A 236,614-nucleotide genomic window follows, 5' to 3' on the forward strand; every position below is an offset into this window, starting at 1 on the left:
AACCAAATTCCTGCACTCCTGCTCCACCCTGATGACCTTCACATGTCCATCAGGCTGACAGCTGTCACAGGCCCTTCTGCTTTTTATGAGAGACGTAACATCTCGTCTCCCACACGAGCTTCTTGAACGAATCATGCCAGGTTCCCTCAAAGGAGAGCTACACAATGTGTGTGTTAAAACAACAGTCAGGTGACCATATGAACATTTAAACTGTGTTTGGTTTTGCCTGATCTAATTATTCCTCTTGTGCGTACTAGCCATGAGAAAAACCCTTATTAAAGTGATGTATCATAATATTATCCTTACTTTTTATCTTATTTTTACTATTATTATCAAGTGGGTTTCATTTTCCATCTTATTTTACATTTCTATCCTCGCATTTTGTTCATTCTGTGTCTTTTTTATGAGAAGCACTCGGTGCATGTGATGTCTTTGCTGTGAAGGACTTTGAGCTGCATTAGTATTATGATGTATTATTTCAATCTGCTGTTGAATATTTTTACTCTAGAGCTCTCTGTAGCATGGCCTCATGGTGCCAAGGGGAAAACCATAAGGTCTTGGTCAGAAGCCCTTCTAGCTGTGAAAGCACTTGTCAGAAGTATAAAAGTATATGGATGTCTGTATGGATATATTACCTGCATGCTAGGCACAATATACTATGACTTAATTTAAGTTTAATTATTTTAAAACTAAATCTGTATACATACACATTATTTTTTGTCAGCATTAACTAATAATTAATTGTTCATACAGAGTCTGAACTGTAACATGTGTGAACTTAATGTATTGGGGAGTTATAAACATATGATGTGGGAGTGTCCCTCTATTCAAGACTCCTGGGGTTTCCCATGTTTTGTCTGATAGGTCAGACCATAATACCCACTCCAACTCTGCTTCTCCTTAGTGACGATTCTCAATCAGGACTAAGTGAAGGACAGTGTAACTTGCTGCAGGGAGGTCTGCTAAAAAACTTCTAGTCCAAAGATGGTTGCCACTTCGTGATCTCAGTACCAGGAAATGGCTGACATATTTTTTTTATGACAATATGTTACTTGAGCCGTCTACTGCCCGAATTAATAAAGAAAAATCCTCCACTTTGGAGATGTGGTCGCATGCGGCAATGCAAATAAAGAATAAGCTCCTTGTGTCTTGAACAGAGGAACGCTGAACCTTGGACCTTTGTCAAGTATTTGGGGAGGCACAACGAAGGAGGGGGGGGCAGGGATTTCATTTTTTGTATCTGTCACTCTTGTGCTGGTTGCAAATAAAGATTTGTTCACAAAAAATATTCCGTTAGTCCCAGGTCCTGTAAATGTGCATTTATTTCATACAAGCACTTTAGAACAAATGCAATTCAAAGCGTGCAGCAGTTACAATGCGTACTGTAACTGGACGCAGTCTTTACACAGTTTAAAACTCATTTGGAACACCATGTCCCCCTCACCATCCTAAAAATATTTACGTGTGTAGGATGAGCCATGGGCAGTATAGCTGGTGCTGCAACATGCCAAAGTGTGATTGATAGGACGGCTCGCCGTCTCATGCCACATGAACAGGGAAAGTGATAGGTCTACTTGGCTCTTAAACTGCATATAGCAGGCGTGTGCTTTTCCATGCATGTGGTGGACTGTACTGTCAGGCCAATGGAAATATTGTACATAAAGAACATGTTGTGATTACAGGCTGGACAACGTTTGATTGAACAACCACAGAAAAGAACTGCTCCAATCATTACTTTAATGATCTGCAATCAAAAAGCTCAATGAGTAAAGTTACAAGTGCATCAAAGTTTTCATCATCCACAAATTTCAAAATCACTCAGATTAATCAGAACATTCATAAACGCTTACTGTCAAACACACATTACATTTTATAGAGCCAGACCAACCTCTTTAGTAAAGTTGGTCACGTACTCACATTCATCATAAACCACAGCTGAAATATGTACAAATGTGGAGGCACTTTTTTGTATTTTCTTACTCGTACTGCATTGAATTGACACCCTTATTTCACAAAACCCATGAAATATGATGCATTGGCATATATTAAAAGTACAATGTGGAGCTTTTGACCACTAGCGGTGCCACAGAGCAGTGTTTTTACAAGTAGGTCCTGTTTTGGTTTGTTTTGTATTTGTACATCAGAAACAACGCAGTACACATTCCTGCCAATATTCATAGAAATGACTTTACAAATGTTTTATAAGGATGTAGTCTCTATAAACAGATATCTGCACATGAATGCAGAATCCATAGACGTAGACTTTGGTATGAAAAGTACTCTGGATCACATCTGAACAGGCTCTTAGCAGTCCTTGGTTGCATGCAGGTAAACAGTCTATCTTGGAAACCATCAGCTACCGTCTGAAGATGATTTAACTTGTTATTCGCTTTTCTCAACACCAACTACATTCTTGCATTCAAGTTGCTAATTGGACTGTAAATAATGACGAGCACGCGGAAGAGAAGTCTTGGCCGGGGTCAGTCCATTATCTGGAATTCAGCCGGCTACAGTGAAGGCCCTGAAACATTGGCTGTTGCTCTCAGAGTATTTGTCAGTCCTCAAGGGTAAACGCAATATATTCTGAATACTGACAAAACTTTTGTTTATTTGACAAGAAAATTCCATAGAACACTATTAATCTAGTATATAAAGTTGGTAATATTAGCTCCACCTCTGTTCTTACCATTGGTTCTTCTGTATATCTTGCTGATAATACTTCAATATTTCTATTTATGTAAAATATACAAAAAAGACTCTACTATATTAGAGTGTTTTATTGTGGTATTACACTTGTATTTAAGTAGGAGATCTTAATACCTCTTTCACCACTTGTTTACTTCATTATAGTGGCTTCATGTCTGTCAAAACCTCTGAGGAACTGGAGAATTTCCTTCCGTGGACTTTTTTAAAAAGAGGATCCAGTGTAGAGAAACTCATTGTGCTCAGTTCTTCGGTTGCTCCATATCATCAAACAGCTGTTCGATTTGTCAGTTGATCTTTACTTGTCCTACAAAAGAAGAAATTATTGCAAGCGCAAGTTCATAGACAGTGTTGTTTACCGTGAAATAAGAAGTGATTCAAATGCTAAACCATTAAATAATTAATTATGGATTCAAGCAAATTACATTTGGTGACGTCGTTGTACTCACCTGCATTCAGCGCAGTTTCTTAGATACAGTCGTCCAAACAAATCCAATAGCGATAAAAGACATCAATGCAAAGAATGCAGCACCGAGCACTGCCCCTCTGTTCATCAGAACTGCAAGACCAAAACTGTCATTAGTGAAATCAACACACGTAATTGCTACATGCAGTGACATTTAACTTTTCTCACTGTGAGACAGACATGAACATGTCCTCACAGCACTATTTATGCCCCAGGGGTTAGTTGAGGTTTTTTCTACTTTTTTTTTTTTTTTTTTTTTGAATTTCACTGTGATTAGTAATAATTACATCCTGGAAATTGTATATACAGTACAAGGAAAAATTCCATGTTTTGGGTTAGTAGAGCTTTGATAGAAGGCAGCTTCTGAAACTGTGTGACAAAGAGATGCATCTGTATTACCATGTACCATGTGAGAATGTGTTTAAAATGGTACACTAACGAACCCTTATATCGCTTTCAGATGAAAATATGTGTATTACAATTTGGGGAATTTAGTCGTGTTGTGGATGGATTCAGGTCCAAATCTTGACATTTTAGTGCAAAGATATGAATTCTACATATTATTGCTACAAAAATGTACTCTGACTGACCTGTATTGGTTGAAATTCAGCTATTATTTTCATATTGGTAGTCACCAACCAACCCTGCTCTTGAGTGGGAGTCTGTGAAAATGGTCATTTGCTTCTAGCAATTGTCAAAGCTCCAGCAGACAGTGCAGATGCAGAGAGTCAAGGCTCAAGTCTAGTTTGTTCAGACTACCGGCTCTCCATGGCTGTTGGTCAGTCATAGCCACAAGGCCACGCTCCTTACAGTGGTCGTCCTGTGCACCCCCACCCCACCTCCTCTCTCAGGTAGGTCTATCTGTGGGACACAGTACTACAAGGCACACCTACTACAAGAAACCGTCACCAACCCAAAAACTACTTGCGTAGGTTTAGGAAAAGATCATGGTTTGGGTTCAAATATGTATGTTCAGCCAGTAAATTATCTCAGGGTGTGTCATCTCATCTGTGGGGACACAGATAGACCCTTCTCCCCTCTCTCAGACACTTGCCCACCTCTTAGCATTGTTCAAAATGTATGTAGTGGGTGGAGTTAGGCTCAGACCAGAGGGTGCAGTTACACTTTAATTAAAATCAAGGTTTAAAAATTAGCTCAGTGAGGGATTCTTACCTTCAGGTTCTTCTTCTAGCATAACTGCAGCTTTATAATCTTCACCATGTGTCTTCATGCTGGTACTGTTATGAACGATTTCTGCCTCTTCATCAGTGACAGCTGGCACAAGCCCAAGTGTTGCATTATTAGCCTCTGTTACATTTACTGGGATGTCCTCATCCAGAACCTCTACTGTCTCTATGGTCTCAGTCACAGATGGGGTCTCAGGGACAGATTGTGTACATGTGCATTGTACATCACTTGAAACTGCTTCCTTCTCCTGAAGAGCTGCATCCTCTTCCAAGGCCACTCCTGTTGGAGGATCTGGTTGGACAACTTCCTCTTCAGTGTTGTCCTCTGGAGCATCCTCTTCTGGATCGTCTAGGGGAATGACGAGGATCGGGTCTTCTGAAGCTGGTTCCTCACTAGTAGGTTCTTCTTCACTTTCCTCTTCCGTGTCAAGTTCTACAGGGATAACAACATCATCATCATCTTCTTCTTCTTCTTCTTCTTCTTCTTCTTCTTCTTCTTCTTCTTCTTCTTCTATACTAGGAAGAGGCTCTTCGTCAGTAGCCGGGTCCACTTCAGCATCTTCTTCTGGGACTACTGAGGTAACTGCCTCTTCTTCTTCTTCTTCTTTGTCTTCTGCATGTTCCTCTGGAGCTTCTTCTTCTGGCAAAATGATAGGGACTGTTTGCTCCTGTTCCTCTTGATCCGGCTCTTGTTCAGCTGGTTCCACAGGAACGATAACAGCAGGTTCTTCTGGGGCAGACTCTTCTGGTGCTGTTTCCTCTGCAGCAAGTTCCCCTTGACCTGCCTCCTCTGTCTCAAGTTCTGCAGGGACGAGGACAACAGATTCCTCTTCCAAAGGTTCTTCATCAGTAGCAGGGTCTTCCTCTGCATCTTCCTCTGGGACTATTGGGGCAGGTATCACTTCAGCTTCTACTTCGGAGTCCTCTGGAGCTTCTTCATCTGGTTCTTCTGGGGAGACTACAGGGATTGATTCTTCTTCAACTTGTTCTTCAAGCTCCGGCTCCTCTTCAGCAATGACAACTGGGTCTTCTGGTGCTGTTTCTTCTGCAGCAGGTTCTACTTCACCTTCAAGCTCAATGGCAGGTTCCTCTTCTTCTAATGTATCCAGGAGAGATTCTTCATTAGTAGCTGGGTCCTCTTCAGCATCTTCCTCCAGGACAACTGGGTCCACATGTTCTTCTGGAGCTTCCTCTTGTTCCTCTTGATCTGGCTCCTGTTCAGCTGGTTCCACAGGAACAATAACAACAGGTTCTTCTGGTGCAGACTCTTCTGGTGCGGTTTCCTCTGCAGCAGGTTCCTCTTGACCTTCCTCCTCTGTCTCAAGTTCTGCAGGGACGAGGACAACAGATTCCTCTTCTTCTGGTTTTTCTTCTACTTCAGTGTCATCATCAGAGACTTCAGGTAAATGTTCTTCTGGATCAGCTTCTTCTTCTTCTTCTTCTTCTTCTTCTGCATTTTCCTCTGGAGCTTCATCTTCTGAAGCCTCTAAAGGAATGACTGGAATCGGTGCTTCTGGATCTGGATCCTCTAATGGGTCACTCTCCACAGCAACAGCTGGGGCAACTTCTTCTGTAGTTTCATCTGGAGATGCAGCTTCTGCAGGGGCAGTTTCCTCCTCTGAAAGTAATTGTGGAGCTGCAGCCAAAGGCTCCTGAGGAGCTGATTCCTGAGGTACAGCTTTATCTGCATCATCAGGGACCTGATCTACGACGAGTACTGGTTCTGGTTCTTGAACAACAACTGGAATGTCTTCTTTAGCAGGCGAATCCTCCGGAGGTGGAGCTACTTCCTCTGCAACAACTGGAATGACTTTCTCTTGAGCTGTTTTTTTCTCCTCTGTAAGTTGGCTGTTGTCTTCAGGTACTGGTGCTGCTACTGGTTTCTCTGGATTTGGTGCTTTCGCAACAACAGGGGTCTTAACTTTGATACCTGCAAAAGAAATTAGAGATTCAGCAGCAACTTGAGCTGGTTCTCCAGTACATCACCAATAGAGTCATTTGACATAGTGTACTTTAGTTAACATACATATTATATTTTAGATAATTGTATACTTACTTTTGTTTAATCTTTTCTAGTATTTCTCAGTAATATGAAATAGTTTGCAGAGGTATTGACTTGAGTCACATGACTTGTCTTTGAATTTGAATTTGAATGACTTTTGACAAAATGAAATTTGACTTGAACTTTAACACCAATGACTCGTGACTTCACTCGGACCTGAGCCTTTTGACTCGATGAAAACCTACATTATTTAAAAAGTGTGAATCCAGGAAGCATTTCACTTCTCTTCATTTCCTGAATCAACTAACATTAATGCTGTTCATTCTCAGCAAGCTGACACTTAATTCCCAAGATCCACTTTGTTTTGAACCAATCCAGCAGCATCCAATCAAGCAGGGGAAACCCATGACGCACTAATGTGACGTTACAGAGCCCCAAGAAGTAATACCACAGGCAATTTTGTTGCCGTACAAAAACAATGCATTGTTCACCAGAAAACAAATTACAGTATGTAAACATGCAGGTTGAAAATAACAGATGGAAATGCGACAATTCCCAACTTTGTTTGACAGAGAGTGCCTCAAGAATGACTCCTAAAACCAGGAAATGAGTTGGCATATTAGCAGTTCTGGTTCCCTTCATCTCAAAACTAATGGGTTTTAACACAAGCTAGAGAGACTTTCATGTTTTGTTCTATGTCAGTAAATACGTACTCCACTCATGGATTTTTAACCTTTTACATGTCTTTAAAAAGGTAGTTGATAACAGTTAGCTAAATGAGACTACAGAGGTTGTCATCACACTGAACACGTCACATAGCAGTGACGTGACTTTTAGTCACGCAAACATGAAGTCTGCTTATAGTCTAACATTAGCTTTTTACCTCTGGCGACTGAATTCATGCTTCAAAAATAAAAGTGATATGTGAAGATTATTTTGCTAAACAAAACATGTCAGCATCATAAACTTTTGTTCATCACAGAGCTAATTTTCTGAATTAATCCGAAATCCAATGGAAAAATCCCATTGGCATTTTGTGGAGGGAACCAGAGTGACTGACTTCTAGATTGGCCTACAAAAATTTGTGATCCCTGCAGCACTTTATTTGAAGTTGCACAGTAAGCTGAGGCTAATATTAATGTAATTAGCAAGCTAATGCTTAGCTGATGTTAGCTTAACAGCTAATTACCTTTGTAAATCAATGAGGCTGGAAACTGTTAAATCATGACTTGTTTAGGACTTGAAACTCTAAGCATACGACTTGGACCTTGCCTGTATTAACTTGGGACTTCCCTACAAAGACTTGAGAGTTACTTATGACTTGCTATACAATAACTTGGTCCCACCTCTGTTAGTTTATACTTAAAAGCTTTTTGTAATCTGAGAGGATCTTATTTTGTGTAGCCATTTTCTGCAGAGTAAAGTCCATAGGATACTATAGCTCTGAAAATGGCATCAAATGTAACGATGGCAGATTATGTAACAGTCAAGAAAATCTCCACCACAAGGACGGAGTGCAGTGATCCAAGTTTAGTTCAGATGTCTCACAGGGTCGTATGCAAACAGGAGCAGGTGTGTCATTCAACAGGCCATGAAAAGTATTTTGAGATACATTTGGTTGTTATTCAGGAACATGGGTTTTTATTCTCGATTTACGTGGGTGACTGAGGTCAGTTCCCAAACTGAATGCATATTTTTATTATTCACAGCTAGAAAACACCTAAAGCAACATTTGCCTTTCTCTGTCTTAGATTCTGTTGACTCACAAGCTACCTATTATGTAACACCAAACACAGGTTTAACTCATTAAACAACATTTTTATGATGTTCTCACATATATTTCTGAATTGAATTGGTACAGTCAGTGTATTCTGACTTTCATTTAATCATTAATAATTAAAAAACAAACAAACTGCAAAACGGTAACTCTGGCAATCTGGTAAATTAGTTGGAATCATTTAAACTGAAAAAATATATTAAAGTAATATTTACTCAGACTGCAATAATATGCAAGAATGATACATTATTTTAAAAGTATTTTTACATTTATATGGGCTAATATGACATACTTTTGTTTAGAAAAATCTATATATAATATCAGCTTCCTGTATTTTGTGAAGCCTACATGATTTTCCAGAGAGAGAATACCTTGATAAAACATGAAAAAAGCTTTGCAATAGTTTAGCATATAATTGAGTGGACCATATAGAGATTTATGATAATAATAATATATTATGATCAATAATGATCATATCAGAAATGTAGGTATTACTTACGCTTGCGTACTGGTGCTGCTGAGCATAGCTGAGCAGTTAGGACCAGGGTCAGCAGTAACAGAGAGGAAGCCTTGAACATGATGTCCGTCTGGTCTGAGTCCTTCCATGAGAGTCGAACAACTTCTAAAACCTCCAATACAGAAGTCTGACGGGTGCTTCCAACTGTGAGGGAATATCCCACAGGGGTGAAGCACACGTGTAAGGTGTCAGCGTGGACACATGTTGTGAAGGGACACACCATATGGAAATATAGGGAGGGTGCTGTGAGGGCAGGAGGGGGTAAAAAGAGAAAGCTACTGAGAGGTCACATGGACATCTTCAACACGACACCAGCTGTCCCTTATCCTGGAGGAAAAGTCCAACGTCCAGGCGTTTGAATACTTTCTTAAAATGGCTAAAAGGTTGCCTGTAAAGCTCAGTAAAAACAGATGATCTATGTTTGAGTGTACCCAGGTGTCTACACAACATCTGATCGGCCTGTATGAGCTCCTCCTGAATATGTTCCTTAACCACATGGCCAAATAATGTTACAGCAGGGGGTTTTATTTTATTTTCCACTTTCTTTTACCTGACAATCTCACACAATCCATTGTTACTGTTATTGCATTGTTTTTCATTTGTTGTCTTCCTCTTTTTAAGTTTTTCTTTCTATATTTTTTTCTGTAATGGGTGGAAGGGTGGGCAAGGAAAGCAAAATATAAAAAATTGTTACCTTTAAATTTGGTGTTGTGTTTACGATTTGCTAATGCTTTCCACCTATAAAAATAGCAAGAAGTTCATACACACTGATATTTTTTTTTGTGCAAGAGTTGAACGCCTTTTCCAAGATTTTAAAAAGTTTTGATTTATGATGTTCAGGTTTTGTTTTTGCTCTGTGAATACTGTGTCCCAGAATTATTCAACCAGTGCATGAAATATTTACCCAATCTCAAACTGTACCAGTACAGAAATATTAAGAAATCATGCAGCCATCATCAAGTTTGAAAAAAAAGGGTATAATGCATTTTAATACTCACTTTAACTGCATTAGAGGTTTTAGTAATATTAAACTGTCCTCCAGAAAAGCCACACATGCATCACTTCGCAGAGCTCACTGCTGCTTGTTGTTGTTGGCATCAGAACAGTGTGATCCATGCTTCGCTGGTTGTCTTCGGGGGTGATATCACATGGTGTGGGAATGTTAAGAAGTTTCTGTGGTAGGCATGGGTGTATCTAATATTACAGTACCGAGTATCCTACATCTAAATGATGACTCTATCATGGTTACAATGAAGACTGTATATTGCAGAAGACGTTTATCTCAAAAACACTGCTTTTACTTTTATGATTGGATATTATTTATTCAGAACAAAGAGGAAGCAGAAAATAAAGGGTGAATGCAGAAAATGTGACAAATTTGGTCTGAAGTGTCAGAAAAAGTGAAAGTTTTACTTTAAAGGTAGAGTCAGTGGGATTTGTCCCATCTCTTCCCAAATGCATCAGGGTGTCAAATACCAACATTCAGGGTTGGTGAAACGTCCTGAACACAGCAAAACTATGAGAAAAAACTACAGTAGGAAATACAGGCAGAAGGCAGGTTCTCTGCAGATACAGACACCACTACACACTTCTAGTGGGTCATAAGTGATGATTGACGGGGATCATATTTATTATTCTATACATAGTTTTATTTAGAAAAATGTTGCAGATTAAACCTTTAATCATGCAGTAAACTTTTCAATAAATGCTTGAATGTGCATAAATGTCTTATTTATAAGTCTGTGCAAGTTTGTAAAGCTGTATATGCATATAATTTGTGCAGTGTGATTAACGCAGGAAGTGACCTTTTATCCATCTTAATGTGTGTTTGATGTGTTTACATTTTGTCTTGCTAGTTTATATTTCGGAGTGTATTCTCCACTCTGGGCGAGAACAATCACATGGCAGCTGTTTGATTATTTACACTCAGCCCCTGTTTTACTGTTATTTTTAATTTATAATTGATTTTTCTCCTCTTTCTCTCTTAATTTTTTGTATCGTATGTGTATGTACTCCTTTGAACTTGTGTAAAAAACATAAATAAATGTGGAGGTTTTTAGTATGAAAAATAAATTTAACGCCTGCCCCTGAAGTTTAGCTATGAAGAGCCATGTGTAGGAGAGGTTGAGGTGGATAAAGAGACTGAGGTTCAAGTCCTGTGTGAAGCAGTTTTTTTTTTTTTTTTTATTGCTATTTTTAGTTTTCAGTTTTGTCAGGTTTGGACAACAGATACACTTGGTCAGATTTAGGAGAAGATCAGGGGTTGTCAGTGCCATGCAGATGAAAATAGTCACATTGGCTATTTCACCCCAGGTGCAAAAATAGCTGTGTTGGCTACTGACACCTGGCTGCTGATAGCATTTGCCTTAATATTTACCTTTTGGGGTTTTCTTGTCATTTTTTTCACATTACTTGTATTATAACAGGTTTTTTTTTTTTTTAGAGAAAAAATCCTAACCTGCTGCTGATGATGTGAGACTGAAATATCAATATTCATGCTGCCGGGTAATATTGACAGAAGTGTTCAGGAACAAAGCTCAAACAGCACATTAATCCACAGTGAAGTTACCATATTTTATTTCTTTTAAGTGCCATTCATGCATATTGGGGGAAGGGGGTGGGGTGGGCGGTGGTATCGACAATTCTAATAACACTTGAGTTATTTTACAGCACTAAACGAATACAAAGAGTAGCTGTGTCACCTCATTGGACAACAAAAGTAATAAACCGTGCAATAAACAAAAAGAGGGACAAATAGGAGAAAAAAAATACAAGAAATGACAAAGACAAAATCAAAAAATAAAACAGAAAAATAAAACACAAACCAAATATATATTATCAACACTGAAACACTGAATGTAGAACCATAGTACAGGTAAAAGGTAGTGTCACACAAAAAGCCAACGCATTTTCATCACATATATACAATATAGATATATACATACTGTCACCCTCTGATTGGACAATAACAAAATACTCTATTCTTTTACCTCCTCTCTTTCTCGTGAATAAGACCCACCCCCGGCCTTGATACCCCCACCCCCAAGAGGAAAAAAGGGATGATTGAAAAGACATATATGTACAAGCACAACAACACACCAGCACTGAATAAAATAGGCCCCAATCAGCAGTACTTGTTGGCAGTTCTCTCCCACATTGTAACAAGGCTTTTATTTTTTTTTTTAAAATCTTTTCATCTTTTTAATCCCACTAATAGTAATCTCTCTGGCAGGTACATGTCCAGCGGAATTTAAAAACTTAAAATTGTCTTAAACTCACACAAGCAAACACACAAATACACACACACACGCACACGCATACAGACAAAATGTAAAATTGTGATTGTGATCCAGTCATTGTCTTCAACTTTTTCCCTTTTAGCCACATCTGTTAGCTCAAATCTTTTGTTTATTCCCCCCTGTGGGCTGCTGTGCTCAAAAAGTAGCTTGTGTGTTCACAATCTTCACCTGGAAGGGCTGAAACACACATCACCTTCACGCCAAACAAGGACTCGCATGGTCCTTTTTTCTCTGCTGTCTTCAGTTGCAGTCCTTTGGCCCACGCACACCCTCAAGAGTCATGATTTGGGTCACTCAACTGACTAAGTATTCGGTCTGAGCTCTGATTTTTAGAAATTCTGGCAGTTGAACAAAACTTTAAAAAAAACTCATAGCTGAGATCCACAGGCAAGGCAATTCTCCACATACATTTGAAATACAAAGACAAAAACATTGCAGAAAGAAGCAGGAGTGGACAGGTGTGACTGGCAGGAGAAGAAAACACAAAACCTTTAGCTGAGAACATAAAAGATGAATGGCAGTATCATCAGTTGAAAGAAGAGAACTTGACTTCATCTGCACAGTGCAGCTCTGGACAGTTTAACAAAAGATCTACAGTATAAAACGGGGCTGGTTCCACCAATGTAGAAACATGATTCTAAAATATCCAATAAAACAACCGTGTGAGACTTGAAAGTGCCTTTTCTCACAATAACAAAGACATTATGCATTATCAAAAAAGAAAAAAAAAAAAAAAAAGAATCCATGATTGTCATCCAAATACCAAATTAAAACTACGGTGACCACTGGAGTCCTGTGTTGCTAAATTATCTAGTTTGACATTTTGTGAAAATCTACATCACTCAAGTCTACACAGTAAATATGAAGCTAGAGCCAGGAGACAGTCAGTTAGTTCAGATTATTATGAGGTACTTATCCATAGTCAGTGTATTACCTACAGTAAATGGTGGTCTGCACTCTCCCTGTTTAAGTATACACTATATTTAGAATATTTCTACTGCTTTACTTTGCCGTCAGACAGCATTTTCTAACGTGAAGCCGCTGTTATATAAGCCAAATATCGCTCTCTCCAAACCAACCAAACTCAACAGATGAAATCAGTAATTTTACCTCACAGAACACACAAGTTGTTGGTCTACTGCTGCCTCGATCTATTCGTTTGTTTGTGTTATTGTGTGACTCTGGTGTTTTAAAACGTTGGTTCTGATTCACCAAAGTCACACAACAGCACAAAGCAACTAATAGACTGAAGCAGCAGTGCCCCAACAACTCCCATGTTCTGCAAGGTAAAATTACTGTTTTTGCCAAAGGAGTCTGGTTAAGTGAGAGAAAGTGATATATAACTTATATAACAGCAGTTTCCCCGGAGAAAAGGCTGTCTGACTGCAAGATAAAGCTGGTGTTCCTGCTGCTGCTGCTTCTCCAAACTGGCAGCGTGTCAATCACCTTCGTCTAAAATACAGTGACTATCAATAAGTACCTCCTACAACCCCACTTCAAATAATCCAAACTATCCCTTTAACACAGAAGACTGAAGACAAAGGGGACTAGTTAGCCTAGCTCCACTGTTAGAAAATCCACCTACCAGCACCAAGAATTAGTCTGGCACATAACCCCTTGTAAACAACAATAAATGTAACTTTTTGTAGAGGCACATCCAGGCAGATTTTATCATCTTACAACTGAGACAGACTAGCCGTTTCCCCGTTTCCAGTCTTTATGCTAACCCGCTGCCGGCTGTCTTCATATTTACTGTACAGACACGAGAGTAGTAGGAATCTTTTTGGCAAGAAAGCAAATAAGTGTATTTCCCAAAATGTTTAACTACTCAATTAAAGGACACACAGTGGGAAAGATGCAAAGCACCACACACAGCTCAGCAGTATTACAGGGGAGAAATAATCCTGTTCATTGCCTCTAGATTAAAGATATCAAAAAATATAAAAGTGATTGAATAAATGACAGAATGAGTTTGTGAGTGAGTTGCTTCTGAGATCTAGGAGGTGCTTTGCATCTTCAAACTGGTTTGATCAACAAAAAAGTGTAAGTGTGCAAAGGGCGTTCTTTGTTTTTTCTTTAACATAGTGTCTCTAAAGTTCAGCACCTGTCTGACGAGGAGCCACTTGTTACAGGACACAGAGGACAGGTTTCCAGAACCGCTGTTCTGTGCTTCAGAAACTGTCCCACCAAAATTTAAAAAAACAAAAAAACAAAAAAACATACGAACAAACAAAACAAAAACAAAACAAACGCAAGTCTCAAATCTTTAATCACTGTGTGCATCTGCTTTTGTGCTCATAGATAGCATAGAGATGATTGCAGCAATCAATCATAGCCCTAAAATTACAATAAAACCAAAACACACACGCACGTACACTCACACACACTGTATGTACTGTATCATGAGTCACATTTCTCATTCTGTTATGATTGTATAATAGCAAAAATCTTACGCCATACAACTATCACAACAAAATATTGGGCGGTTAAAAGAAGAATCATCTCCATGATTGAAATGCCAGAAGTGACGATAAACACTGAGTGTAGCATTGAAAACTCACTTTGATGTACAATAGACATAAATTTGGATGTAACTCATTCTACAATTCAAAGAAAACATACAGTAAAACTACTCTGTTGCCCTTTTCAAATGGAGGAAGTTCAACATCTGATGCATATCCTATTGATCATTAATCAATATCTATGAGAGCCCTAAATTAGCTTTGTATTTTAATACATTTTATTAGTCTATTAGAAACATTTCAAATCAGTAAGGCTTGAAACCGCAACTCTCAAAATTGCACACAGGCTCTTCATGTTTTTCTTGTTACTGTCACTAGTATAAATTATTATTATACGGTTTGAAAACAATTAGCCTAGCTTAGCACAAAGACTGGAAACTGGGGGAACAGCTAGTTTGGCTACGTCCAAAGGCAACAAATTCAGCCTGCCAGCACCTGCAAAGCTCAATTATCAACACATTTTATCTCCAGGAAGTCAAAGCAACCAGCCAAGAAAAAGTTCTGCACAAAAACCCACCATAAAACCACAAACTGCTGTTTTTAACGCTTCAGTTGTTGTATAGATTAAACAAACAGGCAAAATGAACTTTTTTGTCATTTGGACAAATGGCTGGTGGTAAGTGAAGTAAATCTACCACTAACACTTGCATATTTTACCAGCATTTGGCTGTTGGTTATTTTTGACCCTGCAAACGAGATATACATCTTGTTAATTTATCATGTTTATTAGTGAGCTTTAGAGGTACTGGCAGGTGGATTTTGTTACCTGACCAGACAGACATGCCAAGCACCACTCCCTGGCTACAGCTTCATATTTACAATATAGTCTTCTTATTGAACTCCTAGCAAGAAACATTGTAAAGAAATATTTCCAAAATGTCGCACTTTGCCTTTAATGAAACCAAACCCCTCTTACTCAAACAGCACAGTTAAACAAAACTTGCTTGCAAACTACAATCCAACCAATACTGGATTCATGAGGCAGATACCAATACCAATATCTGAAAGTTCCAAAAATCAGATAATGATATATCTACTGGTATTTAAAGAATGTTTTATAAAGAAATGTCACCATGATATGTGCTGTATGGGATATTTAACAGTTTGAAAATTAACTTGTCAGGGCTCTGGTTGACAAACACTAAATTATCTATCAACATATATTTGACTAATTTTTTTCTGTACTACAATTTATTGTTACTTATTGGCTGACATATATGCCAAAACTGATATACTGGTGAAAAGCTAGGGTCAGTGATAATATCGGATAATGTTGAATATATTGCACATTATTTCTGAATGATGGCTCGTTTAATGATCAATAGGCTACTCATGCAAAAGTGATGAACCTGACCATTAAAACTAGCTTGACAATGTGAATTTTGTTTAGTATTTAAACAGCTTCTGATTGGTAAAGCAATTATTAACCGACTCGATGCACACAGAGAACCTAAGCCTTTGGGTTGAATGGATTTAAAAAGACATAAAATGTCTGACTTCCCTGCTTTCACCTTCTTCTCACACTCATCATCATAATCACTCATCTTGAAGTGCTTGAGACGCAGAACTAAGAAGAATAAAAAAAAAAGGTTGCTGTACTCCCATAACTAGTCTGTTGCAGTGAGCCTGATCACATTGGTTGGCTGTGAAAACAGATCACGATACTTTCTGTGATCTCTCTCTCAACTCTCCTCTCTTGGTTTGTTTTATATCCATCCTGCTTAAACATTTAACACCCTGTTCAACACCTCACTTATTATTTGTAAACCTAACTTCACCACCAGTTCAGCCAACGTGGGGCCCACTTTTCTCCAAAAAGTGACCAACGAGCACCATCACATTACTCACAGAGACGGCCTGTGTTTCTTAAAAACAAAAATAAAACAAAATAATTTCTTTTAAAAAAAAAGAGAGATAAACTCATCCAAGAGGCAGCTGAGGCCAATGTCAACACGAGAAGAATTTACAAGCTGAACACGTCGCTCAAATCACATAACAGTTACGGAGCAGGGGGTCAGGGCGGGGGAGGGGCTCGGACTTTGGAAGGCTGCTGGCTAGGGACGGAGGGACGGGGAGAGGGCTGGCTGAGGAGCTGAGGAGCATGTGGTTTAGACGTGAATGTGTTCTACTTGTCTCTAGACAAGTACGTAAGCAATCACTTGAACATGTCCGACTAAATATGATTGTCTTCAAAGTAACATTTTCTAGTTATGTTTTGCTTTTTGTAAAAATGTCAGGACTCTGAAGTCTGTCTCTTTCTCCTAAGCTTGTCAAAATGTTCTTCTGCTTCCCACCCACAGTGGCCTCCTCCTCCTCCTCCTCCTCCTCCTGCGGCCTTTCAGCTCAGCCTGGCTTCCTCTGGCTTCCACCTCCTCTCCTCGCTCCCGTTTGTTTGCAGAAGGAGGTCTCGGGGCTAGACGATGGAGTCCCAATCAAAGTCATCCTGGATGTCATCAGCTGGCATGCGATGCATCTGGAAGTTTCTGGTAGGTATCATGTGCTGCTGGTTCATCTGTGCGTGGTGTCCTGGAGAGACAACAGGGAGGTGGGAGGGAGGGAGGTTTTTATTAACAGACACTAATAAACCGTTTATTTACCCCCTCCAGTGAAAATCAGGTTTTTAACCTTGTTAACATGTCCATCTGGTGTTTCTTCATGTGCTGCAAAACATATCAGGAGCAAAATAAGCAGTAATTACCATGTCTCAGCATTTCGGACTTTGAAACTACAGTGAGAAAGGGCAGTCTCAAAAAACCTGATTCAGTCGGGCTGGATATATGACATCACAAACCTAAGGAGCCAATCCCGTTAATCGAAGGGGTGGCACTGTACATACCATTAGTGGTGATTCTCAGCCCACAGGAGAAGATGGATGCAGATAGTTGCCATGATTGGCTAGCAAAACACATAACACATGCATGACACCCTACTTCAGGGTTGGGGTCTGTGAAAGGGCAGAGACTATTTGCATAATGCATGAATTCTGGAATACTAACTGAAGGCCATTTTAAGACGGTATTTGAACTTACTTTGGGGAAAAAAAAATATCAGACAGTTTATTACTTCTTGCAGAGCATTTTACATTATTTGAAACATGACTGGAGGTATCCTCAGCTTGTGGGTTATATACCTCTTCTTCTTGTTTTGCCCTGATTTGCTCTGCTGGTTGTTATAACCATTCAATATTACCATAGTTTAAGATTAACAGAGGGATCTCTAAATTAGTTACATTAAATTTTCCCTCTTTTTCTTGGTTATTGCATTACATTATGACAGTTCATACCCAAGGCTCTAGTCATCTGATATTGCTCACTATTTGATGTATTTCATTTTAAATTTTAATTATCTATTTTTTTTTTTTACCATTTTGTAATTACATGACATGTCAGGTGACCCCTTGAACTGGCCCTTGTAAGGAGTGTCTCTGAGTTTGTTACCTGTCACTGCGCTGCTCATGGGGGGCATGTGGGGATATCCTGGTGGACCCATCATGGACATGCTCTGTCTGGAGTCCATGTAGAGATTTCCTGAAAAGAGACACAAAACAAAACTTTAGTTTGAACCTAAATTAAACCAGTCAATGTGTTTGAACGGAGCTAGATTTTAGGGGGAGGCCCTGCAGTGTAGTTTTGCATGTATTGTCAATGCCCACAGGTGAAATCATGATGGTTTACACTTTTATTTACATCACTGGACACACAACTGTCTTCTGGAAGCAATGTTTTTACTGATGGAGCTACACTTAGTTGTCAAAGTATCTGTGGCTCTCTTAAACACTAAGTAACTTCAACATTTGGAGTAATACCACAAGTGAGCAGAGTTATGTCACATTAGAGGATCCTCACAAGGCCTAATTCTGCTAAACAAAACCGTGTTTATTCTTTCAGACACTCCTCTTATTTTTAACTTTTTCCCTAGTGAATTACTGAATATTATTTATCTCTTCAGGCCTCTAAAAATTGGGCAAATAGATCAAGCCGGCTGGTGGCAACAGCTGGCAACAGCTGGCAACAAGGAGTTGTTTCAAGAGGTCACAAGCCAAAAAATGCATGAAGGGCAAGCAGAGCTCATAGCATTCAAAAGGGCTCAAGACTGTTTGCGCTTTCTGTTAGAAGGAACTGTGAGAGAATCATCAAACAACAGGCTTGTACATCAATTTTTACAGACTTGGGACTAAGGATTTAGTAAATATGAAAATGCCTACAGACACATTTTCTTCACATAGTCAGAAAGCCCCATACCAACACACTGAACTATATTGACCATTGCTAAGGGTGTTCTGATCAGTCACCCACTGATAGTTATTAGCTAATATTTGTTCTGAACAGTTCAGTTGGTGGTCTCTATGAAGGCCGAATGTAACAGCTGATCAGATGACGACAACAGGCAAGGTCTGAAATACACCCACCAAGTGGCAAATGTGGGTAGATTATCCATTTGTAGTTGAGTAGATTTCAGAAGGCTGTCCTGCACCAAAAATAACTGTTTTTCTCCTAAATAAAAGTCTTTTTGTTTATTTTATTTTGGAAAATCATTTATTTAATCTTGTAAAACTGCAAATAAGGACCTAAATTAATTGAATCATTCATTCATGAATTAAAAAAAATATGCTGAGAGTCTTTACCATGTTTTGGTGTCATTCACAGGTGTGCTGCTTCTGATCTCTGCTGTCTGCATCAAAGTTTGACGTACACACACAGACAGTGACTTTATGGTGTCATGGTGCATTCAAGTGCACCTTGTAAACTCATAAGTCTATGCTAGAATGACCATGAAGATTGATTAAAACTGAAACATTTCTATTTTTCTTAATTTCTTTTGTTGAAATACATAGATCCACATCTGTCCTTACTTTTTGTTTGTTCTTTCCCTACAGCCTTTTTAATAATTAGATGCTAAAATCATAACATCCCATTAATTTATAGATAGGCATATTTAAAAAATTCCATTAAAAAACAATCTTATCAAATTGCTATCAGAAAACTCAACCATATTCTTGTGCAAATGATCCCCAAGTACCTCTGTGATAACTGTTATTCCAAATTTATTTATAGAGAGTTTCACTGAGGCAATACTCTCTTTTTCATACTATATTTACAGTATTGTACAATATGAAATGTTGTTAAGAATAATAAAATAAATAAATAAATAAAGCTGCATGATTGATAGAAGGTTTCAAATTGACCAAACTGTCGTATCAGCTGACACTGCTTCACTATAAAAACATTGTTATTGTGACTTGAAATTAGTCCAGAATCTGTCCTTGTGTCAAAACCAAAGCTACTCATCACAGCTACACAAATTTAATCAACCAGTGACATGACAGAAGTGGCAGGGTTAAGGAGCGGGTGTTTGACCTGTGTTGAGGTGCTGGCTGGGTTTGTTGGAGTGCATGGAGCCATGACAAACAGGAGACTGCACTGCCCCTTGTGGCTGGATTACCCCGGTGCGGGCAAAGAACTGGTTGATGGACGAACAGAGGTCTGCGATCTGGGTGGGTTCCAGGGACCAGTTGTTCAACTCCGCTTGTCTCATACTCTCTCTTAATCCTGAGAAACATAACGACACAAATTTACAGACAGAACAACCAGAGTTACTATCAGAGAGGTAGAGACAGTGTCTGTCTTCACTAAAACACCTTTGTGACGATGAAATGTATGAAACTGCACGAGCCAAATGTCCAAAGAATATAAATTTTATTTAATGAGAAACTAATTTACAAACATGAAGCAGAAACTTTGGCTGCAATATGTATTCATTATGTCAGTAACCTTCAGTGGGTGATATTTAAAAAACATCCTACCTTGCAATCCTAGACTGTAATTGGATAAACTGACCTGCTGAGCTCGGTGTTTTTGTAATTAAACTTGAAGGCAGTGTTATTTAATTGAAGAGCTCAGTTTAATTAAACTCATAATCAACTCCACAGTGTCAACACTTCAGCACTCAATCAAAAGCTGGGGCAGTACTCTACTATCAGCTCCTGGCTCTAAAACGTCTGGTTCTTTTGTAATCTAGAAAAATCTTAATCTCTGACAAATAATTCAAATACATTACACCAATACAATCTGTTTAATGTTTGTTAGTGGGGATGCACAATAAATATCAGGGCTGATAAGTTATCAGGCGTGTAAATCACAAGTTTCATCACAATACGATTTTTTCTCGATTCTTTGGACAACAATGTGATATTTGATGATATCACAAAGTCTGCTATGATATTATTTTGATTTGATTCAATTCAATTCAAGGGCCTACAATGAATTATGATTCTAAGTTACAATTTTATGACTGAACTCTTCAACTGGTGACACACGTGTCATGGGATTTTTGAAATAAAGGTGCACCTTAAAGATGACGAAACAGATTGATATCTTCACTTAGAATCAAACGTATTGGACTGTTGATCATTTGATATATGCATCATTACACCCCTGTAAGTTATCAGCAGATATTGGCTTGTCACAGCTATACTGGTTTTGTATCTGTATCTGCATATATTTTGTCCAGGATGTCCCAAAGAACCTAATGCATTTTTGGTTTTATAGGCAGCATTTCATGTATATTTGAGTCTTCTTCTTAATTCAAGTTCAGGTTATATATGTCATAAAATTTTTTATTTATTTATTTTTTTTTGATCAACAATAAAGATAATGGGGCTGATAATGGGAAATATGTTTTATTTATTATTTCACTAATATATAATTTATAACAATATAAATAAATACTGGCTATAAAAACATATGATCTCACAATTTATGTCAAAGCTTGTAATTTAAATAGGCAAAATGTTCTATAAAAGCCAAAGTATGTTCATGAAGTTTTTTTCTTTGTTTTATATATGTTGTATATACTTATTCTTTTTTTCCAGTAAAAGAAAAAAAAAAGAAAGTTTACTGTTTTAATTGCCCTGATGTAATTTTGGACAAAGTTTTGTGATAACTGTAAAATATCCTGTTTCATAACCAATACTGCAATACTGATAAATATCAGGGCTGATAATAGGACATTTCTATTATTATTTATTATTTTGATAACAAAATTATAGCCGATAAGTATCAGCTATACTAATATCTGATTTGACAGATTATATGAACACATTTTGAATTCCAAGAAAATAATCTTTGTAAATTTTGTTTTATTTTACTTGAATTTTATTTTTTGCAGATTCAGAACTGTTCTTTGTTTCTGTTGTAATAGTGTAATAGTCTGTTAGATCTGGTTCAGTCAGAGCTGTGGAACATTAAAGCTACTACAAGGGACTTTAATACTTTGTTGATTTTGATTCTGGGTTGATCCAACCCAGTGGAAGACTTATTAAATTGAGACTGTTTCATATGATGTTGAAAACTCCTTGTAGTAGCTTTAAATAATTCATCTCTGCTCACTACATCTTAACCTTTCTTACACTCAGGTGTGAATAAACTACAGGTTGTATGAATTTCTTTTTAAACTATGAAAAAATGTAATTGTCAGTATCAGTCATGAGAAGCAGGTACTCATCGGTTATTGCATTGACTGAAGGAAAAATCCGTATGGTGCATCCCTATTTGAAAATGCAACAAGGTCCAAACTGCACCTTGGAAAGGTGAAAGGTCGACATCAGCCCAGTTATAGCTGCTAGCAATACGACAGCTTTCTTTCAGTGCATCCAGATTTGGGTACCAGTCAGACAGTAAACCTGCAACACACACACACACACATACACAGAGGATACTCTCTGTAACATTACAGGATAAGAGAAGATAAGAGAGTGAAGGATACAGGTCATTTTGGTTCCAACACCAAGTTCGCTCCTGGGACAAATACAGATTTAGCCCTAATTGCATCATTTATAGACAACTGCACAATAATCGCTGCTGTAATTGTTATTTACTGAGGGTTTGGTAATAGGGCCAGATGATGCATTTTCATTGTGGTCACATTTTAACAGCTGTGCAGGCAGTCTTGTAGTGCCAAATGAATGAGAAGGTAACACCAAATAAAACAGTTTATCAGGCTTTTAAGCAGTTCAGTGCTGTATTGTGGCCACTAGGAGGAGCCAGTCGACTCTGTAAAAGCTGCTCGAGTGACTAGATGCAGCATTGCTTTGTTCTCAGCACAGCACAGATAATAAATCAGATGATGATTTACGGTTTTCCATCAGAACAATTTCTCAAAGCTTTATGACAAAAAGAAAAGAGGACTGATAGGAAGCCATATTCAGCCGTAAACATTTGTTTTTGTTGACGTGTCTGTGATGAACAGGATGAGGAGAAAACAACACGGCAGCGACACCGGTTCAAAGGAAGACAGCGACAGACAGACAGACAGACAGACACACAGACAGACAGAGGGTCTTACCTGTGTTGCAGGCCATCTGTTGCTGGGTAGGATGGGGCTGGTGGGAGAGGCTCTGATGCTGCTGTCCGTGTTGAGAAGGGTGCTGGCTGTGCTGCGTGTGTTGGGAGGGGTGTGGCGTGTGTTGCTGCGGGTGCTGGCCGTGGGACGGGTGCTGCGATGGGTGCTGCCCGTGCTGGGAGTGCGCAGCGTGCTGGGGGTGCTGTGGGTGCTGACTGTGTTGGCTGTGCTGGGCGTGTTGGCTGTGTTGGTTATGTTGGTTGTGGGGGCCGCCGTGCTGCGGGAGGTGCTGTGTGTGGGGCGAGCCGTGGCCGGGGTGGGCTTGGGCAGGATGGGACAGGGGCACCTGGCCACTGTTGGCGGAGTGGCTGTTGGGGTGGCTGTTGGGTTGGTTGTTTGACAGGCTGTTCTGAGTGCTAATGGTGCCACTGGGGGAGGGCTGATAGGAGCAGGAGGTGTGGGTCTGCTGGGAGGAATCTGACGGGATGCCCATCAGACCTGGGAAACAAAACACACCAACACAAAGCTTTTAATAGAGCTGAAATGAACAGTGGATGACAGAAAATGATACAAACAACAATTTTGATAATTGACAGTGCTGCAAGTCACTTGTAATTATAGATCAATTTGCAGATTATTTTCCAAATTAAGCGATTAGTTGTTTTGTCTTTAAAACGTCAGAAAATAATGCCCATCAGATTTTCCAAGAGCCCAAGGTGACAGCTTTGAACATCTTAATTTGTCTTTGTCAAAAATACAAAATGTACAGTTATATAAAAAGAGAAAATCATCAAGTACACTAAAAAAAACTGGAAAAAGCAAAAGGCTTGGTGTTTTTGCTTTGAAAAATGGCTCAAATGAAAATTTGATTATTAGGATAGTTTCTGATTAATTTTCTGTCAACTGCTTGATCGTTTATCAAGCGACGCTCGCTTGTTCCACCTTCTCAATTGTGAGGATTTACTGCTTTTCTCTGTATTCTTATCATCATTAACTGAAAGCCTTAAAAGTCTAACCAGGAACAAGGACTGAAAATTAGCCATGGCTAGAAGTCCTATGCATATTGCATCTGATGGCTGAAAGTGCTTTATTGTCAAATCAACAGTCCAAAACCCAAAGACTCTAAATTTACTATCAAAAATGACGAAGAAAAGCAGCAAATCCTCAAATTCAAGAAGCTGGAACCTGGAAACTGACATTTTTGTCTGAAAAATGGTTAATACGAATTAATATTCTTTCGATCAACAGCTGGTAAACTATGCTGTGTTGTCTTTGAAGTGTTGCTTTTTTCTTCATACATGTGGCAGACGCCACAAGTAGGCATGGTAGAGAAAAAAAAATACTGAAAGAATCATTGATTCTGCCTTTGAGTTTAATTATTGAAATGGAAAGCTCATTTTGATCGATTTTCGTCTTAATATTGAAATTGTGACAACCCCAGATCATTTTCCAAATTAACCAATTAATTGTTTTGTCTTTAAAATGTCCAAAAATAATGCCACAACCTAAGGCAATGTCTTGAAATATCTTGTTTTGTCTTTGTCAAAAATCAACAAATATTCATTGTACAATTGTATAAAACAAAGAAAATCAGGAAATGCAATGAAGTAGAGCTGCAACTAACACTTATTTTCATGATCTATTAATCTGCTGATAATTTTCACAATTGGTTGATTAATCTATAAATGGTCAGAAATTCTGAAAACTGCTCATCACAATTTCCCAGAGTCCAAAGCGACCTCTTCAAATTACCCCTTCTGTTCAACCAAAAGTCCAGAACCTGAAGACTCTTCATTTGCCATCACAAATGATGAAAGAAAGCAGCAAAATCTTACATTTAAAAAGCTGGAACAAAAGAGAATAAATTTGCTTATCAAAATAGTTGGCAAATAATTTTCTTTCAGTCAACTAATCAATTAATTGACAATCACTGTAACTCTACAGTGTAGAACCTGGAACATGCAAAAAGTTTTTTAGATTAAAAATGTTCAAGTGCAATTCTATTTTTTCCCCAATAAAAGTTTTTTTTGTGTGGAATTTATTCATCTTACAACTGAGGTTCTAAAGGACAGCGGGTGTAATACACTGTACAAACTGTAAAGAGCCCTGAGGTAAATTGTGATTTGTGATATTAGACTACATCAATAAAACTGGACTTGACTTGATTATCAGAATAGCTGCAGATTCATTTTGGACAATCAAGCAAAATTTTTACCACTCACTTGATCCAGCTGCTCAATGGGGAGGTTTTGCTGCTTTTCTCTGTATTATTATCATCATTATAAATTTAATATATTTGGGTTTTGCACTATTTGTTATGACAGAAAAAGTAATTTACAGATGTCACCCTACGTTCTGGGAATCACTGAATCTAAAAATAATTGACAAATTAATAGATAAATATCTTTAGTTAAAGCCGCGGCTGGTGAAAAGAGGCGATTAATTCCAACACAAATGTCATTCACACGGTTTCAGATAGAGGTGTATGAGTGTAATGCACTTCAGTACAAACACAAAGAGAGCCAGGGTCTTCACATGTAGAAATAACCACTTAAGGCCTTGTATCTTAACATCTTACAATAATGGGATGTGGGCCTCCCGTGTTTAAGTAGTTCTACACTTGAGACAGACCAGCTGCCATTTTGTTGTATCAGGGAATGACTCAGCATTAGTTGTGTCTCTGAGGTTCAGGAGCCGGAGCTGCCGTCGCTTCTCCTCTCCTCTCCTCTCCTCTCCGGCTGCATGGCTCTGGATTGTCTTTGACAAATTCATTGTGCTGCTGCTGCTGCACGGCACCTCTTTAACAGACATGACTGGAGCATGAACATCTGCACACCCAAACTGCAATCATCTGAGTGGCAGGGAGTGGTCTTAAGAGGCCCTGTCCTTCACAGCTTTGGCACAGTAAACCTATTTCACTGGAGTGCTTTTAGAGCTGACTCTGGCCCTGCACCTCCACAATCGGCACGTAACACTCACTGCAGGGGTGACAAAGGTGCATCTCTTATCGGCACAGAAAGCCCATTGTCCAACCAGGGAAATACAGAAAGCAATTAACGCGGCACCAGAATAATAATGCGAGCTCATTACCTATTATCAAAGCCAGTGAATTAGCTCACTGTCTACAGCGGCAGAGTGTGAAATCCTCTAGCTCGATTATTTACGCTTTTTAATTGCTAGAGCTTGTCTGACTAAGAGATTTCACTTTTATGCGCATAAAAAAGGTAACAACTTTCAACTAATGAAACATAGATGATAGATTAAAGGAGAGCAACTCTTTGAAAACATTAGCATGAAATGCATTTGATTTGTGAAAGTAGGTTATACACAGAAAGCTCAGTCTACTCTGCTCATAACCCGCTTGTCAAGTGCTCTTTGTTTATCAGTCAATCAGATTACAAGCAAAAATGCATTTTGTTCTGCAGGGACTCACAGGCTTTTTGGAAAAGCTGTGCTCTATATCCACCACTATGTATTATATCATGCATATTCCCCATCATTATGACAAATGAAGCTCAAATCCAACAGATTTACTGAGGACTTGTGCTGTCTGTAACCTCTTCCACTCCTCTGATGAAACGCAGCCTGCATGAGAAAACATTTCAAACATGACAAGACTCTGAAAACTTTCATGTAATCTGAAAAAAATAAAGCAAGGAGGATAGTGTACAGTATTAATTGTGAATTAACCATTAAATAAGTGCAATAACATCTCTTTACTTTCTCTAATGAAATATTCAAGGCATGCACTCTGCTTTTGAATTTAAAATGAAGCCTTTCCCACACTGCTTTGGCAAAACACCATGAAAATATTACACGATAATACAGTATAGATTTACACTATAGGCTAGTCAGCCTGTTGAATACCTGCTCACTTCTCAGTAAACCTAATTAGTGTATAAATACTCTCTATAGCCCCAGCTGTTAAGAACAAATTCACATTAGGAAAATCGTTTTGAGCATCATCGTATTCGTTGATAAATGAAGCTTAGGCTCTCGATTAAGTTTCCACTTGATGCTCCCGTGAGGCCACTCACCTTGTTGGCTGAAGGACTGCTCAAAAACAGACTTGTAAAGGCTGCGGAAGGAGGCACTGAGATCTTCAAATTCAGAAAACAGGAGCTGCTTATCCCGGTCTGGCATGTTGTACTGGGACTGGGGCGGCTGCTGGAGGCTCATAGACTGGGACACGGGCTCTGGGTGACTGGTCACCTGCAGAGATGAGGGGTTAAAGAGAGTTTAAGATTTACAAACGCACAGTGCAAAACCAAGTGTAAAATAAGATTATGTTTAATGTTTAATCTGTGAGAGCCGACTGGCTACAGTTGCATCTGCACCACAGACTACAGGGACTACTGATGCTTAAGAGGAGCGCACTATAAAGTTCAAACATGCACATCAATAATATACATACGCTTCAAAGATACCCCGCCATGCTCATCTGGTCATGGTGCAGCAGAAACAGAAAGCAGAAAACCTCTAGAATATTTAATGCAAGGTAGTAGTTTATGTGAATGTACACAGTGAACACACTACTCAAACATGATGATGGTTTGATGCGCCACTGTAAAAATGTTTATCTCTCATGGTGACTACAGAGATGAGATTTCAACAATCTTACATGTTTACTGCAAACTACACTGTGCGATATGGATCTAACAAACTGGGGTAAAAAAAATCAAGTTTGATTATGTAGACTGTTCGATGATCTCACCCACTAAATCACAGGCTATGATGCAAGTCAATACACAAGAAAAAGTCAGCAGTGTCAGTCATCCATCGCCGCCTCCATAATGGTAAATGATGAAGCTAAACAAGACTCACATTCGCAATAGTGGCATTTATGTGTATGTGTTAAAAAAAATAAAGAAATCCAAAGAAGAGGAAGAGGAGAAGAATGTGAACCTGGGCGTGGTGAAAAAGAGGTCAACTTGGGATGCCAATTTTGCAAAAAGAGCTTGAGGTAACTTGAGGTAAAATAACATAGATAAAAGTACGTTTCTGCCTTGTGGCATCTACTGATATGATCGGTTTGTCCACTGACACACACTACATTCCTGTTTGGTAGTAGCTAGAAGACTTTCATGAGCTACAATATTTCTTTCATGTTGGATATCTTTCATCTGAGACAACCGAAAGTCACACAGCGTATACCCGGCTTTAAGAAGTCTCAGTAGAGATATAACAATACCAAAATTTCAAGGTATAATAATACCACAATAGGATGTTTATTGCAATATTGAAAAACAGAAAAATTGTTGAATAATAAATTTGGTGTGCACAGCATTTTTTGTTCACATAAAATTAATTTCTCCTTTTAAATTAAAGAGCTTCTGCTTTTCCTCTTCAATAAAATAAAAGTACGCTGTACCAGACTGCATTTGACCCTGTCCCTTTATTTTTCAAATCACATTTTTTCCTCTCTGCGTACCCTCTATATCACTTCACGCACCCCTGGAGTACATGTACCCCAGGTTGGGAATAGGGGCAGTAAAATATAAAGACTTTCAAGGTGTCAGTCAACACAACATGTAAAGAACAATTACACAAAGCGCAACAATCTGGGTCAGTGCTCACCACCTTGGCTCACATAACATTAAGAGACCAACTCGAACGGACACAAACCCAATACTCAGGTGGCCAAGTAAAATGTATTTAAAACAAAATCAATAGCAATACCTTGTACAAATAAGCAACCATTTTATCCATGTATTTGTGTGGGCAGTCAATGTTATGCACTGGCCCTGGGTGTGAGACACAAAGCACTGTTCCCCTCCAGCAACGAGTTTGTCTACGAGATTCTTCACAGCGAGGGCAGCGATGCAAAACCATCGCTATTTCACAAAGCAGGACCTGACCTGTGTTCACTGTGGGCTAGCATTACAAGAGAGGTCACATCCAATTTTTGATCATAACATCTTCCTCTTCCAAGATGTGGGCAGGCTGCTGAAGTGCACGGCTCACAGTCTGGCTTGGGTAAGAGTGAAGAGGTGATAATAAAGGCAGAGTGTTTACTGTGAGCTGCTGCTTTGGCTGTGTGTGTGTGTGAGAGGGAGAGAGAGCGCACATCCATCAGGCTGAGCCGATCGATGCCCAGAGCCTGGAGCATGGAGCACTCGAGGATGCGGGAGGACCACACCAAAGAGGGGGCATCTCTGGTGGGAGGACATCAGAAGAAGCGTTTCTCTTTGTCTGGCTTCCAGGAGCGTGCACATTTTTCTCTGTTTCCCTTAACCCCCTTCCTGATGTTGTACTCCAGCGCATGTCCACCATGAACTGCGGTCTATTGCCGTCTACAGCTCAGCTCCTCTGAAGAAAGCCTCCTGGGGCTTTCTGATCAGATGAAATATGGGATACAGTACACTTTCTAAGTCTGGCAGTGTTTCATTTTCATTCATTTAGTGGCTGTGGCTCCCCCACAGTTTGAAAAATGTGAATAAAATCAGAATATATCATTTGACCTTAGCGCTTAGCGCAAAAAGAAATCATCAATTACACCACATTTATATAAATATCTTGTTATTAATATCCGACCAAGAGACTTTCATGAGCTGCAGCATCGACAACCAGAATTATCAGCCTCCTTTAACAGCATCCTACACTCTGTTCACCCTTTAAGGAACAGCAAGGCCACAGAGTTTATTTATGGAGAGGTAACCAAGATGCTACAGCAAGAACTTATTTGTTCTGCCTCTGTACTGTAACAGTGCATAATATAGATTCTGGTCCACCTTGGATGGGTGATCTCTGACTGCTTTCAAGTAAATTCTGAAGCAGTTCATTTCTAGTGTGGACAGTATTCAAACCAATCACAGAATGCAACCCTGTATGTGTTATTTCATTGGCTATAACACATTTTTGTCTTCCTGTTTTGGTGACTGGTGAACTAGTAGCATGTTTGCTACCAAAATGTGGGGACAAATCTAGACACAACAAAATGAGAAACACCTGCATTTTAAGACCTGCTATCTTTTGAGACGTTTGTATGCGTGGTCCTCTAAGGTCTTCTGATATACGCTCTAGATTAACACCTAACATTAACAAAACCTGACTGTGCTCCATGATATACAATATCCAGGTAGAATTTGGGCCATGTGATCTGTGTCTTTTTACCTGCTGACTGGATGACTGATAATTGGACAACGTTTCCACCAAATGACTTGTGTTCACAATTTCTGGACTGTTTGAGTTTTGCCTTTGTGAACACAAAACGGACCAGTTGGAAAACTGAAACAATGTGTCATTGTCACATTGGTTCGATTCAGCTCTTATCACATGGTGTATCATAACCACCGCAGGAAAAACACACAAGACGGAAAAATTCACCGTTTCTCTTCTCAACCAGTGCTGCTCGTTAATTAGTGCGTGTCATGTTGGTGCCAGTGGCAGTGTTCTTGTTTTATTTGGGTGTGTTCAGGTCCATCCACATGTCGGATCAGAGCTCATCATCATGTGGTATTTTCAGACTGGAGACTGCATTTATTTTTGGGGCATGATATGCATTTTTTTTATATAGCATAAAGAAGAGGGATGACAAGAAATGAAAAGAGAGGGAAATGTTGAATGACGTGCAACAAACGTCCCCAGCTGGACTCAAACCAGGAACTCTGCAGTTCAGAGTAAAGTTTGACATTTTTTTGGATTCCTGTGGGATTCCTGCTGGAAGGAGTCAACTTCACTCTTCATCATGGAACTGGGATGGAGCACGAAAAAAGGTGAATAGGAGTGGGTGGGACGGGAATGATAATAGCAATAGGTCTTTTTTTTTTTTTTTTTTTTTTTTATAGATATAAATATGCAGTTCCAGTATGAACCAACACCATTTTCTTTATTTTGAAAATAGTGCTAGTCGTTCTTTTTTTTTTTTCTCTCTTGTCTACTCTCATGGCTGGATGCGAGTTGGTTGCAACTACCTCACCAGTGCTTGATGTGTGTGGACTGTGGATTGACGCAAAGGGATGGAACGGGGATCATTCTTTCAGGACTGAGATGGGGCAGGAGTATTTTTGTGGGACTACCTAATAAATTTAGGTATGTCAAGTTCTGGTTTTAAAATGTACCCCATCATCACTGTAGAGTTGTGTGTTCTTACCGGTGTATAGCTGTGCACACTGCCCACACTGTTGAGATTGACAGAGGCCAGACTCTGATCAGACAGGCTGTTGTTAAGGCTGCTTCTTGGACTATCGCTCCCCTCCTGGTCTGTGTTGTACAACGCCACCTGAAACACACAGATGTACATTATGCTTATTCTCAAGCTGACACACACTTATGTTACAAATGTCATCTCCACTCTTGCTGATGGAGCATGTCAGCAGCATTCCTCTAAGATAATGGGTCTGAAAGTAATGTTGGTCTATAGTTAAACAACGTAATTTAGAATGGAAATGTAAAGCCTGAGCATGTGTGTGTGCTGCATGCAATGACATGTCATAATAGCAGAGTACTTTGTTTTCACTTTATTGAGTGTGTGTGTGTGCGGGAGACACAGGGTGCTGCTGAACACCCACCACAGTCACTAAGGGGTTCCAGCTGAACATGTAAAGGGGTCTGGAGACAGCTGAGACATTCCCATCACTAAAGGTCACACTACTGGCGATGTCAGCCACATCTGCTCACCAAGCGCAAATCCGTTTGGGACAGCTAACAAAGGATTTTAGTGCAGCCGAGACACTGACCTTTCAATGTAGCAGCAAAACTAGCCGAACCACTTCAGGACGACAATCTTAATTATCGTCTAACAAGGTTTAGTCCTCCCACCCTTCCCAAATAAAGTGCGCCGTCAGACAATTAAGACAATAGTAAGAAGAACGATCCAGATAATGAAATTAATGATACCCACAGAGAATAGCCCATGTGTTGAGTTTTGTATTGTGAGAAAGGAATGGCAGTAACGCACTGATGGTGTTGCAGTGGAAGAGGGCCTGGCATTCTGAGATCAGCGTGTGTGTGCGTGTGTGCATGTATTTGTGTGTGTCAGTCCATGACTGAGTGCAGCATGGTGGCTTCTGCTCATCACTGTGAGTGGAACAGAGTGGGCTCTGTGCTCAGCACAATGAGACAGCAGTGGCAGCAGCCTTCAGGCAGGCAGATTGGCCCGGCCCTGCCCAGCAGCACCCTGCCTCTCAGCAGCAGCAGCAGCAGCGGACTGAAGCCTCTTGTCTTTCTGTTGAGGCGCAGCGAGCCACCACAGAGGCCACAAGGAGGCAAGGAAACCCAGCTAGCCCTGACTGACTGCCTTCTCTGCTCTGACTGATTGGCTGGCTGACTAACATGCTGGTATGAATCCAGGACCCACACATGATGCAGAGTGAGAGTGTCTGATCATATTAAGCTTTTAATATGGAGCCTGGCTCCTGAGCCGGTACAATGAGATAGAAATACTGTGATTTAAAATAAAATTTTAGGGGATGGCAGGGTTCAACTTTAAATGTTTTTATTTCACTTGTCCTGTTAAGCAAATGGATCAGGAATTGACTTGCCCCTGTACAAATTGTTTCATTTATTAGCAGTTATCAAATAACAACAAAGACTGAAGTTAATGGTCATGTTTATTCCCGAGGTGCAACGTCTGTAAAATGTAAATGGAAATAGTGAAAAATGTCCTTCCCAGTTTTTCAAAGCCCAACTTGATGTCTTTCACTGTCTTGTTTTGTCAGCTTAAGACTCAAAGATATACAGTTTAAAATGATAATAAACCAAAAAAGAGGGAAATCTCCATATTTGAGAGAATGAAAAGTTTAACAATTTTGTCCTGGCAGGCATTCTTTACATTGCAGTAGGGCTGCAACTAACAATTACTTTCATTATTGATTAATCTGCCGTTTATTTCCACAATTAATGAAATAATTGTTCAGTCTATAAAGTGTCAAAGAATGTGTAAAATGCTCAGCACGATTTTCCAGAGTCCAAAGTGATGTCTTCTAATTGCCTCCTTTGTCCAACTACCAGGCCAAAAACCAAAATACATTTATCATCATAAATGACAAAGCAAAGCAGAAAATCCTCACATTTAAGAATCTGTAACCACCAAATGTTTGACGTTTTTACCTGAAAAATCACCAAAACAATTAATCGTTTATCAAAATAGTTGGCGAATAATGTCCTTTGACTGACAATTCAATTATTTGTTGTAGCGTGAGCTTACAGTAGACAGATGTAGAGCCTGACTGAAATGGGATTTCTGAGACAAACACTGGTTTTAGAGGGGAAAAATTCAATTATTAACAATATGATGGCCACTACAATGAATGTCTGAGCTGGAATGAAAATAAATCTTTTCTATGTCACAAAAACACCAATTTTGTACCGATATGACTATAAGAAAGTACTCAAAAGGCTGTTTTCTTAAAGAAATAATAACAATAATATCAATAATTATATGTACTGTGTGGGGGGATGTCCCTCTTCCTGCTTTTGATATTCCCCCCTGTGGTCACTAATTCTTTAATACAAGTAGGGATACATGCTATACCTGCTTCTGGTCAGACTAAATAAATTAAATGCTTTTCCTATGCCTGCCATTAGATGGTCCAAATTAAAAAGCTATAGGAACCATTTTAAAAACATGTTTTGGATTCTCCTGAGTTGACAGATAAAAAAGTTTTTATATCAGTGCATATCGGTAAACATATACGCCAAATACGGATATACGAATCTCTGATAGGCTCATATCAGGCTGGTATATCAGCCAACAGATATGTTGGCCTAGCTCTAGACAAATAACAAGAAATGAAGAGAAGAGGAAGATGGTGAATGACATGCAACAAATGTCTTCAGTGAGGAGGCAAGGAAACCCAGGCAGCCCTGACTGACTCTGTTCATCTCTGACTGATTGGCCGGCTGACTAACATGCTGGTACGAATCCAGGACCCACACATACAGAGTGAGAGCGTCCGATCATATTAAGCTTTTAATATGGAGCCTGGCTCCTGAGGTGGTAGAATGAGATAGAAACACTGCGAAAACAAGAGTGTAAATGCTGAATCCAGGCAACACTGTATGAGGAAGAGGGGTGAGGCTGAGGGAGAGGAGAATAGGGGGGCAGTAAGAGAAGCTCATTAGGCAACTCTAGCCTTCCTCCACTCAGTGTGGGCTTGGCTCCAGTGTTCATTAGCGTGAAGGGGAGCTCAATGAGCAGCTAAGACTGAAGGCTTAAGCACGTCCACAAAATCAGCCCTACTATGCTAATCAAAAACAGCGCGCCACAGAAATATAAATGTTATGTGTAATGAAGTCATAAAACAGGCTTTTAGCCTTAAGTCTCTCACCGCAATCTATTTTTACTCCACTCACCCATAAAGTGTGATGATTTCTAAACCTCGCCGCTCTGTGGTTTACGCAGACCCCAGAGTCCCCTGAGTGAAGACACCCACTCAAGCACGCACCGTCACAGACGATCACCCAGTCACATCTCACTCACATACGTAAAAGCATTCACAAACATATGACATACACACATTTCTGCAGATACAGACGTGCACAAAGGTAGGAGAACACACACACGCATAGAAAAACCCACAGACAGAGGCAGGCATGCTCATACAGGCAAGAGCAGCTCCACAGTAAATACTGTGTACGGTGTTAGCTAGCAGGCAAGCAGGCGAGTCAGAGTTCTATTCTTAGCAGTGAATTAAGTAAAAAGCCAGAGGTGTCTTTTACATGGGGGCCTAATCTGGAGCATGAGACATGGATTATGAAATCAAAGCAAGATTGGCCCAGGTGTCTCCAACAATGCCAGCTAGTGTTCAGCACAATCCCTGCATGCAGGATTGAACAGACAGAGGAAGAGAGGAGGAAGGGATATGAGACACGGAGAGAAAAAAGGCCAGACTATTCATCAGCAAACACACATCCAACAATCCCCTCTTTCCCTTCATCATCACACTCCAGTGCCAGAGTTTCATCACATTCACGCCAACATTTTGGGTCGCCTCAGAACACAACCTTTAGGGGAGGGGGAAGAAAATCTGAGTCTAGTGTGTGAGGAAGAACGCACAAGAAAAAAAGAGGTGGGGGGGGGGGACAATCTGTGTGAGGAATGTCCAGCAGGAGAGAGAAAGAGATTCTTGCTGGTTCAGTAGTCGTCGTCTTGCCAGCGTCTGCCTGCCATTGGTCTATCTGAGAAGGCGGGAATGAGGGAGAGAGACTGGAATAGAAAGGGAGCGAGAGAAAAACAGAGAGAGGGAATTCCTGTGGCTTGGCACACTGCACCGAAAGAGGCGTGGCCTGTCGTGTGTTTACAGTGTAAGACAGTGAGAAACAAGCTCTCTCCGAGGAGTTAGGTCCTTAGATCTGTTGCTATTACACTTTGTCTCCACCGTTAACAGGTTTTGTCACAATCAAGAGAACAAAAAGAGAGAAATCAAAACTTCTTTTCATCAGAGCTTGAAATCGCACACAGTAGCCGTGTTTTGTGCAGTTTGAATATTTGCAGCTTGTTGCTCTTCTGAGTTATTTGACTGGAGGTATTTGATGGCAGGAGTCCAGACTCTAAACTGTCAGCTCTTTACATTAGGGCCTCATTATGCTGTCACTGCCGGTGGAGACTGGTGCTGCAGCAAGTGCTTGTTTGTAGCAATCAGAGAGGAAAAAGGGGTCATCTTTCTCCACACTTTAGGCCTGTGAATCTGTCTGCCACAGCAACATGAAAAACGGCGTGCTCTCCGCAGAAGTGGCCCCTGGCTACTCGTCACTGACACACTCATCAAAACAAGCCGAAACACTCTGTAAAACACTCTACATACATGTACATACAAGTTATAAATGCATATGCTTAGACTAGGGCTTAAAATTTACTTTTTTACTTAGTGTCCTGCAACTGTCCTGTTCCATTATTATTTTTTTTAATTCACACAAATATGGAAGACACTAGCTGCCCAACTGAAGGCTCAGGCAGGTTGACTGCAGGCAAGACCATTCCAATGTTATACTCTGACAACCACAAGCAACGATGAGTCCTACACTGTAAGTTGATCAGCTGTTTCCAACTCTGTCAACTGTCTGTAAATGTAAAACTAAGCCTGTTATCCTGAAAACAAAAGCCTGAAAATATGCACTCTGAGTTCAGTGACTGCAGGCCTTACTGCCTGCCCAACTGTATTACTATATTGCCCAGTTTAACTCTTATAAACATATACTCATTCTAAAAATGTATTAATGACTTCTACCAGACACTAAGTCATTCCAACTGAGCCTGCTGCCACCATGACCCAAGAGGAAGAAAATGGATGGATGGATCGACAGCTATCAGAATGCCATTGTGTGTAAAGTGTGCAAAGTCTTCCCGAATAAGACTGGTAATACAACAAACTTATTTTATCACCTTAGCCACTTCCACCCTTTGGAGTACGCAACATCAGTTATGACCTACATGACTGATAATTAATGATATTGACTAATAAGAAACTTAACTTGTGTGATGGACTATTTGAACCTAACAATTAAAATTATATATATTCAATGACACATAAATTCAGTAATTTCATTTTTTTCTCAGTTGTTCCAGAATTGTCCCAGACATCGTAGCTTTGTGTCCTAGGTGCTATTTTTATTGTCCCAGAGACAATTGAACATCTTTAATTTCAAACGCTGGCTCAGACTTTCTAACCCCCACCATATATACATACACACACACACACACACACACACACACACACACACACACACACACACACACACACACACACACACACACACACACACACACACACACACACACACACACACACCAAGTTCTCTTTCCTATGAACACCCCTGTTCACGTTAAACACTTTTTTTGTAATGCTTGCAGCAAATGAATAAGCCACTCTTGTAGGCTTTTTAAAAGTACACCTGAGAGCTGCCCCCACTGGGCTCAGAGGATGAGAGCTTAAGGTTAAAAAGCCTATTTAAATTTCAGAGTGAGCGGCACACTCACAGCTAACAGCTAGCAGTCCCTGTAGCTTTGCTCTGTGATGTACAAGTGTTTCCAAGCTTTTACACACAAAAAAGCTGCAGAGAGCAGACGGAGCTGGCAGCAGAGGTGGTGGTCACCTGTAATGTGGTCACAGACTGAGAAACACGACTCTGGGCGTCAACCTCCACTACAGGTGCGAACACAGAAACCCCATGCAGCGTGCGGTGTATCCTATTGCAAGTCTGCACGGGACTGTGTAAGGTCTATCAGGTTGCAAAGTGCTAAGTATCAGTGTGAGCATCATATTTCCATGCTGAAGATAACAAGAGCCTGCTGCCTGTTGTTGTAGAGGAAAAAGGTGCTGCAGTGCAGATAGTTGTGTATTTTGGTGTGGGTTGCATTGCAGAGAAGCTTTAGGCATATGAGCATGTGCTTCTGTGTGTGTGTGTGTGAGTGTGTATCTCCCCTCCACTAGAGTGCTCCTCTCTCTGTGGGGAATAGTGCTGTAGGTGGTTGGAGAAGTGGGTGGGGTCAGGGTGCAGCCGTGTAGCCAGGTGTGTGTTGGAGCTGGAGGCTGGATGGCTGGTTGTAGTACCTTGTTAGTCACAGTGTTGATTGCCAGCGTTGGAGAGGCACTTCCAGAGATCATACACTCCATCCCCAAAGACTCCGACTCCAGGCTGTACGGCGTAGAAGCCTGTGGGGGTTGGGGGCGGGGTGTGGAGGCAGACAAAATACAAATTAATAAATAAATAAAAATTCAACACTATCCAATTATTAAACACATGAAATCCCACTGCAGGTTACAAGACCTGTGTTATGTGTGTGACAAACCTCCTGCTCAGACTAGATGCATATTCATCGGCATGGTATAGCTGCAACAATTAATTGATAAATCGATAAATTGTAGAGCCTGATCAATATGTAGGTTGACTGCTATTATCAGTATGATATTAGCCAATCACAGCTATATCAGTCTGTATCAGTATCGGCATATATGCTGTACCATATGACAACTCTTTTTTTGTTTTTTTTTTAACACAGAACATAACACAGATTGTCTTTATTTGTTAGTTTTATAGGCAGCATTAGTGTATATTAAGTACTTCTTCTTAATTCAGATTTAATATGTATGCACACTTTTGCTCTATTTGTATATTTTTTAACAAAGTTATTTTGATAAAAATATAGGTGAAAGTTTACTGTTTTAGTGCCCTGACATCTTTTTATTGTTAATATCCTGCTTCCATGACATATCTTGGTCACTTTTGATGGATCACTGAAAAAATGTGTGTTTATAAACATATTCTATATATTATCCTTATCAGCCCCAAAAATATAGTATCAGCTGTGCCTTAATTAGCTGCAAGGCTGCAAAACATGGTAAAAAAAAAAAAAAATAATGTGATTATTCTTACAGGTACTGCAATTGTGATATGTTTTCTTATATCTGGAGAACAAGATTTAGAGGCCAGGGCATTTGAGCAGCACTACATTACTTCATTATAATTCAATTTTGTCACACACTCTACCTTTATCCAAAAATAGCAGCTTCTGCAATTTAATTGATCGATTAAATAGCTGTCAACAATTAAACTGATCACCAACTATTTTAATAGTTGATTCATCAGTTTGAGTTTGAGGTTTTGGAAAAAAATGTAAAAATTTTCTGATTTCAGCCTCTTAAATATGAATATTTTCAGGTTTTGTTACTCCTCTCTCACAGTGGACTGAATATCTTTGGGTTGTAGGTAAAACACAGCATTTGAGGATGTCATATTTGGGAAACACCAATCAATATCTTTCATAATTGTCTGACATTTTATATATCAAATAACTAATCAATTTATTAAGACAATAATCAGTAGGGTAATAAATAATATCTTGATATTTTTAGGCTATTATACAATATATATGTTGATATACACATTTTCTCTAACATAACATACCATCAGAGATGAGTGGTATGGACAAAATTGAAGATCAAAATATATTTGACCAAATATTTCATTACTATATTGTGACACTTTTGTAGAGATGACTATTGGTGTGTGCTTTTAAAATATTAACATAGTGAGATTTTTGATAAATCAGTAATGTGGATATAATAACTAAGTGGGTAAAGGCAAATAAATAGAAGAGCTAAAACAATGTGGGAAGTTCAGAAAATTGCACCACTTCACTGTAATACAGCCTTTAAAACTAGGAAAAGGCAACACTTATGATATATCACGATACAACTATAACCCAATTATTCAAACTAGTATGTCTGGGGTCATATCACAATATCAATATAAGATCGAAATACAGGGTGCCCACAAAGTCTCTTTACAATTTAAAAAATTTATTACAAAAGCAATTGATGAGATATGTTAATCAGATTTGTTCTATGTACTCAGTGGTTATCAAAGTTTTTAATCACATTCATGCTTCACACATTAAGAAAGGGATCACTGATGCCATTGCCACCATTGATGAGGCTATGCTACAGCGAACATGGCAAGAAATCGAGTACGGTCTTGATGTGCTTCGTGCAACTAATGGTGCCCATATAGAGGTGTATTAAATGAGGCAAACAACTTCAATATCTACTTTTCATTTTGTAATAATTTCCACAGATTTGTCTATTCATTTGCTTTTGTAATAAATGTGTTAAATTGTAAAGAGACTTTATGGACACCCTGTATATTGTCCAGCCCTAATTGACAATGAAAATAATCAACACGTGCAGGCCAACCACACGGTACAAAAAAATAAGGCAGAACTATTGTCATATGACAGAGTAACACCTTTATTTAGGTCACATTTGAACTGTGCTTTCTGAGAAGATGGAGACAGCCCCCATCCCCACCCTCACCTCACACCCAAACACACAGCGCACACGCACACTATGCATGCCCTCATCTTGCTCGCTGTATAGACGCACTGTTGTGAGAGATAACTCTGCCATGCCTGTCTCCCAAAACTGCTTACTGTAAGAGGATTGGCTGCCAACAATACCATTTTTAATTCATGATAAACATAAATGAGATTTCACAAACTCTCAATTTCAATGTCTGAGACTCTTAATGGAATGCCTTGTAGGCAGACAGTGTCTAGAGGGGGGGAGGAGGCTGAGCACAGCGCATGTGTCCTACAGAAAACACACTCCTCACTTGGTGCGTTCTTTTGTGTCATGCTCAAATGAACAGAACTGCATCAGGAGAGCTTTAGTTGAAACTGTTGGCAGAGCTGCATAATAAAAACAATGCACTTTTCCTGTACCTTTACTCTTTGTTGTCCATAAAATCTCACACCAGCAAAGAGACATGGTTTGTTGAATGAATGTGATAGTATTTCAATGCTGCAGGGCGACTACATTAACAGCATGTTAAGTTTTATGTAGTCTGTGTGTGTGTGGGGGGTAGAGACAATGGTGTGTGATCGCGTGTGTGCATGAGTCTGCCTCGCCAGCCTAACAGAATCCTCCTCTCCTTGTAGCCTCTGGTCAGCCACAATGTGGGGAAGGAGGAGACAAGAGACTGCTGCGTCGAGATGCCCCAGGGCCAGGTCAATCTGAGCAGCTCACTAAAACCTCTACAGCTGTACGTAACGCCGGACGAAACTCATCCATAATTAAAGACAAAAGCTCCCGCTCAGAATAGCCAGCGCACACAGCTCTGCATTAATTGATGTTTGTTAAAAAAAGTGAGTGCAGAATGTAATGTATGTAATGGCTGCCTGGGGCATAGTTTATTAATAAGGACCCCACTTCATGACAGGCTAGCGAAGCAGCATGGAGAGGCAGTTACATAAAGTCTGGATATTATGAACTCATACTGAGGCTCTGTGTGTGTGTGTGTGTGTGTGTGTGTGTGTGTGTGTGTGTGTGTGTGTGTGTGTGTGTGTGTGTGTGTGTGTGTGTGTGTGTGTGTGTGTGTGTGTGGTAGAGAAAGAGTGGGAAAGGAAAGGAGGGTAAAAGGAAAAGAAAACTGAGGCAGAAGTAGAGACACAGAGGCACAGATGAATCTGCACCAAGCAGAGATAGAGGCAGCAACTTTAGCAGAGGAACAGCATATGTGGAGAAATGTGTTTTCTCAGGAATATGCAGAGTTGGTCTCATCACACTCACCCGCTCTCCAGACCTCGGCCTCTTCTTTGGCCGTGTAGGCAAGGCGTCCTCCTTTGGGTTGGTGTCGATGGCCCAGTAAGAGCCCTGCAGACAGAAGAAAGATATGTGAGCTGATAAAACACAACTAGGGCTGGCCTTGAATATAGTCAAATCTTAGTCAACCAAGTTGTCATCTATCTGTTAGTTGAAGAAAAAACACCTCAAACTCCATTCAGGAGGTACGCCTCTCCACTGACCTGGAATTGTTGCTACATGTGCGTTTTTTCTTGTAACAATCACAGGCACATAGCTGCAAACTACATGTAGCTGCCATTAGTTAGTTTGGTCAGTTAGCAGTTTTATTGTTACATAGCCTCCGAGACCAACTGAATCTGACAACAGGGAATAGAGTTCCAAGGTGATTTACAGAGAGTCTGACCAGGACTCTGACTCCATGGGCGATAAAGACACAGCAGACTCAGGTGGGGACAAGAGGCATGAAGCTGTTGGGTAGCAAGTCTGTACCATAAGGAGTTAGTCTGTAAGTATAAATCACCATCCATTGTCAGGAGTGTCATGGTTCTCCAAATCCACAATTAGATTTTTAAGGCAAATTCGTCAGTCCATCTTTCATTGATTTGTTCAGTGTCATTGTTGACCTTTTCTCATTTGCTGTCTGACCACCGTTGCCCGAATGCAGGTAAGCTGTACATCGAAATCAAGTGTCACCATAGGAGGAAGTTACTGGGAATGGGGGCTGGACCCAACTTCCTGGGAACAATAGTGTAAATCAATTTATTATTTACTGAGAATGAGACAATGGTAGAAAGACCACCATAACCCTGTCGTGGGCCAGACTTTGGCCCGTGGGTCATTAGTTGAGTACCCAAGGTCTGTATGGTATCAAGTGCGATATAAATAGCCAGTAAGCGTTGCTGTGTTGCCTTGGAACTGTTGTCTCTTTTTGTGTTGGATGCTGGAAGTAGGAAAGGGTTGCTGAATCTGCCTTTTTTGATTATTGAAACTCAGAACTCATTTCAACTGATTTTTTTTATTGAATATTGATATTGTGACACCCCTATCCATTGTGTTGACAAGTCCACGTGCATTTGCTTCAGTGAAATTGAATACAAATTATTTCTCTGTTTTACATGTGAGGTTATACTGTGTTAATAATTTAACATAAGGCTCAGCCTACTCATTATGGCTGTTATCATTTAACAGGCAGCTCCCTTTGTTTCACAAAAATATAGATTTAAATAATTACATCAATATCATAAACATGCGACAACTAGCTGACAACTGGCTTGAACTGACGACTACTAGTCCACTAGGAAAATCTTTAGTTGGAGCAGCCCTAAAATACAACAGATTGCTTTTTCACGTGACATCCTTAGGATGTTTGCACTGGACTGAGACATTTCCCCTCCAACAGGACACAACAAGCATCAGATGTTTCTTTGGCACTACAACTTACCTGCTTTAGAACAACATTATTTAAAAATTTAGAAGCCTCGCATACTCTCCTAAAGTCTGTCTTATCAGCCCAAGCTTTTATTTGAGTTGATAGCTGTGAGTTTGTGCGGCGTGTGGGTGGGCTTTGTTAGTAAGAACGGCTTGGCTTTTTCCTCCTCTGCGGCTGCTCCTCAATGAGAGGCTGGTGAGGGCAGCTGGTGGTGGTGAAATGCTAAGCCTTTCCTGAAGCTGTACTTCCTCAGCCTCAGGTACTGAGTCAGAGCGCTGTTGCCAAGGATGAAGGCTGCACAGTCTCAGCGCAGGAATCGAGGCAGCACTAGCCCTGCCGTGTTGCTTTTCTTCTAAGGTCTGAGCAAGGCTAATCAAGGCGAGAACAGTTGGGGCTGGCTCTGGGGCTGCAGCGAGCAATTCCACAACCAGGCTGCATTATTTATCTTTGCATTCGGCCCCATTTAATTTATTTTTCAATGGTGTTCCTGCTCGAAACCAACAGGAAAGCAGCTTACAGTACAGATTTTTACCCTAAGGCCCTGCAAGTTCTGAATTTATTTTTAATATTTCATATGGCCCCTGATAAAATCTCAATTGTCAAGAGAAAGTGAGATCAGGACCTTTAAAATTACTTCCTTAGCAGAGAGAATAATTGTTATTTCCATCAGAAATTCTCTGAACAACAGGAGAGGCCATAGAACAAACTGTATCTCAAGTATCTATACAATAACTGGTGCATACACAATGGCCTGCTCTTGTTAAAGCCAGCAAATCTGTTATTTTCACAGCTCACATACACTACTGCTGCAATTGTTAAAATGAAAAGCCAAGGTTGGCCTATATTTGTCAGGGGGTTAAAATTATAAGTTTTAATATGTGCGAGGCTTTGGGGTCAATTAACATTTTCCTCAGAGGGAGGAATAATTCACAGCACAATCAAGCAAAGATGAAGAAACATCTCATATTGATGTAGGCTACAGAAAACTGCAGGAGAAACCTCATTACACACCCCATGTTTTTCTACAAGAAGCTTCACTGAAAAATATATGTAAAAGGTGAGGAAAAAGTGTCTCTACATGTGATACATCTCTGTGTTTAGATGCAGGGGTTAATTGCAGGGGTACAGATGCAGATGTTTGAAAATTAGGAGTCACAGAGACAAAGCCAGGCTTGGTGGTGTTCCTTTTAATTAGGGGGGGAAGAACACATTAAGTTAACCCTCATGGGAGGGGAGTTTCTGCATCTCCCTACACCCACCCCAAGAGAGTTGGCAGGAAAAAAGAAAAACATATAAAGAGTCATTAAATTATTCACAGATATACTGCAATATACCGTAGCAATGCCAAGTGAAGTGTGTCCGTGGAGTTAACAACATAGCAAAGCCACAATATTCTCTGCAGCCATAAAACAAAGGCGGCTGTACAGATTTTTTTTTCTTTTTGAAAAGCAGATCCTGATAACAGATGTGTGCTCTTACCACAAATGACGCAGCTCATTTTCATACATCAACATAAATTATGTCATCCACTTCCCCTTTTGTGTGTAAATATAGGAAAGACAAACACAACAAGTACCCCGGCCATCCTGGAAAGTCCAGGCCGAGACGTAAGACCAATTAAAATAAAGATTATTAACGGTAGCCTTCACAGGCTGCAGCTCTACCTCTGAGGTAGACAGGGTGTGTGCGTCTGTACAACACAAACTGTCATCTCTTACACCATCTCAGAGAGAGAGACAGACAGAGAGCGACATGACTCTCCTATCTCATCCAGCCAGCAGTTCTCATATTCCTGCCACATTACAATATTGATGCAACATATCAAGAGCGGCTAGCGCCTCTTTGAAGTTGTCTTCGGGGGGGAAGGGAGTGAGGAAAATTCCAAATTAAACATTAAGGATGCGAGCATGTTGGCCATGCATTTGGAATGGGATCCATACAGCAATAGATTATTTTGTATTTAGTGGAGCAGCTCCCAGGAGTGTCAATATCAGAGGATTACAGCAAAACATGAAATTAGCATTCAGTCCCCATCCTCTACACAGCTAGGCGTAGCTCTTCATGCATGTGTCGGTGTGTACGTGCGTGTGTGTGTGTAATTATTTGTGTGGTTCCCTAAGCATATGTAGCGTATGCTCTGACAGTGCCGGGATGAAATCTGGGTTAGGCTACATATGGTTAGACCTATGCACGCCATCATACTAAATATAGAAGTATAGGCGTCTCCTTCACGAACTACTCAGTGGACCAGGGGACACTATTTATCAGGAAATGAAGTAAATCTGGCTGAAAAAGCAACTGTAGGTGGTCCTTCTGAGATTCAAATGTCAAATTAACATGTTGGACTTGGACATCGTTTTAAAAAAAGAAAAATGGGAGACAGAGCTGAGAAGGGAGCAAATGAGGTCTGACTTTTTAGTAGCTTCAGCACCTTCAGTAAATACTTCAGGGACGCAAGATTCTGGAAATGACCTGACTTCCACCCTGTTATGGCCCCATCTCCACCAGTCTTTGGCTTTTTCTCTCCCTCACCCACATCTGCTGTCTGTGCCGGTCCAAAAAACTAGTCTCTCCTTACATTTGAAATGCAATTCTGTGGGGGTGGGAGAGGTTCATAATAGATTACGAGCATGCCATGCATTTCCAGACTGTCAGAGTCCTGGCAGCCATTCAAAGGTAACATTTTTCTAGCAGAGATAGCATGATACACACCACAAAAATGTTGTAACAGTGAATTCTGCCAGCTGGAAAATTAAACTTAATTCTTCCGTTTGTGTTTCTGTTTTATAATTACATGCATTTTCCTCTGTTTATAATCAAATTTAAGTCTCACCTTTCCTGGGTCATCTTTGGAGCGAGGCACTTTGAGAAAACACTTGTTCAATGACAGATTGTGCCGTATTGAGTTCTGTAGGGGGAAACAGAGAGAGAAAGGCGGTGAGGTGAGTGGACACACATCAAAAATCAGATTACACAAACAAGTCTGTAGTGCTTAAGTGTGGACAATGTTGCTGCCAGCAGCAGCAAGGGCATACAACTTGTTGGCATGTATCGTTTAGGTTTAGTCACAGCTCCTGTCATCGAGGTCAGCTCGTTTCAGTGGCATGAGATCTGGCCTACAACTGTGTCCAGATTTCACTCGACACGCATATACACAAACTCAATCTGTGTACAAAGCCACCAGGAAGCAGTATCTTTCATCAATGTCCAACAAACTGCATTCTGGTTGCACAAATATATTGAATTCCACGGGTGCCAAAAATAGGAGCCAGAAGGAATCCCACACTGGGATGGTTGCTGATACCAGGGCCTGATATTAATTAATGCTTCAGCGAGCTCCTGTGGGGGCAGGAAATAAATTATGTAGATCATTCTGAAAGTTAACTCATTACAGTGTTACAAGCTACTCCACAGCGGTGAAGAGGGAGGTTCATCCAGCTGCCTGATTGGGGAGGCGAGGTGGGCTGAAGTAGCCACAAGGGCTGGAGAGCGATGCTCCAGGCCTGGGTTAACCAGCTACAGCGAGGCCCTCAGAACCAGCTGGAGGCAGGCCAGCGGAGGGCTTACGAGAGCCAATGGATGCACACGTTTCTCCACTCCACTTTATGGAGTGGTATTGACAGATGGCCACACTGAAAAGCTGTAGGATTCTCTGATGAGTTTAACGGATGCAGGAGATGAGTAGACAGAGGCACACAGAGAGAGAAAGACAGATACAGAGAGACAGAGAGGGAGAAAGACCCCCAAGTGCAAAAGATGGGAGCTGCTTGTTCAACAGTATAGGCAATTATACCACAGGAGGGATGATAATGACAGCCTCGTTGTAATGCTGTCAATCTCGCCAGTTAAATCGCTCTGAAATGCCAATGCAATGCTGAAGAAGTCTAACAATGTTCTCCAACAGAAAATATAGAGAGGGAAACTGGCGCCATAGTCAAAATAATTCTCTTCTTGTGCCAGAAGGGAATATTTTCTGAAAGCGAAACTCAACCTTAAATCTATCTTTTGAGTATCAAACAATCGTCCCCGCAGGCTTGAAAGAATGCTGCAAAAAAGTCTGCAGTTTGCTCTTTCATAAAGAATTCATGTTACAATGGATCCCCCAAAATTTGTTCACGACATCGACTCTGTGTTGCAGCTCGTGTTGAGTTGAGGTTTAAGGCTCGCCTGCCTGCAGGGCAGTGAAGGAAACTGCTCCGTACGACCTCCAACCCTCTGCCAATAATTGCACGCCGGTGCGACCACTGCACGAAGGAGCACAATGTACCTGTGGTCACTCGCCTTTCTGGCCCTGCGGTGCTGGAATGAACTGCCCAGTGAATTCAGGATGGCAGACTTGCAGCCTTTACTCAACCACAGTCTGAAAACTTTTCAGACTATACACCTTGACTTTCAGACTACACTATTTATTTATGTCTCATTTCTTATTATCGTCCTAAGCAAGTGTACTGTAGCTCTGAACATGCTTTCAGTTGTTTAAGAAGGTCGCACTTCACAGATTTGATGACATCTCGCTCTTGCTCCCATCAAGGTTGAATGCTTTTATTGTAAGTCACTTTGGGAAGAAGTGTCTGCAAAAATGAATGTAATATAAAAATGACATGTTTTCAGGGCTGAAGAAAAATGTCCAATGGCACCTCTTAACACACCTGAATCAAAATCCACCACCCTGCTGTACCTCTGCATTATAACCAAAAAATACAGCTAAAAAAGCTACCTCCATGCCACAAAAAATCCTTTCCCAAAAGGCAAAACTCTGCTTAAAGTAACATAAATAGCCTTATTTTGACAATGTGTGTTTGCAGCATACTGAGCATGAATATGGGCAGCAGAAAAGTGGATATTTTGTCTTGTCACCATTGTATTCCAATACAACTGACACAAATTCAGGATAACTATATCTGCTGTTGTTTCTGAAGAAACAAAATGCTAAATTTTAACAACCACCTTTCCATGCTGAAAGGCTGAGTGATTGATACTCAAAGGATTTTGGGCGGAGCGTCACCCAAATACCTGAAGTGAGGAAACTAAGTCCTTACAGACAAAGACAACAACAGCACAAAATACAATCGAAGTGGTAACAAGAGACACAGACTCTCACAACTCATATACCAACAGGTTGTTCTACACCCACACACAAGATTTTAAGAATCAAGATAAAACCCAAAAAATCCCAGAGGGTCTCTGGAAGCTATCACTAGCATATATTTTGGGAATATCCAGTGATTACACCTTTCTGGGCAGAGCTTCACAAAGAACTAAAAAGCATACTTAACATTGATCTGCCAATGTAATTTTCCACATTGTTTTTGGGAAATGTTGATTTTCAGGCAAGGTGTCTCGATACATATGTTTGGTATTTTGATGTCCACTTGTAAAAAAGCACCCTCAAAGCGTTTGATTACTTCCTGAACCCCCAATGATACAAGAGAGGATAGAATAAATGACTAGTAAATGACATTTATGTTACAGAGAAGATTACCTTGTCTCTCTGTCTTCAGAAAAATGTGTTTATCAAATTCTAGACCAAATGGTCAGATATGTAAAGCCCTTACGGCCAAATGTTGTGGAGGTCTTGAATGAATGATTCTGTAATGTTTTATTCTAGCAGATCTCATTGATTTTTATTTTATTTTCTTGGCCAAACTCTACCTCTTATACTTTTCAATGCTCTTATGTGCACACTTTACTACTCCCAAAATGTAAAAAAAGAAGTTCTTAAATATTGAAAAATCTGAGGATTGCAGAGGAAATAAAACTGCTTTTGCCTTGATGTATATTTTGTCATATAAATTACTGTCCCAAAATAAAAAATTTAAATAATTAAAAACTGTTTAAAAGCTCTGAAATTGAAAAAATGTGTAGTTTCTTACTAACAATTATTTAGGTTATCAATTAATGAAAAATGGCCATCACATGTTCTGAGATCCCACAGTGAAATCTTCAAAACCTTGTTTCATCTGAAGGAGCCCAAAGAATTTCAACTTAGTCATATAAAACACACAAATCTTCACAGTCATCTTCATATTTACTTGAAAGTACAGCAATAAATCGATTTTCAATTAATTAATTTCTGTCGACTGTCTAATCCATTTATTGACCACCAGTTTTAGCTCTTGTTTCTCTTATTTTAGGTATTACCACGGGCATATCAAACATTATTGACTATTACAGGTTCTGTTACACACCAGAATACATTCATGGAGAGGTCTCAAACCACAATATATTTTGGTCACACAGCAACCAGATCTCAAAAACTAGATACAGAAGCACTCAGGCTTGCAATGTGATCAGAACTCTCTGTGGTCTGAACATAATACAGCCACAAAAAGCTAGTCTGTAGATCAGATGTTAAAAAGTCACATAGACTTGACACCACATATCCAAACGCTACAAGACAGACAGGCAAAGTAACAGTGATGTGGTGGGACTCAATGATCGACCCCAAGGCTGACTATACATAAACACACCTGCAACAATCAGTAAATTAATTGTCAATTATTATGTTAAATTAAACACCAAAGATTTTGATAACTGATTAATCAGTTTGAGTCATTTTTTAACAAAGAAAAAAACTCATCAAGCTGTCTGGTATCTTTTATCTGACAATATATTTAAGGACATCACCTAGGGCTTTGGCAAAAATTGATGAACATTTTTCACCATTTTCTGACACATTATAGATCATACAATTAATCAATTAAATAAAATAAAATTGAGTTAATAATCTTACAGATAATTGACAGCACAAATAATTGTTAGTTGCAGCCCTATACATAAACCTGACTAGAGATCCTGCCTGCTCTCAGGCTCATAGATGCTCTTCTTGTCCTAGGCCTAGGCGGACTACTTTACACAGGCTGCAGCAGTGACAGCACCATTACACAGGCCTTGTCCTTTTAGCCACACTCGGTCCCTCAGCTTGTCGCAGTTCAACCTTAGTTCAGATGAATAAAACAATGTGAGCGCAGAATGTGATCATGCATAGTGGATGGTGACAAACAGATACGAGGCTCTCCATTTAGCCAGTCTGTGCTACTTTAAAACTCTGAGACATGTCCAACAGGGGAGCGTCTGAGCGGGAGGGTGTGTGTGTGTGATGCAAGCTACACAATGCCATACACTCTTAAGTACTTAAAACCATTTCTCCTTCACAGCCTCTGTTGCATGTCTGAGTGTGTGTGTGTGTGTGTGTTTGTGTGTGTGTGCCACTTGATGCCAGGCGGACAGAGGCAGCTGAACTTGCACAGAGAGGTGGCTCTATCCATTAAGGACCTTCTGCTGGGCCTAAATCATTGATACAGTCAAGTAGCCAGGGCCTGCCGTTACATTAGAAGTTTACTTTTTAATGAACTCTGCCTGACTGCTCTCTTCTCCTCCTGACAGGCCCTGTGCCCGCGACATCCCACACTGTGTCAGACAAACTCTTTCCACTGCTTTAGACACATGTGTGCTGTGAAACTAACAGGCTGTGGGTCATTTGTAGATGGAGAGATGAACCAGAACAAAAAGAGACTTTAAAATATTATAACAACAGCAGCAGGGGAAGAAAAAGAAAAGACGATGACAGCGACAGTCGCTGCATTTGATAGATCACAGTGTATTTGCTGAGTAGGAGAGAAAGGGGAGAGGAAGACAACGATAGGCTGATGAAAAATTAAGGCCAATTACTGCTGCGCATATAAACAATATGTCAGCATTTGAGCAGCAGTTTTATCCATGTCTGTGTGAGTACAAAGTATTTGCTTTAAAGGGATAGTTCTGATTATGTTGAGTGTGTTTATATGAGCTACAACAGTAAGTTTTTTTAGATACAGCAGATGCTGGTTGGCACACCCACAGTTAGGCGACGCAGAGAGCGGCACCAGCACAGAAGCTAAGCAATGCACTGCTGTGGACAGGGTCAGGAGCAAAAGGCATTTTAGCCACTTAAAATAGCCCATGGAATAAAGTCAATATCACTTAAAGTGTACGTTTTATTTAGAATATTTTCACCACTTTAATTTGCAGACTCAAAACAGTCATTTTACTTCATAGACCACAGGGGTTGCTGGTTTACTGCTGCCTTGATCAATTAGTTTGTCTGACTTGTCACTAAAGTCACACAATAACACAAACTAACTAATCCAGGAAGTGGTAAACCAGCATCTCATGTGTTTGGTGAGGTAAAATGACTGATTTCACCTATGGAGTCTAGTTGGTTTAGAAAGAGCGGCTTATATAACCATGGTTTCTCTTTAGAAAATCTGTCTGTTGGCTAGGTTGAGCAGTGAAAATTCCAAATTTAGCATTCAATTATAATTATATTCCAAATTTAGCATACAATTAAACTGATATTGATTTTTTAAAGATGATTCTGAGTGCCTAAAATACCTTTTGTTGTTGACCCTGTACACAGCAGCACATTGTTTTGATTCGGTGCTGGTACCCCTCTTTGCTTCTCCTAACTGGCACATGCCGATCTCCATCTACTTTAAGTAATACACTGACAATCGACAAGTACCTCAAACAACCCCATATCAAATATTCAAAATATCCCTTTAAGACAGAAGGCTAAGTTGGTATAAGTGGATCTACAGTACAGAGGGAAGTGAAGTAGGTGGAAGAGGTCAGAGGGTGTGAACAGTGGTACACAAAGTGAGTCAGACAGAGCTCACTGCAGGGGTCCTGCCCAAGTGCTGCCCAGCATCTACCTGCAACCCCCACAGAGCACTTCATAACCAACCTCAGCACAAGCCTGCGTGTGTGTGTGTCTGTGTATGTGGGATGCCTCCTACACACCTTAAAAAACACGCACACACACTGGAACGTGTCTCCTAACAAATGGCGGTGATTTAACACACCAGGACAGCAGTGGAGGCGTAAGCAGCTCCGCCCTCGCTGCCCCCCCTGCTGAGGAGCGCTGCAGCTCAGCAGAAGGGCCGCCAGGGGAAAGTAGGTCAGGCTGACCTCTGCGCTCGGCGTGTCAAACGTTTGGAGTGAGCTAAAGGGACAGGCCATGTCAGAGCCCTGCTCCTCACAGCTGGGGAGGAGGAGGCACCCTGTGCACACGGTCAGAGACCCAAGGGAGCGAACCCGGCATGCTGGGACAGACATACGTATGCACACATACCAGTTATGACATAGGGACGAACACCAGCGAGCAACTGAGGGAGAGTAAGAGTCACACTGTGGTCCAACGTGAGCAAATCAATGCCCCCGTAGATTCCTAACCTTCCCACATTCACACCATCATACTGCAACTTCATGCCTCTAGACAAACCTTAAAAAAAAAAGAAAGTGTGTGGGGGTTCTTACCAGCCAACAATCTGCCCACTCTTTTATTTCCCACAACTAACAAAAAGCAACAAGAGGCATCAGTCAGGTTGTGAGTTTACTTGAAACATTCCTGAGACCAAGTGAGAGTCTGTGATGACCTAGAGGTGCTCTTAAAGTGTTAAGATTAAACTCAAAATGGAGGGGAACTTAAATGCTGCTGGATTTGCCGTCTTTGTGATCAAAGTGTTCTCCCTTGCATTGCAGTGTGTGGGAAAACAGGCGGTGGTGAATGGTGTCAGGAGCCAATGGTTAAACATTACAATGACCTCTACTACAGGAGCTGCTCTAAAGGCAAATATTCCAAGTGAAATGAGTCAATTCACATTTCTAATAAAAAGCAGGTCTGTGGAGAAAAGCAAAAGTTAAATGCTCAGAGGTTAGTTGAGGTGACACTGTGTACCCAATCACAGTACCCGTCCAGTTTATCCCATTTTGTATGAAATCAACATGTCTTTTCACATTAACAATAAAATAGAAGACAGAATGTTCCACTGGGCTTTTAGAGTGAAAACAGCCATGTAAAAATATTATGCATGCCCGTGTTGCCACATCTAATATCTTGTACTGACTGTCTGCAAAGATGAGGGGAGAATGACGAATCAGACGAACCAAAGCAAACACTCTTGCAAGTGCCATCGCTTGGAGGATTGGACCTCAACCTCTAATTGACCTGTCAGCAAGTCTGAATGATGGAGCGATATAAAAGACTTGAGCCACTGCTGAGATAGAAGCTTCAGATTTGTTCAAAAATACAGAAATGTCTTGGAGGAATGAATGGTGAGAGGGAGGGAAAGAACTGGTCACTGAGTGGGCGAATGAGTGAGTGAATGAATGAGTGAGTGAAACAACAGCCAAATAAATGGAAAGAAAGACTTTAGGGCTGGTATAATGAACATGAATAGTGTTTACAATATGGTGGACTGCAGATGTCATCGTAGACAGTAGTGAAACAATTAAATTGAATCACTGTGAAAATAATTTCATGCAAGAGATAAAGTCCGTCTTAAATGACAAAACTGCTGCATGTTAGAAGAAAGCAGCACTTTTGATGTCTCAGTCATAGTGTTATAATATTATCTTTTTCTTGTATTTGACATTTAAGCAAAAACACAGGTGGGGGCCTTCTTGAGATAAGACAAAAAAAGTAACAGTAGATTTTTGCTTCAACATAATTGCCTTGTTTTCTTGTTCAACAACATGCCACGAATCAAAACCATTATTTGATAAATACACTGTCATTATCAATAAGCAGAATTAGACCTGGAATCAATGATCACTAAAAAAAAAAACTCTTAGGTACAGGTTGCTAAAAAAGGCAAGAGACCAAGGGGACAGGGATGAGGACAAAATTAATGTTGCGATAACTATCTGAACAAAAATTCATATAATGATATATCAGCCAATATTGTTTATTTGTTATAAAGAAAATCCAAAATGACATTAGGGCACTGAAAGAAAGCTTTCACTGGTATTTTTAATACTTATAAACAACTATAAATTCAAAAAAACACAAATACGACAACTTGAATTAAGAAAAAGAATCAAATATATACAAAATTATTTAAGTATATTAGATTTAAAAACTTAAATGAAAACAATCTGCATTATATTAATTAAAAAATATTGGACAATATATACAACAAATCCTTTAAAGATCAAGATAACTGTGCTAGCCCAATATTGGGTAGATAATATCGGCCGATCAATAAATCAGTCTGGCTCTATTAAACAGGTGTACAGTATGACCAGGGATGTCATTTCAATGGGTTAGAGAGGCATTTTTCATTTTATCTAAACTTGGTGATTTTGGCAATAATAAAGACCTCATTAATCTTGACATGAAAACCATCAATCACAACAAAGAAAGAAAGAAGGGAAGAAAGAAAGAAAGAAAGAAAGAAAGACAGAAGTGACAGTAAGGAGCGGTAAGAGCTGAGTGCAGAAAGTAAACCCACAATAAAGGAAACGGGAAGTGAATCACTACAGATACAGTAACACATAGACACAGAGACACACACACACAGACACACACTCACAGGTAGATTACTGTATTTTTAGGCCTTTGTTATTTTATATGGACCCTGTGACATGCCCACCAACACAGAACATACTCCTCAGCCTCGGGGATCTGCACCGAGGCCACGGAATGTAGCACCTTCGCTGTCTATTTGTAGTGGGTGTGGGAAGGCATGTGGGATGCCACAGCATTCGCTCAGCAAGGCACCGCTTTAACAAAAAAATAAATAAATAAATTTGTTGCACACACATACACGCAGGTAGAGAAAAGGTAAGTTCGTCCAGGTGCAATCACTGGATGATTTAATCCCGTTAGCTGTGAGAAGAGCTGTGACCTCAAGGCCATCTGAACGAGGCTCTTCTGACTGACTGGATGAAAGCCTGCTGTGTGATGACAAAAGAGTGCCAGGATGCTGTATGCTTCAGCTTTTTAACCACTGTCACCTCCTCTCTTACCGAACACACATAAATGAAAACTTGCATTAAAGGCTCCAAGAGTGTAAAATAGGTTTTCCTGTGCTTCAGTGACAAAAACAATTACATTAAGTACCTATTAAAGACATATTTAATTCCATTTAGCACTACTTAAGCCTTATTGACTACAGTGACCCCTCCCCCACCGACACGTACTGTCAGACTCCAGAAGTCTTCCAACACACACCGCAAAGCTCTCACGCATCTTGCAAAGCTACCAAGAGACCCAAAGCCCACACTCAAATACCAATGAAGTCAACTATAACGATTTTCAACTTGATTTTTTTTAACCATCTTCAAAGGCATTTCATCTGCCTCCCTTGGCATCTAGTAGTAATGTGTTGGCATGCTAGGTTTTAAACCCCTTAGTCTCTGATCTTTACTCACTTGTATGTAGTTTTAATAAAACATGAACAGTTTGCTCGCCTGCCGCAAAAAAATACATGCCAAGGTGAAATCTGTCATACATATAATAACCTGTTAGTCTGTGCTAAGAGAGCTCTATGTCCATAATGCAAAGACAAAAGAAAATGAGCTCACCAGAAAAAAAGATCAAAATGATCGCCAACTTTATGCTATATAGACCCAGGTCATCTGGTGTAGCACACTGAGGTATTATAGTAATTAAAACTCAACAGCCACTTCTGCAGAACGAGATGACACTATGGGGAAATTGTATTTTTCTCCCCCTCCTCTCCAACAGTGAGCATTTGGCTAAATTAAACCCATTTTTCACTGGCAGACTAATATAATGAGGGCAATACATGCAAGAAAGAAATTAGCTTGATAAGCGATTACATGTGTGGACTCAAAAGGAACATGTTATCAGGAGAAGTGAGAACAGTGACGGCAACAACAGGACAAAAAAAAACCTTCCAGAATATTTGCAATAGTGTGATGCTTGGACTGTATTATTAAGGATATTTAAAGAGAGAGCAATTAATGAAAATAAAAACAAAGGAAGAAAGCAAAAAAAGGGAATCGAAGTTGTCAAAGCTGCCCTGCCACAACAGGGGAGGCAATTGAAATGACAACTGAGGTCACTGGTTTGCATCAGCCTCCACAGGTATACTGTTTCCAGAGGCCAGCTCCATACATTCACACTGCGGGAAAGGTAAAGAGGACAGACAGGTACGAAATGTGCTTCATCATCAGTGGATGAAAGCCGCCTCGGACAGATGCGTAAGGAGAGATGTTTATTCAAGACAGAGATGGTGGTGGCAAAATTATACACCTTTGCTCAAGCGAAATACAGATACTTATGTGTAAAGTAGAAGTAGTGATTCAACTTCTTTGACCAAATAAAAGTAAAAAAGGCTCTGAAATGTACTCAAACTACAAAAGTAAAAAGTAGCACTCTAAAGGACATTTACTACCTATTTTTTTGCAAAGCCAACAAAATTAAATCTCATCATCAACTTAAAAAAAACCAAAAAAAAACAAAAAACTGAAACTAATGAACATAAACTTTGCTCCAATGAGCAAATCACGTTTTAATGTCAGCAACAGAACATGAAACATTATGTTCAACACAAGAACAGACTTCAGGTCATGAATGCATAATGTCTTGCCTCTCTGAAGTTGCTCTGTCGTCATTGGCAATGTTGCCTGGTTCATGTTCATCCATGCTACTAGTTCTCCCAGATATGGATCACTCACAATTCGCTAGATGCCCTTTCTCCGTGATTGAATATACCTCTTCATCTTGTCACTAAGCTTGTCACAATTTCAATATTAAATAAAAAATATATTTGAAATTACCTTTCAGTTTCAATAATCGAAATCAAAGCCAAAATCTGAGATTCTCCTAGTATTTTTTTTCTCTCCAACACCACCCGATTGTGGCATCCAGCAAGTATGAGAAGAAAAAACACAACAACACTTCTAACAGTGTAGATACAGACTCGATAGTTTAACAACAGCATAGCCATCAGTGCAAGAAAGAAAAACGAACGTCAAATCGATTTGTGGATTTGGAGAATCGTGATACCCCTAGTTGTTACATCTTTTATGTTGTTTTTGTTTTTGTTACGACTAAGATTTTTTCTCTGTGTTTTTGTCCCATTCAATTAGGTTGAAATTGGTCTGTCTGTTGGGCAGGCGGTGTGCAATGAAATGAAATAAAAATTATCTATAATTCCCCTCAAGTGCATTAAAACTAAAGCAATTAGCCTGTTTCGAAAATGTAAATAGTAGAAATCACAATTGCCACAATACCAAAATTTTAAACTTTGATACAATACTAATATAAAAAAACAAATAATACTCAATACCTCTTTTGATACCATGGGGAAAAAATCCTCAGCCCCCAAAAATAAAGTGTTTCAGGTGTTATTGAAAAAGTATTGATACTCTGATACTTTAAACAACCTTACTAGACAGTATGGATATGTGTTGAAATGCATGGCGTAAAAGTAAGAAAGAGAATACTCATGTACAGTACAGTTACCTGAAAAATCTATCGAAGTACAGTAATGAAGTATTTGTATAGTAACAATGTATTTGTACTTTGTTCCAACCTCTGATTCTAGATCAATATAAATACAAGTTAAAAGCAATGTGCAGCAACACTAGACTCTAACTCTGATAACTACAGGGGGTCATATTAGACCAAATGATCCACATATTAACCACTGTCAGATACATATTAACCAAATAAGTCTGCCAACATACAGTAAAAGTAGAGCTTACCTGCCTGTTCTGATAGGGTGGAGGCCTCCACAACACCAAGTAAGCAAAAGCAATCCAACTTTATCTGCCAAGTAATTTTGCTGAGGGTAATCCAGGGATACTGCATCCTATAGAGCTCACACAATAGGCCAAGCCAAAACAAAAACCCCATAGTTCTCTAGTGGCATATAAGAAGTTTATGAATGCTGCACCAAGGATGTTCCCTTTTCAACAGAAGCAGTGGGGTTAGAGACCAAAAGCTCCAATATAAATGTTCTGAACTCAATCTCACTCAGGCACATGCACCCACATTCCCTTCCCTACCTGCTTTGTTGCTGTAAGGCCAACCTTGGAACGGACCTGCAGAAAAATTCAAGGGAAAAAAAAAGAACTTCTGCATTATTTTCTAGGTGCACTCGAGGTTACAGCCCTGGCTTGAATGCTACATTTGAAATTCGAGCATTCCCCTTATAACTTGGGAGGCAGTCACTGCAGATTTGAAAAGCTGTGGGGGAAAAATTCACTTAATGCAACACTGAATGGCAGGTCACACTACAACAAAAGCCCTGAGCCACTCATATGAGGCTTATTTGATCACAGTCCTTCAGAGAGCTATCTGTCTTTGTCTCTCTTTCTCTTTTGCCGATATTTGTGTCTCTTCCACTCTGTCTCACTCTCTCGCTCAGAGCCAAACTGCACACAGTCAAAACGCTTTGTACAACCTCTGGTGTTGCTGCACTTGCTACACCGCTGCACAGTGCAGCGTGCAGAAGTATAGCATTATTCCATTAAGTGGATTATTTCAGAACATCTCTGACCTTCGACAGGGGTTGTCATTGGCAATGAACCAAGAAGAATTGAGAAGGAATGATGATAGGCATGGACCTCTGTGGAAATTGGCAGGATTGAGTGAGAGATAACACTATTGAACAGTAAACCAGTCAGTACAACACAGTAGATTAGGCTGGAACGAAAAGGTTGAGACGTGGCAAGACTAAAATCATGTCAGGAAAATAAAATAAAAGTAAAAACATCCACTGCAGAAAATCAAGAATCATGCTTGAAGTTGACCTTAAGAATTTATCTGTATCCAGAAACCAGACCAACTTACTGTTGCTCACATTTAGTGATAACAGGCTACATTACGGCAAATCCTAAAATGACCTTTTCACCACTCTAATCATTAAATACATTCAAATATAGAATTATATTTAATAGCATCTGCTTTATAGTCATCTACCTCTATCAACTACTGGTAAGTCACAATATTTGATATCATCTAAATGACACAGTTAGCTCTCAGTCTCTACTTTAGTTATTGATGAAACGTTAGCTATGCTAACAAACCAACTTTGTTTTTTTGCAATGCACATTTCTGGGTAACAGACAGTTTTCTGTTACAGTTTGGCAAACACCAAGGATGCTAATGATTAATCATCGAAGAATTTGACTGAACACGTAACATTTAATCAATCCATCAAATAAAGATCTAAAATATAGCAAAAATGATTTTTGAGTGTGCTCCACCTGTTGTCTGCTTTTCAGTTATGTATTTTTAATATGTAGGCCTCAACATCTTTAAATGTTTCATTAAATGCTGTCAGAGAATATGCAACGTGTAGCTGTGGAAATAAAGTTTTGATTCAGGAAAAAAAACTGCACTTGGCATAGTTTGAACAATTAAGCAGTAAGCAATTTTTTTAAATGTGTTTTTCCTACTATTAATCAACTGATTGATCGTTAATGATGATTGATTAAGGAAAGTGCTTATAATTTTAAACTAAGGCTGTGTGATATGACCAATATCTCACATCCCAATATAAGCAATTTCATTTCCTAACAATACATATCACAAGACAATTCTCTGGTCCATGTCACACTTTTCTTACCCAAACCACACCCACGCGACATACATAGCCCTTATTTTAGGTATGAGCTAACATTTTATCCAGCCAGAAGTCCTACTCCTGTTCAGAATCAGCCCCTTTAGTGTCTTATCAGTCTCCTCCATGTTTCTTTGTGGTGCCTTCATGCAATATTTTTATTCACTGTCTTTTGCATTTATTTGATTGAAAATTTTAATTGCACTATGTATTTTCTGTTTTTATGTCTACAGTACTTTGTAAAGTTGTTTTTTGAAAAGTGCTATATAAATGAATCCATGCCATGAGGAGGAATGAAAAGTGTTGTCCAAATAACAAACAATATTTCCACAAAGAGCGTGATTTGTGACACAATTAAATAAATAAGCATAATAACAAAAGCGCAGACGTCACAAGATGTAGACTATCGTCATGTCACACAGCGCTATTTGCAACCCAAGCAAACACACACAATAAATGTTGAAACAGTTTATAAAATCTAAAAATGAGAAGTCTGCACACAGCATTGATCTGACCTTGGTTTTGTGGGGGATGATTGGGTGCAGGGAGGTTGTAGAGATGGGACATTTTATGTTTTAAGGGGGTCATTGTCACAACAGCGCGCTGGGGCTCAAACCCTGTCAGTCTATCCTATCTCATGCACTCAGCGCCTAAAGTCATCACAAGTTATATCAGCCGTAAGGAAACAAAAAATAATTGACAGATTCTCAAATGGGAAAAAAAGACGTAGTGCATACTGCGTGTTTGGTCACCCGAGACAAACTGGGAAACCGGTACAGTACAGACTGACAATATCAGCAAAGAGAGCCGCCCTGCACTGTGCTGTAAATTGAGTCTGGTTCTCTGAGCGACGCAGGGCTCGCACTTTTCTCCTGTGCTACACAGGGCGCCTTTTTCTCTCCCTTCCTCCTCCACTGCAGAGGCAGCACAAGGCCATGAAAGATTGGAGGCAAAGTGACGTCCTCTGGTTTATCCTCCCTGAAAGCCTTCGCATGCTCTCAGTTCCACATGAGGGATCTGATGAAAGCCGTTTGTCAGTACGCCACTTAATTATCAGCCAGAAGAAGAGCCTCTGATGCTATCCTCTGACAATGGCTCACAGCAGCCTGCTGACTACAGTGCCCACTAACAATGAAGAACTGACTGCAGCTACTAATGGTGACGGGGTAGTGCCAACTGTCCACTTAAGAGTTAGACAAATTAAGTAACGGCACAGACAGCCTTTTGTGTGCTACTTCCATGTATATTCTTTTCTTTGGAGGCTTAAGTAGCAAAGAGTGAATTTTACATTCAAATACCAAGACTGTAAGATGTGATGTTTGGAAGAGAAAATGTAAAACAGGCCTACTGAAAATACACTGTATATAGAGCTGAGGGAAAACCGAGACGTTTTGACCTTTTATATTTCCTGCATGTCTACACAAACATTATAGAGCTTATGCAGCTGCTCAATATTCACGTTACCATCAGACTACAAATAAATAGAAGCGTCACATGCACTCCTTAACCTTCTTTCTTTGCATAGTCATATTCTTTTGACTGCTGACTGTTGAGAAACAAACACTGACTATACCTATATACCACTGTTATTTCTGTGCAGACGGATGAAACAAATAATTCCATTAACTTTGATGTAGTCAAGAATCAAATATGGCATTTGAATATCATACGGAGAGAAATTACCTGTTCTACTGGAGCATCACTCGCCACTCACTTAACGTGGTATTGTCAAGTCTAGACATGATTTTTAAAATAAATATTGTGGTTCTTCACAATTTCTAGCATTGATTAATAGCATTCTAGCATTTTTTAAGCATGAATATTTGTGGGGGTTTTTTTTTATAATTTTTAGTGTTGTTATTTGTGTTATTTATGATTTTAAGCTTAATATCCAAGTTCTTTGTAATTTTTAGCATCAATGTCGGTGTTCTTTATGATTTTTAACATTGATATTGAGGTTCTTGTTTATTGATACTGAAGTTTTAGTGTTGATATCTTGATGAGTTATAGTGTTGATATCAGGGTTCTTGACTTTAATATATCGTATATTCATTGATATCCAAGTCTTTACGTTTTTAGGATTGATATTGGAGTTCTTGATAGTTTTACTGTTGATATTTGGGGTCTTGATGATTTCTAGCAGTAATATCTGCTGATTTTTAACACTGATATTTGGGTTCCTGGCAATTTTTAGTATTGATGTCTGGGTTTTTTCCAAATTTAGTGTTGATATCATGACTCTTTTAAGACTGATAACTTTTTTATTTTTACTTTTTTATTTATTTTTACAATTTTTAGCATTGATATGTGGGTTCTTGATGAATTTTAATATTGATATTAGGGTTCTTTAAATTTTTTAGCATCAATATTGGTGTTCTTGACGGTTTGAGTGTTGATATTTTGATGATCTGTAGCATCGATGTCTGGGTTCTTTACTTAATTATATCACATATTTATTGATATCAGAGTTCTTTACAATTTTTAGTGTCGATACTGGGGTTCTTTACAATTTTTGGCATACAGATCTGAATGCTAAAATGCCTACAATGTGTATCTCTCAAAAAGGTTTTCTCATTTGGCCATGTTCTTATCATGCAACTCACTCTTACATTTATCACTGTACAGTAATCTCCAGACTATTCCATACACACGCGGCCTAAAGGCTACCACATGAGCAGAGAATAAAGTAAACCATTTACCATCATCCGCATTAATCTGATCTAATACTTAGCTTTTCATTAGCAAAGTACATTACTGTACACGTCCATGACAGACAGAGGGTGATGACTCAGAGTAACCTTGGACTCCCCACAGTAACCTGTCAGCAGGGAGCAAATCCACAAAGCAACGGCAAGAAGCAACGACTCATTTTAAATCACTGCTCTGCTCTCACTAACAAACTCTGAAAAAAATCCTAAGAGAAGCTTTTTTTCTGCAATATGTATTAGATTTGATTTCCTTCTGAAAGGGAATCACAGACCCACCCTACAGTCCATTAGCCAAGTTAATGCAGAGCTGCCAGACTTGCTGACCCATTAATAATACATTGCAGTGGTCAAAAGAGGCCAGACACCTCCGTGCACCCCTTCATCCCTCTACACGGCCACATTAATGGACTAATTCAGATGCAATTAACTGGTGGGGAGAGGCTGTGGCCTTGCGGCTGGTGGAGCACAGGCTGAAGGGCTTACAGCCAGGGCTTGGAATATAATCACTGCGAGCACACACATGAACACACACACACACACACAAAACAATTTACATACTACTAGAAAGGAGCCAACACATTTGTAGTAACGCAGAATGTAGCTTTCACATTCAGATACCAGAAGGAAAAAGGAAAACAAATGAATATCATTTACACTAGTCATCATATTTATCCCTCCAAAGTGGCCCTTGGCTAAATACCTGTTATGGTCTAAAATTCAGATAAAATACTGTCCATCAATTAAACCTGTAATAGCTGATTATTTGGGCCACCTGGAGGCAGTGGAAGAAACAACCTTTGAAGTTGATATGGCAAACATGTTGGTTGTTCATCCAGCAGATATGAAGCAACATCAGCATGTACTTCATACATACTTCATGTCTGGATAACATTTCCAAAACTATTAGAATTATATCAAAATATGGTTCTGCTGAGCTGAAGCCTCATGCTCTCAGCTGTGCATTAGTTATGTACTTCTAAATTGGAAAAAAATCACATTCTTGTGTGCAAAGTTATGTTCTGTGCATATGTGCAAATTCTTCAACTGAAATATCTAAAATATCATGACTGTGGCTGCTTGTTATCATCTAAATCAGTGGTTCCCAAACTTTTTTTGGGCATACCCTTCTTCAAAAGCTGAAAAAGTTCAAGCCCCCCTCACCATACCCCACAATTATTATTAACTATTAACAGTAACTGGGGAAGCAACTGATTAAACAAATATTCAAGCGGAGTTTTCGTGAAATAAAGGTAGGCATGATAGAATCAGCAAAATCCTGTTTGTTTATTTCCTCTACATATAATCATATTAATTTAACTTTATTTCACTCTATATTTCTTCCCTGGTCATCCATGCACCCCCGCAGTGGCTTTGCCCCAGTTTGGGAACCACTGATTGAAGTTCAGTCGCTGTACACCTTTATCTTTAATTATGACAGATTTGTGCTTGTGTGATGAACTCATTTCATTCTGCCAGAGACCTTGACATTACAACTGACCAAACTGGCAGTGTTAACAAAAATAAAAAATAATTTGTGTATCCACCCTGTGATTCGGATCTACTCAAAACTTTTATGGGTTTTCCTTGGCCCATGCTACACAGTTCCACCAGTGGTTTGTCTATAATCCTGATGACAACCAACAAACACGCAAACCAAAAACATGACCTCCATGGCAGAGGTAAATATCTCGATCTTTAGCTGCTAAATGCTCAACTCTGTTCACCAGCTAATTGTTAATTTTATCTGTCTGCTGTTTGGCACCAGGAAAACAGCAGTACAGTCAGTTTTTGTACATTTTATGCTGAAAACAGCTGCCTGCTATAGCCGAAAATATAGGTCTATGAGCTCCATAGAACACAGAGGAACAGCGGAGTTCTTATTTCTGAGCAACCACTTTCAAATACAAGTAGTTAAGTGAGCTATTGTTAATATAAAAAAAATGATTGTAGCTTTTTCAAACTAGAGCTACAACTAAAGATTATTTAGCAGTCTGTAGTAATAGCTATGCATTTTTTTCCAGCACCAGATATTAAACAAATGCCATAGACCATATCATATTAAGTTGCCAATTATTTTGATGATTACTTGATCAACCATCAAGTCTGTTAAATGTCAAAAAATGTGAAAAATGCTCATCACAATTTTCAAGAGCCCAAAGTGAAGTCTTTAAATTGCTTCTTTTGTCCAACCATCCGTCCAAAACCCAATGACTCTTCATTTACGATCACAAATGACAGAAAAGCAGCAAATCCTCACATTTAAGAAGCCGGAACTAGAAAATGTTTGGCATTTCTCACTGAAAAATGACTAATGATGATTAACAATTAACTAAATAGTTGCTTGACTAATCAATTAATTGATTAATCATTGCAGCTCTACTGAAAATACCAGCAATACTTTCCTGCGAGGACCTTCCTTGTGTCAAACGTGCATGAGACAACAAAGTGTGAAATGCTTACATTGCCCCGTGTTCCAATTCAATTTAATCAGTTTCTTTTTCATGTTTGTCCATTACAGCAAGTTTCATTCAATAATATGTCGTCGGAAACCTGCTCTTTGAGAATGCGACGTTGACAAATGAGCAATTACAGGAGCGATATTCACGTGTCACATCTGTGGCCAGCATGACCCGTGATTAGCCCTACTGATGCTGAATGTGAGTTGCAAGAGCTGAGCCTGTCAACACAGGCGCCTGGGAAGGCAGCGTGGCCCATTCTGGCATGTCATCCATCACTGGTTCCACTCGGCTGCCACAGCTGTGTCACTGCCCACCCCCCCCTCACAGACCACTGACCCCACTGAGGACGCACCAGCAGGATGATCAGATATCTCTCTGGGATAAGAGACAACCACCCTGTTTCACTGACAAGCCAAAGGACAAAAAAACCCCTCCTCTTTCCTGCATATCCTCTGCCACGGTGACATCTTTATCAATAAACTGCATTTAATGCTGGGCAGCAGCAGAGTCGTGTAAAGACACAAGGCGGCTTGCCTTTATATCCGAAAAAAGCGGGATTGTGAGGAGCAGAGTGAAGCCATTAGCCGCGGGAGGCTGACACAGAAGGTGAGGGGGGTTAAATAATTGCCAGAGAGGAGAGAGGGTGGATTGAAACAAAGATGAAATGGAACAACATCGGCTAGACGTATCCCCAAGATAATTACTTGCCATGCAGATTTTATCAACATGGCAATCATCAGGGCCAGTCTACTCCTTTTAAAATTTCTGTCAGATGTGAGTGACCTACAGTCTGGATGTAAGGCAGCATGGCTGAGCTCCCAGTCGGTCTAAGTGGATACTCAGTGGAGGGCTTACCTCAGTCAAGCTACAGACCTTTGACCCTATCAGCAGTCCCAGGTTGCTGTAGACTTTTTATAAGATCCTTCTCCAGCCTCTGCTAATTAGTCCTGCAGCCTCTTTTCCCTTTCATTTCCAAAAAGGAAACGCTGCATGTACGCCACAGTGCTGGCAGATAAATTAGCTGCACGCTTCACAGGAGGCAACCGTTCTTCAGGGAGAGTGGGCTACCTTAATTATGAATATTATTAATTACATTTAAAAAAGACCAGCAGGAAAAAAAAAAATCAATCAATCACGCTCATACCGTAGGATCTTTGTTAAAATTCAATCAGACCTTGTTTACAGTTGCAGCAGCAGGAGCCGGTCAGTAGCAGTAGCCAGTCTAACGCAGCTTAGATGAATTTAACAGGGCAGATTCAGTGTTAAAGGCGGATTCAGAGGACTGTGCTCTATTTATAGCATGCAGAATTCATCAGCGTACCCCTCTCCTTTCTCTGCCTCCTTGTCAGGGCAAAAATCAGTGCACATACAAGAGGCTATGTTAAAAGGCACCATCTGTGATCGCAATGTAAACAAAGGTAGCCTGATATTCAGACTGAACGGCCATTATGCTACTACTCCATTATTTAGTCTGACATTGCCTTCTTATTAGCTGTTTCCTGGAGGGGGGAATTTGATTTTAGCCTAACCAATCATTGAACTAATGCATCCAGATGCTCTGACTGTGTTAGGCTGCGTACATTTAGCATAAGTTAATTGAATTTACAGAGAAAAGGCATCTGATGTTGAACACAGAAGTTTTGCCAAGACAGTTTACTTCTAAAACATCACACTCTGTGATATGTCCAGATACAGGAAAACAACAGAAAAGACAGAGCTGAATATTTTCCACAGCAGGAAATAAGAGTTCACTGAGTGCATATTTTTCTTGTTTAAGCACACAGCAGGGGCATTATCATTGTTACATACATGTACATAGGCAATTATCAAAGGCACAGTGTTCATTAACTTAAGACAAATAGCTGAGGCAATAAAGATTTACTGAAGATTGTGCCTGCCCAACCAAGTGTGTATGTACTGTAGAACTGCAATGGTTAATTTATTAGTTATTAACTATTAAATTACTCAAACTATTTTGATAATTAATTAATCAGTTTGAGTCATTTTTAAGAAAAAAAAAATCTAAAATCTATCTATCTGATTCCAGCTACTTAAATGTGAATATTTTCTGGTTTATTTGGTCCTCTGTGGCAACAAAATGAATATATTGTGGACAAAAAAAAGACATTTGAATAAATCATTTTGAACTTTGGGAAACAGCGATTTTCTGATATTTTTATGGACTAAATAACTGGTCGATTAATCGAGAAAATACTGACACGTGTGCAGCCTGGACATGTCTTGCTAACATTTACAAACTGGTTAGCCAACTACTCTTTGCATCATGGTATTGTTACTCAAGGGAAATGCAGTCACAGCTCATTTTTCATGAAATATTAAATAGATCCTACTGGACCTCTTCCAAATTAGCCAGACTTTGAAAGTGATACATGGAGATGCTGCAGGAAGGTGGGAACTCACTCACATATGTCACATCATTGTGATAAAACAGCCAATACAGTATGTGGGTCAAATAATTTCCTTCTTGAATGCGACATTTGAAGTACAGTTGATCAAAAAATTCCACATTATGTCACTTCGTGCTACTACCAGACAATGTTAAAATGTCAGTCACCAGGAATCATGGTGTTGTTTGGCTATGAAAACAGAGGCACAGGATAACTCTACATGACTGGAAATCTGCCATCCTAATGGATGGAGGTATTAAGGAAAATCGTTATAAAGGCTTGATGCTACTTGCCAGAGCATAATTTGTATTTGGACCAGGTATGTGATGTTTATGATATGTAGACTTCCTAGGGTGTCGTGTGTCTGTGTTTTGTGTTGACTCTCTGGCTAGAATTGAATTTTATTCCTAGACTACAGACTTTTTTTTTTCCAGTTGTTAAAAAAAAAGCTGGACAAACCCTGAAATAAGACATGTCATTCATCTCACTTTAAAAAACATATATATTTTATTGTAAATGTCTGACCAAAAATATGAATAAAATAAAGCTAAGTTAGACAAATTATTAGGACCAAGAACATGTTTACTTTAATTTAAAATTCCAAGATCATCCTATGGTTACTCACAGATTAATATCATGGCAGTGTTTTAGAACAGTGATAATCTGAATTACTTTCCCTTTGTCCCATTTTGTTTGACTCTGATAAAGCTGAGTAATGTCACTAACTTTAGATCCACCCTCAAAAGATCTGTCAACTTGGTTATTTCTGCAGTTGAGGAAAGCTGTTCAAAATAGCAGCAGAGCAGAACTTTTTTGTATCACCTTTAAACACAGGGGCAAACAATATGTCAGCAAAATAACTTAATAATGTTCTTTTTATGTTGATTAATGTTTGTTTTTACCAGTTATTGTAAGCTCACGAGTAAAGCAGATTTTTACAATTATAATCAGTTAAAGAAGACAAATTTTCATCTTAACAACACTTGAGGCCAGCATAGTATTCAAAAAAGGATGAAAACTTTCCTGATTTCTTTTCAGAAAATGCACGATGGGGTGGCAATATTCACAGACATTCACAGCAATATTAAGCTCTTACTGTACATTCCATTACGCAAAGGCGACAGCCAACCAAGTAGAAAAATGATAGAGGGCAAAAGGCCACTCTCTGGGAAAACTAAGTTGAAATACAGGGAAAGCAAAGTGCTATTTTTGTCTAAATCTTTCGAGCCACGGAACGATGACTAAAGAGTTTCTGAGCAGCTCCCTATGGCCCTTCATCTTCCCCTCTGAAAAATCTAAGAACTAGCTAATGATTTTTCCAGTTATGAGTTGTTCTGAGATGTGCTTCAAATTCCTTGCAGTTCATAACTTTAACTGTGACACAGAGGTTGATTTTCTTGCCCAACTGCGCTCCAAGCTACAGATCTGTGACAAAGCAAGGGCACGGCCTACTAGAGGTGATGATCTCAGCCACCACATAAATGGACAGCTCTGGAAAAGACATCGAACTACAGATCCTGACCCTTTCCCCACTTATTAAAGAGTCTTTGGGGCTCACTAATGCCATTCAGCTAAATACATCAGTCTACTATATAGAGCTTATATACAAACTCCAATCCAACAGAGACAAAGGCCAAGCCTCAACCCTATGAAAACTGACCTCCCATGGGTGGAACCTACTGGTTGGGGAGATCATGATCCTGTTTAAATCAATCTAAAATAAAAACCATGAGTTAGAGGATTCATTCTTTTTGCAGTAGAAAGGTAGGGCTTCTGTCTTCCACACCATCATGTTGTGTGACTGCAATGATGACATGATGTTACACTACACGCACCAGAGGATTGTCCCAAAATGGCCACAGGCAACCGTTGTTGCATGATCCTGTTTAAATGAAAACCACAATAACTAGAGCACTCATTCTTTTTGTAGCAGAAAGCTAAGGCTTCCTTCTTCCATAACATCATGTTGTATGCATTATGTTATGTTTAATCATGTTACATTACATTTCAAAACATGGAGACTACACAAGGTGGCACAGTGAAGTGGCACCTGCAGAGGTCAACAGTTATTACAGAGAAAGAATAAGAGAAATAGGACTGAGTCAGTTAGTTCAATTAAAGAAAAAACATTTAAGAAAAATTTTGTTTATGCTTCTACATTTAGAAATCTTCTGGATCAATATGTTTTGTGTGTATTTTGTAAAATTTAATGAGAAAACATGAGAAAAAAATATATGATACAGTTTAGGGGCTGCAATTTAAGATTATTTTCACTGTCATTAATCTGTCATATTTTCTTGATTAATCGGTTACATTAATCAAGAAGATTAACCAGAAAATATTCCCACTTGAGAGGGTGATATCAGAGAATTTTGATTTTTTGTCTTAAAAAATTACTCAAACCAATTAATCAATTATCAAAATAGTTGGTGATAAATTTAATAATCACTTAACAATCAATTAATGTGTTAATCATTGCAGCTCTCCATATTTTCAATACTTGTAGCAGTTGTTATGTTATAACCATAATATTTTAGCTAAGGGATACTATTCAAAAAAGAATTTATCACAATGAAGAAAAATACCAGTGAAGCCACTGGCAGACTGTTTTTCAAAGTTCAAGGGGTTAACTAACTAATGGACAAGAGGTAATCTAGCTACCCAGTAGACCTGACTACACTGACAGATCCAGCAGCCTTGGCCTCTTATATTCTTCCATAATTACTAAGTGAAGAGCATGTCTCAACAATACAAACTGACTAACAGTTTTTCAAATGCCTGAAGCTGTGACTAAAAATGTGCGCCAGGTTCAACAGACTATCATTGTCTACCGTTATCTGCATTATAAATTATTCTTAGAAAGAAGAAAAAAAGTGGTGGTGTAAGTGGTGTGTCCCAGGCTGAGTCAGGTATTGACCTCAACAGGTCTCATTATCACAGAGGAAGTTCACTGAATCAATTGATAACCAACACCTTTATACAACTGGCTGCTGTATCACAACCCAGAGAGCAAAAAGAGCAGATAGGAAGGAGCTCTTAAGGGTTAATGACTGTTTAAAATGATAACAGAAGTCATATATATAGGGGATGAACTGCAAGGCCATGGCCACGACTGTGAAAAAGACAGCTACAGTTTCAAGTAAAAGTGAAGCCAACATTTCTACACAGGCCTGCAGGCCACAAGAGGAAGCGATAGAAGCCTCAGGCCTTTTATGTTCTGCACTGCAGTCAGCACTTCACTCAGTGGAGTGTGGGGACAGCAGCTCCTGCCAAAATGTATCCGTGCCAAGGCCTGCCAGCCTGCTCTCCCCGCCCACTCTAAGGGCCAGAGCGTGAGCGGTGGGGCGCCGGTAGGCGGGTGCAAGGTGAGGCTGGTGGGCGGGTGGCCAGGCTGGAGCTTCCTGACACGGGAACCCGCCTCACAGCAGGATCAAACTGGCTGCCGAGTGAATCACTACCCCTCCCACCACCTGACAAAGTCAGCACCGGGCCAGCACGCAGCCACTTCTGCTGCCTCTACAATTAAGGAGGAATCCAGGATGAGACAAAAGTGCTAAAAATCACCTCATCACTCATCACACTGCATCTCAGCCAAGGTTCACAAGACACTGGAGTGAATTTATGAACTTTATGGAAAGGATCACTTTGGGGTTGGTGCATGAGTTACAAAGGGAACAGAGTAGCGCTCTACATATGCATCAGAGCTGCTGAAATATTCAGTATCAGCAAAGTGCTTAAAATTTAAATGCTTGCTTTACGGTGTAATGATGATACAGGCTAAGGAAGTAGATGAAGGTATCAGAGAGTCTAGCACCGAAGCAATTTTACACTTTCAGATTTCAGGCCCTGCAAACCTAAGCTTGACGTGCAAGATATGGGGCAGGAAGTGCAAATTCTCATACCTGACCAATCTTATTCAAATAAGCAACAGGAGCAGGGATTTTCAGCACTGTGGCTAGTCACTAGTCAGAAGCAGGAACATTATCTCCAGAGTAAATAATGTCCTGGAGGACCAGTAGCTACCCAAATCGCTTCTTAAAAAATAGAAAACTGCTCCAGGCTGCTATTATTAAGCCTCAGATCCAATGGGAAGTTGAACCTTTGATCTGTTTAGGGTACTGTGTATTTGCATTTTATAATGAGATCAAAGCAAGGTCCAGGGCCCCTGCAGAAGGCAGCTCTGTGCCCCATCTCTGCATACTGGACGATTTACAGACCAAAGCTATATTTCCCCCTTAACAAGATCATGTAAGAGCTATGGACCTCAGTGAAAATGCAGTGGGAGATTCAGTGTTTGTAAGGCAATCAACAGTAGCCTACACTCATTCTCTTCCAACTAATTTTCTCTCCTGTACACAGGTGTGGAGGAGATAAAAAAATATAAAATCATGCCAGTAGCAACAGTCTCCTCAACAGTTAAAGTTCAAGAGCAAACATTTCAAGCATTTCTAAACTGGTTGAGAATTGCTCCAGATTTTCTTTGGCATTCTTCACCTGGAAGAAATGCAGAGGGGAATTTACACACTTTGCCTGAAGTGAGCCTACAAGGAGCCGGGAGAAGGTTTGAGATGAGCACGAGGAGGTCAACATTTGAGAGTGTATGTGGAGTCTCTATTCAATACTGTTCCTGACCAGTTTTTTAACAGAAAATATAGCAGAAAAGAAAATCCCACACACTGTCACTCTGTCTTTGGCTGAGCTGTAGTGAGCTCAGTCTCTTATTTTCTGAGGTGGAGAAGGACTGAGTACAGCTAAGACATCCACGCAGATCAATTACCAGGTCTTTTGGCTTAAATTAGCCCATCAAGGATGAAGATATTATTGTAGCAACACCTGAGAACTTTAATATTGTTGTCAATCTGAATTCAATTAATTTATTTGTGAATATCAATAAAGTCGAGACTGAAACATATCAAAGAGATGTATAAACTTGTAATAAAATATTTTCTCAAATGCAGTTTTTATAGTACACTGTTTGGCAACAAATACTTCTTTGTTAACAGTGAGTGCATGACCTTATGTTAGGATGACCTTAAAAGTTATGAGTTCCACATACTTTCTGGCAATTTACAAGTCAAGTTGCAAACACTCACTCTACTCCAACCACATGTATTGTTATTATGTTAATGTATAGTAAGAGAGAGCTCTAGCAGCAGAACCTATATGTTGTGCATTTAATTATCATTATAAATCTGAATTCAATTACTTTATTCACAAATATAAATAAGCCAAAATTGAAATGAATGAAAGAGTATAAAAGCATAAACTTGTAATGAAATATTTCATCAAATATATTTTTTGTGGTAGGCTATATACTGTTTGGCAAGAAATAACAAAAAAAAAAAAAAAAAGTTAACAGTGCCTGCATGACCTTATAATGACCTTAAGGGTTATTGGTTTCACATATTTTCTGGCAATTTACAATCCAATTTGAAACACTCACTAATTTATTATGTAAAAAGAGAATCACTACACACCAAAAGACTAACTAATACTAACTGACAAAGCCACACGTATGCACACATCAGTGTTCAGATTGTTCCACTAGTCAACTACCACTGACCTCCCGTCCTGATGCATGCAGGTAGAGATCGACTATAAGGGAATATCCCCTCCCCTGCAGCTGTCTTTCTTGAAGTGTCTTCAAGCCACATGTCTGCAAATCGTTTATGCAACAATTGCCCCACAAACTGTGGTAGCGAAAGTGAGAGAGCGCTGATTCGCCATTCATGACACGCAAGAGCGCATCCGTGAAGAGACAGAGCACATTTGAGAAGTCCTGACGACAGACTTGAAAATCTAAATTCAGCTCTATTCCATTCATTCAATTACTAATCGTGCACAGAACGCATGTTTTAAATCCTTTCTTTTCTCATATTCAAACATGCATGCTCTTTATGCTTGTTAAATACTGAAACTATTCAAAGCATTAAAAGTCTCATTGAAGTACTCATGACAGGAAGACAGACATGTTCGTGTGACCTTGAAGTGGGAGAGAACTGTTCCCTTTTGCCTTTTAATCTCAGGAATAATCTGGGCCAGTTTATATAGCAGTGATGACTTTAAAATGGGCAACAGATATTATTTGTGACCAAGAGGAAAGAAAAAGAAGAAACACATAGAAACTGCATACTGCATTATACAAAAGTGCATAAGAAAAAGCCCATACTCTTCTTGGAAATATGTGTTGAGGAGTCCTAGTATGTGAAATATCCTGAAGAAAACTGGCAGCACTTCAAGAAGCCATGCTTGACATACAACGAACAGAAGGACACAGAAGCTACCGTACACGAGCTGATTCGTACAAAAGAGTGTTGCTTAGACAAACCTGCAAAATATGAATACCTCAGGGAGCTGGAGAGGGTGGCCATCTAATTGCTTGCTCATAGATGCCAAGCACATATTCTGCACTCTCGAAGGCAGCGTTCACATTTTTTGACCTTGATGAATTATCTGTTTTTATTGACAGCACTTATTGATATTTCTTAAAAGCGCAGGCTAATGGAGTTCTATTGAGATGACTAAATGAGTTGCTGGTGCCCAGATTAGCCTGGTCTCATCTCGCCGGCACAGCTTGCATTATCATACAGAACAGACGCATGCGTGCGTGGAGTCCCAAATTCCTGCGACTGACATCTCCAGGGGAACAGAGGAGCGATGACTACATCCGACCTACATTCACCCCACCCAGGCATGCCTGCTTCCAACTAATTACACACACAGACATGCATACTCAGTCATAGTATAGGTGGATTCACATCATATTAATAGTCACAGAACAGGGAAACATTACTACTGCATGTATATTACAGAATTATACTATTTCAATTAGGTGTCTTTTCCAAAGGGGTTTAAAAGCCAATAAAACCCGCCTGACCATACAAGCTCCTCCTGATGATTGGGAGTGAAACTTTTCCCAGGCTTTTGCACAAGCTTAGATGAAAATATCATTTGTGTGATGGGTTGTCAAAATTCTCCAAGCACAAAAACATTAGGAACAAACCTAAGGCTACTGGAGCTCGTTCAAATGCCCCGGGCATGGAAACAGCGTTATTGGATTTCATTCACTGTCTTGTGCAATGAAAAGGTTTTATATACGTACACTTTATACACATTATATCAGTTGTTTAGATTCTCAGAAAAAACTATGACAGGGAAAACACCCTATTAACAAGAACTGAGAGTAAGATTGTGACGCAGGCTCTAGCCTATGAGTACATCTTCAAACCGCTTTTTTCAGTGTTTCCTGTGCTGTACAGCATCCTGGTTAGAGTGATGTGGTTTTTCACACTTTTAAATGTGAGGGGTATTTCTACAGTTGCAGCCCACATTTAGGCCAGAATCAGTTGATCTATGCAAGCCTTTACTAAACTAGAAAGTGCTTGAAGAGCGTCAATCTCCACCGACGCTGACTAATTCTATAACTTGCTTCTTATAGCCAAGACGTCATTCCAGTTACGTCAAATCTGTGTTACACCTGACAATGAAAATAAAACCTTTCCACTTCAACATTACACATTTCTGTCAAGTTTTCATCTCCATGGATACAAAACAACAACAATGTTATGGTAGAAATCACAAAAAATCTGTAATCAATTGTTCCTTGATCCAAGGCCTGCCGGTCTACCGAATTTCATGCAATCTAAAAGAAACAGAGCCTTGACAGAAGTAATTTATGAACAAACATATTGAATTCTGTGCATTATGTACTCGAGGCTCACCAGAAAGTAGTATTGATACTGAGTGGATTATCCTGTTGAAATAAAGTGCAATGAATTTAATGCACTTAACCCTTTAGTTACTGATTATCACAAACTTTATTTCTAATACTGTACTACTGTAATATTATATATGATGCAACCTTTACAAATGACTGGACATTAAAACATTTGTTTTGTGGTGAACTAAAACTTACAACCCTGCATAAACATCACTTTTTCTTTACAGAGTAATGGAGTAATGAATTTAAAGAAAACATCTTCCATGATCTCACACTGCCTGAAACTGCATTCTTACTTCCAATATTGGAAATTTGCCATGGTCAGTTAATCCCAGAGAGGACTGAATACATTCGCTGGTTAGTTACCAAATATGTTGTAGACAGAGAAAAATCACAGTACAGCAGCTGCATTTTAGCCACTATTTTTCTATTATATCTATTGTGAAGTTTTGAAAGTGTTTAGAAACCTGGCATCAATTAGGATTTGATATTTCCACATCTTGAATTTTATTTATTATTGTTACCCATTAAAAACAATGTCTGATTTATAGAACCATATTAATATGATTCCGGACCACAGGGATCCCAAAATAAGGACCAGATTTCATGATAAAGTCACACATGAAAACAAAGGGAGTAATATTTTTGACCAAATACCTTTATATTGATATTTAGCCATATTTCAACAACACTGTAGTATTCTGGAGCTCCAGCTAACAATTATTTTCTTGATTGATTAACCTGATGATTATTTTCTAGATTGATCCATTAATCATCTGGTCTATAAAATGTCAGAAAAAAGAGAAAAATATTCTAGTTTCTCAGAGTCCACAGTGATAACTCTCAATGTCTTGTTTTGTCAGTCCAAAAACCAAAGATATTAAGTTTAACAGAAAAAAGCAGCAAGTCTCTGAAGAGACACTGAAAACAGTCATTTCTGCCAATTATTTCAACAGTTAATTGATTATCAAATCATTAGTGATTATTTTTCTGTGAATCAGTCAGCTAATTGTTGCTGCTCTTCTTTAATCTTCATTTAGTAAATTCATCACAAAAGGACACAGAATGTCATAAACACAAAGCAACAAACATATTTGCACAGTGGAAATGGTATGATAATACACGTTCCTTCTCCCCAGGGATGGACTCATTCAACAAATCTGTCAGGTTGAAAGCTCTATAAAAAATATGTTTAATTGTTTTTTTAACCACTTGCCTGATTGGGCAAGTGAGCTCTTAGATTTACTAGCCCAACATGGCATTTTACCTGCCCTGGGCAAGTGGGCAATCCTTATTGTTGAGTCCTGCAAAATATTATTGTAGTATGATATTTGAAAAGCCTTATCACCAGTAATGCACTGGGTATAAGGCTTAAGTGGCTAAAGGCAAATAATAGAACAGTCTGGTAAGTTCAGAAAATGACACCTTTTAAACCAGAATAAGACAATACTTATGCCATATTATGATGTAGTGATATGCATGATATCTAGTCTCATGCCACGATAGATATAACATCAATATATTGCCAAGCCCTAAAAAGAACCAAAGGGACAGTGGCAGTCACACGCATTAGCCAAGCTTTGGTGAATTAATATCATGTAGTCCTCTCTGCTGTATCTACAGTTGCACTGTAACGCAGTGGGTAGAGCAAAGCTTCAACCCTGCCAGCAGTACCAATTTGATTCCCACTGAGGCCACCCACTCTATATGTATAAAAAGTGTATGCAAGTGAACGTGTCGACTAAATGTTGTGTCTTATCTGCAGTTATTTTAGTTGGACTAGTCAGTCACGCCCTCATATTTCCAAGCAATAGTCTGTGGATGTGCATAAGACTTCACCGAGTCCACCTCAACCCACCTAAACGATGATTTACTCATAGCTGCTCTCTAGACACAAAGAAATATAAACAATTTAAAGTATCTTAATGGTTACAGACTGAGCAAAGAGAGCTACATGCTCTGCAACAACCGGATTTGTTAACAACCTTAACAGCAACAAAGATAGTGCAAAATACTGCTGCAACCTTGTACCCATGTCTGGAGAGATAGATCTTTAGTGTGTGATGAATGGTTAAATTCAATGCCAAAGAAGGTAGGCGGTATACAAAACACAGAGCTGACCTCAGTGCTGAGTGAAAATGTCTGTAATTCAATGCAGGCACACATGCAGACTGACAGGACATGTGATGCTATGCTGCTGACAACTAAATAAGGGATGATGAAGGTAAAAGAGGAAACAAAGGTTGCAAAATAAAACAATTCATTTCCTTACAACAGACTGTGCCACAAAAGCTAAAATCAATCCATTTACAATAACACATGCTTTCTCATCTCCCCCTCACCAACACACACATACACACACACACCTCCATGCAGCCTGTGCGCACGCCAGATCTTGTCGCCCCAGGAAATGGGCTTCATACATCTTGTCTGACTGCAATAAAGCAGTGCCTAAGATTCTATTTCCAATAAACGTCGACTGATTGGAAAACTCATTCTAATATCAATTTCCATCTGGGCCCTTTAAAAGGCAATCAGCATAGCTTCATCTCGGTATATCATGGGCTCCTTGAGATGATGACACAGCACTGGCTCTCTCCTTCTGCATAATGGCCTTCTCCTATCAAGGCATCTGCAATGAATAATACCACCCATGAATGGGCTATTTAGTCTGTGTTCGCACAGATAGGGGCCACTTCTCTGAATATTAATCCAGGGTTTTACACTTCATATGGTTCTCTCAGGGCTGCGCCATTTTTCATTCGGAGGAGTAAGGCACTTAGTGTGATTTGGCGCACTCATAGTTTCTTTCTAAGCTTTCTCAGAAGTGACAATGGTGATTACCAATGGCATCTCACTTTGTTTAAGATGCCTGGCGACCACAAAACAATGATTTAAGTCGAGGAATATCAATTCTACAAATGCTCTCTACAGCTTGCTGCAAAATGAAAGGTCATAGACGAACTTACATTAATGAAAAAAGTGATATAAGCTAGGGTTGAGCAATATGTTAAAATTTTTCATCCAGCAACTGACAATATCCAAAATAGTCTTGCAGGTATGTGTGTGCATTTTCGTCATTGCAATGTTACATTCACTACATTCATTAAAAATAAACAAAATGAACTCACAAAATGTCGAGAAAATAAATATTCTCACTCCTATATTCCTTATTTAACAGAAAAATACAACCAGAGCCTTCTGAATTCAAGTTTATCTTTTACCAAACTAAGACAAGCTTTAATTGCCTTGCTAACTCAGTGAAATACACTTTTACACACATTTAAAGTCAACAAACAGAAACCTAAAAAAACTCATGATAACCATCTCATCTAGGCTTGCCACTATTATAACAAACACCAACTCTGGTTTGGTCACAATAAACCCCTAATTCACTGAGTTACTACTAGCTTTTTTCCTCTCACTCATCCACAGTAGGTGTGCACTGTGCCACTGAATGAGAGCAGCTAACGCTCATGCAGACCTTTAAATTAGCAAAACTGACTGACAATAATCAACCAAAAAATTGCCCCAAAATCAGCAGCCCCAACTCGAATAAAACCTACTATATATCTGCCCTCGCAAAAACCACAAGGACATCCACTTTTAACTTTCAAAAGCAGTAAAATAATGCATCATAATTGATTTGTGTCTGTCTGTCAAAGTCAGCAGCCTTATTTTAACCAGAACGCAAGTCTGTCATCATGATGATAATAAACATTTACGTCTGCTACATCGGCCTAAAATAAAGGCCAGATGTGTCTTTTACTCACCTTCCAGCCGCTGCCCGCCTCCCTGTAGTAGGGAAAGTTATCACAGATCCACTGGTAGATCTCACTCAGTGTCATCTTCTTCTTTGGCGAGCTGTTGATGGCAAACGTGATGAGACTGGCATAGCTGTATGGTGGCTTGCCGTCTTTGTGCTGCTGCACCTCCTCCTGGTCCAGCGTGGTGTTAGGATCCAGTAGGGTACTCTTCTTGCCCATGCCAGGCCCATGGGCATTCTGGGCGTCCGCCTTACGGATGGCCGCCTGCATGGTCAGCTGAGGAAGCCAATCCATGGAGGTGAGGCTGCTCTCCAGCTCCGACGTCATGGTGACGGCAGGCTGGACAGGAGGGGGGTGGGGAAAAGGTGGAGGTGGAGGTGGGTTGCTGTTGGTGCTCGGTGACTGATGGAGACCGGACCAGGTGTGGAATAACAAACAGAGACGAGTGACAGGTTGAGGATGAAGTCTCCCTCAGCTCAAGACATCAGCACAACGTCTTCTGTAGGCCGACTCTGGAGAAACAAGAAACAGACATACCTTTATTAGTCAACTTGTCACTAAAATAAAGAGTCACATAGTACAAACATATGGAGATTTTTGCTAGGGATGGAAGGTATAAACAGTATAGAGAGTACACAAATTTGCCCTACAGTATGAATTTTGACTATACCATGTTGCTGTGGTAGAGCTCTAACTCTGCAAGCAACATGATAATATGTTACAACAAAATATCAAAGGCACAGATAAAAGAACCCATAACATCAGAGCTTTGCCAAATCTTTAGATATATGTCAAACTAAGCTAAACAGATTACATACAAAGAGCTTTGGTTTCTAGTTTGTTTGTAACAATTCACTAGTGGAGTTGGGGAAAAAAAGACAGGTGCAAGCGCCATCATATAGATATGGTTCATGCCTATAAGATGACTGGCAAATCATGTCAGACGACAGTGGGTCTAAGGGGTGGTTTTCTGTTCATTATTTCAGTTTTGCACATAAAATGTTCTTACAAAACCTCGACTATGTGAAATATGTCCTACTAATAGAGTTAGGAGATTACATATACTGTAACTGCCCACGCTTTAAATTATACTGTGATATAGATTTTAGGCCATACTTCCGAGCCATAATATTTGCAATAAATTAAATGGTTAACGATTAAATCAATTACTTGGACGATTGATTAATTATTTTTTAAGAAAAAATTCTCTGGTATCAACCTCTGTTACATGAATACTTTCTGTTTTTTACTCCTATATGACAGTAAACTGAATAGCTGAGTTGTGAACAAAACATCTGAGGACATCAGGCATCAAGGCTTTGATAAACAGTGATCAACATTTTTCACCACTGTATGACATTTTTCTGACATTTTATGAACCAAACAACTAATTGATTGATGAAGAAAATAACATACATAAATTAAATAAGAATAAAAATAAAATAACAGACTAATATTTAATTAAATCTTTATAAATCTTAATAATCTTTAGCTGCAGCCCTAATACTTATATACAAAGTTGCATCATTTACTGTAATGCAGCCTTTAGACCAGGAAAAGACAACACTTATGCCACATCATGATTTTAGGATATCCAAAATTTAAGGCTATCTAGTCTCATATCACAATATCGATATAATCATGATATACTGCCCATACCTAACAAAGAGCAACTAAACATTGGAGACGAGAAAAGTTGTGAATATCAGCAATACTGCAGAGAACTAAAAGAAATTTAAGCGAGGAAGCAACTCTGAACCGTTTGGCTAACATCACAAACCAAGTGTCTCAGTAAAGTATGCTTATATTTGCTGTGCAGGAGATCACAAGCCCACCACTTTCTCCACCACTTGCTGCTCTCAAAGCTGACTCATAGCTGGGACTCCATCTGCACAGAGAGAGAGTAAATGCCAGGCAATTGTTTTCACAACTGCCAGCCAAATGGGGGAATGGCTCAGGAGGAATTCCGACTCTCTTGAGGGTAGTAAACCCCCTCTCCTTTCTTCCCTGCCTGCCTGCCAGCTTGCCTGCCTGCCTCCTCCCCCTTCCTCCCCCAAACGGAGCCTCTGCCGTAAACAAGCCAGCCAGTGTCGTCTTGCAAACCGTCCTCAGCCGTGTGCGTGTCGGCCGTGCTGCGCAGAGCGCAGCCCACAACAGCCTGTCTCTCCCTGTCCCTCTCGGCACACTGCCCTCCCTGTCTTAAAATAGAGGGGCAGAGTAGAAAGGCCTTAAGTTACAAGCGTAGGTGAACATGGGCATCTGGGGGAAGAAAAAAAAAATCCTGAGCAGGATGACACTGCAATCTGGCTGAGGGGGAGAGAAAAAAAAAGAGAATGGGCGGGAGAATGAGGAATCCTCACCAAGTTGTGGGATTTTTCTCTTGACTAAGCATGCTCGCACAAGTGTGTTTTTGTGTGTGTGAGTCTGAGTGTGCACTCAGGCTGTCAGGCTGAGAATAAATACAGTCTTGACGGCACTCAATAGGTCAAATACCGTATCTTTCAAAAAAAATTTTGTGAAACTTGTGTGAGCAATGTGGTATTTTACTCAGTTATTACCATTTAAGTTAATTACAACTGCAACTAATGATTATTTTTATTATCAATGAATCTGGTAATTATTTTCATCATTAATTGATTAGTCATTTAGTCTACAAAATTAGGGCTAAACAATAAGGATTTCCCACTTGGCCAGGTCAAATGGAACTCCATGTAGGGCTACTAATCTAGCAAAAAGAATTAAACACTTAAACTATTTTGATAATCGATTACTAAAAAACTAAATGTTGTTGTCAAACTGTTAAACAGGGAGGATTCTTGTTTTTCTATGATCATTATCATATTAAACACAATATCCTTGAGTTGTGAACTAACAAAACAAGACAATAAAGGACATCAGCTTGGAGTCTAAAAAACTGACATGGTCATTTTTCACTATTTTCTGACATTTAATTGATGTGTCTCTCTGCTGTTATTTGATAACTGCTAATAAAAAACAAAAAAACAAAAAACAATTTGTACACTTTAGACAAGTAGTTTTCTGACTCACTTGCCTTCATATAGCTTTTTCTGGCCAACCAAGAGTCCAAAGACTCTTCATTTACTAAGAAAAGCAGCAATCCCTACTGGAACCAGCAAAAGTTTGACATTTTTGCTTAAAAAATAATCTCTTATTAAAAAAGTGTGCAACTTATTTTCTTTTAATCAACTAATCATTGCAGCTCTAATCTCGAAATGTGGTTTAAATGCTTTAAAAGGAGAGTTCAGATTATTTGAAGTGGAGTTTATGAGGTGCATATCGCTAGTCATGTATTACCTACAGAAGACTGGAGAAGCAGAGAGGAGTACCACCACAGAAACTAAGCAATGTACCTCTGTGAACAGGGTCAGCAACAGAGGGCACTTTAGCCATTCAAAATAAAAAGTTCCACCTGTTGGGAAACCATCATATAAGACAAATATCACTCTCTCCAGACCAACCAAACTCCACATGTGAAATCTGTAATTTTACCTGTCAGAAATCAGGAGTTGAGGGTCCATCCCTGCCTGTCTTAGTTCATCTGAGTTACTGTGTGACTTCGGTGAACTAACCTTTTAAAACACCAAAGACGCACAATAACACAAACAAGCAAAGAGATCAAGGCAAAGTAACCAGGCAACTCTGCTGCTGTGTATTGCTGTGCAACCTATGGAGTTGGTTTGGAGAGAGTGATATTTGGCTATATAATGCTATTTTCTCTTCATATTCTTAATATAACATATGCTGAGACTGATAGAGATTTTTTTTAAGTAGGCCTTTCTTAAGTGGCTAAAATACGGGACCACAACAGTTCATTTCATAGCTTCCATCCACAGGTCAAATTATCCCAACTATTCCTTTAAAAAATGTTGCTATATTAAAATGATGATTTACTCCAAACAGTGACTTTTTCATGATATCTGTCTTAATCAAATGGTTAGTTTTTAAAAACAGTTTGTAGTCATTTAAAATATCTAATCTTTTAGTCTACATGGAATATCTGCTTTTTAATTATCTTCAAAAAGGTGGTAACGTGGAATTAAAAGAAACAACAACATTATTTTATGGGCCTCTGCTGTCAGAACAAGATGCAGCAGAATAGTAAGAAATTCCTAAATTGGGCAAACTGCTTTGGCAGCGGTTGGTCACAAGCAGTTTGTGGTTGTCCCTTTCAATTGATCTCTCACAACGGGGGTTAGCTAGTGCCCAGCAGCCAATTCAATATCCACTATCAGGGTAGCCGGGCAGAGCCAGATGATGAAGGCATTTTTCATACATCCAAACAGCATTCAAACAGCATTCTGAGACGGGAAAAACTAAATCCAGTTGGGGGAGATCATTACTGGAGGGGAGCACTGGTCTTAAATCTTCCCTTATAATCAGTGTTGGCTGATGTAAAGTTTCTAATCCATGTTTTTCTGAGCAAAATGACTTTATATTTGATTTCTATTTGATTTCCCATCTTTATTTTTAAGTGATCTGCCATCTAAAATGAATCCTTTGACTATCAGAAGCTTTCCCTTTTAGGCTGTGGATGTAATGGAGAACAGCAGCTGTTGGCAGTCACCTTGAATTCGTGTCAGTAATTATTTTTTTATGGAAAAAGGTGATACCAAAAGTTTGAATAAGCTTCTCAAACCATTCCAAGAGCACCATCCACTCCTGCACTGTCCATCTGTATCATGTTTCAAACTGACATAGTTTCCACAAAATAAGGCCAAATACACTACTTCTGGAGACCTTCAAAGATTTGAGAAGGGCGATAACACAACTATAAAGCAGTATATTTTTGGCCAACCGGTGAATGAAGGTGGACAACAAGAAGCAGAATATGCTGCAAAGGAGGTTTGACAAGTATTTATGGATGTTTTGATGCTTTATTCCTTTATGTGAACATGTTGCCTTTGAAATCTATTGTAATTGCCTGAAATCAGGCTCCCCACAACTTTTCTAATTCAGAAAAAGAAGAGCACAACACATGTTTTATGGCCACCTTTCAATCCATTTGATAATAAAAAATAGATTAGATTAGATTAGAGAGATAGATAGCTAGAGTTTCACTTTAAGCTATTCACTTCGAAAAGAGCTAGTTATTTACTTTTTTCATTCTTCCTTGATGAAAACACCAAAGGCTTTGAGGTAACTCTCGCACCCTTGGCAGTCATGAGCAGACTGATAGATGAGCACACTTGCTGACTGACTACTTACAGGTGAGTCAGCCTAATGGTGGAGAGCAGTTCCTCATCACTGAAAAGACAAACAATTCATGCACAACATATCTCCACCCTGTAACTGAAATAAAGGTGACTCACTTGCTCCTAATGACAGTAATTTTCCTCTTTGAATGGCAGTGTATTGAAATATAAAACAATTTGATTTTGAATATTTAACTATATATTATTACACATTTGAATAACCGATGCACCACTCCAAGGGCTGAAATACATTATTAATATTATTGTACATCTTTCAATCAAGCTTTAACCAACTCACTGGGCCTCCAGGACAGATTTTAAGTCAGTGTGATACCATCAATACAACTTCAACCTGTACAGCTTCTGTGGATATTTTTAGTATCTGGTCCACCACTACAGCTTTAAATATAAATACAAGACAACAAAGCTGACATTATTCGATGTGGAGAAAAGTAGCTGACAACCAATCTCATACCTGATTAATAGTTAAAATAATTTTTCCAAGTAAAAATATCTAACAATCTGCGGGTCGAGCTTTTTAAAACTGAGGATTTGCAGCTTTTCTAAGTTTTGTATCATTGCTAATTCAACAGTCTGCTGGTTGGACACGATAGTAGGGATGTACCGATACTCAATATATCAATATCTGTCCAATACTGGTCAAAATCACTGGATCGCATATCAGGAAAAATTATCACTCTTATCAATGTTTAATTTAACTTTGAGCGACATGTCGTAAAAAGAGTTGTGCCACAACACAAATGAACAGTATGTGTCAAGGTAACAGTAGCTGAACGTGACTTGACCTGTCAGCGGTGCTGTCGTTATGTCAACTGTGTAGAGTTATTTTAAGCTCAAGGAGGAAAAAAGCAAAACAGCAGAGTGCACTTCATATACTTATTAAATTTCGTTTTGAACATTTCAGTGGTGCTGACCAATGAAAATGCTGCTAAGAGTTCTGTGTGTGAAAAGGTTGTGGGCTATGCATTTCTTCTTTAACGGGAGTAGAATTTTTTTCAAAGTTTGAGCGTGATTTTTTTTTTTAGATAGCTAGGTTAAGCAAAGTTCATCCAGTCAAATGCATTATTAACAGCGTAGTTGTTTAAGATAGGGGAAAAGATTGGACTGATATTGGCAGATACTCAAGGTTGTGGTATCTGTATCAGACATAAAAAAGTGGTGTCAAACTGTCCATAAATTGTAGAAATCATCCTGGACTCTGAGCGACTCTGATGGGCATTTCTCACCATTTTTGACAATTCAGAGACTAAATAACTATTAAATTAGTAACTGCAAATGTACAGCCTACAAAATCACCATGAATTTAAATCATCTCTCATCAGACAGTTTGTATGTTGAACTGGTTTGCCTTAGATTTAACTAAATGTACCTAATAGGGTTAGGCGATGACTATCGAATTGGCACATTACATGTATGCCAATTGCCATACATGATGTCCACAGCAAAACTTCATTGCTGAGTCTAAAAGGGACTTTTAGTCTTGGTATATGTCTGCAATTTAGTTGCATTCAATAAGAAAACAATAAACAGGACATGGAGATGTAGCGTTGCAACAGCCTCTTTTTTATGTCAAAACATGTCAAAAACAGAACTTGAGCAACAAATCCATGGCAACCTTGATGGGACACACTACCTCAAATACAGAGGGGTTTTATATCACAGTGTTACAGTAATAGAGGGCTCAGTGGTTGATGATTGTCAGCCGTCGCCCATCGACACAACCCTAAAAACTGGCAGCTTAGTGTAAGGATCAGTATAAGTTAATTGGTGGTCCTGATGTAACAGTTTCCATTCATATTGCCCCCCACCATTCATATTGAGGCCCAACACTCAGTATGAAAGGGGATAGCCAAAAGGAAGAAGCAGGCAGAGCCTTCTGGTGGCCACCAGAGGTGAGCTGACAGAGACAGAGGTTGATGAAAGGCGCTCCGCCCGCTACACAGAGACGCATGCCATTTGACCCTCTACGCTAATGATCCAGCTGCTACATAATCTGCCGGGCCAAGTCGGTGTCTTAATTAGAGAACCTTGGGCTGTGGCAGGAATGATGAAGCGCAACACAAGCAGGCAGTAAGGCAGCCCCCCTGCTGCCTTCATTACCCCGCCAGGCTGTGGGACAGTCAGCACAGGGACAAGCCCCAGCCTGTTGCCACATCAGGGAGGGCTGTCTGTGTATGTTCACCAACGGGTCTGGGGGTAGAAGGAGGCGTACTGAAAGGAGGCGGGAAAGATGAGAAGAAAAGCCAGGGGAGATGAAGCAGTAGGGGAGGGTGTGAAGGGCACCATGATGCTGGCATCAGGCCTGGCAGAGAGCAGAAAGTGGCAACAGAGTCTGAGAGTCCGGGCACTATGATTACGAGCCCAGGGGAGCAGACTGCGATCTCACACATACGGAGCCACTTTGATCTGGCTCTAGGAAAATGGGGTTCAGTCACTGTCAGAAGCTGCTGAAAAAAGAAAACTTCTTTCTTTTTCTCTCCACTTTAATTTGTTTTTAGACTGAAGCACTGAGACTATTTTCCGAGGCTGAGAGGGAGAAATGGATGGTCAAATTCATTCTCTATTCAACACTCAAAGTTTCTTTATCCTCCAGGGATTAATGGCAGATTTAGTTCTGAATGAGAAATTGAAAGCGTTTCTGAAACATCTTAATTTACCAAGTTCTTGACAGGACTTATCAACGTTCCTGCTGCCAACAGAGCACTGACAGCAAATCAGTGATTGTGTTTTGTGTCTCAGCTACTAAGTCTGAAGTGGCTCAATCAAACTGACAGCATGGTTATTATACATGTGCCAGGCCCTCTTTTATTCAAGAATCTCCAATGAGGCAACAAGCTGAGTAACAACCAGAGATTACTCAACACAACAGAGCAAATTACGTCAACTTCAGCACGTTAGGCAAGTACGTACACACTGAAAGCAAGTCAGCAACTGCGTCATAAAATCAGTGCTGTTCCCCATCTCCACTATTGCAAAATTGATATCTGTACTTAGCAAGCACTTAAAAATTTTAGTAGGACCCCTAACAATGCATAGCCCAGCATGAAATTAATATTTCAAGTGTAATTTGCTACAATGAATGGCACTTAACTGTCTTCAACATTTTATGCTTAACGTATGGTTGAACAACATCTGAAACTATGAAATCAAGTTTTTTTTGTCGTAGTCTTGCAATACCAGACAATCAGAGATCTCGCTCGCCACTGACCATTTGGGAATTTCTAAATACAAGGTAGTTGCTTGAACAGCAGTGCGAACGGCCACTAACAAACCTACACCCCTTACTTTTTTTTCAAGGACACGCCTCACCAGAAAGAGTCTGCCCCCATTCACTTCAGTAGTATGTCACCACCCCAATAAGAAGGGCAAAACAAAAGCCTTTGGATTGGTTCACAATGGAGTTTTTTTTAACTCTCTTGTTTTTACCCAGTTTTAACAACAAAATCTGGGAGACTGTCCTCTGTCGCTATAGAGTGAAACATTTAGAGATTGACTTGGGAGTCTTTTTTGATGCTGATATTGATATGAGCACTTTAATATTGTATATGAGTAAGTACAGAGTCCAATTCAATACATATATTTAGGCAAAAGCAGATTGAATATGTATCTGACACTGATATATACACTTTACTTTTCACAAGCTACTTGATATAAATACCCTAGATTTATAAACTGAAATTACTGATATGAATGAAACTACTTTACCATATTATTCCAATTGTTAATATTGTAAATTTACACCAGCAGCCTTGACAAGGGATTTTGTATTTTGTGATTTGCTGGATGAGTCACTTTTTTTCCTAGCTGGGAACAACATCTAGTGTTATTGCCGTGTCCACTTTCAAGTAAATGCTACGTTATCCTTACGGATAGTGTATCATTAACTTTGCCAACAGTTAGGGGTGGGACATTACCAGTTTTACAACTTGCTACAGCAAAAGGAACCACATGGTAATTACACTGTTCCACATTTTAATTAGGCCTAGATTCATTGCATCTACTATTTTTCTGTGAACAATCTATTGTCCAGCAATAACCGAACATAGTAAACCATATCCCTAAATATAGTACACAGGTGCACCATGCAAACTGTACTGACTAAATTAGTCTGCTTCAATACAACAGTGGAAAAGGCAGTGATGGGGCTCTGAAGCCTTTTCACTCTTCTAGGACCAGTCTGAAGTGTCTGGTTTCATTGAGAGTGCTGAGGTAATTCAATCAAAGATAAGCACCTAATGTGTGTATCATCTGCATGATTACAGTTTGATGCTTTATTGTAAATATAACATGGTTACCATTTCTTACAACAGATTTATGGTGCAGTCTTTTCCTTTTTTTACTGGCTTCCACTCATATACATTAAAGGAAGAGTACAACAGTTTAAAATAAGGCTGCTTGTGATTACTTTGACAGACACTGCCATTGTGATATGATTCAAGACTAGCAGGAGTGATATTTTTTAAACAATTTTCAATTTCACAAAAAAAATATTAAAATTCTGATGATGTGACATTTGTTGGGTTCACGCTGTACCAACAAACATGTTTTCTTACATCTGGATAACAAGATTTGTGGGCAGTACTAGAGTAATTCATCATAATGCTGCTTTGTCACACATTTGGTGACAAGTATCTGTGAATAAGTAACTACTTTCTTCATGAATTGTTCACCATTAACTGTGAATCAGCCACTGAGAAGCACAAACTAGTAACAACTCATTTATTGATCACTTAATCATTAGTTTCATTTGAGCCCCCTCAGGTAAAATGATACATCATACTGAGTAGTTACTTAGTAGTCCTTCATTATCTTACTATTACTTGTCATTTTAATAAAAAAAAAATGAATGATGGGGAATCAGTTACTCAGGAACTCATTAAAGAGGCATTAGTTATTAGATCATTCAACACTTGTTCCTTTGTAACTACTCAAATTTTCTCATTTCCTGCTGCAAAAAGTGTACACTGAGTATAGTGGGTCCTCCTGCAGTGAGCATTACCGAAGTGGGAAATAAACCCAAATGAGCAGCTAAGTCCACTGCAGATTTGCCAAAGTTCCTCAAAATTATAACAAAACAAGAAATAAGAAAAGTAGAAACTATACTAAACTACAGCATTCACCAGTGTAACAAATGTACCACAGAATTTATGGCTTAAACTAGTTTGCAAGGCCTGCGCTAACAGAGTGATGTAAGATTATACCCTAATAATGCTGAGCATTTTCCAAAGAATATAATGTGTTGTTCTAAATTTGCCAAATTTGTTCTACAGGACATGAAACTCAACTTGCACAGACCTTACACCTGCTGAGGCAGGTAATCCATCTCAATAAACATGCCCAGTTTTTCTTTTATCAAAAATCTGTATAGTGCATAAAGTTGAAAGCAATGGAAAACTATACCTATGTTCTGTTGTGCAGCTCTGTGAAAACGTGTTTATACTTCATACCTCAAACGAGATAAAAACACTACTAATATTAGAAACTGTCAGATCTTAAACTATCTTCCTTTCATTTTGAATATTTGGTATTAACTCATTCAGCTAAAATAACTTCAAATTTAAATCTGGATGACAAATAGATTGATATGTCTGATTACCAACAAACAACAATTTTAAACCACTGGTTTCAATATTTAAGATAAAACTACCCACAAAGTACACAATACAGTACGCTCACTTGTCAAATACAACCTTCACTCTTATGAATTAAAACTAGCACCCTCTCTTTGAGTTAGGCAAAACAGAGGGAACTACTGACTGAAGCAGAAGTAGAGGAGGCACACTAAAGGGAAGTGGGTAAAACAAGAAAGGTGAATAAAACAGGTTTTACTATTTGAATTACAGTCCAAGAAAAAAGCCAATGAACGAAAATCAGGTTACAGTGCAGTCCCAGTAGGGAGCGGTATTTAAAGACATGACAAGACACCCCACAGGAAATGTTACTCAAGGCTAAGGAGCCTAAACAAAACAGACAGCATGCACACTTAATTTTTTCATCTGCCATTTCTGTTTAATAATGTAAGGTCAATAAACCTGATGAAATGAATTTGTACTGTGTTTGACTAACCAAATACATATCAGTTTACCTGTACGGTCAGTGTGTATACAGGACCACTTATGCAGGGATGAAAGCAGTCTAATCAACTGCTAGTAAATGCAGAAAGGACAAAATCAAATGTAGCACTTACTTTGGTGTGAAAATGGCTATAAGAAATATCAATGTTTGTCCTTGGTGTGAATGAGTCAAGATGGCTTATTTTACATTGTTTCACGACCCTGCTCATGACCAGCGTTTGGTGCAGGTCTGTCATTGTTCAACCTGAAAGTGTGAGGACCAGTGAAAAGGCACTTTAGTGTCTGTGCCTGTGCTCACTACAGCAACCACTGAGGACAACACAAAGGCTTTTCTCCTCAACAGATATTAGTGGTTACTTGCACTCTCAGACTTAATTCTTCTTTTCTGAGTGGAAACGAGTAAAAATGAGTTTAAGTCTCTCTAAGGTGGACAGAAATCCTGGAAGATTAAACACACAGTAGGTAAGTTCTGCTGCTAGGGGTCTCTCTCACATTAAAACAATAACAAATTATATAGTTTGATGACATCTTGCAGTAGCATGGGTCATGAGAGTTGCTGTTTTCATTGTTAAACAACCGCAATTGCCGGTGAAAAGCTATCTCATGTGACTCAGGCCGAAATCATGTTCACGGACAAGGTAACAATAAACATGTTACGTTTAGTCAGGTTCGCTGACTTTCTTCCTTATTTTGACTTACATGATGTATCTGTGTTTTTTACCTTAAATAAATTACAGATTTCTCTCATTTTGAGCTTAGCATTAAGACTGGAGGCAGGGGGAAGACTTAACCTGGCTGTAATATATAACTATTTCTTGTTGAGAAAGAGTGGTTGATTGGTGTAGTTGTGCAAGCGCAGATCCCAAAATAACAACCTCCTCCCTTTAAAGATCAGTAAATCCCTTATTGAATCCAATGCCCATCATATGCAATCTGTGTAAAAGCAACACAACACTGCAGCAATATTACATCATTTAGCAGACCTGACCTTGTGTGTCAACAGCTGCAACTACGTATTCGCTGAATACCTTGTCTGTTAACAACGTCTGAAGTTTTTTTTTTTTTTTTTTAATATCCAATGTTATGAATGGGATTTCATGTAAAAGAGGTATAACAGACCTAAAACAACCCTGAAGAAAGGCTTTTACAAATATACTTTCAGTGTTTTTAATAGTAGCTAACATACATGATGCAACCATCACCAAATTACCATGTTCCTCTTTTGGTCACAAGATTGGCCAGATTGCACTCTGTATTAACCTAACTTCTTATTCAATGAAATCATTCCCATTCAATTGGGAAGGGCTGTTGTGAAGGGTTGTCTTTTATTAAGATAGTTTAGTTATAAAGCACAGTAGCAATCAATTTGCACTGAATTGGTAAAACTTTTCACAAATGCTGGATTAGAATCTTAACCAATACTAATTCATTCATTCACCTCACCTGAGTCTGTCAGCATACATATATCTCAATAACAGAAATTCAGTGGTACTAAGATCATGCTTTGTCCTCTTGCTATTCATTCTTGCTGGGCTGATACCATTTTTCTTAGAATAGGCCTACACTGTGGCTACATGTGCAGCTGCATTTATCAAATGTATAGAACATTCAATGACAGCATTCATTCTTTTACCCAAATTTCCATTGTGGGTTGTGATTTGCCATTTTCAGTTTGTGGTTTGATCTCAAGTGTCTATAAAAAGGACACATAATGTGCAAACAAATAGACAAAGATGCCTTTATATGATTATATAACACTCCACCACAGCTAGCCTATTTTATTTTTTACCTAGAACACCTAGCTGCCTACCTAGAACAACTTCCCTTCAAATGCCTGTGCATTACTGTCATCATTTCCTCTCTGAGAAAAGAGTAGGCAATTCAGCTCACATTCTTACTCCCACTTGCAGACACAAGACTGTTGATAGGTACCAGACCAGTGCTCTCCTGCACTTATCTGCAATTTCCGCGATTAATCCCCTTTTACTGCAGTCATGCATCCATCACGGGTAACACTCCAACAGCATGTGCCTGCTCAGCTACACAGACAAAGCCATTAAGACCTGCGATGGCTGTACTGCCATATACTGTATGAGCTACCTCAGAATTGCAGATGTGATGAATGCTGCATTAAAAACAGTGTCACAAGGATTCAAACAGAGCACAATAAATATTTACACCATTGATTGTTAAATGCTGTCCAGACTTTGGTGTGTGTGGAGAGAAAGAGAGGGAGCTTATTATGACAAGAATCTTCCTGTAGTGTGATGGTAACTTGGCAAAAGGGAGGGGAATCGCTAAGCGTGCTCCCTCTGTTATGCCTGAAGATTTGGCACATGCACTCACAACAACAACAGTGATGTAACCTGGTAACAAGCCTTTGGCATCTTTACTCTCGACCGAAACCCGGGTCATACCTTCCATATCAACAGCATAATATCCAGCGTGGGAGAAGCCCTTGTTTTCCTAGTGATTGCAAGGGGGGATAAACAGGGAGGGGTGGGAACCCTGCTCACCTGCCCTACAGTCAAAAGGGAGACTCCTCACTTTTTCCAGCCCTGGGGGCAAAGGACTTAGCTGGGAGTTATTTTTGAGATCTCTCAAACTAAAATAGCAGTGCATCTGAGTAGTGTGAATGCACGTGAGGTCTATAATCATGCAGCGAACCACTATAAGCCTCATCTTCATTAAAAAACAAAAAGTAGGTAACGGTAGTGCCAAGGCAACAGCTTTTAATGTCAGTCTTCCTTCTCAATTAAAGGCTTAATGGTTCAGCTGAAACCACCCCCAGGAAGAAAGCATTAATAACCCAGTCCTTACTTGCATTTTTAGGATGTGTCAATTATCGCTTCACCGCTCACGCGGCTGAGCACATTGTTCAGCTTATTGCAGCCTACAGCCGAGCCGGGCGCCAACCGGGGCCTCCTTGCTGCTAACAGAATGTGCAAGAGTGCCTGTGTTTTACAGTGCAATCTATGTGTCAGTGTTATTAGTGGGCTACGTTGTGTTAAAGTTGGTTTTTAAGATGCAGGCAAGCAGACCTCTCTGCTGCGCTCTTAAAAAAGAAAAATGGTATACATGCTCTTTCTGCTCCCCTACTCCCTCAATCCCACTTCGCCTGTGGTTGAACAAATCAAGTCCATAATTATTCTGCCAATCAATCGGGAGCGCAACTGTGGCTGTGGGGCAGTTAAACGCTGAGGAGAGAGAGTTGTCAACAAAGCAAAGCTAAACCCCGAGTTCCTTTAAACCCACTGAACCTTAAAAAGGCAAGAGAGACACCTTTGTCTTATTAGACAGTGCCAAACAAAGGGAGGTCTTCTAAGTGAGTGGTAAAGAGAAAAAGCATCCAGCTGCTGCAGACGTACAGAGAGACAGGCAGGCAGAGGGACAGAGGATCAGAGTAGAGGAAGATCTGGGAGTTGGCTGTGGATCAACTGAGCTGCTTCAGGCTGTCTGGAGAGGCCACAAAGCAAGCAACAGGGTTTGTGACCCCTAAATGCAGACAGAGCCAAACCAGGAGAGAAATGTGAATAAATGCTGCAGTGTTACATATTAGAGATATTAGAGAGATGCTCTCAGCAGTCTGCCACTTTTCCATTTTAATGTGGGCTGGATGTAAATATAGATAAAAGGACAGAGAGAGGTCTAAGCAGCACAAGGCCCTCAGCTCGTTGCACAATCTGCAGGTCAATACAAAAAAAACCCACATACAACATTCTAGTAATTGAATAAGCCTTTGCAGTGAATCAGAGCAGTGATCAAGAGGGGTTTGTCTCTCTGTCCCCAACAGCTTGCCTGGGAGGTGGCCTTTGTTTTGGAGGTGGCAGGGGTGCCCTGACACCGACCATGCGAACCCAATTACCCTGGTCCCACGGCCTGGGGGCCCACATTAACACACTCCCCCTGGGAGGTTGACTCCATGCCAGCCTGGCAGCCAGCAAGATCCTGCTGCTGAATCACAAATAGACCACTTAAGGCACTGGCAGGCCAAGCGTTTTTGGTGGCAATCTTGAGGGCCTGTCCTCATCTGCATTCGCTAGATCCAGATCAACGTCAATGTTAAATATTGAGCCAGTCTCGGAGGCTAGCAGTGTAGGTGAGGTGAGCTTCGGTGCGTCTGCTTGGAATATGAAATCTATCCATGGCAAACGCATAGCCAGGAAAGCACTGGTCCACCTCGAGGAACAATTAATCTCTTTAGTAATTACTTAATTAGAATTTAGTCATCGACAGAAAAATGCCAAACATGCATTAGTTCCAGCTTCTCAATGCTTTTCTTTAACTCATGATCATAAACTGAATATCCTTGGGTTTAGGACAGATAAGTCACACAAAACTGATGATGAATTTGAATTTTATGACTTTGTAGATATCAAATGCTGCAGCATATGCTAAAAAAAAATTAATCATATTACAACTATTATGATAGATACTGTGATTGCAATGTAATACATGACTGGTGAGAATTACAATTTTTGCTTTACAATTTTAATTTTCACTGAAAAAAACAGAGGAGGATTTGACATTTGTCTGGGTCTGTATCAAGAAAACACAATTTCTTACATCTGGACAACAAGATTTATAGGCCAGGGCATGTCTGCATTATAATCCTGTTTTGTCACACATTTTTCCTTTATCAAAAAATTGGAGCTTCTGTGATTTGGATATTGCACTTGGCCATATTGGGATTTCAACAAAATTTTGATTAATTGTGCAGCCCTACCTGGGAGTGCAGTTTGTCTAGTTAAAATTAAGTCACCAACAGAAAATTAATTGGCAACTATTTATTTGATAATCATTGTTGAAGTCATTTTTTCCTAGCAAAACACCACACGCTTTAGTTCCAGCTTCTCAGTTGTGAGGATATGCAGCTTTTCTTTATCTTAATGTTGATCGTCTTTTCTCACTATTTTATGACTTTGAGGTTATAATTGATTAATTGAGAAAATAATTGGCAGAGCAATCATTCATAGAAATAATCATTAGCTGTAGCCCTAATCTGAACTGTGGTTGAATACATTCAAATTTCTAATGTGTTGAGAATTACAAATGATTGGTAAATCTCATGAATAACTCATATTTGATTTTCTAGATTAATATAGTGTACTATGACTCAACATTGTTTTTTAGGAAAATCCTGTGTGTTGTGATGTCTGTATCTACACACACAAGTATGCCCTCTGCCTGCATTTTCTTATTTTTTCGTGTTTTGTTCTGTTCAGGGCACTTCTGGGCATCAGCCTTTGAGCAGTGTTGTGCAGTCTCCAGCCAATAACGGTGCACAAGTTGTGAGGTCAGGGCTATAAAAACGTGATAAACAACGGTTACATTGCTATCTCCAGGAAGAAGGGGACAACTTTGTACAGTACGTTTACAAACAGCAACAGACAAATTCTGCATATTCTACCTTTAAAGCTGAAACAGAACACTTTCAACCGAGTAAGAAGATTTTTTTTCTCTTATTTAAGTCAGACATAATGTGGCATGGTTAAAAGTGTTCATGTTATCCCTTTCAGAAACATCCATGTATGAGCCCCATTTTCAAGTGCAACAGACATTTAAAAAAAGAAACCATGCTTGAATTACCCAAGCGTGATTTAAAGGAATTACCTGGGTGGGCAATGCATGTTTTGAGTCCTACACGGAACAGGAATCAGGTCATGAATTTCAAATTTAGACAGTGGATCAGCATTGGCAGCTCTGAAGCTGGAGCTGAGAGAAAGAGCTGCAACACCGGTTACACCGAGACAGAGCACTTGCTTTCAAACCCCAGAAAGTACAAAGTAAAAAACAAAATTCAAACAGAGTTGAAATAGCTTGAGGTTTGGTAGATTTGTTAGATGTTCCTCTCACGTAAAGCCTAAAATCATCTTCATTTAGGATGGCACTAGAGCTGGAGTTATAATTAAAACCATTTTGCTTTTTAATCAATATTCAATCTCTCAGAAATAATTAACAGCATATTAAAGAGTTTACTGCCTGACAGAGCTGGATGCCTCTACATCATTAAGCTGTTGAAGCGCTGCTCTTTGACTCCTCATGTCCCATTTCACTGGTTTACTGCGCCTCCGTACAGGCTCTTTAAAATGCTGCTGGAGTCATACTGTACCTGCAGATAATAACACAGCCCACTGATAACATGCGGCGTGTATGCTCTCCCACTCTCACTGAGACATGGCTTTTAACATGTAACACATAAACACTTGAGGCTACATGAGTGAACATGTACGTGACAAATGTACGGCTTATACAAGTTGACTGAACGCAAACGCTTCACAGGAAATAGCGGCAAACTATGATCAAGATTTTCAAGGTGCATTGCTGAGGGGCGGCCACCTGCCATAAATCCATGCACCTTTCCCCTGAGTGATAATGCAGCCTGCATTGGAAGTTACACAACAACAGCATCGAGCATATTAGAGGGATTAGAAGTCACAGGTCAATAGTTTTGTATTTTCTTGGTGCTTCATCTTCTGCTTTATAGTGCCAGGCTTTTGGCCTACAGACTCAATCACTCTGTCAAACGCATAATGTTCAGGTCACACACACATCAGCAGCCCAAATGTACATACAAACACAAAGCCGAGCTGAATATAGCCTCAGCGAGCAATCATCTGCTTGATCAAAATACATGGAGAGATGTGCAGGAAACATTTACTACAATATACAGTATGAAAGCACTCCAATCAGCTGTTGAAATTTAACCGGCGCTGTCTTGCGTCACCAGGAATTGTCTGTGTTTATACAAGCTAATAAATTCCTTGGGCATTCTCCAGATGACTTCCATGGTAATTTGGGGGCAGCTTGGTTTTCGTCTACTGCTGATTAAGGAAAGAGCAGGAGAGTAAAACATGAAACTGAGGCCGGCGTCTACAGCAGCCATACAACAGGAATTTGTTCTCAGGTGGAACGGACAGCTGCCAGTGTCTATACCTGTTCTCTTCACCCCGCTCCGTTCCAGATAATTTCAATTAATTTGGTTTCCTGGAGACAATGTTGCTATTTATCTGGGTGTGGATGAACGGGGGGAGGGGGGGAGCAGCAGTCACTGTTGGTTTAAGGTTCTGCAGTCAAAATACCTCCTGGCAAAAAATGGATTCATCAACGTGTGGTTACCGCCTTACAAGAGTCACAATAGGTCATCACAAAACCTGAGGATTTACCATAATAAACAGCAGACACGTGAGTTAGGCCCAGAGTCAAAAGTTTTTGGCTTCTGCTATTTAACTGACAGGCAGGATTTAACAGTAAAAATATTGGCACCTCTGGTACACCTGAAGAAAGGCTTTTAGGCAAATTATGGACTTGTGACTAGCATTATGTGGGCAGTCACAAATTGGCCAACAACAGAAGCTGCAATTGGTTACAGGAGAGTAACCACAATAAAGCAAAAACATGCCTGATCTGAGGTAGATGTGTCCATTACAACAACATAGTCTTGAAATACTCATCCTTTATTGGGGTGCAACTAACAACTATTTTTGTTTTTTACTAATCTGTCTTTAAAATGCCAGAAAATGGTGAAAAATGATAATAAGTGTTCCTCAAGCCCAAGGTTAGTTCCTCAAATGTGCTGTTTTGACCACAACCTAAAGATATGCAGCTTAGAGTAAAGAAACCAGAAAAAATACTTAAACTGATTAATCTAATTTAATAGTTGACAAAATGATTAATCAGTTGTTGCAGTTCTAATCCTAATCATAATTTTGATTCGATTTTCAAAAATAACTTTGATCTTTATATTCATCAATATGTAGAAACGTTCATCAGTTCTAAACACTATTACACTTATAACACTACACAATAAATTGGTGCAGCTCTAATAGATTTTAACACTTATTTTGCACTTGATATCGTACTCTAAACATTACTGATGTTTTATAAAGGTGTCTTATAATCCCATAATATGCATTCATGATCAAACAGACATTATGAAAAAGATTACATGAATTTAGAAGCTTCTTGTGTTCAGAAAAGGTTTGTGTTCAGCAGCCAACTTTCCCACCAGCACATGAATGCACCGCATCGTAAGCCTGTTCAAATCAAATGCATTGGGGTATGACATGCAAAACACTATGGAGGTCCTTGAACATCATTACTCCCCCTTCAGCGTGAAGACGCAGTCAGGCAGGCAGCAATCTGAGCATGTTGTCAGACAGGAGGAAGCAGCAGAAGGAGATACTGTACTACTATTGTGAAATTGGCTGCGGTGTTTCCAATGGGGAACTCTAATTTCAGAGGAGGAAGGTGAAGATGCTGTGTGGGCAGCTGACATTTTATTCTGCTCTCTAGCATAATATTAGCCATGATGGGTCAACAAATCGTTCCTGACTTGTGAAATAGCAGTTACACACATACAAAAAATTCATTTCAAAAAGTTCATGAACAACACTGACCAGTTTACTGTCTTGTCTGTCTAATTTATTGGCTCCTGTGTCACAATGGAGCTGTAACTGATGATTATTTTCTCGATCAACTAATAAATAATTTCTTTCTTTGAAGGGTTGCAAATAGAGAAAAATACCCAATACTGTTTCTTACATTTTCAAATGCCTTATTTGTCAGGCCAGCAATCCAAAGGAGAAGATATTCATGTTACTGAGCAACAATGATGTAGCAGACTAGTTAAAAAAGGTAAAATAAGAAATGAGTAAAAAAAAAAAAAAACAAAGCACAGCAAGTCTGAGAAATTAAAGTGAAACTTTAACTTTAAAATAGCCAGAAAAACATTCAGTATATCTCCTTAATTTTGGAGATGGATGCCTAGCCTTTCTGGTATTTTCTCTGCTCATCTCCTTTCCAACATATGTCACACAACAGTGCATTACAAGGAAAAACACAACCACTCTCTCTTGCTGTCCCAGACAAAGCTTTTTAATCCATTAACAGTCTAATTTGCCTAATCTTCATGGTTCTTGAAATGTGGTGGAAAATGCACTAAAGCATTTTGAGTTAGTTCCTGACTTTTAGACCCTGGAGATTACAGTTTCTGTGTTTATTTGGGCAAAAAAGCCCCATTACTGAGCCCCTGAATAGTTAAAGACCCTGTGACATATTGTAGGTCTCAGCTTATGTGAAGTGGCTGTTAACCTCCGATCGATCTGCAGAGCTCATCAAAAGTCTTGAGTGCTTTACATTATTGGATGGAGACAGAAGCCAAACCATCCCAACATTGACTGGGGATTTAATTCTTTATGAGTGAATAAAATCACATTCGCGTAGCTATTGGACAGCCCAGCACACACTAATGGAGTTTATGACAGACTTCACAGACTGCAGTGTGGATGGCAGGTGAAATATTCCTGCTGCACTTCAGTCAAAGCACCCATAGCACTGCATTTACCCACCTTCATAAATCATTAGATCAAGTATCCAGTTTATGAGAGGTTAAAGAATAGTGGTTGAATGATATGGGTTTTTCAAGTGTCGATATTTAGACAGCAGGGCAGCAGATGGACAATATGTATTCAGGTTTCAATGTTAATGAGTTATTTTTCTTTGCCTGCTCAAGCACAAATCTACTTGCCCAAAGTCAATTGTTAGTTGCCCATATAGTTTTGTTAATTAGCAGTTATCAAATAACTACAAAGACTAAAGTTAATTGTCATGTTTAGTCTAGGGCTGTAATATCTATGAAATGCCAGAACATAGTGAAAAAGGTCACCAAGGTGATGTATTTAAGTGTCTTGTTTTGTCAGTCTCAAAACCAAAAATATTCTGTTAAATATGATAAGAATCTGGAAAAAATATAATTTTCTCCAAATTTCGCATGAAAAATTACTACTTTTTTCCAGTAATTACCAAAATAGTTAAATAGTATAATTATTTTTACCACCAGTCTGATTGGGCAAGTGAGTTGCTAGATTTACTAGCCCAATGTGGTATTTTACTTGTTTTGGGCATGTGGGCAATCCTTGTTGTTGAGTCCTGATACTGCCCATATCAAAACAAAGAAAAGCAATATATAATGCCATTATTCCATGCACATTAAAATCTAACAGACATGGTTATCTAACATGTTGTTTAAGTTGGATTATTTATTAATTAGTAAAAGAAAAATACGTTGGGTTATGCTGTAGATTTCAGAACATGACTGGTATTTAAAGGAGACCAGTGTACAGGATGTCAGAAGCATATAATTGCATTATTCTACATATTTTACAATAATATATATCTAAACACTAACTAGTAATGATTTCAGATTAGATTGCCGGCAAGAATCTAACTTTTTCACAAAACTAAAGGGGAGTGCTAACATTCCAGCCACATTGAAAAAGCTCCCTACAGATGTGTCCACATGCCAGTTATCTCAAAACGATACTGAGTCAAGCGATTAATGTATTGGTCTACCACTATTAAAGAATCTGGAAAGGAAAAAACTTGTTCAACTTCTGGATTTTCTTCAGTCATGTGATTGTATTTGAAAACCACTGGTGTGATCTTTCTCACCAGAAGTTACTGTCAGTCAAAATGTTTTGTTGCCGTGATAAGTTAATGTTACCTCTTTGTAGTAAACTGTAAATACCCAGACGTTCACAAACCTCCAAATTACACCAACAACAAGCACTTTAGGATGCTACACTTTCAGCAGATTCCATACAAAAGCCTCATTACATTTGCTAACAGTGATGATGATGATGCACTGTGTTTTTGTTTTTTGTTTTTTTGTTTTCACACCACGTCTTGCTGGTGTAAAAGATAAGGCTAATTAACGTGGCACCATTTGCATCTTTACCACGATGTTTCAACAGCGAAGGGAAGAAAGCAGCCGCAGCAGGCTAATGAATGTTTGATTTGAGAGGGAAGACTTCCTGTCACTTTCAGCACTCCTGACATAACCCTCTCCTAAACCCCTTAAATTCTTGTGCTCTGCTATCTGGCACGGCTGTCGGCGTCTCACCTTTTTCCTCCACCTTCCCTTTCTCCACTTTAAATTCCTGAGTTCATCCCCTCTCCTCGTCACCCCCCCACCACTACCACCACCACCACACAGGCTGCGCTCATTACAGCGGATTTGCATGTCTGCTCCAGAGCAGTATGAGAGGAGATGAAACAGAACTCCCAGTGGCTGCCTCTGCAGAGCTTCACTCATCTGACAGAAAGAGCTCCACCTTGGGCCCCAGACACAGCCAGCAAACAAATGCAGGCTTCTTAAACAGGCCATACACACACACACACATGTATGCACAAACAAACACAAAGATGCTCCACCAGAAAGAATTTACACTGCACAGTATTCAGTTTAAATATATCTATATGCAGGAAATAAATTGAAAAACAAAAAGTCTACCTTCCAGCACATTGCTCTCCTCCTTGCGCATTAACAATCAAGCCTGCTCAGCTGAGAAGGATGAGACCACCAGTTATAATGTTACAGTGCCATCAGTCTCCATTCCTACAGAGAGATCATGCACGTAAAACTGATGCCCATCTATTTTTTTGTGCATGTCATAGTCTCCCTGTCCCACCTGTCCTTTATTATTTTATTTTATTAGTCAGATTTGTGAGACAGATATCGCTGGGTGATTATTCAAAAATCCAGACTACCATCTTTCTTTATAATCTTATCCTGACTAAATTCTCATAATGAGATAAGAGATTAGTTACTTCATTTGTTCCAGCATCTTAAACACTGGGGAACTTCTTTTGCTCTCTGATATTGTTTTTTGTACAATATTACTGCTGTAATGACTGGTTGACCAATTGATTAGTTGATCAATGGCCAACCATTTTGATCCATTTATTAAGCTTTCTTTTGAGATGGTTTGAGGGCTGCAACTAATGATTAATCTGCTGATTATTTTCACAATTTATTGATCAATCATTTAGTCTGTAAATTGTACAAATTTTTTTTAAAGTGCTCATCGTAATAACTCAGAGCCCAAAGTGACATCTTGAAATTGCTTTTTTGGACCAACCAACACTCCAAAACCCAAAGACTCTTCATTTACTATCTTAAATGACACAGAAAAAAAAGAAAATTCTTACATTTAAGAAGCAAATGTTTGATGTTTTGGGTGGGTATATTTCACTGCTTTATGAGCTTTTTATAGACTTAACAAATGATCTATTAATCAAAAAATATTAATAATCATTATAATATTAATTCTGTCCATAATCTCCCAACAACTAAAACAGAGCATGAAAGATGAGATAAGATGATGATAAAGCTATCCAATTGCTGTCCTGTCCTAGTTTAAAGGGCAGGTCCATAATTTTATGGGTTAAGGGAAGGGAGGGCATCAGCACTGTAACCTGTGTCACTGCTGAATGACATTACGACAAAGAGGGAGTTCCCTTTTGAAAAACCTGGACAAGAATGCAGATGGAGTTGCCCTTTAAATAGCAGAATAAAGCATGCCATCACAGAGAGCCACAGTCCAAAAGATTTACTCTCTCATTATGTCTCACTTTTATGATCTACAGCAATGTAAAGTGCCCTTAACCAACATGTGGGGTACGATAGTAAAAAAAAATCTGAAAGAATAAGTGACTGATTATTTAATCAATGGGAGTTAGAAGAGGTATTTTAATTTATCTTTTTCATTTTTAGTTGGTAGAGCATCATTCTACTATGCAAATGTGAGGATGAACACATTCTGGTAATGCCAAGTGCTCTGCCACAACTTCAGAATCAACCATGAGCACAAATCAGCATCTTGGTTAGCTATGAGCAAATGTCACATACTTGACTACAAAAAGAGAAAAACCACAAAATAGGGGAAAAATGTGCATGTTTCGTTTTTGGCCTCCTTCCAATTTGGTGCTTTTGTTCAGGATGACTCTTATAGTGAAAGTAGTGCATCATGTGCCATGAATGAGTCACTGTGAAAGAGGAGGGCAGAGAGAGACCTATCCGTGCATGTTCTTGACCCGACCTGCATTGTTCTCCACTGACCACAGACCTCACTTTTGTAAAACAGCACTAAGCCTCGACCTGAAAACTGTGGAGTATAAAGGTCATTCAGAAAAAAATGAAATGTGTAAAATTTTCAACTTACTTGATTCCTTCCTTGAAATATGAATCAAACAGTCTGCATCTATCAAAAGTCTAATTTTGCACTTTGTAATGCATTTATTGCATCACAGTAACAAGGGAAACCATACTCAGTCCACTGTATGACTCATAAGTACATGAGCTGCCAAATAAAATAAAGAGAAATTAAAAATGAGAACTTTCAAGACTTTCAGATCCATATTCTCAGAAATCTGCATTATTGCATTATTGTGCATTATTAAAATGAGAACAGAGACATTACTAATAGCCTACTGTTTCTGAACATAATAATTAAGGATAATAAGTGATTACTGCAAAATACGGTACAACATGGGTGATTTAAGGCCCCAGGACAAAGCAAAGGGTTACTGGCTGCCTGTTGCACACTGTGCCACTCATATCAAATTATTTGAAAGACCATTCTTCTGACCACAAAGGAGTAGGAATATCAACAAAGTTTAGGGTTTCTGTTTGTAAACACTTTGTATCACAAATGAATCTCAATATGAATTAACAAACACCATGATGAAGACTTTTATGCTGTTATATGCTTGGGTTGTAAGCAAGCTCTATTTTAAGATGTGCATCGTCTATGTTTTTAGAATTTAACCATGAAATAGCCACCTGAATAAAGGCATTTTAATTTTTGCCAGAGAGAGCGCCTCAGACCTTTGTTCTTACTTGAACAAATGAACAAACTTGCAAGGTGAGATGACTGTCAAACCGCAACCTGTTGTGCAGACATGAATTGCCTCAAAATGAGTTCACAGCCTGAAAGCTTTTTTGCAGTGGTTGCACTGTCACTAAGTGAACGTGGTGACGGTGGTTGGGGCGGTGCTGACGTCATAAGAAACCTAGTGTCACCACAGCAACACACAGACAGCTTACAACTAAACGTGATTCTCTCAAACTCAAACTGAACTCTAATACCTATTCTTTATTTCTGAAAAGTTGATTTTGCTTATTAAGCTTTATTTACCTCTATCATTTTTTCCCCTGATGAATGTCACAAAAAATGAATGATACAGGATTATAGTTTAAATATTTCTAGCTCTGTATAATTAATAAATCCTTGATCCATTTTTTGAGGTTTCTTAAATCAATTTGCTAGATGCATTTTTATGGAGATTAACCCATAAAAATTCAGTTTTGTGTTTTTCAACTCAATCTGTTGATTGTTTCAGACTGTTAAAGCTACCTTTATTAATGAACACGACTCTATGCATTTCAACGGTTTGTCGCCACAATCTTTATTATAACTCAGTGTAATGGGATGAGGGTAGAAATATCAATTATTTTAATATCCATTTTAAAATCATATGAAAATGTCTGAGTGAAACTAAACATCACTACTTACACTGCCCAAAATCAGATGTTGACCTGGCAACAGGGATGATTCTAGTCAAGAGGTACAAATGCTACAGACATTTCCAACTATTGTGTATTATATCAAGTTGTATTAAATGAACAGTATGCCATTTCTTTGGTTTCTCAAATCAATAACAAAAGACGTAGTTTGATGGTGTCATGAGGTAGCGTGGGATCATGAATGTTGTTGTCTTCATTGTTAAGCAACCACCATTGCATTGCATTGATGAAAATCTATCTGACATGACTCAGGCAGAAATCATGCTCATGGACGAGGTGATGTGTTGAAGTTCATTCACGTGACATTTAGTCATGTTCGCCAACTGTCTTTTTCTCTTCCTGATGTATCATCTGGTGTGTCCCATGTGTCCCCCTGAAGTTATACTAACAGGCTACCAAATTAAACATGCCATTACCAAGAAAAAAAAAGTATTTTTCTGGGTTTGAACTTGGTTGAAAACATTTGGATAATTTACAGATAACTCAACAAAATATATAACATAGGTGCAGTCTAAGGCTGTACAATTGATTGAAATCACAATATGGCCAAGTGCAATATCTAAATCACAGAAGCTGCAATGTTTTGATAAAGGAAATGTGTGTGACAAACCAGCATTATAATGAAGTACTACAGTGCTGCAGAGAATGCTGTGGCCTACAAATCTAGTTCTCCAGATGTAAGAAAACATGTTTGTTACAGATTCAGACAGACAGATCTCAGATCTTAAAATTGAATTGAAATCTGTCAGAGTAATTGCAATATGATTTTTTTTTTTTTTTACCATATCGTGCAGCCCTATCTAGTTTTAAACATTTTTACACAGAAATATTACGTATGTTTAAGTTATGAAATTACAAGCAGTTTTGATGGAACACTTAATGTCACTTTGTGATCATTGTGCAGCATTGTGTGACTTCTACTTGAAATGCATTTAGAAATTTTACTTTTGCAACTTATTCCAGCTTTAAAATACCTTTGCATGACCTGTCAGTGAAAAACTTGTGTGTGGTTCTGTTTTAAATAATGTGTAGTGCCACAGAGCATGTTTGGTGTGACCAGATTTTGTGCAGGAGCCAGTAACAGAAAGTGTTGATGTATAGCCTTGCTTCTAGATTCAGTAGCAATATTTCAGCAAACCATACAATCAGCAAATACAAGGACATGCTTTTGTAGCAGACTGAGCATATAGTATATAGGCGTGCCACTGGACAGAGAAATTTCATGCTTAGCCTTTACAGAGAGGTTCCCAGAGAATTTCACTGAAAGTAAACTGTTTGATAAAACAAGAATGGGAAATCAAAATACCAGAGCGTTGGTCAAAGTGGTTCACCACTGGGACCTCTTAAAAAGAAGCAAAACATGACAAAATTCATTGGAGAACAGACAAGATAAAAAAGAGGTTTCAAAAAGGCAGTCATTTCAGATGACTAAATAGGGATTATCGGGCATAAACCCAAGCAGCAATCAGCATTAACCAAAGACTTAATAATTTGTTCCTCTCCAATTATAGTCACTTTTGTCAGAGCATCATTTTGACTTTCTTTGACTGGACTCACACAAAAAGGCAGAAATCAGAGCGCTGTGAGCTGCCTGCAGAACTTAGCTGAAGTGTGGCCGGGCTGTACAGTGCACATTAAGTCATTAAAGTCCCCATGCTCACAGTCCCTCCCTAACCCCCCACTGTACACACCAGTAACCCCCCCAGCACCAAGCCTTTCAGACCAAACGCTGCCTTCTGCATCTTAATAAGAGGAGGGAAACTAGAAGGGAAGTGAAGGCATGGCAGTCTTTTAGAGGAAGCCGAATAAATGACTGAACACACACCCTGGGGCGGGCATGCCGGGGGGTTTCCAGGAGGTCGAAGCGAGCGGGGCCAATCGTGTCAAGACGAAGGCGGCAGACTAAAACAAAACTGACATATCAAAGCAGCCAAGCCTTGTAGAAGGGAAAAGAGCAGCCACGACACCACATTCAACTGCACAGCTTGTTTCTGCTTCAATGAGAGACAACACGACCAAAAAACGGCAATTAGCGATTAAAGTGGAAATTCCATGCGCTGCAAAGCGGCATCTTTTTCCAATCAAAAACCAACTAAAAACCGTCAACCCATCTGAGTGATCCTACGGCCTTTGATCCTATCCTTGTTTTCCTTCCAGAGGTAGGCAAACTGTAAACCAGGCATTTGGTAGACTGCTTCTGTACCCAAACTTTTTTATCTCCCATCCTAATCCGCATAATATTCAAGAGCAACTGTTCAAACTTTACCTCATCAACACAGCCAAAACTCTATCATTACCAAAACAAACTGACTAGGCCTTCAGGCGACTTTCACTGATTCATGTAGATAAATGCTTTGTCTACATGTAGAAACCATAATCTCCGACAACCTGGATAAACTGGGAATGTATGATATAAAAGCACACAGATATTGCAGGATTATGAGAACACTTAAATGAGTTATATTTTTAAATTGGCTTGATGAGAGCCAGTGTGGCCTTAAAACTCAGTTTGCTTCTAATGAGATATCAAAGCTCGACTGTTTACTATGTATCTTCTTTCCTTGTGATAATGAAGGGAATCCTCTGAGGTGCCTGGCATGCTGACACAGCCTTTAGGTGCTTAAATCCAAAAATGGGTGCATTAAGTGCATTTTAATTGACTTATATTTACCCACTGTATTGTCTTGCAAATAAAAAAGATCTTCTGGCACTCCTAGAAGACTTAAAAAGTAGGTCACTCAGTCTCCTGTGAGTCATAGATTTTGGCAGGGGACCAAGCAGAGCAGGTATGGGAGAGACAGAGCGAGAGCTGAGAGGGGCCTAATAGTATGCTGATAGAATTTCATCAATATTATAAAGATAATAAAGTTTTCTTACAACTCTGTTCATTTTGTGGTACAATGTGATATTAAGCAAAATCAGATGTAGAAGTGCAGGGAATCAAAAGCAGGAAACTGAAGTAATACAGTGTTAATTTGTTGACTAATAATTTTTGTCATAGTTTTTTATCAACATTTAGGGCTGTGATGATAACCACAACACCGTAATACCACTGTCACAAGATAATTACCACAGGCTTGAGCTCATTACCGTCATCACCGCAAATTTTACTTTGAAATGTCAATCTTATGTTGAGATCAGCACATTGATCTATTAATACATCTATGCATCTGCACTGTTGCACACAAGTCTGGAACACAGCCTCTGACTGGCTGAAATACCCTACCCATGGCATCTTGGGATAGACGGTGGGCAGCTAACAACATGCTAACAACAACGTTTTCAGGATGAAAAAATGACAAACTACCACAGAACACATTCAGTGTTGGATTTAACATTTTGGAGTTATTTCATCATGTCTCCAAAAAGACACTGCTGTCATCAATCTTGAGAAGCTGCAGCGTTTATCAACTGACATACTACAACTTGTACTGTAAATTTACTGCCAGATTGACAAGTTTCTGCTGAGACTAAGTTTCTGCTCCACTATGAGCAGCACTGTCACTCATCTGGTGCTCATTCTACCTCACATGCCACACACACTTGCGCACTGGGGTATTTCTCAAAGGAACTACTCTACGTTTATGACGCCAAGCTTGAACAAAGGTGTAATTAAGCGCAATTATTAAGGCAATCACAGAAAACTACCATCCCACGGGAATATGTTGCTTTGTCAATGTAGTAAGAAAAAATCCTGACAAAACAAGATGATAACTAAATAAAATCTTTAATAAGTAATCTTTAATAAGTAATCTTTAATGAAAAATCTACTGACAGTCAACAAATTAAATCCAGACACAAACTAGATGAAAAAGTAATTAAAAAGTGATTTGGTTATTGGTGTGACGTTTAAGTGGAAATGGTCTGTTAAAATCATGGTTTGCAATTATAAAAACGTCATGAAATAATTATATGGGCATTGTGTGGGGCAGGTCTATAATACATAATATATTAAAATTTGATCCAAAAACCATTACCATAGACAAGCAATTTGCCTGTATGCAACTAAAATGTAACAAAAACAAGAATGTATGTTTGAAGAAATGTAGTATACTTAATTTTGGACATACCAAGACAGAAATTTTTCAAATTTTTCACATTAATAACAGGTTAACAGATATTTCCTCCATGAGTATGAGACTGGAAGAAAAAAAATATATAAATAATGCATTAGATTACATTTTATGAAACTAAATCTAGTGTAGATTTACTCAACTAAAATTTTATGATATTTATTTCATCTAAAACTAGACTCAGACAATTTAGATGACTACAATAGCATAGCAACAGACTAGTGTCTAACGTTACACATTTAACTGTATCATAATTTCATACACACACAGAACTATATTATAGTCAGGCCTCCTGAGGAACATTTCAGCCGAGTAACTGCATGCAAACTCCTCTACAGTCTTTTCATCCCACCATTTTTTCCTTTAGTAAGGCAGATTTCTCACATTGCAGGTGCAGTCTCGTTGCTCTCCAGAGCCGTGGCCCTGGGCTTTCCTCCCAGGGCCACAGCACCTTGGCAGAGTGGCTAACTTGTGGGGTCAGAGTCGGGCCTGATATTTCCAAACAGTTTGAAGGTGGTGACTCAGCCTGGTCAAACCCGTCAGTCACACAGCCACCTAGGGACAACCGCATTTTGAGCTGGCGCTGATCTGCATGTCTCAGGCCCTGTGACCAACCAACACACTGATACTTTCTTAATTCCACTGAGCAACTGGCACAGAGCACGTCCCCTTAGCCATTGAGCCCCTCCTCCAGCTAACCTCACCGCCCTCTCATTCATCCACCCTGAGGGAGAGGCATGCAGGCCAGAGGAAGTATGACTCATCTGAGTAACAAGATGCATTCTTCTGAATTCTCTACAGACGTGTTGTTTGCTAAGTGAAGAGCACGGGAGAGTATGGCGCAGAGAGAGATAAAGAAAAAGAAGTGAGGACACAACAAGAAACAATAATCGACAGGCAGGCTACGTGTGAGAGGAAGAAAGAGGGATGGGGTGGGAATGATGGGGCAAGAGCGAGTCATCAGTTGTGTGGGTTCCCTGGTCCACACAGATCAACATTTCCTCCAACTCCACAGAGAGAATCCTTGGCTTCTGCTAGGGGTTTTCTGAATCACAGACGGAGACTCCAAGTTCTACATCTAAGTCTAATCCATCAGGTTTCACACAGAAAAAAAGCAACAAATGACAACAACAGAGAGGTTTTGACGTGTGATTCTGCTGAGTATGCAGACGACAATAAGCCATAAGAAAGAGGTGTTAAATCATCAGATCCACCACAGCTCCCTCCCAACTTAACACCACATCTGCACAACTTGGCACTCGCCCCTTCAGATCATGAGCCTCACACACCACATCACACACAGACTCCAACTTCTACATGAAGCTATTTCTGGACCGGCCCACATTAACATTGTCTGAAATCACAAAACAAATGAAGAAGCGGCATGCAGCCTTCAGGTCTGATCAACACAAGACTGTCTGACATGAGGCCTGTCTTGTGATTTCACGATAAATGATCAGTCTCCCACCAGTCAGCAGAGGATGAACTTGAGTGATGTGGCAGTAAACCACATCCTCAAGACTCCACTATTTAACCTTACTAAGCAGGCTTAGGGCTGTGGAATTAATTAAACCTGACCCTCACTGACTTCCGACTCTTCACATTCAAACGTTTGAAAAATTCTTGAACACACATTACAGATACCAATACTTCCGTGGTAATCAAGTAAACACATTTTCAAAAGAAATTATGTTATCAAACATCACTGACCATCTTCAAATGGTGAAGATGGTCACGCTCTTAAAATATGTTGGACCAATAACTATCAATTTTTTTTATAATCTGAGCATGGCAAACGGAGTGACACTTTGTGGCAGGCAGTCAGTCAATGAAACAAATTTGGGATCCTAGTGCCATTTGCTTCTCAATAACACGAGATGTTTGCATTTGGCCAACAGTCCACCATTAAAGGGATAGTTCGGGTTGCACAACGTACTTATCGATAGCTGGCCTTCGGTAATATAAAAGGATAGTTCAGAGTCACACAATAACACGAACAAACAAACAGATTGAGGCAGCGCCACACAGGCAGCCCCTATCTTCTGCAGGGTAGAATTACTGATTTTGCCTACGCAGTGCGGATGGTGAGACAGTGATATTTAGTTTATATAAGAGGAGTTTCCTTTCAGAAAATGCTGTCTGACACAAAGTTAAGTGGTGAAAATATTCTAAATATAACCTACACTAGAAACTGATATATATATTTTTTTTTTTTGGTGGACCCTTTAAAGTGGCTAAAATACCTTTTGCTGCCAACTCTGTCCACAACAATTCATCACTTAGATTCCACACTGGTGCCCCTCCTTGCTACTTCTAGCAAGGGGTGGACCGATGGCCATCTACTATAAGTTTAGTCACCCCTAAGAACTTGATTCACCTTATTCCCAGTTTGTTTACACCCCATTGTTTTAAATTTTTGGCTGACAAGGCAACCCTCCTATCTCTTTGAGTCAAGAGTCAGCATATCTAAAATTCTTGTAAACTTTACACAACATCCAGTGTTTACCTACGCTCATACCCATGCACCAGCCACCGTCTCACAAAGCAGTGAAATTATGATATTCAATCAGTTCTGGTTTATACCAGAATCTACACTTGTCATTGCCATTGTGTCACCAATAAATTACAGTGAAATGCATGCAGTCCACAGAGGAAAGCTGAAAGTAACATTTGTGAATAAAATGCAATGAAATTGTCATTTCTCAAAGAGATTTTAGTACTCCGACTTATATAATCTGTCACAAATAACAGCTCTGTGGCTGCTAATCTGCAGACAGAGCCACGTTGTTTAGCCCGTTGTTGGCGATACCATTTTTAGTTTCAAATTCCCCGTTCAAAACTGACAGAGGGCCCCATCTTTTCTCTATTCAAACTGTCTCTGGGTATTCAGCCGTTTTACCTGGAAGTGAATTTTGTATCTGCCACAGGAGCCACTATAATGATTAAAACAGATACCAAATAGTACGATGAAAAGCCCCGTTCTTATTACTTAAGCTGTGTCAGCTTAGCAAGCTTCCCTTCCTGCACACAGCTCGAAAGTCTCCTAAGAGTGTGAATCATATAAGCATATCAATTGCTCCTACTGAGTAAAGAACAAAAAAGCTTAAGAGAAATACGCTGATACCAAGGGCCTATCAAAACTCAAGGACAAAGCACACAATATGATGAATTATTAAATCCTTCAAGGCATTGAAAAAGTCAAGCCAGTCTTATTCATTTAGGACTTGGTTATTCATTGTAAAATCTCAAATGACATAGCTCTGTATGTTGCATTTACTGTCATTAAGCTTCACATTAACTTCTCTTTAATGGAGGAGATTTGTAGGCCTCAATTTTGTTACTACAACTACCTATGACAGACTTCTGCTCATGTACCTTATCCAGTTCCTACTAGACTTGCAAATGTAAGATCAAACTCAACACTCATAACAGACTTGACACAAAATTTATTAGCCTTTTTGCTACCACAAAGCTGGAATGAGTCACAGAAACCACCGTGTGCTACAGGAGCCGCCAATCCCCCACCAACCCCCACCCCACCCTTTTCTCCTACACTTTCTAAACTTACCAAGCAAGCTCTGGTGTGGGTAGTTACAGTAGTTCCCCTGTAGAGAAACGGGCCCTGATTAGTCAGACTGGGGAAATAAATGGCTAAACACTTTCAGAACGTGTATCTGAGCAAATGTGTCCATAATATCAGGCAACGAACCAGCTGAATTAAACATCACATGCTTCCCCCCTCACTAATTCATGTCCACATACAACTCCGAGCCAGGACGTGAATCGGAGCATATATAGGACTAGTTCACTGACAGATTCAACTCAATAGACTGGGAGGAGGTGGGATGAGGAAAACTAGGCAGTGTATTGCTGGATGAATAAAAAATGAAAGTGTAGTGCTTCAGTAAATTCGCTCTCTCCATCCCGTGAGGAGGAGGGTGGGTGGTGAAGGGGGTGGGGGTGACGGTAGAGTAGAGAGGCTCGTTTGAAAACTGAACCAGTGCTGCATTCCCACATCCACCCGTATCCAGCGAGGGGCTCTTTAAAAATTCATTAATTTACAGCAAAAATAGATTAAAGCACCCAGCTGAGCAAAACTCAAAATTTGGCTCCTGAATAACATTAATGATAAAACATCTCCCTCAAGCTCGGGGGGTTTTGCCTGAAGAAAGAGTGCTGCCTTTTTTCACCTTACAGCACCTTGAGAATAATTTATTTTCAATCATTACTAAAATAATGCATTTCTAATTGTCATTTTTAATTACGTTTTTCTGCGGATGAAAAAAAAAGAAAAGGAGCTGTGCAAAAACCTGCATAAACTAATTAAAATCCATCCAAGGATCTGCCGTTCCCATGATGCCATGCCAATGTCATTCTATTCACCATTTGATATCTCAGCTACAGAGACTCAATGACAGCTGCTCCAGGCCCCAAAAAACGCCTAGAACTGCAGTTACAGTAATTGCTCTGGCCAGCACTAAATGAGGTTCACTTAAGTGCAATTATCCCCCTCTGATCTCTCACATAAAGAGACTTCTTTAACATGGAGAAGTGGGCTCACACAATGTGACTGCAAACAAGATTCAAATTGGAATCAGGGAGGCATTTCCAGCAGATGAATGGCTTCATAGCTCATCTGCATTCTAGTGATGCACGGCGTTGCTAATGAAGACTGAGCCAGTCCCTTCTCACCAACGCGGCTTCCATGAGTGCAAAACTTCACACTGGATATAAGGAGCAGAGTACGGGGAGAAATTTCCAACAAAACTGTCCAGTCATTTGGCCCGAGCTGCGTTAGAGGACAGCCGAGCCTCCACGCGGAGTTAACAGCTGTCAAAGAGAAAAGTAAGATCCTGTTTTTTTTTTCGCCAAATCCAAGGTGAAAAACTGCACTGAAGGACAAGATGATGGGCGATGAAGTGAATAGAAAGAACCTAAAATAACTCCACATTTCAGAGCAGAGAGGAATCGAAACAAGCATGTTGGATTCAGCCCAAAAATAAGTCATCATAAAAATACTAAACAGAGCCCTCTGACCGGCAGCATCACCACTACACCATGCCAGAAAAATATATCGGCCGTCCTCATGAATAAATTGCCATCTGCCAATCGCACAATACAATAGGTTTTCAGCCTGAGGGGTAAGATGTGGCCGTCTAATAGGGGCTGCTACAGAGGGTACCTGTTGGGTGCTCTCCAACTAAACAGGGTAGTGAGGAGGGGGGCTGTGATGGGCATTCATGTTGCCACAGGCTCAACTACCACCAGGAGTCTGATAACTGCATCTCACGGATGGCCATTTGAATAATCACTTCAACAAGGGGAGAAATTAAAAAGCCTCTCAGTGAGACGGGGCTAGGCACAGGGCCACATCCTGAATTCCAAATGAGGAGCTTGTATTTAAAAAGTAAAAACCTTTTCTGAATTCGCTCACTATACTGGCTTAGTGACCCTTGACACCTATCCAAATTAGCCTCATATCATGTCATCCTGTTTAATCTATTAAATTATACACCATCTCCCCCAAACTGAACATAATCTGTGACACAATGATGAAATGTCAATATTTATTTACATGTAGTTAGTTAATCTATGTTCCTTGTTTCTTACAGATGATGACAAAGTCATTTTTCTTCAGAGATGTTTGATGAGTGTGCACTCGGTGCCCTGCACACACACAGAACACAGGAGGGCCTTGGAGAAGTAGGTGTCGTGTTTTTAAACCATTAAGCAATAGACTTCTCAAAGACCGCTGCAGGCTGAAACCACCATTAAAGAGAAGCTGCATCACATCCTCCTCATTCACACTTTAAAATAGTTACTGTGCGTACAAACAGATGTGTAATCTTCCCTCTACTTTCTTTACAACTAGGCAGTCCATTCATCAAAACCCAGAGGTCATTTTTAAATAGGGGATCAATAAAAACTTAGTCTGCTCAAAGATTTGTGGTATTACTAAAATCCTTTATAACTAACCAAAAACATGCATGAACAGGAGCTTTTAAGTCTTTTAAGAACTTGCGGGACATCTTCAGTTATGAACACAACTTAAAAACAACATTGCTTATAAACAGAATTTGATGGATGCTATAGTAAGGAACTAATTTTGTAATGTGTGTGCCATGATTCACAATTCTGCACACAACTGTTAAAAAGCACTGCAGGTCTATTCTTTACCAGCCAGCCAACATGAAACAGCAAAAGTATAATTTCCGCTGTCTATGACAATTATTCTGCTGCTGTATTTCACACAGTGGTTTCAATCTGATGGTTATTTTCTCGATTAATCAATTAGTAGTTTGGTCTATAAAATGTCAATTAGAGTTTCCTAAAGTCCACAACTCAATAAAAAATCAGAGTTTAGACTTTTTTTTCTTTAAAAAATTACTCAAACCAATTCAGCAGTTATCGAAATAGTTGGTGATTAATTGAACAAATCGATTAAACATTGCAGTTCTATGTAAATTGACCAAAATTACTGCTTGTAAAAACAACAGCATTTCTAAAACACAATATTATTTCACGAAGGACATCAAGGTTAAGATGCCTTTCAATGTCAGACCAAACTAGGGACACTGCAAAATAAAATGCCAATTAACATGAACTGCACGTGAAGCTTCTTTGGTGCAGTTTCTTGAAAAATTTGGAGAGCAACAGGAAGTACATTGGGAGGACATTTTACAGAATAAGACTGGTAGAGTGAAAAGCACTCATTTCTACACAATAATACAAATTAAACTACTCTGGCTCTGCTCACCTGGATAGAGTAAGATCAAAACTTAAACACCATGTGTCCTCTACAGCTGCATGCACAGATAGCCTCGATCCAGACAGCTCGCTGTAGGCCTGCTATTTAAAGGATGGGTGATTAAGAAGCAAACCAGGTCTGACCTTTGATTGTGGGTGCTGACTAACGCTATGGGCATTTTGTTAGTTGAAGCAGAAGGTCTGGCAGGGTTGGGATGTTTGGGGGGATTTTATAATGTTTTGTTTTAGTCATAAATTCAACCTCTTTACACTGGCTTTATGACAGAATAAACTTAAGCATGGGAGTATATGATGAAGATTAGCTAATAATTTGCACCTCACTGCACCTCAATCATTAAAATGACAACGTGACTTCATTGATAAAACTTGTACAAGTTGACAGCAGGGCACATTAAGAGTTCAGTCATCCATCCACTAATAAAGGCCGTCAGGATAAAGCAAGGGCACTGTTTTGTATACAGCAGCACGCAAATGCCACAGCTGTTTAGTTTAAAGTCGTAGCATTAACTAATCAGTGTCTGTCCTGTGCGATCACACACACCAACTGGTGAAACATCAAAGCATGCCCTGAGAAATGTCTTGCACACACAGGGCCAAATATTTAGCTGCAACATAGTCTGTGCCATCTCAGGGCAATGTGCGAGGGTATATCACCACCAGAGGCAAGAGAGACAGTACTGAGATCAAATTCAGTAGCATAATACAAGTACCTGGGCATCCGTCCACACAGACACTAAGCTGGACTTAACACACAGATGCTCTGTACAACAAAGGTCAGAGCTGCCTGTTTTTTTTTCCCCTCAGGAGAATCAGATCTTTCAGCGTCTGCAGCACCATGCAGATGTTTTCTCACTCAGTGGTGGTCAGCGTCATCTTGTACGCTGTAGTGTGTTTGGGCAGCTGATGGGGCAGACGCGATAAGCTCATCAGAAAAGCTGGTTCTGTCCCGGGAGTGGAACTTGAGTCTTTGGTGGAGGTATCAGAGAGGAAGATGCTGAAGAAACTCAGTACTCAGTATTTTAATATGGACAATGCCTCCCATCCCCTGCACGCAGCACTAGAGTCATATCAGAGCACCTTCAGCTGTAGACTGAGACCAGAGAGGTGCACCACTGAACACCACAGGACTTTCCAACCAGTGGCCATCAAATTGTATAACTCCTCCCCCTCCTGTAGGAAGGATAGCTGAGAAATCAGACACTGAGAACAGTAATATCAATCAATGATAAGGTTGTGACAACACCAGAATTTTAAACTTCAAACTACAATACAAGATTACTAAACGATACTAGACACCTCTTTCAATATCATGGCAAAAAATGTCCTAGTCACACATAAAAATTATATATCTTTTCTGTTTTATAAAAATGAACAACCTGCACACACTGCTGGTACAGAAAAAGCCTCTGAACACTATCTGGTTTTGCTATGCTACAAGACAAATTTCAAGCAACAATAAAAACTGAACTGAGGTCTTGAATATGTTTTTAATAGCTTTGGCACTTCTCATACTATCAAATGTTATTGTAGTGTTTTTAAACATGTAGTATTATAAAGGTATTGAAGTAGAACTGCAATGGTTAATCAAATAATTGATACGCTGTTAAATTAATTGTGTTATCGGCTTTGGTAATTTTTAAAAAAAACAAAAAGTCAGAAATTTCTGATTCCAGCATTTGAAATGTGAACATTTACTCATTTCTTTACTCCTCTATGACAGTAAACTGAATATCTTTGGGGTTTTGGGGGTTTTCTTCTAATTTTTTCACTATTTTCTGCCAAACAACTAACAAATTAATTAATCAGTAAAATAATTAATATAATCATTAACTGCAGGCCTAATGATTTTAGAATCTGTTCCTACTGTTAAGTTATTATTCAAAATGTTGTAGAGAGGTTGCGGTAACTGCTGACTTATAGTGTATAATAATGAGAGGTGTTTTCCATATCCATATGGACCGAACAACTACCTGATTTATTGAGAAAATAATCTACAGATTAATCAACTATGAAAATGATAGATAGTTGTGGCCCTATACTGAAGTATTGATACTTTTGACAGCCTTCATCAATAACATCAATATGTACCATACTGCTTTTTTCCAGATCATGTGCAACATTACTTTAGTATAAAACTTTTAAATATTACCAACAATATTACTTGCAACATCATCACCTCTACTACTTTTTTTTAAGATTATTTTACTTAATTTTAGTTTACTTAACCTATCATAATTTCATTGTTATTCTATTAGACAATGTTTTTTTATATTACTCCTTATATTGTTGTATTACTTATATTTATTACTCTAGTGTTTTTATTCTTATGGCTAGCACTGGGACATTTACAGAGATGATCAATGTGCAATGTCTCTGAAAATAATTTCATTGTAATTTTTTTTTTTTTTTCCTCTGGCACAAGAATTCAAGGGCTGAAACATGATTGATTGCTTTGCACTTGTTGATCGTCCACACACATGACAAACGTGTGCCTGCACTCACAACTCAACTAGTTTTACACGCAAGAATAATTATTTTCTGGGGGAATTTATTGGCCAGAAGATTGACAGACGAGAAAACACACTACAACAGCTGGGAGTCAAATGTCATCAGTGCAGGGTCATTATCATGTTCAATATTACGTTCAAATCAAGTGCAATATTACTCTAAGTTTCATGTGCAATATAACTTTTACTTTTATCACTTTTCAATATCACTGCCAGTATTACTTGCAACGTCATTACCCCTACTACTTTTTCTATTTTAGTTTATTTTACTTCTATTCAGTTTACTTATCTTATTTATCATACTTTTTTGTTATTCTGTTAAGCACTGTTTTTATTTTGTTTGCATTTATTCCTTATACACCTTATATTTACTATTCTATTGTTTCAGTCCTATGTTACTGTAATTTTTGAACAATCTCTGGTACAAGAAATTCATAATCTTCTATCTTATTTGATAAAATTCAGCAGATACATGCTTTGCACTTGTTGATTGTCTACTCACATGACAGACGTGCGCCTTCTCACACATGTTGCCTGGTTTTATGCAGCAGGATCATTATTTTCTGGAGGAATTTATAAGGCAGACGATTGACAGACGAGAAAACACACTGCAACAGCTGGGAGTCAAATACCATCAGAGCACGCAGGAAAGCCAAATGACACTGGGTTCACACACACGCACTTCATGCTGGACACACACACACACAACGTCTCACATACCAAACAGCTAGCTAACGATAGCTGTTGGAGAGGCTGGGATAGGTCATTAATATATCCACCTAATGCGAGGAAAACACGCACACACACCTTCGTCCTGCTGGCCCAGGAGAGAGCACCGACAGCGCTCAGCTAAAGTTAGCTGGCTACCTATAAACTGGCTAAGCTAGCTGTCAAAGTTGCCCTGTCAGTTGTCACCGGTTGCACGGCGGCGGTGCTAGCAGGCTAACCTAAGAGCTGTCAACTTGGAGAGTTGCAGCAACACAACCGGCCGGGGTGGACGTTACTAACACTGACCACCACCGGGGGATACACACTGGCTCTCTGGGAGAAAAAGGTGTCCCCGCACGCCCCGCCACGGGGAGCCTGTCAGGGCCTGTTCACCGGGCTCAATCCCCAGAACTTCAGTGCTGCTCACTTCCCCGTTAAAGTCGTCCATTTCGTGGGCCTTAGTTCAACTTCCATGCCCGTGTAGCTCACTTACTCTGGGTGAAAGCTGCTGTGACGGTGGCTCTCCTTCTCTCTGTAAATCCTGACGGTTAGTTTCACAGCCCCCTCCCCGTCCTTCCTCCTCTTCTTCTTCAGCTAGCAGGGGCTCCCCGGGACTGTCCTGCGCTCTTGCCGCTATCGTCCTGTGCAAAGAGCCGCCGTACAGTCGTAGCTTCGCCGGTGTCAGCCCGCGGTGCCGTGGCGTCCCTCCTCAGCTTCTCTCCGCCTTCTCCCGTTCGTTCGCCTTTCTCTCGGCGGCCGTCCGAGCCAACATCCGGGACTCTCCCCCCTCCTCCTCCTCTTCTTCCACCGTTTGGGTTAAGTGCCCGGAACTACTTTCACATACGACGACGCACATGAAGGTGTTTTTTTTTTTTCTCGCCCTCACCACCACCGCCCTGCCGCCACAGAAACTAGAGCGCGGTCAAAGGCACAAGCCCGCAGTAAAACACACATGACTGTGTCTGTCAGTGAATTTATCAGCAAATCAGCCTTCTTTACAGAGCGTCTGTAAGTGAATACAATCCAGACATAGCATAATAAAAAAAGACTTGAAAAGACATGAGTGATAAGACAAAAGTCAGGATCACAGAATAAAAGAAGAAAAAGTAGAAAATACTCCACATAGGCACCTCTGTCTGATAAGTCACCTTTGACTGAGGGTTTATAAGTTCTAAATAATGGCTTTATTAAATGGTTATAAATTCTTTGCCAGGGATGGAACAATACCAAAAACTCAAATAAGGAAGTAATTTATTTCACAATGATGATCTGCTCACTGTACATTATCCCACTTATTACATGGTTACTTACCAAAACAAAAATTTGGGACATATTTATGTGACACAAAATATTAATTTTAAAATGATTTTATGGCTTTATTTCATAATCCTGCTTACATAGTTTAAAAAATCAATCATTTGACACAAAATATTAATTCTAAAGTTATTTTAGAGATCTTACAATGATTTTATTGTTTCTTCAGAGTCTGTGACCTGTGTCCATAGTAACGGTCATAACTACAGTCTGTTATACATAGCACAGTAACTGACCAATCAAATATTTAACAAACTCATGTAATAGCATACAATGATGCCATGTTCAAGAAAGTTCAAGGTATGATATTTATTGTGATATTAAAAAACAAAGAAAAATTATGGTTTGGAAAGATGTTGTTTATTAAATAATAAATTTGATATGTACAGTAAATTTTGTTCACATAAAATTTGTTTATCCTTAATTTATTTATTGCTTTATATATGTTGCAGTTTGTAAATGTGGAGCTCATTTTAATTAATATTGCATTTTAATTACTTTATAAACTGTTGGTTAGCTTTTTGAATTTCCCTCATTATTATATTATTATATTATTATATTATCTTATTATTTTGCATTAATGTCAATCTTCAAAGTAGCTAAACTTGTATAAATAAATAAAAATAAATGTAGCGGCATAAAAAGTATAATATTTCCCTCAGAGATGTAGTGGAGTATGTAACATAATGTAAATGCTCAAGCAGGGGGTTGTGGTGGGGGTCTTACCATTAAGGCAGAGGTCAGTAACCTGTGGCTCTGGAGCTGCATCCAGCTCTTTTGCCCTTCTCCAGTGGCTCCCTGTGGCTTTGACAACAGCTATTTTTTAACATTTTAATTTTTCTTTGTCATTTGTTGTAGGCCTAAAATGATTCTTACACTCTCCAACTGTAAAAATGTGTAGCTTTTACTTCCAATTTAAAACAAATGTTTTAATATTTTGTCAACTAAACCTAGCAATGGATAGCAATAAAAAAAAGTTTTCATGGAAGATAGAGAATTTCAAGGGTCAAAGCAGAAAAAATATCTCATTAGATAGTAAAGCTTGCAGACCCCTACATTAGGCAAAGGCTGACAATTATCTCAGGCCCAAAACTAACCAAGAGCCCCATAACACACCTCATAAACTTATGGTGAAGATTTAAAAAAAAAAAAAAACTTTTCATCAATTATATCTTTTCAAAAAATCAATACACTAAAATGGCATCAGAATGCTTAAATCGTGAGTGTTTCAGGGCCTCCCTTCTATCTTGGATCATTTAATGATCTTTCTGTGCATCTGTGGAAATGATTCATGAAGACAGTAGCCAACTTATGTAAACAAATGGCTCACCCTGGTGCAGCAGAGCTGGAAAAAGGAGAAAGTGGGAGGACACTAAGAGACAATACCCCCCCATCCACTGCTTGTTCACCCTGCTGCTGTCTGGCAAGAGACACAGAAGTATCTGCTGTCATACCACCAGACTTCAGAACAGCTTCTGCTAGACTCCTCAATTCATTCTCTGCACTCCATCATAAATAAAAGTTTATTTTAATTACTTATTATTTATTCAAGGATTGAAAAAGGAGGAAAACAGCATTGACGTGTCCAGGCTTTTTTGACTGGGGTGTCCCAACCTTTACAGGAGTGGCATGACGTACACATATTGGAATAGCATTAATGTACCATTTCTCATATCAACTTTAGTTACTAACATTAAAATATCTTACAGTTTCTTACATTCCTGTGATTATTTTATTTATTTATTTATTTCATTTTTTAATTTTTTAATTTAATATAAAGTACTCATTATTGTACCTCTTTCCTCAGGCTGTGAGACTCTTTAATTCATCCTCAGCATTCCAGCATGAAAAATAGTTTTATTTTTGAGATTTATTATTTACTGATTAATTTGCTATGTGTTTGTCTTAAGCCCCAAAATGACTAAATCCACCCTTGTACAAGTCAAATATATCAAAACTGTACTTTAGTGCAGCACTTGAGTAAGACATTAGTCAGAACCACAAAATAAAATCAGAAAACAGTCAAAGATAGTCCACATGGGTACCACTGTCTGTCAAGTTCTGCTGTCAAGTCAGCATTTATAAGGGTTTATATGTTCTGATCAATGCCTTTATTAAAGGGTAGTAAATCATTTCTCTTTATAAACCAGTTACAAGTATACACAATATATCAACTGAACATCATATTCACTTTGTTAAGTTTATCAGCATGTAAATAAGATGACGTTCACTGATGGCACTGTGGCCAATATTTAATAAAATGTTGTTCTCATTGAATGTTAGTTACAACAACAACAACAACAACAACAAAAATAATAATAATAATAATAATAATACAGTGTTTTTATATAGCACCTTTCATACAAAACATGCAGCTTAGAGTGCATACATTTAATTTAAAAAAGGGGAATAAAAACAGGAAATACTTAATAATTACAGAAATACATGAATATTAATTTTTTTTAAAAAATCAGGCAATAAAAAACAAACAAAAAAAACAATAAAGTACATTTTATGGTATAATCAGAATTTTAAGGCATTAAAGTTCATGTAATTATTTTTTCATATAATGAAGATTTCTGTGTGTCCCTGACACCAAAGGCAGCATAAATAAAAACTAAATGAACAACAACAACAAAAATCACAGGTATTGGCACTGGTCACATTGTTACTTTAAACACCTGTATCGGCCGAGAATTTCACAATTGTGCATCCATTGTTACAAGACAAAATTCTTGCACACAGTCCATAAAAAGTGATTATCCTACTGTACATGATGGTAATCTATCAATAAATACTTGTTACTCGTAGGGTTCAAACTTTTTTATATGTAAGTCTGCAGTTGTACGTTACACTGGTAATAATTGGTTTTTGTTCCACATTAACTGTTGTTTTTTCCAGAAGTGGAAGTCATTCATTAGAGGGACTTCCTGATGAATTACAGAGCTTAAAAAAGTACATGCCCTGCTGGCAGATAAACACAATGGTTTTCTTTTTTTTTTTTTTCAACCTAGTGACTTAAAGGTTGTTTTATTAATGGATGATAATAGGTGCAGCATTAGTTAACAATTTAAAGGTTTTAATATGGTACCAACAAGAAAATGAAATACAGAAGCTGGTGAAAACAAATCAAAGATTCTAATAAGCACCAAGTATATATTTTAGAGAAATAAAATATTTGATAGAAAGGGGTGGACATGGACAGTACATATCACCCCCCAAAAAACTTGCAGTGGTCCACCATTTTAATTTGATATTTTTCCGTGTAAATTGTGTTGAGCCAATAGAAGTGTTCCTGCTTTTGATACCAGACAGAATACATAGGCTACTTCATACGAGGTTATTTCACAATTTTAGTCGCAGGCCACGGTTGAAAAAAGACCCAAAAAAAGAGAAAAAAAATTTCCAGGCTCTAAACTTAAAATTCACTTCCATTGCAATAGTAGCTACATGTCTCAGAGTTCCCTTCACCAGGGTCTTAAGACTGTCCCAACAACTCATTCATTCATGCATAGTACGTTTTATAATAAGAAGTTTGTATTCCCCTCTCAAATCCTACCATGTCTCACTCTGCATTGTCTAATGTTAACTGCTCTTAAGTTACTCAAAAAACCCTCTAAATTCCCTGAGAAAAAGACTACCAAAGACAGATCCCACTGAGGACATGACCTCGATGTCCTCAGTGGGATCTGCAGCCCTGGTACTCTGTGAGTCTAGTGAGTTCATGTTGACCTTTATCTTAATTTTCTTTTCTTACCTCCTGTAACATAGCCGTTGCTTTCAAGTACAATCAAGTTGTGTGAGTCATGTTTCATAATTACTGTGGAAAGAAAAAAAAAGTTACTAAGAAGGACGGTTCACTAACCTCAACTAGTTGTCTGATGAAGTCCTGCGATAAAGCGTTAAAAGGTGCTATTCTGAGGTTTTCTGAGATTTTGGTTTTACTAATACCTGTAGGTCCTTTTAGTCCACGCAAAGGGCTTAAAAGTTCGTGTGTCAGCTTATAATATACGCAATGAGAAAAATATCAGCATTAGCCTCTCTAGTAGAAAACAAACAAAAAAATTATCAAAATAAAAGTCCACACAGCTCTTTGCTGTTTTTACAAGTTAATTATAGAGTAAATATTCTATTTCTACTTTTATGGGCCTTTTATCAAGTCTATTAATTTAATTTAAAACATTATCTCAATATAATTGTTTTGTACTAACTTCTGGCCATTTTTAGATTTTATGCCTCTTTTCCATTTCTAGTCAGCCTGATTGAGTGACTCATGAACACACAGGACTCCAAATATGCTTTATCAAAATCTGCCCCAGCTCTATTTGTTTAACTTGTGATGACTCAGTATAAGAGTGGCCATTTCATTTTTATAAATGTGAACATACATATCAACAAATTGTGCAGAAACTTATCAAGGTAATGAGCCCAATCAAACACGTATCAAAGACAGCAGTCATGAGTTGTGATCAGTAGGACAACAGCGCCTCTTGTGGGTTGATCACAGGCACTGCTGTTAATAAATCCTGAAAATGTGTGGTGAAATAATAATTCATTTAATTCAAAACATATACAGCAATAAAGACCGACTGTGTCCGTCTGTTCAAGGTGCCACTTTAAACTGAAACACAGAATCATTTCTGTATATATTTCTGAATGTTTCTGTAAACACATCACCAACACTGATTATCTGAGACACTATAAAAGGTTTAAGAAATCAAGCAAAGTTATTTAAACCACAGACTTTCCTTTAAATCTCTGTACAGATAGTAGAGGTGGCCATCAGAGGCCCCATGACATGATATTATCATGATACTCAGGTTATGATACAATATCAGTGAAATTTTAAATGTCTTGCAATATGATAAGCGTTGCACTAAGATATATCGCGATTTATTATTACTTTTCAACTGCAAATTATGTCCCAAAATAAAAACTTTGTCAACATCTGTTTCACCTAATATGATAAAGTTGGAGCAAAATGGGATTGACCAACACTGTAATAAAAACTTACCCATCCCACTGACTGTGACCTGTGACCTGCTGTCCTCACCAGAAAAAAGAAAATGAGAAAGAAATTGATTTTACTATTCTAGCACCAAAAAGTTTAATTAAAATTTGTAGTATTTAGGATTTATATAATAAAAGATTGATGCTTGGTGTCCATGTATCAATACCACACAAAATATTGCAATACATTGCTCTATTGATTTTCACCCCCACCCCAAAACAGATAAACCTACACACTTTGTGGGTGTAGATAATGTGTAGGTATATGTGTAACTGAGTGTATATACTGTTGTAGTTTGTTTTTATCTTATTTTATGCTAATAGAACTTAAATATTTGTATTTGTGTGTGGAATGAAGGGGATACAAATTACATTTCATTGTACAACCCTGTGTTGTTAAATGATAAAAAAAAAAAAATAACCTTGATGTATTTATAGAGGTTTTTAAAACCAGCCTATAATATCTCTCCAAAAATATACATTCAGCAAAGCAACATTACTTTTATCCCATAAAACAAACTAAATCCCAACTTTTATTTTAAACAAAAAACATCCTTCCTTGCAAGGGGGCATTTTTAAGGTCATACCAAGTTGTCAACTCATACCCAAAAGAAAGATAAATGCCTTAAATGAAAAATAAATAATAAATGGACCAAAAGCAAGATGTCAAATTTAAAGTAAATGTTTAGCAATCTGGTGCAGATGAATTTTGATTTCCAATGAGACTAGAGTTTTTTAATTAAAAGAGCGCATGGTCTAATAATAAAACAAATTTTCACTTAGTTATTTCTCATATTGTGTGATGTTTTGGGAAAACAGAAAATACAATAAGAGAAGAAACTATGCTGAGTCCTACTTGGTAGTTCAAAATTATGCAGTCTTGCATTTCATTTTTGTACCCACAATTTTAGATATGAATCAGTACTAGAGAGGTGCTAATAAACTGAACTGGCACCACTTCACAATAATACTGCCTCTATACAAGGTATATACCTACATTATTAATTCAGTTGTAAACACTATAAATCATTAATAAGCTTAATTACAACTTATTAGATTAAAAAAAAAGGCAACAGTGACCTATTGCTTGCCAAATAGTAGGCCCATATTTATCTGTAGCTCAGATCTCATTCCTTACTTAGCTTACTCTGTCTTCTCCACAAAACCATTTATACCTGTCAGCTATATTCAAATATTTTTAAATAAATTACCAGCATTTAACAGACTACAGGATAACTTGATAGTCAAAAAGTTTCATTTGACATGTCAAATTACCAGATTCATACACTGAGGCTTTCAGTTCAGTTCAGTTCAGTTTGCTTTATTTGCATGAATGTTTTATAAACAATATTGCCAAAGTATTAATGAAACAATAGAAAAAGAGTAAATCATATTAATTCAATTCAATAATGATATTAAAGAAAAGGCAAAAACACCATTCATTAAGTAAAATAAGATAAATATGTAAAGAAAAGCATAAAAATGGGTTTAAACCAGTATATATCTCTCATTTTGTGACATGTAGTCATATATTGTGCAGCTGCATGTCTCTCTCCTAATAGAACCTTTAGCTTTACACTGTCATCTACTTCTCTGAAATTAAGGAGTAATAAATACATTTCTTATAGTATTCTGCTCTGATACTATTATATTTGTTACATTTTAAGAGGATCTGAATTTTATCCCTTCATAAAGTAGTATAGCAACAACTGTATAAAACTCACCAGAAATTAGATGTCCAATACAAATGCAACCAGCATTTTGGAGAAAGTCTGTTTTTAATTTACATCCCAACAAAAAAAACAAAATGAAAAACAAAATGAAAAGAGTCACAGGAACTAAAGATGTCTCGTTGTGGTGACATTTGGTGAGTCACTGGGACAGTCCGCTCATAAAGATCCCCTTTTACATAATTTCCCCCTGCCCTCCTGCAGTCTGGTGGCGATGCTGATGCTCCATTGAGCCTGACGCGTCTTATGAAAGTGAGAAACTAACTGACGCACAAAGAGTGACGGCGGCGGCGGCGCTGCAGTACCGCGTGCGGACACCGGGGGCGCTGGCGGGTTTTCTTGTGTATGAATAAAGACCAACGAGTTCAGCTCAGAGGTTTCAGGAAGTGCAGAAGTTGTTGAGAAGAAGCTGCTCCTTTCTGAGAAACAACCTCAGAACCGAAAGTAAGACATTTTATAGTTTTATCGTTAAATATTGTGATGATAATACGTGTTGTTGGTGTTTGATTGAGGGTGTTGTCATGGTGATAGATTATCGTGAAACAGCAGGTGACGCACCGTAGTGTGATTTTTGCATAGGGGGGCTCACCTGCCTTGTTCTTCTGCTCGTCATATTACTCAACATTTTCGGGTAAATCAAAAACCGTACCTTACTTTGTGCATGACGGTAGTATCTGGGATAAGGGACCGGGTTTCCCGTGACGCAACCGCCAGCAAAGAGACTTTTGTTGCGCAAAATGTAGCTAAAGGTCAAGTTTAACCTGAAAGTTCACGCAGTTCATGCAAGGTTCACGCACTCTGTGAAGCTCAGGTTAAAGGCAACCTGCATCAATATGAAATCACTGTAGGGATCATGTGAAGTCTAGTGATATACTGTGATTTAAAAAATGTTTATGGTGTTCAGTGATTTTTCAAACTGTTATAGAGGTGTTAAATCAACTTTATGGACATTTTGGAGGTGGCAGTTTGTCTTGCTGTTCCTGCTGAATTAGCCTATATTATGTTATACTGAGATGAATTTGCAATATTAAAGTGACAGTTCGTCCTCAAATCAAAATATATTTTTCCCTCCTACTGTAGTGCTGTTCATCCATCTAGATATTTAAGATAGAAGTTGCAGAGTTTTGGAGATATTAGTCATAGAGATGTCTGCCTTCTCTTGAATATAACAGGACTAGATGACACTCATACTGATGTGCTCAAAGTCACACAAATAAATAAATGAATAAAAACAGGAATGTTTCTTTCCAGAAATCATGACCCGGTTACACAAGATAATCCACAGACCTTGTTGCGAACTGTTCTAACTACATCCACCTACCGTGTCAGTGCACAGAAGGAAGCGTGCATCTACTCATGGACGAGAGGTTGAAGCTCAGCCGAGGAGTCTGCCATTAATGTTTACATCCTGCGCTCAGGAGAACCAGCCTCTCATCCATGAGTAGATGCGTGTTTCCGTCTGCACAGTGATATGGTTTGTGGACAGTAGTAAGTAAGTAGTTCCTACATTAAACTGCTCATAACAATCATTTTGAGGAATTGGGTCATGATTTCTGAAAAGAGATATTGTTTTGAGTTTTAAATGTACGTTTTTGAGCGCCACAAACTGAGTGTAATCTAGTTCCATTATCTTTAAAAGAAGGCAGGCATCTCCCAGACTCTGCCTCTCACACCAAAACAATTTAGAGGGATAAATAACACTACAGATAAGAAGAAGTGATCCGAGAGTTGTGAAGTGTCCCTTTTAGACTTAAAAATATTAGACTCACGGAATATGGAAAAACATTAGGCCTCTGTGATTAAGTTAAGAATTCAACAACAACAGCACCACAAACTACAGCCAACTCCACTGTCCACAAAGTTGAATCAACATGCTTTGATTTTATGGAAATTTAATATTATTTTCAGTGCATATTAATAACAGTACAGAACAACTTAGAAACTGTACATTTAACCCAAGTAATGAACACAATAACTGTCTAAAACAAGTGATTTGGGTGAATTGTGATCAGATTAGTTCTTGTGAAGACTATACCAGAGATACCGTATTTCCTCATAGTTGTAGGAACTTTTTATACAATTCTCTTGTACTACATTTTTTTTTAACTAACTTAATAGACTTTTTTTCCCACAAATTCAGTGTTTTCTTCTCCTGATGTTTGGCCATTGTTCTATTAGCTCTGGTTATTTTTACTGTGTGCTTTGCTAATGCAGGACGAGGCTGTTTAGCCGAGAGTGAAGGCTCTGTGAGTAAAGTTTGTGTTCAGGTCTTCAGCGTTTCCCTTTCCTGTGAGATTTCTTTCTCTTTCTTTCTATCTTAATTAATAATCTAAACTTTAAAATCTAATTTAATTTTCTTTGCAGATATGAATGAAATTAGATATGGGCCTTCTGTAGAGAAGGGTTTGGCGACCCCTGGTGGAGGTATCGACCCCCAGGTTGGGAGTACACATACTGGATTTTTGAGGCCGACAGCAATATTGATAGCATTCGAGAGTTTAACAATATAAAGGCCAGTATTGTTTTTTTGTTTTTTTTAACAGAAATCTTTTTTAAAAAGAATTTAAACCAACATATCTAGTGAGCTGGACATTTTACAGGTGCCAAGAGATTCCAACTCCTAATATTCTGGCAGCAATGAATCCTCTCTTCTCTCTCTCCCATCAGGTGATGGCTGAACCCAGAATATCTTCCATCGATGGGAAGCTGGCTGAAGAGTTTGCTGTTCCCTCCCATGTGGAGGAGGTCAAAGAGAAGATGGCTGCCTTTGCCGGGCACCATGCGGCAGCAGGTCGCAGGGTGGTCCTCATCACGTCAGGAGGCACCAAAGTCCCGCTGGAGTCCCGCACCGTTCGCTTCCTCGATAACTTCAGCAGCGGCAGACGAGGAGCTTCCTCGGCAGAGTATTTCATAGAATCAGGCTATGCCGTCATCTTCCTCCACAGGCATCGCTCCCTCTACCCCTACACACGCATGTTCTCCACCATGAACATGCTGGATGCCCTGAAGTTCAGCAGTGGAGATGGAGCATCCAGTAACTCTGCTGAAGTGGTGGTTAACCAGCAGGTGCTTCCCAACATCACCAAAGTGCTGAAGAGATACCAGGAAGTAAAAGAAGGCCGACTTCTTCTGCCCATCGAGTTCAACACGCTGTCAGAGTATCTGCACCTGCTCAAAGCAGCAGCACAGGCGCTCAGCACTATAGGTACCAATAAACTTTTTCCAGGTTGAAGTTGTGGTTATTATCAAGCGTGTTGCTCGTAACTTGTCCTCACGTTTTTTTTTTCCCGCACTCAGGATCTAAGGCCATGTTCTACTTGGCTGCAGCTGTGTCTGATTTCTACATCCCAGCATCTGAGATGCCTGAACACAAAATCCAGTCTTCCAATGGACCTTTACAAGTGAGTCAAACAATAAATAGTACAGCAAACACTACTGCATGTGCAGATTTTTTTTTACTTTAATTTTTATTGATTATTATAGCATTAGTAATATTTTGACCAGATACTTATCCTTCATTCATACATTCTCTTTAGTAGAATTGAAATTACACAGATAGAAGTACCATGAAGCTCATAGGGATATCATACTGTAGTATCTTCTGCAAAGTTTTGCATACAATTTTCCAATGCATTGATATTTTATGGAATTTCCAAAATATATGTGAAGTTTATGTAGGTTTTTTTTTTTTTTTTTTTTAGGTTTTTGGGGCAGCAATGTCAGTCACTTAGTTGGCACAGCATTTTGGTCCAGAGTGAAATATATCTATAACTACTGGATCGATTGCCATACAATTACTTTGATGACTGCCTTTCATGATGCCATTTTTAATTTTTAACTTTATATCTAGCAACATTATCGGGCCCAAATTCTATTTTTCCAGTACTTTTGACATTAAGACAGAATATTTCCAGGGGACAAAAGGGACTGGAGCACACTGACCTTTTCACAGATTCACAAGGTGTGAATTAATTTGCATGCTCCAGTACAATTTGTCCCCTGCTAATGACTGTCCCATCAGCCTCAGCTGTGCAAAATATTAAATGTACACATGCTAGCACACTAAACTGACATGGTAAACATACTAGCATTAGCACGGCGACATTAGCTGGCTGTAGACTCTCAGTCTCATTACTAAAAGTCCAGTGGGTAAGATTTACTGAGAATTATTGGCAGTGTGTGTGGCAGAAATGAAATATAGCATTTCTAAGTATGTTTTCATTAGTGTAGAACCACCTGAAAATAAGAAATGTGCTTTTGTTGCCTAAAAATGATTTATTTAAATCAATTCTATGTTGCACCACCATGTTCCTACAGTAGACCCAGAACAGACGAACCAAACGCTGGCTCTAGATTCAGTGTCACACTCTTTTCGTGGTCTCTGTAGGTTGTCCTACATGCTGGGAAGAGGAAAGTGAAATAAAGTGTTTGCAATCTGTAACCTCACCTCTCAATGCCACGAAATCCTCCATGCTTGTCCTTTACTGACAGTATTTTTTTTCTCCCCTTCAGCTGAGAATGAACATGGTCCCCAAGATCCTGTCTCCGCTGGTGAAGGACTGGGCCCCCCAGGCGTTCGTCATATCTTTTAAACTGGAGACAGATGCCACCATCCTGCTGGACAAGGCTCGCCGAGCTCTGGACACCTACAGGCACCAGGCTGTGGTGGCCAACGTGCTGGACTCTAGACGGGGTTACGTGATGGTGGTGACCCCAGAGACTCAGGATGAGCTGATCCTCACAGAGGAGGATGAGAAGAACGAGGTGGAGATAGAGGACAGGATAGTGAACAACCTGACATCAGCACACAACAAGTTCATAACTCAACAAGGGGGTTGACAGCAAACATCTACACTGCATGTTTGAGTCTGACACAGCTGTAAGTTGTTGTGTCTGTGCTGTCCTGATCCTGAGCTTGGCTTAAATTCATACTTGCCTGTTTTGCTGAGACGTTGCTGTATATTCAGTATGTCGTATGGTTGTATAACCTTAGAAATAACTAACTATAAAAGACAAATGATGCCTTCCCTTGTCCTTCTAACATGCTCTAAAAACAGGCTTATAAATTCTGTCTTTGTACAGGGACAATATACAAGTTACTGGAAGTTTATAAAATGTTTATTCAGATTGTGCAATGATCTAGCACAGAAAAACTTTTTTTCTACAACAATGACAATTCAGTGATACACTTAACCACAAGAGTCACCTACAGTATAATAAACATTTACAAATAAAGTCCAATGGTGCTCTTTTTTTAATCCCATGGTTCCTCTTGGCAGCAGATTCTGGGTTCTCTCCTGGTTACTTGAGTTTGGTGCTCTTCTTGACACCAGCACGAATACCAGACAGCTCTCCGCTGTATCGTGTCGTCTCCCGACGAACCTCACGGACCTGGTGAATATGAACAGTGTCAATCCTGATGCTGGGAAATGTGTTTGACATATTGACATATAGTCTTGATTCATACTGATGAGCCTGCAGACAGTCCCCAAGAAGCTTTATGATGCACTTCAACAGGGTAATAAAAATGTTCTCATCAATGCGTGAAATACAAACCTGTCCCTTTCTGCGGATATTGGCCCGTCTGAACTTCTCTTTGTTCTTGACTCTGGGATTGCGGTCAATTTTCTTCCTCTTTGGTGTCAGCCCCTTGTTCTTAGCCATCTGTGGAATTAGTAGAGGCAAATAATTAGAGAAACGTAGGGCTAGGCAATAGAGGTAAAATACTCATGATAAAATGTATTATTTCAGTCAGTATAATTTGTACTGACCTACTTTTAATGAAGACAAAGAGAAAGGTTGCTTAATTTAAGCATCTCATTTAGAATTTTACCTTACTGTTTGCACATATAATAAGTTGGAAATATGTTTGTTAATAACTGAACTAACATTCAAACATACGTCTTTAAATCAAGGTAATACACTTTCTTGTCAGAAGATGGAGCTCTGGTGCTGCTGTGGATCCATCAGTGTTTCCCAAACTTATTTTCTGGGGGCTACTTTTTAAAAACGACAAACCATCACAACCCAATTCACAACAGAGATTGGGAAAAGATCATTTGTGCATAAATGAACATTCCTGATTATTTTTACTTTCCTTGCCTTACATTATCTGATGTTTATTATTGAAAACACATACATGTTAATTACTTTAAAAAGAAGTAAATGCATTTAGGCTGAGTTAATAGGTTAACAGGTCATTGTTTTTATATCCTCTCATCAGGAAAACAATTTGACATTTTAGCCTATTTCATAAATGAGAAAAAAATAAGTGCTTCTTGGCAAAATTAACAGACTTGTGGTTTTTTTTGTGGTTTTTTTTTCTGGTTAGACAATAAACACATTTTAAATGCTTTTTTAAAAATAGATGCACTGCAGATATAAATCTTAAATTTGCAGAAATTCTTCCATCGTCTTATTTATTTGGCGACCCAAATGAAAACTCCTGTGACCCACCTATGTGTCACGACCCAGTCTCTGGGAATGACTGCATTAGACTGTCACTACAAGTTCAACTCATAAACGGCTCAGAAAATAAACAAGCTCTGTCCGAGCAAGATGCTAACATCTGCCCTCTGTCTGCCTGTTTGACACGCATAAACTTCCTAGCTGTGAAACCATTCCTTCTGGTCCAGATTACCTGTCCAAGTCTGGTGCTGGTAACACACTTATTTTCCTGCTGTTTCTGTTGTTGTGTCACACGTCTGTGATGCAACTGAACAACACACCTGTTAAATGATTGGCTGCTGGCGAGTCACTTGTGGCACGCTCCATTATCAAGGGATATAATGGGCTGTTTATGAACCAAGGAGGAGCACGCCTGGGGTTTGTCCATTAAATTATTGTTTATGAGCCAGAGTGAATTTGTTATGTGCTTTTGAGGCTGTTTTTCATTTAATGCATTTCAGTGAAACTATCAAACCTTCTGTAATGAAGTGCCAGTTTAACAAAGATTGCACTAAATGAACACAGTCTGAGGGGCAACATATATGGAAATGAGTTTAAAAATTATTATAAAAGTATAGAAATTTTACTTTAATCTCAATGCCAAAGGAAAGACACACAATATGTCACCACTGAGAACCTGAGCAGGTGGTGCCTTCATATGACTAGAAAACTATAAATTACACATTTTACCCTCTTTAAGATTTGCCTTCCCAAATGAAATAGTGAATTTTGAAAGAAAATTTTGATTTAGTTTTACACAGAGAAGATCTACTCTGCTATAAGAATAAAAGCTAAATTTCTTCCTGTTCATATAATGAATGATATCAGGGGTTTGTTTTGACAGTTTAAAACACTGAGGGTGATCTAACGTAACGTTAAGTAATTTACACGCACTCTGTCAGAGTACAGCATGGAGGTAACAAAATCTGTCAAAATAGATTCCCCTCGGAGCAGGACCTCAACACTCAGCACATCTTGCTAGATGCTAGCAATGCTTTGAAGAGGGCGTGTCGGTGACCCGTAGGGGTGCAGCTGTGCCTCTGGTGCAGAAGGAAATCCTTTACTTCCCAGTGAAGCCAGTGTTTCCAAGACTGGGAAATCCCACATTCAGAGAGTCTTTCATATTTGCCTGTTTAGGCAAAATGGCCTCTGTGTTTTAGTGCCCTGCACTGACAGGAAAAGTGACCGCATGGTCACTGTCTCTTTATCTTTTCACTCCATGCCCTAATAAATGCATTATGTGTAAGGTAAATTAAATATTATTGTGATTGAGATGTTTTTGAAAATGAAATGCTGTTAAATAGTCTATGTTTCAAAGAGTGAAAATTAAAATGACAGGTAACAATAGATTTGGACGTTGCCTGTCAAAGTGACAGACACTGAGAACGTCTAATGCAACCTCTGTGTGATATGAGATTATCAATTCAGGTGTGTTAGTCCAGCATAAAAACTGACATTTCCCTGTTATACATCTTGCAATTATGGCCAATAACCACTGGAAGGATCAATTAAATTGCTACCAGATGTCTATCTTCACCTGATCTGATGGACTTCTGTTCATCATGACTGTTGAGAAGCCTTTCAGGTTACTGTAGGTGACAGCATCTGACTGTAAATACTAATATTTCATTGTGTAAGTGGTTGAGACTCAGTACCTGGTAAGTGATTCCTCTCTTAGCATCTGGATCAAGCTCTTCCTCTTCTTCATCTTCATTCTCCTCCAGCCTGCAACAGATTGACAGTTTAACAGATCCTCCAGTTGATTTTGTCCCACTGTGTCACCTGAACACTCAAACCGCACTTACTCTTCAGCACTGTGTCCCTTTCTCTTCAATTTCAACTGTTTCTCCATGTCTCTGTAGAAACGCAAAGCCGCCTCTTCGTCCAGGTCAGAGTCCGAGTCCTCAATGTCAGGCATCGTTTCTCCAGAATCCTGCAAACAAATGTGCACACGTTCAGTGAAGATGCTCTTCAGGTCTGTGAATCCTGAAAAAAACACAAGAAAAACTCACCTTTTTCGTCTGACTGGAGACTTTGGTCTTCTTGCCCTCCGCTGGTCGGCCAGTGGCCTCCTTTGTCTCCTCACCAGATAGTAGTTTGCGCAACTGCGGTGCAAGCCGAGCATCTACTGCACCTAGTTCATTAATGAGCTGCAGGCAGGCATTTAAGATTTAGTGTGATGTTGCAGCAAACTGCAGCTATGATCAAACAATACTAGTATTAAAACAGTGCCACATTAAAGGACGCTGTCAAAAATAAAAGACTACATGTGCAGTGTTATTTACTGCTGGACATACAGGGTTAAAACACATTCACTGTCCCCACTGTGGAAGCAGGCGTTCGAATGTGTGGACTTACGTTTCTGTAGGTGAGCAGTCTTTCAATCACAGGATGGTTATGAGCTGGGATTCGTTTTGCTTTCAGCACCATGTAGAAACTGATGTTTGTGCAGTAACTGTGGCAGGAAAGAACCATTAATCATTCACTGAAGGACTGGGACTTCATTTCTGCAACATGTAATTAGAATTTGATTTGAACAACTTACTTGAGATAAAGTTGCTGTTTTGTCTTGAGGTAGTCAGCACCCTTTGGAAAACAGGACGGAAATTATTCAGATTCAGAGACTTAATTTCTATGCAAATTATAATATTAAGTTTCTTGGTACTCCCCAACACATGTCCACAGTACACGCTCACAACATGGCAGCAAACATCACATTTCTCCCTCATGTCCTCTACAGAAGAACACCTCTAAGAAGCTGTACAAAACATTAACTAAAACAGAATGCATCAAATCAGAGTGAGTGAATATTTCCAATCAATCAAGCCCGACATTACTGGACTTTTGGGGCTGATGCAAATAGCTTTACTAAGGAGCAAAGAAATTCTTATATTGATATAAAAATTCAATATACACTTGTAACAAAGATATATATAATGAGGAAGGATATTTTACAGTTAAACACTGACCAGTACTGTCCAAAATTATATCAGGGCACATGAATGGTACTAAACTTTCATCAGTTTTTATTTTAATCATCAGTTGTTTTTTTCTTTTTTTTTATTCAGAATTAGAAATAACTATAATTAAAAACACAAACAGAGCAAAATATATGTAAATATTAAACCTAAATTAAGAAATATGATCAAATGTACATCACATGCTGCTTATAAAGCTAATAAATAATAAAGGCTGATAGGCCAATATTGAGCTGATCTATCAACAAACAGTTTGCTGTTTTGACAAATTTGACCAAACTGACAAGAACTAAAACTAACGACATTCCCAAAGAAAAAACAAAACTAATTGAGATGACTACAATTACCATGTAAAGTAGCTTTGTACCTTGGTTAATATTTATACTGTATATTTACTGATCGTTGCTTTTACGTGTCGTAAAAAAAACCCAGAAAATAAAAATAAAGCTTGGTGACAGACTCACAGCTAAAAATGAAGCTAAATGCACACTCACCTTTCCTGGTGGGATCTTTCCATCGTTGACCATCTGTACGAGAGGCTGCAGCTCTTCCTTCAGTTCAGTGAGCTGCACACATCATCCAGTAAACAACACGATTAAATCACATCAATCACATTTCTGTGGTAAACAAGCACGTATCTTTTGGTTTGTTAAATCAAGATTCAAGATGTTTGTTGTCACCCCAGTTACACAAACAGCATAACTGTGTGAGAGACTTTGGCTGGGAGGCTCTACTACAAAGAACAATAAATCAAGTGGTAAAAGACAATAAAATATGTGCATAAAGACAAACATAAAAACGTGTACATATATAAAGAAATATAAAGGTTACATCCACTTTTTGTCAGTATCTTGCACAGACTGTATGTGTGTTGTGTGGATGTCTTTTACCTTTGCCTTGAAGTCCTGAATAAGCTCCAGCAGCTCTGGTGACTCCTTCTTCAGAAGTTTCATTTTTTCCTTCTGGGACATCTGCTTCAGGTCTTTCACAATCATCTTCTCCTCTTCTGCAGTCTTTGTTTCATCCTTCTCCTCCACAGCAAATTCCTTCATTTAGACAACAGAAGGACACAAAAACATGTCTTATCATCACACGTGGAATTAACTGCAGGCACGCAGGAGAGATCTACAATGAAAAATACCTGAAAAAAGTTTAAATCGTAATCCTCCTCGCTCAGATTTGCAGCTAAACGTTTTTGGATCTTCTTGGCTTCTTCTTCTTCCTCCTGTTCCTCTGCTTCCAACTCTTCCTGTGATTTCCCTTCTGAAAAAACAAAATTAATAATTGCATCAGCCACACAGACAACAAAATTATCAGTGATTGCCTCAGTATTATTGCTGAAGATAAAATATGCTTACTGGTGGTCACGTAGTCACTGTCATAGAACATCTTCTTCTTCTTGCCCCAAGCCATCTCATCAGGAAGATCTGAGGAAGAAAACAATTTACAGTTAGAATGACAGTAAAAAAAATCCTGGACATAAACTGTTGATTTTACATTTACCTTCTTCTTTCTTCCCCTCCAGATCACTCTCCATGTCTGTCCCCTCTTCTTCTTCCTCCTCCTCTTCCTCCTCATCCTCTGATTCAGAATCGTCCAGGGCCATCACCTCCTCCTGTGAGATTCAGATGACCTTCATTTTTTCTTGAACTGCATTATTTTTTTCCCGACAGTACATTCAAACAAACACACGAGCCATCACCTCATCGTCCAGCTCCTCCACGTCGCTCTCCATTTGAATTCCACTGGCAAGAAGATTCTGCGGCAAACAGAGCACGGCCGAAAAAAGTTAATCAAACAATAAAACAGCACCAAACACCCACCACAGAACTACTTCTGAGGGGAACTTACTGCGATCTTCTCATCATGAAACTCATCAATTTTGTCCTTTGTGTACTGAGACGATTTCTGAAAGGAAGAAAGGAAACATGTTCATATCAACACAAAGGCACAGACTTGATATAATCAGATTGTGGTGATTATGAGAAAAGTGCAGAGTGGTGCAGAGTTCTGAACGTAACTGCTATTTGTCAGTTTTAACTTTCACTGTTTGGCCTTCATTTTCACATGACTACTGATTATGTTTTTTAGATATCATACCAACCACTCATTGTTAAAATTTAGAATTGTATGTCAAAACATTGCCATATTATTAGGGATGCATGATATAATTTTTTTTAGCCAACAATACAGGTAACCGAATAGCTGTTTCTCATTGCTGATCCTGATAAGATGACACATGATTTTACATTTTTGTATTTTAAAAACATGTTCATATAACCTGTAGTTTATGCACACCTGAGGGCTCAGATGTACTGAGCGCAGATGGATGATTAAATATTTCAGGGGTCTGACTGAAACAAATCTGGTGGCCCCGATAATTATCCTGCATCCATAACGTGAACTGTGTGTGTTAAAATGCTGCTTTCTTCCCTCCCCCAACGTTTTTAAGTTAAGAAACTGGACATTTATTTGACATCGTGCCTAGAAGGGAACTCCTGATTTGCAAAACTTCTGAAAGATTTGTGTGCACTGTCTTCATTGTGCACTTTGTACAAACCAATTACTTTTGATAGAGTGTCAATGCTGTGGTTCAGATCTCGGTAGATTTAAGGACAGAAAACGTCTAGTTAGGTTTAGGGAAAGATCATGGTTTGGTTTAAAATTATCACTCTTTTGTGGGTCTAGGGTTCCCCTCTAAACACTTTTCTGTTTGGTTTGAGATGCTGGTTCTGTGCTGTGACCTCTAGTAGTAGTGGTTATCACACAGCGCACCTTTAATCATGTGGCCACTGTAACAATAATCATTGTTTTAATTTTTGACCATTTACATAGCCACGGGCCTTGAATTTTTAAAAATCAATTCCCTAGACACTTACAAAAATATTGCAATATGCCAGTGAGCCAGCATTGCTCAGCTTTAGATCGAGTTACATTTATCAAGTTTATTATGAGGTTTTCTTTAAGCAACATTTAATATTATCAACCTCTGGATGTTTACAGTATAACACAAATGGCTACACTGCTTTTGCTTTCCACATGTTGAACCTCTATCAGTCGTTTTCTCTTGGCTCTACGCTTTTGTGTAATACTTTAGTAATTAAATAAAACTTTTACCTCAGTGATATACTTGAAACACATTTATGTAATGTATCTCTATCTGATGAGCAGTATGCATGACAGGCTATAATGGACTTTTCTCTCAGTGTTATAAAGCACATTAGTTCAGGAAGACAACATGCAGATCCAGATCTTCTGCTGAGGTCTCTCACCTTATCAGGGACAGCCATGTCTCTGTAGGATTCAGGGTCGTCTTCATCATATTGCTCTGTCTTTTTTGGCCTTTGTACAGGCTTACCCCTGAGCAGTGAGACAAACGAGACAGAAACTATCTTAAATCACTGTTCTGCAGCATTCAGAGGATGTTTTTTATCACTGAAATATCTTTTGAGTTCCTGTAGGCTCTGATGGGAAGTTTAAGAGTCCTGGATCAGGGCTGAGAACTTACTAGATTTTAAACAGCTAATAGTTAAATTAATACGTCTCCTTAAAATATAAAATAACCACAAGAAAACAAAGAAACTGTGTAGAGAGGCTAGCTGTTATCACAACAGTCACATTAAAACATACAAACGTGCAAACTCTGACTGTAGCTAACTTTAGCCAAACTCACCTTTTTGCTCGAACCATGATGGAAATGAGTTAAACTTAGCTGCTACACGTTAGCAAACAAATCGAGACGTTTCAATTTCAACGCCAAAGCTTACGACTGCAGATTAAAACGAAAGAAAATTGCAAATATCCCGTTGAGTTGAACACACTCGCACACAGTCCCACACTGTTTACCATGTGCTTCCGCGATTTCTTCTTCTTCACTTGTAATGGCTGTACGGAGAGCGACGTGAGAGGTGCATATCGCCACCTACCGGACTAATAATTTATTTACCAGTGTTAAAGTTTTAAATGATTTGTTTATCGGTTAAAAAAAATTAAACAAGTTGCATGCAAACAGAAAATCAGAATGTATTTAACAATGCCATGTTATAATAAAAAATAATGTTCAAATAGAAGAAAAAAATCTGAGGGCTCATTAGTGACCTCTTCTTAAATAATAGAAAACAAAGGTTTTTTCTTTAAAAAAAGATATGCTCTGTAGGATGCAATTTTAAACAAATAAAAAAGAGGACCCCTTTAACTGATCTTATCTTAAAGAGACACTCTGTTAAAAAAAAAATGTTAAATACATTTATCTGCCTCAGACTTCCTGATGTTCTTGTTTTAATGAATCATTTGTTTTAAATCTGATTTAATGGGGTTTTATTGAATTATTATTTAAGTTTTCATTCATTACTAAGCACCGCTCACTGCAGACCCCTATTGTTTTTGTTCTGATTATCCTTTCTTTCCTTCTTTCTTCTTCTTTTTCTTCTTCTTCTTTTTTTTCTTGGCCTACAAATTCTGACCTTAAGGCTGTAAGTCCTACTTTTAAACCATTAAGTGTAAAGTGGACTTCAAGTCCTGTAAATTTCTGAAACAATACAGTGTCTTCAATGTTAACTACAACCTTTTGTCTCTTTCCTTTATAAATCAATGACAAATCAGTCACTTTGCCAGTTTTCAGCGCCATTTCCAATTACTCTGTCGTGTACCAGAACCCACAGAAATGCACATTTATTGCCACTTGCTGAAGGTTTAATAAAATCATAGTTTTTGTACATTTCAATCAAAATATCCCACAGAGTAACTACTTGGTTGCATATGCAACTGTCTGACAAACTTCCAGTGGTTAAAACAGTTGATACTATTCATGGTGAGCAGCATTAACACAACAATTTTATTTATTTAAACATATTGTGAAGTAAATAATTTCCATACACACACACTTTCAACATACAGTGAAACATCCAGTCGTTAAATTCAGAGGAAAATCAAATCAACATATAAAATATACTGTACATGGTTTTTATTTTCAGAGTCACAGCCTGTTTGGGCCTCAGTTTGGCTTATTAACACTGCAGAGGTCATAACTCTCTACTGCTGGCAGCTGCCATTCCTCAGTGACAGAAGATGTTATTATTGCTGAAGTATTATTATTTATTGAGAGTGCAGAGTGGTGTCACTTATTTCTTCGCTCCTGTGTCGTGTTCTCCTTCCACCTCTGCCAGTGACTTCCTCCAGTCCAAAGTGAAGGCAAAACTGGAGCTGCGAGGCCTCTCTCTGGGCACAAAGTTTTTAGGTGCTCTGTACAACAGAGGTTTCAGCTCATCATTCCTCTTCCTCATCAGGGTAAAAGCAGGCGTCACGTAACCAGGGTCATGGCACTGCTGAAGAAACAGAGATTGAAGCACATTAAAATCATGTAATCTGTCCTTGAGTCTGTGATGATAAATCACAAGTTGAAAACGTTGAGAACTACTCCTGTAGACTTAGAGCTTCTGGCAAATGACTGCCGCATCCACTTTAAAGGGTAATTTCACCCAAAACACAAAAACAGTAGCATCTAGCAATGCAGATGTTTTTAGAATTACTTGCCTCGGTTTTGATGTTTTTGTGTAGTGCTCACAAAACTGAAACACTACATTGAAAAAAATGTTTTGGTCTTTTTTTTTCCCGGGGTTTATAAAATTTCTTTCTCTGAATAAGTTTCTTTTGGTTATATTATTATTTTGGTACACATTTTTTTCTTTCTAGGGGTTAAAGTGCTTCTCCAGTGAACTAAAGCAGAGGTTCTCAGTTATTTTTCAGTCAAAGGATCCTTTAAGAGGGAAAACATACCAGGTGCCCCTCATGTCTGTAACTGTAAAGACAACATCTTTCCATCATTAATGGGTGCGGGTAAGCTTGCATGACTGGTGGGAAGAAAATTTATATATATGTATTTATTAAGAGTTATAGATTGATAGATTTGAACATAATCTATGGAGTATTTTATATTTTAAAACAAAAATGTTATTTGTTAATCCATGAAGCCTTTTGTCAATGAATGTCAATGAATGATTTTTTTTCTCTCATATTAATTTAAATGAATGAATCTAAGAACTTTTTACAGACTTTCTGGCCGAGTGTTACAGACCCCTTTTTGAGAACCACTGACCTGAAGAGTAAAATGTTTATAATCTGTAAATTTGTTTTTGTGAGAAGTTCCTCCATCACTCCTTCACAGGAATACACACAGAAAAATACGATGACTCTCCATACTTACGCTGGCCTTAAACCTGGGCACCGGGACTCCTCTGTCATCATCTGTATTGTGTGTGCTCAGGTCCATCATGGACTGACTCATTTCTGACACAGCACCCTTTGATCCTCTCTTCAGGAGCCCAGAGGTGCTCTGCTGAGGCTGAAGCCTCCTCATGATGTCACTGAGAGAGCTGAAGCCGTCAGACTGTGGGATCCTCAGGATTAAAGGTTTCTGTGAGGACAGAAATGCAGCTCAGGTTTTTGGTGTCAAGGTTAAATTTACGTGTTTTTAACAGCAAACGGACGGTTACTTACTCTGGAAGATGGTGTGTTCTCAATTTTGGAGCTGGTTTTGTTTGTGCAGATCTCCTCTTCCACAACGTCCTCCCTCCTGGAGCCCGCTCTTCTCCTCGTAGAGGAAAGTGTGACCATGTTGTGTGTCGGCTCTGTGGTTGTATCATCCAGTCTTCTTGTTGCTCTGTCATCTAAATTGCTGTTCTTCTCTTTGGAGAGTTGCCTGGAGAGGTGTCTCTCTACTATACGTTCAATCCTGCAGGAGAAAAAAACTTTTTGTTTTGGATACGACATTTCATTTCATTTATTCAGCGTATTTCTTTTATCTTCTGGGTGTTACCTTTTCATTCCTTCTGGATTTATTGGATCTGGTGATGAGGGCTGTGTTTTTCTACAAAATAATCGAGATTACATGGAAAGATTGAAGTAAAACAGAAGGAGAAACACAGAGACCCAATTGAATGTGACAGGACTCACTTTAAAGTTGTCGATTTATCTGGCACATTGTTTGTCACTGGAGAGGTGTTTTCAGTCACCCTGTCACATGCAAAAAGAGATCAGTAAAGTCCTGCAAACAACCTGTAGCACAAAATATTAAAGGGACAGTTCACCCCAAAATGAGAAATGCATATTTATCCTCTTACCTGTGGTGCTAGTTTAGATGTAAACTGACAAGTTTTAGAGATGTCTGTCATGCATAACCAAACTAGATGTGCACTCAACTTTTTCAAAATACATTTGAAAAACAGTAATGTCTCTTTCCAGAAATCATGACTCGGTTTCTCAAGATAATCCACAGACTTTGTTGTGAGCAGTTTCATATATGTATATTTTCTTTCTGTCAAACTACATCCGTTAACTGTGTCAACATGCAGAAGGAGGTGTGCATCTACTCATGGATGAGAGACTCGCGCACATGCAGGGGTGGATATTTCATGAAATTGTTTTTTGGGGAACCAGGTATTTTTTTCTCGTCACTAATAAGTCTGTTGCAGCACCAGACCTTATTCTCCTTTGTTGTCTTCCTGTTCTCTGTTGCCTGTGGTCGCAAAATTTCAGAGCAACAGAGACACAATGTCCACATAAACATAGTAAAAGCTATCATTCTCCTGCGAGGGGAGACGGAGCGACACTGTGCTGCTGTCAGAGGAGTGCTGACTGAGATTAAATGAAGAAACATTTTGTGGTTTACCTTGCAAGGCAGCTGGATTTTCAAGATCATGAGAGAATCCATCTTCCAAGTTTAACGTTATCCATTCATGTCTGCACCAAAAGTGGTGCAGCCAATCATCATTTTCTTTGTACTGAACTACCCCTGCCAAAATGTGTCACTGTGCAGAAGGAAGTGTGCCTCTACTCATGGATGAGAGGCACGTGCTGGATGTAAATATAACTCTGCTGAGCTGTAACCTCTCATCCATGAGTAGATGCATGCCTCCTTCTGCACAGTGACACATTTGGCAGGAGTAGTTTGGTTGAAAGAAAATAGTTCCTACATGAAACTGCTGACAAACAAGGTCTTTGGATTATTTTGAGTAACTGAGTCATGATTTCTGGACAGAACTTTGACATTGCTGTTCAGGTTTTTTTGGTGCTTTGAGCCCCCAAGCCGTCAAACTCCATTATATTCGAGATAAGGCAGATATCTCTTTGGCTGATTTCTCCAAAACTCTGCAACTTAAACTAAAATAATCTAGATGAATAAATAGCACTACGGGTAAGAGGAAAAATATGTATTTTTGATTTGGGGGAGCAATGTCCCTTTAAAATTATACTGTCCTGCATAGAGAAAATTATTCAAAGAATGAAAAAAAACATTTTGGTCTAAGTTTCAATAAATGCTAAATTATGTTTTTTTTTAAAAAACAATAAAAATCATCAAAGTGGACTTAAATACACTGTATGCCTGGTCCAGAGACAGCTTCAAGGACTCACTAATGAAAGATTGTTTAAATTGAGATGATCCATTTACCTTTTCTTTTCCATATATTGGTTCCCATTGTTAGTAAAACCATCCAGAATAGGTGTGCTTTTATTAAACAGCATGTTGTTACACAGTGGCTTTTCCTCAGCCACAATTTCCTTATGTTGGTCAAAAGGACTGTCAAAGAAGTCTCTCTGGACAACCCCCATGGCCTCCCAGTCCAGGAGCGAATCAGTAGGTGGGGAGGGAGGGCTGGTGATCTCAGGCTCCAGAGGGACATGTTTTTGAAACCTGAGATTTGAAAGGTCTTTCGGCTGACGGGTCTCATCCGTATGAGAACCTGTGACTCTCCATGAGTCTGGGACGGGGATCGAAGCTGCAAAAAGGATCCTGAACTCCCTGTCGAATGAGTCAACAACCGGGCCACCGAGGACAGTGATGAGCTGCCGATGCAGGTGGGCGTCTGTCCATGTGAGGCTGCAGAGTACAAAGACAGTCTGATAATATCACTCTAAAGTGTGTGTAATACATGGAATATTAAAGGAATGACTTGATATAACTGCTCACCTGTAGCTGCCATGAATCACTGTCTGCAAATCCACCAGAAGGAATTTGTCTTTCATTTCACCGACCACCATCCGTCCCGTCCTCGAACAGAAGGTTTTCCCTCCAAGAACACGGACCCGCATGTACTGCAAGATCACAAGATGAAACTAAATACTGCATTACACTGAAAATGTGTTTATCTGTGATGGAATGTGAACGGTCACCGACAGCCAGGCTAGCAGCTCTGTCAGGCTAATGTCACCATGCTAACAAACCCATGATGACAAAGAATTATTATAGTTTGTCTGGGAACCAAACCGTGAGTGTACCAAATTTTGTGTGAATCCATCTTGTAGATGTTCAGATAGTTCACAGGATAAGTGAAAACTGAGATCTGCTGGTTGCAGCAAATGAAAAGTCAGAGATCATCAAAATCATCAGGGTTCATACTTTGGGAACGAGCGTTATCTGTACTGTAAAGTTCGTGGCCAGTAAACTTTGCAATATTGAGGTGCACCACTATCTAAAAAATGTGCATTGGATTGTTATAGCCATGGCACACGAGTATAACCAGGAAAATAAATTACATCCTTTGATCACACTGCATACTCTATTGGCCAATTAAAGACAGAAACTTTGAAGTTCTGTTCACTCATGAGTCTTTGTTCATTAATCTCATGTACTGCATTCATAGGATTTCTTTTATTTTGTTCTCAACAGGGCAGTCTTTTTTCATCACTTGAAAGACAAACACAGACATCGCTGAATGCTGTGTAACCAGTTTCTGTTGCTGAGAGTATGCAACACATTCCTAACATCAGCATGCCAAAGAAAAAAAAACACACGCAGTTTATGAGGCTCCTCTCAAGGGTACGTATGCAGTGCATCAAGTTTTTAATAACCACGATAGACACTTAGTTTCTGGAGTGACCTATGACATAATACATTGATGTGACTGGTGGGGTTTGATTTTGTCAAAATAAAATCTCTGGTTTATTTGTTGCCATGTCAGGCTGCTAGGTGTGTGCTGGTTTGTAGGAGGTGACTCACTGGATGCATGAGCCTGCTGAGTAAGAAGCTCTCTTGAATGGACCTTTGGTTCAGGATGATGTAAACAGGGACGCCTCGGGACGCAGCATTATGTAAATCGCCAATTATTGCACCATCCGTCAATCTGTCTGTCACAACGGCAATCACCTGCAAGGTACACAAAAAGGCACCTTAATTACAGGATTATTCAGACAGTGGCTTTTATTTCCTTTCTTTCTTATATTTCTATGACAATAATGACGATAATAATGACAACACTTACATTTTTATAAAGTGATGAGGTACTTTACACAAGTAAAGCTGAACAAGTAAAAATACTACTCATTCTGAGTGATAGTTTCTATCAGTGTGTTAAAATGTATTGATGCATTAACCATTAAACACCATTTCACTGTTGTATTTGGGACAGGTTGCTTCATGACTACTTTTGAGGAATTATATTTTGAGTTTATTATATATTATTTAAGTAAAGTTTAATTTGCAAAGAAGCAATTAATTAATGGCAACAATTAAACGTAGTGGTGTGAGAAGAGGGCAACATGATTTTCCTCTTAAACACTGGACTGTGAAAGCATGAAGTCTCAAAAATTTAAAAGACTCAAGTAAAGTACCAGAGCCCGGTTGCATAAACCACCTTAGGTTTCAAAGGATTTCAATTAGGAATGTTGAATGAATCCTGTCGGGTTTTCTAGACTAAAGCTTTCACAGCAGTTACTGTCATTATACAACACATGTGCATTTCAGTTACCATGGTTGCACTTAACTCATACTCATTCATTAATGGTCAAGTCTCAAAGGAAGAGGATTTTGTTGCCTTGTGATTGCCGAAAAACCTACCAAAGTATTTTTTTTCCTGCTCCTAACCACGTAACCTTTACTCCTAAATCTAACCAAACTGTGTCTGAAATTTGAAAATCATTTATAAAACCAAACAAACACTCAAAATAATAAGCAACAAAGTTTTTAAAAAGTGACATTAAGCACTACCATGCTAAATCAAGTGTGCAATATATTACTAAAAATTTTAATCTACATTATATTTGCATACTTGGCTGGCCTTTTGCAGATGTCGCCTGATGATTTCTCTGACAGGAGGTTCTCCCTCAGCAGGAGGACTGGTGTGGACTGTAACGCTCCCCTTCGGCACCCAGGGGCCTCTTTCAGGCCAGCCAAGGTCTAGGTCCGGGGTCGGTGTGTCTGAGAAGGAAGGGAAGTAGGTGGAGCAGAGGTCCTCCATCTCTGGGCCACCCATGTCTCCATTTACCTCACTGTGCACCTGCAACGGGGTGAAGCTGTAGTCCTGAGCCCAGCTGCTTATCTGGCTGACCTCTTCAGAGGACAGGAAGCAGCCGGCACGCTCTGTGCCGATGGAGCTGTAGAAGGCCTCTGGTCCTGCGTTGAGGAGCCTCTCCACTGCTTGACGCTCCTTCTCACAGTGGAGGAACTCTGGGGACGACTCAGTCACCGGCAGGAACACAACATCCTCGTCCAGGCTTTGCTCCTTAGAGTTTGACATGACTGCAGCCTGACGTGTCTCTGGGAAAAGGTGCTGCTGATCAGAGTTCCCACTACTGACTCCCAGTCCAGCTCATGTCACCATTCAATCTGGATAAAATGATCATTTCATTCATACTTCTAGCAAAAAATCAAAAAAGCTCCATGTTGGCAAGAGCTGAGCACATATATCTTGATGCTGCTGACAGTCCTGAAGATGAGTTTGATTTGACTGAGATAAAAGGTTCACAAGTCCAGTCTTGAGCACGTTTTAGGTCCTGCAGCCTCGTCCCTGGTGAAAAATAAATATTCCAAGCATTTTAAATTTTAGCATACTTGAGTGTACTTGCAGTCAGACTAAACATCAGTGTACTTTAAGTGTCTTAACGATCACTTTTAGTTTGCTATTTAGGAACAACTAATTTTGGACGAATTTAATTGCAGAAATACACAATTTTAAGTGCATTTAGTGTACTTCTGTTTAAGTAGAACATCTTCAAGCATGCTTAGTACACTTAAAGTACATGGCTATACATGTATTAATATACATGCTTGTCAAATGAAATAATAGTTTACCTTTCTTGTGATATTTTTTCAAAGTATACTGAGTTACAGCTTAAAATAAATTTATAACACAGTACATTGAAGCTGAACTTAATGACGTCTATTTTTTATTATATTTCTATTACACTAAAGTAGAGCTCAACCAAATTCATCGACTGATAATTTGGACTGATTTTGGTGTCTATATCAGTATCAGCATCTATGTTGTTTGATATCCTGCCTCCATTAGGCCTGCATATCTTTGTCAGTGTGTGCGTTAACCACTTTTGAGGGATCATTGCAAAAATGTGTATTTATGTATATTCTGTGTATTAAACTCTCTTTAAAGAATATTGTCAGATGTAACAATAGAGGGTTTTTTGTTATCAGCTCCAAAAATACAGTATCTGTCGGGCCCTATTTTAAATATACTTTGAATAAATTAAAATAAATTATATTTCTAATACAGTAAAGTGTGCTACCTTTTTACCTGGGTCTCCCCCAGCTCATGAGAGAGTAAGAACATTCAATAAGCAGAAAGAACAAATCAGCTTGAACACACAAAAATCAGCACGTTCTGAAACTCACCTCCTGGGCAGCATGTCTCCTGTACCTCCGTGGCTCCAGTATTACTCATGAAGCTCCGAGGCACTGACTTCATCGAACTGTTCCCTCCCCTGCATGTCATCTCACTCATCCTGACCCCTCCACTCCTTGTTTCTCAGATTCCTGACATTCTGAGGAGCTGACAGATCAGTATGCTGCTCAAGACGTACAGCCAAAACCCCACTGTTCCTCTCTTTCACCGTCTGTAGTTAAATTAAATCAAGCTCTTTAATTTCTTGGTTTTAGTCCACAAACTCTCTTGAATGTGTGTGAGGCATGTGGCGAATAATATATTGATACTTTATTGAAAAGGCTGCCACTTGCATCACATTTTCCTTTTTGGACTGGTCCAGCCTGACAGGTAGGTTTGTGTGTAACGTGTAACACTATCTGACATCCTATCTGAAGGTGTCAGGTGCAATCACAGTAGTTTCTTTTTTTATTTCTTTGGAAACATCTTTAGAAAAATACTGACACTAGTGTCTCTAGTGCCAATATGTTATCAGTTGTTTATCACGAAATCAGAAAATAGCACTGGCATACTTTAAGTAAACAACAAATGCCACTGAACAATGAGTGAATAAATAACAATGACGGCACACACCCTGTCACAACCATGGCATCATGTCAGAGGATTGCACTTGCTCACTCGAACACATAAAGCACTTAAACAAAACAAAACAGGCTTCACACAGATTAAGCTCTTTGAATTCAGGAATGGTGTACAAAGTGACAACAATCGGTATATTTCCTTTTTTTTTTTAATATGTAAACACAAATATATACAAAATACAAAAAAGTAATTTACGCTCCATATTGTCCTACCATAATCACAACTATACACTTAGCACAAAAGGTTAAGCATGAATTATCTAATATTTCTATGTCAGAATGTAACAGATTAAAGGGACAGTTCACAGATTCCTCTTGCCTGTAGTGCTATTTATCCATCTAGTTTATTTTGGTGTGAGTTGCAGAGTTTTGGAGCGATCGGCTAAGAGATGTATGCCTTCTCTTGAATGTAAGCAAACTAAATGGCCCTCAGCTTGTGGTGTTCAGAGTGCCAAAAAGAAAAAACAAACAAACACATTCAAAAAGGCCTTGATGTGAGCTATTTGAACCTAAGCTGTACATTTACTGCCACAGTGACAACTTCACTGTTTGCCTTTTTCTCTGCTCAGTTACACACTCACTACAGTACTCTGACCCATCAGTGGTCTGCCGGCTATCCTTTAAAATCATGACTAACCCCAAAATACTCCCAAACAGATGCATTTTTATCTTTTACTAATTAGTCCTGTAATTTCATCCCTTTTAAGACATCATGTTTCTCACCGCAGCTGTACTGCCTTTTTGTCCTCCAGTACAGAAACTGATCTCTGGTGGCCCCTGCTGTGCTCTACAATACAACACCTCATTACAGCATCTCCATATAGAAAGAAGAGCATCTGTATTTTTGACAATAAAAAAAATAAAATAAAAATATTAATACCCTGGTTCACTGATCCAAGCATAGTTCCTACATGAAACTGCTCACCAACAGCTCAGCTCAGTAACTGAGTCATGATTTCTGGAGAGAAAATTTGTCTCATTGGCTGCTGAGTTTTAAATTTTTTTTATTTATTAATTTTTATTTTATTCATTTATCTATTTATTTATTGTGCTTTGAGCGTCATAAGCTAAGTGCCATCTAGTTCTGTTATCTAGTTCTGAGGAATACGTCTCTGTGGCTGATATCTCCAAGTCTGCTACTCACACCAAAACAATCTAGATGGACAAATAGCACTACAGGTGAGAGGAAAAATATGTTTTTGATTTGCGAATGAACTGTCTCTCTAATATGAGTTTTGTATCTTACAGAATGACTGAGTTTAAATGACTTTTATCTGTCTTGATCTGGTCTTGAGAGATGTTGAGAGTTGGATCATTTCAAGAGGTATTTCATTCTCAGATGTCATATTTCCTCACTTGCCCTTACTGTTAACTGGGACGAGGAAAAGTTCTGCACTTTTCATGTGGATTTCCAGTCAGTGTTTCAACTGAAGCAATAAATTCCTTGTGTGTGCAATATCCACCAAAACCCATACTACCATACTAATTAGTATGCCAAAAAAGGTATAGTATGTCCCCATACATAATATGTCAAATGTTATATGCCAAAAATACCAGGATGTCCTACTGCATGTGGTCCTATTATGCAGTTGCAACCAGCATGCTTTTCTGGATATTCTGACCCACAATCCTCTGCATAGCACAAGATACATACGAAGTCACATTGACTGAGCCGCAGATTGTTGACAACTCATTCAAGTGTAAACCTGCATTTAAAATTGCATACTTTGATTTTACTTCAAATTTCACAACAAGGACAGCGATAGATTTATGAGCAAGAAGGTCAAAGTTCAAGGTGTAATGTTATGACGTAGTGGCATGCCCCAATTGTATGCATATTGCCTGCAACAATATGTACTTTGTAAGAGCAGCTGCATTACGTAGTATAAGAAAAAAAGAAAAAATACGCAATTTGGAATACAACTTCAGTTCTTCTGCTTGTGAAGCCATGCTGGCAGAGGCTACATGTGCCAGAATGCACGGCACACAAGCTTATGCCGCCCACAACAATGTTGCAGTGTTATCACCACCCTCGCCTATAGCTATTACTTTTTCGGCTAATACATAGTGTTACGTGCCAAAATTCTCTAGTCTAGCATGCTCCATGGCTACCCTGAAGCAAAGACTAGGACTCCAAGCTGAAATAGGCTTATAACCAACTGCATCACTATCACAGATCACTTCACATCACTGGACGCAGGAAGAAGATTTAACTGACTAGATTTACCATCAACACTCACTAGACATCCACATGAAAAGTACTCAATCTTCCCTTTAATGACAGGTTTTCCATCTTCTTCTTTTTTTGTTGTTGTTTTTGTTCACTGTCTCTTGCGCAGGTGGACGTATAGGACTGCACTGATCAGGAGGAGAGGGACACACAGCCAGGCCAGGATGAAACAGTAGCCGAAGCGTCCTTTGCTCAGATCTCTGGGGTCGTTTAAGATCTCCTTTCTGTGGAAGGTGAAGATGAGGCAAGCAGCAAACGCTGTGAAACCTGCAAGAGGAACACATTCAAAACTTTTAGTTAATATGGCCCATTCCAGGCTACTGTAGAAACATGGCTGAACAACAGAAGACCCACAACCTCTGTAGTTATAAACATTATTTTTTTTTCTGCCATATTTTGCCAGTACATAGTACATCCTCATAAATCTGACACACTCGACCTTTAAAAGTGGGCCACAAATATGTAGTTCAACGTTTTGTAAGGCTATGGCATTTTATAAAACAGTTGAGTACTATAAGTTTTAGCATATGTTACCTAAACAGGAGTAGGTAGTGCATTTGGGAACGATTTTTAGCTGCGCATTTCATGCTCTACAGTCTGTATTTTCTGTCAGTATTTACAGCAGCAGGATGGCGACTGTGGGATTAACAAAAAATTAACTACAGTGTCCATGTTCGTTGTGATGGGAGGCCACGTTAGTGCAGCATCGTCAACCCATTCTCAACTGAACTTGTCATCTGCACATACTGACATACTGAAGCACAAGTTGCCCTTTAGCGGCTGTATTTGATGAGGCCAGAGGGCCAAGATTGACACATGGTTAATGCTGTAAAAAGCTTGCAGTTTGGGGAGGTTTGGGCACAAAAATGACTTGGTTAGCTTTAGAAAGTCACATTGCAAAATGTAACATTATGTACCGTATAAGTTTTAATAATGTTTTCATTTCTGTGTGGGGCATGAACCCTGATCTGAAAGTCCTCTGTTTGTTTGAGCCATCCATCCACCTCTTCCATAATTTATACTATGTCGATAAGCAGATGGGTTTACATTGAAATTACTTGAAGTGCTTGGTGCATTGTTTTCAGCTGCTAATGGGTTCTGTGCGTCTCTGTATGAGTCACTGAGTGGCGGTGAGAAGCTGGGAATGAGACTTGACTGGCATTGTGGTTTATTGATGTGCATTTAATTTTTTTTTAAACAGTGGATGTTAGTGAATGTGGTTTGCTTCTTTCATTTAAAGTATGAGTAGAAAATACCAAAGGCATAGAAACCAAGCTTTCTCTTGACAATTAATAAAAGGCTAAGCTACATTTAAAAAAAAATCTAAGTGCAGTTAAGTTGTTGCTGTCAAAAGAGAAAGAGTGGAAACATAAAAGTCCTCAAACACCTGCAAAGGCCTGACAGAGGCCTGTGAAGTAGAAGAGTCCTCCTTTGGACATGGTGAGCAGCTGACCCAGAAAAACCAGGAAAGAGATGGAGGAGAAAACCACAGAGAGGACCATGAGGGCCTGGACAGACTGCAGCCAGTCTGGGAGAGCAGGTCAGAGAACAAGTGTAAGACACTGACGAAAAAAACAAAACTAAAAGCTTTCGGCAGTTATCAAGTATCCAGTCATACAGGAACGAAAAATATGAACAAACAAACCAGCATGCAGGCAAGAACACAGACAAATACTTTACCGCTTTCATTGGTAGCAGCACACAACCAGGTATTTGAGGCATTATCATGGAAGCAGTTATACCAGAGGTCTGTGATTTCTGAGTCAGTCCAGACCCACCATGACTGCAGAGAGAAAGAAAGAAAGAAAGAATGACACGATGCACAAAACCACAGTTAGTATGTTGATGTGCAGCATTTTTGTGTTTGGTTTGTTCTGTTGACATCATATAGGGATCAACAGCGACACCTACTATCAGAAGAGTGACAACATGAGCTCAGTGAGTTGACATGTGTCTTACCTTCTCCAGGGTGGCGATGAGCAGCATGGCCAAGGTGACCAGATGCAGCATAGTGAGGGAAATGAGCAGGAAGACCATGACTGCTCGGAGATGACAGAATATCTTGGTGTCCTGTGGACAAACAACATGATGTTAATATGATGATATGATAACGTCTTTACAAGAGAAGACTGTAAATATGTAAATATTTTGTAAATATGCACTCATTTTAATTGACGCCTGCAACATGTTCCAAAAAAGTTGGGACAGGAGCATGTTTAGCACTGTGATACATCACCTTTTATTTCAACAACACTCAGTCAGTGTGCATGGAAACTGAGGATAATAATTGTTGTTCTGAAAGTGGAATTATTCCTCATTCTTGTTTGATATATTAATTTTCATTTGTTCAACAGTCAGAGGTCTCCATTAACTTATTTTTAGCTTCACAATGCACCACTTATTTTCAATGGGAGACAGGTCTGGACTTCAGGCAGGCCAGTCCAGACACCAAACTCTGGTATGAAGCCACACTGTTATAACATATGCAGAATCTGTCCTGACATTGTCTTGCCAAAATAAGCACGGACATCTCTGAAAAAGATGTTGTCTGCATGGAATCATATGTTGCAGCATCAATGAATAGGGCCCTCACAGATGTGACAGTTACCCATGATGCCATGGACAATAACACACCCCCATACCATCACAGATGCTGGCTTTTGAGAGGACACAACGTCTATGATTTCTGAAAATAATCTAAAATGTGGAGTTGTCAGACCACAGCAGACTTTTCCACTTCATGTCAGTCCATCTCAAATGAGCTCAGGTCCAGAAAAGTCACTGGCATTTCTGGATGTTGTCGATATATGGCTTTCACTTTGCATGACAGAGTCTTAACTCTCCAATGTGTTCCTGAGCTCATGTAGTAATGCCATTTATATAATCGTGTCAGTTTTTAAGGCGGTGCTGCCTGTGGGGCAGCTCACACCAAAACAGTCTAGATGGTTAAATATCACTACAGGTAAGAGGAAAAATTTTATTTAAAATTTATTTAATTGTCCATTCAAGATAGGTGGTTCCACATAGATCCTAACAGCTCTGTAGTCAAAGAAACCCACTATCCATTGCTAAGCACCATCCTTTCTCTGCATGTCATTTAAAACGTTTAAAATGTCCATTTGTGGAGGCAGTGGCCTGAAACAGTAGACTCTCTGTCTGCCTCTCAAGGAAACTCTGAGCACTTTCATCAAGCCTCTCAACATCTGCACTGACCATCTCGGCCCATTTATCAAGCCACAAACACGGCGGACGGGACGGGGGGTTTCTCCGTCTTCAGAGCCTGTCCGGTCTCTGAGGAATACATCAGAACATCACCTCCCTGTAACCACTGTAAACAAACTTGTGTTCTGAAACCCTATCCACCAACGGTCTGACATAGTTTTTGTGAATCTGGGTAGAAACTTTCCTGCGGTCTATAAGATGACAATCTGTCATTACAGTTGAGGCGCAACCTAGAAACTTTTCTTAATCTCTTCAAACACTTCCCCCAATGAACCACACCCCAGAGAGTGATTGCAAAACAACTTTTATGTCGGATAGGGAAAAGGATGAATGACTCATTGATTTAATTTTAATCAGTGTACAAGGAACATTTGTGAGGACACACGCAAAAAGGGGAAGTCATTATTAAGTAAGACTTATTCCTTTTCAGTTCCCCTAGATACAGTGCCATCTAAATAAGGAATTCTCTTAGAGAACACTGCTGGGTCTTGGTGATGATCACATGCAGGTTCTCTCTGGATACCTGAGGTGTACAGTAGTTATTCTATCATGTGAGGGGCTCATTGCATGGGTGAACTACATAGTGTCAATAAAACAATTCCAAAATTAAAGTCTGTGTTAGTTGCAAATCATTGGTCATTTCAAATGCATGTTGCCATGTAAAATAAAGACATTTTAATCATGCACCAACCCTGCATTATGCCTTGGACTGTTTGTGCTTGCAATTTTGATTTTTTTTTTTTAATTATTGGTCTATTACAGTATTTTAAAAGCACCATTAATAACATTGCCTGCGCCCTTGTGTTCCATTCCAGTGGTTGCCAAGTTGCTATAATGGTTGCTGAGAAACCAGACGTCACACTCTTACCCAGACATAAACAAAACACTCATTTTGGACCCTTCAAACCTTTTGAATGATCAATTCACAATTTAAAAAATTCTTTAGGAAAAATGAAACTGTCATTCCACAGCTTTATAAAAACTCTGTGAATGCATTTTTTTTCCAATATTTGTTTATTCAAAAAAATTATCAATAAAACCTTGAAGGTCTGTTATGTACAAAAACAAATATGAGACACATTTATGTAACACAAAATATTAATTTTAAAATTATTTTTTTGGCTTTATTTCTCAATAGTGACCTGCTCACTGTACATTATCATGCTTTTTACATTTACATTATTATGTTACAAAAAAAATCAATAGTTTGACACACATTATAAATATTAAAATAATTTTTTGTTGATTTAACAATGATGTCATTGTTCCTCCAGAGTCTATGACCAGAACTGTATCCATAGCAACGGTCTGTTCTTCATAACAACAGTCTATTACACAGAAATAAAAGACCTCAGATGTTGTAACTGACCAGTTGGAATTGAGTATCTAACAAAGCCATGTAATACTTCTGAACAGCAAGCACTGATATGAATAACAGACTGTTGCTATGAGTAACAGACGGTTGGTATGGACACAGTTCTCATCATAGATTTTGGAGAAGCAACACAGTAATTTTTAAATCAATGAAATAAGTTTTGAATTAAAAATTTTGTGTCAGATTATTGATATTTTTGAAAGTAAGTAGCTGTGTAATAAGTGGGATAATGAACAGTGAGCGGGTCATTATTATAAAATAATGATTCGTGCACTACCCTCAGTGTTTATAACATAATGTTCATTATACCTTACAGTAACACTTTATTTGAAGGGGTGTGCATAAGACTATCATAAACATGTCATGATACCTGTCATGACAGGTAAGATGGAATATGAATTTAGTGCCGTCTGCCGTTTTTTCTACCTACATTATAGGTAGCAAACGGTAGAAATCTACAGTAATAAAATACAGATTAAATGCAGTTAATTTTTCTTATCTAAAAATTTACTCCAAAGTATCAAAACTGTGCTTTTGGTATGTTTATTTCTGGTCAGATAGTGAGAAATATTAGTGACAAATAGTGCTAGATGTAGACATTTACTTTTCCTAAATTATCAACCCTCAACTGTACAGACTTTTAGGAGTCGGGGTATTCTTCACCATGCACATGTTTGTCTTTCCCACCCAGCTCTGCCCATAGAGGGACACCACTGTTGCCATTAGTTTGTGGACAGTTCAGAGAAGCATGTGTTTGATTACATACTACTGCATCTGGTTTGAGTAACAGTGTGAGGTACCTGGCACACACTGAAGGAAAATAATGACAACAGAAACTTCAAGCGTATCATGGTGGAGGAAAAGAAAAGTGTCTTCATCAAGGTTAAAACAATCGCATTTGGGTGTGACCTGTACAGGCAAAAGTTACATCATACTAAACTGTGGTCTTAGTGTCAGAAAATAACATAAAATCCAGGCATGTCAGTTCAGTTTAATCCAACATAACCAAGATGTTTTGAGGAAGTTCTTACCCTTCAGCTGCAGTGCCTTTGAGTCAGTACCTTTCACTGATCGTCTTTGATTTTCCCCCAGTTGCTGCCGTCCTCCCTCTGTGCTCTTTCTGTCCTTGCAGACGTTTCAGCACCAAAACTTGGAGAGAAGGGTACAAAAGAGGAATGTGGAGTTAGATAGGAGGAGTTCTCAACACCCATTTCCTCCTAAACTTTCCCTGCCCTCCCCCTCAGATCTGTGGTCTGGACCAACTCAACACCAAAAATAACATTCCTCTGGACCGGCATAAACACAGAACGTTTTCTCAAAAAGCTACACTGCACACATCCAATCTGCATTCAGATTTGTAATGAAACGTGAAAAGGCAGCGTAAGTCTGAGTCCAGAATTCAGACTCTAAGGACAAACAGAATCATGCATATTTGTCACACGTCTAACAGTGCTGAGTGGGATGTGTTGTATCATTAAAACCATACTTCAGTGCCAGTGCTGCACATGTACTCATGCCGTTCATCCAGCTGTGCAGCTTAGCACGACGACCACCACAGTATTTCTAGAGTGCAGTGATTGAAAGGCAGGAAACACGGGCTGATTGCTGCCTACTTCTGACTGTAAATGTACAGGAAGTGTCAGACCACCCAAGACACAACACACAGGGAGAACATTCATTTGCATAGAAATATCATTAATCATTCATTAAATGAAACTCATTACATTAAAGTAAACTTAACTGTCTCACCAGGGGAGGAAATTTTCTGAACTAAAAATACAGTGAAAGCAGCAGCATAATTAAACAGCTCACGTCACAAATCATCAACAGTATAGCCGTAAGTAAGCACAAAGCAGTTTATGCAACTATTGTCTCTCAGCTGGGGATATTTTAATGCTGTTTTATCATTATATTAATTGCAGTTACAGGTTTATCTGCACCCCATAACAATTTATGTTGTCATTTTTATAATGAACACACTTTATGAGCAAGACACTTGCAACTGCAGCAGCAATTGATGTTTACACCGAATTATGAGAAATATTTCATGAATTAACCAATAATTATTGTTGGAGGAAGTATTTAGATCCCGTACTTGAGTAGCACTGGCACACTTCAAAATACTCCATTACAAGTTAAAGTGCAGCATCAAAAGTATTAGTCAAGTAAATGTACATAAATATTACCAGCAAAATGTTACTATCAAAGCATCAAAAGTAAAAGCACTCAATGCACACAAAAATGGCTGTGAGTATAAATAAACCTTCTATTACAAATTATATTATGGATTATTGTGAATGTTGCATAAATGTACATTACCATTTTATTGTTGTAGTCATCTGAAGTAGAGCTAATCTTAACTCTTATTGGGTGCTCATGATTTTCAAATTGGGAGCCACCATGTGGCTCATGGGAGACCTCAACAAACTGGAGAAAAGAGAAGGGAAAATAAAAAAAATAATTTATTTTCAAAAGAGTAATAAATAAATAAATTGGCATTTCTGACTATTGTGTTCATTATTATAAAATATAATTTATAATGTATACATTATATAGCATGCAATAAGTATTGCATTACGTAAATAAATATGTTCATGTAAATTCAATCTATACACCTATTTCAATATAAAATGGAGGGTCCAGCCATAAGATAATGCTGTTTGGGGGTCCTTGGGATGGGATTTTTTTTTTTTTTTTTTTTTTAACACTGTATCACGTGTTATAATCTCAACATAGATTTTATATGTAAAATTTTTATTTTTGAAGTTGTAACTATGACTGTTGAGTAATTGTAGAAGAGTAAAGGGGGTCATATTTCTCTCTCACTTGTAACAGAGTTGGAGGCGGACTGTAAAGGAGGAATGGAAACACTAAAGTACCTCAAAATTGTACTTAGAACAGGACTTGAGTAAAAGCAAGTCGTTTCATTCCTCCAGTGCCGATATTAGCGTAGAGGAATCCCATCATTTTAGCCAAATATTGAATCTGAAATGGATTCTAACAAACTGTTCACACCGTTAACGGTCCCTCAAGACGCCTTCAAGGACTCACGGACACGGACAGCCCACTATCACAGTGCGCAAGACAGAGCCGTGAGATTTTACAACAAGAAAATAACAGAACCTCGCACCACCACAGACAACCCAGCCTCAGCCTGGACTGTGTTTAAACTGTATGTCGCTGGTTTTGATCAGAAAGTTTCGAGTATCTGTTGACTCGAGAAGTTTGTCGGAAGCTGAGCGCGCGCCAACCTGTTTGTAACGCACCGTTATAACCGTTGAACAACGGAGAGACGACAACGGCAGACTCGCGTGTTTACATCGCGGTGTTCTGGAACGTGACGTTACATTCCGTCTCCATGCCAGTGAGAGCGGATTTACGGTGTTTGAAGTCGATGTCGGACGACAAAAATAAAGTGTAAAATGTGAGTGTAAACTACCGTGGAAAGTGGCGTCACACCGCAGGACAGATGGATCAAACAGAGGTACCGAACATTTACTTTTTCTACGTTTAGTCTAACGTAAGTTAACAGCTAAAACTCCAAGTCCTGTGCGCCAGATGTGACGTTTGATTAACATCACTCCTGCACAGCTGGTGATGGAAATAACTTGCGCCCTTTTATAGTTTCTTCCTTTTAAGTTAACTTCAACGTTGAAAATATAATTTTAATCCAGACATTGTCTCTTGTTTGTTGCAATATTATGGCTGCAACATTCAATCAAATGGAAATATTGTAGATGTTTTGACTTGTGAATCGTTTAATATACAATGTTTCAACAAATCCTGTTATAGTTTGCATCGTCGTGAACTTTAAAACATAGTTCTGTGGAGTTCAGTGAGTGTTAAAGGAGCAGCTCAGCAGAAACATCGTGCCAATGCCAGCTGTCTCTGCTGAAGGAAACAGCTGTTCCCCAAAATGTGCAAACAGCTTAAGTCACAGCCAAGAGAGTGTCAGTTTCCTCACTCTGGTTCAGATTTTGGGAGCATTCATTGATCGTTTTGACAAGCATCTCACCATGTTGAGATGTAAACATGTAAGCATTATCTCTCCCATAAAAAAAAGGCTGATGATCAGATTATTTTATTTTGTAATGTTATTAAATATGATCAGTTTCTCCCACTGATCTGAAGCTGCAGGATGATATTTTAATGCACCTTTTTAATCCTATACCTACAGCATGTTCACGTTAGAGACTGTTTTGGAAGAAGGCTGCAACTACCGATTATTTTCATGGTTGATTAATAATAATCTGTTGATTATTTTCTCAATTAATTTATTAGTTGAGTCTATAAAATGTCAGAAAATTGTGAAAAATGTCACTGTTTCTCAAAGCCCAAGATGATGTCCTTAAATGTCTTGTTTTGTTCACAACCCAAAGATATTCAGTTTTCTGTCATACAGGAGTGAAGAAACCAGAAGATATTCACATTTAAGAAGCTGGGATCAGAGAATTTGGACTATTTTTTACAAATGCAGCTGCCGATTAATTTTTTGTTGACAACTAATGAATTAATCGATTAATCATTGCAGCTAGGAAGATGTAAGATCCAAGAAGTGAAAGACAGCAAGCCCTTTTTAAGACTGATAAGATGAGATAAGATGGTTTGTCAGTAACCGTGTCCACATGTCACTCATCTTGTCTCTAGGAGGAGCTGGAGCAGATTGTCACATGGCTTAGTGAGCAGGGACTTGCACCTGAGTCCCCTAAGGAGGCTGAGCTCTGTTTGCTATGGCGTGCCCTCCAGTGCACAAGAAGCCGTCTGAGCAGTGTGACGTGGGACCTGGACGCACAGCGCTCACAACACTTAGCAGAGATGGCAGAGGTAAGTCATCACTGCCAAACTACCAGTGACATCAGAAATGATCAAGAAGAGCAAGAATAAGTGAAGGTCTGTGTCAGTAAGTGTCTGAGATATTGGCTTTGTGTCTGTCTGTAAGGTGCGCAAGTCTTTGGAGCAGATCAGAATTTTTACAGAGCACAAAGATGTTTTGGCTCAGGAGATAGAAGACGAAAACGATCAGCTCAAGGACCAGCTGCAACGTCTTATATCCCTTCAAGGTTGGACATTTATACCTGTACATCACCTATACATAAAAATAATCCAACAACAAGAACTAATGACAAAATTCAACCTCTTGGATATTTGTCTGCACTATGACAGTCTTTTATTTTATGCAGTTTTCTAGATAGATATTTCACCCAAATATGAAAATTCAGGGGTTATCTACTCATCCTCATGCCGACTGAGCGTCAGGTTTATTTTGTTTCACAGGAAAAAAACAAGTGAAGTGAAAAAAACAAAACATAAACTGCCTCCATACCAGATTGCTCATCTGGCATCATTCAAGTCTCCTAAAGACATACACACCGTCACAACACACATGCCCAGTTCAGATGGTGTACATGTACACATGAGCGTGGATCTGAGCTAAGGACCTACAGTGAAAATTCAGGCTGAAAACACGGTGTAAATGACCTATTTTTCAGTCAGCTTGAGTTGTTGGGGCTTTAGGAGACTTGGGTTACACCAGACGAGCAGTATGGAGGCATTTTATGTTTTTTTTTGTGTTTGAAAATTGGTCACCATTCACTTCTGTTGTTTGGGAGTTTTTGCAACACGGTTTTCCTGTGAAACTCCGGCAGTGTTTTGTGGTCTTCAAAACTAAAACTGACCTTCAGTCGGCATGAGGGTGAGTAGATAATGACTGAATTTTCATTTATTCTTTTCAATTTTCTTCCTTTGAAGACTTTCTAATGATCTCTTCATTCAGCATCATTTTTATATGGCATCATTTGCATTATAGCTTAAATCCCAAAACTACTATATGAAAACACTTAAGCTGGAGCATAATCTGACCTTTGTGAGGCCATTGTGTCTATTTTGGGATAGTGGTACTTTTGTAGGCAAGGCTGACTTGAACTGGGTGCCTTCTTGAGATCCCAAACAGTTCACAGATTTTCAGGTTTTAAAGCGTTATAAATCCTCTGCCGTGACAGATTCCCAGATAAGCGAGGTGGCTAAAATGCTGTACCAGCAGGGTCTCACAGAGCTGATCCACAGCAGCCCCAGTGAGCAGGTGGCTTACCTGCTGGTGGAGAGAGCCTCTTTACTTGAGACGAGCGAAGTTCCTGAGAGCCTGAAGGGTGACAAAAACACCGCCAGCCTGTTGGGGACTGAAGCCCAAGCGCTGAACACCAGTGCACACCAGGTTAGCAGAGGAACATCCTAAACTGTGATGCTTTTTACCTGTCGTTTAGTTTCTGGCATTTTCAGCTTCATTTGATCCTGAACAGTTAAAAGAGGTTGGTAAGTTGGTGTAAAAGTAAGAGACATGGGTTTTAGTTCACAACTGAAAAGATGAGAGATGATTTTGACATAAATATTCTGAGACCATAAAAGATGCAAAACTCTCAGCACTGTTGGGAATCTACAAAACCATGTAATTTCCTTTATATGAGAAGAGAGAAGTAAGATAGACATAATGCCTTCCTCTGCCATTGTTAAAGGGATAGTTAGGATTATTTGAAGCAGGGTTGTATGAGGTACTTAATCATATTCATTGTATTACCAACAGTAGTTGGTGGTTGGCAGCAAAACGAATTTTGTCACTAAAGAGATGTACCCAATATTTCAAGTATTTTCACTGCTTTAGGTTCTTCTTTTTCTTCCCATCAGCTTTTCTGATGGGAACCTGCTACTATATAAGACAAATATCAGTCGCTCTCACTCAACTAGACTCCAATTGCGAAATGAGCAATTGGGCTGATTTGGGGCTCACGGGTGGAACAAAGCAGGCAGACTGAGCAGGCTGGAAACTGGTCAGCGGGCTGGAGTGGGAGGCAAACAGGTGACTGGTGAATGTGGATCTGAGGCAAAGAGCCACGCCCACACACACACACACACACACACACACACACACACACACACACACACACACACACACACACACACACACACACACACCTAATTCATAATTGCACGATAGTCCACAGCTGTGTTGGAGGTGTGTCTATAGTCACATGCAACAGCTCATTCATTTAAAATCCTCAACATCAAAATATATAACATCCACAAACTTCTCAACATCGCTACATAGAATATATATGGAAAAAATGAAATTAAAAAGTAAATAAATACCTGTTGTTAATTAAATAGAATAAATAATAATAAGTAAAATAAATCAATAATTTTACCTTGCAGAACACAGGATGTTCTGGTCTATTAATACCTCAAGTGGTTAGTTTGCATAACATTAAGGTGTTTTTAAAAGGTTGGTTTGGACTTGTCAAAGCCACTCAATAACACAAACTAAATAACAGATGCACACAGTGGTAAACCAGCACCTCCCATGTTCTGTCTGGTTGAGTGAGAGAGAGCACTATTTGGTTTATATACTGTTAGTTTACTGTTGGAAAAAGCTGTCTGAAGACAAGAAAAAGCAATCAAAATATTCTAAATATAGTGATTTTTTTTTAGATTGGCATTTTTGAGGTGACTAATATGAACTATCTCTTTAAGTTTTCTTTCTTGAAGCATGTGATCCTTCCTGTGTGATATTTATTGCATGATTATACCATAAGTAAATAAAATGTATATTGACAATTTCTGAAATGTTTAAGGTTTTAAGATTTTGTCATTTCTCTCTGTGGACAAATGACTGATTCTGTGATTTAATGTAATTCCTCACTCTTCCCTCAAGAGGGCACCACGTCACGGCCAGAGCCCATGGAAGAGACTCTTTGGACTCCACAAAGCCACACAGAGCAAACACACTTTCATTCCTGTATGTCATTTTATCTAAAGTAATGGTACTGCATCCCGTACTAACAAACACTAAAAATCAACAACACTGACTTTGTGTATCCCAAGAAGGCGCATGTTTGAACATGAGGATCTTTTTGCATGTTTTCTTTGTTTAGCAGCATCCTCATTAACTGCAACCTCTTTGTTTTTGTTCCAGTGTTATTAAGCTCTGTTACCAGCACAAGCTAGGGAACTTTGCATGGCAGAAGAAATTCAAGATACTTCACCGCTGATGCTTTTTGATCCAGAGCACATCTCAAGGTCTCTTGTGTGTTCTTGCATGCATTTATGAACATTCTTGTTTGTGATCACATGTTCTCTCCATAGTGTGGAGTCACTTTCATGTTGCTGGTCATTTGGTCACTTGCTCTCTCCATCTCTCTCTTTAGTCTGAAGCTATGCATTTGTCTGGCCAGGCGAGCGGTGTGGAGAGGCAGTGTTCACGCCTGGAGCGGGACCTGGAGGAGGGCTCCCGCAGGCTCGCCATGGCCCACAACGAGATCCGCCGTTTGACTGATGAGCTGGAGTCTGCTCATTTGACACAAAGAGCTTATGGTGAGAGATATTAATCAGTAACTGTGCCATTGTCAAAGAGATTTCTTATGTTGATATGCAGTAACCTGCGGTCACAGGAAAACGTCACAAATTTTCAGCAAAATCCTTAATAAATATTGTATATTAGTAGCATTCAGAGGTTATTTTACCATCATAGAATATCCAAACTCTGAAGTAACTTCTGTGGCTCTTAATAGAAGAGGAAACACTGTCAGGAACGTTGTGAAGAAATACTGTGTGGAAACATCAGTGTTTATGTTTCTTACAGAGCCTGAGCTGCAGTCTGCTCAGCATGAGGTAGAGCAACTCAGACAGGAAGTAGAAAAACTGAAGAAATATGGTGAGAATTATTTTTTCATGTGTATTCTTTAAGCTGTTCTCAAAGAAACGCAGTGTGTTGCTGAGTGTGCATTGAGTGTAAAAGGGAGAAAATCCCCACACAGCTCATATTCATCCATTTTGTGTACCTGCTTATCCTGCTCAGGGGCTGGAGATTATTCCAGCATGCACTGGATGAGAGGCAAGGAACACCCTGAATGTCTCACCAGTCTGTTACGCATATGAACATGCTGTAATTTGTTGTTTCCTGCTAACCTTTAGATTCAGGTCTTTAGACTGTGATAGGAAACCGACATGAACATGTGGTGAACGAGCAGACAGGTCTCTGATGCAATATTTCAAAATGTGCATAAAAATATGTCACTTGCAGAGTCATCCCACTGCTTTAGATCTGATCCTCACAACTATATTCACAATTCTTTTTATAAATCCTATAAAACTTTTCACATTTCACAGGCAAGAAAGTATAACAGTGAAATCATGTATAATTTATAATCTGATGAGTCCATTATTTCACTGTATTTCATCAGAAATGGTGGAACTGCGAAAGGCCAAAGAGCTGAATGATCGTCTGGACCTTGAGATCAGGGCCTTGAGGAGCAGAGTTCGCTCCCTAGATGCTGAGAAAAGTTCTCTGCAGCAGACGGTAAGATACCTGCTGGAATAATCTATTTTATCAGTAGACAGATGATTTTTAAAGATTTTTAAAGAAGTTTCAAAGATATATTAGGCATATAAATGTTGGTCATAGTCTGAGACACATAGTTGTGTTTTAGTTTTTACTTATGGTCTGCATTTTTGTTTACTGCCTTTTTCTCAGAGGTCATGATTAGATGATTATTTGATAGAAATTATTATTTGACATATTTGACGGAAAATGAATTGTCCATCATAAATGTACTGTACCATGTATTTGTCTCAGGTGGTGTCTCTGCAGAAGGAGGTGGAGCGGCTCGAGTCGGGCCTGCAGGAACAGCAGGCTGAGCAGCAGCTCCTCGCTGTGCAGGTTTGGGCCAACCAGGCTAATGGTTTAGCTAAAGTAAGTCCCACTACACGGATCCCTGAGTATTACATCTAACACTGAAACCCTCGGCCCTTCTACACTCTTCACTCTGAGCACAATGTAACTCCGTATCAAAGAGCTACAGATCCTTATTATTATATATTATTATTTGCATGTATTTTAAAAGAGAGAATTTAATTTAGGAGACAGTACAATACAGACTAAATCATCAGTAGAAACTTCTTGTTCTTCTTGTTTCTTTTTTAAATCTGTAGTCTCAAGCAGCAGAGCTGGCACAGAGCAACCAGACCTGCAGAAATCTACAGGAGGAACTCGCTGCTCAGATGAGATGCCTTTTGGAAAAGGAGGAAAGTGTGAGTATATAAAGCTGGGTACGGATAGAAAACTAATGCAAGTTATCACGGATAGTTTGCATGGCTGTCAAACACACAACAGCATGGCACTGACAGCTTCAGTTCAGCTCTCATCCAAACAAATAAAAAGAACTACAAGTAAAAAAAACAAAAAAACATCAAATGTCACTTAATGATTATGAAGCATCCTCCGAGTCTTGTGAATCCAAACTCTCTCCAATATGACACATTTTTAATTTAAATAGTTTAAGTTGGTTTTAGTCATCAGTAATTTGTCTGACATGTCAGCAAGTCAGTGTAATTAAAGAAAGAAAATATCTGAGTAAATACTGTGTGATTTGTAGGCTGACAGTGAAATTTCTTTGAGACACTTGTTGTTTTGAAATGTTTGATGCACTTTCTTGCACTTTATGAAATTCCAGATGTTGTACAGTGTGAGATTGAATTGTTCACACTAAACTGCTGTGTGTGGCAGGTTGAGCACACAATAAGTGGATTTCAATCCATCTGTTTTTATGCACATTTTTAATTTGTGCATAAAAAAACCCCTGAGCAGAAACATCAAAAATTCGGGAAAAAAAGTAGAAATTACTCAAAAAAGTTACGTGTTTTGGTGAGGCGGAAAAGTTGCTCTGTCATAAAAAAAGAAGATGGATGTTTGGATGCTACAATGTGATCTGGAAATAGATTAAGCAAATAAAACATAATGTATATGGAGCTTCTGACCTCCTTTATAGTCCAGTTTAGCTTGTAGAGACAAAAAATGTCAGCAGACAAAAACATCAGGAGACTGTAACATTCCCAAATGAATACATGAAATAAACATAAATGCAGTATTTCCATCATGTTTCTTTTAACTTAACTTGTTCTTCTACAATATTTTAATGGCACCTGACTGGCGCACTAGTGTCACTACTGCTCTTCTCAATTTGTGTAACAGCAGTAGATGGAAAAGCACATAAATTCACTTTTTCCTTTGCCAGGATGTGGTTAAAACTTGTACAACACTTTGACGGGAACCTGAATAGTAACAGTTTTTGTGTCCAGCCTCTATAGTGCATTGTGTATGTGAACCCTGTGCAGAGGCAGACATTTGGTTAATGACATTGTTCTATAATGTTTCTCAGATTGTATCTCTGCAGACGGAGGCAGAGCGGCTGGAGTCGGCCCTGCAGGAGCAGCAGCAGCAGCTCCTCACTGTGCGAGTTCAGGCCAACCAAGCTAAAGAGTCAGCTAAAGTAAGTCTCTGTGTGTAAAACCATATGCGTCACATGAGAAGATTATATCGTCTCTAACTGCCATCACCAAATCAAACTGAGCAGAACGAGATCAGACCAAACTAAAAAAACAAAAGTCAAACAAAGCTTGGTAAATCCTCATGTGCCTGTATCCATCTGCAAAGAATATGTTTTTTTTTTTACTGAACAACATTGTATTGCCAACCGAACCTTTTTAATAATTGTATTCTTGTTAAACATTGTTGAACGGTGTTGATGTTGATCTCGTTGTGTTTCCAGTCTCAGGCAAATGAATTGATTCAAAGCAATGAGATCTGCAGAGATTTACAAAATCAGCTCAGCGCTCAGTCGAGATGCCTTTTGGAGAAGGAATCAGAAGTGAGTGATTCATTAAGAGATAAACGATCATTAAGAGGTTTCAGATGATTACATTAATCACAAGAAAGAAAGAGAAAGATGAGAAATATATAACATAATGACCTTTCTTTCCTTTTACAACATGTCAAAAATATTTTTTGATCCTTTCAGATACGTTCCCTGAAGGAGCAGCTGGATAATTCTCACAAAGACATGGATAACCTCATTGTTACCATCTGCATGAAAGAAAACAATATTCAGGATCAAAAGTAAGATATTCTACCCGCTATCCAGCAACTCAAATATGTATATGCCGTCTATCTCTGTCACAGCAATATGTAGGTAAGTGAAGGCTTCTGTCCATGTGTGTGTTTGAAGGCTGTGGAAACAAAAAGATGCAGAATCACAGAGCTGTGAAAACAGTCCTGGTCTGAAAGACTCCTCTGTAACAGAGGATAAAGAGGTACAGACACAAGTGCAGCTGCTGCAGAACAAGGAAGACACACTGCATCAGGTAATTTCTTATTTAAATATGTCTGGTTACATGTTGTGTATATGTTCAAGTCCCACACAGACCAAAGTATGGAGCGTGGATTGGTGGCTGGTGGCACCCAGGAGCTGCCAGTTCACCTTCTGGGCACTGAGCCATCGAGCAAACTGCTCGGGGCGCCTGACTATATGTATGTGTGCATCCCCCTCGCTCAAATGCATGTGTGTCGTGTGTGTGTATTTCAGGCCTGTGTATGTATGTATGTACAAGATTACAACAGAGTGAAAAGGATGTAATATCCCCTCTGGGATTAATAAAGTATGCCTTCTTCTTCTATAATGGCTAACCAGAGCTTAAGAGCAGAAACTGTTGTGTCTAAAGTACATCACCAGCACAGCATCATTATGCATCATGTGTCGCCCGTAGCACACATAGGATATATTAACTGCATGTGTCAAACTGAACATTTGAGGTTTTGAGATGAGTGTTTAGGTCTCACTTCCTTTGTAGCTTCTAGAAGATTGTACATGCTGATGTGCGCAGGTGCACACTGCCACTGGTGTGGGACTTGTCCTTAGAAAACAATTGTAGCGGCCTTTTGTTTTAGCCTTTAGGCTCAGAGAAAACAAGTTAGAGATAAATGCCATTATATAATGTATGCACTGAAACTATTGATTCCTGCTACTGCTAATGTTCGTGCTTTGTGCTTAATGCTGCAGGAGTGTCCTGATTATCAAGAAGTAGTGAACACAACCACACAAGACAAGTGTGAAATGCTCAGGAAGGAAATCTGTGAAACCCTTAAATGTCTTGACAAAGAACGAAGGTAACTGCTGCCAATAAAATGTGTACACATGCATCCACCGAAGACTTTTTTTTGCCCCTGTAGCCTTCTTTTGCTGTGTTGTTAATTTAGATTTTTATATTCTGGATTGATTACATACGTGATGTGTTATTTTTGTTCATCTCTTGCAGTAAACACCATGAGATGAAGGAGAAACACAAAGCAAAACTGTGTCGAGCCAAACAGAAACTTGATGATGAAACCACATGGCGTGATGAGAAAATAAAAAATCTAGAGCGAGAACTGTCCTTGTGTTCCCATTCATTAGCAAAGGTAAATATCCTTTGTCCTCGGTTACACAAGAGACCAGGCTGTTTGAGGAGTGTCCTGACTGTATTCACGTGATGTAGTCCCACCTGTGTTAATGTGAGCATGTTTGCTTAGTGAAAAGAAAGGATAACCATTTTTTCTTTCTTTCTGTAGCTAGTGTGTTAATATATTTACTCATGTTACTAAGGTAACATGCTGTCATGGATTATGCTCAATTGTGGCAACATTTAAAGTCCACGGCATCTGTTCAGAGCAGAGATGCTGGACCTATAGGCATAAAGAGTGTAATTTCCACGTTGACACAAGTCTGGCTTCCATAGACTTCAGATAAATGAGATTATATAACAGTGGATGAGGAATGAAGAAAATCAACTGTTTGTCTTTCCCAGGAAAAAGAGCTTACGCTGAGTATAACTGTAGAAAATGACAAACTACTTGTTGAGAGGAGAGGGCTGCTACAACAGCTAAATGAGGAGGAGCAAAACAAGAAAGACAGTCATCTAACAGCTACTTTGTCCAAATGCAGGTACTGAAGTTACACGTCAACATATAACTGCATCATGAGTCCACGCATTATGTTCAAAGGAACTAGCAAAAGGTGTTCACTAAATTATTTCACATTTTGCTAATGTGTGTTCATGATATGTTTGTTTTGATCCAGGGTGGATTTTCTAGAAATGGAAAACAAGAAACTAGGAAACAAAATTCTCCATATGTCTAATCAGCTTGCTGTCCTGGAACGCAGCCTGCAAAACATGCAGTCACTTCACTTTGCTGAGGTACTGGGCAAGTCTGTCTCATCTTTGTACGCAGGTGTTACGGTTTACTTAGGAAGTGAACCCAAATGAAAGGAAAGAGGACAAGACACAGGATTAAATACACTGGGAAGGGGAAGGAAAAAAAAGACACAGGTGAGGGCAGTCAGAGACAGGTGAAAATAATTAGGGAACACAAAGGGCGGGAAAACAGAGCAAAGACAGGAAGTAAAAACAGGACACACGAGGGAGGACCAGAAACTACCAAAATAAAACAGGAAATAAACCAACAAAATCCAACACTGACAGCAGGCTTTGACCTGGGAGGTGTATTATGAAGCACATTGGACAGATCCAGGCTTTCTTTTTGTTAGCTGGCTCAACAAAACCTAAAACTCCCGTCAGGGATAATGGGTATCATGACAGCTGCAGTACCAGAGGTTTAGAGTTACTTCAACATCAACTGAATGCATGTACACTTGGTTCCTGTGGTAAAAATCCAGGATGCATAGAGTTTGCACTACTGTAATGACACAGCTTTGTTCTGTAACATTACCAAAATACAGCAAATTTTCATATATGACATATTTCCTCATCTGAAAATCTATGCTGTGCATAGAGATTATCTTCAGGAAAAGAATAAATTACAGGGACAGTTCGCCCCAAAATCAAAAATACATGTTTTCCCCGTGCTCAAAGCACCACAATAAACAAACAAATAAAGTAAATAAATAAATAAATGAATTTTTAAAAAAGTAAAATGAACAAACATTTGAAAAATTCAAAACAAGTGTCTCTTTCCAAAAATCATGCCCTGGCTGCTCAAGATAATCCGCACACCATCCATGAAGGAACTACTTTCTTTCCACAGCAGAGTCTACCAGAGCTACTTTCTTTCTACCAGAAAAGAAAATAGTTCTTATGAAGCTGCTCACAAAAATTATGATTTTAGGTGGATTATCTTGAGCAACTGGGTCATGATTTCTGAAATGAGACACTGGTTTTGAATTTTTCGAATGTATTTTTTGGTGCTTTGAGCGCCACAAGCCGAGCGCCATTTAGTCCCACTATACGGGACTAAATGACACTATACGAGACGGCAGACATCTCTACGGCTGATATTTCCAAAACATGTCTTCCTAACAACCTTGTGAGACTGCATTGCCTCACAGACACCAGAAAACAAAATTGCTGGATGGATTAATGAGAGTTTACAGCTATGTTAGCAACCTTATGTCAGCATTGCTTTGAGCTTATGCTAACATTAGTATGCTAACATGCTTACAGTGACAATGCCAACATGCTGACGTAGGAATTTAATCACAAATTGAAGCACTGCACACATTTGATGGCGCTAGATGAAAAGTTAGTGATTACAGTTCATCCTGAGTAGAGCGTGATGTATCTTGCAACTTATATTATATGTCAATCCATCCAACAGTTGTTGAGACACTGGACTAAAAACTACAACTGTCAACCTGCTGGTGACATCACAGTAGACGAAGATTTAGCTGCTGCCAAAGTCAGTAAGATTCATCCTCCAGGAACCATGAATGTCTGTACTACTAATGTCATGGCAGTCCTAATCAATAATTTGACGGATCCATGTCTTTTATTTCTTTCTACATGTATTGCTGTGTTTTATATTGCTGTCACTAGAGGTGCAACAATTAATCAAGCATTCAATTATTAATTGATTATAAATTAATCACCAACTATTTTAAAATCAGGTTGATTGGTTTGAATAATTTGTCAAGAAAAAAATACAGCCTCTTAAATGTGAATCTTTCCTGGTTTCTTTACTTCTCTATGACAGTAAACCAAATATCTTTGGGTTGAGGACAAAACAAGACATTTGAGGACGTCTTCTTGGGTTTTGGGAAACAATGATCAACATTTTTTTTTTTTTCTTTTATTTTTTTACAATTTTCTGACATTTGATAAACAATGAAAATAATCATTAGTTGCAGCCGTAGATGTTACATGTTGTAGAAGAAGCACATATTTTAACATGTTTGATGTTTTTGATATATTATTATTGTTGTATTATTCTGTAATGAGAGCATCTGTAATGTTAACAATTTCCCCTGGGGATCTATAAAGTATTATGATTCTAACAGCTGCCAGAGAAAGCCATTTGTTTTTGAAATGATAAAATATTAATCTAAAATAATTTTGTTTTGTCATTTTAGGAACTAAAGAAAATATCTAATCCTATGCAGGTTTTTACATCGCTCCCTGTGCCAGCTTCAAGGTAGGTTTGATCCTAGTTACAAACCGCAGCGCAACCTGTTTGGTTGCTAAATAAATTATTATTGAAAATGATCAAATGTCTCTGAACTTTGATTGTGCCCTCAGTGTGACGATGCCCGAGCCATCAGAAATTCAGAGCAAACGGACGGACGTGACTTCTTCCCCTCACTGTCTCGTCTCTGGGTCGCGATCAGCAGAGATGGGCTACCTGAATCTGACCTCCACTCAGAGCCGCTCAGACCACTCAGCTCCCCCAGCCGCCCTCAGCAGCTCAGACACTACGTGTGGTTGAGATTTCCTGTCTGTTTTCCCCATGAAAATACTGTACAGAAACAATTTTATTTCTAAGTAATTTAAATTAATAAACAAAACATCAAAATATTTTGCCTTTTGTCTCTTTCTTTTTTCTTTCAATTTAATTTTCAACTAAATATACTGAGAACAAAGAGCTTCTTAGAGCTTAGTTACAACTTAATAACAGTTTCTCATGTAAAATATTTGTAAGATTTCTACTGAAAATAAATCTATGACTTTTAAAGTACTTGAGAAAATCTGTAACGCTCAGACTTTCCATTAGTTGGTAAAAAAAAATAACATCCCGGGCACAGCTTGTCCTGGTTATCCTATATTCAAAATACCAGCAGTGTCAGAAAGTCCACCCAAACTAAATCATCTTGTTGATCCACCAGAGTCTCTAATAAGCAGGTTTCATCGGTGCCTGTGGTCGGACCACACACTACAGGTTTGCACAACAGTAGAACAACCACATGAGATTTAGTATGTCAGTGGCCGAAACTTTTAGTTAGTTTTCACCAAATTGGGATTTTCATATTAATACCACAGTTGACATGGTTTTTAATGCATTTTCCTTAAAAAGCACAGATCTGGGACAAGGTGTTTTCTCCTCGAAAGAGCCTTACAAACGTTTATTTTATTACCACATATCTTTCATAAAACAAACATCCATGTTGTCCTAAGCTGCTTGGACGATCTGCCTAAAAATGTACAAGTTACAAGATACGGTGCATTTGTACCTGTGCATCATACTTAAATTTGAAGTTGCTAACAATATCAACAAATAATTTAAACGCACACGTGTACAAAAATAAGACAAAAATGAACAACATTGATAAAAAAAAGTTACAAATGTTTAAAACCATAATGAGACAGTAAGCAATTAGCAGTTTAACAGTAATTCCAAACATGCAGCAAAGACTTCAGGCAGTCAGGGCAATGTCACAATCGTGACGGCAAAATAGAATAAAATATTTGTTACTTCAAGTCACTGGCCTTTTCCTCACACAGTTCAAAAACAAGGATGAAGTGGTTTGTCCTATTGCGCCGCATTCCTCAGAATCTGGAAAGACATGAAACTTCTACAGCACATCCTTGCCACTGTCTAGACTTTAGTTATGAATTGAAAACTATATACTGTCACTGTATTAGTTCTTCACTATACTCACTCTGAACGAACTAAAGCTTCCATTGGCATTGATGTTTACAGTTAAAATGTGAATGTGTGTGTAATTAACCTCATTAACTAACAGGACTTGTGTCATCTTATCATTACCAGTACCTTTAAAGACAACATCAACGACTGACTGATGTGAAAACTTTTTTTTAACAGAACATAACACTGATTGTTTTATTTGCTAGCTTACATGCAGCATTTTATGTATATCGGATCCTTTTTATTTTTTTAAATTCAGGTTTAACATAAGCATATATTTTGCTTTCTTTGTGTTTTTTATTCATAGTTATTTATAATTATTAAAAATGCCTGCAACAGTTTATTGTTTCAATTACATCATTTCGGGCAAAAAATGTTTAACTGTTTCACTGTTTAACTTGGTCAAAAGTGTATCCCTTTTCTGGGATAATTGCAAAAAATGTGTGGTTATGTACATATTCTATATTCTGTATACTTTATTGTGGATAAAGAATAGGCTGATAAATCAGTATCACATTTTTTTTTACTTAATTTCTCAATCGGGCCCCAATTATAATGCATTTATAAGGCTTTATAAAACTTAAAAATGTTTGTAATCATGCATGACAACTCATAAGAAGGTTTATAAAGTATTACAAGTGGTGGACATGATGTATTAAAAGTTCAGCATTCATAATGCCTTACATCTCCATCTTAAGCTAACTACCATATTTTTGACCAGTTATAAAGACACATAGACAACTGCTCTATTGTATCGTAACAGATTATAAATTCCAAGCTTGTGAAGTGGAATAATGTCTTAAACATCATACAACTGCAAACATTGTAGAGTGCTGTCACTTGAAGCTCACAAAGTCATGCAATAGCATATTATTAATGTTTAATAATGTTCAGATTCATCTTTCAGACACTGTTGTCACGCTGACACTTTGGAGGTATAAAGCATTATGAAGGCACAACCGATAATACTACAGGCGTTACCAAACTTTGATATTCTTACAACACATAAATTAACAGAGCAGCTAGCTGTTCTGTACCAGATGCTAGTCAAAACTTAACTAAACAATTTCACATAAAAAATAATTGTTTTTAATAAAAGAAGTCTATTTGTAGAGCAATCGATAGTGCAAGTTGCTCTGTTACCACGTAATACATTTCAGTACACTTATCAAAATGTTTTGCTTTAACACACCATCATACCATCGTACACGAACAATGCCAAAGAAGCAAAGGCACTATTTGCATAAATTTACCTGAGTCCTAGAAAACAAAATTATCTGAAAGGGCAGGCAGTGAGTGAAAGATGCTATAAGTTGATGTGCAAATCAATGCCCTGAGGGAACAAAAGAAGCACGAGGGCCTCAGAGCATCATGTTTGTCTAATCTGAGCCTGGGTTTGACTGAGGCTCAAACATGTACGGCTGAATCTCTCACAGTGTTTCCCTTTAACCCTAACGCTAGTCATCCTTATGTGCCCAGCTTTTTCACCAGTCAATCTGGCGCAAACAGCAGTGGTGGGTGGGACGCAAGGCCAGATCCAGATTTTTTTTAAGGAAGAATAAAGAGTAGATGTGCTTCCAGCTACTTTTAAAAAAATATGTGGGAAAACCATTTTAAACGGTGACCAAATATCCCAGTTTGATGGGGACTGTCCCAGTTTCGTGGTTTTTAACATTCACTACAAAAATGTCCCAGTTTCCACCATAATTAAACAGGCTATGAAGGTGCAAAAGCATGCATTGCACCCTCAGTTCAATATTTTGGTTCATGTATGTGCGGCAATACAACATGCAAAAGCACTGGATGAAGGTGAAAATAGATCAGTGGTTGTGGTGACTATTAAATACTTTTTCAGCTAATTACATTGAACTGACATTATTTTAGCAATAATTCTGATGTATCTCCCCTCATACATGGTTACATAGTTTAGTAAATAATGTTACAACACAACAGTGTTTGTACTGCGATCAGTTTCAAGGACAAAAGAAAGCTGGGGAAGAGATGAGGCTTGCTGCCTCGTAAAACAGCAGAGTATGGATTTATAATCCGCCAGTCTGATATGTGTAGAAGTCTGTATGGTTATACTGCAACAGCCTGGCACCACGTTCAGGCAGTTTAAAGAAGGTAAACACAGTGAGTGGCACTTCTCAGAGGCTGACGATTTATCAACATCAGTCCTGCTGCAGCGATTTCATGAGCATAAGACAAGCTTTTCATACAGTGTAAAGCAGCTGTTTTCAGTCACCCACATTCATTCATAGATCAGTGTAAACTGATTATCTGAGTTTCCTGCTTTGGCTGCATGAAGTGTTTTCAGATGCACCCTAAATCAGGTGTGCATTGTCCCTGATTTATAGATCAGGGTATGGCTTAAAAAATTATGATAGAAGTACCAATACCGGTACCTTCAAAGTGACACTGATACTTTGTGAAGAATGCTTGCTGTAATTGGCTGCAAGACGAAAAGGTTCGTGATCTTGCACCTTATTACAAAACACACTAATCTGTGCGAAGTGTATCATAATGTTTTGGTGCCCACAGTAGTCGGTTGACTCGTATGTCTCTCCTGTAGCCGATACTGGTGTCCCAGCAGTACTCTGGAGAGAGCACCCTGCTTGGTTTATGAAGCCACATGTACTTGTTGAGATGACTCTCATCGTGCCACAGAGCCTCCACATTGTTCTCTTTATCCTCCATGATGCCCTGATAGCATGCCTCAGTCAATTTTTTTACACTACTCCACGAGCCTCCAAACACAGCAGCGTGGTAGTAGAAATCCCCAGTCTCCATGTACGCCTTGGACTTTGGGTTCCGGTCATAAGTAAACAACCTTTCTGGGAGGTGGTAGTAGTGGGCGTGGAGCAGAGCCACAGAATCTCCCAGAGCCTCCGAGCCAAATCTCCCAGTAAACACCTGGTCCACGTCGAAGCAGAAGACGTGCGTGCAGCAGTGGCGAATATCCGACTCTATGACATCCGATATCGTCTTCATTCGCATCATAGAGATGTCCTGCCACCTGGAGTGCCTATCCACTTTGACAACCATCATAGTTCTCTGAGGACCAAGCTTAATGTCCGGCATCTTCTCTGGCACGTCCGTAAATACGTAATACTTGACGGGCAAACCCAACATGAAGTGATGCTCTGATGAGTTCAAGAAGGTCTCAAGGTAAGCATCTAGGTACCTTTGGTAGAAGTGGAAACAAGAACAATGTTGTGTTTTATTTTGACATCGTAACTCTGTAGATATAAACAGCTTATCCTAAGGTAACGAAAACACACCCATTCTCTTTTTTCAGGTAGTTATACACTAATGAAAACATACTTACGCATGTTATAATGTATTTCTGCAATATTCTTATACAGTCTTACACACTGGACCTTTAAGATACAGCTCAGCACTCTAGTTTTCTAGTAACAAATCTGCAATAAATGGTGTTTTCTTTGGTCGCCTATACAAATTTTGACAGTTAAGAGTGTATAAGGGCTTATAACATTATGACTGCTGAGAGTGACAGCGTGGATAATTTGATTGACAACATTACACAGTCACTGCGAGTTACAAGCGTGCAGGATATGCCACCACAGCAACGCCGGCTTGTTTAATTCCAGTTTTTCCCAAGATTTGTATATGACTGCCATTCCTGCACACGAGTGAAATTCAAGTTTCATCTTTCCATTCATACCCAATATTTACAATTAGGGGCCACAGTATGCAGAAATATTCAAACAGAATCAACAAAAATAACAATTGTTTTTGCTGCTGCTTGGGATTAGCATAAAGTGGACATGTCTATAAAGGGGAGACCCTTGAGTGGCAGGTCAAAAAAAAAAAAACTTTAAAAATGGCCATGCAAGCTTTTCCTTTGCCAAAATTTAGCCTTAGGTCAGAGCATTACTTAGCCCCCTTTCTGACAGGCTACCATGATACAGATTTTTTAGTTTTATATGATACCAGTATCATATGAAACATCCCTGCAGGTGGTGAAAGTGGTTAGAAGTGGGGTGAGCAACTCTGGAGAAAGAGACTTGATTGTTGTTGCTTTGGTTTGGTGACTTGAACCGAGTTCAACAAAACAATTAAACGCACCCCACCTTTAATAATTGCCACAGTAAAAAACATGAATTGGCAGTTGGCAGACCAGGATGTATTCAGGTGTCAGACAGTTTATCATATTACTATGAAAACAAACCTGCCCACAGCAAACACTGTCAGAGCCACAGAGGATCCTTCAGTCTTGTGCGTCTGGTCATAAAGATCAGGGTCAAACATCCCCTCCCAGATGATGGGAGCTTTCCAAGTTGTGCATGTTTGCACATCACGTCTTGCCCTGAAACAAAAGAAGCCTGTGTGAAAACGTGTATCAGGCTCAAGAAATGACTGAGAAGAGTTTTGTAGTGGGTGTGCAAACTTTGTGGACAAGCTCTTATTTAATAGGTCATGTGCACTTTTTTGGTAGTTTGCATTGCTGTGATGCTGACTGATGGGTTTTAAATATTTGTTTCTGCCAGAAGCCATTTTTGTGCAACTGTCCAGTTTATTCCACTCTGACCTCAGTTGTGCTGACTGTGTGAAGATTTTTTTAAAGTGAACATAGTATTGATAAATACATACATATAAATACATAATAAATGTAATACAAGAAAAATTCTCTTATTCAATGCAAATTATCCTCTAAGTAATGTATGTATATATATACACACACACATATACCAAGGAAGCTGCCTTGCCCCTCTGCTGTTCTCCCTATACATGCTGCCTCTCGGTAATATCATCAGGAAATACAATGTTAATTTCCATAACTACGCTGATGACACACAACTGTATATATCCGTAGAGCGAAATGACATAGATGCTGTACGCTCCCTCACTACCTGCCTCTCAGCAATAAATAACTGGATGAGCAATAATTTTCTAAAATTAAATGAGGACAAGACAGAAATTTTATTAGTCGGCCCCTTATCAAAAAGGAAGGACCTGCTGGAAAAAACTGGCCATTTGTCCTCCTGGGTAAAACCAGAAGTAACGAGTCTGGGGGTTATCTTAGACTCTGAACTCAGTTTTACCCCCCACATAAATAAACTGACCAAGGTGGCATTTTTCCACCTTAGAAACATTGCCAAGGTACGGCCATTCCTGAGTCAGCAAGATGCTGAAAAACTAATCCATGTTTTTGTGTCAAGCAGATTGGACTATTGCAACGCACTATTTACAGGTCTTCCAAAAAAGTCCATTGACAGGCTACAACTAATTCAAAATTCGGCTGCTAGATTACTGACCAAAACAAAGAAGAGAGAACATATCACTCCAGTTCTAGCCACATTGCACTGGCTTCCTGTGTCTGCCAGAATTGACTTTAAAGTGTCCCTGCTTGTATACAAAGCTCTCAATGACCTAGGACCATCCTACATTAGAGACTCTCTGCTGTTCTATGTTCCATCAAGACCTCTCAGTTCCTCCACTGCTGGGTTTTTAGACGCCCAAAACTATAACAAAAAGAAAATTGGAGATGCAGCTTTTTTCAGCTATGCTCCCAAACTGTGGAACAGCCTACCCGAACACATCAGAGAGGCAGGCTCTGTTGAGACATTCAAACGGCAGTTAAAGACACATCTTTTCAACCGAGCCTTCACAGTAGTATGAAAGTAGTACAAAGGCTAAGTTAGTTAGTTCCTCTCCTTTTTTTTTTTTTTTTTTTTTTTTACTCCATGTCCAATGGCTTTTTCTATATTGTCATTTTATACTATCTTTAGTATCATCATTATGTGTATGTTGTATGTATGCATTGCATATGTGTGTGTGTGTGCATGTATGTATATATGTATATATATATATATACATATGTATATATATATGCACATATATTCTTTTTAATCTTCTTTAAATTGTGCTATTCTTGCTTAATTTTTATTGTATGTATATATATATTTGTACTTTTTACTCCAATTCTTCATAGTCTCTATTATGTGAAGCACTTTGAGCTGCATGCTTTGTATGAAAGGTGCTATATAAATAAAGCTTATTATTATTATTATATATACACATATGTGTGTGTATGTTTGTGTGTGTGTCTGCATGTGTGTGTATAGATACTTCCTCTAAGCGCAACAGTACAATGCAACATTGAGCAATACAACACCTTTTTTTCCGCTTATTGGTTTCTTCATTTCCTCTATTTAGAATTTGCTTGTGAGTGAACATCTCTAATCTTTGGCTGAAGTAAAATGTATTCTCACCTGTCTGTGCAACAACTTGAGCTTTTCACTCCTACCTGCTATCTTTGTGCAACGCTGGGCCGATTAGCACCTTCCTTTCAAATGTATTAAACATGGATGCAGTCACAGACACCACAAATTATTTTTAGGCTGGGTAAATCGCAATGGGTGTGCTAAATTAACCTATTTATATTTTCTCCTCCCAGTATTTTGCACATTAGGGTAGACCTGCCCCATGTTGCATATTCATTGAGGCAAACATACTAAATGGAAAATGCATGGTGTTAGACTCTATCAGTATAAAAACACACGTTCACATCTTCTCAGTAGTTGGGTTTAACCCACTAAAAAAGGGAAATGCAATCACAGCTTGGTTTTCTGTCTGGTGTGATCAAACCTGTGACTTCTCAATAAGTCAAACCTCTACGCTGGTGATGAAAAGCCAAAAACACTTAATCAGGGAACTGACACCTTGGTTTGAGTGGTTGTCTTATGACTGTCTGTATCTTCTTGCAGCCAAAACTTACATGAGGTCAAGCTTGCTATCCACACTGTTGTCCAGCGACAGCATCTCCGCACTTTCCAAAGAGCATTTGTCCATCGGCAGGAGGCCTATTAAAATTCTGACGTCAAAAACAGGTCATAGTTATTTTAAAAATCCCAACAAAGTTCTAATAAAGTAATGTTTGCGATTTGGCTTACTTGCTGACTTGCTTTGGCTCAAATCTTGAACGAGATTTACTTCAGAACATTGAATTCACATCTCAGAACGGTTAGTCTGTTGTCCACAAGAGTTTTGAATTTCTCATTCTTTCAAGGAAACTGCTCTTGTTTTTTAAGTTTGCACAATCAACACTTGTATATGGCTTGTTGATCAAAACTGATGAGATGTTTCTCAGTGAAACTGTCAAATCTTTTAAACTTTTAAACAGTCATCATTTGAGTCATCACATGCAGAATGATTCATTCAATTATCAATATCCGTCAGACACAGAGGTATATTCATGGAGGTTGTCTGTATTTGACTTTACATGAAAGTTTAAAGGTTGAATTTTCTGTAACCATTTATGCACATGTAACCAGGACCACTTCTTTAAAATGACCATGAGAGTTTTATTTTCAGTTAGACTGTAACCATCAATAAGAGGAAAAGCCTGAACTTCCCACTACACCCCGTATCTCTGACATTGTTACACTGTGACATACGTACGAATGCGCACATCTCTTTTCTGTGTACTAAAGTGTTGTACAGTATTGACTTTTCCCAGTAAACCTTTACTGTGACTGCTGTTGAAATCTGAATCTACAAAGCTCAGCGTGATACACAATAGCATTCAACTTCTGTCCGTTTAAATGCTATTCTCATACATACATTATATGTGTATATTTCCTACTCTTTTATAGTTCAGTAAGTTGTCAGTGTGACACAAAACTAGGTTTTGAAACATGAATAAAATGTTTTGGGTGAATTACTATATTTTGCAAACATGCTATAGAGTTGTGCTGTCCTCTTAAACAGATGTGACAATTGCACTTCCAGTTTAGAGAATATTAAGACTGCTTTGAAAAATGAGCCAAAACAATTGAGAAAACCTGTAATGAACTTACACTGAGCAGCCAGTTTGTTAGGTACACCTAGCTAAAGTAATGCAGTCTAATACAACAGCCCTGCAATAAATCCTCCCTTCTTCACGGCTATGATTACAGTTAGAATGAATTCTTAATTACAGTTCTTGTTCTAACTGTTTATGTTATTTAGCCTGCCCTCATTGATGAAAATGCGGCGGACAAAATAAGACAAACAACCCTTAGTATACAGCAAAATAATCTAACACCAAACCCCAACTACATCCTCCAAAATGGCTGTGAAGATGAATCAACACGTCTCTGAAACAGTTTCAACATAAACTGAAAGTTATAACCTTCATGAAGGCAGGATTTAATGCAGACATATTTTATAAAACTGCATTATTTTAGCCAGGTCCCCCTGCACTAATAAACTGACAGCTGATTGCATGCTGTGTCACTTCATTCTTAAATACAGACTTGTTAGGAAACTCACTTTAAAGATGGATCCATGAAGTAGAACACACAGAGCGCAATAGGGCAACAAAGCATACACTTCAAAACGCTCTTCATCTTCTGAATGTGTCTGCAGGAATGAATTCAGGACAGATTAAAAATTCAATGAAAAACAGCACAATAACATAAATATTAAGTTGTGGTAACACTTTATAATAACCATCAATAATAAATGGCAAACTGATAACTTTAGTTAATTGTTATATTCATGTTAAAACATTGAAATTATGTTTTTATATGTTTATGTTTATTTTTATTTATTAGATTTCTAAACATCAGTTGCATATCTTTAAAAGGCATCCGAATAGTGTTTATAGATGAACTGCACACTATTTATTAACCATTTATAAAGTATTATAAACGTTAGTTGCAACTTTACAATAGCATCAAAATTGTGTCTACAGATTAACTACACAGTATTAATTATTATTAATTATTAATTAAGTATTATAAGCATCAATTTTAACTTTTCAGTAACCATCCATACAGAAACCAAAAAAAAACAAAAAATCATGCTTTGGGTTAAAATAAATAGTTACTTACTTAAGTAAATTCATGTACGTAATGTAATGTACAAAAGTTACATAAATAAGCACATAACGTTATTAGAATCATCAGTTGCAACTTCCCAACAGCCATCCAAATAAAAACCCATAAAAACCCAAACTGTGACAAATATCTGTAATTAATATATGTATAAAAATATATGTAATTATTTCATAGGGATTTATTAATTACTTGGTAATCATTAATAAATACTTAATATAGTATCTAAAACTTATATTGTGCACCATGATACAATATATAATTTCTAAACACATTATTTTATATTTCACACAAAACAATACATAATTATCATTTAATTATTTGTTAACAGTGAAATCAGTATTAACTAAAGTTTCATCAACTATCACTTCAGCATATATTAATGATGGTTATTATAAAGCGTTACCAAAGTGGTATTTTAAAGATGTACGTTACCTCATTATTGACAAACGCTGGTGTCCAGGTTCAGAAGGCCATGAAGTCACTTGTCAAAGAGAGGGAGGGCAGCTGTACACTCATGGATAAAACTGCAACTCTGAGATAAGAGACGGAGGGTTTCAACAAAAATTCTACATACATCTTTTCATATTGAGGCTGATTAGAGAGTTTTGGTATTGAGTCCACCAAAAAACAACAACAACAACAACAACAACAACAACACTTTTTTCATTTTCTTAAACATGTATTTATATGAATAACGCTGTTAACAATTTAACAATATCAGTCAAGTTCTTGAAAGCAAATGTTTTAACACAAGGAGCCATACAGAATTTTACAGAGTGTATTTAAATAAAATACACTCTAAATCAGATAAATCAGATTATGATTTACTACATTTTACAATTGCTTTGTCTCAGTTTCAATTTTCAAAACACTTATTGTAACACAAAATTAATTCACCATTTGGTGTTACAACAAGTGTTACTGTAACATAAAATGATTCATTTTCAAATTAGGTAATAAATATGCAGTAAGTTTATCAGAGCATCACAACATTGTTTACACTCACCGCTGGAAATTTAATCATTGTTGCATTTTAAAATAAGATCAGATGAGATAAGGGAGAATTTTATTTGTCACATGGGGAAATGTTGTACAGCAGTTGCAGTACAAAGTAGGACAGAGTGCATATTTTAAGACAGTTACTGACTGACTGATTTAAAATGATGACCTGAACTTCACTGCATCATTTCAGTTTTTCTGTGCTGACAATACTGTGAAACATTACTGTAAACGACAAGGTACACTACAAGGCCTACACTGCAACATTTTAACAGTAATCAAAAAGAGAGAAATCATTTCTTTGTCCTTTTTTTTAACATACATTCTCTCTTCCCCATACTTTTCAAATATATGACAGTGGTGGTGAAGTCATAAAATAATTATATTACAGTGCATCAAAAATGATTTCAAACACACATTGCGATGATTCGATGAGCAGCAGACGTGTGTTACTATGAGCTGTTATTCTGTGTGGTTGTGATATGGAGTTTCCACAGATAAGAGTTCAGGTGGTTTGGCGCGCTGCGTGATGGGTTTTGCAAACCGAAACTCTTTTGTTGCTAAGAACTGAACGAAAGCAGTTGAAAAATGTGAAAAGGAAAAAACTGAAAACAAAAAAACCCCTTTCTGATCAGTTGATGAGGGACTGAAGCCCAGATGTTGGATGTGAGCTTTGGGTGTTTGACAGTTTGACATTCTGGACACATTTTGGTGTCTACTACCAGAGAGTGGAAAGATTACAGCCACGCCTGTAATAATTTATTTATGTTAAATATGCACCTTTGCTAACTGGTGAATTATGACAGCAACCTCAGGGCACTTCAGCATATTTACAACATGAAATATTAATACGCCTCCATTTCGTCAGCTGTTCATGTTTGTTTGTTTTTGTTTTTTTTGCATCAAAGAATCATTTAATTCCTGATCAAATCGAACAAAGGCAAAAACAGACAGATTCATAGATGAATAATCCATAAGCAAAACATTACTAAAACACAAACAATGCCTTCCAACCGTAGTAAGATAGTAGGGGAGACAAAAAGCTATTTTCTTAAAAATCAGAAGTTCTTTATAGAATAACATAGGTCTCTATGTACTGTGCAGTCAGCTGCGAGACAAGTGCAGAAGGACCATCTAAAAAGTGCAACGCTGAAAAGAGATACTTCAATTCAATAACCTCATTTTTACACAGTGTCGTGTCCCCAAAGTTACTTCACGCTTCAAAGATCTCCTGCTGGCAAAGGCAACCTGTTGAACTGTTTTAAATGCAGACATAACACTATTTGTATCACAATCTATGAGTTTCTGAGACATCTAGTAAGACTATCAGTGCACTGCAGGCAGCTTTTTTTTTTGTCAGCAAAATCTTTAATTAATTAATTTTGAAAAAGTGATAGTAAGAATAACAGTTATTTTGTTACAAATATTTCAATATGAATATTTGCTGTATTGAAATAACCTATAATTACCTAATATTATTATCATATTTAATTGTAAAATCATGTTGAAAATGTACGTATAAAATATGATACAGTTGGTACATAAGATAATTTATTGGTGAATCTATTCATTATTCTAATGAATACAATGATGCAATCTACATTATTCAACCACAACCACAAATACACTGTTAAATAAACTCATTCAAGATTGACATATCATCTTAAAATAAATTTAGAGTGGAAATTTAGATATTTCTATACATTTTTATATATGCCGCCTGCTCTTATTATAATCACTTGGATTTTTGCAAACAATTATTGGCATTAATTGATCTCAACTAAATCAATTCCTTGATTATCATAATCTGTATGTTATATCGACCAGTTTAGATTATCCCGACCAAGCTGGTTTTGCAGAACACAAGACGAAATAAAAAGGATGCTGTTTGAAAAAAGAAGAACCAAACTATTTGAAATGTGCTAACTTTTACAAAAGCAATGTTTGTTTGTTTTTTTGTTTTTTCTAAAATAGAAACTACTGTGATCAATGAATTTGATATCGAATACTATATAAAAAGAAGTCGTATATGTAAATGATATATAAAACAAAAAATAGAATTGGACATCTGGCACTTAATTGATATGTCAAGCTTTACAGGGTTGAGAGATGCTGGATTATTAAAATGACATTATCATATTATCAGATTTCAGCTCGCCTACATATGTCCTGACCTGACAAATGGAACAATGCAGAAGGTTTTATTTGTACAAGAATCACACGGGTATTTTAAGCTGCTATAGCACAGGACAAATTTCAGACTTGTTCTGTCTATATAAAGCAGACATGGGCAACCGGCGGCCCACGGGCTGCATACGGCCCCCGTCCTCGTTCACTGCGGCCCTCAGTCAATTTCCAAATATCAATACATTGTTGGTTCCACAGATGTCAACAGCAAGCAGGCTGTTCGAGTACATCTGAACCAGCTACCAACTGTAATGAAACTATATTAGAGTCTATTGTACGGCAGCAGAAGAAGCCACAAGTACCACCAGATGCAGATTTGTTTCGTCGCGTGTGCGCCACGGTTTTGCTCCGTCCTCTGCACGGCTGCAAACCCCATTAGCAGGCGTTTGTTTTGCCCGCCTGATCATGTTTACTTGCTCAGATTTTGTTGATCAGGTCCTCTTTTATTACCCTTTGTGTTTCTAGCATGGATAAGCAGACTGTGTGGTTAAATAGTGTCTTTTCTGTCTGTCTTTATGATCGTGAGTCTGCACAGGGTCTTTTATTTTGAAAATTAACCTGATTCCCCCTCCCTTTTCTGTGTCTGACTTGCTGCCCGTCCGATCTGCTGCGCGCTAATTGACGCAGCATCCATCAAAAATAGACTTGGCGCATATTTGAAGTGCAGCGGACCGTCGAGCCGATCACTGCCTTTCTCCTGTCAATTTTTCTTTTCTTTCTTTTTTTTTAATTATATTTTTATTTGTCTTCTGCGGCTCTGTGGTTTGTTTGAAACATGCCATGGAATAATGCAAACATGAATGTTAGCTGTTGGTGATCTGTTTTTGCCATTAGCAAATGGTGATTTCTGAGAGCCCATTCTATGGAAAAAGTGGTTTATCACTCAGGAATGTGTTTTTTTTTCCAAGGTTAAGTTCATTAACGGAATATAAGTATTACTAAATGCATTTGAACATGAAAAAATATAGAGTGCATGTCCTTTTCATTAAATTTTTAGGTATAATTTTCCTGTATCCTACTGGTGGAAGTGCACGGTTAAAATGTGGCCCTCTGGTAGTGAGGATAAAATATTTGTGGCCCTCTCTGTCATTAAAGTTGCCCATCCCTGATATAAAGTGTCAACATCACGAATAAATTTAAATTGCAAAGGAGGTGGGCTGTGAAGCAGTATTTTCACATCTTAAGGTTTAAAGTTATATAAAGCATTGTTTAGTTATACTGTAGACATGTACATATGCAGTGTCATTAACTACATTTTGGGATTTTAAAGTACAACTGAATCAATTTATTGGTGTGTGGAGCCCAGAAACCCAAAGACAAACGCGTCTATTTTAAATGGGGAGTCTGTCTGGAGTCTGGGATGTCCGTGATGTGAGCCTTTCGTTTTTAAACAATGCTGGAAACCTGCTCTTTTAAAGAATCAACTGGCATGTGAGATTCAGATGAGACTAATAATGTTTTCAGTAGCTGTGTTAAATGCACGTTTGAAACTTCAGTGATCCCATGATGTAATGTTTTCAAGTTATTCAGTTATTCTCATTTAAAATGTACAAAAACACATTTTGATGTTCTTAAATCATTTAGAATTTATCCTGATTATTTCTGCTTAGTAGTTGCTGAAATACCAATATCTACATATATTTTTTCAAATTATGTTGTTTTCTTTAGTTTGCATTAATTCATTGATTAGACCACATTATTTGTGCTGAAAGCCCAGTCTGGTTGTGGCTCAAAGATTTCCTTTATTTCTTTTCCTCACAGCTGCTACTTTCAATAACATTTTTCATTTATTTTGATTTACTTTGGTTTTTTGTCCTTTTATGCCACCATGGCATCTGTCAAAGTGGGCGTGTTATGAGGGGGCGTGTTTTGGACTCTGCAGCCGCTTACTCCCGTTGCTGCCATGACGATGGGCGTGGTTTGGTGGGTCTGCAAGGCTGCAGCTGGACCCTCCTCGTACAAAGCTTCTCCATCACTTCATCACCATCACTCCAGGACTCCTGCAGTGCCTCCCCATGGGAACACATGGTAACTGGCATCTGCCGACCACTGCCCCACCTACGGGTCAAATAAAAACCTGCTGCTTCCTCTGGAACAGAAAAGGCTAAGGGAGTAAAGCTTGACAGGAAACACTACTTGGACTCATCAGGCGGTTAAATGTTTCTGAAGCATTGTTCTGGCAACTCCTGCAGCCGAACTGACACCAAATGTACCAGTTCATCGTTCACGCCAGGAAAGCCGGGGGAGGACCCCTGCTGCCTGGGCCGCACAGGGCCTCCATACACTTGATCTTCAGCTTCACTCTGCAGAAGAGGCTCAACACAGGAGGTCAGCAGTTACCGGTTTTAAGCCCTTTCTCAACGGATGGACGACAGACATATCCCCAGGGACATCCCATATAAGGATCTGCCATCGTGCAAAAGGCTAGTCAACCACCAACAGCTTCGCTATAAGGACGTCTGCAGAAAAGACCTCAAGACTTTAACATCAACCCTGCCACCTGGGAAGACGCTGCTCGGGACTGGATTCACCGGCAGCAGGAACTCCTTAGGGGGCTGCTGACATATGAAACTTCTTCAGCTCAACACAGAGAAGCAAAAACAACGAAGAGGAAGAAACAACAAGAGGACACCACCACACCAGTGACATCATCTAGGCCGGCCTAGACATGAAACGCCTGCAGCTGAGCCTGCCTCTCCTAGACTGGGCACTGTGCTAAAGCCTAACTCCTAGGCACAGGAAATCTGTGGTCCTCCGAGACAGCGATCCAGTTCTCTTTGCGATGAGGATTCCATTTTACATTGTGTTGTGATCGATTAGTTCCTGAGTTACTGGCCTGACCCTTGAGAGCTGGTTTCTGAAAGCATGGAGTGCTCGGAGAACAAATTGACAGGAAGCAGAGCTCAGTTCAACGGTGTTCTAACAATGGCATACACAGGACAATATGCAAACAAGATAAAGCTCGAGATAAGTGAGTACATGGAAACAAAGGAGTAGCCATTTGAGGTCAAGACTAACAGCTTGTGCAGCCATGAGTCAAGATCATGTCTGCACATGTCTGCATGCTTCAAAAGCAAGAAGAACGGGGTTATGTTATGGAAAAGGCGCAGCAAGAGGGGAGGGATGGTAGAGACTTGTCCCTGAAAATATTGGGACTGGGATTACTTTATTGTCACTTGCAACAATTGTGATCAAAAAATTTAAATATAACTACTGTTGTCTGTCAGTATGGTGTCAATGTTAAAGGAACAATGCATTTTAAAGTTCTGAATAATTGCGTGCTCCTCCACATTATGCCTCACAAAGTTCAGTTCACTGTCTACCTATAGATACAGGTCTCGTTTACTGAAAAATATTTAAAATATGAATAAAACCAGAGTGAGCCTGAGGTGGTAGCAAACTAAACACCTGGTTAGGACCCCCATGGTCACCAGAGGACCCCCTAGAGTGTTTCAAATGAGTTTTTTTGTGATGTATTATTGTCAGTTGTAACCATTCAAAACACAGAGCCAATATTGCCCCAGCCCAACTTTATCAGTCTACACTGGTATCAGCTTATAATTTATTAGTCAGAAGCTTGGCCACACTCCTCATTCAAAGTTTTTTCTTTATTTTTTACAAGAAAAGGTTCAGATTACACCGACAGTATCCAAAGCTGCCACCACAGAACAAGCGGTTACTCTTATCTAATCTAAAATACCAAAGAGCAAAAAACTTTGCTTGTAGGCTGATAGCTGCGTGGGAGAAAACTGTGAGTCGACAACAACAAACTGAAAAGACTCTGCTCTTGCGATCAGATGTAATAGGTCTTTGATTGCAAGTGCAGAAGACAGTGTGCAAGTTTTTTTAAGAGTCTAAAATATATGAAAATATTTTGCCTTGCTTTTGCATTTTTTGCTTGCTACATAATTCTATACAATTCCATATTTTATAGAATTCATATCTCAAATATTAATACAATGTAGAAAAATAATAAAAATAAATAAATAATTTTAAAAAAACACTGAATGAGAGGATGTGTCAAACTCTTGACAGATACTGTTATATCAATATGTAGCATTTTATGCATATTTGATCGGTTTTCTTAATTCAAGTTGGTCTTTGTCCGGGGTTTCCTGTTGTCATTTATTATTATTGTTAAAAATAAAGTCCAAGTTTTAAAGTTTACTGTTTCACTGCCCTGTCATCATTTTGGATATTCTTAATAATTCAGGATTGTCAGGCCAATATACTGACATTTATTTTTTCCACTCCTTAAATACAGGTGTTTGTACTCGCAACAAAAATCCAGCCTCCATCAGACTCTAATAAGTGTTGTGTAAACAACACAGTACCAACTGATAAAACCGATGATGGGTGTGTTTATTAGTAGGTTTGCATGTGATCGAGCATTAACAACAGTCAGGTAATCATTGTTGTCTCTGAGGTGGTGGCCCCCCAAAATTCAATTCTACTCTGTTCCCTATAAAGTCTTATGGGCCAGCCCTGAAATACGTCTGCTTAATCTGAATATATTTTTATTATTTTTAACCACAATCAATGTATATTGAATGCTGGTAAAACTCGACTTTTAAAACAAATGTTCAATATTTATTTTTTCCTTTAAAAATGTTTAGCTTGATTTCCCGTTTCCCCTCACGCTGGTCGCTTAATAGCCCACGTTTTATCAGTGTAATGAATCCCGGGAGGAGAAATCAGATTATGGCCCACAAACTGTATCAGGAAGTAAAGCCATATGTCGTCGTTTCGGGGGGGAATGAAGAAGCTAAACACATGTAAACGAGAAAATTCAATAGGCAGATTAAAACCTCCCCTTACATTTCTAAGAAAATAATCTAAACGTCTCATGAAGTCCTCGTAGTTTTGGAAAACACAGCTCGCGTTGCACACTTGTCGTTATACACAAACCTGTCTAGACTTAAACACAAATCTTCAAAACACTTTTTCTCCTTGCAGCATATTTTCTACTGAGTAAACTGTAGCCACACAGCCCACAACATATTAAAACTGTCTTTCAGTGTGTTGATAACCTACCTGTGAGTCGCCGTCACCGGATTAAATCCATAATTGGTCCAAAATATCCACGCAGGCCAATGATAACTGAAGCTGAGCTGTGTGTGAGACTGACGCACGCAGCCTGTCGGTGAGGTAAAGTGCGGTGCGGCTCTGTCTGCTGGCTGCTCTCTTCTCATGTTCACATCACTCAGCAGGGAGTGGCTCCTCACGAGCCGCACACACACACAGCACACAGTGAGTTAAACCAACACGGGTCTCCTCCGACACAGGTGAGCCCAGAGTGACTGAAACTGTCCGACCTGCTGCTGCTGTTCACCTGCTGTGTGTGTGTTTTTCTTTTTTTTTTCTTTTTTTTTGTTTTCCACGAAAATTCTCAAAGTGTCCCTGATCTCTCAAGGCCATCTGACACAGAAGACAACAAATCGACAGGGACACATTTAAATTTTAAAAGTAAACATTTCCTGTAATTCAGTTTAAAAATGGCACTGTGGGAAAGTGTCTAAGTGGAAACTTGGCTGTGTGACCATTTCATTTTTTTTTTTTTCATTTTTTTTTTTTTTTTGACATTCCAGTCTCCGTCATCAGGATACAGGAAATCCGTGTATCACCCAGATTCCCATACCAGTCAGACAGACGAATATTGCTGATTCACATTTATTCTTTAGAATATCATTTGAATGCTTCTTCCTGCTTCATGAACCAACCGATGACGCCTTCATTGCACTCAGCTGTTAGGCGCCTGTAAACTATATTCACACTGATTTACCCACCCATTAGAGTGATTTATTATTCATTATCATCGTCATCAGAGGGGAGACAGATAATGCAACTTGCAGAAAAGGAGATTACAAAGTGAACGATGACACAATCTCACAGAAAAAATGACACAATCAGCGTCATCAAAATGTTTCAATTATCAGATTCATTTCTCACCCAAGCCTATTTGTTTTTTATCTGTATCCACCTCATTATATCAACATGCCCATACAGTAGTATGGTGGTAACACTTTCTGTTTTGGCCTCAGTAACTCAGTGGTTGTTCGTGCTAGATTTGTCAACCTTTGACTATTGCACAATCGCAGATTATGTGAGTTAACCTGGGCTCACACTACAGGCGTTTCACTCTGAATTTCTTCAGACTCACACTCCCGAGAATCCTGAGAGAAACCAGGGCCAGACCTCAGTCGATACTGAAAGTTGACCCAAATTATCTGGTAATGTGAGGGATTTAGAAATCCAATCTTAAACCACTCCAAACTGCTTGTAGACAGTGCAGTTTGAACTTAAAGTTGTACATTCACAAAAGAAATAAAAGTTTGAGAAAAAGCAATGTGTATAATAGAGGTTTTGTTTGTAGGAAAATTAATAATCACAGTACCAGCAGGAGTATATTCATAAGCCAGCTGTTATGCCTGATAAGTGATGGAATATTGCCAGAACTACCACAGAATCTGAACTCACACAAACGGTAAAACTTGACAGTAAAGCAGATATAGATCCCAGCTATTAGCGTGTCTCCACATGTGAGCCTGCAGGCGCATTGATAGCAGCAAAGAGTAACCCATTGTTCTCTGTCTGTTTCACACACGCACACACAAACAATTCATCCTTTACATTTTAGTAATGAATTTCAACAGAACAGTAATCCACATGTGGAGGTGTATACTGTCTTTTTTTAGCCTTGTGTTTGGCTGCACTGTGTACACAAAAGGAATGGAGTCCACAGTTTGAGGACTTCAGACACTCTGAGCACTGATCGTCTGAGCTGAGGGCGCACTGGATGCGCCGGTCGCTGTGCACACTGCTGCAGCAGCACGAGTGTGTGTTTGAGAGAGAGAAGGTGGAAGATGGACCATTGCACACAATGTTTCTGGAATTTATTAATAACTTTCTTGGACAGCTGTTCTGTCTTGATCTGCCCAAATTAATCCATAGTATTTTCTAGTAGGCTGACAGCAACAACGTGCGGGTGCACTGACACATGCATCACTACAGGCTGCCTTAATTAGTTTCAATGCTTCGCTCGAGGATTCAGTGAACCCCCTGAACGAATGTAAACTATGCACACAGGGCTGCCCCAATACTTTTCAAATATGTTTGATACACATATATTATTAAAATCTGGATAACATGTTCAGATGTGAAAAAGCCTTTGTGGCTAATGTTAGCTAGGATGCTACTGTTGAAAGATATCAAAACTGAAAATCTCTCTTCCACTTCTCACTGAAGAATAGTATGAAGCAATTATTTCTAATGTGATCACATGCCCACACCTGTTTTTTTTTTTTTTTTCAGTTTGCAAAGTGTTCCATGCACACAGATGCAAAAGTTCTCATCATTTTAATGAACTTTGGTTATCCCCACCCCAGGCAGGCATTACATAACTATTTTAGCATGTGTGCTTGAAGGTAGCATGGATGCAAAGAATCAAAAACTAGAGACACTGCTACTTGAATTCAGTTCACTTCAGCTTTATTGTCATGGGGTATAATATGTACAAATGGCAATCTAAAGATGACAGTGTTAAAAAGTGAGCTATATGGAGCGATAAGTGGCATTTAAATATGGTAGTAGTGCAAAGAAAGAGCTGCGGTAGAACTGGTTGTGTAAGTCAGACCATTGTATGTAAAACACAATGAATGCCAGGCGAAAGAATTTATATATAAAAAAAATTACACTTAATTTCATAAAATCATAAAATCCGTCATAAAATCCTCAGTGTTGCTCACAGAGACATGCCAATTCTTTTCACTGCAGCTCTTTCTAAATGGTCAGACTGGCAGTGTCACAACACTCCCATGTCAGTTGGCCAATGTGTGTTCTGCACATTTGACTGGCTAAGTGCTTCAGTTGAAAGCTATTTAACAGCTCCATTAAAAGATCTGAATGTAACATGACTCACATGAATGCTGAAAAACCAGAATGACAAATGAGGTTTAACACTGAGTAGCCGACATTATCTGGGCCTGTTACAACTTGCCAGTTTAGGACCAGAATATTTTTCTCAAGGTTTTTTTTTTTTTTTTTTTACTATAACACAACTTTATGATCACAATTACCAGTTACTTTTCAGGTTAAGATTTTACATAACAAATTTACTTACCATGGAGTTAAAGGGAGGTTTCACGCAAAAATTCTAAAAAGAAATATAATGGAACTAGACAAAACAAAGCAATGTATAAACTCATATGAACATAATTTCTCTCAGTTGTCACTCATGATCTACTGGTAGTGCCTGGTGTTGCATGTCTGTATTTGCAGAGGACCTGTCCCTGTCTGGATTTTGTTAATTTTGCCATGCTCGGTTTGAAGAATGTAAACACGTGAGGCCACGGCCTTATTTAGGCATTATTACTGGACTGCACATGTGAGGGCTCTCACTCTCTGGTGGTGGAGCTTCCCTGATGATCACTGCACTGCTCTCTCCACTCTGGTTATTAAAAATCGATCCATATCCATTTCCAGAAACCGTTCTCCCAGAGCACGGACTTCCTACAAATCACTTGGTCATAACTTCATTCTCAGAAACACCCTGAACATTTTGAAACAAACAAGGAAATTCTTTGGACTGACACACGCGTCGGCGCACACCCCTACAGCATACAATCACTTTGTCAAAGCAGTACACACCTCTATAGCATACAGTGACTCATTCAAACCAGCACTCATGGATCAACAGCAACTTCCATCACATCAAAAGTCTCTCTCTGTATGGCTGCAGCTAAAACAATGCTATAACTACAGTGGAAGTCTTCATCGGCTCCATGTTTCAGGAGATGGCTAAACGTAACTGCGTTTTGGCAGATGGAATTCACAAAAATACTTCTGGAAGGTGAGGAAGCTGCCTTTGGCATCGTTTGATGAGACCTAACTCTGTAGCTCATGAGTTCTGCTGCTATGTCTTGTCTTTACACTGTGCAAGCCCTGTCCTGTCCTGTGTATAATGGCTAATGTTTTAACAGTCCCACATGTGCACTATGTCCTTTCTCATCATTAATCTTCTGACTGAAGGCCCAGGCTCCTGTTTGTCAGCTCAGTTTTATTGTCTGGCAGTTTTGGACTGTTCTGTATATGAATCTTCTGTCTTTCTTTCTGTTACTTTATGTAATGGTAATGGGTGTTCTATGTCAAGTTACAGAATACAACACACTGATTAAACCAGTAATGACATTTTTGAATCCTTATCACATTGCAGATTGTCAGCAGTTCCACCAAAGAGACATTACCATCTGCCACCAGGTTAACAAAAATGACCAATCTGCCATTTCCCCTCTCCATCCTCCTGGTAGCAGAGACGGTGCAGAGGCGTCTAGTCTGCCTGACCCACTGATCCTTTTATTCTTTTCATCTGTGTATTTATTTATATTGACATTACGTGATGTGATGTGATCTTTTTATCCGTTTTGACAACCTAATGTGATATTGTCTCTGCATTCTTTCGCCTTTATCTCTTTTTTTTTTATTGACATGTTTTTTTCTTGTTTTTTGTTGGTCTGGTCTCTTTTTTGATGTTCTGTCTTATTTTTACCATGTCAGAGCTTCTTTTGCTTGTGTTTTAATTTTAACTCAACTTTAGGCTAATTTTGATTTGCTTCTGTTTACTCTCACTTATTTTGGCTTTCTGTTGTTATGCTGCTTTTTTTTTGCTTTGTCTGTCTGTCTGTTTATGACAGTTAAAACCTATGGCCTCGACCATGGCTCTGAAATATCAGCAGCCCAGCTGTGCTGTGTATGGATGAATCCAAGGTGCTGTCTGTGGTGCTTAAGTTTCAGACGGCTGTGTTATTATGCCTCCGCCTGCCGAAGGTGCCGGGCCGGAGGCATACTGTTCTCCGGTTGTCCGGCCGTACGTGAGTCCGTGAGTCCGTGTGTCTGTCCTTCCGTCCGTCCGGCACAGATTTTGGATGGATGCATTTGCACCAAATCTTGTGTTCTAAGACTCTATAATAAGTACATGAACTGATTAAATTTTGGAGGCCAACGCTTTCAAGATGGCTGACTTTTTGTTTGCGCGATAACCTTTGCACTTGCAAATAGGATTTATAATGAATCAATGGTTTCAATCAGGTGTAGGGAACACAAAAAAAAGTCACAGTTGTATGAAACTGTTGCAGGCGGCGGCATCACAATCGACGCTTTAGTGTCGCCTTCTACCCGTTTTCATTGCAACTTTTTCTCTCAGTCCTTTGTCCTGGATCTCGCTAACTGAATAGCTCTGTGTTGGGGTGGGTAGCTAAAAATGAAACAAAAACCAAAACCAAAAGTTTGTATGTCCTTTCAGTTGAGAATGACTGCAGTTCTGTCCCTTTCAGTTCAGTGGTTTGTATGGGGCTTTAGAGTTGAGGTCAGCTGAGAGTGGCTCAAGTTCAATAGTTCCAGTTTTTCTTTTTTCCAATAATTTTTTCTAGAATCTCTGTCTGTGTGATTTCTCCATCCCTCCACATTTTCTGTGCAGGTGGAAATGTTTATTCTGTGCAGATTCTTTTCTCCCTTCTACTATATTTCTCAAATAAGTAAACAAACAAACAAACAACATCAACAACGATAATCATGGTTCCTGCATGTCTCAGTTGCCCTGGTAGAAACAAACAAACCCATAGGTCTACCCAAAAGCATGCTGGCCCAGTCGTTCTACGTATAACCTCAGGTGCCAACATCTTTAACCAAACAGAACAAATAACTACAAAAATAAGGTCATATAATTATTCTAAATAACAAATACCTAGCAAAAGAAAATACGATCAGTCTAAATAAAGCAAACATCTACAATAATCTTACAAAGGCATGAAACCAAAAAATACCAGCTTTAAAGTGAATGGTATATTTAAATAAATAATACAGATGGACTAACAACTGATGTTCAGTCGTGGTATTTTATGCTCTTTGCTTGACCATTAATGTAAATAATTCCTGTTCATTTTTTTTTTTGCAGTCATCTGCGTGTGTGGCTCTAAAGTGGCTTTTCCTGATTGAGCATAAACACACAGATAAGTGGACATCAGAAAATAAACATGGAAAGATGTATATTGCAGGAAAGTCTTATCACAAAGTGCTTGTGTTTCCTGTTTGTGATTTACTACAGACAGTGGTGGAGGAAGTATACAGATCTTTTAATACTACCGTACTACAAGGAGTTTTTAAATGGTTATGTTACAGTTTAAATTGAATACTGATGCCTCTTTGTGACTCTACACAAGCAAACGAGTAATTCATAGTGAAGATCAGATTCTGTGTGGTTCTTCTTAATATCCGCCACCAAGTCAGATTCTCTTTGACATCAAATAAAACTATTTGCAGACCAAAGAGTCGGTATTTACATTTTCCCAGGCAAAGTTACAGTGAGTCACACGTTAGCCAATATAAAAAGATAATTAGATCACTTTATTTTCTGATGTTATATTTTGTGGTTATTGAGTTGGAAACACCTCCCTTTAGAAGCTTTACATAAGACAACAAAGTGAAGAAACTAACGAGTGATGAAAAGACATTTTAAAGTGGCCAGACAGCTGTTACCCACCCTGACTGATACTGATCATGTTAGAACACCAAGAAGAGGAAGTGATATGAAAATCTTTCTTCTGCAGAGGGTTTTTTTTTTTTTTTTTTACATGTTTACACTTTAAACTCTGACACCAAGAGGTCTGACCCAAGAATATGAACAAAAAATGTTGTAAATTCAGATAAACTTTAAGTACAGTATAGCTTAATGTTGATAGTCCATTGTCTCAATGTTAACATAAATGTACATTAATACATATCAGAAGAAAAATCAAAGTATGGGTGGGGATTTTCCAGTTTTTGATGTTTTGATATACATCATTAGGCATGTAGAAGTGAGAGGAAAAGGGGGTTTGACATGCAGAAAAAGGCTGCATCTAGGAGTCAAACCCATGGCCTCAGCTGAGGAGTCCCAGCCTCAGTACACGGCCGACCACTACCTGGCCACCATACAATGTTATACAGTTGTAAATAATGTTTCTAAAGCGATAACTTTTGTGTCTCTTCTGTTCATCAAACATCGCTGATGCAAGTTCGATAAGTTAGACTATTATTTAACATTGTTAATTCTATGGTACAACAGAATGGGCGAGCCCTTGTTGGAAACCAATTCATCTGAATTCTGCTAATAAAACATGAGTCTTAGTTTGTTGTTTTTATTATGAAATACAGTAAAGCAGTAATCTTTTCTCAGTGCAGGTGCGAGTGTAAGATGGCTGTCCATCTTTGTCTCATGCCCCCGGGTATAATGAAGACCTTAAAACTGTGACAAAAATAATGTTCTGCAGTACTCTCTTGAGAGAGGAGGCTGAAACCTCTGCAAGAGAGCACCTCCGCACATAACAGGAAATCACGTGACCTCAGTGATGGGGGTGTAGTTGCCCCTTTGCTCTAATGTTCAGCCAGGCAAGTCGCTCACTGCAGGGTCAGGTGCAGAGAGACAAATGCACAGCGTCTTTCAGCATCCTGTCTGCCTGGTTTACAAACAGCCAAGCTAACTTTAGCACTGGATTTAGCTTAGCTCAAAAACTGTGATTCACAAATCCTGATCTGACTGTTCACATTTCGCCATGTTTTGCATTAACTAGTGAGATCGTGGTGTGTTTTTAATGTTGTGTAATAGATTCTGGGGAATGATCATATCTCAAGGAGAACACAAACTGATAACAGTTCCCCTCAAGACTTGACCATCTGTCCCTCCATCCTCTTTTTTCTGTTGTTTCATTTCCATTCATGATTAAAAGTAACAGTGAATTGATGGGTGGAGGTGCAGTGTGGCAGTGAACCATTTAGGAGCTTCATCAGTTGCCTGAGACTCATAACAGGGACATTTCACATGCAATTTTTGGTTATTAAAAATGTCATGCTGTAGTCCCGAACATAAGACACACACTTTTTAGTTGTTTTTTTTTAATATCTACTTTTTTATTAGTGTACTATCATACACTTTTATTTTATTATTATCTATTATTATTATTTATTCATTTTATTTATTATTTATTTTATATTATTTAATTGTATTTTTTAAACTTTTACTTGGTGTATTCTCCATTACTGACTAACTGCTGTGTGCACCTTGCTGATGTTCTGAAGTGCATACTCGGTTAACATTTCAATTATACTCATTTTTTGTAGGTTTAAACGTAACAGATGTCCGCTTATTTAAACATAATCACTGAGTTCATTTATATTTTGGCAGGAGGATGCAATTAAAGACCTTGAAGAGTAAGGCAGCGCTTACTCACATTTACATTTTGTTTAATAAATTCTTTAATAAATACATTTGATGTAAACATTACAGTATTTTAAAGAATTGATGATTTTTTAAAGACTTACTAAACTGATTTCATATTGATCAATTTTTAAAATTCCGTACTAATTACTCCTTAATTTTGAATCCATGTGCTAATTTTTGTAATATGCAAATTTTAAGAATGAAATGGTGATAACGCAGAATACAGCCTTCACACAGGAAAAAAACAACATGAACAAGAACAACTTCCGTTGCTGAGGTCACGTGTTTCCGGTCAACCGTGGAGGTCGGGGGCTTGCAGCTAGGTACTCTTAGAACATGCTAAGAATTCAGTTTGCGCAGACTTTCTTAAATGCATCATTAACGCAGTTTCCGATTGCCACATTAACCACCACAGATGCAAATGTTTACTAAGAGATTCAGTTATTTGTTCAGGTGTGACAATAAAAGGGAGACAGGGGCCCAAATGTTTGTGTGACAACACTGTACATGACGTACTTTTTTCCCCTTCCTTTGGTATTTCTGACACAGTTTTCATTTCTTGAATCAGATGTTTATCTCAATAGACAGACTGGATGTATAACAGCTGTCATAACAGAGCCTTGTTAGTATATTTATATAGGTGTGTGTGAAGTCATACTTAACATCAAAACTGATTGTGAGTCTGTTTTATAGATGAGGCCCCAGGCGTTACTCTTTTGTATTGAGGTTGGTTTCCAGCAGCCCTACACTTATGTCTGATGTGCACATAATTTGCATTCCCTCCAAAGGGACCAAACAGTCTCACACACTGTGATATATGGTCCTCACTTTAATAACAATGCTTCAGTCCTCAGACCACTATGTTCACCAGCTGGTCTCCACCTGTGTCTGTCTGCTGTTTGGTGCTGGGCAGGTAGGGTACAGGGAGTTTTTTTTTTTTTTTTTAACTTTTTCACTGAAAACAACACTGTTAGTTTTTTCCCCACCAAATTAGCTCTGCTTCTTCAGGATTCTTGGAACCTTGGTGCTATGAAGTGGCAACAATCGTGTGGAACCATTGTAGTTAAGGGTGTGTCATTAACGGAGGGTGTGTGTGTGTATGTGATTTATGTCGTTAGAATATGACACGCTAGATTACAAAATGCTAACACGCTAAATTTCTCCATTGCGGAACAATTGAAGGAATATCTTATCTTATCAGTTTTGGCCCTTTACACGCACACAACACGCCCTCAATTATGGTGCAATGAAAAAGAGGCAAGATCTTAAGGAAATTACTAGCAGTGTTGTAATTTGTCACATGAATCTCTGGAGGTTGTGTTGAATCTTTTTTTTTTGCGACCATCCTCACATGGTTCAGTTCCATCAACTCTTGCCAAAAAAATGGTCTGAAAATGTCTTTTTCTGACATTTTACAATCTGGAAAAAAATAGGGTCACATTCATAGATCAGTAAAGTTTAATTTTCAATTGTTTAATATACTTTATTTGATGATTAAGTTATGAAAAACTGTTAAAATGTAAATTCCGTCTTGAAGTAACGCCATTATGGATTGCCACCATGACGGTGTTGTGTATTGAGGTTTATATACCATACAACCAGTATAAGGTACGGTGTAAAATGCAATTATAACTATTGTATTTTATTTTAACTCATAAGCAGTGAGACACAGGTGGCAGCAGCACGACAACATACCGTATGTCAGAAAAGACACATACCAGGAAACTGAGAACAAGCTGAGACATTTCACAGCTGTTTTATTATAATACCACTTTCGGGCTCTATATATTATAAGCTACAGTCTTTTACAGTTTTTGATTCAATTTGGGAGCCAGCTTTTCAGGTTCTGACATGTTCTAAATAGTTCAAAAGTAGGCAGAACCTGTTCCATGTTGGTGGAAAAGGCCTGTATGACATGATAGTCTAGCCAGAAGAAAAAGTTTGTGGCTGTTGCATCAGAAAAACTGCATATGCTGCATATACTTACCTCCACAACAGAGAGCTGCATGTGGAGTCACGTTAAAAAAGAAAGTTTGAATGACAAAGGCACCAACCACATGTAGTGACACAATATGTGGAAGCTTCACCCATATAAAAAGCTCTGTATAAAAAATATATGCTGTAAATGTACATTATATGTTTTCCTACATGATTATATCCCTTAAAAATAAATTGTATGCTTTGATGAACATAAAATATTTGTAAATGAGAGAATTCTTATGGTTGTTTTTGCTACTTAGCTTGATACGCCATGACAAACAGAGCTTTATTGAAGACTGTTATTCATTACAGACATTTATTCCAAATTTTCAAAGATCTGCTTTTTTATTTCATAATTTAATTTTTCACAGTGATACTTTTACTTCATGGCTCTTTTATTCATAATGCCACTTTGGCGCCTCATACGTTATAGACTATAGTCTATAGTAGAGGCCATGTTGTTACACGTGTGCAACAAAATGCAAGGTAGTTTCCCATCTCTGGCCTCAAAAGCCATTGAAGTGATTTGAACTCACGTATTTGGTGTCACATTTAAAAAAAAAAAAAAACAGCAGTCCGTTTCTCTCTGATAGCAGAACTTGACACAGGTACTTCCCTGTCACATTTTGTTCTCAACTGAAACTTTGCCTGCATCAGTCTCTGTGGTCGACATCAAAGCGAGAAACAACAATTCAAGTCTACAGCTTTGATCCACACCTCCTTACACACACATACTCCTCAGAAACCGGACACTTTTGTGTAGAGTGAAAAGACTAAACCAACACCTGCAGCACCACATAAAGACGATAAGAGATCATGTTGATTCCTCTGCTACTTTCTTTCACTCCATAACAAAGCATCAGAGTTGTCAGAGGAGGATGAATTTACTGCGATTATTTCCTTACAAGCTTTGACTTTACGTGCAGCCAACAAAACTAAAGAAAAAGCTTTTCACCATTACGTGTAATTATAGAATCATTTATTATAAAACCGGATGACAGTTAATATAGTTTATTTACAGAATATATCATGCTATGACATAAAAGGCAAAAGTAAAGTGATAAAACAAGAGTGTGGACCCTAGAGTTGTAACAAAGTTAAGGCTTAAATGCACATAAAATGTAAAGTTTTCATTCAATAAACAATGGCAAGTTGGATGCTTCAGTTATATATTATAACTGAAAACCTAGAACTCATTAATGATTTACAGGAAAGTGGTGACACATCTGTCTGTAACATCTCAGCCTCGCCACTATGCTTATTTGCACTCTCAAGTACGAAGCCAGACAAAAAAGGACTGAGTGCATCATTCAACCTAATAATAATAACACAACAATCATAAATATTGTTGTGAATTTAGCAAGAAAAACTAATATAAAGTATTATATTTTCATTGATTTGGAGCAAATTGTACAAAAAAATTGAGGCAGATTTCACTGCATTAGTTAAAGTTTCAGTTCTGCTTCTGAGTGGTCGAATCTAAATGGTTTTCTCTCTCGTGTTTAAAAATGCTTTGCCAGGTGAATTTTTAAAACGGTTGTGTCAGGATCAGTGAGATATACAGAAATGGACAACACGAGAGTCCCCCAAAAACAAAGCCAAAGCATCTCAATTGCCCCCTGGTGGCTTAGCTGCAGCATAGGTCACAAATCCTGCCTCTCCTGTACTTAAAGTTAGTTTTATCAAGCTGATGTTTGTTCAAATGTTAGTTTCCTTTTCGGTTCGGTCTTAATTAGCTGTTCGATGCTATAAAATGCAGGTTTTACATCATGATGATGACGAGTGAGTCGACCAGGTGTATGGGTGGAAACTTGCTCCACAGCTGCACAATAGGAGGGAAGTGGAGCCGCATTGTCCATCTTTATTTATGTCAGTGGTCAAGGTCATTTTAGCTGCCAGATTTTTTTTTTGGCAGAGATTAAATACATTTCTAGCCCAAAGAAAGACATGACAGTAATGTTACATAACTCGCGAACAAACAATATATGTACCTTCTGTTTGAAATTCAACTAATCCATACATGATCAGAACATGAATGTGTTTAGTTGTATTTAGAACATGGTGTACACTTCAGCTCTCTGTGGCTGAAATGAGAATTACAAAGACAAATCACTTTATGATCCTGACAAAAAACAAAACAAACAACTTTAAGACTTCTCTTACCTGTTTCACAGATATTTTTTAAGGAACTTAGAAAGAGTATCCTGACAAAATCTTTTTTTCACCTTTTTTGTTTTTCACTCTCCTCAGGGCGTCTGTAGTTTTTAAGAGTTTATAAACATGTTTGGATTAACCTCAAGGAAAAAAAATACATAAAAGAAAATGTATTCATCCAACCATCTAATTATGAGTTACACATCCTGGTCAGGGTAATGTTTGGCAGTAGGGTGAAAATTACTGTAACAAAAATGACACATCATTAACGTGTGTGTTATGGCCACGTGATCGTGAAACATTGCAAACACTGACATAAAAAGTGGCACGATATACATGAATACACTTTATATAAGCATTCACCTTTATGTTCACTTGGCAACCCAGCTAAAGGAAGACTATTTCTGATGCAAATATATTTCTTTTTGCAAAGACTTGAGTAAAGAAAGTAAACGACCATATAAAAAAAGACTGTAATCTGTTGTAACACAAAGAGTTTAAAAGATTTTCCTTGATGTAGCTGCCCGGAGCAATTTTGTCTGTTAAGTCACATAGAAAAGGAATTTTTTTAGGCCTGTCATTTTCAGGCCTGAAAGTGCTGAGAAGTCATCTTTGGATGTCCCCGATAATACTATCCGGTCAGCAAGAAAGGAAAGGAGGATAATACTCATTAAAAGAGCACCTCTTCACAACATACTGGTACAATCTGGCACATTTTTGGAACCTGTTAATGGGTTCAGAGTCCATCAGAGGAGCGCAGATATCACAGGAAACGTATCTGATGGGAGGGCAGGAGAAGGGTGTGGAGCTCAGATAAGGGAGATCCGTATAGGGATGGAAGGAGACTCTGTCCTGTGTTGAGGGGACTGATGGGACACCACATGTTCCACCATTGTGTGTTTAGACATGTGCTTCATGAGGTACGTCTCCTGGACAAATCAAGAGAAGAACAACACTTGAGCACTTCTCCCCTGCAGTTAGTTCAGATCTTAACATCTTGACTTCTGTATTTTTTCCACCCTATTTTCCCATGTTTTCGTGTTTAAGTGACTAATAGGGACAAAATCTTTGAACTTTAACCAGTATTGAGCAAGACCACTGCAGCTATCAGCCTGAAATGGACTGCAATATAACCCTCAATGGCTAATGCAAACCTTCAGTGCTTGTTTTGGCCACTGACAGGTCAGTCTGTTATTGTAAGTGTCAACAACATTATGAAAACCATCTTTACAAAGATAAACATCTTTGTTAAAGAGTTGTTTAACTAGAAACAGCTGTTATATCGCTCTTGTGAAATCGGAAAATATGGGGAGAGGAATGAGAAGGAAGTCACACATCAGAGAAGGAGCAGAAGGAGACAGCGGGTGTAGAGCCAGAATATTTTCTAACATCTATTTCAGTGAATTAAGGATTTATTTCAACCCACCAAGGGCTGATTGCTGGAATAGTGGAAGGACTAATGAAGATGGCTTCGGTCAAGTTTGAATGAAGTACTTTTTATAATAAAATGAAATGTTTTTGTAAATGGAATCTGGTGGGTTCAGTGAGAGTGATAATTGGCTGCTTCTGATTAAACAAAAAGGATCTTGCTCTTTAACAAAATAGTCTGTCTCTGTTGCCATCGTTCCCGTAATATTGCCAGACACGTATAATCACAATCTGAGCCTGTATGTGGCAAAAACCAGCACTTTTAATGGACGTGCTTGGACAGAGCAACATTGCCCATAAGGACAACAATGCGGCCTGCTCTGAGGCTGATGGCTGCAGTTGTCTCACTCAACACCGGACCAGTTTCAAAAACTGTTGTCTCCAGTTGTCACTTAGACCTAAACACGTGGGAAAACAGGATTCAGAGGGTGTAGTATGAAGAAAGATGAATGTGGTAGTGAGGTATGTTGAAAGTCAGAATCGTGAAGGTGGCTAGATCACCATGGTAACTTATGCTGACCACATGAGAGCAGGTTATGTTCAGAGCCCTTTCACTAATTCTTTTCCAGATGACTTTCTTTTCGAGCGATATAGATTCTCAGCTGAGGGATAGATTATTGAACTATATGTTGTACAACGCCATGCACCTACAGGGGTGCAAACGGTAAGCATTGTGTTGCCATGGGAACCTATATGCACTGAGTTGGTGATGCAGAAAGTTATTTTTCTCCATTTGCCTCACGTCTTATTAATACTTTTTCTTACTAAATTTTAAATTTTACTCTGCTGATCATCCAGAGACTAAAAGAATAATGAAGCAAGTACAGACCATTTTGAATTAGTGTTGCAAATTTTGTGCACTTTCCTTAACACATTAATAATCGATAATCAATTGTGAATAATTGATAAGATAGAAAACGCATTTTTCTTAGTAGCACATCAGTTATGTGGAACATAATTTATGTGAAATTTATAAAGCATGAACAACTGACAAATTAATTAACAAGGCTCAGTCCGTCCATTTTGAGAGGAAAAGGAATCAAATGAAATGACATATCAAATGACCCCATTTTCACATGTAAAGGGTCAAATGAAGAAAACCTGATTAACAAAGACTGTTGATAATCCAGTGTGACCCCTGTTATCCCTGACAAGAGTTTTAGGTTTGGTTGAGCCAGCTCATTCAAAGACAGCTTGGCTATGTTTAGCTAGCACAACCCCCAGAGGGGTATTCCATCAATGTAGATCAGACATGGCCAACTGGCGGCCTGCGGGCTGCATACAGCTTTTTATATATATTAGTTTAATTTTCCTTCTACTGGTGGAAGTGCATGCTCAAAATGTGGCCCTCTGGTAGTGAAGATGAAATATTTGTGGCCCGCTCTGTCATCAACGTTGCCCATCCCTGATGTAGATAAAGGAAAAGCCTGGCTTCCCTTGATAAGTCTGCTCTGTGGCAGACTAGCTGTCAAGCTTAATTTAGCTGTTTGTCAGAGAAATCCTGACAGGCAGAGACAGAACCTAAAATAGACAGTTCCATCAAGTGTCTTTTATGCTCTCATCACTTCTGTCCATGTAGAAACACAAGTTCAGACCTCTTTCTATGTGATCGGGCATGAATTTACATTTAATTTAATTCCAGAGAACATATTAACTAAAAATAAGTAAGAAGAAGTAAGAAAATCATGTCTTACAACTTTTACTGTCTTCAAAGGCCAACAGGTTATTTGACATTGAGTGAACCTGTTCATTTAAAAGCTTAAAATAATAAAAATAATGGAAAAATTAAATAATAAATAAGTATGCCAAAGTTTTAAAGAACTTATTTATCCATTCACTCATTTTTTCAAGCTGTGAAGACAAAAAAACAAAACAAGTCCAAACCACAACTTTCTGCTGGCAGCAGGTTATACATTTAACGCTATTAATGAACACAAATAAAACAATAAGTAGGCTTGTATACCTTTTCAAAAATGATTATTGTGGCTTCTTGCCTTTTTTTGCTACATGGTACAGCTGAAAACAGGAGAAGGAGGAATGAGAGAGAGGACGACATGATGTCGGTCTCAGGTTGGAAATGAACCTATGCCGTTGCTCCAGTACACGAGGCGGACGCTCTACCAAGTGAACTATAGGGGTAGAGCGGCGTATTTCAGAATAACATTAATTTCCCATTTAACATGTCTACGGTTTTTTGCTAAGATATCTCATTTGTTTTGTACATTGTAGTAATATTGGCCTTTTTTAACGAGGAACCCTTTTATATTCGTTATTCTCATTTTCTCCTCTCTTTGTGACATCTTATCCTCTTAGTGGAGCGGCTTAAGCCTTGAGTGGAAGTTGAAGTTAATTCAGGCTCTTTCAGTGAAGTGCAGACTTAGTTATCACCCTTGATGGAATAGCCCCCAGGTTGAAAAATACCAAAGTTACCCTTTAACTTGAATTTGTAACTCACCGAGGTGTACGCCCGGCCACACATGCTGCAGCAGTAGGCCTTGGCATTTTTGATGGCGTGTGCAGACAGGTGGATCTGCAGCGAGGCAGAGTCTGAATAGGCACGGTAACAGTTGGAACATTTGAAGGGCTTGTCTTTGTTGTGCTGCCTCTGGTGAGACTTCAGGCAAGGAAACAAAACAAAACACAAATCAGTCCGTCAGTGCAGGCATCAGTCAGTGATATCAAGGATCAGGAAGGTCAGACAGGTGGGGAATAAAAACTGTTAATGTTTACCTGCAGATTAGACAGTTGAGTAAAAGCTTTTTCACATCCTGGGTGGGCGCATTTATACGGCCGATCGCCTGTGTGGATTCTGAAACAGGAAACATGACATATACATTAACAAACCTAAACTTTTCGAACAAATCAAGTCATGTAACAATAACTACTCAGCTGACAAGAGCTGCCAAAATAATTGTCAAACAACTCAAATTAAGTTTATCTCTTTCTGAAATGTAATTTCCTGTTATGAGGACTTTTGAGGACCAATGTAGTATGTTTAATAGGTCAAATTAGTCTTGTCTTTGGGCTCAGTGATGTGTGTGCAAAGAAACAAAAGCCAGCCAGCAGAGCAGACTAAATAAATCAGTCTTGATAAGAACAAGGGGACTTTCACTGTTTATGTTATGTGCCTCTCTAACTGGCCAGACTTAACATAACAACTTCACCCCTTCCTGTTTTGAGTTAATGCTGTGTGTGGTGTTGCGGGTAATTCTGATTAATTCAACCAGGTTTTCAGATGAAACAGCATTATCTTTTTTTCTTGTTTTTAATGTTAAGGATACTTTAAACAGCAGTCAGGTGCCCATATGAACCTTGAACCATCTTTCTGTTGCTGTGATAATTCTTCTTGCTCTGGCCATGTGCTCTCAGTGTAAGTGACGTGGGGCAAAAAAGTTGTTTAATATATAGCCAATTCTACTGTTCACACAAGAAAACATTGTCTCTGTTAAAAGGACCAATGGGAGATATTTTCTGCTGTAGCCAAACAGTCTTGATGACTTCAGACTTAACTTGACAGAAACGAGACTTGGACTTTAACACCATTGACTCGTGACTTCACTTGGAGCTTTTTCATTTGAAAATATTTGATACCTTCCCCCAAGCCCATAGATGAAAAAGTACGTTACTTGAAAAGGTATTGATTAATTTCCCTCCATTTCCAGAATCAGCCAACGTAAATTTCCCTGACCCACTTTGTTTAAACCAATCCAACAACATCCAATTAAGTTACACGAAAAAAAAACAAAAAAACATATTACAGACGTTCATGTGTTCAAGTTTGTCAGTCTTGACTTGGGACTTAAGTGCAAAGACTTGAGATTTACTTGTTAGAACATACTGTACACGGTCAAAGAAATTGTGGTCAGTGGTTTCACTACTATCCTCAACAGTAAAATATACTTAATGCTAAACCTTCTACTAAGAAGCTCATTAGAGGCTGATCAAGGCGGGAATGGAGGGGACGTTGTTCTGCCTCTGAGGCAGCAGTGGAGGTTGTAACAGAGCCAAATCAACATCTGTGCTAGAGGGGTGGGATGGCAGGACAGGACACGATGCTCTTGTGTAACATGTTTCTGACTGTGTTTTTAAAATTACCTACTTATTCCACATATTTGTCAACTTCATTGTTGTGATGACCTGTTTATCCACAAACGTATAAAAGCCCAGTGTTATAAATTCATGAGATAATGTGATTAGAAAAGAACAGAGGAGCAGAACTGCTTGTTGGCCAACATGGTTATTCCACTAGAGACACTAACCTGTCGATGCAGCACTACGCCGGCTCTGTTTGGTTCAGCCTTTTTTACCGCAGTATTGCAAAATCTCTATTCTCTGTTTTTTTATGTCATAATTCACAAATATAGCAACGCCTGCGAGCTAGTTCAGGCAGTCAACTCGAGCGCCGCAATGACACGTGACACGCCTGTGGTATATACTAAACTACTAAACGCACTTTTCCAATCTAGCGGTCTGTGCGGATTGCTGCCTCGCATCAGCGCCACTGCCTGTTCATTCGGGGGGAGCTTATATTCGTTCATCACTCCTCAGTATCTCTATGTAAACATAATCTGTGAGGAGCAATGAGGTTGGAGCCTAGACACCAAACTCTAGCTCTGCTGCTGCAATAAACATTCTTAAACATGAGATGTCTGACTGAAATCACAATTTCAGTACTTTTCGAGAAAAAAAACATCAAAACTATCTATCACAGCAGACATGGCTGAAAATATGACAGGAAAGGGGGGTGAAGAGAGAGGGGATGACACGTAGCAAACGGGCCACAGGCAGGAGTCGAACCAGCGGCCGCTGCAGAAGACTAACAGCCTCAGTACATGGGGCACACGTCCTACCAACTGAGCTAGAGGGGACTGGGTTCTCTTTGATGGAGGCTGCCATGTTGCACTGCCATGTTTCTATAGTAGCCTAGATGTGGCCTGTTGAATTTTGCCTGAGTTTTGTGGCCAACATAGATTCTCCTAGACGTGTGAGGTGGCTGATTGAGACGACGTGTCTGCAATCTGCAAGCTCACCGCTAGATGCCACTACATTCTACACACTGGTCCTTTAATATGAGGGAATGAATGAAGTAATTTGAGGATACAAATCTATTTACACACATGAATCAATAAAATTTTGACTCTGCTGAAAAGTTTTTGAGTGAAAAACAGTATCAAAAACCTAAAAATTGCAAAACCTTCAAAATCTGTAATTAAAAAAAAAGATTAATGACACCATGTACGTTACATGAATAGTTTTGACTATAATCAGTATTTCACAACAGCTGATTATTGTTCTGCTCACAGACCTGGTGTGCTGCTGCAGATGGGACAGCTGGCGGAAGCATTTCTCACAGTAGGAGCAGCGGTAAGGTTTGACACCGAGGTGTATGCGCAGGTGCTGGGCCAGGTATGAAGCGTTTGCAAAGGACTTGGTGCAGTGGGGACACTTGTGAGCCTTCGCCTCTGTGTGCGTTTTGGAGTGAATCTGCATGTCTGACTTGGAGAAGAAGGTCAGCGGACAAACTTTACACCTGGAACAATAACACAAGACAGAAGACACACATCATGAAGAAATACAAGAAGATGCACAGGACAAGTGTTGCCTGTGGTGTCCTGTGTGGCATGCTGCTGAATTTTAGATTTGTCCTCCTATTTGACAGCATTTTTAGAGATTTGTTTTTACTTCTTCTTCTTCGCACATCTGTTTTTCAACATCCAAAAAACATCAACAACATTTTCATCACACTGTGAAGATGTTAAAACACAGAAAAATATGGTACAATATTTAGCATTAGCATTAGCATTAAGAGCTCTCTTTTGCAGCAAGCTGCCCAGTACAAGCATAGTCTGAGCTGCCGGCCAATGAGCAGCTCCACTAGAGTGGTTGGGGGTAAGGGTTTTGCTCAAGGACACCTCAGTGGTAGTAATACGGGAGGGGCAAGTGCTGCCTTTCACCCCCCACCCCCCCCAGATTTATCATGCCGGTCAGGGGATTGAACCAGATACCTTCTGGTCACAAGTTTGCTGCTCTAACCTTTAAACCATCACTGCCCCAGCACAGCATTTATAAAGTCTATATACTTAATATAGACTTTTGTGTTATTTTGTATATTTAGTACAAGTACATTTAGTCAAGTGCTGTGCCTAAGTATTCCCAGAGTTACTTGCGCCTTCCTTTCCACTTTATGTTACTATAAACCTCAACATCTACTAAACTTGTCCATTTTTTTTACTCCATTTACATTTATGTAACATCTATAGTTTCTAGCTAACCTGACAGTAAATGTATTACACACAAAACAAATGATCAGGTCATATTCAATATATTCCAGGATTATGACATTTCATTACTGTTTAAGTTGATATGATTAACCTGTTAGCAAACAGTTTCCTACAGTATTTACATATTTAGCAGACACAAAGCAACATGATCATGCATGTGGAGTCAGGTTTCTGTTTAACAGTCACTCTCTTTTAGCTCAGTTTTCGGTCTCTACCAACACCTGATGGAAATAACTGGTTCCTCTTCTTGTTCTGGTTGAGTGGTGAGTTTGGAGAGTTGCCTGTTGCAGCCGACAATGGGAGCAGTGACAGTGAGCCAAACCAATAAAGTCAGAAGCCGGAAAACCAAAACAATGAGCTAAAAGAAGATTCAGGTGCTAATTCTCTGCAGGCTTTGTCACTATGTAAGAAACTCCTTTCACATTATATTATAATAAATGTATTGATTACAGTCAGTTTTAGTAACATTTTGAATTCAAAATTCTTACTTCTCATGGATTATTTTTTTCACAGTTTTGCAGCATTTCCGATTGTATCCAGGAGTGTGTGTTTTGTATTTTGTCATGATTTTATAAGTGACATGTATACTGTGAGGGCAGGAGATAAAGGTTTAAGGCGTTGACCTCTGGGAGCCGTTTTAAATATAAAATTTACATTTTTCACCAGTGTGCTGTGTTTTTATTCCAATGGTCTTCTGTTACCATGTTTGCTGTATATGTTGCATGTTTTTGGGCTTCTTTTATGTTTTAGAGAGCCAAAGAAAATTTTCCAATCTGGTGGACATTAGATTCTATTCTATTCTATTTTGTAGATTTAACCATTGTTCTTGCAAATCACTTTTTTTGCTACAGAGAAAGATCTGAAACCTGCACTGTGGTACCTTAGTGTACCTTGGTCTATGTAGCTATCTATAAATAATGCTGGTTAACATCATTATTATTTAAGAACAAGTGTGAATACAGAGTGAGAGCAGCTGAATCACTACAGTTTTTTTTTATTACCTGTAGGTTTTTCCCTCTTTGGCAGTGATGGTGACACAAGACTGGTCATTGCCTGAGGCGAGGATCGGGTAGGGCACCACCAGAAGAGAAGACCCGTTCTCTGCTTTGATTTTCTTACGCCCCCGTTCCTCCTTTGGAGGAGGGCCAAGGAGCCCCACGAGGCCCCCGTTGTTTTTCCCAGGCTCCATCCCATGGCCGCAGGCTAGCCCTGAGATGAGGTGAGGTGTGGGGGCTCCACCCAGCCGGCTGTGGCTGCTTGAGGTGGGCGTGGTCGGGGTGATGATCTCTGAGGTGTTGAGGTTGCCTGTTCTGGATGCCAGTGCCACACCTGATGGGTGCACAAGTGAAAACACAGACATGTTTGCAATAATCATTTTTTCCCACTAATACAAGCCATGCATTGCATACCTCAGTATGGATCTTTGTTTCTATAACAACAGGGCGTGTCAGACTGAGAGCTGTTTGTGCAGACTGTGTTTACCTGAGACGTGGTTTGTCCTGGACGGATGGTCTATAAGTTGACGCAGATGCCAGTCTTCCCATAATCCTCTGGCTTTTATAGCTGCCTTATCGTCCAGATTCAAATTCACATCCCCCAGAATTCGACCTGGTAAAATGTACAAAACACATATTTCATCATTCTTACCAGCTTGACTGTCTTTACACCAACACTTCACAACAAAGAACGCAACACAGTCTCACGTCAGTTCGTGAAATAATCACAGAATTTTAATTTACTAGATTTATGTACATGGACACTAATTCTGAGTGTGTCGGTATCCCCTGTCTGTGTGTGTTAAAACATCCTCCAACTCAGTGTGATTCAGTATAATAGTTTTCATGTATCTGTTCAGCCAAACAACAGCTCTACTTTATATTTTGTATGTTATAGATCATAATTGATTAATCCTTGTTTTTCTGGATCACAACAAACACACAGACACAAACACTAAAGCTGCCCCAGCTGTCATGCCGACTCATCTGATAAAGATGATCTGACAGCTGTGATCCCGGCCCCTGCACACTTGGCAGGTCTGTTTAGATTTTTTAGGCTTTATAATTATAAAATAATTTCCTTATCAGTGAGTTTATCTGTAAAGACACACACACACACGCAGGCATGGCTGTTTAACATTAATGAAAAGTGTTCTGTGATTGTGGTGCCTCAGCCAAGGGCGAGATGCACATGCACGCTTTTAACTTCAATGTTTACTAGGGGTTTGTATCTCACTGACAGAGACTGATTCAATACTTATCACAATACATGTTGAACAATACAATATATCTTAGACATTTTTAAACAGCCAACGATTCCGTTCGATACGATTCAATATGATGCAATACAATGATTGACGATTGATGGCAGTAGCCAATGTTCATCTGTTGTCTCACATCAATCACCATTGGGTAAGAAGATGTATAGCAGGCTAAAAAGGCTTTTGAAGCAGTTATTTTTCAAAAAAATAATCTTTGTCTAAAGGAAAATTATATTAAATGTTGCTTCATAAATCTGTATGATTGACTTTGTGCCCATTCAAAAACATAAAAAGAGTAATAATATATATAATGAGTAATGACAGGCTGAATGGCTTTAAAAGAGTAAAATTATTTTTTATAACGAAGATTTATTTCTCTGGTACAAAAGGGTAAATAAATAACAAAACAAACATCAACAACAAAAGGCATTAGCTTTAATTTAACAACTGGTGCATCCCTAATATACATATAAATCTTTGGACGGGGTACAGTCAACACCAGTTTCAGATATAAAGCTTCTTATTGCCTTAATTTCATAGTTTCATAGTCACAGTAGCGGAGGAACATAGACATAAAAAAAAATTACATAAGGTCTACCACTGAACATGGTCAGTACCTTATCTCCTAAGACACCAGAGCGTCCACAAACTCATTGTATTTGGCCATGATTTAGAGACCCTAAACAAAACTAATGTGTAGTTTTGCGTCAAGTCTTTTTCTTGAGCTTTTAAAGAGGGCCTCAAGTCTGCAGTACCTCCAAGCTGAACCACATTAGATGATGCAGGATGATATCAGTAAAAAGTGAGGACTGAGCAGGGAGGTGAGGAGTCAGAGTACCTGTGACAGAGCTGGAGGCGGGGCGGGCGTGCAGGGCGATATCAGGCTGAGACGGGCTGTGGCTGTGGAGAACCGGCATCTGCTGGGCTTTGGACATCCCGTGCTGGACGCCATCCGCCTGGCTGGGAGGAGCCAGTAAGGGCTGTTGGGAAGGGGCTGAGGCAGCAGGCAGATGTGGTGGTCTGATCTTCTCTGCCATCAGCTGCTCCTTGATTTTATTGATCAAGACTAGGTTATCCAGCTGACAGCCAGGAAACAACATTTGTGACAAGAGAACAGCCATCAGTTCAGTCAGTGTCACTGTATGAGGCGATGGTTCCCTCTACTGGCTGATACCGGACATTACACCCAAACCTTCCTCACTGTAACTAAGAATCAACAACTAATGGCTGCATTAAACTTGGGTTTCCCAGGCTTTGTAGTTTGTGACCCCTAAAAATGAATCAGTATTAGTGTGGCCATGAGTTTCTTTCTCTGATGTCTCTCATTTGAAGGTGAAAATATTTATATTCTGGTGACCCCGCAGATCTATCTTATTATGGGACCCATTAGTGGATCCTGAGCCCAAGTTGGGAACCACTGGATTATAGGAATAGTTTCATATTTTTGCAAATACACTCAGATGTTCAGATGTTGAATCTTTTGTGAATGCACATTATTTTAAATTGAGATTCATGGCTAGGTTATGACTAAAGTACTAGAGGTAGTAAAGTACTACTACTAGTGACAGTGATGCTTTTGCACCACACAATTGTCATGATGCGTCTGTGCCCGATGTCCCCATGATGACTGAAAAAACTCAACTTATTTGAATGCAGCAAGTGCACAGTAGGTAAGGTGACAAGAATTAACAAATCAGGCCCACAGGACTTCCGTCACCCTTTCTTTCAAAGGACGTCACAACATCTGGTCAGCTAAACTGAAAATGAAAGAGCAGCTAATTATACTCATTCAGGGATACCTGGAGCTGTACAACCTGTCATGTTCTTACTATTTTGACACCATAAGAAGGAACGATGCCTGGACAGAGCTCAGCTCAGAACTTTAGATAACTGGTGAACATGATGCTATGCTGTTGTTATGTTATTAATTGTAACAGTTAACAATTGCACTAGCTGGGGCGCTTGCACGTCATTTCCCCACTCTCTCTCCCCATTTCCTGTCATGTCTTCAGCTGTCCTGTCATTTAAGGCATAAAATGCCAAAAAAAAAAATTTAAAAACAAAACAATTGCACTAGCTAGTTTATCACTATGCTCACCATTGTATGCCAGGGTATCCCTGAACAAATACAATCAGCCACTCTTCCCTGTCCTGTGGAGCTGATTGCTTCTTAACTGCCAGCATGACAGCAGCACAATCTCCTGAGCACCTTGGATAAAAAGATGGAAGCGACATGGCTGCCTTTTTCCACATTTTTAGATGCAACATCTGAATTTCCCTGATTTGTGTGCTGCTTTAGATGAGAAAATTGATACCACGTTCATGTCTGTATGCTAACTATGATGTATATAGACAGGGTCAGTTAGCTTAGCATAGTACAAAGCCTGCAAATGGAGAAACACTCACAAGTACCTCTAAAGCTCAAGTAGCACATTATATTTACTTTGTTTAATCTGTTTAAAACAGAGTTGTAGAAGTGACAGTTAATTAATTCATGACAATGGATATCTGAGGTAAAAAGATAAATTTTTGTTTTCACACTTTCATTTTTTGTACGGAATAAATTAACTACAAATAACATGTTCATTTGTGAGCTCTGGAGCTTCAAATCTTCTAATCCAGGGGTTCTCAAACATATTATGCAAACATCAGTGAACGATCTGTATATTCAAGGTCACAAACAACGTACAGATCAATAGAAAATAGAAGATTTTACACTTCATAATGTAATGTATTTATAGCATGAATTATGGGCTGGATCTAGACTGACTTTCTGTTTGATCCAGATGTGTACCTTGTTCTGATCTAACATTCAGCACGAAAGTTAATAAGTGTATTTCTCAAAATGTCAAAATATTCCTTAAAATGCTGCATTATTTAAAATAATTTTAAATAATGTACTAAAACAAAAACAACGCATCTTTACACCAAAACTGTACAATGCAGTGATTTAACTGTGCATTAAGAAGTGTGAATACCAGAGTCGCTCACCTGGCCGGGCATGGCAGGAGGTGGAGGCCAAAAATAGGGATTGTTAAAGCGAGGTTCAGCCATCCTGAAATAAATACACAAAGGTCATAAACAAGGTGAACACAGCTTCTCCATCTGTCCATCAGTGAAATACTGCTCAGTACATGTATCAGGTACATATTTGTAAACTTGTAGGACACGTAGTTCCCAACCTGTCCTCGGGGACCCCAAAATGAAGCTGTCTACTTCTGATGCCTCATCTTGGGTAGAATAGGTGAGTGATTTTTGCTTTGCTGTAATTTTTACAGTTCAGAATTGTAATTTACACAGAAAAAGGCAAAAAATAGAGGGAAATTTGGACAGCAGAAAATATTTGTTTTCTAACTTGTTCTGCTGTGGTTTATTTTGTTTATGCGTGTCATAAGTATTCCTAAAAAGTACCTCCTCTAAATTTATGTGAAGATCTATTGTCAGTGTACAAGACGGTGGTTAAAAATTTGTCAGTAGCTCTCCACCCAAGCAGCAGCTGACTGCTTGATGTGATAATCTGAGATAACTTGTCCCAGTCTTGTGATAGTGTATTTTCAAAGAAGTTATCTTTTTCCCAATAGTTCAAGAGGAAAACGTGCGTCTCCACAGTTTCTCGCTGTCAGTGTCGCTCGCCGTCGCTTCATCAGAGACAGCGGAGAAGAAGTTTCTGAGTTACTGTGGTGAGTAAAGCCAGTGAGAAATGTTTTGAGTGAAGCAGCTTTTTCTTAGGATTTCCAACCACAAGGCTTCATGATGGGCATGCTGCCTGACAGATAGGCTCTGTCATGATTACAACAGCTAGTTGGAACTCTCCCAAAACGGTTATCAGACACAACAGAAATGTTAAAAGATCCTAATCTGTGCTCCCCGACACGTGGGGCCCCGCAGGAGAATCGTTGCACAGTCTCACCTCAGAGTACAACAAGACTTGAACAATAGCCAGAGTCAGAAGCTGAGCATGGAATAACTGAAATGTGGATCCTGCACACTGATTTGTAAGTAACAGCTAGAGCTGCAATGATTGGTCGTTTGAAAGAAAACTTATCGCCAACTATTTTGATAATTGTTTTGGGCAATTTTGTGGGGAAAATCTTTAAAATTCTGATTCCACCTTCTTAAATGTGAATATTTTCTGGTTTGTTTGCTCCTCTGTGACAGTAAACTGAATATATTTGGGTTGTGGACAAAACAAGACATCTGTTGTGGACCAAACAACTAATCAATTCATCAAGAAAATAATCAACAGATTGAACAGATCAAATTGACAATGAAAATATTTGTTATCGCAGCCCTAAATCCATTGATCTTTATAGTCATTTTTCAAGCAAAAATGTTCCAGCTGCTTAACAATGGGGATTTCCTGCTTTTCTTTGATTGTTGGACAAAAGAGGCAAGTTAATGGGAAATTGTGATATTTGAGTATGAGTATGAGTTGATGTATGAGTGTTTTTCACAATATTTTTAAATCTTACCAAACAATAGCGCTGGGTTGAAAATTTTTCCATACCAGTATTGATAGCGATACCTTGACTTCAATTCTTGTTCCTGAATCCATTTTAACCAAATAAAAATTACAGGACATATTACTGTATAAAACTTGTGCTTAATTTTTAAGTTCCTTGTTATACACTCAAAGCAGTTTCATACATAACACATAAAAATATAAATCTATCTGTCACAAAGTGTTTAAACCTAGTTGTCTGCTGCAGCTCCTTAATTTTTTTCATCTAACACGTACAATATTTTCAAAACTTGGCAACTCACACCAAAACCATCCAGCTGGATAAATAGCACTTAATGCCAGAGGAAAAATATGTCTTTTGGATTTCAGGGTGAACTGCCCCTTTAATTGTCGTGGCTCTTTTTTGGCCAAAAATGGCTCCTTTATTAACGGTTGCTGATCCCTGGGCTAAATGATTCATTTTGATTAGTAACGATAATTATATATTTTTCTCAATGAATGTAATGGATTACAGTTACATTTATATTGTAATTTAATTACATGTAACGTTTTACTTCCCAAAATTGCTAGTAGGGAGGTGTTATTTTTAGCCTAGCAGTTGTTGATGACTCGCAGCCTCTTATCCGTCCAATGAGAGGAGTGAGGAGTCGGCAGTCCATATAGGTTTATGTAGGCTTTATGTAGGTTCTATATAGTTTTTATACATCAGCAAAATAAGTGCATGACACATTCTCTTTTAAATTAGAACATTTGATTTTTATATGCTCCAATTAAGCATGATGCTTGATCAAGCTGCTTTTTCACACGGTTTAGTCAGATGGACAGAAACCATCACAGTATTTTCGCTATTTAAGTTCTGATCTGAAGGTCTTTCTTTCCAGAGCTTCTCCTCTCGACCTCGTATGAAGTTCCTTTTTAAAACATTTTGCATTGCGTGCTTTGGCACACATCACCATTCCTAGGTCTGTTTGGCTTAGCAGAAGCATAACACAGTCCACGTCTGCCGGCCAAGAGAAACAAAAACGATACGTCCAGGGGTACGAGCATACAGTAAACCCCACAAAATATTTCTCTAATGATGCCAGTGGGGATCAGTTTCACTTCCTGGAGGCTTTCTGCCTCGAGGGAGCGCGTTCAGGAGTCGGACATCTTTGTGTCACTTTCTGAAATGACATGGAGAAACTATTCAGTGGCAGGAGTGAGGTACTGTACTGTATGTGACTTACAGTTCCTGTGTGCTGCAGTACATTCATACTGCATGTGTCAGCCTGTCGAGTCAGGTCTAGACTGTATTGCTTTTGGACTTCTTTTTGGATTTCTTCTGCCAAATTTCATGTTATTCTTTTTTCAAATAAATGCAGCTGAGTTTCTATATGGCTTAAATATTGATGTCTGCAAGTGATAGTGTTTGAAGTATTTTCAGCAGGCATCCAGTGTTTCTGATGCAGGTGCATTAGAGAGGAGCTCAACGTCTACTCTACAGCTGCAAATAACGGTCATTTTATTGTTCATTAATCTACAGATTATTGTCATGATTGTGTCAAAAAATCTTGAAAAATTACCAGTCATTTTTCAGGAACCAAGGTTATTATTTTCTTTTTTATCTGACCAACCGTTTAAGATCCCCAAATTTTCAGTTTACTATAATAAATGACAAAGAAAAGCATAAAGTTTTCACACCTAGGAGGCCAGAAGAAAAGAATCTTTGGCCCTTTAAATAATTCATTATCAAAACAGTTACTGATTGATTTTCTATTGATCAACTAAGTTTTGGTAGTTGGTATATTTCTGCCGTCGCTGGGCAAAAGTTGTAATTCAAGTGGTCTGAGAGAAAACTAGACTTCTGCTCCTCCTTTTGGTTCTGTTTTCAGACTTTAGAAAATCTAGCCCATGCAGGAAATGTTGGCCAATCACAAGTCAGTAGGACATATGTTTGTTGAGTCTCATTCCCAAAACAGTGGTAATTTGACAACCTGGGAGTGAGACTCAGCAATCAACTATATTTTCCCAGAATCACTCCCTGAACCATAATGGCTTTATTAATAGTTAATAAATGATTTACTAATGCTTTATAGATCATTTAAACCATTTAGAACATTTTTGGGTTGTCAGGTTGTGAAAAATTGCCATTCATTGACTTATAAAGGGTTGACTTGATGATTAAAAAACACTTATTAATGACTTATTAACGTTGATAACTTAGTGGCCTTTAATGACGTACAGATTCTATGAGCAGTTACTACAGAGTTTCTGCGGGTTTCAACAAGTTAAATTTAAGACTTTTTTGTCGTAGTAGTTATTGGTTCAACATTGCTTTCATTTGTAGTTGTTACAGCATTATCTATGCATTTTTTCCCAAAAACATAACTGCATGTGAGACTAAGTTTAGATTAAGTTTATGCAACATAGTAACTAATGCCAACTTTGTAATTAATCAAATTTTAAGATCTGTCAAAATCGAATTAAGACATTTTATGGAATAAACTATGATTATTGCATTTTAGACATTTAAAGCCCCACAGAAATCCTGTATTAATGGATTACCAACATGCATAACTAACACCAAAGAGATTGTAAATGACCTGGCAACCCAAATAACTTCTAAATGGCTTACACCAGATCTATATGGCAAATCATTAATTAACTTTTTCATGTCAAGGACACATACAATAAATGCCATTTACACCATGGACATCCAATTTGAGAGTACCTGACTGACAACATTATGAATCTATTATTTACTTAATCACCAACTATTCTGACTGACTGATTGATTGATTGATTAATCAGTTTGAGTAATTTAAGAAAAAAAAAGTCAGAATTCCCTGCGTCCACCTTCTTAAATGTGAATATTTTCTAGTTTCTTAACTCCTTTATGACAGTAAACTGAATATATTCGGGTTGTGGGCAAAACAAGCCCAAACAAACTGCAGAATCCATGTATTTATTAATACCAACATGTATAACTAATACCAGTCAGAGATTTTTACACAACCTGCCAACCCAAAAGATCTTTTAAAAACCTTATGACTGATCTATTAGTAAACCATTAATTACTTCATAAAGCCATTTATATAACCCTTACAAAATATATTAGGAAGTGGTGGTTAAGTGATTGCCCAGGTTAAAGGCATGGTACGTGGTGTTAATGTTATTATTATTACATAAACAGAGGCATCTATATGTGTGCTCTCTTGGTTGCTATAATAATCCTGCAGATTAACAGCAGTCAAGGTCAAGTGTTACCACAGTGATGTGCAGGTATCACGTCTTTTGCAGCCAGAAAACAATTTTTAAATCTCAATATTTCAGCTATAAAACAGAATCAGTATAATAAAACACAGGACAGATCAAGCTGTTAGGTCACCTGTAGACAGAAGCACAAGACCATTCATGTAACAAAAGTTAGGGTTAACTTTTTACTTTTTTTTTTGTACCTGCCGTGCTGAATTATTCCTCCGCTCAAAAAACAAAAGAAAGAGAAGCTTTAAGATTTTTAAATGTGAGTTTTTAAACGAGAGCATCTCCTGATCCAGAGAGAAACGATCCTCTGCAGCGCAGCCTCGCTCAGTCTGTCTGTCCGCCGCCTCTCCCACATTCTCAGACAGTTTATTAAAAAATTTCAGACAAAAGGAAAACAAAAATGGCAGCCCTGTCTTATTTTTATAAGCACCGGACGCCATATTCTGCAGATCCCAATATTATAAGAGGCATGATTCTCCAGATGTGATTAGACGCCGTGGCGATGCTTCGGGATGTGCCATATTTGCATTAAGCGTAAGAACGATTGTTTACTTTGATTTGCAGGTTTGAATAGCCCGGCTAGAGGAAGAAAAAAAACGCCTGACACTTCCTACAACAATCATCATGCCTTTGCTGAAAGCTCTGCAGCTGCCGAGCCATAAATCCACATGTCGACGGCAACACTGGCGCGGAATCAAAGCTTTTATTTGCGCGACAAAAGAAAAGAAATCGGTCTTTATTATCACCTCCGCGCTGCAAAATGCTCCCTTTTGCATGACAACTTTTGCATGACTTACATAGAAACGGTGACGAAGCGACAGAGGAGACATGCATATCAGAGGAAAGAGCAAAAAAATAGGCAGAGAATTTGCATCCGACATACCTGAACCAGCAGCCGGAGAAGAAATATTTTATAAAGGATTATCAGACTCTTCTTTCTGCTTGCTCTCTGTCGGACTTCAAACCTTCCGGGTCGCCTGCTGTTCACTTCTGGGTGCTGCAGGCGAGGACTCAACACTGAGCCCTAACTGATTTTTTAACCCATTTTCTGGTGTAGAATTCAAACACGGGAGATTTTCCTGCGGAAACGGTGCATATGCATGGGGAAAGTTCACATTTAACATCCTGCACGGTGACAGCTGTATTAATATAATAAAGCGCGTGAGACTGATTTCCTCTCCTAATAGTCTCAAAGGCTGTTAGACTTGAACACTGAGCTGCAGTATTTAAGGTGGAGAGAGAATAATTTGCTGCATGCAGGTGTCATCTTTTTTCCAGCTCTGTATAAAAGCTGTCTGTCAGTCTGTCCAAGTCACGATGGTCATGTACAGTTAATATACGATGTAATCCTCTCAGCAGCAGCATGACAGGCTGCTAATATGCTCTGTGCTGAGCTCAGCAGGAGATGGCACTGCTGCCACAGCTACAGAGCTTCAGCTGCCTCACGGTTCAAAGTGTGAGGGGATGTACATGCTGAACCATCACGGAACATGTGAGGATGTATGGAAGACCATTAAAGACAGGTACGAGGGGAAAATGAGTGTAGGAAAACATGTATTGTTATTGTTATTATTATTAGTAGTAGTAGTTGTAGTAGCAGTAGTGGTAGTGGTAGTAGTAGTAGTATTAAGTGGAAAGGAGAAATGTTGAGTCAAAATACCATTTCGATTTAATTTGAAAAATACAAAAAACCCAACCCATCTCTTATTACCCTCTATATTTTTATATGACTAATACTGAAAGTTCAATTTAATTCTTGTCATTTTCACTTAGCGTTCATGTAAAGCAATAATAAGAAATACGTGTTGAGTTTGTCACAACACAGAAAAATGTTGTATCAGCCAACCAGCCAAAGTTGAAGGATTAGAAAAATGGCAAAGTATATAAAATTAGGTTTTTGTAAAATTTTTAAAAAGCTGCATTCTGTGTTGTCTGAAGTGTCAAATACCACTATGACCTGAGTCAGTCCTAAATCTCTGAATTTCCTTTACACAGACTTTAAATTCTTTAATTTTAACTTTATGCTTGAGATGCAAAACAAAATTTAAAAAAGTCATGCCTGGCCCCAATACTCTTCCATGAAATGTGGCTTAACTAACCACAAATGATGCTCAGATTAAAAACTAACTGATTAAGGAAGGCATCTTGAAATGATCTCATATTCACAATAGTCAGATTATACCACTCACTTGCCATTTTTTTTAATTCGGTTGAAATCAACACCTCTCTAAAATAGTTTCAAGTGACTGCATTAGTTATAGCCGACTACATTTAAAGTGAGTGTTAACAGTAACAGTTATTTTTTATCTGCCATGTCATTTTAAGTGACATTGTAAGCATAAAAAATGACTGTTATTCTCATTTATCAAGCGCATTTGTGCACTAAAATCACAACTCTTCCCCTTTGAGCAGGCAACTGTTCATCCTGGCACATATGGCTGCTTTCCTACCTGCATCACTACATGACACACACATTCAAATTTATGCTTGGATACCCATAACAAATGCAAAACTCCACAGGACTCCAGCTCATATCTTTGCCATGTAGCAGAGCAGAAGTTGAGAGCAGTACTCTCCATGCATTACTCAGGCAAATACTAAACATGAGCAGTTTCCATTCACACTGTTAAATTGTATTTATAAGACATTTAAAACCTCGCTAAGGACCAATAGCCCCTGCTTATACAGTAATAAAAGGTACAATGCACTTCCAAAACTGTCACTTCAGTACTATTAACTTACAATGTTTCACATCATTTTCACTGACAGTTTAAAGAAACTAACCTCTGCTACAGCTTCTCATTAGCTTAAACGTGATCATATTAAGCAGTTTTTAGGCTTTCAAACCCCAAAACACACCTTGTTTTTGCCAACAAACAAGTTAAAAAAAATGCTTTCTATGAGCTTCATTTGATTATACTTTGCACAATCTCTTGTCCTTACTGCAAATGTATCTAAGAGAGAAAAGACAATAAAATCTAAAAAGAGGTTCACAACCCTCTTCTTTATGTCATTGAAACATATAGTTAAGTTTTAAAAGACCAGATTTATTCTGGTCTCAAATGATGCCTCACTGGCCTGTTAAAACCAATGCAAAAACAATAGACAAACACCATTCAAACACACAACAAAGGGACTTGTTTGTCTGATGTGTGGCATTCAGAATTTGCCAAAACAAACTAATGACAAGGTCCATTTAGTAGCTGTTGTTGTATCACACACTCATCCTCAGCAGATGAAAGTTGTCATGTAGATGTTCAATTTTTTATGTTTTCCAGCACTTTTAGGACTTTTTGTTCATGTTGGCTTAAAGGTTGAGTTCAGAGTTCATTATTGACCTTGTAAACAAAAGTAAAGGACAATCTCACCACAAGGCCCGTGTCATGGCTTATCTGGAGCTTTTGATTAATCACATCACAAGATTTAATTTCCAATCAAAGCCTCTTGTGAGCCCACATGGTTGTTTCCTTAAAGGAATTTTTTCTGACAGTTTAGTAAACTCCACTAAAGATGATCGATGAGTGTGTTTATGTTTGTGTGATTATATTTTTCACATCTCATTTCATCTGTAAGGACCATGTTTAAAACCAGCTTTACTGTTTAAAAATAAGCATGATGCTAGAGATCTCTGCTTTCTCTTCAATATAGTAAAACTAGATAGTGCTCAGCTTCTGATTCTCAAAGTGCTAGAAAATACATTTGAAAAACAAACAAACAAACAAACAAAACAAAAAAGAAACTCAACAGCAATGTCTCTTTCCAGAAATCATGACCCAGTTACTCAAGATAATCCACAGACCTTGTTGCGAGCAGTTTCATGTAGGAACTATTTTCTTTTTGGAAGAAAGACAAAGCAGTTCTGGTAGACTCTACCATTGTAAGAAAATAGTTCCGCAAGTCACAGTTCCATTATATTGGAGAGAAGGCAGATATCTCTATAGCCAGTATCTCCAAAACTCTGTAACTCACACCAAAACTCATCTAGATGGATAAATAGCACTACAAGACAGAGGTTAAATATGCTTTTGGGATTTTAGGGTAAACTGTCCCTTTAAATTGAAATGTGACTGGACCTGACATTAATGTAAGTGTTTAGATGCAACCGGAGAACACTGGTATAGTAATAGTTTTCCCAGGAGAGCATTACATATACACAATATACATTGCAACTCAATTTAGGCTGAATTAGACAACTCCCACGTGTCCAAACAATGTACAGCAGCTATGAACTGTAAACTAAAGTAACAGTCAGTATCAATCATTTCATAAATGATGGGGGAGCATCAAAAAGCATGAATGAATGAATCATATTTCTAAACCTCACATTCAACTTTTGTTGTCTAGATTATGTGTAGATTTAAAAGAATATTTCCAGGACATGGAACCATCTTTGTCAGTCATGTGATCTACAGTTTAAACCTGCCTTCTACCCTGCATGTGTGTGTTTGCTGTAGCCTTTGAAATGACATACTGCAGTTTGAACACGGTGTGTAACACAGCTTGTACATTCTCAATTAGAATGAAACGCGAATCCAGTACAGGTATATCCACTCCTGATATCAAGGCGCGCGCGCACACACTCGCATGCACACTTTGCATTTCTCACTGTTAGTTAGTTAGTTGTTGGACAGGTTTTCTTCATGTCTGTACAAACAGGGCCACACCCTTGCTGAGACGCACATGTTCTCTCACCTTCACACAGGCCAGGTGCAGGGAGCACAGGCAAGGTGGGGGGGGGGCTAGGAGGAGGAGGGAGAGGGTCATTATCCCCTTGAGGGTGGAGCAAAGGGGGGAGGTGAAGAGAACAGATGAAACATTTGAAGCTCATACTGACATGCTGCTCTGAAGGCTCCTGTGAGTCCAGGTAAGAACTAACAAATGAATTTCATGACAGTTTCTGATTTGGATTTGTGTTTTTCTGTTGCATTCAGTTTGACTGTTCATGCTGTAATAACCCGACAGAGACAGTGGGATATTTTTAAACAGGTTGAACCAGTCGGATTGTACAGTATAAGGTCAGGAGGTAGAAATATTTACAGTCAGTGCAACAGAGCATACTGCACATTTACATCTGTGTTCACATTACTAAGAAAGTCTCATCTCATCGTCTCATTTGTTTCCTCATTGTTAGTGTTAAAATTTGTATTCAAAATGATTTTAAATGCAATGTACGTTGAAAGCAGAAGACAACTTATTCCTGAATTTCCTCATTTTTGATCAACTGTAAACAGCTGTCTGGTCCAAGGTTCATTACTAGAGTAAACAATGAAAATATTGATCTGCAATCATGGGGCAAAAGTATTCACTGACAGTGGAATGATCATGCAAAAAGTATATAAAAAATACACAGAAACTATACTAACACATTGTTGGTGGGTTCAGTATCAGCAGAGTGCATGGCATTCCTGAGCCACTCCACCCTGAGGCAAAAAGAAAACCAGTTTTTGATACATTGACCCACGTGTGTGTCTTTTGTTGTAGCCATGGATGGTGTGTTGGAAGGAGCGGCAGTGTTGTGTGTATGTAAACTGGCCTGCAGTCTGCTCTTCCTGCCCTCGCTGGCTGACTCCCAAAGTCCCGTCAGTTTCTGCTGCTGCTGCCTCTTGATCTTCACCGACCTCCTGGTCACAGGTGTGTATCAGGATGTGATCAGGTGTTCTGGTCCCCCACAGTTATTGTTGTCTGACATTCCTCCACCAGCCAAGAGCTTCATCGACAACACCTGTAATGTTCCAAATTCAAATAAGATGCTATTAAACACTAAATTATATCAAAATGGGTACTGGTACAATAATACTGACATTCAAGACATAAGAGCTGGAACAATTAGTGATAGGGTTGCAGCATTATCCCAGTTTCATGGTGTACTGCTATAGATGGTATGAAAATTGACAGTTATCATATCATGTATTAGTATTAGCGTTATTAAGAAAATTATTGAACTCTACCAAGCTTCATGTCTGTCATAACAATTTCTGTGAAATTATAATACAGTAAACTTCCTGTTCAACCCAAATCCCCCTTCTGTTTCCATTCCTTTAAGGGTCATTGTAACTAATAATAATTGTGTAATGGCATATACCTTTATCATACTGAGACATTCCACACCATACAGCAATCCCAGCTGATTAATAGAGTAGTGGACTGACAGTAACAAAATAATTGCAACAAGTACTGTTTAAAACTGAACAGCCAAATGTGTTCTTGTTTCAGCTTCTCAAATGTGAGGATTTGCTGGTTTTCTTTATGGTTTTCCAAACTCATAAAGTTCTTCTTTTTTCTATCTGATGCTATTTTCATGAATGAACACTTCCTGACATATAGAGCAGCAAGAGCAGCCATATATGGTAATAATGGGGCTGGACATTGGAACTAGTTCACCAGCCAATTGTGATTTGTGCCAAAATGCAACTTATGATAGTGTGATGTGGACACTGGAACCCTCCAGTGCATGTACACACTGACAATGGACTTTTGAGTGAAGTAGGAGGCATGTGCAATGAGCAATATTTGAGGGAGAAGGAGTTGATGCACCTAAATTTTAATTAGGTATTTGAATGTTTTATGGAGAAAAAAACATGTCAGACACAAATTTATATTCCATGCAGAGTGTTTTTGTCTTACAAGATGTCTAGTGGATATCTCTCAATTGTCTTTCTTTCTTTTTTTTAATTAACTGAGCTGCTGTATAATCTTAACACATATCCCTGCAACAATTTTTTCATTATTGATTCATCTGTAGGTTATTTTCCCAAAGTATTGTCTCCAAATTGTTTCTTTTGTCAAAGCAAGACTTAAAAACCCCAAAAATCATAAATGACTAAGCAAAGCAGCAAATCCTTAGGTTTTTGAATCTGGAACCTGCAAATGTTTGAAAATTTTGCTTGAAAAATGACTGACACAATTAATTGATTATCAAAATATTTGGTAACTAATTTTCTTTTGATTGACTAATTGAATTAATTGGCAAACTGTTGCAAGTCTGAACCTAACTAATACTTTATTTTCTTTCTCCCACAGTTTTTCTGAGTTTCCTTTGCATCTTTGAGTCCTGGTTGACTGAGCTGAACCCACTCGGTGATGTTATTGCCCTGCGATTCCTGCTCTTCCTCAGCCACACGTATGGAGTGGTGTTGCTTTTGACCACACCTCTGATCGCTGTGGAGACTCTGAACAGACTGCTATGGCCTCACTACTCTGCTGTCGCTCACAGGACAGTAAGTCATACAGTGACAGACCCTGATGGAAATTATTATGTTGTGAAGGTGATTGCAGAAGAGGAGGAGGACGACGACGGTGACAACCCAGACAAAGAAAAGAAGCTGTCTCATGCTGTCAGCTACCTCTGCTGCCTGTCAGTGTGGGTCGTCGTCGCCCTCGATATCAGGTGGCGATGGAAGCTGGAGGAAGTGTGGGCTGCTGCCTGTTTGCACACAACCAACTCCCTCATGAGATGTTTGCCCAACCTGTTCAGTCCCATGTCGAGCACTGTGAATCCCTGCTGGATCATGGCCTTCCTCTTCCTCCTCCTGTTCCTCCTAACCACCAGCACAGGCCTCCACAGACGACGCTGGGCCCCTGCACAGACACAAAGAGAGAAACACAGAGTTAACTGGCAAGATCTTGCTCCAGTGCTGCCTGAACCTTCCAAGCATGTGAACCCTGGGATGTCAGTATCAGAGTCAGCACAGTGTGTTGACCCAGAGAAAACAGAGAGCAGCTGCACTGTTCACAGAGCGTGTTCCTGGAACAACGTGCAGATGTCGCCGCGTCACCATGGAGACATTGTCCTCATATCCCCTGGGTGTTTTTCTGCAGGACAGGAGCACGGAAGGGCGAAGGCAGGTATGCCCCTGACATTTATCACAGAGGACCGTGTGGACCTGCAGCACAGGAGCCAGAGTGGGTGGCGACAGTGGGGTTTTCCCTGCCTGGGGGTGAATGTAATGATAGGGTTTGTGGGTGTGCTCTCCATCTTTGTGCTGCCTCTGAACCTCAGTGTGAACATTCTCCTGATTAGGACTATAGAGACTCTGCTGGAAATGTGTATCAGAGCTTTAGTTTCATCTGCAGCAAACACATCCTCCTCTCACTGGGAAACACTTGCATAAAACCACAGACAGTGGACGCTGATTGGAGGCTGTCTGCAACAGGATCACCATATTAATATTGCATGTGTGCAGACAGCAGGTCTAACGGTCAACGTTGGGTTGAATAGAGTGTAAATAACCATTTCTGAGCAGCTATTCAGATGCAAGGAATAATATGTGGAAACTGCTGAGAGGCTCTCAGGAGGCAGGTTGAGGCGTGCTCTGTAGAAAGACACTAAACCTGACTGAAACAGACGGCTGGAAGGCCTGCTTTTATTGTTTGGAGCCTTCAGATCTGCAGCGATTTGTTATTACACAGGGAGTTACAGAACAAGCCCTTTCCGGTTTAAATAAGACAAATCCAGGGGCAAACAGTGTTCTGAAAGTCGAAATATGAAGTGTGCTCATTCTATATAAGATAAACACTGCATAAAGCAATGTATAAATACTGTAAATACGGAGTGACTTGAGGGTGTGCCACAAATTTTGTTTTTCTTCTTTGTAGTTTTGTCTCTGTTCTTAAATCAGCTGGTTTCAAAGGGCTGCATGACTCTCATGCAAGTTAGAGGTAACTAAGTACACTTAATTAAGTACTGTAACTTTTGAGATACTTGTACTCAACTTGAGTATTTCCATTTTATGTTACTTTTGTGTTTCTTCACTACATTTCAGTTAGAAATGCTCTGTTTTTCTTGTTCTGCTTTATTTTTTACATTAAAAAACATATGGTGGAAAAATACAAACACTGTTAAATATTAAATGTTTTCAGATGTTTTTGGCATGTGACAAAAAAGCAGTGTCTGGTTAGGGCCCTGTTTCAGATGCCTATTAGTTGTTAACAGTTCCACCAAAGAGATATTTCTCCTCTGAATTTCTCAAATAGTTTTGTTTAAATACATGTTCGCAGAGCACAAAATTAGCATCAGTCACCAGCCAAAAACTGGTAAAACATGCAAGTGGCTGGTACATTTGTTTCACTCACAGTGATTAAATGTGCAATACAATTAATGGAAATTATAATTTTTGCATTACAATTTTCATTTTTGCTGAAAAAACAAACAAACAGAAAAAACTATTACAATTGTGATGATGTGACATTTGTTGAGGTCTGTACCAAACAAACATGTTCCTTACATCAGGACAAGGTTTTTAGACCAGGGCTCCTCTGTGGCTCTACAGTACCTCATTATAATGATGTTTTCTCACACATTATTCCTTTTTCAAAAAATTGCAATTTGACTCTGGTTCTGCAATTTGGATATTACACTTGGCCATATTGCTATTTTGACAACAATGCAACTAATTGTGCAGCCCTAATATTAATGATCTGATATTGCAATATAATAAATGACGAAAGCTTGGAAAAAGACACCCCTATTTACTTATGAATATCTATGGCATCGTGATTTTTATTTGATTCCACAAACAACAATTGAGCAAAAGCTGCTATTGGTGTTTTATATAACTTCAGACTACACCACATGGTCTGTGAAAAGGTCTGTGAAATTTGTTTTCTTACTCTGGGTATACTTAATCCACAAATACCATATCCCTGAACTATCTCTGAAACCAAATCACACACATTAAGGATATTATATATGATCTCCTTGTGATAGGTAACGTAATAACTGACAAAGGCTATATTTGCTCATTTCCATTAGCTAACTGAGCCCCTCCTGAAACTTATTTTCTGACAGGTAAGTAGGGTTTTGGATGTAGTCAAGTCCTAGTGGCATAATTCTATTGTTGCTGGTACTTTAACTCAAGATAAAAGTTTTATATTTTGAGAAATAGTTATTTGTTTTTTTCCCTGACAGTTAGCTAGGTTAGATGAAAAGACCAATTTTACATCTGTCCTTAAATATAACACAACAGCTCTGCAGTCGGTTAGCATAGCGCAAAGACTGGAAACAGGAGGAAACAGCTAGCCTAGCTCTATGAAAAGGTGATAAAATCAACCTACCAGCGCCAATAATTATAATCCGTATAAAAAGTTTTCACACTGTGGGCAAACAGTGACTTCCTGAAGCCTGCTGGTTGCCGAGCAACCGCGGTGTAACGTCGATTCTTCTTGGCAACTCGACGGCCAAAAAATAGTGAACTAAACTAGCAATACTTTCGTCATTTTTCCAGCTCTATTTTTAAATGGACAATAAAAAAAAAAGTGCTAGTTAGTGAGCTTTAGAGTCCCTGGAAGGTGGATATGTTGTTACCTTTGTTCAGAGCCCATTTCCAGTCGTGGTAAGCTAAGCTAACTGGCTGTAGTCTGTAGCCTCTTAGCTAGTTAACCGACAGACATGAGTGGTAACTTCTCATTTAGCTTAACTCTCGGCGGGGAAGCGTATGTCATATAACGTCAAACTATTTCTTTTCATGACAGAATCACTTCTCCTGTAAAAGGATCCAGTGAGATATAGCTATTGTGTAACTGAAGAAACGGAACATATCAAAACACGCAGAGGAGGACTGCTTTGTACTCACATGTAGAGACAGACACGCACTCACCGACCCTGAAGTGACAGGTGTTGCAGCCAGTCCAAAAAAGGTGAGCGGATACAGATGTCACCACCAGAGGGCACTCCTATACAACAACAACAACAACACCACAGAGACTGACATCCAAGACCTGAAGCTCCTGAAATGTTTGATAGATGAGCTTTAGGAGGTAACAGGAGAGGGAAGAGTAGGATATAGGAAACAAAACAGGGCATTTAGAGGTTGTCTTACCTTTGATGGACCCAGAGGGCAGAGTGAACTGCTTGCTTCTTTCCACACTGCAAAGACCTGTGCAGACACATACTTAAACTAGAGCTCACACTGACTAATTATTAAATATTATTAAACCAGAAGGCCACGGTCCTCTGTGTGCTATTTTAGAACAGATGAAGACCCTGTTAATGCCCTGATGTATCCAGAGGCAAATTATTGCTTCATAACTGTAAGATCACATGTTCTGCTGACATTAGACCGTGTGAACAGACCCAAAAGGTTAATGACTGCAGTGGTTTGTGTCTTTGAGTACTTTCTTTGTTTTAATGAGGGTATGATGACATTAAGAGTAAATGTGTTAGTTGCTGTAAGTTCCCTCAGTCATGAAGTTGATGTTATTCTGTGCAGGAGCTGTTGCACTGGGAGGATAGGAGTTTATCAAGAAGCTGCATAATGATAGTGCAAGTAATTTCCTTCCTAATGGTGTTTCAGTTCATTGCTTCAACAGAACACACACAAAGTGCTCCAGGTAAGATGAGCAATGACTTGATTAACCTTCATGTGACTTTCTTTTTTGCTTTTTGAAGCGATTCCAACATTCAAAATTTAGGAGACTACTGAGGTTGCACACCACAGGTTATATTCACTGTATTTAGATTCTTTACTTAAGTAAAAGTACTAATACCACACTGTGAAAATACTCCACTACAATCAGGCAAAATTTTGGTTAAGTAAAAAATAAAAGTATGTAAGTATTATCAGCAAAATATTCATATACTTTGTTTGTGTGAAACAGTCACTGTCAGTGTTTTACTGTCATTATTTGATCTTTTTGTGCTAATATTACTGCTGCATTGATGTGAATGATGTATTTTACTGCTCTGGATGTTTAAGTTTTATTTTATTTTCCACAAGATTTGCTGGTGTACATCAATAAATAACCTCTGTTAATAATATAACATACATGCATACCAAGGCATTGATTAACACATAAATAATAAATCAGATAATAAAAAAATTAAAAAGTACTTTTACATCTGCACTTTGATTACTCGTTAAACCCAACTTAATGTAAACTATGTTACTAATGATAATAATTAAGGTTCTGTTCCTTTCAGGTTAAACAGAGTCAGGGGGCTGCAATTGTAAAAGTTGGATCACTTGTTGGACCTTAATTATTATCATTATCATTAATATCATAGTGACAGTTGTGTTTAACCTACTGTTTCATATCAATATGGTTATTGCAACCTGTTTGTCTTTATCATTACAGCGTAATCATTAACCCAAAGCAATGTTTAATCTAATACAGAATTCTAAATCATGTATTAAAAAAGACGATAGATCTGTTCATGCCACGGGCATTACAGCTGCAGCTCCTGTTCTTTAACTATAAGTGATGGAAGAAGTGAGCCTTCATTTCTGCTTTTTCCATCACTTACAAGATTAAAACCTTACACTGCCGCCTCAGGAGGGCCACATCAGACTGAAATCAGATATGGCTCTCTCAAAGGAGAGCTCAGTGACTTTTTAATGGACACTTTCCCCTCGGGTAAAAATGTCGATTACAGGATGGACACCTTCTCCTTGGATAAAAATGTCTCTATCGCAGGAGTGAGAGGAGAAAAGTGCCCTGAATCAAAGGTGAGGATATGAAGCCACTTGTCCTGAGGGCTTGCTGTTAAAAAAAAAAAAAAAGACTGACTTCAGACTGCACAGTTTGTTGTGGAGCAGCTGTAATCATGATGCAACAAGACCCAATTGCTTGGTAGTGTGAAAGAATAAAGCAGCAGGGTGCGAAGTTACACAAAAACCATAACTTGGGTGTCTTATGTAGTGCATGACTCAGATCTTAACTTTTTTATCAAAGTGACAGTTTATTTTTTCCAGTTTAACAACCAGTCATTAAAACACGTCACAGATGCCAAATGTAGAGCACCTATTGAAAAGCTGCTCCTCACCCGCAGCGAGGCATCACTGAAGCCATGCAGACGTCTTTTTTATTCATTATGTGACACGCCAGGACCTCAGACTATGCCAAAATAGGGAACAGTAATAAAAAGAGAGCACAACCTCCCACCTCCCTGCTGGATGGCTTTGCAGGGCTGCGAGTTTGGCACATCTTGACTAAAATGTCTGGCATGAAACTCTTACTGAACTGGAGCAGGTATCAACAAGCAGAGGCAGCGAGAGAATTTTTCTGCCTCTCAGATATGTTTCATTTTGAGAGTTTCAATTTTACCTACGTTGAAACTCCTGCTCTCAGTGTGCTATGATAGATCATGCTCACTCTATTACAAATGACTAAAACATTCCATCAGTTTCATTATTAAAGCAAATTACTTCAGCAGTCCGTTTTAGCGTGTCAGCCTTTTAAATGAAACAAGTTAACTCATGCTCAATGATGACAGTGTCAGTTGCACCACCGCTTTGTTTCAGACTGAAATATCTCAACATCTATTCTATTAATTGCCTTGAAAGTTTGTACAGACATTATGGTCCCTGGACATTGAATCCTACTTACTTTGGTGATCTCCTGACGTTTTATGTTGTGCCAACAGTTGGTCAAAATTTTAATTAGTCCATTACTTTGGTATATGACTAAATTTCTTCAAACCTGGCATCAGCCACAGCTGTATTTTGTCTTTGGTGCCAATTAGCAAATGTTAGCATGCTAACACATGGAAATAAAATGGTGAGCATGCTTAGGATTATACCTGCTAAACATTAGCATGTTAATATTGCCATTGTGCCCTTTTTAGTATGCCGATGATAGCATTTAGCTTAAAGCAGGGGTCTCAAACATGAGAGCCATGGTCCAGAACCAGGCCACAAAAGGGTCCAATCCGGACCGCTGGATGATGTTGCATAGTTTGAAAATTTAAGTCATTAATTCCAATTTTTTTTTTTAAATAAAATGCACTGCTTTTCCTCATTTGTCCACTCTGGGTTGTATTGTCCTAAGAGTGTAGCAGGCCCTATAGAGTGCTGTTGGGATGACCTGTTTTTGTAGGGCTACCTAGAAGTTTGCATCACTTAAAACAAAATTCACTGTCATTCTATTATATTACAGTTGGTGCAGAAATAAGCTCTGTGGCAAACAAAAACTTATAATACTCAAATGTTTTGTTTAGCAAGATCATCTTCCCAAATGAACCACTTTTATGATGCTTTCAGCGTAAAAAGCAATTGCCAGAAGTAAAAAGCTAATGTTAGGCTTTAAACGATCTACATCACTGTCGCATGACTCAACCTCACCTCCACTAAGTAACTAGTGTTTGGTATGATAACATTTAATACCCACAACAACCTCTGTAGTCTCATTTAGCTACCTGTTAGCAGTTTTTAAGGCACCTAAAGGCTTCAAAATTAATGAGTGGGGTATCTTGACGTGTTTTGTGTTATTGAATAAAATGTGAAAATCTCTTAGGGTTTTGTTAACCACAGCCCTTATTTCAGGCAAGTAACAAACTAATTTTCGTTTTTTAGGATTGATCTCTGCATCACTCTATACTGGCTATGCTATCATAGGCCCCACATGCTGACATACAGGCTACGTGACACAACAGTGTCAAATGTAAGCTACTGTCCATGCAGGAAAATGTCAAAAAAGGGAAAAGTGGACACAGAGTGTCAGGTTTTCAATGAAAATAGACCAGTTGCTATTTCTTCACAGAGGTACATTGATAGTAGTGCCAAATATTGTATCCGTTGAGCACTGAAAAGTGCTGTGAACACACCAAGCACACTGGCTTTCCGACTCATCATGGTAAAAGGAACTTCCAAAGACAACTGAGAAGAAAGAAGATAAATGAACTGTTGACAGGTTTGAGGAAACAGCAGTCTTTTTGTAGTCGTAACTGAGAAATCAGTGATGCACCTATGAAAGCCAACGAAATAGCATCAGCTGATTGTGAAGGTGAGTTTGTACATGATGAGGTCATATGCTTCAACAAATGGATGGTTCATTAAATGTGAACGTTTTCATAATGTAGTTGCACTTCTTTACACTAAAATAAATGGAAAAAAAACTGGAGGTGTTGTTTTTTTACAAGTGAGTATGCAGTGGTTTTAGTGGTCAGGGCTACTTGAGATTACATATCACTGTATGTGGCCCATGAACTAAAATGAGTTTGACACCTCTGGCTTTAAGCATCACTGTGCTGAAGTACAGCCTCACAGAGCTGCAAACACAGCTGGAGACTCTTACTTGGAGGTAAAAACATCCAGCATTTCAAAAGATAGGAGGCAAGTGAAAAAAATTACAAATTTTATGTAGCAGAACAATGATTCTTTCATATTTCCTAAATTATTAATCATCTCAGGACCCCTTGGAGACTGTGAACCCCCAGGTTGGAAACTAGGGATGCATCAATCTGATATGCGGGATCAGTATCTGCCCCATTAAGGACCTTATTAAATGGATGGGGCATTGGCCATGCATGACCTCATCCACATTATACATTGTACAATTGAGTGTTTCCACTATCAGTCACATTCATTCCAGTCATGGATACTGTGGACTTTTTTAGTGCCACAGCAATTTCTGGCTCATAAAAAATGATTTTGCCAGAGGTTTGCATATTTTAAATTCAATAAAAAGAGCACTGGTGTTGGATTAGCACTCTGTATCAGAGGATGAAGAAATTGGACTGGTGCATCCTCATTGACGCTCTCCGGCCTCTGTGTTGATGCACAGCCAAACCAGGACAAAGTTGAAGAGACGGGTTGATTTTAGCAGTAATTTATTGTACATTAAAACATTTCCCACAAACCTCCAGCAGCAAAAGCACACTAGAGTGTGTTCACACAATGATGGGTGCACAGCTGCCATCATCAAAAGACACAATCATCATTATAATCATCATTAAAAGTGTCATAGTTATCGTCATAATAATAATTTTAACCATTAGCGTCATCACCACCACCAGTAACCCAACACCACGTCACAATAATCTCCTTCTTAATAATCAAAGAGAAAGTCTTGAAGGAAGCAGACCACACCTAGGTCTGCAACATGACAAACTGGGGTCAAATTTAAGCATTTGTTTTAACCTGCCGGTCAGGATTTACTTCTCAATCAGTCAAAAGTTAAATAACCAAATACGTCCTGATTGTCTTAACTTTCTGGTAATTATCATCTTCACACATTTTTATAGAAATCCTGTTTCACAAAGCAGGTTAACCAAGTTATTTGGATAAATTTGCTGAGTAAATGCCAGAAAATACAAATGTAAAAAGACATTTTCCAGGTCTTATTCAGCCACGTTATTCAGACAACATAATTGGTTCTTGAAAGAGGCTCCTGCAGATCTGCACAAGTTAAAACAAAGTGCAAGAATAACTTGCAGATGCTCACAACCTGACCCTCGTTTGTGTCATACTGCAAATACCGGAATCACATCCTACAAAAACAAGGGCACTGCCCCAATTTTATTTTGAACGGACAACACAGACAACACACATACAAATGCAAAGATGTGCAGTGGCAAATGAAGGGTGAGAATGATTGTTTTTTTGTTCTTTTTTGCTGTTGTAGATTTACCAAAGAAAAAAATTCTGTTAAGTTCTACCTGAAAGTATTCAGTAATAATCCCCCTTGGCCACTGTGTGGGTATGCTTTAACAGCCAGATGGGGTTTATCAAGCACAACCAAAACGGGATTTAAAATTATAGCTGAACCACGCCGCACAAATATATCCGTGCACATGCCCACCCGCCCACCCACTCACGGACACACACACACATCTCTCAATATGCTGGACTTGGCTGAGTGACCGAAGTGATTCTGCAGGACTTGTGTACAACTACTGATAAACAAGAGCACTTGAGGCACGTGGGGAGAAGAAATAAACATGGGTGAGCCTTAGAGGAATTATCAGTGATTTTGTCATTATGTAACACAGCAGCAGTCTCTGGAATGCCAGTCGCACATGGATAGTATACTAGCGCTAACGTCTATCCATCCATCCACCACCACCATTTTCCTTGATAGTTGACCCTTCTCAAGTCCAGCCACA

At 38.9% G+C, this 236,614-nt stretch overlaps 10 protein-coding genes across 18 annotated transcripts; 3 read left to right on the forward strand and 7 right to left on the reverse strand.

Annotated features, from left to right (window-relative positions):
- Positions 1-2,780: 2,780 nt before the first annotated feature.
- LOC146331855 (uncharacterized) lies at positions 2,781-9,092 on the reverse strand. Of its 2 annotated transcripts, XM_084736357.1 has the most exons (5): positions 8,932-9,092; positions 8,635-8,796; positions 4,343-6,286; positions 3,153-3,262; positions 2,781-3,010 (listed from the first exon to the last, which is right to left on the reverse strand). In XM_084736357.1, exons 2-4 carry the CDS (start codon positions 8,711-8,713, stop codon positions 3,159-3,161), a joined length of 2,127 nt encoding a protein of 708 aa, XP_084592483.1. In that variant the 5' UTR covers positions 8,714-8,796; positions 8,932-9,092; the 3' UTR covers positions 2,781-3,010; positions 3,153-3,158. The 2 variants fall into 2 exon arrangements, with proteins under 2 accessions (XP_084592483.1, XP_084592474.1); XM_084736348.1 differs by having other exon boundaries at positions 8,635-9,091.
- Positions 9,093-15,825: 6,733 nt separating this feature from the next.
- Positions 15,826-118,301, reverse strand: foxj3 (forkhead box J3). 3 transcript variants are annotated; one of them, XM_084736368.1, is made up of 13 exons: positions 117,914-118,294; positions 77,695-78,200; positions 57,068-57,103; positions 45,099-45,173; positions 40,822-40,905; positions 37,306-37,407; positions 30,906-31,034; positions 26,851-27,025; positions 22,817-23,311; positions 22,053-22,154; positions 19,831-20,022; positions 17,911-18,000; positions 15,826-16,999 (listed from the first exon to the last, which is right to left on the reverse strand). In XM_084736368.1, the coding sequence occupies exons 2-13, from the start codon at positions 78,013-78,015 to the stop codon at positions 16,887-16,889; spliced, it is 1,914 nt and encodes a 637-aa protein (XP_084592494.1). In that variant the 5' UTR covers positions 78,016-78,200; positions 117,914-118,294; the 3' UTR covers positions 15,826-16,886. The 3 variants fall into 3 exon arrangements, with proteins under 3 accessions (XP_084592494.1, XP_084592512.1, XP_084592503.1); XM_084736386.1 differs by lacking the exon at positions 22,053-22,154 and having other exon boundaries at positions 117,914-118,301; XM_084736377.1 differs by lacking the exon at positions 57,068-57,103 and having other exon boundaries at positions 117,914-118,286.
- Positions 118,302-125,789: 7,488 nt separating this feature from the next.
- Positions 125,790-130,709, forward strand: ppcs (phosphopantothenoylcysteine synthetase). The gene is made up of 4 exons (XM_084736413.1): positions 125,790-125,918; positions 128,142-128,679; positions 128,772-128,875; positions 129,987-130,709. Exons 2-4 carry the CDS (start codon positions 128,145-128,147, stop codon positions 130,311-130,313), a joined length of 966 nt encoding a protein of 321 aa, XP_084592539.1. The 5' UTR covers positions 125,790-125,918; positions 128,142-128,144; the 3' UTR covers positions 130,314-130,709.
- utp3 (UTP3 small subunit processome component) lies at positions 130,575-138,770 on the reverse strand. The gene is made up of 16 exons (XM_084736399.1): positions 138,573-138,770; positions 138,172-138,259; positions 136,751-136,807; positions 136,602-136,658; positions 136,403-136,514; positions 136,258-136,326; positions 136,041-136,162; positions 135,790-135,945; positions 135,394-135,465; positions 134,467-134,507; positions 134,280-134,376; positions 133,934-134,071; positions 133,727-133,854; positions 133,577-133,646; positions 131,031-131,138; positions 130,575-130,865 (listed from the first exon to the last, which is right to left on the reverse strand). Exons 1-16 carry the CDS (start codon positions 138,587-138,589, stop codon positions 130,776-130,778), a joined length of 1,422 nt encoding a protein of 473 aa, XP_084592525.1. The 5' UTR covers positions 138,590-138,770; the 3' UTR covers positions 130,575-130,775.
- A 933-nt stretch (positions 138,771-139,703) lies between these two features.
- Positions 139,704-146,697, reverse strand: sack1e (scaffolding CK1 anchoring protein E). Of its 2 annotated transcripts, none has more exons than XM_084745293.1 (9): positions 145,942-146,697; positions 144,894-145,040; positions 143,865-143,989; positions 143,346-143,774; positions 141,851-141,910; positions 141,714-141,764; positions 141,395-141,629; positions 141,102-141,311; positions 139,704-140,220 (listed from the first exon to the last, which is right to left on the reverse strand). In XM_084745293.1, the coding sequence occupies exons 1-9, from the start codon at positions 146,407-146,409 to the stop codon at positions 140,020-140,022; spliced, it is 1,926 nt and encodes a 641-aa protein (XP_084601419.1). In that variant the 5' UTR covers positions 146,410-146,697; the 3' UTR covers positions 139,704-140,019. The 2 variants fall into 2 exon arrangements, with proteins under 2 accessions (XP_084601419.1, XP_084601418.1); XM_084745292.1 differs by having other exon boundaries at positions 139,704-140,223; positions 145,942-146,696.
- Positions 146,698-149,015: 2,318 nt separating this feature from the next.
- emp3a (epithelial membrane protein 3a (MAM blood group)) lies at positions 149,016-156,161 on the reverse strand. Its single transcript, XM_084745294.1, has 5 exons — positions 156,007-156,161; positions 152,338-152,448; positions 152,059-152,161; positions 151,766-151,906; positions 149,016-150,645 (listed from the first exon to the last, which is right to left on the reverse strand). Exons 2-5 carry the CDS (start codon positions 152,413-152,415, stop codon positions 150,470-150,472), a joined length of 498 nt encoding a protein of 165 aa, XP_084601420.1. The 5' UTR covers positions 152,416-152,448; positions 156,007-156,161; the 3' UTR covers positions 149,016-150,469.
- A 1,755-nt stretch (positions 156,162-157,916) lies between these two features.
- On the forward strand, positions 157,917-171,638 carry LOC146331861 (uncharacterized). Its single transcript, XM_084736426.1, has 20 exons — positions 157,917-158,459; positions 159,623-159,799; positions 159,915-160,035; positions 160,975-161,186; positions 162,678-162,761; positions 163,171-163,336; positions 163,605-163,676; positions 164,206-164,321; positions 164,598-164,714; positions 164,954-165,052; positions 166,180-166,290; positions 166,570-166,668; positions 166,819-166,916; positions 167,026-167,161; positions 167,857-167,963; positions 168,113-168,254; positions 168,641-168,777; positions 168,913-169,030; positions 171,199-171,260; positions 171,365-171,638. The coding sequence occupies exons 1-20, from the start codon at positions 158,445-158,447 to the stop codon at positions 171,549-171,551; spliced, it is 2,376 nt and encodes a 791-aa protein (XP_084592552.1). The 5' UTR covers positions 157,917-158,444; the 3' UTR covers positions 171,552-171,638.
- Positions 171,639-174,416: 2,778 nt separating this feature from the next.
- On the reverse strand, positions 174,417-189,967 carry LOC146331862 (alpha-1,3-galactosyltransferase 2-like). Its single transcript, XM_084736439.1, has 6 exons — positions 189,776-189,967; positions 181,988-182,087; positions 180,987-181,076; positions 179,452-179,547; positions 176,902-177,039; positions 174,417-175,893 (listed from the first exon to the last, which is right to left on the reverse strand). Exons 2-6 carry the CDS (start codon positions 181,990-181,992, stop codon positions 175,209-175,211), a joined length of 1,014 nt encoding a protein of 337 aa, XP_084592565.1. The 5' UTR covers positions 181,993-182,087; positions 189,776-189,967; the 3' UTR covers positions 174,417-175,208.
- Positions 189,968-202,203: 12,236 nt separating this feature from the next.
- znf362a (zinc finger protein 362a) lies at positions 202,204-224,576 on the reverse strand. 4 transcript variants are annotated; one of them, XM_084736481.1, is made up of 9 exons: positions 224,488-224,576; positions 215,082-215,145; positions 212,929-213,136; positions 211,316-211,441; positions 210,835-211,162; positions 208,858-209,082; positions 206,283-206,361; positions 206,008-206,166; positions 202,204-203,053 (listed from the first exon to the last, which is right to left on the reverse strand). In XM_084736481.1, the coding sequence occupies exons 2-9, from the start codon at positions 215,142-215,144 to the stop codon at positions 202,934-202,936; spliced, it is 1,308 nt and encodes a 435-aa protein (XP_084592607.1). In that variant the 5' UTR covers position 215,145; positions 224,488-224,576; the 3' UTR covers positions 202,204-202,933. The 4 variants fall into 4 exon arrangements, with proteins under 4 accessions (XP_084592607.1, XP_084592589.1, XP_084592598.1 ...); XM_084736463.1 differs by having other exon boundaries at positions 212,929-213,169; XM_084736472.1 differs by lacking the exon at positions 224,488-224,576 and adding an exon at positions 220,679-221,208.
- LOC146331864 (uncharacterized) lies at positions 224,526-228,855 on the forward strand. Of its 2 annotated transcripts, XM_084736492.1 has the most exons (3): positions 224,526-224,659; positions 225,277-225,426; positions 226,816-228,855. In XM_084736492.1, the coding sequence occupies exons 2-3, from the start codon at positions 225,279-225,281 to the stop codon at positions 227,904-227,906; spliced, it is 1,239 nt and encodes a 412-aa protein (XP_084592618.1). In that variant the 5' UTR covers positions 224,526-224,659; positions 225,277-225,278; the 3' UTR covers positions 227,907-228,855. The 2 variants fall into 2 exon arrangements, with proteins under 2 accessions (XP_084592618.1, XP_084592626.1); XM_084736500.1 differs by lacking the exon at positions 224,526-224,659 and having other exon boundaries at positions 225,140-225,426.
- The last annotated feature ends 7,759 nt before the right edge of the window (positions 228,856-236,614 follow it).

This window comes from Lutjanus erythropterus, chromosome 2 (assembly GCF_056507025.1).
Source record: "Lutjanus erythropterus isolate fLutEry1 chromosome 2, fLutEry1.hap2, whole genome shotgun sequence".
Lineage (NCBI taxonomy): Eukaryota > Metazoa > Chordata > Actinopteri > Lutjaniformes > Lutjanidae > Lutjanus > Lutjanus erythropterus.

Bases quoted from the DNA above. Each gene is read 5' to 3' on its own strand.
- LOC146331855 (XM_084736348.1), bottom strand. From the start codon at position 8,875: ATGGTGTGTCCCTTCACAACATGTGTCCACGCTGACACCTTACACGTG. The intron at 6,287-8,634 runs GTAAGTAATACC...TTTCTTTTGCAG, and splicing joins AGCAGCACCAGTACGCAAGC to GTATCAAAGTTAAGACCCCT. The intron at 3,263-4,342 runs GTAAGAATCCCT...TTGGTCTTGCAG, and splicing joins GCTAGAAGAAGAACCTGAAG to TTCTGATGAACAGAGGGGCA.
- LOC146331862 (XM_084736439.1), bottom strand. The intron at 179,548-180,986 runs GTGAGTTTCCTA...TTTTGACGTCAG, and splicing joins TTCATGGATCCATCTTTAAA to AATTTTAATAGGCCTCCTGC. The intron at 177,040-179,451 runs GTAAGTTTTGGC...CTTTTGTTTCAG, and splicing joins GATAGCAAGCTTGACCTCAT to GGCAAGACGTGATGTGCAAA.
- sack1e (XM_084745292.1), bottom strand. From the start codon at position 146,409: ATGTCAAACTCTAAGGAGCAAAGCCTGGACGAGGATGTTGTGTTCCTG. The intron at 141,765-141,850 runs GTGAGTCCTGTC...ATTATTTTGTAG, and splicing joins GATAAATCGACAACTTTAAA to AAAAACACAGCCCTCATCAC. The intron at 141,312-141,394 runs GTAAGTAACCGT...CTGTCCTCACAG, and splicing joins AGAACACACCATCTTCCAGA to AAACCTTTAATCCTGAGGAT.
- znf362a (XM_084736463.1), bottom strand. From the start codon at position 215,144: ATGGCTGAACCTCGCTTTAACAATCCCTATTTTTGGCCTCCACCTCCT. The intron at 209,083-210,834 runs GTAATAAAAAAA...TTATTGTTCCAG, and splicing joins AAAGAGGGAAAAACCTACAG to GTGTAAAGTTTGTCCGCTGA. The intron at 203,054-206,007 runs GTGAGTTACAAA...TGATTTGTCCAG, and splicing joins GTGGCCGGGCGTACACCTCG to GAGACGTACCTCATGAAGCA.
- utp3 (XM_084736399.1), bottom strand. The intron at 136,327-136,402 runs GTAAATGTAAAA...TTTCTTCCTCAG, and splicing joins GGAGGGGAAGAAAGAAGAAG to ATCTTCCTGATGAGATGGCT. The intron at 134,508-135,393 runs GTGAGTGTGCAT...TGTTTTCCAAAG, and splicing joins GAAAGATCCCACCAGGAAAG to GGTGCTGACTACCTCAAGAC.
- foxj3 (XM_084736368.1), bottom strand. From the start codon at position 78,015: ATGACGTCGGAGCTGGAGAGCAGCCTCACCTCCATGGATTGGCTTCCT. The intron at 31,035-37,305 runs GTACTACAACCA...TGTGTGTTTCAG, and splicing joins TCAACACTGTGACTAACAAG to GTGGCGTTGTACAACACAGA. The intron at 20,023-22,052 runs GTGCAGTTTGGA...TATGTTTCTCAG, and splicing joins CGACCTTTCACCTTTCCAAG to GATTAAGAGAGAGTATGAGA.
- LOC146331861 (XM_084736426.1), top strand. The intron at 162,762-163,170 runs GTATGTCATTTT...CTCTCTCTTTAG, and splicing joins GCAAACACACTTTCATTCCT to TCTGAAGCTATGCATTTGTC. The intron at 163,677-164,205 runs GTGAGAATTATT...GTATTTCATCAG, and splicing joins AGAAAAACTGAAGAAATATG to AAATGGTGGAACTGCGAAAG.
- emp3a (XM_084745294.1), bottom strand. From the start codon at position 152,415: ATGGTCTTCCTGCTCATTTCCCTCACTATGCTGCATCTGGTCACCTTG. The intron at 151,907-152,058 runs GTAAAGTATTTG...CTGCTCTCCCAG, and splicing joins TGCTGCTACCAATGAAAGCG to ACTGGCTGCAGTCTGTCCAG. The intron at 150,646-151,765 runs GTGTTTGAGGAC...TTCCTCTTGCAG, and splicing joins CCTCTGTCAGGCCTTTGCAG to GTTTCACAGCGTTTGCTGCT.
- ppcs (XM_084736413.1), top strand. From the start codon at position 128,145: ATGGCTGAACCCAGAATATCTTCCATCGATGGGAAGCTGGCTGAAGAG. The intron at 128,680-128,771 runs GTACCAATAAAC...TCCCGCACTCAG, and splicing joins ACAGGCGCTCAGCACTATAG to GATCTAAGGCCATGTTCTAC. The intron at 128,876-129,986 runs GTGAGTCAAACA...TCTCCCCTTCAG, and splicing joins CTTCCAATGGACCTTTACAA to CTGAGAATGAACATGGTCCC.
- LOC146331864 (XM_084736492.1), top strand. From the start codon at position 225,279: ATGGATGGTGTGTTGGAAGGAGCGGCAGTGTTGTGTGTATGTAAACTG. The intron at 225,427-226,815 runs GTGTGTATCAGG...TTTCTCCCACAG, and splicing joins CACCGACCTCCTGGTCACAG to TTTTTCTGAGTTTCCTTTGC.